Source organism: Colletotrichum lupini, chromosome 10, assembly GCF_023278565.1.
Source record: "Colletotrichum lupini chromosome 10, complete sequence".
Classification (NCBI taxonomy): domain Eukaryota; kingdom Fungi; phylum Ascomycota; class Sordariomycetes; order Glomerellales; family Glomerellaceae; genus Colletotrichum; species Colletotrichum lupini.
The window spans coordinates 2,196,372-2,404,305 of NC_064673.1; the positions used below are offsets into that span (position 1 = coordinate 2,196,372).

Here is a 207,934-nt window from a genome sequence, read left to right on the forward strand (position 1 = left end):
AACCGTAGGTTAGGCTAGCTATAATAATCGTAAATAGGGCCCCTAATTAGCCCCTATATAGTCGGCTATATACCGCGGTCGAATTAGACTTCTAGTCCGATACTAACTTTCTCTTTTTTTTATTAATTTAACTATTATGGTTAGAGGTATAATTCGACCTCGGGCCCGTTTATTAAGTCGTCTCCTTTTCCCCTTTTTCTCTACTCTTTTCGTATAACCTATCCCTCTATTTATATAATAACTTTTCTACTACTTACGAATTACTTTAATCCCTTATTTAGTACTAGTTTTATAAAAGCGTCTATAAGGTTATTTTTATTATTAATCTAATAGATCTTAAGTATCTTGCGCCTTTCTTACGATTACCTAAGGGCTATAATATTAATTATAAGCCTCTTTTCTTTCGTCGTTTTTAATTTAATAAGGTATTCGTATAACGAGTAGGAATCTATATAGATAACCGTTAGAATAGGTAAAAGGCTAATTCGATCGGTAATTCTTTTTAGTATTATTAAAATTATATAAGAGAGGTTAACGCCGTTAATTATACTATAAACCTCTAACGCTAATATACTTCTTATTACCCGCTTACTTTTAGTTAATAAGTAATAGATTATATTACTATATATAGTAAATTCGCTCTTACTTATACTCTCGTTAGCTAGGATAATAATATACCCTAATTATAAAGTAAGGTCGTTATTATTTATAAATAACCTATTAACGAAGATATAAAGCTTATTAATTATAAGGTTAATCGGGTAGTAAATAAGACCTCGATCGAGATTCGTTTACTACTACTTAAGCCGCTTATTAAGTACTTTAACGTCTCGTTTAGTTAGATTTATAACCTACGCTACCTTAGCGTAATTAAAAGTTACCTCGGGCTAATAAATATTCGTAATATATACCCCTCGCGCGAGCTTAGTCTTATATTACTTCTTAATATTAGTTATATTTAGATTAACGAGGTTAATCTTCTCGCCCTGCCCCTTTTATTAAAAAACGACGGTTTCTTTTTTAATTATAAGAATCCCGTTATTAAATACTAGGGGGGTATTTATTATAAAGACCTTTTTTAGCTTCGCTATAAAGCCCGCTTTCTAAAGCTCTTTATTCTCTTTTTTTATAAAGTTAATATTAAATAGGCTTAATATATTATCAGTCTATATTCCGACGATCCTAAATTAGTTACTTTTATACTCCGCGACTAGTAAGCACGGGTCGTATATAGAAGTAACTATTAATAGTTAATTAATATAAAAATCGTAGTAGGTAGCCCACTAATAAGTACCCGATTCTACGAGCCTATATAATAGCTTAAGCACTTTAATAATCGTGCCTTCTAGGTACTTACTAACTATTTCCTTTAGTAAATAGGCTAGGATTTTCTTTATAAGCCCTATAGCCGATTAGGTATAGGCCTAGGTAATATCACGGCTTTAAATCTCGTATCCCTTCTTCCGTAGCAATGCTATTAATACTATTATTAATCGTTAGCTATAGCGCTATATAATAAGTAATTATATAAGTAGCGTCGCTTTTTCGACGTCGCCGTACCCCTAAATTACGTATCTAAACTTCTCGTACGGCTAGGGTATTCTTTTCCTTTTAATCTTACGAACTATTCGTAATTTAAATATATAGAGGTTTATATATTTTTCTAAGTCGTATAAGATAAATCGATAGACCCCTCGATCGTAAAGAGTATTTGCTTCGATAAGATCTAATCCCTTATATAGCTTTTTAATAGTTATAATTACGCTTTCTTTACGTAGTTTAACTACTAGCTCGAAATCGGCTTTCTCTTTTACTATATAAAAAGTATTAATTACCTCGTTATTAGTAATAAATTACTACGTTAAGGCTTACCGTCGTGGTCTTTTGCGACGTCTCGCTAGTAATATTAGTGCCCTTTTAGTAATATCCTCTTCCTTGTCGTTTATTAATACTACTACGACGATTTTATTAAGGATAATTTCCTATGCCTCTACCGCGGGTTATATAATTTCCCCTAGCTCTTCTTTTTTTTATAAGTTAGAAATCACCTCGTTAGGATCTATATAGTACGGTCTAACTATTATAATTAATACTTCGAGTAGCTAGTCGCGATCTCTCATAACTATATAAGAGCGCTCGTTAATAAAAATTAACTAATATAGCCCAGCCTACTATTAAGTAATTTCGCGCTATACTCGTATATCCGAATTTAGTAATATATCTAAATTATCCCCTATATCGGGCCTATTACGTATAGTAATTACTTCGTTAACTTACTTTCTTATACTTATTTTACGTAGTACTTATATTACTTTTTTAACTACTTAGGCTCGTTAGCTTATGCTTAGTAACGGTAGCGAGGCTAAGGTCGTTCTTAAATATACTCTAAATACTAATAGCGTTAGTATAAGTCCGTTAGGCCCTATAGTATCGTTATAATATTTAAGTACTATCTAGAGGTATTCGTCGTTAGTAAAATCCGGATTTTCCTTTTTAATAATTCTAAACGCCCTTTTTAACTACTAGTGTACCCTTTTTACCTTTTTAATACTATAATACGCTTTAACGGGTACGACTTTTAGCTATATACCGTAGGCCGTCGTATTATCCCTAAATTCTATTAACTTAAAACTAGTGCTAGCGTCGGTTCTAATACTATCTAGCGGTCCTTAGTATATATCGATCTAGCTTTTTCGTAGGGCTACTTATACTATTTTTATTTATAAATCCCGGAGGAATTGCCCTATTTAAAAAGACGTAGATACGTCGATTATATATAGTACTAGCTAACTATTTAAGTAGAAGATATTAACGACTATTTTCTAATTAAAATTAAGCTTATTACGCAATTTAAACTTAAATCTACGTGGGCTCTGCGCATTTATTTAGTATTAATAATATACTTTCGTTAACTACTCTAGCGCCCCTATTTCGATATTATTATTACCTAATTACTTTAAGAAGTTATATAGCTTCGTAACCAACGGGTACCCGAATCTTTAGTATAATTTTCTAAGCTTACTTTCCGTTAAGTAATTAATCGACTTTATATTATTAATAAGCTTTATAAACGTATACCCCTATTGTCGTTCGATTACCTCGAAGTGCTTACTACTAGAGATTCTATTCCTCGTATTATCGAATATAATACTTAGTCGATTTATATTTTTTAAATATAGGAGAAATAGGGTATTAATAAGTAAAATATAGAAAGTTATCGTTCCGAAGTGCGTTTCTATTTCTATTATACCTAGGGCGACGATTTCTTTACTTAGGCTAAAACTAATCCTCGTAATACCCGCTATTAACGTATTAAGCGTTACTAATACGATCTTTTATAGCGCTTAGAATTACCTTTTTCCTTTAGTTAACTATTACGATACCCTAGTATTTAGGATAATCCTATAGAAATTATCTAGGCCGTACTTTTTACTCGTATAGAATACTTATATAAGCTTAGTATTCGAGGGATCTAAGTAGTATAAAAAGGACCCCTCTAGCTACCCCTAGATTTACTTAGTACTATATTCCTTTTTTTTAGATATCGAGAGAGATAGCGTCTTCTCCTTAATCGTTAAGAAAATGGGCTTTGGCCTTATTAAATTTGCCCTTTTAACTACTTCTATATCCGTTATTTAAGGGACCTTTTTTTATTATTTATAAATAAAAGCCTACTTATTAAGAGCCTTTACTACTCTCTATTCGTTTAGCTTTATATATTTTCTAAAGGCTAACGGGGTAAAAAAAGAGTAGTTAATATCGTCGATTTTGTTATAATCTAATTCGTTAATATAGGAGGTAAGATCTTCCTTATTTTCTAAATCTCTTATAAGAGGTATATATTTTAAGCTACTACTTTAGCTACCGTCGCTAAGTTCTATACCCCCGGATCTGCCCTTATATATAACGAGGAATTAGTTAAACCGACGAGGGCTAGTTTTACTATTTACTACCCTCGACTTTTTATATTATTCGTATAATTTAATATGCTCTTCCTTAGAGTAGTTACTTAACTAATATCTATCCTTTTTATAAATATAGTATTACTTTTTTTATTACCCTACTTATAAGTTAAATCTCTACTTATTTAACGAATCTAGGCCTTTTTACTAACGATTACCGTATCTAGCCTCTTTTCCTTTTTTATTATACGTTCGATCGACTTAATATTATTAATAAGGGCCGTCGTATACTTAGAGGTAGGTTTAGCGTAGTATTCTCGCTTTAATATTAAAACTAGATCTTAGCCTCGAGTAGAGCGTTTTATAATCTTTAAGTACTTAGTATAGGGTAATCTTTATTTTTAATATATGCTAAATTATAATATAAAAATATCCGACTTTCTACTCGTTTATCCCCTTATTTAGCTAAGTTTTTACTAGCTTATTAATTTAATCGATAAGCTCTTTAAGGATCTTTACTCGTAATTTACCCTCTATTATCCTAGCTATAGATATAAAAAAAATCGCTCGTAGCTTAAATAGGAGCTCTAGGTTCTTATTATAGGTTTTAAAGCGGCTTCGGATTACGTTAATTATACTAAAAAAGTCGTTTTGATCGAGATTACGTACCGCTTCGTAGTAATAATTAGAGGCTTTGCTTATGAGTACGATATTAATTACTAAATAGTATTAGTGTTCCCTAATTCCGACTTTTTCGTAATAATTATAAAACATCGTTAGGGTTTCTTATAAGACCTTATACTTCCCCCTAGAGTATAATTTCTCTTTTGGGAAGATCTTTTTAAGGTCTATAAATTGCCTCGTATTTACTACTAGACTTTTAGTATCTATATACTAACCCTACGTCGCTACGTATTATTAATAATTTCGGGTCGTCTACCTCTTTTCTTATTAACTAATCGGCGCCGAATTTCGTATTAATAGCGGTAACGAGTTATAGATCGAAATAAGTAGAATTATCGATTATCGTATTTCTAGTACTATATTTTACCCCAGTATATCCTTTTATAACGACAGATTTCCGTTAGTAATTATAGGGAGGAAATCTAGGTCGTTTACCCTTTTTCTAAATTCGTTAAAATAATTATACGCTCTATCGACCTATACCTAGTTCTATAATACGAATTCCTCCTCTATAATTATTACTATTAGTATTTTATATAGCTCTTGCGATTATAATTACGCTAGTAATACTCCTCGCCCGTAGAGGAATTTATTAACTACTTTCATAATTCTTAAGCTTACGTTTGCGAACTATTCGTTTAGTTAATAGCTAAGGTCGTTTACGATCTCGTAAAATAGGGGTTACCCCTATAGCCCCTTTTTTTTATAAACCTTAGTTAAATAGATTAATACCGCATTAATTTACTTACTATTAAGCTAATCCGCAATTCTATATATCTACGTCCCCTAATAATCCGGGTTAATATTTACCTACTTATAAAAGATTAGGATTCTATCTAGGATCGGGTTTCGTCCTCTTCTTTTTTACCCTAATTCGCTAAGGGTCGTGCTCTAGCTTATGCTTATATTAATAATCGCTAGCGTATTTAATTTTAATAAGGATATATTTAATCCGCGCGCGGGTCATAGCAAATCCGTACTTTTACTATTTAACGAATTTATTAAGGTCTAGGAGATTCCTACTTCCTCTTACTATCTCGCTACTACTCTCGTTTTTACTATTTTTAGTTATTATTACTACCTTTTTAGATCGCTAGCTATCGTACTTATTAAGATCCTCCTTTTCGTTTAGTAAAAAAGGGTAGGTTTTAGTAGTTCTTTTTAATAATAGTAGTAATAAACGTTTATATTACTATAAGAAGATATAGTAATTAGTCTCGGGATCTTTATTAGTTACCGATTTCTACTATCCCGTATATTTTTAGCCTCTTAAGCCTCGTACTCTTTATAATCTCTAAATAGCTTCCTTAGTTAATTTCTAATCGCGGGCCGGCTATAGAAAAGTCGTTTAGTAAAAAAGCTACTCGGGGCGACGGTAAAAGGCTAGTTGCTCAAGCGGTTCCGTTAATTAATATAGTTTAATATAATAAACGTCGACCTCTCGTAAATAATAAAGGGCTATAATTACTTAATTCCGTACGGTATTTAAAAATCGCCTCCTTTTTTATTTATTTTTATAAGGTTAATTAGTACGAATCTCCTATCCTATGCAGTATTAAGAGGTCGTCTTTTTTATATATCGAGATACCTTACCGATTTACGATAATAGAATTTAACTACTAATTAGTATTAGTATCCCTATTATAAAGTAGTTAGTTCGAACTATAGTTAACGAAGAGATTAATTAAATTATATAAATATCTATGTAGTAGGTGTAAAAAGGAGGTTCTAACCGTAGGTTGGGCTGGCTATGATAATCGTAAATAGGGCCCCTAATTGGCCCCTGCGCAGTCGGCTATATGCCGCGGTCGAATTGGACTTCCAATCCGACACGTATATCTACCTTAATTAAGAATAATTGTACAGAGACGTTCTGATTGTACGTTGTGAACAGCCAGAGTCCTCAACGACAAAATCGCGCACCTTGCTTCGCCAGAGTGGTGATGGCTGTTCAACACCAACAACAGCAACAGTTGGTGAAGTAGTATTCACCCCGGTTCACGAACGGCAGGGTGGGCAAGGTTTGTTACTAGTCGTCTTGGAAGATTTCCACTTTATTGAATGCAGTCCAGCCGGTTCCCGCATTCATGCCGTTCTCTCTGCGCATTCCCGATCTTAGTCAAAATTCCTACGCGATAGCAGGGAAATCTGTACCCGAAATCTCTTTGCTGATAGGTGGAAGAGACACGAGGGCGAGAAAGGTTTACTGGGCTCGCATGTTCCCTTGCCGCAGTTGAAGGGACAAGATCTACGGTAAGTACGCTGCCTTGCTAAATATCCCTCTCATCACTTGCAGCTGCCAACTAAAGGGCCACGGACACGTCTTCTCGGCAGCTAAATCAGTGCTACATCCCGTCGGCCAGGTCTGTGGAGATGTGGTTATCCTAGATGCGGATCATCGTACCCGCCAAGTCTCTCGGCGGTTAATAGTGCGGTCCACATTACAAGTTAAAAGTCGCTGGTGATTGGCTTACTTCGCGAGGTGAAGTGTATGAGCAACTCTGACTAGCCACCTGATAGCGGTCCGCCGTCTCTACACGCCAGTTTTCATCTCCGGAACGGTGGGGGGGGGAGGCGTGATTCCGTTCTCAGTCGTGGGGCCATAGACCAAGAAGCGGCCAAGGAATCTGAGATACAGAGTGCACACCCGTGTGGTAGTGAGCGTGGGGTTCGAGGCTGTGATCCTGGCGTGGCCGGGGTCCCGGTCTTCGGCACGCTGGCGTCAAGAATGGACGCTCATGAATCTTGAGCTAATGGAATTTACAGCTGCTAGTCTCTTGATTTGAAGAAGTGGTCTTGTTAAGCTAGCTAAACTTTCGTTTTATTCTTGTATGTACTTGCGGATATGGATCACGGGTGAAAAGCCAAACCCCGCAAAGTCTGTCCGGAGAATCCGGGGTAGCTAATTGAACTCTGGTGAGCCATACTATTTATACGATAGACCCTATCACACCCGGGTGATTGGGGATTCTGAGGGACCGAGGAATGAACTCAAAACGGTATGCAAATTGCTCAATAATTTGGAGACTTGCCTCTTGTTATTTGCTCGACTCAATCGCCACATGTGAAAAATTGAATGATGCATCAGCATCAACCTGCCCCTAATGCTCACAGCCATATGTGTACCCTGAATCGGGCCGCAAAACAGTCAAACCTTCTCGATCTGAAACCAATGTTACCGCTAAACCAGCGTGATCTACATCAAGAGACTGATGTGGTCTTTACCATGGAAAGGGAGAGCGCCAACTTCCTCAGCTTTGATTTCGGCACCCCACCCTGCCCGTTCAACCAGCGGGGCCGGTTCTAGTTAACTAGTGCAACGTCATGTATATTTCTTGTGCTCTGATTGGTCTTCACTAGGGCCAAAGGCCGGTCTGGGAATAGTTCGCTTGGCTCATTCGCAAGTATCTGGCTCACTGCTCCTTGAGCTTGACTAGGGCATGGAGTGTGATGTGTTAGAGAACTGCTGTTTTGAGTGTAGACATATCGGTGCTGGGAAAGCTTGCATCAACACCGACACAGCACGACAGATCTAGAATAGCGAACAATCCATTATCATAACGATATTAAAGGGATATTCTCTGAACTTTGGTCTATGTGAGGTGGTTTCTAAAGTTTATTCCGCTCTTCCAAGATAGTACCGTCACAACGTGCCGGCGCTGAAGTCCCCCACCTCGGAACCCCCTCGTCCCCCACTCCGGCAGCTATGCAGTTTAAGGTTGCATGGTTGTGACCCCCAGTGGATATTCCGGGGGGGAATCTGGGGTAGTGTCGGTGGAACGCTATTCGGCCCAACCCCAGAGAGTCAAGTTAGACAATTGAAGGGAATTATTGAAAAGGACGGTGCAGAAGCGAGAGTTTGGAATCATACGAACATCAGACCATCTCACTCTGATGATTTTGGGGCGATTCTCCAAAGGTCGACGTGCACATTAGACACCAGTAACCAACTTGATCAAGAAAATCAACCCACTTTCACCCAATCTAGAAGGCAGAAGAGAATGTCGGGCTGGAAGTATGCGTTTGCCCTAAGCAAGGAGGAAGTCGCAAGGGCAACACCACCTGGGACGGCAAGGTTGATAGGTGAGTTCCTCCACTATTGAACAGAGTCATTGTTGGAGCCGCGCTGGACCAGGCAATGCGTTACTGATACCCCACGACACGATTCTTGTGTAACAATACTTGGACTATTTGCTGACTACTGATTTTCTTCGCAGTTGAAGACGAGTCTTCCGGCGGGTCACTAAGATCTTCCAACTCTCTCAGACGATTCCCACAACCATCGGAAGACCCAGCAGACCCTCTCAACTGGGCACAATGGCGCAAGTTCGCACTGCTGTTGACTGTCTCACTATACTCTTTTGCCGGCAACTTCACCAGTTCGGGTATTGCACCGGCGTTGCAACTATGGTTCAAGGCTTTCCCCACAGACGTCAGGCCTTTTAGTGACCTCACATACTTTATCGCGGTGCGTCGATTCCTGTCTTCACACGCTGGTCCCGGGTTGATGAACTCGGCTGATGGAGTTTTGTTTCCTACAGGTCAATATTCTGTTCCTCGGAGCGTCCAACATTTGGTGGGTCCCTCTTTCGAACATTTTCGGCCGACGACCCGTGCTGCTGGCCGCAACGCTTCTCATGACGATCGGCACCATTGCCTGCGCTGTCTCAACAACATACAACGGTGTTCTCGTTTCCAGACTATTCCAGGGCATCGGAGCCGGTGCATCAGAGTCTGTCGCCCCGGCACTCATCGGAGAGGTCTTTTTCGTCGATGAGCGAGGGCGTGCCATGGTAAGATAACCCCCAAACCTGTTCGATGGAGTCAAACAAGAGAAGTGTTCTTTGGCTGACATCCCAACTCTCTCACTCAGGCCATCTACACCGTCTTCCTCGCGGGCGGTTCTCTCATCGGCGGAATAGCGGGCGGATATATCGGGTTCCAACTAGGCTGGTTCCATATCTTTTATGTCGGCATAGCCCTCTCTGCCGCCTGCTTCGTCACCACCCTCTTCTTAGTCCCCGAGACGCTCTATGACCGCGTCGTCTCTCCCAACGTCGACGCCGCAGGCCAGTCGCCCATTGACGAAAAGGGCATGGAAAGCCACGTCGAGGACGCGCAGAGCCAGGTGCTAGACTATCGTCCATTCACCTTCGGGCGGTCCCTGGGCTTCACCCACTATCGCGGCGGCGTCTTGAGCAACTTCCTCGCCCCCTGGAAGACTTTGAGACTCCCGGGCACCTGGGTAGTCATGTTTCACTACGCAGGCCTCGTCGGCGGCATCGTCACCATCTCCACGGTCGGGCCCCAGCTCGTGGCGGCACCGCCGTACCTCTGGGGCGCCAACGTCGGGCTGATCAACATTGGAGGCGTCATCGGAACCGGCTTGGGCGCTTTGTACACGTACCTCCTTGCCGACGCTCAGCTGAAGAAGAAGGTCAAGAGTTCGGGCAGCGGGCTGGCGGAAGCGGAGAGCAGGTTGCCGACCATGTTTCCCTCGCTCGTTATCGCCACGGGCGGGTTCTTCGTGTTTGGCTTCACGGGACAGTACCCGTCCAAGAATGGCTGGGTCGGTCTCTCTGCCGGATTTGCCATGGTGTCGTTTGGTCTTATGCAGCTGCCATCCGTCGGCTTCAACTACGTAAGTATAGGCATCCCCCACACGCGTGCTTTCGTGTCAAGCAATGAAATTTCTAACCTGAGAAACTATAGCTCATCGATGCGTATCAGCACCTTGCTGGCGATTGCTTCGTCATGGTCACGATCATGAGAGCAATTATCGCATTTGCGTGGACTTTCTTTGTCGCGCACTGGGTCGAGGAGAAGGGAACTTCGGAACCTTTTGGTGTATTTGGAATGCTGATGGGAATTTTCTCTCTTTTGACGATTCCTCTATGGCTGTTTGGGAAGAGGATGAGAATTGCCACCAGAAAGCTGGTCGAGGCATGATCAACATGCGTGTTCTTTATGCGAGTGTTACCGTTGTGTGATAAGCTGCTTCCAAAGATGCGATATGTTCGTATGGTATCACTCAGGATATGACACCCCTTTTTTGCTCTGTGTATGACTCCGTTCCAAAGACTTCGCACTCGAAATTGTAGGATCATTTTAGTGTCCTGATTCGGAACTTCTGGGAAAGCACTGAATATCTAAGGACCAATTTCTTTGAGAAAGTTGGTATCACGCGGTAACAATACTTCTCTTGGACCGACGGATAGCGCGAGGGTGAGTTGAGAAGTTCAATTTTTAACACCGAGCCAAAGTAAGTACGTACACATTAACAGTGATGAATATCAGGATAGTGCAGAGGAGCGGAATAATTACTGCAAATTCCATCAAAAAGAGCGCCCACAAATATCAACTCAAGAAGTCAGTACAACAAGTAAATCAATCCCAACGCCAAGATGGGCACATTGGCAATCAAATGGCCTTTGACCTTAGCCCTGCCAACCTCGAGCGCCTCATCCGAAGCGCCAGGGCTCCCCATGTACTCAGACACGACCGCAGCGCCGCTGAAGCCTACGCCGGAACCCAGCATCAGCACGATCCCCAGACACCTCCGCACCGCCGTGGCCGCTAGCGGTGAAGCGCGGCAAACGTCGGAAAACTGGCCGTAGAGCACCAAGCCCAGGATGCACGACGACATGTGCAGATTGCGGGCGCCCTTGACCTTGATGAGCGCGTGGTGGAAGGCATCGAACTGGGCCGGGGTGACGGTGTCCCGCGGCGGGGGTACGATACCGAACGTCGCGGCCCCGCCTTCGGGCTTGGCGAGGTTGAGGACCCCGTCTGCGGCGCCGAGCAGGGCGAGCAGGCCCGTGAAGAGGGGTAGGGCGGCAGGTTTCCACCAGGATGTTGGGGATGCGTTTAAGCTAGCCATGATTTTGTGCGCAGGAAGTGACCTGATTTATTGAAAGCAATTGATGTGAGGGCGGCTGGAGGAGAATTGGGCGGCTTGAACAACTGCGTTGGACCGGTGGTGTTCAGGATCAGAATCAAGGGAGGATCAGCGTCAGCTCAAAATGCTTCAGTAGTCAAGGAGAAGTGTATTGGCGGATTGATTACCTCAGGCAACTTCATTCATATCACGTGGCGTCTTACATGGTACATTGGTGTTAACTTCAAGCCACATTGGAACGCTCCGTGAGGTTAGTAAGTACCTTCGTATTTCACTTGAATCGTCGTCCAACTCGCCAATTGAGGCTCACTCAAAACGAGGTTACGGCAGTCGTTGATGAGGTTCAAAGTGCCAATCGAAATCAAATCATTCACGTAGAAGACCTTGAGTCTGATCAAATAACATAATGCTATATTTCCCTTGTCAATTTTGAGTTGCAATCTGTCCCGTTTTCCCAGTAGGCCGTTCCTATCCGAGCACTCTATCAGATTTCTCTCCACGAGAGAATCACCCCCCTCCCCAGAAACGAAAACACAAACAAAACATACCAAAAAACCAAAAAGCAACGAGAAACACTGCGCAAACCAGATCCAGTCACCATGTAGGCTCCCAGAGGAATTCCCCATTCCATCACGGCCAATACAACACTACCAAGGAAGGAAAGCAAGGGTTGTCAGTCGCCTCACTTCTTCTTTGGGGACGGCGAGCTCTCATGCGGCACCTCCGACGATGCATGTCGCTTCGTTGGCGAAGAGGGCGCTCGGCTGTGCCCGGCTGGTGGGATAGCCAAGGGCGGCAAGCTTGGTCGCGGGTGATGAGCACGTCCACCGCCTGCAGCGCCCTGCGAAGCCCCAGGTGGTGCACCACCACGCCGGGTGTCGACAAAAGGATCGTCGCTGCCCATTTGCGAGCCACTTGTGCCGGCAACGTTCGTGGCACGGCCCGAAGCGCCCGGGAGGATGAACGGCGGGGGCGCACTTCCAATCTCGGCACGCCTACCTGAGCCTCCGCCGCTGGCCCCGCCTTGCCCCGATGTAGCCCCCTGTCTTCCACTGTTTCCAGCCCTGGCTCCGCTCGAGTCGCCTCCCTTTCCCTGCTTCGGGCCCGTACCAGTCTTCCCAGACCTTCCTGATGCCCCCTTTGATGACGCTCCACCTCCCTTTGGGGTATCGAAATCGATCGGGGGGCGCGCGTCGCGTGATGCTTGGTTTTGAGTGTACCAATCATCATCGGCACCGGGTCTACTACCGCCGCTACTCCGACCCGGAGCACTCCGAGTACCACCGCTATCATCAGAGCGATTAGTCGCATCTTCATAGACCTTCTCCCTGAAAACGAGGCGCAAGTGATGCAGGACTTGATGATAGATCGCATCGAACGCCTTCTTCGGGATCCAAGGGGAAAGCGTCGTCGCCGACCAGTCTGAGTGAGCCCCCTCAAAGAGGAACTTGGTGTTTTCCGTCTTCTGGATATACTCCACGAGGAAGTAACACACCGGGCAGCATCTTTTGTTCACAGCCATAGGAGCCCCCAACGATCGGAAAAGTCTCGTCAAACCTGCCGCGGGTAATTGGCACGCTTCCTCAGCATCGCTGCTCCCCGCCACGACATTGGCGTCCACCATGCGAGCCCGGTCCTTTTCAAGAAGATGCAGGCTGAGGATTGTTGCCTCGGCGTGCCAAGTGCCCGAGAACGTGTTGTGCCCTGCATCTGCGAGATACTCGACCCATTTCGTCACAAGATGCTGTGGCATCGTCTCGCCTTCCTCAAGTTCAAAAGTCTCCAGGAACCCCCGAAGATCGGCGATCTCCTTGTCTTGGTAGCGTGGGTAAGTCTTGAGAGGTTGAAAGTCAGTCGCTAGAAAATGCTCAATGACTGTTTTATCACTCTCCAAGAGAAACAGCAGGGAATCGTAGAGACGGCAAAGACTGCCAAGATACTGTGCGGCTGCAACATTCCAGCCGTGAACCCTGGCATCGTTGTCGAAAGAGAGAAGCTCAGTCTCCAAGATTTCATCGGTGTCTCCAGTATCACTTGAGATGTTGATTTTGCTGAACCCCTTGCTGAGGCCAGGAGTTGGCGGTTCCTGGCGAGCACTGCCTGATCCACGGATTGGCGTGGCAGGGGGATTGTTGCCCTTGGGTAGAGGTGGTGAACTCCACAAAGGCGCGCCATCGGGGCCTGTTCCGCGCTCTGCATAGATTGCCATTTTGTTCTGGGCAGGGTTCGGGGAATCGGCAGTAGGAGTAGGACGCGAACTGAACCCTCGGCCTTGTACATGCGTCGTGGTGACACCTGTCAAGAACTGGAGCCATTGAAAGTGCGAGTCCAGCACTTCGCGGAACTCTCGCCGGATTCCGGCAAGCACGAAGTATGCGCGCTGCAGATCGTCGCTGGCAGCTTTGCACTTCAAGATAGCGTCCTCCCTCGAAACCTTGCGCTTCATCGTGATACTGTTGACAAAGGTCTGGGTCCCTTTGAACCGTTCCTGGTAGAACTGGAGGGCTAGAAAAATGCTAGCCATAATGCGCTGCATCTCGTTACGGCCCTTGACGTCGTAAAAGACATATGCTGACTGCTCGCGGGCATTCAACGGGCTTGTCTCCCACGTATGAAACAGAGGAAGGGTACAACCGTGCTCCTGCTTATTTCTCCCAACCTGATCCTGACGCCAGCCAACCGCCTCCTTATAGACAGCCCTCAGTGCCCCCGCTTGCTTGGATGTCTGACCCATGCGAAACTTTTGGTTCAGCGCTGTTGTGGTCAACTGCCGACCGCCTGTCAAGAAAGGAAGCGGAAGATAATCCAGGTTCTTGTCATCGAGGGCAGCCTGAGTCTTGACTTCAGCGACTGACAGTGGTGTTCCTGCTGACGGAGTGGAGGCACTGGCACCGGGCTGAGGCTTTCCTTGGTGGAGCTGCGCTAAGTTTGAGACCGGCATTGCGAGAATAGCGACGTAATTTCTGAAAATGGTGCCACCCTCGAAGCGACGACGAATCTTGCTCTGAGATGAGAGATAGATGAAATCCTTCAGGCCTGCAGACATCTTTTCTTTCTTGACCCTGTCTTTTTCGGAAAAGTATTGCTTGAGCATCCGGATGATGAGGAGACAGCATTCAATAAAATGCTGGCCGCTGGCAATTTCCTTGACATTCATCCTTGCCCACTTGTCATGAGTGAAACCCGTCGCACCATCACGGTAGTTAAAGTCGAAGTTGTCGACCGCCGTCGTGTCGAAGTCAACAAGTAGCGCTGGCCCTTGAGCTCCTACGATGTCGCGGGCGATCGGATGGTCCTCAAAGCGGGGGTTCGTTGACAGGTAGACGACGTTCTTTGACTTCTCTTCGGCTTTCCCTTTCCCCTTCGTATTCGTATGCGATACTCCGTCGGAACTGGGGATCAGCGCCAGCACCTCGGTATTGCGGACGAGTATTCCCGCAAGACAGTCAAGGAATTCGTATTGCTTCCGAATGAAACGACGTTCTTCCGCAGAGCCCTCGAAAGATTGTGCAATCGTCTGGTGCTCCTGCAGACGTAGGGTGGTCCCGTGGGCACTGTTGACTGCCTTGAACCGGGCGAGGAGCCAGGTAGCTCTACGGAACGCAAGTATGTCCTCGCGAGTAGGCACAGCTCCAGTCTTGGCAAACTGAATTGAAGGATCCATGGCGATGGGGCAGTTGAAGAGTTGACGATTCAGGGAATTGTTGGCGGGAAGGGAAGGGTCGTAGGCACAGGCTCGGTGCTCTTTGAAAGGCAATCTTGATAACCGGGTCAAGGAAACCGTGTACTGCGTTCGTTGACCTTGTCAGAGAAGCTGGTGATGATTGGGTGTGGCTTCTTACCTAAGGCCTGCAATGACGGCTGCTTGATAGTCTTGATCCGATTGCGATCAATGAGTCCTTGACACAGGGTGACAGATGCAATCTGAAGGTGTCGTTGAGACGAAAGTGGTAGAAGTGAGATGGAAAGCTGGATGGACAAACGGCAACAGGTCCGGAGTCTGGAATTGTAGAAGAATTAGCTATAAGTTATGAACCAGAGGATGAAGACATCAACCCACCTTGATTCCCTTGTTCGGAGATGAGGGGGTTGTCGATGAAGAGACTGACAGGCGGAAAACCAGTCAACTTTGCGGGGACTTGTCGCTTGAGAGCTGAGGCCTCAGAAGGGCACCACTGCTTTGTACCTGATGTGTGAGGAATACATCATCAGCGCGAGCGAAGATATTAACTGGTGAATAGTAACATGGACCTACCAGCGGCTTCCTATGAAGACTCAAATCCTTGACGTGCGCGTCGTGGTTGTCGAGATGTTTGAGTGAGTATGATGGGGCGAAAAGGAAAGTTTACAACGGAGGTAGGATTTGGGGGGAAATGACCGAGAAGATATACTATTTCGTGGAAGGCACCAGGTGAGCGAAGGTGGTCTGAAGTCCGGATGACCGCCCAGGCAGTCACGGGGTCCAGCCCAGTCTTTGACCGCCCAGAGTAGCCTGAGCCAGAACGACTCTCGTTTGCTTTCAAGCTGTTTCAGCGAGCGAAATGCAGCCTGCCATGCCATGTTGCCTGCCAGTGAGAGTCATTTCTCTCTTTGAGACAAACAATGACGCTTCATCGCCAAACTTGCCGTTAGGAAAACGCCTGGAGGGAGGGGGCCATGGCAGAGGTTGTTCCTCTTGCCGGCTTAATATCAGTCAATGGGGGCGTGGGCCCCAGGTACATAAGATCCTGCCTCCTGTAGTTGCGTCATGCAGTTTCTATGTTAATTTGACGCCCGGTGCGCCTGCTTTTCTTATATCTTGGTCTACTAGGACAATTTTAGAGACATGTGAAGAGAAAAAGTAAGGCATTTTGGCATACGAAGGATCACTTTTGTGACGAAAGGCCGCACTCTTCACAGAACTGTCAAGGTTTCATGATGTAAGAATTGATGTAAGAATTGATGCTATAAGGGTCTACTGCTCTAGGCTACTGTTGATCGCCAAAAGGCATTCCACTCATTGAGTGTCCGATTTTTCGTGCCCTCTCCCACAAACATCTCCTCAATATCATTACCGCCGTCGCGTCGGAGTACCCATCGTTTGTACATCCATGCATGGACCGCAAGCCTCTCGTTCTCTCGTCTTTCCTCTGGCAGCAGTATGTCCGACGGTTCATCTATACCGCAAGCTTTTCTGTTCGCAGCGGCAACGGCCGCCTCGAGCTTCAGCTTGGCCTCCCCACCTACTGCTACTCCGATGCGCTGTAGTGACGAGACGGTGTCCGGTGATACGTGCGCACCCATGTCTAGCAGTGCAATCGCAATGTTGGCATAGCAAAGAGTTGATTTGTCTGTGATACATTGTAGCGGTGAGCAGCCAGCCGCATTCCTCGCGTTGGCATCCGCGCCATGCTTTTCGAGGAGTTGGATGAGTGGCACCGGGTCAGTGTGACCGACGGAACTTGGATTTTCCATCACAAGGTAATGCAGCGGGGTGTTGCCAAGGGCATCTCTGACATCGTGCTTCACCAGCTTGCTTTCCAGGAGAATTCGAGCGGTCTCCAAGTCCCAATTGCTGCATGCCTGGTGTAGCGCATGGAAATCAGTGCCGCGGTGTGTAATGAGTGATGCGCCGGCCTCAATGAGAAGTTTTGTGGCAGCAACGCGTGACTCGTGACGATTGTCGGAGCATGGGCTATCTTTTACTTCCATCAAAGCAAAGTAAAGCGCGTTTGCTCCAGCCTCAACCTCATTCCTGAGCAGATATCGTGCACCAAGCGGGATGTCAAACGACTCTTCGTCAAATTTCCAGAAGAAATTTGCAAGGGGACGAGTCACGAATCTACGGTCGCCCCAAGAAGTTGCTATACTGGTTTCAAGATTGACATCGGCGCCATGATCCAAAAGTAATTGCAATGCCGCGGAGTGTCGGCAATATGCAGACCAGTGCAGGGATGTCAGGCCGACTAGCACTGGTACGCGAGTGACACAGTGGTAGTCCCCATCCTCGAGCTGAAACTCTGTGCAGTCTTCCGTATTGACATCGGCACCATAAAGCAAAGATTGTTGAATTCCAGGAAGATTTCTTCTCTTTGCCGATAGTAGTAAGCACGAAGAATCATTTTGTTCGATGTCTTCTGTGTAGAGAATGGGCGTGATGATTTCGTTCAATCTTTTGCAGGTCGATGCAAGATGAGCGATGTCTCTCCAAACATCGAACCTATGGAATTTGACTTCTGTGACCTCGAAGTGTGGCTCGTAGACTACCTCATCTTCGTTGTATCCTGCGCGGAGATCGGTGTCGTAGCGTTCAAAGACACTATCAACAATATGCAAGATGATCTTTTCCGGCAAGGTCGCTAGAGTGACGGGAAACACGATCGGCAGGGATTCTTTTGAATTTCTCTCGGACCTGAGGTTGCTGCTATCCTTCGGCGGTGAGAGCAGCCCTTGGGGGGCCTTGGATTCAGTGCTGTCAGATGTGGTCGGGTTGCGTATCCGGGCACGTAGGATTTCCGGACTGGATGGAGGTGTTGGCGAAAAATGAGAGGCCATGGCCTCAGTAGTTGATGAGTCTGATGCGTTTGTAGCGTCCAAGGTGGCGTTGAAACTGGCATTATGCACGGTGCTCTCGAGCACCTCATCATCTGAGAGAGGTGCCATGTCAGAGAAAGGCAAACTGCGCGTCGCTAATGCACCCAAGACTAGGTAGGTTTGATGAGGCGCTCTCATCAATTGAGGAATGAAGAGCGAGCTGCGAATGAAAGGCGGGAGGTATGAATGAGTGAAGGATGTGTAGGGACTCAAGACATCTTAGGTAGGTATCCGTGTTCGCTGCGTGTTCGGAGAAAGGTATGAGAGGTGACTCAGCACTCAGGAGGGTGCCCGTTTGCGCCACTGGATAGGGTTAGTGCCGATTGACCTTGATGGTGGGAAATGATATTGTGCGAGTTGGTGACGTCGGGTTGGACGCGATGGGGAGCAGTCGATTGCAGTGAGATGATGTTCACAAACGAGAGTCGATTTTTCTCTTCTGGGAGGTGAAGTTGAGGAGAGGGAAATAGGGGTCCTTGGGCGACCGGGGTGGAGCCATGACAATCACGGGTGCCCGCGCACGGGGTGTGGGTCCCGCCGGAAGGCAGGCGACCCTGTTCTTTCCCTGATTCCATTGAAATTGATCTAGACGAGGAAGCACGTGACCATCTAGCGGAAAGATTGTCACCCAACGGGCGTGATGTGACGCATCAATTCGCCTGGTAGCGTCGTGTTACCTAGAGGTACCTCCCGGTGTAGTGTATCATAGGAGGGTGCATTCTGAGGTATCTGCTGCCTTAGGTGAATAAGATCGCCAAGGCAAGAAGGTGCCTCAATATCTGAAACTCTAATCCAGCCCGTCGACATCTGGATGGCAGGAGAAAATTTGGGTGGGCAGGTTTTGGAGGATACCTAAGCCTGAGGGTTGTGAATGTTTCCCTTACTTCCTATCCGGCGTCGAGATGCATAAGGATGACACAAAAACGATGCTGGGCTGTCTACACCTAAGTATGGGCTCAGTGGTAGAAGAAATGAAGTTGGAGAGCTGACCTGGGGTAGCTCAGGTTCAAGGAGCCTCTCAAAGTGCGCAAGGAGATATGCGTATCCCTGACGACCATCGAGAGGTTGAGGGAATTGCTCTCACAATGTTGGCCATACGCTCCTATGCCAGCGTTGAGGGCAAGAATCCTAGGATATTCACTCCCGGCACTAACTATCGGAAGCCTTTACTGCCCATGCAATCGTCACCATAATTACGGCATCCGCGGGCAACGCGGCTTCGCAATCGCTTTGGATAGGTCATGGTTGCGTGCCGGGAGACCAGCTTGTACATTGACCGCATAATCAAGCAAAACCTCCGTTAAGCGACGCACCGTTGAAATGGCAGCAACCAACAGACAAGACGCGGCGAAAATCTCTCCAAACGACACTGCCTTCTCGCATGCCCGTCACCTGGCACCATGTAGATGCAGGAACACAGCTCACGGTGCGATGTCGATAGGGAAGGACCGTCAACCTGGGCCACCGATGGTGCAACGTGGACGCCATCGAAGATAACTATACCGCTGTGCTGACTTCTCGAGATCTATGTGGACGACGACAGAAGCACCAAGATGGAACTAGACCTGGAATTGCTCAACACCGACTGTCGCACGACGAGGTCGACGATTAGATCACGCCAGGCGGCCATCTACTTCGGAACGAGGTCCCAGCCTCCGCGCAAAGTTGAAGCCTGGTGTGGCTCGATTCCTTGCACCCTTAGCCCTGCGAGAGCTGCACCGATTGTTTGTCCATCTACTCAAGAGTTTTGTGATTAATCCAAGACAATCTATCGACATGTGGGGGGCCGTAGAAAGATGGGTCGCGGACGGAAGCAGCATATTTTCGGCTGGCGTCTAGTATCTACTTCTCCGACGCGCATAGCCCGACATGCCCCCGACGTCCAGATTGCTATTCAGAGCCCTACAGTCGCGCTGAGTCCTGCTCTCACTCTCGCGTAAGGATGCAGGTGGTTGAGAAGCGTGAAATCGTGTAATGTGACGATGCACTCCAATCGAAGAAGATGCTGAGTTGACAAATCGTTACGATCCGACGGCAGGGTCATGGCGTCGATCATGTGACGAAGAAGACTGAGTGACCTGGAAGAAGAAAAAATTTCCCTTGCCCCTCTTCTACATCATCTCCTTCTCGCGCGAGTTGTCAATGTATATATCATACGTGGTGGGACAATGATAACAAGAAACAAGCGCATGTGTTTTGGGAACCATTCTGCATATGTATCGCAGCCTCAAAACCCCTAGCAGTGTACTCCGTTCCTGAGCTTCGGCTGAGTCAGGATTGATAGGCCCCACGACGGCGCAGTAGGTAACGGCATGTCACGCCATGCGCGTTGTTATCTCGGCGGGCCGGACAAGGAAACGACAGAAACAGGCGCGACGGGAAGCAGGGGCGTGTGGGGCCTTGGTGGGCGTGTGCATGGCCCAGACGTTCTTCGAGAAGGAAGTTGGGACCTTGTTCGCTCATAACTCGGAGAGAAAGTAAAGCATTCGTGACGCATGCCGGGTTCTTACAGGGCGTGCAGGGCTGGAAGGTCTGGACCTGAACTGCGAAGCTAGGACGAATCCCGAGATTGAGGCTCCCACCGCCGGTTTATTGAGTAGTGCGAAAGTGGGTTCTGACTCGAGAGGCTCGTAAGACAGTTCGGATGGGGTGATCATGATGTTATCCTGGGAGTCGGACAAAACCGGTAGATGACGGTCAATGCCGGGCATCGAGCTGGCCAAGGCTTCTTGTTTTCGTTTTCGTCTCTTTGAGCTTGGAGGCGCAAGCGATTGCAACTTTCGTATCTGGGAAGAATGAGTCGATTATTGAACAATCTTAGACTCAAATATAACAGTGTCGACAACTGGTTTATTCTGATTGAGAACAGGTACTGCTGACCTCCACTGTCTCTGCCGGGTGGATGTTGGCGAGGAAAGTGCCTGCAGAAGCGAGGGAAAAAGCGGTGCAGCAGGATCTCTCGCTTCGTAAACACGCTTGTTCAAATCGGGCGTGACGCATGGAGTACTCCTTAGTCATCCAGCCACACTTACCATCACGGTAGGAGCCACTCGGAAGGCTGCCCTGGTCGCTATTGTCCAACGGAAAGAGCGACTTCAGAGGCTCACCGACACTGACCGACACCGGGTAGACGGTAACTGGCCGGACGGACATTACACCGGAAATAGTCAGGCCCGTAACGGCCCGGCATTCTCCACTCAATCGTGGGCCTTGAAGGTTGACAGGCCCAGTTCCCTGTCTCGAATCATCCAACTTTTTGGCTGACATGTCACCGCATCCACTTTGTTTTCGACGCTCCCGCGACCATCAACCTTGCATCATCAGCCACTTCGCGCCGATGATTTGCACCCAAAGCACGACCATCACATCAGTATCAATCGCGCCACAAAGACCCTAATCTGTAGACACACCCTCGTCATTGCGTCCCCTATCCACGGACAGGATCTTCGTTCCTGGCAGAGTCCTCGTCAATTGGTTACTGATCCTTGAGGATACACTTTTTGCCCTGCTTTCGGCATCTCCACCTTATCGGCCTGTCTCTTCAAGATTCCTTCACCTCGAATCCGGCCACTCTCTCTAGCCACCCCTCGCAATCTGAGCATACACCCCCCTTTTCGACATTGCTTCGGACTCATCAACAGTTACTTAAATATGACCTGCCTCGACATGTCCTCGGGGCATTATTCCGGTCCTTCCTAAACGGCACGAGCCTAAGCTTCACATAGCAACTACACTACTACAAACATCTTACATCTTTGCCATCAAACTACGACGACCAACATGTCTGGTCTAACTCTAACGTCACCAATCGACTCATTACCCAATGAGGTAAGCACCTGCCGTTGCCCATCACAGCAGAGCGCCAACGCTCTTATGCTACACTCCCGCTAACTACCTTTGCCCTGAATAGCTTCTCATTGCGATCCTATCCACCTTTGAATCTCGCGAGCTGCTGCCATTAACGACTGTCGACCGCCGCTTCAATGGTACCGCCACCACAATACTGCAACACCGCCTCCTTCATACCGCGAAGATGGAAGGACACGAGGTGATGCTGGAGAGCTACCACCCAAGTGCCAGGAACTCAACACCGTCAATGACGTGTAGATTTGCAGGCGTTGACTTCCTGGGATACCAGTGGACCGGCGAGGAAGATATGGACTTGCGTGATCTCTCCCACCTTTACTCCCACTTCCGCCCGGTCGTCTCCGAAGAGACGCGACGCATGCGGAGAGTGTTTGGTCGACGGATGCCGGGCGCCCCACTCGAGCAAGAAATCGGCGACCAGCCAGTTGTCCAAGAACTCATCCTGGATGACGGAGAGCTCTTCTCTCAACTTTGCACAACAACTAGCTTGGTCAAGTCAGGTCCGAACCCTGGTCTTCTCGCTAGCCACAGCAATATTGAGAATGGCGTGGTACGCGTCTGGAGACACTGGCTAGCAAAGGCGGCCGCCAGGACAGCCATTTGCCCAGCAGGGCAAGGACCAATCGACGAGAGCACCATCTTGTGGGCCGACGCTACGAAGAATGTCGGATTGCGATTCAGCGTTACCGATATCACCAAGGAGCGTCTACCTGTCTACCGCGGATTGGACGAGGATGCTCCTGTCGCCTACTCTCTGCACTACCAAGGTAAGATCACCATGTCCAGACCCATGTGGCAGGCAAGCGGCAAGCGACTAACTATGACACTAGAGTTACTGGTTCGCACAAGCCAAGTACTGCTGGCGATGGAGAAATCAGCAGTCCAAGAAGTTGTCGACTCAGGTAAATCAGCCATCATAGCTTCATGAAAGTTTCTTCCGTCCGGCCAAGACCGGGCCGGTTAAACACAACACCCACGGCTACCCCAGGGCGCGCAGTGTCGACGAGCTCAACTCGCAACATCAACATCGAAAAGTTTCGAGAAGTGCAAGCAAGTGGGCCAAGTCCTCGCAGATCGGTATTGGCTCGGTCAACGTTGTCACCGCCAATTCTCCCTAGGATGGAACGCCTCCCAGAACTTGGCTACTCAGTAGCGGCCACCTTGGTGAAGACGAACATCCAGCGTCAGAATACCCATACCACTATCACATCTCTTCCGACTCATCTGGAACACTTTGCTGACTTTGCGGTCCTCTTTATAGGCTTTGTCATGCAGCTCGACGCGAAGAGTGCCCATGCAGTAAAAACCGTCTTGATGGCACCCGCTATGCGACCATTCCAGCCTCAAGCGGTTGCTGTCATGTGAAGAAAGCCGTTATGTCAGGACCCTGGCAAACTTTACATCAGTGACTGGCTGTCACATTCTGTCCATGCACAAGGAACAGACCAAAAAACGAACTAAACAGACATTTCGGGGCCGCCGGAGAGCGAAACACTTCGCTTGTCTCTCGTCGAGGTCGCAAGGCCAGTCACGCATTGCATGAGTTGCATGCATTGGATACAAAAGAATCGACGTTTCAGCATCTTGGACACATCGTCATGCGCCTGGCATAATGGGGGAGGAAGGGCGACCAACATTGACTAGAATCATTCCGTCGCGGGGACAGATACACTATGGCATTTGGAAATGGCGTTTCGGCGAATTCGGTCTAGACGGCGTTGCACCGCAAAGGCCAACAGCGGGGATGCGGATAGACAAGAGGGATGCGTGGTTTTTGAGGATATACATAATGACATCGAGTTCCACAACCTTGACGAGATAATTGCCAAGGCCACTCGGGATGTTGAATTGAACAGGCGCACACCAGAATCTGGTGGATTTCCCCTTGGATGACACTCCATACACATCCGACCGCTCCATGTATGATCGTCGCTGCGGGGGCAATGCTCCAGCCCAGCGCTGTGGAAGAGGGGCAATAGGGCAGACAAACAACGAGGAACATGAGTTAGTCATCCGCTTGCCGGCCGTTGAGGCGGTCGATCCCGCTAGCCGCAAGTACGTTCTCGCCAGGTTGATCCCGCCGACATGATGCCAAAGTCATTGATCAGAAGATCGACGCCTGCAGCGCGGAGTACGTGGTGCGATATTGATTCAGCGGTGGTAGAGGGTCTGCGAGTCTGAGTTCAGCTTACAGCATTCAACGCCGGCAACTCCATTGCACTCGTACAGCTCTGCACGGAATCATTGGCGGCACCTGACGAAGCCGGCTTCTTTGGTCGCAAAATACATTCGCGGTTGTACGGAGCCGGAAAACCGCGCTCTCTCCGAGGCCAATTCAACGCTGACGCCAGCAGCAAGAGCCGCGGGTATGACTCTGCGCAGTCTGACAAGGATCCTTGTTCTTTGGTGGTTTGCGAAACGGCCTGCAACGAAGGGGTGCTCCTCCGACCCATGGCCAGCGGGCCAATTTACCGAGCCCGGCCCCAAAGAAACAACAAATTTAACTTGGACAATGGCTCGGCTAGTGCGTTCTGTTCCAAAAGGAAGAGCCTCAATTATGCTGATGCCACACCGTGGTCGCGGGTAATTGGCCACACTAGATGACAGGCCCTGAGTGCGAAAGACCGCCTGGAACTGGTCGTGGCCATGGCAAGCGGGTTATTCGCAATGACATATTATCATCAGCTCAAGCGAAATGGATGCTTCAATTGAAGCTGCGCCGGGCTACACGAGCGCAGCTTTCGCCCCGAAGTTGCAATCGATTGGACGCGCGTCAACCATTGACCATCTGTCAAAAAGTCAAAACGGAATGGGGACGGGGAAAAGAGCCGAACTATGCTGGTCGTCATCTGGTGTCATGTGTATGTCAGCTCCCGCAACTCGCGATCGACCAACTTTGATTTCAATTAATCTTGACTCGACATTGGCCACCCCATGCGCCACGAAGGTGTCGGCCGACATCGAGCACCAGAGACCGAGCCGTCCTCCCTGTGCTTTTACTCTCATAGTCGACATTGTTTCCACGCAATATGATACCTGGCCGGCGAAACAATAGAGCCAGGCCCAAAGAAAAGGTGCAAGAGACAGAACTAGCATCAGGAAGGTTTCAGCGCGTCGTCTGCCCAGGCCGGCGGTGGTCCAAGCACGCATCGGACGGGGGCCGTTTTGACAGGGCTCGGCATCCTTGCAACCATGTCTCATCCAATGATGGCGCGGAAGACCAGGCCGAACTCCTGGCCATCGCCGTTTTCACGACATCTGGTATCCATAAAGATACACATGTCGGGGGCCTGTCATGCCCAGGGCCCGTGATGTTGCATCATGTCGCTTGCAGCCGGTCAGAAACTCGAGTCCCTGGTGACAGTTCTTTTCCTCCACGACGGCCAGACATTGACTGTAGTTTTCCATCTATTATCATGAATGAGACTTTGTATCAGCTTAGTTGCGTAGATGACCCGATCGTCTGATATCTAATCTAATTAACCATATTCTCTTTTAGACCCTCCCTCTATTTTCTTTTCGTTTCTTCATCCATACATGTACTTCATTGACTGGCCGTAACCTTCGCTTTTCCCCGCCTTCACTTCTCTTCTATCCTCACTGCTGGTTCAGTTTTTAGTTTTACCGGAGCTGGGCTCCATTTGTGCGACAACGAACCCCGACGGGAAATTCAGCAATCGGAAATGATGGAGAGGGATATGGAAAAGGGCGAATTTGATCCAGCGCGGCCAGAAGAGAGCCATGCTGCACCGGAGAAGGCCCCGAGGAGGATGTCGTTCGCGAGACCGCCACCACCGCCCCCAAAAGACGAGTCCGCACGACCGATGACAAGTTCGACGAAGCGCCTGTCCTTCTCGACGACAATGAGTCAGCGGAAGATCAAGTACGGGACCGGAAGACACTCGCAAACAGAACTGAGTCCTCAGCCAAACGATGACCCAGAGGATCCGCTGGTAGGTGCCGTCCAGCATCTCACAGTGGGCGGAGACTGACCAGCCTTGTCACAGAACTGGCCGCAATGGAAAAAGGAACTCAATTTCGTCGCTCTACTAATGACTATGGGCCTGATCGGAGGGATGAAGACGGCATACATGAGCGTCAATAGTGTTCTCGCCGTCAGATTTAATGTCTCTTATACAGCAGTGGCATCCTTGACTGCCGTACCACTCGTCCTATCTGCCTTCACAGGTCTCATCAGTCTGGCAGTTTCTAAGATATGGGGTAAGAGGCCGGTCTATTTGATCTCGGTGGTGTCGATCTTCATCGGCGCGATCTGGAACATGCGTGCGGGCAACAGCTTTGGGCAGTGCATGGGAGCGCGCGTCTTCCAGGGCCTCGGCTGGGGTGCCTTTGATACACTTGCTCTCGGTTCAATACAGGACACGTACTTTGTGAGTCGGCTGAATGGGTTGCCTTGGCACAATGCTGTTGGCATAACCATTCACTAACGTCCATGTAGGAACATGAACGTAGCGCTCGCATCACGATGTATCACGTTCTTTCAATTTCAACGACCTGGGGTGCCCCTCTGTTCGGAGGCCTGGCTTCGTTCAACGCGGGCCGCTTCACCATTCAATTCGACATCATCAATGCCTTTCAGATCATTGCCATACCGCTGATCCTATTCGGGGCTCCCGAAACGGCTTACGATCGATGGTCCAGTAGCAGCGTCGCCCAAACCCCTGCCTCCGGGGTGTCGTGGATGTCGAAGCCTCCAAAGCCGCTCGGAGAGCCTTCCGTCGAGGAAGTCAAGGCTTACCTGCGTACCATGAAGCCTGTATCTTTCTCCGGTATGACGGATGTCCGGACGCTTCTCCAGGCCCCTCGCGCTTTCGTCGCGCCCACGACCCTGCTGCTCTTCGTCATCACCTTCATTCCGTACTGTGCGCTGTGGAGCTTGACGGAATCCCTGTCGCTTCTCTTCTTCCCCATGCCATGGATGCTCCGAGAGAACAGCATCGGGTCGCTCATGGCAGCGCCCTTTATTTTCTCGATACTCACCGCTACCGGCCTTGCTGTTTATCAAAAACGACATGTTGGATACTCCCCCTACCACACCTTTTGCACCTTGGCCGGAGGAACTGTCCTCGCGGCTACTGGCATTCTTGCGTTTGGGCTCAAGACACACGCCGTCATGTCCGAGGTGGCTGATGAGGATCCCGCCAGCGTCTTCAAGTTGGATGGCGTCGGCGCACATCTCTCCTTCCCTCTTCTGTCTTTCTTACTGGGTTTCTTGGCGGCAGGTGTGACGGTTGTCGACACCGCCATCCGTCCCATCATATGGCGCTCGACGCAGTTCACCTCGTCTAATATGAACGTGTGCCTGCGGAACGTGGCCGATATGAATGCCGGCGTGACGTGCTGGAGGAACTTGTTCGCTGGCATCTTTGTCATGACGGTTCCTAATGCCATTGTCATGTGGGCTGGCTTGAAGTCAACCGTCATCGGCCTCGGCGTCGCCCAGATCTCGGTCGCGATCGCGGTCTGTTGCGCGTGGTGGTTGTACGACGAGCAGGTGAGGAGAATGGACGGGCACGTCATGGGTCTGGTTGATTTGAGTATGTTGAAGAGGACTGGGAGCTTCTTTGACACGGATTAGGGGCCGCGTGGATGTGTGATGCTTTCGAGTAATGATTGGGAGTGATGGAATAACGAGTCAAAGACGGATGAAGGGAGTGAGTGAGATATTAAATGTTGTGTCTAGCTAAGTCGGACTCAGTAGGGGGCCCAGGACAGACCCGGATGTCTGCGGGTACCTACAAACGGAACAAAATTGTCCCACGACTTTCTTTTGTTGGAGATACCACCAGATTCGGTGGCAAGTAGTGCGTCGGAGGGCCGGCGGCGGGGGGTAAATGATGAGAGACGAGTGAAGTTGAGAGTGAAGATGCGGGACGAAGAGAGGGAAGAAACTGGGAAGCCGGCGAACCTTGTGAAGCATACAAAATGATTCTATATAGTCTACCAGTCGACTTGGCAAAGGGGGAGGGGGGAAACACGAGTAATGGAAGGACCACGTTCATTATTGCTTCTTATGAGTCCATGCCAAAACCTGAATACATTTGCTGATTGGAAAGCACGAGAAACTCAAGCGTGTCGCGGTTTGCTTGTTTCTTTTGTCTTGTATTTGAAGCACGAGGATGTAGCGTGGTCCTGGTCGAGGGAGATGAGGGCCTGAGGCGTTATGCGTGGATGGGATGGGATCGGGGAGGGATGGAGGGTCTCTCAGTTTCAGGGCGGGGATTTGTGCGAGGTGGGCTTTGTCTTGGCTGATGGGGAGAGCAGACGGCTTGAGGAACATACATAGAGTTGCGATGCCTTGTCGCCCTACGGAAAGGAGGCTTCATGGACCAGGGGAGCTTTGAGATTGTGATCCACGGAGTCATGGCTATGAGTATGTTGCATCATTGTGTGTATTTGACAGTCTGGTAATCAATCAGCATGGTGTGATGATGTCTTTTTGGACTGTCTACCTAAAACTTTGGTACGTGGTTCTAGAATGGTGACGGGACAGATTAAGATCGGGCTGTCAGGCTGAAGCACGCTCCGTCTGATGTTCGGACAGAGTCGAGGTTGGAATCGTCTGATGCTTGAGGTGGTTGATGTGTTGCGATTGGCTTAGTTTGTTGGTTTGATCGTCTGGAGTATTGGTGCGAGCGGAGGATTGGGGGCGTCCGTCGTCTGATCTTCGCGTGGGGGCCGCCAGGGAGCACTTGGTGGCTTATGCGGATTTGGAAAGATGCGGTGTTGCTTTTGGCTTGACATCTTATTGCGTGAAGGAAATTGAAGGTTCATCTTTGTTGTGGGAGTCGTGTTTATTGTGGTTTTGCAGATGCTTTCGAGTCTCCGTCTCTTGAAGTGTGAAGTGACTCTCCAGGATTTGTTTGACTGGGAGGAATCTTGAGGACTCAACAGAGCAAAGCTGTCTGTGGATTCTGTCATTGTTATCAGTGCTCATAAGTTAGTTGTCGACTTGCGAGATCTCAGGAAACAGTTTAGACTAAAGTGTGCTTGTCTATCATTACTAAAGTAGGTATTTCCCTTGAATTCGTCTCGTTGATATTCCTCTCCTTTCAAAATACGCCACCTAAATACAGTGCATCATCAACTGGAATCCTCTCTAGTTTCTCCCCATGGTGCCCTCAGCCGCCCTTGACGCAAAATCCCTTGGGATATTATGTACCAATCCCTCATCAGCCCAAGTTTAATCCCTTCAAGACCGGCTACGTTGCTCATTATAGTGTTGGCGCAAGAACGTTCTCGTTCAAATTCGGTTTCCTGGATGGCGAAGCTGATGCTTCTTTCTTTACATCCTCTCTGCCTTTCTTCTCGGCTGCGCCATCTCCTGGTCCTCAACAGAACCAGTCGAAGTGATCTCCTCGGTGTGCATCGGTGCCTTGCGGTCGACTGAGACGCCGCGGGTCGTGCCAGTGCGGCGGAAGTATTTGAAATCGACAAAGGATACGACGGCGGTGTATGCGGCGAGAAGGCTATGAAACGAAATCCCAGTCAGTTCCCATGTCTCGAGGCGGGCAACTCGCATGCCAATGGAAGACTTACTTGAGGAAGATACCGCATCCGACAATAACCCAGCTGAGGATGCAGCTCGTGCCGACGCAGCGCTGGATGTTACCCTGGATGGACATGAAGACTACAGCGCCCCAGAAGATGGGCTCGAGGCCGTTGAGAATGGCGTTGGCTTTCAGGGACGCCCAGCCCCGGCCTCGGGCCCAGTGCTGAGTTGCGATTTGGTAGATGATGAAGACCATGGATTTTACAGACTATGTGATTACTCACGTTAGCAAACTCCATTCCTCAGTTCCCGTCATCGGAGAGCTTCGCCAGAATTGGTCTGAGTCGTCCTGATGTCCTTGACGACTGCGGAGAGAACATTTGGGAAAGGTTGTACTTACTATACCTAGAGACATGGTGTTTGTACGGGTCACTGGGCCGCCCTTGAGGAATATTCTGGCACCGGAGAGGCCCATGACGATGTGAATCACAATGATTTGCACAATGTGGACCTTCATCATGTGCCGATTGTCGAACAGGGGCATACTGGCGAGTTTGTCCATCTTTGCTTCGGTGATTGGTGCTACTTAGCGGGCGATGTGTGATGATGCGCTCGTTGATGGTGAGAAGGGGTTCGAAGTACTGAGGCTTTTCGGTGTTGAGAATAGCTTGATGCTGCGATGTTATGATATCCAAGATGCAAAGGGGATGAGGGAGGCATGCAGGTTTCTATATGAATTATCCACGCCCACGAAAGTTTACTCTATACGCGTACGGACTTTCCAAGGCCAGTGTAATGATGAACCGCATCATCCGCAATTGGTTTAGAAAAGCTAGCATAGCGAAGAAAACGCCCAGCGTCAGTTAGAATGGCTGTGGTTGGAACGTCATGTCACTATCTCGAGGGAAAATGGCAGTGCAAATCAGCCCGTCGGTCTCGGTTTCCCATGGAAGTGGGCCCTGGCCAACCCCCTTGTTCTCAACCTATTACCAACGAGCTTAATTGGCATTTCTGACAGCGGAGCGACTACCCGCACGCCGGCCCCAAAAACCCAAAATGTCGGTCTCGGTTTCCTGTGGCTTGTTAGACCCTGGTTCAATTAAGCGTTTAAGGTTCTGGTGGCAACGGGCTAGCCGTAAAGAGTCTCGCTGCCAAGGAAGAACCTAGACATGGTTAGTGACGATCTGCCATCTGAACATTGGATTGTTTGCCCCGGGAATCTGGTAATTTATGAGGATTTGAGATGAATGACGAATGATATGTCTTGAAATGTGTCCGTTGGCTGTTGGGATGCTGCGATGTCACAGTCTCGTGCCGGTTGAGCCTTGAGGCTGTTCATCTCGCGCGCGCGCGGATGTTTGCTTGACCGGCCGAATCTTGGACTTCAAGCCCCTTGGCAAACAACCCTCACAACCTTGACTAACCTTGAAAGCCCCGAACCCCCTTGCTCCACAATTTCTCATCATTCTCCAAAGCATCAGCTTACCTTACGGCTTACCGTACATGAAGATGGGTTTCCCAGACAATTAAGATTTGGTGCTAGACCGCACTTACTCTGTAACCTGAGGGGGAACGATTGGTGATTAGCAGGCCCGGATTCTCCGGTCAAACGGCACTAACGGCAGTCACAGACACTCAAAAGACGCATTGCGCCACGTCGTGAACTGATTCTAGGCTCTTCGGTTTCTCTATCGCGGGGAAGCGACACAGAAACTCTAAAAGCTTTTCGCCGACCTAATACCCTTTTAAGCTTCAATTCATGAGAAAACGGAAGGTGCCTTGAGATTGTGGATTCGTGGAGTTGAAGACGAAGCGGAATGAGTTATCCCGCCTTCTTGTCTATAGTACCTTGCTTGTTCTACTCCCAGAGTAGCATTTGGCAGAAAGCTTGATTCTCACGAAGTTCAGATCCTGTATGTATTCCGCCCACATCGGATTTACCTAAGTTCCATTGGCCTTATTGGGAGCTGCCTAACGCAACTGTTCTGAATGGGTTCCCCTTGAATGCTTAATTAGAAACCGAGGCGTTTTTGCATGCAACCAAATAACTCGATATGTTGTTAAGTACACGTGGGAAAGGCTATGATCCTGATATTGGGCCGGGCACGTCAAGTCTCCATTGGTTAGGTATGTCGAGCTCAACGACACGCCGCCGAGACGGAAATGATCTAGTTAACAACGAGATATTTACAAAAGATCCAAGAACTACATCTCGCATTCTCTCCACAAACCTCAAATGAAACAATGACAAAGATCAAGGTTTCGCATGAGCTCCACATGGTTGTCCATCAGCTGCCTTCACGAACCGCTCACTCTCGATAACGAGCTGAAGGGTACATCGGGACACCCTTGGTAGGTTCACTAGAGCCGAAAGACGTCGTATATCTGGCTTCTAAGGGTTTATCTTCCTAGAGATGGACACATAAGCAGAGAGCCCCCTCGCTCTCTCGAGCAGGGCAGCTTGCAACATATTCTTTCAGTGAACTCGCCCGTGCCAGCGTTATCCTATCGCCTTACACTCATACCCATTTCAGTCAGGACCCTAGTCAAGTTCTAGTCTTTATTAAAGCTCCCAATGGGTAAGTCGACCTACCCCCTTTTGGCCACCCCCCCCTTTTGGCCACCCTATCAAAACATAGTATCAAAACATCACCACTAACTATACTTAATTAATTAACTATCTTCTACTACTATAATAATATAGTTATTATTCTCCCTAAGTAATTCGACCCCTACGAGTTAACTAAGACTAACTAAATAGTTACTAAAGTCCTCCTAAGCTCTCTATATATCCTAAATATTTATAAACTTAGTATTTAGGTCTATTAATATACTCTTTTTTTTTATAGCCTTAATTAGTTAACTTTAGTTTTTAAAACTTAAATATAGTACTAAGATATTACTAAATAATAGGCTTACTCGCTAAATACCTTTTTTACCTTTCTAAATAATAATTATTAAATATTATAATCTAGACTAAGCTCTATAAATAACTTTAACTAATTACAAAGCTCGCTAGCCTTCCTAAGTATTAACTAGTTAATAATAAACGCCGCTAATACTTAGTTAATAGCTTTTCTAATATTACTAATTACTTACCTAATATCTATAGTCTTTTTAGTTAGTATAACTAGGTTAAGTAAGACTATTAGATTAGTAAGTAGTCTAGTTATATTAGGGGGATATAGTCTAATTACTTTTTACCTACTTCGTATATTTAATAACATTAAACTAACTAAACGAGCTTTTTAATAATAGCTTAAGAAGTACCGCTTTTTAATAATAATAAAATTATTTACTATATCTTCTTTACTAAGCTCCTTCTTATACTTAGACTTAATAAGTCTAAAAATAGCTATATCTAACGGCTAGAAGATATAAAAAGTATATAGTAATAAAAATAGTAAGTAAACGTTATTTTTATAGTATTTTTATATAAATTCTATTATTATATAACTCCTATAGCTATTTAAAACTAATAGTTAAGGCTTATTAAATATACTAAGCCCCCTAAGGGGAGAGGTCTTAGTCTATAATAAGAATACTATTTTTAACTACTTAAGGGTAGTCTTATTAATTATCTAGCTATTATTTATTACTATAAACTCCTAACTAGTATAAAGGTTAAGTTTAAATAAAAACTACTATTACTATACCGACTTTCCCTTATATATAACTAATAATTTAATAGCTTAATTATTAATAAAAATATACTTAATTATAAATACTTAAGTACGTAAACTAGGCTCTTTTTTTCGTACTACTATAGTCTCTACCTTACCTAAAACTAAGCTATTAAATCCCTTACCCTCTAGAATACTAATCTTATTTATATTATACTTATTAGCCTATTTAATATTACTAATCTCTAGTATATTAAGTAATCTAAATTATAACTTAATTATATTAGTAATAGCCCTATTTAGACGCCTCGAATTAATAATATAACTTCTCTAGACCTTAATTAATAAGTTCCTCTTTAAAAAAGCGTCTATCTATCTCTTCTTAAGAGGATTTATATCCCCCTAAGATCTTAGAACTCGCTTAGTAAATTTTATAAGCTATTTATAAGTTAATATAATACTTAGATTATATTAAATACGAACTTATTAAACTAGCTAATTTTTTTATTATAAAAGAAGCCTCTAGAGGTCTATAAATATTATTACCCTTATTTAGTAACCTCTCTTATAGTTACGAAGAGTTAACCTTAGAACTCCGAACTTAATCGAGGCCTAATTAACTAAGAGACCTCTTTTAATAGCCTTAAGAGCCCGAATAACTTTATTTTCGGTATATGAGACTATTATATATTAATAAATAAGTATATAAAAAAGAATTATATTTAGACGATTTTTATAATTATTATAGTAGTTTGAAAATCGTGGGTAGGGTTTTAATGCGGTAGCTGGGATGGAGAAATGGGGTGGCCAAAAGGGGGGGGTGGCCAAAAGGGGGTAGGTCGACTTAGTACTCCATATGCCGCAGGCTTTCACTAGATGCTACAGCAGGCGTGACGGGGATTGTGACTTCATGGTCAATCATCCTGTCCGGATCAGGAGAGGATTTGGTCCTCGCTTTGACCAGCACAGATTGTTCTGCGATTCTTATTAAGACGAATGCTTTCCTTTGTAGAGTTGTTTTCGGTTGGCTAAACATCCTCGTCGACATGGGGACGAGCGTCAAGGGCCTACCCGAGGATTAAAAGGTGTCACAGTCTGAGAGCGCAACTTTCTCATCTTTCGGCAGACGTGACTCCGATAGACTTGCCATGGCGTCGCTCAAGGATGTCGAGATGGCGGGGAAATATTCTTCGGTAGCAAGGCTTTCGCTACCTTAGTTGGGGGTGTTTTTTCGTCTTCAAATCGCCATGCCCATCCTGCACAAGTCCCATTGCGAAGTTGGAATGCAGTCATACCCAAGGTTCGTGCAATAAGGCACTATTCTCGATCATCCAATTCGTTAATTTCTCTGGCATAAGCCGGAAAGTGACGCCTGTCATAACTACGTGTTGACCGGGAATTTGGGTTTGCTGATATACCCCATTCCACGCGCACGGAAGTGAAGTATCGATGAGCTCGAGTGAACAATTTTGTGGCTGTCATATTTCGTACAGCTGTGAAAAGTGATGCTCAAAGCTAGACAGCATGGCATCGGAGTGGGTTTGGATAGGGTTCTGGGGATGTGATACTAGAATCTTTTGAGGCAATGCGCCGGATCCTGGAATTCTTCAGAGACAAGCCTTCGCGCTCGCTTTGCAGCGGAACTTTTTCCTCAGAAAGCTTGCTGATAAAAAAAACAATCTCCCCAATCAGAGCGACTGACTTCACGTCGCAAATAGACCACGTGCGTGGACCGCCCTTGTCGACATTTAGGAGCGATACTATGGAGACGAGTCTGATTCAAGCTAGGGTTGGTGCGGGTGCCCTCCATAGAGGCTTATCACGGTGTTCAGCCATTAATGACCAATTGACTCTCTTGTTGGTCATGTCAATGTCGTCGGAGTCGTTCATCGACCCCGATAGAGAACGAAAATCCGCACAGCCACCAAAGTCAGAAGACGAATTCGCACAGATGCCTTCATATCGTTGCTCAGAGACACCACCCAGTTTCTCAGCTTCATTATGCTAAGAAAACTTAGGGAGAAAAGTTCAGTCTTGTAGTATCACTTCGTGAAGACGATTGAATACTGATCTCTATCCGCGCATAGACTCCTTTGTGCCACAGACTGTCCAGTACTTATCAAGGAAGACTACCTTATTAGGTGAACAAAGGCTCTTGCAAAGTCCCATCACCGAGTGAACCGGCGGCAATCCTTCACGTCACGCGAGTAACAGCTGCTCTTGACATTTAATTACCGGCCACTTATGGCATCACAGAATCGGAGAGGTGCGAGTGGCAAAGTTCGACTTCTTGATACTAGCACAACCTGGAAGTGAATCGGTGAGTTCGGCACTGTTACTCTTGTCGGTGCAGCACGTGTCCACCCAGGCCCAATATATGCCAGATTGCTTCGCAATCTCATATGTCTTGGCGATCATCGCGACCCCCTTTTTTGTCAAAGCGACGGTGAGGCTTTGCATGCTTTTCTTATGGGACACATAGTCTTCGTCTTACACATATGAGACAGAATAGCATTTTTTTTCTCTTGGACTATGCATGGAATTCGAACAGGGCACTTATGAGTCACATACTGATGATTAGGATAGTGGCGATTTGGGTCGGAAGGTGATAAGATTTGAGTTTATAGTCGGTGAGGAGTAAGATGGAGTTCGAAGCGAACATTTGCCCTGGCTAAGAACCATTGGTCTGTGTGGGGTCATATTGTCAGCCTACAGATAATCGAAGCCATGGGCCAATCGGACTCTAATTGACTATTTTCGACGGATGACATAGCCTCTTGTATTGAAATCATCAGGGAGTATTGAGTTGAATGCGTGCTTGGGATACATCGGGCGTACCATGTAGTCAAAAAGCGTATGCTATCGTGTGATTATCCCTTGAAAGCCTGATCCCGTTAAGTTTGATCTTTTGCGCCTTTAAGGACTGAAAAAACCATCACATAGCCTCTAATTATTAGAGCCTCGTCACGTTTGTATGGGATAATGATTTGTTCTTTTTGTCAACCTGTTGCCACCAAATTCAGTCAGACCAGCCTAGTCCAACGTCACATCTCAGAACAGTTAGGCATGATTGCCAGCCATGTGCACTGGAGTTCAACGATAGCAGAATATCGCAACACGATGGTCTATCTTAATTATCCAATTCGTGTTTGAAAGATCTAACACGAGCTCATGGCTGAAGGCAACTCAAGTTTGGTTGTCTTTTTGGTAGTGTTTCAAATAAAAGAGGAATCTAGAACAACACGTGTTGGTAATCATTTCTTCTGTTGGTTCTAAGCGAATCTTGTTCACGATTTGGCTTGAATAAGTAGTCCAGCCTGCCGTAGTTCAGGCTGGAAGTTTGGCTGAACGGGTGTAGTTGATGGATAAAGTCACATGTAAGCAATGATTAGTAACATATCTTTCAGTTTCACCAATAGTCTTGGGCAGCTTTCCTTAAGCTCTTACTTGTATATACTTGGATCAACAGGACCGACTTTAAAGGCTTGAATTCATCCGACGAGAAGGGCTTCCCGTAACGTATTCTCTTTTGTTGAAAATAGCACAGCAAGAGGCCCATCCGAAAGAAAGGGCAAAGAAGACTGGTAAGGAGATAACAGCGCCTAGGATGGAGAAGTTCAAGACTTTCTGATTCGCCCATGATAATCTGTAGGGCGAATAATGGCACAATTGATTGGCACGGGCGGATAGTGAGTACAAGTAATTAACACTCTTCACGCTGAGCGAGCACCAGTGCGATATCGTCAGCTCATCTAGTCAGCGCATTCTTATTCCGTAACGTTACATGGATGAGTTGGCCTCAAGATTTGCCAGGACCAAGGCATTGAAACGCGTTCTTGAACATACTGAGATGGTGGCGTCTAAGCCGCCATCCTTCAACTAGGTAAGGTAAGCAACGAGTGTTTCATCCGAAACATCCTTCTCGCATATCATCCTTCCCTCTTCGTCCATTCGTATCGAACAGGGTCGCTGCCTAGGAGTAGAGAAGGGAGCTACGTCGAGAAGGTCTCGGATCACTTGAACTAAGTTGAGGATCAGCGGGCGACTAGGTAGACAGACGGGCTAAGACTCGAACCCCCCACGTAGCTAGTCTCCTCAGACGTCGGAGGCTGAAATCACACCGCGATCACCATTGGGCGCAAGGATAATGATCCATGAACCCTCTGAAGGATTAACGGAGTTAGTCGAGCTGCATATTCACCGAGACGAATCATGCACTAGGAGCATAATATTGCTCGGCCCGAGACCAGTAAATTAGATGATTGGCTACGAAAGTGTCCGGTCGGGACTAAGAGGTCTCCTGTCATATTTCACATTGTCTGCGCCTCTGTCAAATATGTACTGTTAGCCGTCAAACAACGGTCCAGGCTTACTCCATATCCCAAGGCGGGCAAGTGCTTTGGTTGTCCGTGACGGTCACGGCGTGCGGCTTCAGCCGGCACTCTGGAGTGGACGCAAATCCTTGTCGAGCCATTCATGATAAGGCATGCCGCGTCGGAGCAACGGGACCAAAAGATGAGGCACAACGGGATGCAGGGGCCTCAAAGGAGATCTTACTTGGCACTTTTGCCAACGAATAGACGTCGACCTAATCGTAAAACGTGCACAAGCGACCAGGATTATGATCCAAAAAGGTTTCCGTCGCTCAAATTTCGTGAACAGCGGCTCACGACCGAGATCCGCGCTTCCTCAGACTGCACCGAGATCCGGTTTGAGCAGTAATACATGCAAATACTTTGCCATCCGTTCTTGTCTAGTCATCGCCCGGGAGGCGTGCACTGGGCCAACGTCTCGGTTCGCGCCGGGATTAGCGGCACACTTAGTGTCTTAGGCTAAGCATAACAAGACTCATGGCATGTTGGATTGATCTTTCGTCTATGTTTGCCAAGTTAGGAAGCCCAACATTCAAGCTTACGTATACTTGTAAGCACGACCAGCTTTGGGGTTCTAATCCCACCTCCTACATACCTTCTCTCACACCTAATTAGTCGATTTCCAGGAATACCAGCACCTACAACAATCGGGAGTGGCTGTCTTCGTGCTGCTTTCTATACCATCCCTCTCGTCTTTTCCGCACCCGAATCGCCTTTCGCACAATGATGATCTCGAGTGAGCTGGAGAGGCAGGCGCCGCTGCCAAATGAGAAGTCGGTGAGTACGGGACCAATCTTGGTGCCCGACTCTGCCTCACTCAGTGAAGAGCAGCATGATGGCAATGAGAATCTACCCCCTCGAGACAGTGGAAGAGCAGCTTGGACGAGCCTCATTGCTATCTCCGTCATTGCGATGGCAACCTGGGGTGAGTCAACATGAGAGTCGCTCTGTTGCAGGCCATTTTGACAATCATGAATATAGGCTTCGGAGCCACTCAGGGTGTGTTTCGAGAATACTACTTCAAGACTCCTCCTCTACAAGGGAATCAATTAGTCGCTTCTACAGGCCTGTTAGTAGTGGTAAGGACGCTCAATATTCATTTATACCACTGACCTAAGTTTTGCCAGGGCCTGTTGCAAACTCTGCCGCCGTTTCTACTCAAGATCATCACAGCCTACCCTCACTATAGACGCTACATGATGTGGAGTGGTATGGTGCTAGTGGTAGCATCTTCAATTGGCGCTGCTTTCTCGACTACTGTAAGCAGTTTTCAAACAGTCTTTGTGTTCAATCGAAATGTTGACAGTTTGTCCCAGGCTGTGCAGGTCATCATGACACAAGGGCTCATGTATGGATTCTCGAGTGGCCTTCTCTTCGCACCTTGCTTAAGCTTCGTGGACGAGTGGTTCCTCAAGCGTCGTGGTCTTGCCAACGGCATATTGTATGATGCATAGAACCTTATAGCCAACAGAACGACTAGCTAATTTGATGGTGGCAGTTTCGGAGCCCCCAACATCGCGGCCGCCGGTCTTTCTCCAATATTTTCCGTCCTGCTCAAGCGCTTCGGGCCTCGTACAACTCTGATTGGATGGGCTGTGTTTACAGCAGTGATCATATCACTTGGCATTATCTTCGTTCGCCCTCGACGTACAAGTAAATCGGAAATGGAGGCTGCAGCTCGACAATCATCGTCTACTACTAGAGTCTTCAGAAAGCCAGTGTTTTGGCTCTTTGTTCTTTCGATGACGCTGCAAAGTCTGGCAAACAATTTACCGGCAAACTACCTGCCCAGTTACGCCACGGACCTGGGTGTCTCGCCGGAGAAAGGCGCCTTGTTGGTCACATTCCTGTCGCTGTTTGGGATCATCGGTCAAATCTCGCTGGGAGCCTTGACGTAAGTAAAATGGACCTCAAATCTACGTATGACTCGTTGCTAATAAATAGATACAACAGAGATGCGATCGGACCGTTGATACCCATGCTGCTTAGCACCCTCGTCAGCAGCTTTGCAGTCTTCGTTGTATGGGGATTGGGTATATACTACTGGAATATGGTGATCACTTCGATCTTATTTGGGGCATTTGCTTTTAGCTTCATGGTTCTGCGAAGCCACATGGCGGCAATTGCGGTTGATGATTCCGAGCGGCCGGCCGAGGAACTCTTCGTTTCCGGCATTCTCCTATTTACCAGAGGTGTCATAGGTGTGGCGTCAGGCTACATAGCTGCGGCTGTTCTTCAAAACAGCGAGAGTATTGGAGTGCAGCCTGGGTACGGCGCTGGAAAGTGGCGATCATTCATCATTCTCCTGGGGACGACAATGACCGCAGCTACCCTAGGAGCCTTTGGTCTATTAAAGAAACGGAAGACAGCTTGAAAACTTGCAATTTCCTCCCCAACGATCAATATATCAATTCGATTCAAGCATCAGTAGATATACTTATGTCGGATTAGAAGTCTAATTCGACCGCGGCATACAGCCGACTGCGCAGGGGCTAATTAGGGGCCCTATTTACGATTATCGTAGCCAGCCTAACCTACGGTTAGAACCTCCTTTTTATACCTATTACGTAGATATTTATATAGTTTAATTAATCTCTTTATTACCTACGGTTCGAATTAACTACCCTATAATAGGGATACTAATACTAATTAGTAATTAAACTTTATTATTATAAATCGGTAAGGTATCTCGCTATATAAAAGAGACGACTTTTTAATACCGCACGGGATAGGAGATTTATGCTAATTAACCTTACGAAAGTAAACGAAAAAGGAGGCAATTCTTAAATACCGCACGGAATTAAGTAATTATAGCCCTTTATTACTTACGAGAGGTCGACGTTTATTACGTTAAACTATATTAATTAATAGAACTACTTAAGTAACTAGCCTTTTGCCGTCGCCCTAAGTAGTTTTTTTACTAAACGATTTTTCTATAGCCGGCCCGCGATTAGAAATTAACTAGTTAAATTAGTAAAAGTACGATATAAAAGAGCACCGCGCGATTAAAAAAGGGGATTTTTAAATATAAATATTCTTATTTAGTAACGAAGGTAACCTTATAAGAGTTATTAAGCTAAGAGATCTATAGTATATAAGGAAGTCTATTACTACGAGGATCTTATAAGTACGACTTTAAACCCGCGATCTAAATAACCTTTTCGTAGCTCCTTTAATTACCCCCCGGGTATTATTTAAGAATATAATATAAGGGACGGTCTAATGAAAGAGGAGGGGATTTAGAGGTCCTAACGGTATCGAGCTAAGAGTATTACGGATCTCGGAAATTAACTAAGGAAGCTATTTAGAGATTATAAAGAGTACGAGGCTTAGGAGGCTAGAAGTATATAAGATAGTAGAAATTAGTAACTAATAAAGATCCCGAGACTAATCACTATATCTTCTTATAGTAATATAAACGTTTGCCGCTACTATTATTAAAAAGAACTACTAAAACCTACCCTTTTTTATTAAATAAAAAGGAGGATCTTAGTAAGTACGATAGCTAGCGATTTAAAAAGGTAGTAGTAATCGCTAGAAATAGTAAAAATAAGAATAGTAATAAAATAGCGAAAAGAAGCGAGAATCTCCTAGACCCTAATAAATTCGTTAAGTAGTAAAAGTACGGATTTATTACGACCCGCGCGCGGATTAAATATATCCTTATTAAAATTAAATACGCTAGCGACTACTAATATAAGTATAAACTAGAGCACGACCCTTAGCGAGTTAAGGTAAGGAAAAAAAGAACGAAACCCGATCCTAAATAGAATCCTAATCCTTTATAAGTAGGTAAATATTAACCCGGACTATTAGGGGACGTAGATATATAAAATTACGGATTAGCCTAACGGTAAGTAAATTAACGTAGTATTAATCTATTTAACTAAAGTCTATAAAAAAAAGGGGCTATAGGGGTAACCCCTATTTTACGAGATCGTAGACGACCTTAGCTATTAGCTAAACGAATAGTTCGCGAGCGTAAGCCTAAGAATCGCAAAAATAGTTAATAAATTCCTCTATAAGCGAGGGGTATTACTAGCGTAATTATAATCGTAAGAGCTATACGAAATACTAATAGTAATAATTATAGAAGAGGAATTCGTACTATAGAACTAAGTATAAGTCGATAGAGCGTATAATCGCTTTAACGAATTTAAAAAAAGGGTAAACGACTTAGATTTCCTCCTTATAATTATTAACGGAAATCTATTATTATAAAAGGATATACCGGGGTAAAATATAGTACTAGAAGTACGATAATTAATAATTCTACTTATTTCGATCTATAACTCGTTACCGCTACTAATACGAAATTCGGCGCCGATTAGCTAATAAAAAAAGAAGTAAACGACCCGAAGTTACTAATAATACGTAGCGACGCAGGGTTCGTATATAGATACTAAAAATCTAATAGCGAATACGAGGCAATTTATAAACTTTAAAAAGATCTTCTTAAAAAAGAAATTATACTCTGGGGGGAAGTATAAGGTCTTATAAAAAACCCTAACGATGTTTTACGATTACTACGAAAAAGTCAGAATTAGGGAATACTAATACTATTCGGTAATTAATATCGTACTCATAAGCAAAGCTTCTAATTACTATTACGAAGCGGTACGTAATCTTAATTAAAACGACTTTTTTAGTATAATTAACGTAATCCGAAGCCGCTTCGAGACTTATAATAAGAACTTAGAGCTCCTATCTAAGCTACGAGCGATTTTTTATATATTTATAACTAGGATAATAGAGGGTAAATCGCGAGTAAAGATCCTTAAAAAGCTTATTAATTAAATTAATAAGCTAGTAAAAACCTAGCTAAATAAGGGGATAAACGAGCGGAAAGTCGGATATTTTTATACCGTAGTTTAGCGTATACTAAAAGTAAAGATTACCCTATACTAAGCACCCGAAGACTATAAAACGCTTTACTCGAGGCTAAGATCTAGTTTTAATATTAAAGCGAGAATACTACGCTAAACCTACCTCTAAGCGTACGACGGCCCTTATTAATAATATTAAGTCGATCGAACGTATAATAAAAAAGGAAAAGAGGCTAGATATAGTAATTACTAGTAAGGAGGCCCAGATTTATTAAATAAGTAAAGATTTAACTTATAAGTAGGGTAATAGAAAAAGTAATATTATATTTATAAAAAGGATAGATATTAATTAAGTAATTACTCTAAAGAAGAGCGTACTAAATCGTACGAATAGTATAAAAAGTCGAGGGTAGTAAATAGTAAAACTAGCCCTCGTCGGTTTAACTAATTCCTTATTATATATAAGGGTAGATCTAGGGGTACAAAACCTAGTAACGGTAGCTAAAGTAGCGGCCTAAAGTATATACCCCCTATAGGAGATTCGGAAAATAAAGAAGATCTTACCTCTTATACTAACGAATTAGATTATAATAAAATCGACGATATTAACTACTCTTTTTTTACCCCGTTAGCCTCTAGAGGATATATAAGGCTAAACGAATAAAGGGTAGTAAAAGCTCTTAATAAGTAGGCTTTTATTTATAGATAGTAAGGAAAGGTCCCTTAGATAATAGATATAGAGGTAGCTAAAAGGGCGAATTTAATAGGGCCGAAGCCTATTCTCTTAATAATTAAAGAGAAGACGCTATCTCTTTCGATATTTAAAAAAAAAGAATATAATACTAAGTAAATTTAAGGGTAGTTAGAGGGGTCCTTTTTATACTACTTAGATCCCTCGAATACTAAGCTCGTATAGGTATTCTACGCGAGCAAAAGGTACGGCCTAGATAATTTCTATAGGATTATCCTAAATACTAGGGTATCGTAATAATTAACTAGAAAAAAAGGGCAATTCTAAGTACTATAAAAGATCGCGCTAATAATGCTTAATACGTTAATAGTAGGTATTATAAGGATTAGTTTCGGCCTAAGTAAAGAAATCGTCGCCCTAGGTATAGTAAAAATAGAGACGTACTTCGGAACGATAACTTTCTATATTTTACCCGTTAATACCCTATTTCTCCTATATTTAAAAAATATAAATCGACTAAGTATTATATTCGATAATACGAGGAATAGAATCTCTAGCGGTAAGCACTTCGAGGTAGTTAAATAACGATAGGGGTATGCGTTTATAAAGCTTATTAACGATACGAAGTCGATTAATTACCTAATAAAAAGTGAGCTTAGAAGACTATACTAGAGATTTAGGTACCCGTCGGTTACGAGGCTATATAACTTCTTAAAGTAATTAAGTAATAATAATATCGAAATAGGGGCGCTAGAGTAGTTAATAAAAGTATGCTATTAATACTAGATAAATGCGCAGAGCTTATACAGATTTAAGTTTAAATTGCGTAATAAGCTTAACTTTAACTAGGAAATCGTCGTTAATATTTTCTACTTAAATAGTTAGCTAGTACTATATATAATCGACGTAGCTATATCTTTTTAAATAGGGCAATTCTTCCGGGATTTATAAATAAAAATAGTATGGGTAGCCCTACGAAAAAGCTAGATCGATATATACTAAGGACCGCTAGACGGTATTAGAACTAACGCCGGTATTAGCTTTAAGTTAGTAAAATTTAGGGATAATACGACGGCCTATACTATATAGCTAAAAGTCGTACCCGTTAAAGCGTACTATAGTATTAGAAAAGTAGAGAGGGTATATTAGTAATTAAAAAGGGCGTTTAGAATTATTAAAAAAGAAAATCTAGATTTTATTAATAACGAATACCTCTAGATAGCACTTAAATACTATAACGATACTATAGGGCCTAACGGACTTATATTAACGCTATTAGTATTTAGAGCATATCTAAGAACGACCTTAGCCTCGCTACTATGGCTAAGTATAAGCTAACGAGCCTAAGTAGTTAAAAAAGTAATATAAGTACTACGCGAGGTAAGTATAAAAAAGTAAGTTAACGAGGTAATTATTACGCGCAATAGGCCCGATATAGGGGATAATTTAGATATATTACTAAATTTAGATATATAAGTATAGCGCGAAATTACTTAATAATAAACTGGGCTATATAAGTTAATTTCCGTTAACGAGCGCTCTTATATAGTCGCAAGAGATCGCAACTAGCTACTCGAAGTGTTAATTATAATAGTTAGACCGTATTATATAGATCCTAACGAGGTAATTTTTAACCTATAAGAAGAAGAAGAGCTAAGGGAAACTATATAACCCGCGGTAGAGGTATAGGAAATTATCCTTAACGAAATCGTCGTAGTAGTACTAATAGACGACGAGGAAGAGGATATTACTAAAAGGGTATTAATATTACTAGCGAGACGTCGTAAAAGACTACGACGGTAAGCCCTAACGCGGCAATTTATTATTAATAACGAGGTAATTAATACCTTTTATATAGTAAAAAAGAAAGCCGATTTCGAGCTAGTAGTTAAACTACGTAAAGAAGGCGTAATTATAACTACTAAAAAGCCGTATAAGGGATTAGATCTTATCGAAGTAAACACTCTTCGCGATCGAGGGGTCTATTAATTTATTCTATACGACTTAGAAAAATATACAAACCTCTACATATTTAAATTACGAATAGTTCGTAAGATTAAAAGGAAAAGAACACCCTAGCCGTACGAGAAGTCTAAATACGTAATTTAGGGATATAGTAACGTGGAAAAAGCGACGCTACTTATATAATCGCTTACTATATAGCGCTATAGCTAATAATTAATAATAGTACTAATAGTATCGCTACGGAAGAAAGGATACGAGATTTAGAGCCGTAATATTACCTAGGCCTATACCTAATCGGCCATAGGGCTTATAAGGAAAATCCTAGCCTATTTACTAAAGGAAATAGCTAGTAAGTACTTAGAAAGCACGATTATCAAAGTACTTAAGCTATTATATAGGCTCGTAGAATCGGGTACCTATTAGTAGGCTACTTATTACGATTTTTATATTAATTAATTATTAATAGTTACCTCTACGTACGACCCGTACTTACTAGTCGCGGAGTACGAAGGCGATTAATTTAGGATCGTCGGAATATAGACTAATAATATATTAGGCCTATCTAATATTAATTTTATAAAAAAGGAGGATAAGGAGCTTTAAAAAGCGGGCTTCGTAGCGAAGCTAAAAAAGGTTTTTATAATAAACACCCCCTTAGTATTTAACGGCGGGATTCTCATAATTAAAGGGGAAACCGTCGTTTTTTAATAAAAGGGGTAGGGCGAAAAGATTAACTTTATTAATCCGAACGTAACCGATATTAAGAAGTAGTATAAGGCTAAGCTTGCGCGGGGGGTATATATTATAAGTATTTATTAGCCTAAAGCGATTTTTAATTATATTAGGGTAGTATAGGTTATAAATCTAACCGAACGAGACGTCGAGGTACTTAATAAGCGGCTTAAGTAGTAGTAAACGAATCTCGATCGAGGTCTCGTTTATTACTTAATCGACCTTGCGATTAATAAGCTCTACGTCTTTATTAATAAGTTATTTACAAATAATAACGACCTTACTTCGTAATTAGGGTATATTATTATCCTAGTTAACGAGAGTATGGGCGAGAGCGAATTTATTATATATAATAATATAATCTATTACTTATTAACTAAAAGTAAGCGGGTAATAAGAAGTATACTAGCGTTAGAGGTTTATAATATAGTTAACGGTATTAACCTCTCTTACGTAATTTTAATAACGCTAAAGAAGATTACTAATCGAATTAGCTTTCTACCTATTCTAACGGTTATCTATATAAATTCTTACTTATTATACGAATACCTCGTTAAATTAAGAACGACGAAGGAAAAGAGGCTTATAATCGATATTATAGCCCTTAGGTAATCGTATAAACGGCGCGAGATACTCGAGATCCGTTAGATTAATAATAAAAATAACCTCGTAAACGCTTTTATAAAAGTAATACTAAATAAGGGATTAGAGTAATTCGTAAGTAGCGGAAAAGTTATTATACGAATAAAGGGATAGGTTATATAAAAAGAGTAGAGAAAAGGGGGAAAAGGAGACGACTTAGTAAACGGGCCCGAGGTTAAATTATACCTCTAACTATAGCGGTTAAATTAATAAAAAAAAGAGAAAATTAGTATTAAATTAGAAGTCTAATTCGACCGTAGTATATAGCCGACTACGCAGGGGCTAATTAGGGGCCCTATTTACGATTATTATAGCTAGCCTAACCTACGGTTAGAACCTCCTTTTTATACTTACTACGCAAATATTTACATAGTTTAATTAATCTCTTCGTCACCTACGGTTCGAACTAACTACCCTATAATAGGGATACTAACAACTTGAAAGTGGTATTTAAAGCCTGCCTTCGCAATAGGTGCTCATAGGACACAAATCTGATCCCGGTGATTAAATGGATTTGACAGCATATCGGGCAATCGCTCGTACTTCGCCAGATCCTGGAAATAAAATCGCATTATTTTCTTTTTAGCAAAACTCTCGAAGGTCCTCCCTATGTGTGTCTTTGAACCAAGACGATGGCATACTTCAGACGTCGATTGCTCATTCACCAAGGTAGTTGAGAATTCAGGTTTGGTTTTTAGAAGACCTTGCAGCTTGGCAATATTTTGGTGAAAACAATCCGAACATATAGCGTTGAGCGTGTACTTCTAGTCTACAATTTCAAAGTAGAGATGGTGCCAGTTTCTTTGTTACACTGGCCAGCGCGTCTGTATCTCGGTGGCCATGAATGGAATAGTACTCGCAGTTTTTCACAAGGGTTCCCTCCCCAGTCTCTGCGTCAAAGACGTAGCAGCCATTCTTGACAATATTGGGCGGCGTGTAGAGATGGAGCGAGACAGCAAAATCATTGCTGTTGTTCCACATCTTGTGCACACCCTGGTCGTCGCTCATGTAGGCCACATGGTTCTCTGTGTAAACTGATTCCAAAGCCACATGCATGCTATCATTGGTATCATTCAAGGCGGCTGAGTCGGTTCCCCGGTTGGAGTCCTGAGGAAAGTCGTAGCGTGTCTCCGTCAGGCTTCCTTTGAGGATCTTCATCAAGCAGTGCGCGTTGCTATGACTGTGGATGGGGCTTCCCTTTCCGGGTGTCCAGACGAGGACCAACTATATCCACACAAATTAGAAACAGACGAGCATCTTTCATGATCACAGGTCTTACCAAGTTACTCTTGCCGTTACCCTCATCTACGAGGTTTCGGGTATATGCCATGCTGGGATTGGCAAATGCAAAAGCTCCCCATTCTTTCTCATCGCTGGTATAATTCTTCATGAGATCCATCAACAAGTCAAGGTCGATATCATCACAGGTCAGCCCCGAAGAACCGAGAGCGTCTTTAAGAGCTTTCACAAGCTCATCGAACTTGCCAAGATGTTTGAGGCTAATTGTGTCTTCAGAATGCGGCATTGTAAAAAGCTTGGACAAGTGTTGACGCCAGTCAAGATCAAGAGGGTGCATGAAACGGACGAGAAGGCGGCAAATATAATCTTCTGTTTTCAACCTCTGCATTTAGTATATAAGCCATGCTCCCAGGTACATACCTCGAGATAAAAATTAGCTCTAGATATTACGGAAATTCCAATCTCTAGTCATTTCTTGAGTCAGCCTAGTTGAGCTGCCTGCTACCGGCCTGTTCTCAGTCGGGGGCTGACGTGCATAATGATGGTGGCAATTCTGTGATTATCCCGATAATAATTTGGTTATCAACTCGCTTCGTTTTCATATTTGAGTCGAGCAGGGAAGCGGAAGTAACCAGTGATGTGAAAGTGATTGCGCCGAGAAGTGGCTATGACTCCATTCCGATCCTTCCCCCACATCCTCACCGGGCCATCCTCTCCCTGCAATGCAACGCTTACTTTCCCGTTCCGCCGCGTTTTCGTCTTAGCGGCGAACGCCTCCCAAACTTTGTATTTGCACTTTCCTTTTCCAGTCATAAGTTTGTCGTGATTGTAAGACAGATGAACATGCGGATATCGGGTACCGATTGCCGACAGCTTCTGAGGGAGTGAAAGCGCTCCTGTGCGACAGCCGCGTGGGTACTGGAGAATACAAGCTCAACGCTCCCACATAAGAGTCTAGCCCGGGTGAGACACCGCCCCTGCCCACCCCCTCGCCGAGCGCTCGCAGCCGCCTTGTTCCGACTTTCAGCCTCGGCTGGACCTTGGCGCCTAGTGATACATGTACGATATTCACCAGACGAGAAGTTGAACATCATAGGCTTGAAGATAAGCCCATAGAGCGTAGGGATTCCCCCAAAAGTTCCGTAATCTAGGCAGTCAGCGGACGCAGCCGTGAGGCGCATGTTGCTAGCACTTACGATCTAAGACAAGGAGCCCGAGAAGGCATCGGAATACATCAAGAGTACATTGTAAAAGCAGGGCAGATGTATCTTATGGCTTGAAGGGGAGACAATATACAAATTCGAGATGGTTGTCATGTCATTGAAATGTATCCAGCTGAGGCCGAGCGAACAAGATCATGGCCTGATTTCAGGTAAGACAAAGTAGATTGGAAGATGCATAGACATAATTGGTCTCTGCGACGGTTTTAGGATCAGCAAGGCGTTGAAATGACACGTAATCCAGTGTAGCTATACGTAATATCGGAGTTGAGCAAAATTGTCGGCCGCGAAGAAAGACGATCCCAAGATTGCGACTCATTATCATATAGTTATATGAACTACCTATCCAGCGAGCCCGCCTACCTTGAAACCTACTCCTCTGCACCGTCAACAGTCGTAATGCGTTTACAACATCGCATCTGATTCCTCTCACCTCTTCAAGATGACCGTGGCTGGTTCAAAAAAGATGGATGGTGCTGCTGCCCCTTATGCACCGACTGCGAACCTAGATACCGTGGTTTTTTCCAAAGTACTAGACCGCGACCCAGCGACCATTGACAAGATTATCTCTGCCTGCGAGAATGTTGGGTTCTTCTACTTGGACATTTCGGACCAGTATTCTGCTACAATGCTAGAGAACCTTGACAGGTTGAACATTGTCATGAAGGACTGGTTCGACCAGCCAACAGCCGCGAAGCGCAAAGAGCTGGCTATCAGCATGGCATCTCATGGGTTTGTCAAAGCCGCCCTTCTAAGCTAAGTGCCCGTTGATTTGCTTGCTGAAGCTAATTAAAATGTTGCCCTTAGATACAAGCCAATCGGTTCACAGGCTGGGACGCACGGAGGTCGAGATGGCTGGGAAGTTCTTAAGGTAAGTATCGGTAGGACATGTGGTCACAGACAACGACGATTCTAACAATTGTACAGACGGGTAGCTTTGAACTGGCCGGTCGATGGGGCTTACCGCCAGTGGTAGAAGACAACCTCCAGACATTCATCTCTTTCCAGAGCCAGTGTCACTACATTACTCGAGTGCTCCTTGACCGTATCTCGAACGCCCTGGGGCTGAAGGGAGCGCAGAGCCTCAACCACTTCCACAGAAGCGACTGCCCCTCCAAGAGTGCCCTTGCATTCCTGCATTATATCCCCATGGATCCAACTGGAGGTTATGCCGGACATAATGTTCACACAGACTATGGCACCTTGACACTTGTCTTTGCGCCCCAGTGGGGTTTGCAAGTCCTTTCAACTCCCGAAATATCCTCACCGTCCTCAGCCTCCTCCTCGGCGTCTCACGATTCAGACGAAAGCCTCGATAGTGGCTACCACAGAGGACACAGTCAGGGCCACGCCAACAATGAGCCCAAGAAAGAAATGGCGGAAACACCCATGGAGTGGCAGTATGTCGAGCCACGACCTGGCTGCGCGGTGGTCAATGTGGCTGATGTGCTACGGTTCTTGACGCGCGATAGACTGAAGTCGGCAGTGCATCGGGTCCTTCCGTTACCCGATGTGGATCGCTATTCTGTTACCTACTTCCTAAGACCTAGTGATGATGTTGAGTTTATCGATGGAGAAGGTCGGCTGACGAATGTCATGGATTGGTACGACCGCAAGAACAACATGTATGAGGCTTCTCATGGGAATCAGGATCGGTCTTTGCTCATTGGCGGGTTGTATAAGGAGGTGTAATGTTTCTCTAGAAGGATTGTTCTCTGTTCGACTTCACAGCTTCCCGAACGGGTATGTACCAAGTACGTACTTGTGTCAAAGTAGTGCTTCTTCTTTCCAATCTTCTGTTCGCTCTCTCCGTAGCCTCAGGTCATCTAACTTGACTGTATGTTCTCATCAATACAGTAATTGATGGTTGTCGTCAAGTAGAAGCTTGCATGCCAAACACCTTGGTACCAATCATTATCTTAATGACATATATACACCTGACATAAGTACCAGAATACTCTCCATGGTGAAACAAGTAGTCCTATTTGACCTCTTGGAGCCTGACCAGGCGGCATCCATGCTACCCCGAAGGTACGTGTGCATGAAGCTTACGAAGTTCGACAGCTTCCTGGCCCTCGGCTCGATATCGATCATCCGCTTCCGTTCCTGGCTTGAAGATAGGAAGAATCACTGTCTGGCTATCATGGTCGCTGTTGATACTTGTTGCTCGTACATTCGAGAGGTTGGCACTCTGAAAGACTCCGTCGGTTTTTGCGTAGTGTGCAGCCGAGGGATGGTAGGATGCAAATGATTTTGAAACATCCCGTATCAGTACTCTCAGTACCGGTATGGAGGCTGCAACAATCGTCGCATTGGGTTCTGCGTGAATCCAAATGCTCAAGGCGGCAAGGCGGCGAGAAACTGCGAGAGAGATAGTTTTGTCAATATTCACTTGCGACTCAAGGTAAGACATATAGGAACAACACTGACACTCGGTTCCGACACCCCTCGTGACTTCAAGAGCTTCCACAGCTTTGAGAACAGCAACGATTCCTGCCCTACCATTGTAATCAGTGACCCTGAAGATAAGGTAGGTGCCCCGAGTAGTTTGGCAGACTTCCATTGTTGAGGCAAAGAATGAGTGGTTATCTCACTTACAGCACACCGATACTCATAGCAATCGCGACGCCGGCTTTCTCCCGTTTGACCATTTGTAAGTCCCATACCGAGTAAATTGGAATCAGAGCTAGACCGAAATCTGTCACCGCGGAGACAACTATTCCCAATAAGACGTTAGACCAAGACAAGCCCAGCTTCAGTAGAAGTACTCACTAGACCCGATCATATTCATCCAGATGCCGCTGTTGATTGACCAGCACGAACCAAGTGAAAACGCGCCCTCAGCTCCACAAGTCGGTCTCCAGACCAAAACTGTGTGCACAAGGCACATTATGTCTGTAATGCAAGTGATCAGGATAATCACAGGACGCAACCATCCTGTCGTGAATCTCAGCAAGGTGAGGGCGAATGACGTCTTGCTGAAAGCTAGGGAAAGCTTCATTGCATTGTCGGATGCCAAGTTTGCGGGGGTAATGATGGGCCCTGACAGAGTGGTAACTAGGTAACCAGATCCGAAAACGACTGTTTGGAGTGAGACCCCAATCATTAGGAACATCCATCCTATAATGAGGAGATAATCGTCCCACCACATCATTCTAGTACGAACTAATCTACAGTAGATTCGGAGCACGAGAAAGATGGTTGACGTTGATGCCATTACCCATATTGATGCGAGCACTGTCGTCGTCAAAGATGGGTCTCCGAAAGGCAAGGGGTACTGTGTTGGCATGGTTAGCTACACAATGCTTGAAGGTTCCACGGCATAGATAATGGATAGAGGAAGGAAGCAAAGGTTAGAATGCGCTCTGGTCCTAACCCTCGAGCACACGGGTTACTTTATGGGGGCGGGCGTAGTGCTCAAGTCTTCTTTTTCAGGTAGCTTTAACATTGCCTGCGACCTCTAAGGGACGTGTTGGTTTGCTAGCCTGATTTCCGACGTCTCAGAACCTGGCGAATTCTTTCAAGGGTGTCGTGTTAGCAACTGAGCAAGGATGTCCAATCTGCAAGTACTGTCGAGAAGAGATTTCGTATTCCCTCAGAGCTATTAAGCCTCTCATCTGTACTGGTCACAAAGAATTCCGTGGAAGTTATCGTAATAAATCCAGAGCTGGCAATGGAAAGGAGCCACTTATACTGGAGTAAGACCGCAGAAATTATGACGAGACAGCAAGATAAAGAACGAAAAGGGGCATTGTTGGAGTTACGTTCGTGATTGCGCTTTACACCAACGCGACTGGCTTCCTACGCCCGCCCGAGAATGAGAAAAAACTTTTGTTCATCCAGCAAGTCCACCTGAGTCTCAACCTATTGCCTGTACAGTCAATACTTAGACGCCTCCTGGTTGAATTATCCATTTTAAGCCCCTTATACTACTACACATCCTGACACTCCCTTCGTCGAACACTGCAACAGACTGCGGAGGTTGAGGCTATCTTCTCACCAGTCGCAATTCTTGATATCGCACATTCGACCAATATTCTCAGCAACGGAGGCGTATCTTGAGTCACTGATCAATAGCAGGTCCATGTTGAGTTTACGCCTTACTCTCTTCCGGTGAAAAGGTCGGGTCAACTTGATACTGTTGGTTTGGCCCGGAGAAACTTCCTCTCTGGGTCCATGTTTGGTCAGGCAAATGTCCGTACATGCATAATGAGGATGTCCCCAAAGTCTGGATGGATCCAGTCCCCGCTGCGCCGCAGCATTTCTGCTCGGCGAATCTGTTGGTCCACGAGGATACGCAAGCGGTGGCCAATGAAAAGGAAGGGAAGCATCGCTTAATCTAACAACCAACAGTAAGAAACGGATTAGGCTTAGTCTATGTTTGCCTGCATTCGGAGTGAATCCGCGAAGGACTAGCTCAGCAGAGCTCGCCCAGCTGCTGTGCCGTATCCAATATTTGAATTTTGGAAATGTAACAGAAAATACGACGCGTACAGCGATGCAAGATACGCTGTCCAATAGATTGCAGTGATTTACGAAAGGTCGTGGCTACTGACAAGTGCTGGAAACCGAAAGCGAATGACTCCGCTTGACAGCCCTTATTATGATCGAGCATCGGTGCCGATGAGTTTACCGAATGCTGATCGATGGATGTCTTAAGAAGACAGACATCGGCCACGTCGTTTGATTTGGGTTTTGCCAAGATCTCTTCCATCAACGAATGTGATGCCTTCAACGGTGTGGTACACCGCTGCAGCGGTTCTATTCTTTGTTCCAACATTTGCAGCATCCGCGTCTTTTGGACCTGCTAGCGGCATTCGGTCCAATGCTGCATCCCAACTCACAGGGGTCTGTCAGCTTCTAGATGTGGACGTCTTGGCCTTGAGACTAGGATGCTGACCGACTCATCTTGCAGTGCGATATCCTCATCCGCGCTGGGCTCTCTGGCCAAATTTTCTTTTCGAACGACACGGAGTACGCCGTCACCATTCAGTCTTACTACTCTGGCGATGTTCAAGACGTTCGACCTTCATGTATCCTCAAGCCCACGACTTCACAGCAGGTTTCGGACGCCATCAAGTCACTTAACAGCGAAGCCTTGGGCTGTTGGACGGTGGCCATACGTAGCGGTGGCCACTCACCATTCCCGTCGAATAATGCTGCCAATGGCGTTACCATCGATCTCGGTGGCATCAATTCCATTAGCTATATGGAGAATCCTGATTCGCCGGGACACGGTGTCGCAGCGCTCGGCCCCGGTGGGCGCTGGAGTGAAGTCTACTCTGCCCTCGAGGAACAAGGGGTGATGACAACGGGCGGACGCGAAGGTCATGTTGGTGTGGGAGGGTTCTTGCTTGGCGGAGGTAAGGCGAAATCTCAGCTGAATCACGAGGTAATTAACTGAAACATTGGTAGGCTTCTCATGGTATTCTGCGAAGTACGGCCTTTCCGCCGATAATGTTTTGAACTACGAGGTACAGATATTCATGATGAGTGCGGTTCCAAATCGTGTGCTAACAGCGTATTTGCGCAGGTGGTGCTCGCTAATGGTAGTCTCATTGAAGCGAACGCGACGGCGCATGCGGACCTCTTCAAGGCTCTGAAAGGTGGCATGAACAATCTTGGTGTCGTGACAAGGTTCGACCTGCGAACTTTCCCTGCAAATGACATTTACGGTGGTATCGTCGCATTCGCATATACAGACAAGGAACCCGTCGTGAAAAGCTTCATCACTATGGTCAGAGAGAACGAGGAAAATCCTGCCGAGAGCGGATTTGTTTCCTTGTCATGGGGTCCTGGGCGAGATCCTTCAGTCGCCTTCATTACCGCCAACGTTGATGGCGTCAGCAAATCGTCCTCCTTCGCCGGACTCGCGGACTTGGGGCCTCTTATTGACACCAGATCGGCGGTCCCGAACTCAGAATTCGTCAAGCAGCTCCAAAGCACACTCGGTTTGTACAATGTGTGGTTTACGCAGAGCTTCCACGCAACCATGGAGATGGGCAGGAAAGTTCTTGAAGTTTTCGAGGCTCTCATCGCGGACCTGGAGGGAAAACTCGACGAGAATGCGACGATAATATTTGTGATGACTCCCCTCTCAACCAACTATGCTAACAACGGGCCTAATATCCTCGGATTAAACGAAGAGCTGACAGAGCCATCCGTCGTGCTTCAAGTCGAGTGCTTACTTCCAACCCCAAATGACGAGGCATTGTTGACAGGAAAGTTTGAGGCAGTCATAGATGAGATTTCCGAGCATGCTGCAAGGACAGGACAAAGTACAATCTTCAAGTACATCAATTACGCACACCAGACACAGGACCCACTTCAGTCGTACGGAGGCGATAATCAGGACTTCTTGGAGAAGGTGGCTCAGACTTATGACCCCAATGGCTTCTTCCAACATCGGGTGTCAGGAGGGTTCAAAATTTCCAAAAGCACTAGAGCCTGACTGACAGATGAGGATTATCGAAAGATTTCCATGCATATACCCCGAACTCAGTGCCTCGCTCAAGTAATCTAATTTTAACACCTCATTCCCTCTCTAGATATCAGTAACACTCATGAACCATTCTTTCCGTGACACCTCTTCGCGATACCTTCAAGTGCACAGCTGGGCGTAAGGTGCCTTGATTATATTCGAAGTCTTCTCTACAACAAAATCTTCCACCGTAAAAAGCAGTGAGTGCAAGTTTTAGAGACGTTCTTGAATCTTGTTGGCTCCAAGGCCCACCAATTCTGTGAAGCTGGATTTACGGCCACAGCGGACGCTAACTAATAGGTATGACGATCTCTTACAGTCTGTGGCTGAATGTGCATTAGCAGGGCGGAAATTAACGTTTGACGTCGACATGATTCATTACGAGAACCGTTATTGTTGGAGGACTAATGTGCAGAATGGGCCTCAATTCTTCCCGAACTCGAAATCTTTTTTTGATTTAACCAGGATGAGCCAAGACGACTTGTGATTTTGTATCAAAACGAGTGCAGCACAAAATTCAAGCCATCTTGATGCAGACCTTGCCGATATGAGTGCCGCTGGTGAGATACTCAAAGGCAGCGATGATCTGGTCTCTACTGGATCCGAACTCCCTCTCGACAGGAACCTGCAATTGACGGGTGACAACGTAACGGGTGACTTCCTCCAAGTGCTGCCGCGATCCCACCATGATACCTCGCACAATCGCGCCTTTGGACAAGGCGAGTGCTGCGACGTCAGGCATCTTTTCCTGCGGGCATGACGCAAGGAATCCAATCACGGCGATGGACCCCCCGTACGCCACGGCATTGATGCTCTCGGCAATCGTACCAGCACCGCCATTCTCAAATACGTAGTCGGCGCCGTGGCCCTCTGTAATCCTTAAGACATCCTCCGACCACTTTGGGGTCTTCTTATAGTTGATCACATGGTCAGGGCCGTAGGTCCCCTTCACGTGTTGCAACTTTGAGTCTGAGGAAGAAGTGATGATGGTGGTTGCTCCGGCTGCTTTGGCGAGGATGAGGCCGGTAATGGAAACACCACCAGTTCCTGGGTGGCAAGTCAGGTCTTTGATGTATTCTTCAGGGCAAGTGGGATTGAATATAATCACCAAGAAATAAGACAGTCTGGCCAGGCTTGAGAGCTATGTTGCCATAGAGAGAATTCCAAGCAGTCGTTCCAGTGCAGACCAGCGCCGATAGCTGGGAGTAGCTCAGCTTAGTCTCCTTAGGCACCTTGACTAATGCAGAGCTTGGAAGAACAATGTACTCCCGCAGGGCACCATCTACACAGCCCCCAAGACTGTGATTCCAGTCTTTCATGGCGCCATAAAGTGTGCTCAGATCAAAAGACGAGATCACTTTGTCGCCATGGGCGAAGTCGTCAACGTGGCTTCCCACTTTAACAACATCGCCAGAGAGATCGGAACCGGGGACCACGTTGTCCTTGACAGGAAACGGGTACTGTCCGGTCGCAACGGCGAAATCGCGGAAATTGAGAGCGACACTGCGAATGCGGACCAGAACTTCGTTCGAGGAGGGTTCTGGGATTGGCTCCGTCCCAACAACGAGGTCGTTGACGGATGTGCGCTGAGGAAGCCTGAAAACCTGCTGAGTTGCCATTTTGAAGGTGTAGTAGTGATAGGTTATCGTGGAGTTTGGTGAATGAGCAGGATGTCTGGACTCAAAGTGAATGAGGTTGTTGACCGAGAGCTAGCAAAGCTTATGAGAGCAGGCTTGCTGATCGATATTATATATAGAAAAGTCTTGTCCAAATCCACTCTCATGTTTGATGCGCAACGTCCCAAACTTGCTGATAAATATGTCTTGAGATGACGAACCGGCAGTCACTTGTCTTCAGTGGACACCGAGCTCTGAGAGGCGTATCATTGAACCACCAGACCATGACATTACCTCAACTAAGCATCATGACTCAAAGAAGATCACAACATGATTCGACAGACTGATTTAATACGTCATTAAGACTTATTTTCTGGCTGGACTACTGTGTTCAGATGTTGGTATCTGGGTCCTGAGCGCGTGTAATTTCTTCTCCAACTTTGGGGTGAAAATCATCCACCCATCCTACCGGCATTATTGCATACCCGGCCTTGGCGTCAGGGCGTAGGCTCTATATGTCAGACACGCTTGCTTCGAGATTGAATTGAAAGGCGAACATTAGCCGGACTCTCCTGGGTTTTATGTTGATCTACGTACCTGAGATCACAATGGTTCAACATATTAGTCTTCGTGTACCCGGTCTCGGATTAACCAAGCAAAGCATCTGCCCCCTCGACCAGGTGCACGAAGCTTCATTCAAAAAGCCCATGATCTGTTCAACACATGTGCTGCCATGGTATTTTGTTTCCTAACGTAAGATTAACGCGAGCAAACCTTTTCTCCATGGTTGAAGAAATCGAGTTATTGGAATCAACGGGCCTTTATTCACAAAGAGGTAAATTTTCTATAAACCGTAGCGCAATTCTAAATTAAGTTATCAAGAGCTCGCTTCCTGACTCCTGAAATTGCAAACACGCAAAATCTTTTCGTCTTCTAAGTGCAGCGTCCAGAGCCAGGTTGGCTGCATGGAAACGTAAGTTAGTATGGAAGAATTCGTTTGAGGACTAGAACAGCAAAACTCACCAGCCAGTTCCGCAATGCGAAGAGCTCGTTCCACAAAACCCTGAAGAGCTACAGCATTGATCATCAAAAGGCCCACCAGCACATGTGAAACCTCCCTTGCTAGAGCCGCAAGTGCCATCAACAGACGGGATGTTGGCTGTGAGGCAGCCGCTCGATGAATCTTTTTGGCTATAATAGATACGACGTCAGCAATAAAGTCCAGCATTTCGCACCTTATTTGATGCGAAAAAGAGAGAAAAGTCGAATACTAGACACGCAAAAACTGAACTGAAACGTACCATCCCTGGCCACAATGAGCGCCAGTGCTTCCACAATAGCCTCCACTTGAGCAGCAGTTTCCAAGACCAGATCCAGCACATGTCTTGCCGTTTTTCGTGCCGCAAACTGCATCACTTGATATTCCAGTGCAAAGGCCGTAAGACAGCTGGCAGCCATTGCGACAATGGTCGGTGCTTTTTCCGCAGTAACCGTTGGAAGAGCAGCAGTCACCAAAGGTTGAACCTTTGCAAGTCTTGCCATTCTTCGAACCGCAATTTCCATCGGTTGAGATGCTTGAGGCGCCCTCGTTACAGGTTCCAAAGGATGGTTTGCAACCAGCATCGCAGTGATCGGAAGATTTACCACAGAACCCGCCAGACGAGCAACAATCTCCAAAGGCTGAACCCTTGCATGTTTTGCCGTTCTTACCGCAAGTTCCATCCGTGGAAATGCTTCCAGCAGCTGTGTTGCAGGTACCAAATGATGCGTTGCAACCGGCATCGCAGTGGTCAGATGACTTGCCACAGTAGCCACCGGAAGAGCAGCAATCGCCAAATGCAGAGCCCTTGCAGGTCTTCCCGTTCTTGCCACATTGACCGTCAGCAGAGATACCGCTGGCAGCTTCATTACAAGTGCCAAACGCAGCATTGCAACCAGCATCGCAATGAGCGGTAGATTTGCCGCAGAATCCAGTGGAAGAACAGCAATCCCCGAAGGAAGAACCCTTACAGGTCTTTCCGTTTGTCCCACAAGTACCATCAGTGGAAACGTTGTCTTCTGCGCCACATGTGCCAAACTGAGACTGGCAGCCCGCCTGGCAATGGTCTTTGGAAGTGCCACAGAAGCCGCCAGAGGAGCAGCAGTCGCCAAACTTCGACCCCTTGCATGTCTTGCCATTCTTCCCGCATGTTCCATCCGTAGAGATACTACCCGAGTCCGCGTTGGAACAGGTGCCAAAGGCCGCATTACAGCCAGCATCGCAGTGATCAGAGGATGTTCCACAGTAACCACCGGATGAGCAGCAGTCTCCAAATGTTGACCCTAAACACGTCTTGCCATTGGAGCCGCACTGGCCATCAGAGCTGATATTGGTCGTCGCACCACATGTGCCAAAAAGGTCTTGACAACCACTTCCACAGTGGCCCAAAGTGGTACCACAGTAGCCGCTCGAAGAGCAGCAGTCTCCGAAGGGGGAAGTCGTACAGTTATACTGATTTGCTCCGCCACATGAGCCGTCGGGAGAGATACTCCCGGGCCCGGGTGGTGGGGCGGGAGCAGGTGCGGGTGCGTTGCAGTTACCGGCGGCTGGTTGACTGTGTCCCGTGTAAGTCGAGTGATCAGCTGCCACATGTGCCAGGACAGTAAATAAGGTATGAGACATAAGGCTTACCAACCATCGCCGCAGAATGCAGAAGAACGACCGCATTTACCATCCTTGGAACAGCAGGCGCCCCAGACAGGGCTACATACGAAACCAGTTGTACCTCCGCAGGTTCCATCTGGCGTGACTTCTCCAGTCTGCCATGGTGACAGTGTTGCGGTTGTAGCTGTGACGCTTTGAGACGCGACGAAGGCCGGCAAAAGCCAGCAGAATATAGCTGCCTTCATGTCGAGCACGGAATTGGGGAAAAGACAAGCACTCTTCTTTCGTAACTAAGTAAGGTAGGTTCACGATGCAATTCGTGGTCTTGGAGAGCGAACAGGTTTACGGATTTTATATACACCATGTTCCCAAGCAGACATCTCCAGAGATTGAATATGAACAAATGCTCCTTGGATGGAAGTACGGACTACTTGGACTTGGCTTTGCTCGGAAGGTTGTCCTCATTCAGCATTTCGCCCCATCGCAGGCAATAGTGCTACGGTCATACGCTAAGAGTCCGAGGGAACCACTTGATGATTTTGATGGCCCCTGGGATGACGGCCCATAATTTAGACCATAGTCTCTGAAGCGGTGGCTCATTCGCATATTACGTAAAGCATCAATGTTGGCGATTCAGCATCACACCCGCTTGTGAAGTGGAATTAGAGTCCCTGTTCCTGATGCCTAGCAAGGATGCTGATCCTGTGGCTCTCCACCGGATCTGGCTGGATAGAGCCAAGCTTTGCGGTCCGGGCCAAGGAAAGAAATCTACATGCATCGGCATCCCGCACTTGCCTCAACTTGGTAGATATCGGGCTGCCATGGGGCTCTCACGGCTCAAATTTGAGGGCTGGACGGCTTGGCTATAGTCAGACGGCCTCACAGTTTCTATCAGAGCCGTGGGGCCGCACCTTTTCCGTGTTCTAGTGCCTCGGCATGCATAGAAGGGATGACAGGATACGAACTGCTAACAATTGCGGTAATTACAGCGCCTGTTCAAATGATGATTATGGAGTTATCAAGGGGATAAGAAGGAATACGATCGTTGCAGGGTAACATAGTTGATGACGGTTTTACCTAATGAACATGAAAGTCTGGGTTAGATGATGGATGGGAAAAGTTTTTTTGAATCCAATGAATTGGGCGGACAGATGAGATCTGGTTGCGCTGACAAGTAATGTTATAAATACAGTGATACAGGTGAATCGCCACAGAGTTCCAAAAGATGCATCGTCGAGCACTATCACAGTCGTTATATCTAGCGTCATGATGTCGAAGCTATCCAGCTTCGCCTCTTTGGCGTTTGTTCTCTATTCTTTTTGTTTCATCACACTCATTCATGCCGACGTCGCTCAATTCCCCCCCGGCCGCCGGCTTCATGCTCAAAACGGGTTCGTACGACGGTCCAATGTCATAGGTGAGTTCGACTTTGTCACTTGGATTTGATTCGATCATGGTTTGACTGGAGACATGCATAACTGATACTCGTCCCCAAAAATTAGCAAAAGCACCGGAATGGGCTAAGGAGATTTCCCAGAGCCCAGCTCATCAGAACCCATCCAAGGCCCCACCAGTCCCGACTAAAGATCTTGAACTTTCACAAGACTCTACGACGAGCCTCGAGCAATACTACGAAGACTCACAAAATGCTTCCTTCATCGACCATACATCCAGACGGTCATTGAGCTCCCGGTCTCTCGAGAAACGTGGCCCCCTTTACTGCAAAGATGGTCCATGTGTCGATGGAAGGTTAGTCACAGTCTTCACAGTCTAATGGCTATCTAAGTATGAAGCACTTAAGACGGAAGACTGATTCTATATTTTTATTAAGCTGTTGTGGTCCCGATAGCATTTGCGGATATGGCCCCGACTTTTGCGGGAAAGGATGTCAGTCTCAGTGCGATGCAACTGCCATGTGCGGAGAATACAGTGAGAACGCCGATATGCCATGCGGCATGAATCTCTGCTGTTCGCAATCTGGCTGGTGTGGTGTGAGTACTTTTCCACGACCTGTATTGTACCCTCATGCGCTTTCGAGAGACTGACAACTACTTTCCATCAGACCACCGAGGTCTTCTGCCACAATGCCGACCCGATCAACCTCAGTGCACCTTGCCAGGCCGGTTATGGCTCTTGTTCCATCGCTTCTACCCCATCATGCGCAAAAGGCGGCGGGAGCACAAATGGCCGCACGATCGGATACTACCAGTCATGGAACGTGAGGACCCGGAAATGCGATACCAAGACTCCCAAGCAGCTTGATACCAAGGGCTTCACCCATCTGTTTTACTCCTTTGCATTCATCGATCCAACTTCATTCGCCGTTGTTCCAGCCCACGACGACGACCCTGCTCAGATGCGAGAATTCACCGGCTTAGCCAAGGACGGTCTCAAGACTTGGATTGCTGTCGGCGGCTTCGACTTCAGCAACCCCGAGACAAAGACCCACCACACCTGGAGCGACATGGTAGCGACGAAGGCCAATCGTGCTGCTTTTATCTCTTCTGCCCGCGAGTACATGGACGAATATGGTTTCACTGGCATCGATCTCGACTGGGAGTATCCCGGTGAGCCTAAGCGTGGTGGAAGAAAGCTCGAGGACACTCGCAACTTTGCTGTGCTTCTCCGTGAGATGCGTGCTGCTTATGGCGATAAGTACGGCATCAGTCTGACCCTTGCACCTGATTATTGGTACCTGAGATGGTTCGACGCCAAAGCGATGGAGCCTTTTGTCGACTTCTTCGGATTTATGGCCTATGGTAAGTGACTGATTAAAAGTACCAACCCGGCGCCTAGAAATCGTATAACTGACCATCTTCCTACCAGACCTTCATGGATTCTGGGATGAAGACGTCAAGACTCTCGGCAAGGTTGTTCGCGGTCAAGCTGACATACGTGAAATCGGCAACAATACTGTTCCCCTATGGTTCGATGGGCTTGATCCCAAGAAGATCAACTTTGGTCTTGCCATGTATGGCCGTGTTTATTTGTTTGTTTGTTTATTTAGCCCATTTTACGCCGTAATATCCTTAAGTAAGGTAAAAGGTAACTATACTACACTAGAATTATATAACCGTATATAGTACCCTATAGAATCTATATAATACCCTCTTATAAAATAGTATAATATATAATCTAAGATTTAACCTTTTTATATATATATAGCCCCTCGTAATATTTTATAATTTAAAGTAACTATACTTAGTAAAGTTCGAGTACTGCGCTAATAATATAAAAAATAAGCTAAGTAGTATTTTATATATTTATAAAAAGACACTTATTATACTATAATAAGTATTACTACTTAAGGTAAGAGGTCGTATTTTTTTAAAAGGTTAAGGAAGATAGTATATAATTATAAAATAAGGTAAGTAAAGATATAATATAATATAATATAATATAAATAAGTATTATTAAGAACTCGTATTATAATATAATAATATTATAAGTAAATATAGGCTTTATAAGGCCGTTAGGGTATATAGCTTATTATATATCCTATTTAAACGAGCCTATTAGTATCCTTATTATAGGGTAGTTAGTTCGAACCGTAGTTAATAAAGAGATTAATTAAACTATATAAATATTTATATAGTAAGTATAAAAAAGAGGTTCTAACTATAAGTTAAGCTAGCTATAATAATTATAAATAGGGCCCCTAATTAGCCCCTATATAGTTAGCTATATACTACGGTTAAATTAGACTTCTAATCTAATACTAACTTTCTCTTTTTTTTATTAATTTAACTACTATAGTTAAAAGTATAATTCGACCTCGGGCCCGTTTACTAAGTCGTCTCCTTTTCCCCCTTTTTTTTACTCTTTTTATATAACTTATCCCTCTATTTATATAATAACTTTTCTACTACTTACGAATTACTTTAATTCCTTATTTAGTACTATTTTTATAAAAGCGTTTATAAAGTTATTTTTATTATTAATTTAACGGATTTTAAGTATTTTATACTTTTTATATAATTATTTAAGGGCTATAATATTAATTATAAGCCTCTTTCTTTTATCGTTTTTAATTTAACGAGGTATTCGTATAGCGAGTAAAAATCGGTATAAATAACTATTAGAATAAGTAAAATACTAATTTAATTAATAATCTCCTTTAGTATTATTAAAATCGTATAAGAGAGGTTAATATTATTAACTATTTTATAAACCTTTAATATTAATATACTTCTCGTTACCCACTTACTTTTAGTTAATAAGTAATAAATTATATTACTATATATAATAAATTCGCTCTTACTTATACTCTTATTAGCTAGGATAATAATATACTCTAATTATAAAATAAGGTCGTTATTATTTATAAATAACTTATTAATAAAGATATAAAGCTTATTAATTATAAGGTTAATTAAGTAATAAACGAGACTTTAATTGAGATTCGTTTATTATTACTTAAGCTACTTATTAGATACTTCGACGTCTTATTTAGTTAGATTTATAGCTTACGCTACCTTAGCGTAGTTAAAAGTCGCCTCGAGCTAATAAATACTTATAATATATACCCCTCGCACGAGCTTAGCTTTATACTACTTTTTAATATTAGTTACGTTTAGATTAACGAGGTTAATCTTCTTACCCTACCCCCTTTATTAAAAAACGATAGTTTTTTTTTTAATTATAAAAATCCTATTATTAAATACTAAAGAGGTATTTATTATAAGGACCTCTTTTAGTTTTATTATAAAGCCCGCTTTCTAAAGCTCCTTATCCTCTTTTTTTATAAAGTTAATATTAAATAGGCTTAATATATTATTAGTTTATATTCTAACGATGTTAAATTAATTACTTTTATATTCTACAATTAATAAGTACGGGTCGTATATAAAAATAGGTATTAATAGTTAATTAATATAAAAATCGTAATAAGTAGCTTATTAATAAGTACCTAATTCTACGAGCCTATATAGTAGCTTAAGTACTTTAATAATCGTACTTTCTAAGTACTTATTAACTATTTCTTTTAGTAAATAGGCTAGGATTTTCCTTATAAGCCTTATAGTTAATTAAGTATAAGCCTAAGTAATATTACGGCTTTAAATCTTATATCCCTTCTTCTATAATAATACTATTAGTACTATTGTTAATTATTAACTATAGCGCTATATAATAAGTAATTATATAAGTAGCGTTACCTTTTTAATATCGCTATACCCCTAAATTACGTATTTAGACTTCTCGTACGGCTAGGGTATTCTTTTTTTTTTTAATTTTACGAACTATTTATAATTTAAATATATAGAGGTTTATATATTTTTTTAGGTTATATAAAATAAATCGATAGACCCCTCGATCGTAAAAAATATTTACTTCGATAAGATTTAATCCTTTATACGGCTTTTTAGTAATTATAATTATACCTTCTTTACGTAGTTTAATTACTAATTTAAAATTAGCTTTCTTTTTTATTATTTAAAAGTATTAATTACTTCGTTATTAATAATAAATTACTATATTAAGGCTTACTATCGTAGTCTTTTATAACGTCTTATTAATAATATTAATACCCTTTTAGTAATTTCCTCTTCCTCGTCGTTTATTAATACTACTATAACGATTTCGTTAAGGATAATTTCTTATACTTTTATTATAGGTTATATAGTTTCCCCTAGCTCTTTTTCTTTTTATAAATTAGAAATTACCTCGTTAAAATCTATATAGTACGGTCTAACTACCGTAATTAATACTTTGAATAACTAATCGTAATTTTTTATAACTATATAAGAGCGCTCGTTAATAAAAATTAACTTATATAACCTAGCTTATTATTAAATAATTTCGCGCTATACTTATATATTTAAATTTAGTAATATATCTAAATTACCCCCTATATTAGGCTTATTACGTATAATAATTACTTTATTAACTTACTTTTTTATATTTACTTTGCGCAATATTTATATTATTTTTTTAACTACTTAGGCTTATTAGCTTATACTTAGTAATAGTAGCGAGGCTAAGGTCGTTCTTAAATATACTCTAAATACTAATAGCGTTAGTATAAGTCCGTTAGGCCCTATAGTATTATTATAGTATTTAAGTACTATTTAGAGGTATTCGTTATTAATAAAATCCGGATTTTCCTCTTTAATAATTCTAAACGCCCTTTTTACCTTTTTAATATTATAATATACTTTAATAAGTACGACTTTTAGCTATATACTATAAGCCGTTATATTATCCTTAAATTCTACTAATTTAAAACTAGTACTAGCGTCGGTTTTAATACCGTTTAGCGGTCCTTAATATATATTAATTTAGCTTTTTCGTAAGGTTATTTATACTATTTTTACTTATAAATCCTAGAGGAATTGCCCTATTTAAAAAAATATAGCTACGTTAATTATATATAGTACTAGCTAACTATTTAAATAGAAAATATTAATAACGATTTCTTAGTTAAAATTAAGCTTATTACGTAATTTAACCTTAAATTTACATAGGCTCTGCGTATTTATTTAGTATTAATAATATACTTTTATTAACTACTTTAATACCCCTATTTCGATATTAATATTATTTAATTACTTTAAGAAGTTATATAGCCTCGTAACTAACGGGTACCCGAATCTCTAATATAGTTTTCTAAGCTTACTTTCCGTTAAGTAATTAATTAATTTCGTATTATTAATAAGCTTTATAAATATATACCCCTATTATCGTTTAACTATTTCGAAGTACTTATTACTAAAGATTCTATTCCTTATATTATTGAATATAATACCTAGTCGATCTATATTTTTTAAATATAAGAGAAATAGGGTATTAATAAATAAAATATAAAAGGTTATTATTTTAAAGTACGTCTCTACTTTTATTATACTTAGGGCAACGATTTCTTTACTTAGGCCGAAACTAATTTTCGTAATACTCGCTATTAACGTATTAAGTATTATTAATACAATCTTTTATAATATTTAAAATTATTTTTTTCCTTTAGTTAACTATTATAATACCCTAGTATTTAAAATAATCTTATAGAAATTATTTAGGCCGTATTTTTTATTTATATAGAATGCTTATATGAGCTTAGTATTCGAGGGATCTAAGTAATATAAAAAGGACCCCTTTAGCTACCCCTAGATTTACTTAGTACTATATTCTTTCTTTTTAAATATTAAAAAAGATAGTATCTTCTTTTTAATTATTAAGAGAATAGGCTTTAGTCTTATTAAATTCGCCCTTTTAACCGCTTCTATATCCGTTATTTAAAGGACCTTTTTTTATTATTTATAAATAAAAGCCTATTTATTAAGAGCTTTTATTATTTTCTATTTATTTAGCCTTATATATCTTTTAGAGGCTAATAGGGTAAAAAAAGAGTAGTTAATATCGTTCATTTCGTTATAATTTAATTCGTTAATATAAAAAGTAAGATCTTCTTTATTTTCTAAATCTCTTATAAAGAGTATATACTTTAAGCTACTACTTTAGCTATTATTACTAAGTTCCGTACCCCCGGATCTACTCTTATATATAATAAGGAATTAGTTAAATTAACGAGGGCTAGTTTTATTATTTATTACCCTTAACGTTTTATACTATTTATATAATTTAGTACGCTCTTCCTCAGAATAGTTACTTAACTAATATCTATCCTTTTTATAAATATAATATTACCTTTTTTATTATTTTATTTATAAGTTAAATCTCTACTTATTTAACGAATTTAGGCCTCCTTATTAATAATTACTATATCTAGCCTCTTTTCTTTTTTTATTATATATTTAATTAACTTAATATTATTAATAAGGGCCGTTGTATATTTAAAAATAGGTTTAGTATAATATTCTCGCTTTAATATTAAAACTAAATCTTAGCCTCGAGTAAAGCGTCTCGTAGTTTTTAAGTACTTAGTATAGGGTTATTTTTATTTTTAATATATACTAAACTACGGTATAAAAATATCCGACTTTCTACTTATTTATCCCCTTATTTAGCTAGGTTTTTATTAGCTTATTAATTCGATCGATAAGCTTTTTAAGGATTTTTATTCGCAATTTACCTTTCATTATCCTAGCTATAGATATAAAAAAAATCGCTTATAACTTAAATAAGAGCTCTAAGTTCTTATTATAAGTCTCGAAGCGGCTTCGGATTACGTTAATTATATTAAAAAAGTCGTTTCGATCGAGATTACGTACTACTTTATAATAATAATTAAAAGCTTTATTTATAAGTACGATATTAATTACTAAATAGTATTAGTATTCTCTAATTCCGACTTTTTTATAATAATTATAAAATATCGTTAGGGTTTTTTATAAGACCTTATACTTCCCCCTAGAGTATAATTTCTCTTTTAGGAAGATCTTTTTAAAGTCTATAAATTATTTTATATTTATTATTAGATTTTTAGTATTTATATACGATCCCTACGTCGCTACGTATTATTAATAATTTCGGGTCGTTTACCTCTTTTTGTATTAATTAATTAGCGCCGAATTTCGTATTAATAATAGTAACGAGTTATAAATCGAAATAAATAGAATTATTAATTATCGTACTTTTAATACTATATTTTACCCCGGTATATCCTTTTATAACGATAGATTTCCGTTAGTAATTATAAAAAGGAAATCTAAGTCGTTTACCTTTTTTTTAAATTTATTAAAGCGATTATACGCTCTATTAACCTATACTTAGTTCTATAATACGAATTCCTTTTTTATAATTATTATTATTAATATTTTATATAGCTCTTATAATTATAATTACGCTAGTAATACCCCTTGCCTATAAAAGAATTTATCAACTACTTTTATAATTTTTAGGTTTATACTTATAAACTATTCGTTTAGTTAGTAACTAAGGTCGTTTACGATCTTATAAAATAAGGGTTACCCTTATAGCCCCTTTTTCTTATAAACCTTAGTTAAATAAGTTAATATTACGTTAATTTACTTATCATTAAGCTAATTTATAATTTTATATATTTACGTCCCTTAATAGTCTAAGTTAATATTTACTTACTTATAAAAAATTAGGATTCTATTTAGGATCGGGTTTCGTCCTCTTTCTTTTTACCCTAACTTACTAAGGGTCGTACTCTAACTTATACTTATATTAATAATCGCTAGCGTATTTAATTTTAATAAGGATATATTTAATCCGCGCGCTAGTTATAATAAATCCGTACTTTTATTACTTAACGAATTTATTAAGATTTAAGAGATTCTCGCTTCTTTTTATTATTTTATTACTACTCTTATTCTTATTATTTTTAGTAATTACTATTACTTTTTTAAATTACTAACTATTATACTTATTAAAATCCTCTTTTTTATTTAATATAAAAAGGTAGATTTTAGTAGTTGTTTTTTATAATAATAATAATAGACGTTTATATTACTATAAAAAATATAATAATTAGTCTCGGGACTTTTATTAATTACTAATTTCCGCTATCCTATACATTTTTAGCCTCCTAAGCCTTATACTTTTTATAATTTTTAAATAGCTTTTTTTTTAATTTACCTCTTTTAGAGTAGTATTCTATAAAAATAATTAAAAATAAACGCTAAGTAGCTTATAAAAGAGTTATATAGGTTATTAAAAACTATATAAGCCGTTAAGTATAATTAATAAAATTAAGCCCTCTTTTTTATAAAATCGTAGATTTTAAAAACTTATTAAAAATACTTACTTATTACTTATATATAATAAAGTTAAATACTTTAAAAATCTTATCTTTTATAACCTCTTAGTACCCTATTTTATATTCTTTAAATAGTCTTTTTCATAACTTAATTATAATTAAATAATTATTACTTATTAATAATTCCTTTTATTACTTAGTTAATTTTTTAAAATTAGTAATCTCGTACTAAGAGCTAATATAAAAAAAAACTCTTTAGTAACCCTCTAAAAAATTCTTTTTTTTTCCTTTTAAATCCTTATCTTTTTAACTTTTTTTTAAGTTAATAATAATTCTAATAAGAGGTCGTAAAACTATTTTAGGGTAGCCGCTTTTTTCTTAATTTAATCTCTAAGATTTATAATACTCTTAACTCGATATTATTAAAACCTCTAAATCCCCTCTTCCCTTATTAAACCGTCCCCTATATTATATTCCTAAGTAATACCCGGGGGGTAATTAAAGGAGCTATAAAAAAGTTATTTAGATTACGGGCTTAAAGTTATATTTATAAAATCTTTATAATAATAAACTTTTTTATATACTATAAATCTCTTAGCTTAATAACTCTTATAAGGATATTTTTATTACTAAATAAAAATATTTACGTTTAAAAATCCCTTTTTTTAATTACGCAGTACTCTTTTATATTATATTATTAAGCTCGCTCGTTATATTAATTAATTAAGTAGGTAGTCGTTACGTAAGTATTCTTTTTTATTAATTTAACTAGTTAATTTTTAATTATAGGCCGGCTATAAAAAAGTCGTTTAGTAAAAAAGCTATTTAAAATAATAATAAAAAGCTAGTTACTTAAATAGTTTTATTAATTAACGTAATTTAATATAATAAACGTCGACTTCTTATAAATAATAAAGGGCTATAATTACTCAATTCTATATAATATTTAAAAATTACCTCCTTTTTTATCTATTTTTATAAAGTTAATTAATACGAATCTCCTATCCTATATAATATTAAAAAGTTATCTCTTCTATATAATAAACTACCTTACTAATTTACGATAATAAAATTTAATTACTAATTAGTATTAGTATCCCTATTATAAAATAGTTAGTTCGAACTATAATTAATAAAGAAATTAATTAAACTATATAAATATTTACGTAGTAAGTATAAAAAAGAGGGTTTAACTATAAGTTAGGCTAGCTACGATAATTATAAATAAGGCCCCTAATTAGCCCCTGCGCAGTCGACTATATACTGCGGTTAAATTAGACTTCTAATTTAATAGAGCCGTATTAATATACTTACTTTATAAAATTAATGTTTACTAAGGGAGCTAACTACCGTATTAATAAACCTATTTATATAAGGGGGCTTAGTTTAAAAAGGACGTCCCTAAATAGTTAGTTAAGAAATAAATTATATAATATATTTTATTACGTTAGTTTATTAATAAGAGGGCCAAAGGGAGTACCCCGAGACCTTTATTATAACTACATTATTTAATAATAAATACAGGTTTAGTATTACTACGGCTAATCCCATAAGCACTAGCTTAATTTTAATATATATATATAGGAATAAGGGTCTAGATTTATATTACTAAGTTACTTTTGGTAGATATTAATATAGAACTAGGAGCGCTATAGTATTATAATATATACTAACTACTCTTTACTAAGCTAGCCCCGAACGAAACTAGTATAAGTAAATTATAATATACTCCTATATATAACTAGTTAATAATAATAAATATAATTAAGTATTTTTTTTTTATATAAGTAATAGAAGTTCGTATTTATATAATAATATAAATAGTAATATATAGTAAAATCCCTATAGCCGGACCTAATTAATAAGAGTTAATAAAACTATTATTACGTAAGCGACTTAAGCTTAGGGTTTAGCTTATTATTAATAAAAAGCCTTAGTCTTTTATAAAAGTCTAGTTTGTATTCTTCTTATTAATTTTAAAGAGCGCTTAGTTATTTTTTTTTAATTTAGTATTTAAAGTATATAATAATTAGGGGGCGCGAATAAAAGTTAGGGGTTTTTATAATAGTACCTTTTTTGGCTAAGTAGTCCGCTATTTCGTTTTTTATAATATTTTTATAACTAAGTATTTAATAAGAAGTAATAAGGATCTTAGTATTCTTAATAAGCTTTTTAAAATTAAGAATAGCTCGTTAAGAAGAGGAGGGGGGGGGTACTATTTAGGTACTTAATAATAGCTTAGTTATTTAAATATATAATAATAATTATAATATTTTTATTTTTAAGCTTTAGGGCCGCGCGGAGACTAATAATAGCCTTTTTAATTTTAATATTAAAAACCTTAGCCCGAGGTAAGTAGTAATATTTAAAATAAATTAGTTATAGGCCGTAATAAATAATATAACCGTAGCCCGTGGCTTTTAGGGAGGTTTCTAACTTATTAATATAGGCTATAATATATATAACTAGGAGTAACTTATATTACTTATAATAGCTCTATATCTCTTCTAACTTAGTAAGGTTTTATATTTAACTAAGGCTCCACGTAATTAAGAAGTTACGTAGTAATAAGGCTAGTTATAGGGGTTATTTAATTTAGTTAGTTACTTAAATAAGGGTAATAGGACGGGAGGGGTTTTTATAATTATAAAATAGCTTATAATTATAAGTTCTCTAAGCTAAGGAGTAATAGTAATTTAATATAAATAGCTTAATAATATAGTAATTTCTAAGCGAGTTTAAAAAGAGCTTAATTAATAATATATTAGCTTTATATAATAATATTATAATTAGGGTAGTTTATTATATTAAAAAGGATCTTTTTAGAGCGATATTAATAGGGGTTTAGAGGGTTTAAATAATTAACTTTAGCCCGTTCTATACCTCTAGCTAGGTACGTATTTCTAAATTAACTCTAATTTTAAAAGCTAGTTTAATTAGGCCTAGATATTATAGCTCGGCGCCGTAAAAAGCTTTTAGTATAATTATAATATATACTACTTTACGTATAGTAATAAGAAGTATATTTTTAAAAACCTTATTAAGTCTTTTAATATACCTTACTATAAACCTAGTTTTATTTTAGTAGTTTATAATATATTTATAAAAAATTAGCTATTTATTAAAAATAATACTTAATTACTTTATAATACTTTTTTGTTTTAGTTTAATCTCTTTATTATTGAAGTAAATAGGGGGGGGGGGGGTAATATTTCTAACTCAGGGTAAAATACACTTTATAAAGTATAGAACCTCGGTTTTTATAGGGTTAAGTTAAATAGTATTATTATTACTTTAAGTAATAATATTATTAAGGATCTATTATACTTAAGAAGTAGCCTTAATAAGGTTTTTTTTAATATAAAGTATTACGTAGTTATTAATATAGCCGAACTTAAATAACTCCGGGCCGATTTAATAAATTTACTTAATATATAAAAAAAAGAGGATAAATAAAATTAATAACTCTTATAATAGCTTATAAAAAAGGGGGAATATAAGTATTTAGTATTTTTTATAATAAACTAAAGTACGGCGTAATTAGTTAAAATACTAAACCTAAGTAATAATATTCTTTAACTATCCTTATGCCTTAAGTTAGTTATATAAACGGTTATATAGGACTAAGTTAAAAGCTCTTTTAATATTTATTATAACGAGGATAATAATAAGCTTTTTATTAAAAGCCGCTTATATATTATAAGCTATTATATTAATAATATTAATAGCTAATTATTTAAGTAGTACCCCGGCTACTTAAGGGTATAGTACGCCCCGGGTAACTATAATATAAAATATCTTCTTAACTATAAAGTACTTAAGACCTTTCTTTAAAGTAGTTAGTAATAGAATTAGGTATTAGCCCTTATATATACGTATATTTTAGTTAGGTTTTAGGATTATTATTTCAGTATCTTACTAAGCTTTAGGATAGTACTTAAATATAAAGTAGGACTAATAAAAATAGTAAACGTACTTATTAATATATAGTTAATAAGCCCGTAGTATAGAGATTATAATATTATTTATATTAAGAATAGTATTATTTATATTAAGTACTACGTTTTTTATTTTATATTAATAAACGATTAGATCTTAGGATAAGGTCTATTTAGGGTATATTATAGGGTTAAAATAGACGTCGTTTCCCGTAGTTACTCGCTTTAAAAGTTTTTTTTAAAAAAGTATTACTTTTTTAATAAGCTTAGTAATTATAGTTTTATCGTTTTATAAAAGAGGGGATTAGACTTAAGGCCTCGGCTAGTTCTAATTTATAACCCGGTATATATTTAAGTCCTTTTTAATAAAAATAACTATTTTAGTTTATATAGTAGCTTTAGCGCTTTATATAGTATTATTATATCATTTATTAGCCTTAGTTATAATAATAAAATAAGGATTAGCTATATATATTACTTTAAAATACTTATTAGGTTTAATATAAGACTTATTTTATTATTTCGTCCCCTTACTCCCCGCGTAGTACGGGGTAAAAGAAGCGAGATAAGTATATTAAAAAATAGTATTTAAGCTCTTTATAACTAAATTAAGGTCGTATATAGAGTCGTATATAGTATATATACTCTAAGCTAGCTCTTTTACTTTTTTATAAACTAAAGTATATTTTCTAAGTTAATCCTTTACTTTTTTTTTCTTAGTTAATATATATTACCTAAGTTAACAAGGAGGGGGATAGTTATAATAAGGGTATTATAATCCGACTTAATATAAATATAGCTAGTAATTTAGGTATAGGCTAGCGGGATATTAATAATAATAAGGTTAAGTACGTTATTAACTTTATAAATAGGGACCCTTATAAGGTTTAGGATATTAAAATAGTAGTTATTTATTTAGTTAGCTAAGTAATTCCTAGGTATATATAAAAGTATCCTTAGTTACTAATTTATATAATAAGAGTTTAGGTCCCCTATAATAAGGACTTTTTATAAAAGGGTTTAAAAATTAAGAGTTATTAATATACATCTCTTATTAAGTACGTAATAAACGTTAAGGATATAGTATTTTCAAATACGTATTCTAAGTATATTTTAGTAGGGAAGCTCTATAATATTAAATATTATTAAGTAAGGGAGGGTATGTTAAACGTATATTAGGGCCTATAGCTTATTTAATATAGTATTTTAGTTTTATATTAGTAAGTATAAAATAAAGTTAGGGTAAGATTTAGTAATATTCTACGGCTTATTTATATTATATTATAGCTTTTATAATAATAAAATATCCGCTTATTTATATTTAGTAATAGCTAGGGCGTAATCGTATTTATACCCGTTTTTTTATATATTAGCTTATAGTATTTTAATTTTAGTACGTATTATATATATTAGCTTTAGGTAGTTATAGAGCGCCCTCGGGTAGCGCTCTTATACTTATTTTTTTTTAAACTAGTTTTTTATATTCTAAGCTATTCTCTAGGGGGAGCTTAGAGCTCTATTTTTTAGAGAGGGGGTAATTACCGCTCTCTAAAATAAAGTTTAAAATACTATTTAATTTCATAATAACTAGCTATATTTATTCTTACCCAGGGGGTCTATTAGTATTATTTATAATAATATTAACTATTATAAATTTATAAATAATATTTTTAATAAAGCTTTTTATTTATATATTTATAAACTCGTTTTAAAATTAAGTACTAGAGGATTCTATATTAAGTTCTAGCCTAGGGGCGGGAGTAGGGCTCGGGGGGGAGGGGGAGTTAAGCTTTATAATTTATAAATAAAGTTCTTTATTAGCTTTATAAAGGAGCTTTTTTTATTAAGAGGTTTAGTAAATAATAATACTATCCTTTTTTTAAAAATAAATAAAGTAGTTTACGTAGTTACTTAAGTACGGTCCTTAGTAATTTATATACTAAGGGACTATTAAAGTATAATTATTATTATATTTTAGCTTATTATAATAATAGTAGCGTTAGGTTTTAAAATAGTCCTTAGAGCTATATTAATCTAAATAAACTTAGTACTACTTTAAGAGTAAGCAGTATATAAGTAGTTATACTTTAATCAACTTAAAAATACTAAAGGGCTCCTTAGTTAGTTTTAAAAATAATATAATATATATAATACGGGGGCTAGTTATTAAGCCCGAGGTTTAGTAATAAAGGGGGTTTATTTTTATAATAGCCTTAATCTTATTTTAAATAAATAAGCTAGAGTTAAGTAGCTACTTACTTAGGCCTAGGATCTAGGTTTTAATATTTTTAATAATATAAATAGATTAAATCTCGGATTCTTTAATAATAATTATATCAAAGAGTTTAAGTAGCTAAGCGTAATAACTAAGTATAGCTTATTATATTCTTAAGGTTTTTAAAATAAGTACGTAATTAATTAAAATCTTAGTTATTAAGCTAATATCCTCGTTCTTAAGTAAGTAATTTTTAATAACTTTTTTATAAATAAACTGCGCCTTAGCTTAGTAACGGGGGTTTTTAAAATCGAGCTAAATAAAAATACGGGTATTATAAATAGGAATAAGCAATACGTTTTTATTTCCTTTTAATAAGACGCTCTTTATACTTAAAGCTCGAGTTATAGGGCCCTAGGGTTAATAACTAGAGCTCTATATAAGTATTTTAAAATAAAAAAGGCTTAATATAGTTTTATAATTAAGTTTATAATAAGAGGTTTTTATTAAAAAATATTAAAGTTATTTAAATAATACCTCGAGCTCGGTTATATAAAAGCTTATAATGATAGCATATTTAGAGTTTTTTAATAATTAAAAAGACTTTTAAATAGTAATAAGGGTAATATCTTTTATAAAATAAAGGCTTAAAAAACGGGTCCTAATCTCGTTTATAATTATAATCCTACTTAGATATATCTCGTAATTAAAGTGTAACTATATTATTATTAATCTAAATAGTATTATAATAGCTAATACGTCTAACTTAGGTCTTATAATTAGGACCTTTATAATCTTAGGGGTTATAAGAGTTATGTTTATAAAGTTTAGAATACGATACCTCTTTATAAATAAGTATAATAATATAAACTAAATAATAATAATAAAGCTTAAAAGGGTATTAAAAATATTTAATAAGGGTAGTAATTATAGTAGTATATAATAGCCGTTACCTAGGCTAGTTATATTTAATATAAGAAGAGAAAGGGGAATTGGGCCTTATTAAGGAGGCTAGTATAGTATAATAGCCCGCACTAATAGTGCGTGCTAAGAAAAAGTATATAAGAGGAAGGTTAAGGTCGATGTATGGCCGTGGCTATACTGTTTCTGACAAGAGTTGCAACGAACTTCTCTGCTCTTTCTCAGGCCCGAGCAAGAAGGGAGAATGCACTAACTCTAATGGCGTCATGTCTCTTGGGGAGATTAAGAACCTCATCAAAAACAAGGGCCTCAAACCCAACTACTTGAGAGATTCTCTGATGAAGGAGCTTACTTGGGACGATCAGTGGATTGGCTATGATAGTAAGTCTACCTTGCGTGAACAGTTGATTCCTGATACTTACTCACTGTGATTAGATGAGGAGACATTCAAAGATAAGAAGGCCTGGGCGGATGGGCAATGTTTTGGAGGCACTATGATTTGGAGCATTGACTTCCAAGGCTCAAGCACTTCGTAAGTCCTTTGAATGGCTTAACCGTAATAGCAAAAGCCGACTGATCAACAACGTAGGGCCGAGCCGGTTGAGCAAAATTCACCTGGTGAAATCCCCAAGTCGCTCCTCAACAAGAAGCTTCCAAACTGCAAGTCCGGCGAGTCTTATGACGCTATCAAGGATATGGGCACGTTTTGGTATAATTCTGGTGCTGAGCAGTGGGCAGACGAATACATCAACTCTCAGCCGGATCATTCCAATTGGGCACAGAACCTGTACCGCGAGCTATTCCCGAAGAAGGATCACACCAAGTTCTCTTGTCAGGAGCCTGGTGCTCCTTGCGATCATGATTTAACATGCGGTGAGAATCTCTTGATAAGTTGTCTGTCTTCTGAGGCTTTCACTAACATGTGTTCTCAGACGACTTCAATGCGATCGACAAGGGTGGACTGTGGTATCTTTTCCAGTCCATGGCCGCATTCCACAGCTTCATGTCGCAGCTTTCTATCGAGTTCGATCAGTCTATTGGTATCACGTCCGACCAGATTGGCACCATGAGACAATTGCTTGGCATTAAGAGTGGCGCACCAAAGGCACCTCTCGACCTAGCCTCTATTCTCGGTGCAGCTTTCAGTATCGGAAGTGCCCTTGCCACACCAGCTGCAGCCGTTGGAGGTCCTTTAGCAGGCATCAGTGGTGTCATGTACATGGTCTCGGCTACGGGAGATTCGTGAGTGAAGACTTTGGAAAAAGGTCCGTTAAGACTACTAACAATTCTAATAGCGGCGGTTCTGATGATGCAGTGGAAGCGACGGACACGATCCGGGGACTACTTGCCATTGTCGCTAAGCAGGGCTTCGCTAACATCAAGGCAATTGTGGCCTCAACTTTTGGCAAGCAAGGCCACAAGCAGACTGACATCCCCGAACTTATGCGCGTCGGGGGTGTCAAAAACCCGGCGGTGTCCGTCTTCGGTTGGGGATCTTGGCTGAGGGACCATCCCCTCAACAATTTGGACGACGTGATAAGCAAAATGAAGACCAACTTGGTGAGTGAATATTGCATGGCTCGCATGACTTTCGTACTAACTGAAAAACAGGACCAGGCGCTCATCTGGCAGATGGCCAGGCAATTTCGAGGAGCCTATGTCGTCGTCAGAGACGACCTTCCCGTCGACAAGTGCACGAACCCGAACAATGCTTGGGAGGCAAACAAAAACCGCTGCCTCGACATTCTTGCCTGGTACCCCAAGAAGGTCTCTCAAACCCTTGGCGGGAATAAGGACATGGAGGCTTTGTGGACCGACTGGAACATGGACAAACTCGGAACCCTCCGCAACGCCGTCGAATGCTGGGAGAATAACAATGGCCACATCGGCAAGACGGGCATCCGCGAGGGCAGCTGGGCAAGCGAAACGCCCCCACCCTGCTTCTTTGCCATGCCTGTGCTCAAGGGTAACTACAGCGATGTCTCCAAGGGGTCAATATGGATGGCAGGCAATTTCCCCGGCCAGGAGGGTCAGGCTGGTCTGTTGTGGCCCAAGTCCAAGTGCGAAGATGGTAACAAGGAGCTGCACCGAAACCCGTTCAATACCAAGTCTGACTACAAGTGCGCCGAATTTGATCTCACCAAAGATCTCATGTAGAAAGTCGTTAAATACGATTTCCTTTTCCCTGTACTTAGTTTTATAGTCTACGATGTTTTCAATATTTACTTGATTACTTGAAATTGAAATCACACTCTGATAAACCGGATCCTCTCAGTATTCTACCCTCTTTCTTTCAAACTAGAATACGTCTGATTCTTACTAGAGGATTAGTGAGTTTGTTTTAATGAATTCGCTATGTAAGGGATGTTAGTGACACAAACGGCACTACCAGGATACCCACTTAGAAAATGTCACGAGTTATAGTACGTAGTAATAGGCATACGGAATATAATAAAAATAGCTTAATTATTAAAATAGAAATAGATAAAAAGAAAAGGTCTATATATATAATATCTAAAATAGATACGTAATTTAATACGTAACGGGTACTTTATATAATACGATTACTATCCTTATTACGTAATATACCCCCTAATTACTATTACTAAGGAGCTATTATATTTAAAATAAAATCTCTAAATACTTTTATAAAAGCTTAATTTAGTTAAATATAAATAAAGGAAAAATAAGTATAAGGGATATGCGTTTTTTAAACCGCATTTATTATAAATATATCCTTTTATTTAAAATAAATAGAATTTTAATTTAGAATAGTACGTATTTTATTATTTTTAATATATAAATTACTAAGAGTAAGGCTATTTAGTTACTTTATATATATTTAAATTCTCGTAGTATTACTTAGTTATTAAATCTTTTTTTTTTAACTTTTCGTAATTATTATAAATACCCCCGTTTATTACGTACGCGCGCTTATACTATTAAATCGTTTACTAATTTTATTTTAAATATAAATATTTAATATATTTAGAAGTAATAATAAGTTTTACGTAATTTTTATAATATTTTTTATATATATATTATATAGTTTATTAAGAGTTTAAATAAGTAATAATATTAATAAGCCCCTTTAGGTCGTTATTCCCCTTTATAACCTCTTATTTACTTATTAAAGCTTAGTTACTAAGCTCTCTCTTTTTAACTAAAAGGATATTAAAGTTATTAATTAAAATACTAAGGACTTTATTAAGTTTTAAGCTTTTTTTAGCGGCTATAATAAGGGTAATAATAAAGTAAATAATAATAATAAAAGCTCTAACGGGCTTTTACTTATTCCCCCCTTAGAATTTAAAAATAAAAATAAGATTAGTTTAGATAATAAACTCTTTTAAAAAAGTATATTATATATTTATTATTTTAAAAGTTTATATTCAATATTATTTTAAAGTTTTAAAAACGTAAAACTAGCTTTTTTTAAAAAAATAATAAAAAGTAAAAAAGAATATTAGAAAGCTAAAGTACCCCCCGTAATAAGTATAGTTTTTTTTATTATTCTAAGCCTATTTAATATATATTTAGTCCTTAAAAAGCTTAAAAAAGAGGCTCTTAAGGAATAGGAGATTTAGTACTTATTCTATTTTAAAATAGCTTTTTAATATATTAATATTAAAAATAATAGTTATTATTTTATAAAAAGTAGTAGCTAATATGCGTACTATTTTAACGGCCGTTTAACTAAAGGGTATATTAATATATTAATCGTTTTATAACTAATAGCCTAGGCCCTTACCGAGGTTATTATAAGTAATATTCTTTTTTTTATAAATATATTATTTATTTTTATTAAAAAGCGTACTTTTAATTATAGTTTTGATAAGATATTACTAAGCTCTATAGTATTATCCGCTAAATATATAATAATTAGAGGATATATAAGAATTATATTAGTTTTTATATAAAGGACTTTTTTAATACGTACCCCTAGTTCTTTTTTATATTTATTATATTTATTTATAACTAACTTTTTATTATATTACCCGCTTTTATACCCTAAGTTGTTAAGTTAATAATTATTTTAATTCCTATGCCCTTTATTACCCCTATTACTCTTAGTTTTATAAATTTTAAAGTATATAAAACGTATTTCTTAATACGTATACTAACCCTTTTTTTTAATAATACTATATTCTTAGTAATTATATATTTTATAAACTAAGAGTTTAAATAATCAGTATAAGCCTAGGTCTTATTTTTATATATATATACTTTATAAAATAAGGTTATTTTAAGAATTTAGGCCTTTGGGCTATAAGAAGTTTTGATTTTATTCATTTTAAACCTCTAGGCCGTACTCTAAGTTTTATTTATCGTTTATTTTTAAATATTAAGTTTTTTTAAATATAGCCTAAATTCATTATTTTTAACTATTTTAGCTATTTATAATAGCTTTTTATATATTATAGAAGTTAAGAAGTATATAAAAATATTTAAACTTAGCTTATAAAAGGTTTTTAATAAGTTTATTTATTAATATATTTTTTATTAATATATAAATAATTTTAAAGCTACTTTTAGTATACTCTTATTTTAGTTATATATTCTATATATTAATATAATAAAGTTAAGTAGCTAAAAAAAAAACTTTTATAATGAACCGAATTATTTATTAATTATTATAATTAACTAACTATACTTCTCCTAAGTTAAAAGTAATATTTTTAAAAAAGCGCTTTAGAGCTATAGTCTTTTTTATAATTTTTTTAAAATAAAGAAGCTTAGCTTTAGTAGTTAACGTTATAACCGTTACTTAGCGTACTAACTTTTATTAAATTAAGCTACTAAAAAAGAATATTATATATTTTAAAAATAATCGTCGTATTACTTTATTATTTACGAAGCTAATATTTTTAATTAAAAATAATAATTACGTACTTAGTATATTATTATAATAGAGCGTAAAATATCTTATTATATAAAAATATTAAATATAGTAATTAATTATTTTAATATAAGTTATACTTAGGTTAGTTAGGAACTATAATAATTATAAATAAGTAAAAGCGATATTTAGTTTAATCATAATAGTTATATAAAATATACTCCTAACTTTCTCTTAGTAGCTCTTTATTTTCTTTTTTATTACTTACCTCTTATTTAATTTAAACTCTTTTTAAAAAAGAGGGGTAGCTAAATATAATAAATTTATAAAGTTAAAACGCTTAGTAACTTGCTCGATATATACGTTATAAATAAGGTAAACTTTATAAATAATATAATTTTATAAAATCCGTATTCTAAAGAAGTAATTAATTAGTTTATTTTTTTTAAAATTAATATATTTTTTATACCGTTAATAATCCCCTAAGCCGCTTTTTAATTATTTTAATAATATAAAATAATAAAGTTATTAATATAAAATACTAATATTACCTTCCTATTTATAGTTTAGTAAATATAAATTTCTTTATAACTATATATTATATTTATATTACGGAGTATAAAAATAAAAGTTTAAAACTAGAGAATTAGTAAGTCTCAGAGGCTATATAGAGCGCGTTAAAGTTTATTTATTTTATTAGTAATTTTATATTCCTTTAGGAGTTTAATAATTATTAACTTCTCGCTCTTAAGAAGCGCATTAAAAAATGCGTTAATAGTATTATATTAGTCTATTTTAAGGTTAAATTAAGTAATTATTATTATTATAAATTTAAAAGCTTTTATAATAAGTATCGAAATATACGTATTTTATAAGGGGTTAAGTAGTTATATATCCCTTTTTATATATATATATATCCCTTTAGGGTCCGGTCCGCCTCATTAGGGGCCATCTTCGCCTTTATAAACAAGCTAGTCTATTAAGGTTAATATTAAGTATCTTTATTACGTACTTTAACAAAGCTTTATAACTAACTATAGCTAGCCGTAGCCGTTATTAATTATTAATACTAACTAAACTTAAAATATTAATAACCCCGCTACCGTAGTATATTAATCACCTTCTTAATAACTAAATACTACCCCTTACTTTTTCTTTTTATTTTATTTAATAATAATCTCTCTTTAATATTCCTATTTAATATACTTACCTACGCTCTTTTTAAGCTCTTAATTATATTATTAAGTCTAAGCTTATTTATATTCTATTATATTAAAAAAGCGCTAATAAGGGCGATACTTATTATAATATATTTATCTATTTTTTATAAGTCGATATTACTAATATAATATTTATTAAAGCAGTCTTTTTATAGCTCGGGGTTATTTAGTATAATACTTATAGACTTAAATAACTTCTAATTATTAAAAAAGCCCTAAGGGTCGACGAGTTATGAATAATATCTCGGTATTTTAATAAAATATACTTAAAATAAATAGTTAAATAGTAATAGTAATAGCGTAATAGTAATAGATAATAAGGGAAGCGTCTTTAACTTCAATAAAAAAAACGAGGTAACGAATATATATATATATAAATAAAGTTAAAAATATAGTAAATATCGTAAGGTCGATATTATTTAATAATAGTAACGAGGGCATCTCCGATACTACCGTTATAAACTACTATTACTTAAAAGGGTAGCTAACTTAGCTAGGTACGCGGGCTTATAAAGTAGTAGTATTGGGCGCTTAATATCGCTATTAATAATCCGTAGTTATAAACTTTATAAAAGGGAAAGTTAAAAAAGTAGAAAATCTAAAAAAAAATAGTTTATTAAGATAGTGGGAGTATTTATTAATACTATATATTACTATTATATAATCGATATCGAGAATTGCCCGAGTAGCTAGTAAAAGCAAAAATCAAAAACAAATATATATATATATACTTTTATCTTACTAACCTCGTTATTAACGTTGTATTTATAAGTATATACTTATTTTAATAAAAATAGGATCCCTTATTTAGGATTATAATTAACCTCTTTTTATATATTAATATCTTTTAATTTTTTTTTTTTACGTTTATAGTATCCCTAAATAGCTTTTATAATTATAATAAGAGATATTTAATATTATTAAACTTTTTTAATAAGCTCTAAAAGTTAATTTTAATAAGTTATAGTTTTTAAACTCTTTTAGAGCGCTCTAAATAGGTTTTATAAACTACTCTTTTTATTACTTAATAAAGTATTATATATCCTATACTACTTTTTTTTATAGTTTTTTATTAATTAAATATAAAAATATAAAAAAAGTAGTCTTAGAAACGGTTATAATAATTACTATTTTTTATATTTAAATATAAAAGCGTTATAAAAATATTATTATTAAAGCGTTATAAAGGTTTATAAGCTTAGTTTAAATGTCTAGGACCTAATAAAGCTTTATTTAATACTTCATAAAGTAGTTTTTATAAGCTCTATTTCTATATAATAATAAAGGTTTATTATAAAAGTTCCTTATTAACGTTAATTTTAGTATTAAGAATTATTTTTTTATAATTAGTACCTCGTTTATTATATATTTTAGTATTTTACTAAGAGTTATTAAAAATTAAAGGCTTAAGAACTTTTATAGTATATATAAGCGCTTATAAAGAGGACTATAAACTATATAAAGTTATTTATAACTTAGTTATTATATACCTTTTTTTACCCCTACCCCCGAGCTTATATAAGGGGGTTATTTTAGGAGTTAATAATAATAATAAAACTATATTAGCCTTTTTAACCTTATTAACCGCACTTTAAAATATATTTATTAGTTATTTAGTATCTTAAATAGTTAAAAATCTAATAATAATACTATCCTTAATTATAAAGTTATTTTAAGTATTAATATTTCCGAAATTTAGATTTACTTCCTTAAATACTTAAACTAAGTTATTATTAATATTAAAAAGTTCTTATATTTTTTAGATTACTAAATTTATTTACTTATTTATAATAATTTACTTTTTATATATAGGATTATAAAAAACTTCTTTATTAAACTTAATATTCTTTATAATAAATACTTATTTAAGCGCGGGTACTTAGACCTTATATAAGTTATACGTTTTTAGTATATATCTAACTAAGTATTTTATATATTTATAGGGAAATACTTTAAACTCTTTTTAATATATACACCTTTTATAATCTTTATAAAAGAAATATACTTAGTAATTATATATATAAAGGCTATTAAAATATAAAGTAATTAGTTTAAAATCTTATACTTAGTAACCTATTTACTATTAGTATTAATACCGCTTTTACTAATTAATTTTTATTATAATAAGTAAATCTCTTTTATTAACCTCTTATAGGGTAATATTATAAATAAAGATTACTATTAATACTATTTTATTTTATAAATTCGTAAGGAGGTTTATAAAAAAGCGTATTTTATAAGTTTTAATAATTATAAGTTAATTTACCTTTTTAGCGTTATTTACGGGTTCTTTTATATATAAAAATAGAAGTTTTATTTTAATTCTTAGCTCGTTATATTACGTTTTATATACGCGTTTAATATTTATAATTAAAAAAGCGGTTTTATTATTATTTTTAAAGAAGTAAACTAGAGTCCCTTTTTAATAATAAATTACTATCTCGAGGCTTTATAATATAAAAAGTACTTCCTTTTTTATTTTTATTTTTAAAAAAAAAAACCCTAAACTACTTATTATATTCTTTAGAAGTTATAAGTATATATTATTATTTACTAAGAGATAGTTCGAAATAAAAAAGATCTTAGTATATGTAGTATTATAACTATAAGGTTTTTTTTAAAGGTAGTCCTTTTAAAATTACTATTTTAGTATTAAATAATATATATACTTTATATTTAACTTATAATAAAGGTTTAATATATATACCTCGAGTTTTATATAATAATTAATAAAAAGTATTAGGTCCGAGATGAATTATTTTTAAGTACTAAAGGAGCGCGCTATTAAACCTTTTATAAGTACGTTAATATAAATAATAAAAAGATTTATAGCTAATTAATAATATAATACTAGCTAAGTTCTATAGGATATACTTAAGGTTTATAAAAAAAGGATAGGATTAAAGGAGCTTATATTTAAAGAAAATTAGATTATTTTTTTAAATAAGCTACTTTTTAATAGTATTTTTATAAAGCGTTCTTTATTACAAAGTATAATTTAAATTATAATATTAGAGTACGCTTCTATTTAATAAAGCTTTTAAAACTATATTAATATAAAATCCCTTAATATAAGCAACGTTTTAGAGCTTTAAATTATAAGTTCTTTTTTTTCTTAAGTCCGTTTAGGATACCCTTTATAATACGAGTACTACGTATAGTAATAAGTAATATAATAATTCTTAATTTAATATAGTTTTTATTACTTAATAATATATAACTTTTAGGTTTAAATAGGCTTTTATTATTAATTAGATATATTATTTTATAGCTATTTATTACCGTATTTTAAAAAAGGGGGTAAGTATTACTTATAGGGGTATTAAAAATTATATTTATTTCTAAGTCCTAATTTTGTATAAATATAATAACTACGTAGCCCTCGTTTTAGTTTATTAATAAGCTTGCTATAGGTTAGTTAGAGGATTCTTTTAAAAACCTAGGTTTTTTAGGGGTTTTATTATTCTTTAGCTAACTAGCTTTTTTAAACTTATTATAAAGTAATTTCTATTTATTTAATTTAATAGTAATAAGGACTTTCTTTATATAGCTTTTTAATATTTATATTAATAACTTATTAACGTTTTAGTTTATAAATACTTATTTTAATGTTTAATATATTATAAAGTACTATAAGTATATATAATTATAAAAATATATAACGTTATTTTTATTATTTACGTCGTTAATTAAGTTAGAGCGTTTAATAAAAATAAAATAAGCCCCTCCTTAACTTAAAAGTTATTTAATATATATATCCTAAGTTATTAAGCTAAATATATACGTAATTTCCTTAAGGGTCTTTATATACGTTCTAAAAATTATTAATTTACTAAAAGTTTTATATACACGTTAGCCTTATATAAGGTTAAGTCTAAACTTAATTATAATTAAAAAATTAAATACGGCGATTTCTTTATTAATTTCTAAAATATCGTACGTTTTAGCTCGGAAGTAAGTAAATTACTACTCTTTATATCAATATTAGGGGTTAATTCCGGTCCTTTTTTTATTAAAAGCTTATTAATATTCTTTTTAAACCGTATTTTTTATTATTAGTTCGGGGGTATAAATTCCTACTTTAAATATTTAATAATTCGCTATATATTGAACTTAGTACCGTTTTTAATAGCTTTTTAAAATACGTATTTATATAATATAGCGTTAACTAATTCTAATAATTACTAAATAAAAACTTTAATATATATATTAATAATATTACGTTTATAAGCTATAAGTTACTTATATTTAATATCGAGCTCTTATTATTTTTAAACACTCTCGAGTATATAGATCCTTTTTATAAATATAATATAAAGATAGATTTATTTATATAAGATAAATAATATAATTAGTTTTATAAAAAAAACCTAGCTTAGTTTTATAAATTACTTATACTTAAAAAAGTTAAAAAGTTCGTATTAAAAGTTATATTTAGAAACTATTAGTAAAGGATTTTTTAGTTTTTTTAGTCGTTTTTAAATATTTTATAACGGGCTTAATAAGCTCGTAATTCCCTTTTATTACGGGTTATAACTAATTATTCGAGTTCTAAGGGCGAAGTAAGTATTATAGAGGGGTTAAACAATATATTAAAATTTAGAATATTTAAGTTAATATATTTCTAAACCTTAATACCCTTATTTATAATATAAAGTATATTAAACTATTTAATTTAATTATTATAATTAATTAGTTTAGCTTAGGTTAAAATAAATATAAATAAGTTAGTTATTTTAAAAAGATTATAAGAATTATATTAATAAGTACGTTATTATAATATAGGGTCTTAATTAAGAGCTAGGCTTATAATTATTATAAGTTATAGTACGTAGTAATAAGTATATAAAGTATAATAAAAGTAACTTAATTATTAAAATAGAAATAGATAAAAGGAAAAGGTCTATATATATAATGTCTAAGATAGATACGTAATTTAGCACGTAACGGGCACTTCGTAAGATGCGATTACTATCCCTATTACGTGATAGAAGAATAGGTCCGTGTTAGAGGGGTTAAAACTAATTTCTACCCTAACGACTTTTACCTCCAACTTCATCTATCCCGAGCTCATCTGCAGTGGCTGACGAAGCATAGTCAGACGTTGTGGTAGCCACAGATCTCGCATCTCAATAAACAGGTTATATACTAATTACAGAGCCGTAAACTTTGGGATTATCTGCTTGAAGTTTCGTCATGTCTACGCCCCAGGGCAGACCTCGCCGCAACGTCCCACCTTGCAGGTTCTGTCAAAAACAGTTCAGGAGATTTGAGCACCTCGAACGTCATGAACGCACCCGTAAGCCGGACCCCAACCTCCCGCTGTACACAGCATACCGTGACGTCCTGACATTGGGCTCCGTGGACATCTATGCAAGGGTGGCCAGAGATTCGCTAATGATAATACCCAGACACCCGAGAACTACCCTTCCTGTGCGAATGTGGTCGGAGATTTTCTCGAAGGTACGGTCCCCAGTCACACCTCAGTTCCCAGAGGGGCTTTTTTGCTCACAACTCGATAGGGATCTACTTTCAAGACATCAGCGAATCTCTCATGCCGACGGAATCATTGCAAGCCCAGATGACCTGTCTGCTCCGTTAGGGGAAACGACAATCGTTGAAGGGCCATTGTCAACTGGCGCAACTGGTGATGAGGTTCCCTCACCGCCGTCTTTGTCGGAAGCACTAACAGTACCTCATCAACATGGATATGATGCCAGACCGCAGTTGTTGGGAAACGAAGCTGCTCTCTTCCAGCCCGTCAGCAACCTAGCATTACATAATGCAGCCGCAGGTTTTCCCGAACTATGCTATCAAGACTCGCTGTCACAAGACCTCCTAGCAGGAATGGATGGCATTGATTTCGACTTCTTGTTGGACGACACTCAGTTGTCAAACTCTTTTCTTCTCGCCAGCGCAGTCGATGCTGGCTCCCCAATCATGGCGATACTGCCGACGGATCACGTCGCGGCTCTGTCCTCCATTCAGCCTGAGCATGGAAGCTCATTTGCTGCGCAAAGTACATGCATCCCACCACAAGGTCGTTCGCCCAGTAAAGAACAATTAGAAACAGAAGTAACTTCATCGTTGCCGAAGTTTGCGGCACGACTACCTTCAATGGAACCCGAGAGGCCAGAACAGACACCATTGCATATCACTCTAGAACATCAGGCCCAGAGGCCTCGACAAGTTCATTGTCTCCGGCCCTGGAAGATTGAGGCTGATGAATACAGCAAGATTCTCGACGAAGCCCACCAGCTTCGTTCTGAGCTTCCCAGCTCTTTCAAGCTGCCATCACATCGTGCCCTCTCAAGATTTTTGGAAGGGTACTTTCGTGGCTTCTCCGTCCATCTGCCGTTCATTCACGGCGTTACATTTTCTGCCCCTGCTATCGGTCTTGAGCTTCTCCTGTCGCTCGCCGCAGTCGGTGCTCTCTATCGGTTCGAAACGGCCTCGGCCTATCAGATTTATGATGCTGCTCGGCAATTGATCTCTTGGCATTTAAAGCAAAGGAATCAGCCTACACTAAACCGACTGACCCATGATGATCGCGTCATCATAGATGATGCTCCAAGCGCCCCTGCGACGCCGACTAGCGCTAGTACACGTATGAGAGACTCAGAGTTACATGCTCAAGGCAAAACCATCCGGTTGCTGCAAGCTATGATAGTACTCATGGCGATGGCATCATGGGGCGATCGAGAGTTGACAACTGACGCCCTAAGCATGTCAAGTCAAGTCGCCATGCTCGCCCGCGAGATGAAGATTCACGAGTTGGAGAAACCCCCGCCAGTCAACCAGCAATGGGCCGAAGGTATCAAACTTGAGGAACGCCGCCGCACGCTATTTGCCGCCTTCGCCCTCTTGAACTTACAATCCGTTGCATTTGACGTGCCACCACTCCTCCTAAATCGAGAAGTCGCCATCAACCTACCTGGGTGTGCGTCAAGCTGGCAAGCGCCTAACGCGGAAGAGTGGTCAGCCCTGAGGGACACGTATATGCCGCCGAGACCTTTCCCAGAGAAGATGCATATGCTGTTAGCAGGACGGAGCATCCATACAGTGACAGCGCTTTCTTCTTTCGGGAACTATGTGCTCATTAATGGACTGCTCCAACAGATTCTACTGACTCGCAACGCCTGTGAGCATCTTCCGATTGTTGGTGGTGATAGTTCGCTGGGTGGGGACTTCATCAATAAGATGGAGGCCGCGCTTCGTGCTTGGCAACAATCATGGGAAGCGACTTACGAATCAACGACGGACCCTTCGTCTCCCAAGGGACCGTTGGGTTTCAACTCCACTGCCCTCCTACGCTTGGCTTACATCCGCCTTACCGTTGGCCACAATCTTGACCAACGGCTTCTTGCCCGAGACGATGCACCAGGGATAGCCGCGGCATTATCTAGCCAAATCATTACTGCCGGTGATAGGTCACCGCATATGAACCAGGCCGTTCTACAATGTATATACGCCCTCAGTATTCCAGTAAGGGTTGGCGTTGCGTTTGTTGCGCGTACCCAGACCCTGAATTGGAGCATCCAACATGCTCTTGCTAACCTGGAGTGCGCCTTTCTGCTCACAAAGTGGTTGAAAATCTTGTCCGAGGTTGTTCAAGAGTCTGGCTCAGATTCCCTTCAGCCGGACGAGCGTAGATTGATCCAATTGGTCATCGGTCTTGTGCAAGAGACGGAACTTGGTGACCAGCTGGACAAACACGAACGTCTTGCTGTCCAAATCAACAGCTTGTCTAGTCTGACCTTGACGCTATGGAGCAAGACATTTAACGGCTCCCATGTATTTGATGTTGTTCGGGTTATTGGTGACGGCTTATCGATCTTAGCCCATGCGTCAAAGAAAGGAGACGTTGTCCGAGCGGTGCCATGTGCGCAAATTCGAGACGATTCCAGGCCAAGGAGTTGAAGAAGTAGCTGGTTCTAGCCGGTCAGAATACGTCGGTTTGGGCCGTGACCTTTGAGATCTTGGATTCAAACATGTAGAGCTGAATCAAGCTTCGATAATGAGCCTCACGCCGAGAGAACGGCCAGGCTTCTGTGTCTATCATTGCAAAGGCTGGTTTTCTGACTGTCAGTTTCATGTTTTGAAGGAGAGAAGTATAACTCAATGCGGCATGACAGACTCGAAACCAGCAAGCTGACAAGTGGAAAAGAACGGTAGGTTCAAGCTGATGTGATCTACATAGGTGGTACAGGGTACTGAAACGAGGAAACTCTGCATTTCAAAGAAGGCAGAAACAAGTGGGGGACAAGTTCGTGGCCGCGGCCTCCGCAGTAGGTCACCGAACCGACAATGCAGCTTAGTGAGCCTGGTGGGAGCATTGTGGTTACGAGTCCAGGGGGCAACCGTGCAGCAGAATTGACTTTGCGGGAGCGGGTGTGTCAACCTTATTTCTTATTATATCATCTCTTGTCTGAGGATTGAGGTATCCAAATTCTCGAAACGTTCACCATGATTTCAACGCAACTTTGGCCCACATCAAAACACCCATAGCATCACGGGGGGAGCCGGCTGGCGGTCAAGGTGGTGTGGGTAAACGGGAACGGACCTCTGTTGTCGATATCGACGCACTTTGCATCGCTTGTAGAAAATGGCAACCCTTTCAACTTACTATTATTCATTTGGTGTTCTTTTGTTCACCCACTTCTTCCTGAGCGATTCTGGTTCTCGCGTGGTCTTTTGATAGCGACTGTTGCATTTCGCGCCTTGTTGTTTTATTCTCTAGCGTGTTCCCCGACTTTCTTTCTTTTCTACCTTTGTCAACCCGAGCGAGCCGGTATCGCAGGGACTCATCATCATTCTCGACCTCTAATAGAAAAAAAAGCATCACTCTATCCCCAACATGAACGCCTCAGCCAACCTCCGCGCCTCAATGATTCGCGCATCGGTGCTGATCCCAGTACCCCCGGGCCCTTCACGATTCGATCCTGTTGCGGCCGCCCATTCTCGGGGAATCGAAGTCGGCGAAGGGGAAAGGCGTCGGGTTGTACAAACTCTAAACTACCTCGAGTATCGTGTACGATGCGACATGGATCGAGAGGCAGCTCTTCCATCGCCCGTAAAAGAGTATTCGATTGAAGATCCTGCCATAGAGGTTGAAGGCTCACAGCGGTCCCAGCTGAAACGAATGTTTACAATATTTCCTTACAGAGATATGAACTGGATTGTCACGATGCTATTTGTGGTTGGCAGCGTATCTTTCGTTATCAATGCAGGATTCGGGCTCTTTCCTGCCCTCGAGCCAAGCCTCGCTTTCGATACTCTCCCAACCGTTGCTCTCCCTGCGACCATTACAATCGGAGCCACCATGTTCATGACTGGAGGCATTCTCGGCATCTTCGCCGCTTTCAATGCCGACCGTGGCACCCTCGAGAAGAGCGGCACCAAGTCCATCGATGACAACATCCCAGCCATTTATCGACCCGCCCTTATTGGCTCTGAAGCATGGCTCTGGATCCCGTCTGCAGCCAATTTCGCCGGTCTTCTACGGACTGTTCCTTTCCAGGCTGGTCTGGTGATGCTTTCTGGCGGTCTGATCCTCTCCGTAGCCGCAGTGGCTGGCCTCCCAGGAGTTCTCAACCCGATGGATCTTTTTCTCACCCAGGCTCTGGTCTTCATGCCACAAGTAATTGGAGGAGCCCTATTCTTCATTGCCAATATGACTCTCGTCATACATGTCCAGACAGACTGGTATAAACCAAGAATCCTCGCGGGCGAATGGCAAGGGGCGGCTTGGAATGCAGTGGCATCCGCCGGTTTCATTGTGACCGGTGTGTTGCTTTTGGACAATCACATCTTTGAGAGCTCAGTCGTTGGGTTTGTTGCAAGTACCGCCTTTTTGATAGGGAGTATCATTCAATGGTATTTGCTCATGGAGTTCCATCCAACTCGTTGGGCATCTTAAGGTCTTTATAGCTTTCCAGTTCGCAGTCGTTTCGTGAACATTCGAAACAGAGCTCGTCCTCTTCAAACTCATCCTTGAAATACACCTCTGGAAAGCTGAAAAATCACAGTACAGCATTGCTTGTGAAAACATCTTGCGGAGAGGCCAGCGATTATTATACTAAGTAGAAACGGCTCCAGCTTCTGCTCCAGCCTTCTGGCTTAATGTAGATGTCTGACTGACGGACCTTCAGAAATGAAGGTTACTAGTATCGTAAACGGAGGCATAGAAGCTGCAACAATTGGAGGCCCTGCTTTTGGGCGGCAAGTTCTTATGGCCCAATCCATTTCTCTGATAATAAGTGGCGAAGATGCATCATCGTCTGATGGCCCCTCAATGTATTTTAGTGGACTTTTTTGGTGAGTATTGGGTATTATGGGTACAAGGGCACCAAGGCAATGGCGTAACTTGAATGACACCATCCGCTGCCGCACATCCACCGTTTTTGGTACATCCTGTAAGATGGTACTCAGAACAATCGCTAGGTCTGGGTTCATCTCACCTTATGATATAGTTGTGGGGCAATGATTAGTGGGCACTCGATAATCATTGTGGCCAGCAAGCCCGGTCCAGCCTGACTGGAGCTAAGGTGGTACGCGCGAAAATCCAAATACGCGGTCCGAGTACGACGAGCTCCAAGCCGCGCCTCATCATTCGATGGTTTCATATTGAGCGCCGTAAAGAAGAAAGGGCGTCTAGAGCGTCTGCTGGAGGACAGCCATTGGGCATTTCCACGTCGTTGAGAAGTAGACTTGTAGGTCAAGTCCCTGATTTCGGGATAATATCCCTCTATTCCAAGAATCAGGGACTGGTGTAAACCTGAAAAAGCTTACATTCGGCTACTCGACAAGGGGTTTCTGGCACAAGTTTAGTGCCGCAATCCGAAGCTGAGCTTTAATTCGCCGCGTATTCGTACATCATCAGATACACATCGTCTACAGAGGAACTAGTCGCCATCTGCATCTAAACTTACGTGGCCCCGAGGCCCGTCAAATTACTTAAATACTGAAACGCGCTCCTTTTCCCTGGATTGATTTGATACTCGCATGCCACCAGTCGCTCACTCATGTCATTATACTCTTTCTTTTTCTTTTCTGCACTCGTTCAAGCAACGAACTAGACGCCTTTGAAATGGCTCTCTGTAGGCTAATTCTGGCAGCTGCGATGCTCAGCTCGACCTACGGAGCTGCAACTAGCAATATTACTCGGGTCCTCGACCTACCTCCTCGTTACCACAACAGGACTGTTAGCGTTGAGCATCTTTCGGTGGCGGGAAACCTCGATGGTTACAAGATGGTCACCCCGGCCGCCAGGAAGTCTACCGACTTTTGGTACTTTGATGTTGTTTCAAAGTCCACTAACCAGACTTTGAATATTGTCTTCTTCAACTCAGGAGATTTTTCGCAGTACCCGCATCCTCTTGCTGTCCAGGTTTCGGGAGTGTACCCCAATGGTACAGACTTCTACTTCGAAGCTATGGCTGATGCTGGGGTTCATCTCACCAACGGCCCCCGTGGTATTACTGGAGACTGGAAAGGAATTGGGAGCTTCAGTGGAACCTCGCTGGACAAGCCTGAGGTTGAATACACGATCAACATCGACTCCGAAGACATGGGTATCTATGGCAGGATCTCCTTCAAAGCCGTGAGTGACTCCCTAATTCTATTCCTTACCGTTGTACAATTTCAAGAGACTGATGTTGGAGATTACAGAATGCTCCCGCCCATTACCCTTGCGACTTGAATGGCGCAGTTGGCGTCAGCCAGAATCTCTTGCCGGGACTGTACTGGGCTAACGCGGTCCCCGATGCCGAGACTGTTGTCGATCTCGCCGTCAAGGATACTGTTATCGCTTTCGAAGACGGTATTGGTTACCACGACAAGAACTGGGGCAATCAGTCTATCATCGATGGTCCTCGTTATTGGGATTGGGGACACGCTCGTTTTGGTCCTTACTCTATCGTCTGGTACAACCTTCTCGACTACGACGGCAATGAGAGCAGACGATCTTATGTTGCAAAGGATGGAGAGGTTCTCCTTGTTAGCTGCGACATGGCGAGCATGGAGGTTCGCCAGAGGGGCGGAAAGGCAGCTTGGCCTCCTACCACTGGGCTGCTTGAGACTGAAGGCCTATCTGTCAAGTACAACCTCACAAATGGCGACGTAATGGAGGTCGATGTCACCACCCAATTCATCGTCAGAGATGAGAAGGGCGCCTACCAACGCGCTAACGGTCTCGTCAAAGGCGGTATCGTTGGACAAGATAATTTCGAGGGTCGCGGTCATTACGAAGAGTTCATCTTTGGCATCGTCAATGACTACACTCCGCAGGTATAGTGCCAGCACGTTGACGTGTGAAGGACATTGAGCAGCCTATTGCTTCATAAATCTTCCCGACCAATCACACCGGCAACCCATCGTTCCCAACGAGACCATTTCAATAGCTTGTATCGTTTCATCCCGGCCGGAACGATTTAGTGGTCTCAAATTTGTATCCATAGTCTACATGTAAATACGGAGTCCCAGTCCTGTAGGCTCTACTCCATAGAAATGATTGTTGACCAAATTCTGGGAGGTCATTGGGGCCTCGTTGGAGTTTCCTGGATGTCGTGTCTTGATTCCTAAAACTACTGAGTTCCACAAACCCTCCTCTACAGAGACCCTCTCTATAAACGTGCCAGTTCCTAGCATATGATCATTCACGATTCATCCTCCTACCCAGATCTCCCGATCTTGAAGCCCCCAGGAACTCTTGTCTGAAACGCGCCACTCGGGTCGTATTTGGCAGCAACTTCCCGTATGAATTCAACATTCTGTGGGCCGTATCCTGCGAGAGCATCCTGACGAGGACTGGCATAGTTGAGGTAGACCAGGTCCATGTCGCCCCCGACAGACTTCGCAAATCTCTGTATCTTGTCCGACATCGAAGTCAAACATGCTTCCGCCAAGGCAAAGTCTGCGTCGTTCGTCAACACATACACACCACCCGTCCACATGATGGCATTTGACTTCAATCTTTCAAGACCAAGCATGTTACCGCCGCGTTGATTTGCGATATTTCCATGGTCCATTCCGACAGGCTGTAGAAAGATCATCGTTCCGAAGGCTTCCGGGCCGATGGAACTCTGAAGGGACTTGACGAAGTCTTCGTGGAGCTTGGTGGAGTATTGAAGAATCTCTGGATCATTTTTGAACAACAGAGTCGCCGCAGCACTCCTAAGAGATAAAGATCAGTCTGACCGAAGGGTTCAGATATCAGCCAGACTTACAATTGTCCGCCTTGGACTTTCGACCCTGCGGCAGTCTTGGCCACAGACTGCTTTACAGAAACATTGCGAATAGACGGAATGTCCCGCAGATTGTCAAACGCCGTTTCGACACCATTGTGCCCAGCAGTGTTGACATAGATGGCCGTGATCGTGATGTCAGGACCTGCCGTGCCGTTGTACTGGAGGAAAGTGACCAGTGCGTTATCAGCAAGCGACATGTCATGATCAGCAAACTTGATCAGCGTATCGGAGACCACATCAGAAGCGGTTGCGGGCAGTATTCGGACCTCGTAGTGGATATCACGAGCAGGAAGGGCTTCCAGGTCAAACCTTGTGACGATGCCAAAGTTGGAGCCGCCACCCTTGAGCGCCTTCCATAAATCAGAGTTGCTGGTCTTGTTCGCATTGACGACGCTTCCGTTGGTGAGCACGACCTCGTAGTTGAGGACAGAGTCACAGGCGAATCCATACTTGGGCGAGAAATAGGATGTGCCGCCGCCGAGAAGGAAGCCTCCCACTCCAACGTCGCCATCGCGGCCACCGACCACGACAACGCCTTGATCGCCCAGACTAGCGTAAACATTCTCCCATCGCCCTCCCGAACCGAGCGTTGCGGTATTCGTTTCGGCATCATAACGGGAGTAATTGAGCATGCTCAAATCGATAGTGACTCCATTCTGAATGTTGTTGTTCAACTGAAAGCCATGCCCCCCACTCCGGACTGCAATGTGCCAGTCTCCAGCGCCATTGCCAGCTTTTAGGAGTGTGGTCAAAGTGAGGGAAACTTCTTCAGTACTCTCGGGTAGCACAATACACCATGGATGAAGCTGGGCATTCCGAGCCCACCAGGTTTGCACCTGTTTCTCGTACCCTGAATCGGTTGGCGATAAAACCCTATCACCTAAGCCGGCGGCGAGGAGCGCGTCACACTACAAGTATTAGTGAGATTACCAACAGTGACTTGGAGGGTGCTTACAGGCGGAGTGCCCCCAACAAAAGTTTCCGTCGTGCTTATGTTAGCTGCTAAAGCCTCCAAGAGAGCCAACGACCCGATAAGGGTACAATGTTTCCAGAGATTGTAAATCATGGCAGATATGGTATGAGAACAATTAAAGATTATTGTTGAGAAGATGTGAATGTAGTCAATGGTACCTAGTTGTTGCTGTCAAGCTCGGCAGTTTATGATCATATTATTGAGACTGCTCGCCTTCTTAAATATAACTATCCCCCAAGGCACTTTCGCTGTCTTTGATGAACGCATGTTGAGCTGAGATCGCTACAATCCCGGGCCCTCGGGCCCTGTGAAGGTGAGAAGGCCCCGAAACAGCATGTTGGTCGTCGGAGTGAGATGAGAGCCTGATTAATGGAGTGGCCCGAACTAGTAACTATCATTACCTTAATACAAGAAGTCAGCGGTGTCTGCCGGCCGTTGCCGAAAGACAACCATGCCCATTTGAGGGCTATAGCCACACGTTTTGATGCGCAATTGTGTGACAGTGGCACATCCTGACCCAGATGGGAACTTTAGTCTTCCGGGGCCTCGGGCCCGGGGATGGTTGGAATTCAGGGCTACTACGCCTAGCGCTGACAGAGTGTGCGAATAGGACGCAGCGACAATGATAGCTGCCTAATGTCAGGAAGCTTTGCGTCGCCAGCCTGCCGAGCACAGGGTAAGACTCTTTGGATATGGGCTGTCTGCAAAGAGCTCGAGTCTGGAAGTACCTACACAAGAGATGTCCGGAATGGAGACCGAAGAGGATGAGAGTCTTGGTCGATAGGATTCTGCAAGCATCCCAGTACGATATCTTACCACCTACTGCGTGCACCTTTCTCAAAGATTAGTCACTGACTGCCTAACTGGCGCCTCCTAATTATGCCACCCCGCCATGCCCGCCAAGTACTCATGGCCTTTGAGACCAGCGAAGAACAAAAGAAGAAAAGCGGCTGCTTCCAAGACCTTCCCATCTATCGAGTCTGATTGCGTTTCAATTTCTTCTCCCAATCTATTTCCCCGTCGACCGCGAAAAAGTCTACCCTCACGTATTGTTGACTGTCTCGGATGGAGGCTTCCGGAGTCAGGAGCAAGAGGCCTGCGGTGAGTTCGCGTCACTCAAGACAATGACCGTTATTTATAGACATACTAAACACGCCTTGGCCAGTGTGATAATTGTAAAGACAGAAAGGTAAGAACTCAGTCCCCAATGTCATCACATTATGAAAACATCGCACAATGGGTTTTGACGAGAACGGATAGACGAAATGCGACCGCGAAACGCCGTGCTCAAGCTGTGTGGCCTCAAAGCTCATATGTCGCCTGACGCATCGCTCATCCGAGAGACGGCAGCGCGTCCTCATCTCGCCCCGCTATGATGAGGCCATAGAAAGTGTTGACCGCTCGCTGAAAGAAGTGTCCCAGGCGGTGCAGCAGCTACTCGAAATCAACCAGCAAAAGTCGAACTCATCACCACTCGTCTCCCCAACATCCTTCATCGGCAATCACTCCCCCAACATTCCAGGCTTGTCTGAGGGATACAGAGGCGAATCTTCTTTCAAAGCGCATGTTCACCGGGTCACCGATGCACTCAAGGATGCAGCTGCAGACCTTGAGTCTACTTTGGGCGACGATTCGGCGCTCTCTGCGACCGTGCAAATGATCAACCAGGCTACGGGTAGTGAAGGGAGTAGTCCCGCTCACACCGGCAACTCTCCATTGACCGTGCAAGCCCAGCATCCCGAGTTGGAGGGCAGGAGCCTTCCGTCAACTGAGCGCGTTCTGAAGCTCCTTCGACTGTGTCAGACTGAAAAGCAGCGGTTTTTCATCGACGTCCCCGTGATTGACGAACAAGAGTTTGGTGGGTATTGCCAAAAAGTTTGCTTTGCCATCACCGACTTCTCTTCTGTGGATTGGATCATTGTCAACGCCGGTCTGTTTTTCTTGCTTCAAGGACTCAAACCCCATCATTTTGCTCTCGTCGGCTTCAACGAGTTAGACATCGAGGCATACTCTCAACTCCTCAAGGCCAACCTTGAAGCTGCAATACAGTCTTTGAGACTTTGCAGCGACCCTTCTATACAAGCATGCCAAGCCCTTGCAGTCCTGGTAAGTCTCGAGCGATTGCCGCTGAAACTCAATTCCCAGTACTGACGAAAAAGTACACGTTTTGCAACAAAACAGGCCAGAGTACACTTGCGTGGCAGCTCATATCGGCCGCGTCGAGAATGTGCATCGACCTCGGTTGGCATAGACTACCCAGCAATGAGCCAGAGTTCTCAAAAAGGCGACAAGTGTTTTGGCATGTTTATGTCCACGACAAAAGCATGGCTTTTACAATGGGCAGGACGCCGTCGATTCCTCCCTACGATGTCTCCACCGAGCGGCCATCCATCCCCAAGGACTGCGTTCCGGGTGTGCCAGTACAGTAAAGCATCCCTTTTTGCCTTTTCCCCGCAACTATTATGCTGACAGCACCTTGAGCCTCTATTCTGGATTCGTCGAGTACGCGTTTATTGTTGGCGATATGCACGTTGAGCTATTTTCTGCTTCAGCGCTTCGACAGCCGCTAGAGACACGAAGCCAAAGGGCCAAGTCGGTAGTTTCCAAGTTGCTTGAAGTCAACACGCGTAACAAACAGGTGGGTTTCGGTGATCATGCTGTTCGAAAGGACTTTTCTGAATTCCGCAGTCTATCGGACATAACCCTCCCGACGACGATCTCTATAAGGCGCTTGCCGTGCTGCTCGACTTCATGATGTACGGTCTTGTTACGATAGCTTATCGTGTCATCCCATGCGATGAAGCAAGCGATAGTCCACTGAAATGCAGCAACGAATGCACGGAGGCTGCTCGAAGTGCCCTTCGTACAATTGTGAGGGCATTCAAATCCTGGGGCCATCTCAGAATCACTGGATGGACAATGCTCCTCAACATGTATGCTCACACATGACGCTGCTGTGATTCTTGATGCATATTTAATAACATTTCATTAGGATGTTCTCTCTAGTACCCTTTGCCAGCTTTGTAGTGCTCGCGGGACACACCGTGGCAACGGCGTCCGAAGAGGACCTAACACTCCTCTGCAGCGCAGTCTCTGCCATTGAACCCACATCAATCAGCTCGCCTTCAGCCAAGAAGCTGTACGATGTGTGTAAGACGTTCTATGAGCTCGCTAGCTTTGCTGCCAAGCGAAGATCCTTGATAAGCAAGAGGCCACCGCATACAGAGCAGGTGTATGGACAACGGGAACTTGGGGATATTCCTTCTTTACCGGAGGTCAATTTCGCAGTACCTCCGTACGATCACATCATGGCTCCTCAAGACTGGGACGCCGTGATGAATGAGTTCGATCTGGGCACTGGAGCCAGCGCTATGGCTTCCTTTGTAGAACCTTACATACCTTATGATGGTAGATTGCCCTGAAGTATCATGCAACACGTATTAGACCAATTTGAAATTCGAACCAAGGCTGGTTGATCTGTTTACTACGAAAGCAATTCAACTCAGAGCTTTGCGTTCACACCTGTGACCTTGCAAGCTGCATCTACGCTAGCCATGACCTGAACCAGTCGATCATCCCGCAACCTTGGTACAACGACCTGAACACTCAGCGGCGTCCCTAGGTAGATCTTTCGGTCAATCTTCTTCTCGTCCCACAGCTCTCTGTTCCTCTCGTCCCAGCTACTCAGGATCTTTCCACCTTGTGGCCGACCAAGCTGCAGATCACTCTCCCTCACGTCTCGCACTGGTACTGTTCCTGCAGGATAGTCAAGCATCACCCAACTGCTAGTCAAACCGACAGCATTGTATCCTTCGATGGGCGGCACAGGGTGCGGCGCAACCGGACATATCACAGCATCCAGCTTCTCTCGCCTGCGACCGTGTTCATCGTTCTCGACCCACATCTTGAGCATCTCCCGCTCCAACGTTGCTCGTTGTGCCTGAAGCTGAGCAACTTGCGTAAGTGGCAGCGGCTTCCCCTTCTTGAATCGTGCTGCTGTCCAAGGTACTAGGGGCTCGCCTGTTGCTTCAATCATCTCGGCCATGGTGACGGAGCCGTCGACGCCCATGAGCTTGTTCATGACTGACTGTGCCTTGGTGAGTGCCGCGGGGCATGACAGCTCAACCACCTTCACACCGCGTGTGTGCGAAAGAGCTGAAGAGACCTCGTCCAGCATATGATCAAGAGGTGGATGAATGCTGCAATTTCCATCCGTGCGAAGAACGCCGATAACCAACTCCCCGTTCTTGCCGCAGCCCGAGATCGACGACACTCTCAAGCTGGAGGGCCATGATGCGGGCATGCAATCCTCGCCCCATAAAGCTGCCCGAGGGACGATCTCACGCAGGAGAGCATCTATGTCCTCAACACTACGGCCAATAGGGCCTGCAACAGCTTGCACGGAAGTGCGGCTCATACCGTCAATGCCAGTAAGAACTTGTCCGCCGTACGGAACGCGGCCATTGGAGGGCTTGAAGCCATAGACACCGTTACACATAGCAGGCACGCGGATGCTGCCACCAATATCGGTTCCGATTCCAATCATGGAACCCTTCATGGCCACGAGGACGCCCTCGCCGCCAGAGGATCCGCCAGCGGTGCACAGTCGGTTGATAGGATTCATGGTCCGGCCAAAAACGTTGTTGACGGAATCCAGACTTCCGAGAGTTTGCGGGATGTTGGTCTTGGCGATGATGACGCACCCCAAAGAGAGCAGGAGATCAACCAGCGGCGCATTGGAGGATGCGGGCTTGTGGCACAGATATGCCAGCCCCATTGAGGTGTCGACGCCTGCAACGTTGAATGTGTCTTTTACGGAGACGGGGAGGCCGTGGAGGGGGCCGAGGGGGGCGCCGTGTTCGCGGAGGTAGTCATCGAGAAATTGAGCCCGGTCCAAGGCGGTGTCGAACAAGGGTTCCGTCAAACAATTCGTGAGTTGCTGCGCTATGGCACTTCGGTGGCAGAAGGCCTCGGTGACTTGTCTAGCTGAGAGTTTGCGCGTCCCTATGGCCTTGAGCAGAGTTGGAATCGTATAAGTTTCGGTAATTGAGATTTCTGATTGAGACAAGAATTGGCGCGGCATGTCAAGAACTCTCTGTGGCCCGTCACCTGGTTGAGGCGGGTCATTCGGGATGGCCTTGATTGGGATGTGCCATTTTGATGAGATGCGCGCTGCTCTCTCAGCCTGTTTACGTTGTGCAATGGCCTTCCACGGGGCTTCTCGAGATTGAGAAGACATGATTGTGCAAGCTACGGGCTAATTACCTGGGTTCTGGCTTTGATTGACTATTCACTTGGAGGCGGTCAACGATTGGGTTGTGTGTTGTTAGATTTACTATCTCAGCATGCCCAACAGTAGGCGGGGTCGATTGTATACTGTCATCAGGACCTCGGCACTCCATCGACGCACAGAGGATGTTTCCCGCCGGCACTGGGGTGAACCACCAAGCTTCTGTGTTGTGTTACGTATGAGTAGAGACAACGCGGGGAATGCCTAACAATTACCCCAACTACAAGATCTCTGTGCCAAGTACACTAACTATCCTGTCGGCGTTCACGGACCGCCCGGCCCTTGCGGAGTAATTTCCATTTATACTGACCATGGCCCGAGGAAACGGAAACCCGCGTTGCCCCGAGCTTGCGGCCCTCACGGTACGGAACGAATCTAACACGGCATCGAGATCCTGCAGGGCATGGATGTCGGTTTCAAGCAAACTGTGCAAACAGTGCGTCCATTAGCCCGGTCCAGGTTGGTTTCCGGGAATCTTGCGCAAGCAAACGATCTTGAAGTCCTCGGGGCATAATCCTAGAGGCTTCTACATGCTGTTCGTGTTATCGGGGATCAGATCCGCAGTCTTCGAAGGATACGTTCAGGGAGAAAATTGATAGAATCTTGTCCAGAGTGTCAAGTTCACGCCGTCATCCGGTCCGACACTGGCGAGGACACAGATCGTCCTGCTTGGTGTTCAATGGCCGATGAGTTCCCTACCCAAGGTCTACCCGAGATACCTTTGTATCATCAACTCAATGAGCCTTGGAATATTGCAGAAAAAGATTGTCTTTCTGGGGGTTCCGAACTTTTCCCACATTGTTTCTATTGTTCTATCTCTTAGCTAGGCCAAGACTGTTCGTGGACGGGCGGGGCCCTGGAGTAGTTTGGGCACAAGTCCATACTGTGCGGAGAGGGAATAATTCCAATCCGCCAACATCAGACCGCTAGCCTTTAAACTAATTACTCCCTTGCGAGCTCTGTGAATGCCCATCCTCTTCAACAATACCCCCACAACGGTCCTGATCGCAACATGTTGTACAAGTGACCTGTGTTCGATCCAATAACCTGGGAATGTCCTACTACCTTATCTTACCTACTAAGTTGACGAATCTGTGATGGATACCGCATACACAAAGGCAAACAGCAAGGTTGGCAACATGGCTGCAAAGTCCCAAATCGTCACATCAAGCCACCCGTCCAGAAGGAATTATGTGTAACCCTCCTGTCTGCTCGAAGATATCTGTCAAATATAAAGGGTGCCGCGGGAGTGGCGCCTGCTAATACCTATTGTCACCTGTGGACCGTGGCGGGCTGAATCCAGCCAAGTGACTGCCTGCATGAGAGTGTCACAGTGCATCCATCCCGTGGGAGCATGGATTCTTCCTCGCCTGCGGCGAAGCCAACCTGCTGGTCCAATCAAACCCATCGCACCCTGAACGACCATGTTGCCGCTTCCAACGACATTGAGCAAACAAAAGTTGAGCCCAATCCCATGCGGCATCACAACGGAGTCCCACATATTGCCCTACCATCCCTGGGGGCCATCTCCGAAGCTGTGTGCAGAATCCCGACCCCCAAAACTCGGAGGCTCAGCGTTGGGGTTGGTGCCGTAGTCGAAAGCTCGCCACGTCTCAAGTGGTAACTGTGTATGCTCTTTTCCGAGTACACATGCAAGTCAAGTCACCGTCCGTCTCCATTGAATGCCGGCGGTAGACTCGGCGGTGCGGCGGCTCAGCGCTTGACGTTGCCTTCACCAAAGCTACCCAACCAAGCAAACATACCGGGCGTCCAATGGCGATCCATGATATCCTGGAAGACAAGTCAAGTTGAGGGATCTCCGGCTTGGATTGATATGATCATTCCCTCGAACAAACGAAATACACGGATCCACCGAGTACCGAGAAGCATGCAATCCGGGCCGCAAGCCACCTTGGAGTCGGAGAAGCGCCATGATAAGTGATATATGTCTTTCTGCGGCGGCCGCGCCGTAAAGATGGACATTGTTTGCTGAAGAGTTGCCAAAAGAAGGTATCACCCGCGGCAAGGGTAATTATTCTGCCACAATCCTTTCAGCCAAGTCTTCATGTTCATAACCAACACGAGCTGCGTGACGAGGGGCCAAAATCAAGGCAGCGGGTAATACTAGCCCCCAATGACACTCTGAAACCTTCCGCGATCATGTAAATAGATGTCTACTCGCGCGATTACCAGCTGTTATTTGATATGTCGAAACTTCCATGTGATAATGGGTCTCTAGCTCTTTGAGACATTGAATAATCTTATAAGAAAAACCAAAGATCCTCTGGATCATGGATGTTCTCTTTCCTCTTTCTGAATGACGTAGAAGTTTTGGTTTGACACTCATCAAGGCTCTGATCATGTTTACCTTAGTGCTCGGAGAAGCTTGTTTGAGCGGCGCGGGACGAGATGCCCTCGCCAAGGCCGCATGCTCTGTATTGATCTTGAGCACTCCCTTCCTTCTCACTTATCTTCTCACCTCTATCCGGTTTCTCTGGAAGAATCAACGTTACGAGAAGCTAGGAAATAGGCGGCTTGTCATACCTCCATACTTTGTTCCCGGACTTGGCCACGCCTATGCGATTCTCTTCAACGCCGAGAAATTCCTTCGTCCTCTCCAGTATGTGACATGATGGAAATCCACCTCAGATTTATGCTTGCTGATACCAGCCTTAGGTCTCGCCTACATGATACCGTTATATCCCTCTCAGTACCTGCAAGTTCGCTTTGCTATGTCCTTCCCGGTGAAGGCGTGCGGTCACTCTTCAAGGGGCCTCGAGACCTCGTCCCAGTACCTGGGATCTTCGATGCCTTGACAATCTTCTTCGGCTTGGAAGCGGTGGACTATCATGTGTTCGACCACGATCACATCTCGGCATTCGAGACGCGTGACGAAGCAGGACTCACAACTTCTCATCCGGACGCATCCCGAAGAATCATGGAACATCAACGAAAAGACTTCATCACCTTCTTGAACGGGGAGAATCTGAGGCTTGTGATGGATAGATTCTCTTCCAACTTCAGTCAACGACTGTGCTCAAAGAACGCTTCTGTTCCTAACCAAGATCCCGTCGCCATCCCTGATTTGTACAACTTCGTTCGCGACACCATTTTCAGTGCGGAAGTCGAGGCGCTGTATGGGAAGCACATCTTCAGGCTTTGCCCATCATTTTGTGAAGACTTTTGGGCTTTTTACGATGCATTCCCTGTTGTCTCACGTGGGAGCCCACGATGGATGTATCCGTCCCAGTACCGTCGGCGCGACCGCTTAATCAGGAGTCTGAGCAAGTGGAGAGACTGGTGCAACTCTAACAGTAACAACGATGATGCGGAACCGGGTGATGCTGAGTCTGATCCTATCTGGGGCACCCGCTACGTGAGGAACATGGTCCGGCGCTATGAGGATCTCGGGTTCTCGGATGCCGGAACTTCGAGCGTCATCCTAGGCTTCTTATTTGTGTAAGTCCACTTACTCCCAGTCTTTGCAAGTTGGAGGTGGACTTGGTCTAATATCATCATACAGAACAACTGCAAACACCATTCCAGCCGCCTGCTGGATGATGCTGCATACTCTCCTGGACGCAACTCTTACGTCCAGATTAAGACACGAGTTAGACATTAGAAACGACAGCAAGGCAGCATCACTAGACTGCACAGCATTGTCATCGGCTCCGCTACTGAACTCAGTCTATCGAGAAACATTAAGACTTCATGTTGCCGGCGCTATCGGCCGCAAATCGGTCGGTGCCGGTCTCCGTCTCCACGGGGATTCCTTCTCCACTTTACCATCGGGGACCACCGCCTTATCAGCAAGCTGGCTCGGCGGCCTCGACGGAGCCATCTGGAACACGGGCCGGACCATCAACGGGGTCAAAGAGCACTCTCTTGATTCCTTCTGGCCAGAGCGGTTCCTCGAGTACCCCGATGATCCGACAAGCGGTCCGCTTCGGAAGTCTAACTTGGTGATGCACAACTACACTGTATCGGAGAAGTACGTGCGCGATGATTCCAAGGCTAAACTGTCAAATCCATCAGCGCTGCGAGGGCACTTTTTCCCCTTTGGAGGAGGCGCTTGGAGGTGTCCGGGCGAGACATTGGCAAAGAATACTATTCTTGTCTCCGTCTTTCTCATTCTAAGGGACTTTGACGTGGAGATTTTGGATCCGGCGGATGCGGCCAAGGCTCGGTCACATCATCGAGCTATGCCATTTGGATCGCATGCATTTGATAGAGAGGTACCAGTGAGGATTCGCCCGCGATGTTGAGGAAAGCATACTTTAGAACATAAGTGGAGTTTAGCATTTTCTTGATCTAAGTCGGCTCTTACTCTTAGTAAATAATCCGCATGAGCTACATCATAAGATAGACGTACATATGATACAAATGAAGTAGAAAGAGCTTAGTCTCTCTCGTGTTTGATACAGCATGGAGTTTTTTCACAGTTCGTTGCATGTCAGTTGCCGATCTGCTGCAAATACGAGTTCTCAAAGAGCTTGGTAAACGCAGCAATTTCGAGAGATTTCCTTATCGGCTCACCCCCTTCATCGAAGTTGACTCTTCAACGTTGAACCTTGACAATGAGGACATTTCCCGTGGAAAATCCCCTTCAAATTGAACTAAAAGCTCCACTCATCTCCTAAAATCGGAGTCAGCCCCTGGCAAGAGGAGTTCTATTTCCCCTCATATTACCGAGTCAAGATAAGGATTCTCCCCTGAAAGGTTCAATACAAACACCAGTTCATCCGAAGTTTTCCAACCCGCCGTTCACTCATGAACCTGGCTCAAGACAGTTTCTGAGTGGCAAGCCTCATCAGCCATGGTCTCAGCGTCCATCGCGAGAGTCGCAGCCGCCGCGCTGGCCATACTGCCGGCGTTGGCAGCGCGCAAAAACATTATCATCGATACTGACATCTTCAGTGACTGCGAGTCAGTGCCACCCATGTCCCCCCAATCCTCACCAAACACCCAGGCTCTAACATCACAACAGTGATACCGGCGCCCTTCTCCTCGCGGCAACCTCACCAGACGTGAATCTCCTCGGTGTCAACGTCAACTACCCTTCAACATACTCCGTAACGGCAACCTCGGCAATCCTCGCTCACTATGGCCTTGGAGATGTCCCCATCGGCGCACGCAGGCCAATGACAGATGAGCCTTTCTTCGACATCTTCGCCTACGACCTAGGCGAGTACGCGAGCAAGATCTCATATCACTACTCGGGCGGCTCGCTCCCCTTTGGCCAGGCCGAAAACGCCTCGGACGCGGTGACGCTCTACCGCAAGATCCTCGCCGGGGCCGACGAGCCCGTGACCATTGTCTCCATCGGCTTCTTCGAGAACCTCTCCGCGCTCCTAAACTCCACCGCCGACGCTGTCTCTAACCTCACGGGCCCCGCGTTGATTGCAAGCAAGGTCTCGGAGCTGGTTGTCATGGGCGGCGAGTACCCGTCCGGTCGTGAGTTCAACTTCTTTGGCGATAACCCTTCACACACGGCGCACGTCGTGAACAGCTGGAAGGGGCGTGTGGTTTTCTGCGGCACTGAGGTTGGCTCAATCGTGCTGTCCGGAGCGAAGCTGCTCGCCGAGGGCCCGGTATCGGACCCGGTCCGGCAAGCTTACATTTACTACAACTTTTATCGGCCCCGGCAGTCGTGGGATCCACTGACGGTATTGTATGCTATGCAAGGTCTCGGGGACATCTTTGAATACGGTAACAAGTATGGGCGCAACTTTGTCCATGCCAATGGGTCGAATGAGTGGGTCTATGATCGGAATGTCACTAATCAGCACTGGTTGAACCTCAAGGTGGACAATACCACGGCGGCGGCGGCGCTGGACAAGTTGTACTTGGAGGGAGCGTGGTCGGTGGTGAACGGGACATCGGCATGAAGGACCTCTACCGTTGCTCTCACTTTGGAGGGCCAACTATTCGAGTGAATCTAAGCTTAATATTTGGCGTCGATAACGCTGCATGCCGGCTCTTTCACGTGTGCTTCGTGCGCTGAGACTCGACGGACTCCATTAGTCAACCCCTCGACCGAATGCGAGCCTTGGTAATCCTCCCGATATCTCACCACACTCTGATCGCCGTGAAATCTCCTTCTTGAGCACTCTCGGTATCGGCCATCATTCCGGTCACGCCAACTGAAGCAACTCTGTACACAATACGCGCCAAGATCACGTTGCATTCGCGCCGGCGATGGTAACAAGGGGGTTATGCAGGATACCACCTTCCTCATGCCCCTCGTTCCCCGTTGATGGATTTCCAGATTTCCCTGCTTGTGCCATCTGAACCGCTGCAACAAGGCCGTTGAGATGCTGCGGCACAGAAAAAACTTCTTACTAGAATCGACAGGTTCCGAGCTCGTGACGAAGGGATCCCTCCACTGCAACAGTGAGAAGACCACAGTATGGACCTCTATCTTTCGCTCTTATCTTGCTCAATTGCTCTCAGTAAACTCGTGTTGCCCCGCATTCCCAGGTCGCTTCATCTATCCGAATGTCAGTTTTGGGCGATTTTTGGTGGAGAACGTGCCCCCTCAACACCACACGGCGATAATGTCAAATGCGACGTAGATGACCAAGGGCAAGGGGTTCCAAAGCGCGCCCATCATCTTATTCGAATATTAGAAGTATAAATAAGCATATCATGTAGGAACAATATCCCTGGCTTCCTCGTAACTCTGAGCTATAGGACTACGAGGTTCTTTGAGGTTCTTTGTAACACAGAAACTAGCTCATCATGGTGGCTTTGAGAACATCGCTTGCGGCATTGGTCGGCATCGCGGTCTTATCCTCTGCATCGGCGGTGAAGAGAGATATGACGCCAGTTTTTGAGAAGACAAACGTTCCTGGCGCATTCATCGTTGAGTTCGCCGACGATCAAGTCAGTCCACCAGCTTCACCTGCCCCCATTGGCGATGCTCTAACACACTACAGGATGGCTCTGGATTTCTCAGTCAGCTCAAGACAGAAACCGGCGTGACCAAGATCTCCCAGCGCCTCAACCTCCAGTCCAAGATCTTCAAGGGCGTTTCCATTCACGTCGAGGGCTCCAACAACGAGACAGCTTCGAAGATCGCCGGCCTCCCGCAGGTCAAGAAACTCTGGCCCGTCCCCCTGATCAGCGTCCCAAAGCTCGACATCACCTGGACCGGCAAAGACAAGACTCCATCCAAGTACAAACGCCAAATAAACTCCACAGATACTTGGCCACCCCACGTCATGACGCAAGTCGACAAGCTCCGTGCAAACGGCTTCATCGGAACAGGTCTCAAGATCGGCATCGTGGACACAGGCATCGACTACACCCACTCCGCCCTAGGCGGCTGCTTTGGTCCAGGATGTCTCGTCGAGTTCGGATCCGATATCGTGGGTGACGCTTATGACGGCACGAACGCGCCCGTCCCCGATGCGGATCCCTTCGAGAACTGTCTCGGCCACGGCACCCACGTCGCAGGTATCATTGCTGCGATGGAGAACCCCATGGGCTTCACCGGTGCGGCGCCTGGGGTGAAGCTGGGCATGTACCGGACCTTTGCGTGTAACGGCCAGACGACTGGCGATGTTCTGCTTGCAGGCGTTATCAAGGCCTTCGAGGATGGCAGCGATATCATCACTGGATCCATCGGAGGTCCTAATGGTTGGGCTGGAGAGGCGTTTGCCGTGACTGTCTCGAGGATCGTGGATGCCGGCGTTCCTTGCACTTTCGCCGCTGGCAACGAGGTTGGCGGTACAGAAGGCCTGTTCGGAATCAGCACGCCGAGCACTGGCGACGGGGTGATGTCCATATCATCCTACCAGAGTCAAGGAGCGGATAGTGAGGGAAAGGTGTCAGCTTTTACGAGCTGGGGTCCGACCTTCGAGCTCAAGCTTGCGCCGAGTTTTGGGGCTCCCGGTGCCGGTATCTTGAGCACCTGGCCTATTGCTCTTGGTGATTATGCTGAGGCATCTGGTACTTCCATGGCAACTCCTCTAGTTGCCAGTATCGTAGCTCTTGTATCTCAGGTAGGTTCTTGCGGCGGGAGCGACGTCTTCATAGCCAGACTAATCAGACTGACATCGAATAGGCACGGGGAACTAGGGATCCTGACTTGATCAAGAGGCTGCTTGCCTCAACCGCAAAGCCAAACCTCTCACAGAATTACGGAGTCGACAACATCGAAGCCGGCCTCGGCCCTGTGCCACAACAAGGAGCCGGCATGGTACAGGCCTACGACGCAGCCTACACGACATCAGTTCTCAGCGTAGCCAGTCTCTCGTTCAATGACACCGACAACTTCATCTCCGACACCACGTTCACTATAAGCAACGTCGGAGACACAGCGGCAACGTACAACGTATCCCACATTCCTGCCTTAACCGCCACCACTCTCACGGACATTTATCGTCAGAGCTCTCCCGAGCTCTTCACGACGTACGCGACTCTGACCTTTGAGCCATCCAGCTTTAGCTTGGAACCCAACGCTACCGGTGAAGTTCGCATCAGCGTGGTTCCTCCCAAGGGTTTGGACGCCGCGACCCTCCCACTGTACTCTGGATGGGTCGCTCTCAACGGGACCAACGGTGACGGCGAGATCGCGCTATCGGTCCCCTACATCGGCGCAGCTACATCTATGAAGAACATCACAGTCTTGGCTGCAAATCGCCTCATTTTCAGTCGCAGCGACGACCCAAGGAGCCCAGATGTACCCGCAAACACCACATTCCAGCTTCCCGCTCCGGCTGCGCATCCCGACTGGGCCTTACCCTTGGCAAACACTTCGGACCTTATTCTCCCCCTTGGAGCGTTCCCTAACCAGTTCTTGTGGCTGGTCATGGGAAGCTCCGAGGTTCGTCTCGAGGCCGTGCCAGTCGCGTCTCCAGCGTCTGAGACCAGTTCAGATGCCAGAGATAACGGCCTCGGTGTGGTGACCCTTGGAAACGTAGCTGGATATCCCATGACCTATGTAAGGCCCATTGGTTGGATGAGCCCTTGGGATGGTAGCTTGGCGGATGGTTCTTGGGCGCCAGCTGGCAGGTATCAGCTCAGCATCTTTGCGCTGAAGATCATGGCGGATAGAAGCTTGCCGGAGAGCTGGGATCGGTATGATTCCCCAGAGTTCATCATCCGTTACGTAGATGCATGATAGATAGCCTCTCAGTGCCCATGAGCAAGGTAAGTAGAACAGCTCTATGCGATGGTGAAAATTTGGAGACTATTGTAACTATTCAACCATTTCATTTGATCGCTTATGCTGTCGGCCTTGAGGTCTTGTAAAACTGGTTTAGCGCCAACTCTTCAAATGCAATGGCCTCGAGTGCCATCTTTTGTACAAATCCAGGATCGAAGTTCTTGTTCAAGTATGTGATGATCATCGAAAGGCCTAGAGTCATGTAACCATTAACAATGAGCAGGGTGTGAGCGAAACAAGTCTTACCAGCGCCGGCTCCACCTCCAGTCCACAGCTCGCCCTTCTCCTCGCCCTCATACTCCTTCTCCTCGACGACCCATCTCTGGTCAAGCCACTCAGTCTCAGGGTGGACCTGCCTCACAAACGGCAAGAATTCGCGGTTCGTGGTGCACTTCTTCCCCTTCAGCACCCCAGCGCTGGCCAACCAAGGGCTACCGATGCACGTTGTCAACCAGACCTTGGTCTTCGGGTAGGCTTCCTTCATGAAGCGGTCGGCAGCGGGAGGGCGATGGCTGGGGAGTGGGCCACCGATGAGGACGAGATCCAGATCTCGAGGGCAGTCGTCGTAGGTTATGTTCGGGACGAACTTGAGACCGGGTGTCATCTCGGCGGGCTCTAGCGTGGACGAGATGAAGTAGAACTTGGTATCTACTGGGTGGTCGGCCCATTGTGCGAATTCGGGATCAAAGTCTTTGACTTTGTTGTAGTATTCACGAGACAGGTTGCCGAAGAGATCGATGCCCATGATGTCGCTCAGCTGCACGGCCTCCAACATTACGCCGATGCGAATTGACTTTTTAGATCCCAGCGTTGTCGCCATCTTGCCTGGTTGAAGACTGCGTTCTTGGGACGGAATCGGTGAATCAAGGTAGTGTAAAGTGAGTTAAACCACGATGGGGAGCTAGAATCAAGATAAACAGAACAGCGATGCATCAGCCGTAAGAGGTAATAGTTTTATACTTTCCCACAAGAAACAGAAACCAGCCGTCTCCGCACTGATGCAGTGTGCATCCACCTCCCTCCGGCTTTCCCCATCAACGCCTTACTCAGCCGCCCTTGCACATCTTCAAACGTGGTACTCAAATCATTGTAGGGTTACGTTGGTCTCCATTTCCCCCCCCTTCCGCTAGGCTCCAAGCCCATCTATCTATCGTCCGATCGTTGAACCCAATCCCCGTCCCCCGAGCCGAGTGGCTTCGGGGCAGTCCTCACCCTAAAGCAAGCACTCAGCTTGCGTGATTATTAGCGGCCGCCCCGTGCGCTAAGAGAGGGATAAACGGGTCCAGTGACCAACTCCGCCGGCCCCGATCCGTGATTAGCTCCGAAGGGCATCGGAACTTAACAGGCATTCATCCATTCAAGCTGTGGGAGAGGTCGTGTCCCGCAATTCGATGACCAGGCATCGATCGGACGCCAAGATGATGGTCTCGCAGGTTGCATCACCGAATGCTGCCGGATTTGGCATGCTCGTACCCAGATCACTTCTTCTGCCTTGAGTTAGGAGTTAACATCCTTCTTTCGAGGCAGCACGATTGCTAACTTACTGCTATGATCTGAGACTGATCGGACGTGACGTGGCCCCACACCGACCCAGCAATGCAGGCATGTCTTCTCTTCCCCCGGATTTTGCCCTGCCTGTTCCGTTGGCTGCCTGACAGGGTACGTATCTCGGAGCTGCCTCTTCGACGGGCAGGCACGGCGGTGGAAGTGGGGTCTCCGGGAGCCCGGAGGAACGTTGGAACGACACCCGAAGCCCGACTTCCGTCCTGAGGCAGGCGGGACGACAATGAAAGTCCTTCCTTGCGACTGATACGTGTGGGATTGGCACAAAGAATATCTCCAAGTCTTTCAGCGAGTATCTTGAGTGTCAAATGACCAAAAGCCCACATCGTCAGGGTAACACCACCGATGTAGCGTTGACGCCGGGCTTCATCTGTTTCGTTGATGTTCGCATTTTCTCATCTAGGATCGCTGCCCCGAGAGACCGAGTTGGAACTTCTTGCCAAAGACACAGACATCATAGTGCAACATGTCCACCGAAGGAGTTGGGCCAGCCGAGTACGCGTTGATACAAGAGTTGTTCATCAATCCCAGGGTCTACATCCCTTCGCACCCGAAACATATCGCTAAGAGCTTGCAAGAACCAGCATTTGTTGAATGTACGAATTATCTGGAAGACACGCCTGATGTCCAGTCCTTTGCAGTTCCAGAAACCACCTTCACTCCCGAGATCGATGTGCAAGATGACGGAGCCGACGATATCCTCGCAAAGTCCATCCAAATATTTCCTCCAGGAGACATTCTCAAGCTTTCCATAGAGGCCACCATACCCCACATACGATTCTCGCACGCAGTCTCGAAGCTGGAGCTGCCGTCCCTAAGAAGTGACCCGAGGCACGACCTCAAAGCTCTCGGTCGAGCAGTCGGCGATGCCCAGTGTCTGGGCTTCTTCCGCAAGCCTACCCCGTTGCCTCGCGAGCCTGTCGATGATACGAAGGATGAAGGTCTCGGTCTTCCGCTCTCTGCGGTGCACTTTCACGATCAGCTTGCGAGAGGAGCCGAGCTCGACGAGCTTGACTACACCGAGGAAGACCTAGCATACGTTGCAGAGTCAACATTCGTTGATTGGTCCAAGAGGGACTTTGACCAATTGATCGATCTTGAGATGGTTCCAGCCATGGTGGGAATATTTGGTTTGGCGTCGTGTAAAGAATCTCGCTAATAATCCGTCCAGGATAGAGTCGAAACCATGACTCCACCACTGATCACCATGCCCTTCGAAGATGTAGAAGATGCAGAGTTGTTTATACCGGATGCCGATGTCTGCGAGATACCTCAGTTTTCAGATCCGGAGAGCCTTCTCGAAGAGGATCTCGAGGAATCCCGACACAACCTAGCCGTGGCCTATGATGATATCAAGTTCCTAGATACCTCAACGTCAGACATTCTTGGCATACCTTCAGACACCCCTAGCTTCGACATCCCCACTCCTCAACGAAAGGGCTCAGCACCAGCCATGGAGGTCCCTATCCTGCCCATGTCGGACGACTCTACGTCCAGAAGCGAAGAGAAAGACGCCTTTCGGGCAATCTTACGCGATACTGCTGGATTTAATTCCATTAGCCTTCCAGGACCGTTAAGATCCAGCCCATGCTCGGAGGAAGAGTCAAGATTCAACGAACAATTCAACCTCCTCTTAACAGAGAAAGCAGACACCCTGGCACGGAAGCTCGAACAAGAGCAGGTCGAGGTAATTGACGCCATTGCCAGAATGCAGCCTCCAGTCCTCGATTTCAGAGCACCTACACTAGATTGGGAGGGAGCTACCCGAGGCCCCGAAGAGATGTTTCTTTGGGTCCGCTGCCAGAACTCCGAGCAGTTCGCATCGCCACCGTGGCCACAGAATCGGCAAGAACAAAAGGAGCTGCGATGGATCCCTTTCCCATCTTCCCTAGGTCTGGTGGAAGTCGAGGAGTCCGTTGGAGATGACAAAGTGTTGCAAAGCCTCCTTGAAGGGCGACGATCTACGAGACTACCGACGAGTGACGATCACATACGGCAAATACATACACTCAAGGCGATACTTCCAGACGATGATGACGAGGAGATCCCGATGCCCGATGACGAGGACCAAGCCCAAAGTAGCTCACCTTCCACAAGAGAAGACCTCATGCAACTTATTCGAAAACGCAAACAGGAACAAGCTGCCAAAGATGATCACATAGATCAGGTGTCGCCGACTGTGGGCGTTAAGCACCGTCGGACAACTACAACTACACAGTCAAAGTCGACGAGGTCCTTAGGGCAAAGCTTGCTCCTCGGAGTAGATGAGACCAATGCCGCGGGAAACCTACTCGCCAACTACATGGACCTACGAGGTGCGAAACGAGTCACAAGCACATTCGAGCCATTATTCCCAATTACGAAGCGCAAGGATGCTCAAGCTCCAGTGTCTGTAGTCGGACAAGTATCATCGAAGCCGAAAGCACAAAAGGCCCCCGTCGATGCTCCTGTCCCGTCCATAGAGCACACAAACAGCCCCTCCCGCATCATCATTTCTACCGCCCTCCCGCGAGGGATCATATCGGCCCTCCAAGCTAACCTATCGGGCATCGATCTCGTAGACCGCGACTTCTCACGACACAACAAACGCGTCTGGTCCCCCGGAAGCGTAAAGACCGTAGTAAAGCCATCCCCGCTATCCTACGAGGCCGACATCATCCCTTCCCCAACAACAGGAATAATCATCACAACTATCCTCAAGGTCCGACAGAAGCCCCTTCCAGGATCCCAAGCACAGCTCTCTCAACTCCGCGGCCGCGTAGCAAGAGTCGCACCGCTCTACGGACAACTGACTATCCTCGTCTCGGAAGACAACCCCCTCGCAGAACACATCGGACCGCTCAGCGCAGCCGACGCCGCATCGTACGCCTCCTTCGTCGCTTTCGCATGCTCCCTCAGCAATAGCAGCGTCTGCACCATCGACGTGGTCTACGTGGCCGGCGGCCAAAAGACACTAGCCCACTGGACGTGCGCCCTCGTCTCGACGCACCTCAAAAAAGCATCCCACGACGTGCAGCAAGTCATCATGTCGGAAGAGACGGAATGGGAAGTCTTTCTCCGACGCACCGGCTTCAACATGTACGCGGCCCAGGTCGCTCTCGCAGTCGTCAAGGGGGGTTATCCAGTCGTAAATGTCGACAGCGACGGCGGCGACGGCAACAATGACCAAGACTGGACGCTCGTGCGGTTCCTGAGAATGAGCCCCTCGGAGAGGGCGAATGTGCTCAAGGGCTTTCTTGGTGGTGGGAGTCTGGTGGACAGAGTCAGTGCGCGTCTGGGCTGAAAAGCTGGAAGGGCTGGCTGCGAGTGGAAGGTGTTCGGAAGCTGGCGAACCCATCTGCACATAGTTCGGATGGACTTGATGAGTGTTGTGGAATAAGGTATAGGTGTATGCAGGAGGAATCATACGTACCTTGCGTCGAACCCGCGCGTGATGCGTGTTATTAAGCTTCGCTGCAGACGAGGATCGGTTGGCTCGGGCGAAGGTTTTGCGCGCGGGTTGGGACCACCAGGCGATCTGAATAGGACAAAAACGTCTCATCATCGGTCTGCCGAGACGGCGCTGTCCACTTGCCCAGTGAAAGAACCGTGTCAGGCACACACCTACTATACCTCTTCATTGCAGGCGGCCTTGCAGATTCTTGTGATGCCGAGGAGACCAAGGGCCAAGACATGTCGTGAGCAACTCTGCTGCAATTCTAGCGCTTTCTATTCAGAGATATGATGAGACAAATTCGAAGAGAACGTTGATATTATAAGTAAGAATAAAATAGAAAATGCTTCCTGAAGCTCGCCTCCTGTTCCAACAATCTTGGTCCACGCCATGTTGAGGCCAGCTTCGGCCCATGTAAGTCGTGACTCTTTTTTGGTGGTCTATGCATGTAACACCGAAAACGCCTTGGCCCTATTTTACATGTAATGATATGGTACAAATAGGTGGTACAAAGAAAGAAAACGGATGAAGACAGTATGTACGCTGCAAGGAAAAGTCGCACCTATCCCTCGCATTCTATATGGCATTGGGAGGAATCTTGTCACCCTTTTCGAGCGCCTGCTTGATGGCTTCAGAGTTGATGACGCTCCTCATGACCTTTGTCAACAGGTCTTCATCAGGCTGCTGGAAGCCCGGGCGGAAAGGCGGCAGGGCCTTGGTGCATTCGGTCAAGTCGTTGATGTTATTGACACCAAGCAGAGACATGCGGACGTACTCTGTCGCATAAGCCTAAAGTTTAGGTTGTTAGTCTCGGGAAGTCTATCCAGATGGGACGAACGTGTGACGCCGTCAGGAAAAGTCTTACCTCGTTCCACATGAACTGACCGCGCGGCCCCGCTGCGAATGCCTTCCAGACCCCATTGGTGCGCGGGTCCTGGGAAACGTTGATGTCGCTTTGGAACTTGAAGACGGCAGGAGGGGCATTGGGGTTGAGCGTCTGCTGGTAGTAGGCGATATCCCAAGTTCCGGGTGTACTGTCTTGGGGCGAGTCGGCGCGCGAGGGATCAACGAAGCGTTGCTGGCTGGTGCTGTGCGCGCCCATCAGGGCGACGAGGCCCGCTGGAGTGAAGGATTTGTCTGCGAAGAGCTTGAACAGCTTGGCTGAGCTGTCGGATGGATCCGGCAAGAGCTTCTTCACCGCGGGCGTTGTAGAGTCTTTGCGACCAACAAAGGTGCGGACTCGGGGTCCCAAGGGGCAGGAGACAGTGGCAACGTTGGACGCAGTCTGGATCAAATCGGCCATGGAGATCTTGTACCTCTTGTACTTGGCAAACCAGCCCTCCATGATATCACAGATCTCCTCAAGGCCTTTATTGTCGGAACGCGTCTTGCACTCGTTGGCAAGAATGATGGAGCCATCGGCGCCAGTGCCGCCGGTAGATTTGGACCAAGACGCCGCGTCATGGAAACCAAGGCGAATAGCACCACGTGCGACATTGTTGCAACGCCCGGCATTGCCCACCATTTGTGCCGCCATGTCGTCGGCAATGTACTTCCAGATGCAGCATTCGTCTTCTCTGCACTCCGCCGAGTTCTTGGGCGGAAGATCGGAGTCATCGTAAAAGCTCTTCAGGTCCTGGCCTGGAGCCTCGGCAGTCAAAATGTCCTTGATTGCCTGGCCGGTCGCAGTGAGTTCGCGGCCCCGAAGCGTGGCAAGATCGCCAATGAGCTCTGTCGAAGGACCGCCACCGTCCGCTTGGCGAGCCTCGAGCTTGGCATCGGCCATCATCTTATTGATGTCCATACCGGGGCGAGCAATCACAACACCGGCCAGAGCGGCAGTGATGAGAGACGTAGTCTTCATGATTGTCACGGTCCAACACTAGCGACAACAAACGAAGAATAAGCGATATAAACGATTGGAACGAATCGAACACCGCCCGAAGGTCAGGATGGCTGCAAGTCGAAGCGAAAGGTGGTAGAGCTGAAAGCGAGAGATGCAGTGCTGGCTCGAGATACCGTAACGAGAGCGATTGCCATCGTCAATTATATCTTAGTCGGAGTGCGTTACGGAATGTTCTAAAAAGCTTCTTTGACTTCCGGCTCATGGACAGCCGGCCGCTAGGACAGCGAAATCCCAAGTCTGATTCCTGACATGAGAAGATGCAGATGCAGCAGCTGCACACTTGGTCGTTCAAGTCCGTCCATGTTACATGTCTCTGAGACAGGCCCCGCGGCAGCGGCGATCCAAGCAATCTTCTCGCTCAACGTTTTGCTTTCGGCCGGTACCGTCGGTCAGCTCTAGGCATCAAAGTTGGATGGCGGTTCCGAACAATCGCCCAGAGTATCCCTGTCGATGCCATGAAGAGCATACACGCTTCAGATGCCATCGATGCTGGTTGTGTCCAGTCAATCAGCGGGGTCGTTTCGCTCAATGCCCTGCCACGAGTAGATAGACCACGACCTTATTTTGTGGGATCTGATGTCGATCGGAATGCGACCGTTGCTTCTCATTGTGGACAATGTAAGCCAAGGGAGGGACGTCTGCACGGCCACTGATAGGCGGTCGATGCGAAAAGTCAGCGGGGAGCCTCGCGATTCCAACCAAAGAGGACATGAACAGCGGGAGCCAGTTGCTCGTCTGAAGGTTATGGTCTTTGTCGGGCTAAGGCTGCAACGTGGGGCATGCTAGTCAGAAACGACAGTGTCTGTCCAGAACGGGGAATAGTCTAATGGCGAGAACGCTTGGTCGTGGCGCCGTTCAGGTCGGACAGAGAAAGTTGTGTTTGAAGGCCTCGCCGGCGGTCCGTGTGACGGAACCAGCGAGGAACTGACGAGGCTTTCCAATATGGAGAGAATGGCGACATGGTGATGGTGGCTTGCAGAACTCAGCTGAAATGTTGTTTGCACAGTCTCCGAATCGGCCGGCCAGGTCGGCGATGACGAAACTGCTGAGTTGAATGCGCTGATATCACCCGTTCGGCCGAAGAGACTTTGCATGGATAAGAATACGATGGCATGTGAAGCCTATAGTTCGGTCTCTCCATCCGTATGGTCTTGATATCCGCTGACATGAGCTCGGGTATGCGAGGCACAAGCTGGTCTCTCAGCCTCTGGAGTCGACATTTCCTTCAAGCACCTGCGGCTGACCTCTTGGTCCCTCCCACAAGACGGCCTGAGCCAGTTTCCACGTCCTCACTCCACTTGTCGAGTTCCATCTGATTCGCCGGGCAATTCTTGATCCGTGTGGCTGAACAGTCTGGAGGGACAGAATAGCTCGGATGACTCTGGGACTCGACGCTCCTGTTGATCGGCGGCGGAACCGAATCTGCACAGAACGACGTGAATATGGATAAGCGATGGGTGTCTTGCTTTCTTTTCAGTAATTTTAGGCCGCATCAACATCTGCGGCATGCCATGCAAAGGGATGCGTTTTTTGGCTATTCGTAGATCTTGGCTTCAGTCATCCGAAGTCATGTTGTCGTTACGCTTGCATGCTGAGATCTCGGCCAGATTCAGATACACGCCAGGCCATCGACCTCGCCATTACAACGGAGGAATTAGGGCCGTATCACGGTAGCCGGAGTCGTCGCATGATCGTCACCTCCAAACTAGTGTTGTCAGACCAGAACCGCCATCATGTTTTCAAGACAGCAAAATCCTTCTGGTGATATGTCTAGGGCGACTGACTTGCATGTATCGTTCCAAACCCTGCAGTAGGATGATGCCCTTGGTCTGCGGAGTCATCAGAGGATCTCGGGATTCGAAATGCCGTTAGGGCATCGATGATACCAGGCGTGCCAACGAGGCGTCTCGCCTGTTACAGACCAAAGAGCATTCGAAATCAGGTTGCTCACGATGCCTCGAAGCCATCGGCTGGATGTTCCATTGGACCTTGAGCCAAGGTCCAGACTTTGAGTGATGATTCGGAGCTGATGCATGTCGATGCCAGGCGGGGCTGGCCGTCGTTACCCGCGACACCCAGGCCATTGTCCAATTCCTCATCCCCATGGCTGGACCATCCGCCAGAGCAAGTGGCGATTACCGATCCTGTGGGGTGGACCCCTGAGCTCCCGACGGGTGATTGATGGGCAGCCCAGTCCCATGACTTGTCATGAACGCCCTCTGTGCAGCCAACGGCTTCATAGACGAGGACTTGGCCAGTCTCTGTTCCCGCCCATAGCTCGAAACCACCGGACGATCCACCAGTACCAGGGAAGACGTCGCAGGCCAGCCTTTGTTGGCTGTTGGTGGTTCGGCCCACTAGGACGCTCAGAGGCTGGCCTGTCCCACGCACATCGTAGACGAGAATGCCGTTTGCCTGTCGCTCATTGATGGCTAGATAGCGTCCACATGGGCTCCATATGGTTTGAACAATGCCGTTTCCCCCGATGTCTCGCCCGAAGTGAGACCTGTCAACGCCTTGGATGCTCCAGTTCGCAACGGCCTTGTTTGTCCGAGTCACGTCGTAGAGACCCATCCAACGGGACCAGGTGCCGGCGGCGACGATACAAGCGCCAGACTCGTCCGGGTGTTGGCTTGACAGCGCAGAGACCATTCCCTTCATGCCAACGCCGCCACCTTTGAGGAGATGCCGCTTAGAAGGGATGGTAGGGATGGTCAAGATGGGACCATCAGAGCCAGTCCGTGATACGTCAAAGTGGTCGAGGCGATTTGTCGAGCCGGCTAGGAAATGGGTCCCAGGCCAGGACCACAAGAGGGACTCAGGGCAGATGTACTCTTCTGTCTCCCGTCGGATAAGCTTGTAGGAGCATAGCGGAGGCGAAGACTGAGAGTCTGCAAAGACGTGGTAGAGCTGGATAGGGTGGTCTTTGCAGCCGAGAAGTGCAAGCTGGGTTTGCGGGTCGGCCAAGGAGAAGTAGGGTGAGACAGCTGCCGAGTAGAAGGGTTCCGGTAGACGCAGTTGCCCCTGCGGCGTCAACGTCCGGGGCCGGCCGTTGGGGTCGAGGAGATCTGCCGGCAGTACGTAGGCCGACAGCCGGTTGTCGGACGTTGAAGCGATGAGTGTTGTGCCGTCAGGAGTCCATTGGACTCCGCGAAAGAAGCTCTTGTGCTTTCCCGGTGGATCAGAATCTCTAGCGGCTATCTCGGAGGAAGCTACGAGGTCCATGGAGGGGGCGGAAAGATCGGAGGGGTCCTTGGCCGAGTTTGCTGGGTCGTAGTGTTGCTGCATGGGGTCTGCATCCTTGTTTTCCGCCGCGGGATGCATCGTTGATTAGGGTTGGAGGGCAGGTGGGCGATATTGAAGATACACTAGCATTACTCAGTGGTGGGTGTGATTGGCGATGGAAAGTGAGGCTGGATCGCGCAGGGCGTTGAAGAATCAAGATTCTGCAGGCGTGAAGATCGCAGTGATATCGTCCAGGAAGCTAAACGGGGGTAGAATGTGCAGGTATTTGCCATTGAGAAGGAGTCAAGGGCATGTGGAGGGATGGATGGGATGCTCCCCGAATCGTGTTGGCGCGGTGTGCAAGTGTCAGTGGTGATGTGATTGATGCATCGTCTTCGCCTTGAATTTGAGGTCAAGTCCGAGTCGAGCAATTGGCAAGAGGAAGATTGCAGCGCTGTGTCTGCATTACTGCATTTTCAGTTGTGACCCTGGCAAGAGTGGAGACAGCTTCGGTGAGAGGCCCTGATTGTTGCCTTCACCACTAGCCTAAACTGGCTCACCACCTTCTTCACCGACCAAGTGGGTGTGCAGGTGAAGGTCGGGTCATCATGTGGTCCGTTTCCGCTGTTGGCGAGGAAGGCAGTACCTAGCTAGGTATCTTACCGGGCAAGTTGGGGAGGGCAGGCACGTTGATCGGCAGTAGAGCCCCAGACCTCAAGCGGCTTCCTTCCTCAAGCACCAAAGTAAGGCAAGGTGAGGTGAGGCGCCTCACATACTAACCTAGGCAGTTACAACTTACGGCACGGGTTCTTGGGAGGTTTTTTGTTGTAAAGCCCCAAAGATACCGCGACTCGTGAGTGCCTTCCTTCTATGGTGTTAGGTAAGCAATGGAGCGCTCCTGCGTTTCAGCCAGGGCAGATTCAGGTACGTAAGGTAGATACGGACACGACACTACTGCGGGCAGGTGCACTGCGAAAGGAGTGGAGGTCACTAAGACAGCGACGTCATGGGGGGAGCTAGCGATGCATGTTCCTGGTCCTAGCGCTGATTGGGGAGGGACTTGCCGCCTGCAACGCCGCACCGCGCTGACACTCCGGTGACCCTACCAGCGGAAGGTACCTACTCCATTGCTCTGGCCTGCCCGCTGCGAGCCTGTGACACGAATTTCGCAGGTTGCACTGCGCCGTCCATTGTTTCCCCGTGCTCCATGCCTCTCCCGTCCTCACCTCAAACCGTACCTAAGGTACCTAGGTCACCCGTATGGCTTTCCTTCCACTCTGACACCCAATCTCCAACCCCGCTGGTGCCGGACTTAATTCCTCCAAAGCACCACAACCAGTAGACGGACTCGACAGCTCGATTGACCTTCAACACTCAAGTGTCCTTCTGCCTTGCCTTTGGTGCCCAGGTACTGTGGATCTCAGCAGGTGAGACCTTGGAGACATTCTCTCGACCCGTGGCTGGTCGACTCATCATCTCTGCAGTTTCCTGCGTATTACCTACACATCAATCTGAGCCAGGCAGGCCATCTCCTGTCCTCCATCCACTACCACCGCAACTTGCAGCCAAGTCGCCGTGGGCCGGACTCTCTCGCGCCCATCTTCGCTGTTGCCGACTCCATCGTCCCGTCTCTCTCTCTTCTCCGTCTCTCGACGACTGCATCCCCACCCAAATCACCGAACCACCGACAGGAGCGAAGCCAAGGCGAATCCAAAGTCCCGCGACTACTTATTCCTGACCTTCCGACGATTACGCAATGCTCGCCTAGCTGCTACTTCCTCTTCCATCTTGCCGCTCTGCTTTGGGTTTCCGGGACCCCGTCATCCTTCCTCTGCGACGCGACGGACAACCCGCCTGTGGTTATACTCGAGAAAGAGCTGGTGTCACTGCCCACCAAAACAGCCGAGGCTGTTCATTGCAACCCACTTCCGAGACCAACGCCTGCACATTGCCATACTCCGGACGGTCCTGCTACCAAGTATGGTTGTGACAATCTTTGACGACCGCTGCGCCGAGCTTCGCGCTCCTGGCTTCCTCAATCTGACGATTTCCATGTGAGTCCAGCTCTACGAAGGGTTTCTGTATTATGCCAAGCAACAGCTAATTTGTTCCACACAGTATCATCCTCATCGGTCTCATCGTCTCCTACCTGCCGCAGCACTACCGAATTATCGCCAGAGGCACCTCGGAAGGCATCTCGCCATGGTTCGTCTTGCTGGGAGTCACGTCCGCCACTGCCGGCTTCGCCAACATTCTGACCGTCCCGCCCTCGAGACGCGACATTGCCTGCTGTAGCGAATTGGGTACTTTCGAATGTGCTGCTGGCTTACTCGGAATTGCCCAGCTGGGCATGCAATGGATCTCCTTCGCGCTGATGTGAGTTTCCCCTCCCATGTTTGTTCGCCAATGGCACATACACGCACTAACTCGTGCCTCTGGCAGCCTTGTCCTGTTCCTCATCTTCTTCCGGTACGACAATGCGACTGTTCCCGATGAGGAGCTGGTCGATAAGCCACCCTCGTGGCACACTGCTATAATGGTCGGCTCCGTGAGCTTGATCCACGGCCTGCTCGTCATCATCCTGACTGTGGTCTTCACCACCGCGCTCAGAGACCACCTCGACTTGTGGGCAAATTTCCTCGGCGTCATGGCCGCCGCTCTTGCCGCGGTCCAGTACATTCCGCAAATCTGGACAACCTACCACATCAAGCACGTCGGCAGCTTGAGCATCCCCATGATGTGCATCCAGACCCCCGGCGGCTTCCTCTTCGCCGGAAGCCTATTTGCCCGCCTTGGCTGGGAAGGATGGAGCACGTGGGGCGTTTTCGTCCTAACTGCCTCAATACAGGGCGTTCTTCTCGCCATGGCCATTTACTACGAATTTCAGGAGCACCACGGAGAGCCGCAATCTCCAACCCTCGTCGACGAGCCAAGACGCCCTAACCCGACCAGAACATACTCGGAAGGTTGGGAGCAGGGCCTTCCTGGCCCTTACACGGCCCATCCCGAACGGTACGCCGACACAGAGGAGGAGCTGGAGCGGTTACAAGACAGAGAGGAGCGGCAGGTTGAGCGAGAGACGAGACCTCTGCTGCGTCCAGGCGGCATTGGTGACCCGCACAAGAATTACAATGCCACGGACGATTGAGTGCTCCCAATTAGAGCGCTCTTAAATTTGTTTTAGCCTGGCAACGTAGAATGTAGCAGTACTTATTTTAATAACGGGGAGACCTTGCAAATACTATTCTTCTTTTCCCCTTTTCTAGGCTGAAATACATCCCATTCGCGAAACCTTTCCACAGTGACCTAATCATCGGCGTGTTTTTTGACGGTGATGCTATACTTACCTTTGACCTCGAGATACTCGCCCACTAAGGTAGGTACCGAGCACGTGGAGCAGAAGCAGAACGACACATCCGCCGTGGAATAACCGCCAAAACACGAAAAAGTGATCGCGAAAACGACCAAAACGAAAGCGAGCAATACGACCGAACCTTAATCCTGCAAGCTGTTCTACCCATCTTGTCTCTCGTGCATGTTGCACCGCGGGGTTCCTCGGCGTTCCCGTGATCGTCGAATATTCATCGACATGGAAGCTAGCTCCCGCAGACTAAAGTTGGGTTGGATATCGCAATGTATGTATAGTGGCCCAGTGGGCTACCAATGATACAAAACAAGCCAAGCTGGCTCCGATGGAGTAGAGTAAGCACATGAACATCGTGTTTGAAGCCAAGGCCACGGCGTTATCCTCCATCCTCAATTCCAGCATTTGCCACCGCTCTGTATTTGACATCCCTGGCCTTGTCATATTCGCGACTGAATACTCTGCAGCCGGATGGAGGCCTATGAAGCTGGACCGTTTGAATGGCCTTTTCGTGTTGTAGTCCCTCGCACATTGGAGATCACCTCGTGCAGGTTTAGACCTCACTGCCTTGGGCAATATTCGTACCGAATACTCCATTTGGCTACGGTATTCTCCGACGAGGGTACATTGTCCGTCGAAAGATGTTCGATTACGATTCAGCTCACATTTAAATATCGGCATCATACCGCCAGCTCGTTAGTCGCCCTCGCCGACCAAAGCTATGTAACTGGCATTCTAGGTTTGAAAACCCGGCGAGTCTCCGTCCGAGATCTCGCTCCAGAGATCACCGCAGTTTGACTGCTCCCAATGCCACATGCGTGGGCATGCTCTATGAAATAAGCGTCTCAAACGTATCTAACCAACAGATCCCTTCTTCCTCCAAGCTTCGTAGGCATCTACTCACAAAAGCAGTCTATTAGAGTGCGGTGGAAAGGCCCGGTTTGCAACAAGAGCGATGCTGCGACAGGCAGCAAAATTCTTAGCACATCTCCCACAGAGGACGAGGCAAGACTGTATGCTTCTTCGGACTCGACCGCTTGCCTTGCTCCCGTACCGTCACGTACACCACCCGGCGGGCAGGCTCGCCTGTAGTGACAGAGTGGGATTGTAGACCGTAGTAATCCGAGATGGAATGCGTCAACCATCGCCTGTAGAACACCAAGGTCAATAAACATCGCAAAGAGAGAGGGAGCAGGGCCATACTTGAAAGAAGCACTCTCGTCATCCCCCAGCGAGTCAAACACCATCCCGTCATCAACCTTCTCACTCCCCACCTCCCGCCTAGCCTTCTTCCACCCCTTGCCAGCAGAAGCCATCCCCTTCCTGCCGACAAACACAATCTCCTCGTCCTCGCTATCTCCCTCCGCATCGCTCGCCTCGCTCCGCTCCTTCAAGAAACTCCGCACGGGTTCTTCGAGCACACGCACCCAGCCGCGAACGGCGGGCGTCCGCTTTGCAGTATCGCGCAGGTCGCGCGGCACCTCGCCGACAGACAAGCCCGTCGCGGACCCGTCCTTCCGTTGCTGCTTCTTGCGCTGAGCCTGGAGCTTGGCGGTCTTCTCTTCGATGCGTTGGCGGAGGCCGGTATCCCAGTACTGGGCGACTTGGTAGGGGACGACTTGGACCGGGTAGGTTGGATGGACTTCCCAGTCGCTTGGGAGGGGCGGTTGAGCGTTTGGTACGCCAATGAGGCGATCTATGAGACGGGAACAACGTGGTTAGCTATTGGAAGACAAAGAAAGACCAGGGTGATGTGTTCATCATTGCAAGTCCTCCTGTATCCAAGAGAAGGGAAGGCTCACCATTCTCCCATCGCCGACGCGCCCGACTCCCCTCATTCCCCTTCAAAAGCTGCTCTCTTTTTTTCTGACTATCCCGCCTGCTCAATGGTCGACGGATAGGCGTCTGTTGTACAGTCGTTGTCTTCTCGGCGGCAATCGTGACAGCAGCAGAGGCCTTCTTGACCTGCTCATCGAGGTCGATAGTCAGCGGCGTTCCCGTGCCGCGGGCAATGGGGCTAACGCTCAGGGACTCGAGGGCGGATACAGTCCAGGCCTCGATATCAACGGAGCCGGCGGTCGCGCTCTGGGCTGCGACGTGGGCGGCGACCGGAGTCTGGGACTGGGGTGGCGGCGAGGAGACGGTGTTTGGGATCTGGTGGTCGATGGCCTCAGGGGGAGGGACGGCGCTGAAGATTGCCATGTTGGGTGGTCGGGGTGATGATCGCGTGAAGGGATGGCTTTCGGCGGCAGCAGTGGGATCGGGAATTGGATAAGGTAGATGGATGGATGCTGAGAGCGGAACGCGGAGAGGAAGAGCCAGAGGAGAGGTGACGGGAGGTAGGGTTCAGGGCTGCCGATAAGGGGGCGATAACGGCGGCGATCGCGGGGTGGGTGCTGCAGATAACAGAGAGTTTAGGTGGTTGGGGAGAAGACGGGGGCTTGGTGCTGTGAGGCGTCTATCGCAGGTCTAGGGGCTGTTCTCGAGGGTAAGGATTCTAATAATGCGTAGAGGTCTAAGGTAGGTAGATCATACATGTACGACAATGGTAGTTGAAATGAGGATGAAGTGGGAATGGCATTACTGGGGGAGATCGATGATGGCGACCGGGGTTGGATTAGCTCCGGGGGGAAGTAGTGTGCAGTGGATGACACACTTGATTTGGGAGCTTCGGCCAATCACGATGCGAGCGCAAACCACGTCTTCTCATTCGGCGTGATTCACAAGAGCCAATTATGGCGGCTCTTGAATCACGTCGACTCATCTTTGCTCATTCAAATGCCTCACACAGCTGAATGATAATAAACAGTTCGAAGGCGACTTCTATCACTGGAAATTGTACTACTCCGGGCTTTAGTGGTACTCTCAGGCATTTGCGTGGGGCATAGTGAGATTGTTTGTACCTTGTTTCACTAGGTAGGTACTTGTAGTAAGTGAGTAACTACCAAAACGGCGCGAAGCATCGTTCTCAGGACGCAACCCTACTTCTCTCATCACTTCACATCAGTCTTATCTGCTCTTATGCTCCCCACCGACTTCTGTATTCCCAAAATCCTTTTCATCCTGCTGCAGGTTGCATGGTACCATCGCCGGGGTATTTGCGAATGAGTTGAAGTCCGCGAGTGTGTTTCGATCTTAGGGAGAACTCTCCCTCCATAACTGCTCATCTCCATGGTATATCATGAGTAGTTTGACTGGCTTCTTCTGAACTTGAAGCCTAGTTCATATGGCAGATATCCAAGTACCAGTCTTGCGCTACCCAGGCCTCAGCTTTGCTACAAGCGCCATACGTGCATGAAGCGAGGGCATGGTGGGACCAGAAGCGCATGTGGAACATCTTGTCCATACAAAAGTCGTAGACGCTGACTTTGTTGATGTTGGGGGGGTACAGGTGATTCTCGCTTTGGAGACAACCCTGCCAGCATTCGGGGAGCTGGTGAATTGGAAGTGGCCCCCTTGAGAGCGTTTCTTCGTCCTTGGGTCCTCCAAGTTCTCCTGCAACTGCAAGGGAGACGCTGGAGAGGACGGCGAAGATTGTCGTCGTTGGCTTCATTTTGGTGGTTGGTTGATGTGTTGTGAAGTGGAGTCTCTTGTGATGTTCGTTGCGTCTCCTGAGTGTGCCAACAAGCTTGTGTGGATCGCGAAGCTTGACTGATAAGTGATGCCGGATGAAGATGGATGCTTTGTTTATAGAAGAGCAGCCAATGAGTGATGAAGCTTGTGAATGACAGATGCTTACTGACGAGGAATGAAACTTGAGGAGGCCTAATTCCTAAGAATCAGAGACGTTGTAAATGGAAGAGTGCCTTCGGTCTGAGCGTCCTATCGTGCTTTTCTGGGAGGTATCGTGCTCTTTATGTATCTGTCCATACCATCTATATCCGTCCTGCCGCTCAAGACCTAGAACCTTAACCGAAAATTACTCGTGACCTCAAAGGTCAACATCCACGAACCTTGAGAACTACGCTTATACATGGAGTGTCAAATTGAGGCTAACAGTTCGGTATCAAGGTTCTCACGCAACCTAAGGCTGGCCTGTTGGCCAAGAGGCGCCCCGGCCACATAAGGTTTCCCAAGGCCATGGTATGCCGCGAAGCCTCCACCCTGCGTAAATTTCAAGATGGAAAGTCTCCTTTGTCAGTCACGAGTATTGGAATACCATACCTCAGTTAAGATACGAGCAAACGGGAAGGTGGTCTTGAACGAATCGTGAGCCATGTCCGATCTACTGACGTTGTCACTTTGAGATTACTGCCGACAGATAGGCTTGGACCTTGCGAAGCTTCGATTTCTCGTCTGCTAGTGTCACTTTCGCCAAAGCTTGTGGGATGGCCACCAAAAGTCCTCGGCGGCAAACGCTGGGCAGTAGGTGATTGGTAACCTGCGAAAGAGACTAGAGCTGCTGAGAGAAATTGTCGTAGCGGACGAGGAAGCACCTTCTACGCCCTTCCTCCTAAAATGGACGCTTAGACAAGCCGTTAGACTACCGTATAGCTGGCCGTTGAAAGAGAGCAGTTCGACATCAAGACCTCGTGTCTTTCGCGCAAGCTGGAGCTCATACCGCTTGACTAGGTACTTGGAGTTCAACAGGTACCTTCTTCTACGTGTCGAATAGAATCCCAAAGAGCTCTTACCTTAGTAACTTGGCTACCTTCCAGGCTGCTGGCTGCTGAGGAGATGGGTCGAGACGTTCCGATACTTGATTCTGTCTACCAGAGCTCACCGTAGTGGATTCCAATCCCTGACACCTCCTTCTGCCATGTAAGGTAAGGGAAGATACCTCGACCTACCTACCTTCCTTAATATTGACGTGGAAAGAGCTCCGACAGTAGTTTCATACTCTGCCATAACGGCCAGACCGCTCGCCGCCGCCGAAATACCTCAACTATGCTACGGATGACTGCCCACAAGCACTCAGTCAACAAGGAAATGAGGCGATCTAAGACGGAACTAGGATGATCTAATCATACATCTAGCACTGCATATTGGGGGTCTGGTAAGAGGGGAAGTGGGTGTGAGGTCGCCACGCCGACATTTTCTCCCAACTACCTTACAAGAGGCTTTTGCAGGCAGAAAGGTCGTTTGCCCGGTCAGCACCTCTTTCCTAATCCACGATAAAGGGACTCAAACATCAGAAACGGCAAGTCCAATTTAATTGCTTATCATTTGGTGCAGGCACCTTATCTTCACTATTACCTGGGTATTTCAATTAATTTGTTGTACACTTTCCTTTCTCAGTGGCGTCTTGAACACTACGAACCCATAACTATGCCATTTCCATTTTGAGGTGTGGAAGGAGCTCGCTCGGACTTTCGATAAGGTAGATGTTCTCATCGTCCTTTTCCTTCTCTCTTGATTGATCTCAAAATAAGCAAGATGACCCTGGAGACTGCCTCCATAAGGTACGCTTAGAAGTGACCTGACCAGGGCAGAAGCGAGCAAGTGAGGCGGATGAGGTCCTGTCATTGACCAGAAGTCCTACAGATTGATGGCCTGTGTCCGACTTCAGGTTTTCCCGGCACCCTTCGGAAATTTCAAACGTAATACTGCTGTAGGAGTCAGGAAAGCACTGCGCTCTGCCGCCCATCAGTTGGTGACCCACCTATTCCAACCTAGGTACCTACCTAGGTGGAAGGTGGGACGGCGTGGACAGGAGCGGGTCAAACTCTCCGGGCCAATCACAGCAGCTCATTTTGACCACCAACGTAACTGCCTTCCTCGAGCTACCTACCTACCTTAGTGAGGCGACGGGTACCTCGCGTCCAGTCGCCATGCAATGGGAAAGACCGCAGAATTGTAGCTCCTTACACTTTAAATCGTCGACTGATCGATTCAATCAAGCCGACCACGTCATTGTTGCGTGACTGCTCTTCGAAAGGGAGGTGAAGATCGGATTCTCGAGGAAAGTGTGAGTCCGCTGACATGAGGAAGGGCATCCCGTCGGAATGACTGTCGGGCGATGGTAAGTTTCTGTCCTTGATGCTTGTTGCAAAACTTCGACTTCTTGCCTCTGCAGTCCCCGGCCTTCCATGCCCGTCAGTTCGGATGCTTGCCCAAGGTAGTCTGGTGGGAAAGCCAACAGATACATTCAGATTCCTAGTCACGCATCGTATTTGCTGTTATTGCGGATCTTCCATGCGAGATTGCTGCGTCAGGTTAGATGGGAGAATCCCGTACGTCTTGTCTAGGTAAGTAAGGTAGGTTAGGTATTCTGCTTCCACGGGTCTTCCTCTGTTCTTGTAAGCTCTCGTCACATACATCTTGCCGCCTCTTGCTCTTCCGAGTCCAACCACCTTAGTCGTTCTTTCCTGTCATCGAGACCCCTGGGAGCCTGCTAGAGACAGGAAGGTACCTTATTACATGAATAGAGACGCGGTACGCGGGCATGCTGAAGCTTGTGTGGTGGTGGAAAGAACGAAAAATGAATGGACTTTGATCACCGTCATCTCAGACCTTAATGCGTCTTTCCTCAAGGCGGGCAAGGTATGTGAAGGGAGTCTGGAAACATGGGTAAAAGACACGGTTCGCCAGTGATTGCTATTTGTTGCTCATGACGATTCAAGTGTGTTGATAGCTGCTGCAATTCCTGCCATGCAGGGAGCACTTCCTTCCTACCTTGAAAGTTAGTATTCTTTGGGGTGCCTTCCGCTCCTCGACATGGCGTTCCTTCCCTCGTTGTCTCTCAAAGCCCTTGTCGTCATTGTGGTGCCTCCATGCCTGACGAACCTGCTGGTTCTTGAGAAGGAGGAAGGTACGGGGACTCATGATCAGGCCAGAGAAGGAAGGAAGCCCGCAAAAACTCTCTCGTGGGCGTTCTACTTAATCCCCTTCTCGCCCCTTTCCCCTCTTCTGAACTTCTTCTCTTCTTCGGACCACGAGTAACGTACGTTGACCACCCCCAAAGGACGAGTTTTCGATCAAACTTTGCTGACTTGACTACAGACGAATCTCAAGTGAACTGCCTTCTCGTCTTTTTTTTCGTCTACTCTTTGTCCTTTCATCAGAACCTGCCGCAATCTGCTCTCCGCCGCCGCCATCTGCTCTCTGCCGCCGCCGCCGCCGCCGCAGCCATGGAATCCGTTGTTGAGACGGTTTCCTCCTCCGCCGCCTGGGTGATTGGCGTGACCCTGGCCATCGCCAACGCCTCGTTCGCATGGGTCTCTGCCTGGATCCCGGTTTTGTTGGTCTTCGACATGGCCGCGACCTCTTGGTGGGTCTGTCATTCTTTGGGTTCGTCCAATGTCCATCCCATCATCCCATCAAATCATCCCTTCTTTACTAACCGGTTCAAGCGACCATGTTCTTCATCCCTGCCCTCCAAGATCAACCTGCCTGGGCCGCTTTCGTCCCGATCTCTCGTGACCTCGCCACTGCCTACGCCCTCTTGGTTGTTTACGTCTTCGTCCTCTTTCACACAGCTGGCTGCCTGGTGTCCCTCTGGTGGTATTCGTACTGCATTATACGACGAGGGTACCGGATCCCGAGAGGAGCTGTCACCCGCCGAAAGGTGGTTATGCAGACCCTGGCCGACGCCGACGATTCCCGGTACTGGTTCGACCTGGGGTTCCGACCCAACCTCTGCCTTCGCTGCTCCCGTAACGCCGACTTGGAAGGTGGGGAGGGCCCTGGGTCGATACTGGACCGGATGTACCACGGCACGACGAACAAGGGGGTGGACTTGGGGTGCATCGCGCTCTTTGACCACTATGTAAGTTATCCTCCTTCTCCCTCGTGTTGGCAGAGCTCGGCTAATGATTCTGGTCATCTGATCTAGTGTTGGTGGTTGTGGTGCCCGGTCTCCTTGGAGACTCAGAAGCCATACCTGCTCTTTATGGGTTGGGTTGTGGTCTTCCACCTTTACTCTTTGGGGGTTCTCTGCTGGCCTCTGGCGTCCTTTGGAACCAGGTGGTCGCTGCCCCCTGCTGTCGTGGCTGCCGGAGCCCTTCCCTTCGTATTCCTGTGGGTGAAGAAGGCGCCATTCCGGGGTCAATGGGTTAACCAGGGACTTCGGAACCAGACGCACAAAGAGACGACGGCGTATATCCGGAACCTCCCCCAGCAGGCATGGCCGATGGGGATTGCCGGGCCTAACGGCTTGGAGCATGTGACGGTTGGATTTAACCCGTGGGATCTCGGCGCAATGGGAAACCTGCGCGCGGTGCTAGGCGACAGCATCTGGGAGTGGCCTTTCTTCTGGCGTACCCCTCGCAGGGTGCGTGAATTCGGTGCTCACCCCGATTGGGATCTCCCTTTCGGACCTCGGTGGGGCCAGTTCATGGAAGATCGTGCTCTGGTTGTACCAGTTGGGGGTCTACCGGATGGCATTAGCCTCGCTCCTCTCCCTCCCGCCCTCCGCAACGACATTTCGCGGCGCCGACGCATTTGGAGTTCGGAGGATTAGGCTGGCCGGGGGCCAGCGACTTGAGGTCGGTTACTCGCCTCGTCGCGCCCTGGCACACGGTTGGCGGTCGGTTACGCGCCCCTCCGTGACGGCTTGAGGTCGGATTTACTCGCCTCGCCCAGTCTACTCTCGACAATACATGCAGCCTGCCGTGCAAACAGGCACCAATATGTATTACGCCTTCTCAGGACTGATGATCCTGGCAGGCCTCGCCCATCCATTCGAAATTTCGTTTGGACTTGGAGGATGACAACCTCTTTAAAAAATACGGCCGACAATGTCGCACCTTCACGCTGGTGTCGGCTGTCAGTAGTCGGAATTGCGATCGGGCGATCGAAGACGACGAAGCCAACGCGACGGCGGGTCACTGTTCTGTCATTGGAACACAACCTGCCACCCCTGGGTCTCTCAAACTCTCGACAAGTCACACACTCACACTCACATTCACACTCACTCTCACTCTCACTCTCACTCTCACTCTCAACTTCAACAAACACACATTGTGACTTCGAACTCTTGCCTACCATCAAACACACGCCAGGCATTGTTCACCCCAGGGTTCCTTGCAGTCTCAACACTCTACACTCATCTCATCACTCCGGACCCATTGCACATCTATCATACCATCTGCAATGTGGCTTTGGCACAGGAAGTTTGCACAGCTACCTGCGAGACTGCAATCAACAGAGGCTCATCACCTCGGTAACCAACCTCGGCAATCATCCACACCTTGCCTTGAGGTTCGACCACCACTCTTCACTCAACAACATTCTCTTTCAACACTGTCTCCACAGACTCTTGACACAACTTATTTCCGACACAATCACGAACATCGGATGATTCATCAGTCGATCGAGACATCAGTTGAGCGACACATCGCTTGAACAACACATCAGTTCAACGGCACATCAGCTGACTGACACATCAGTCAATCAACATGGATAGCACCTTCGCTTCTCCATCATCAACATCTCTGGACTCCGCTTCAGATCGGCACATGGATGGTTTCTTCCTCATCCACGACTCACTTTGATCCATCTCTGGTCAAATTTGGTTCTCCATGCACTCGAACCATCTCTCCACATGCTTTCCAAGCAGCAGCAACTCGACCATTTGTCCTCATCCCATTCTTACCAATCGATGACCTTTGGTTGACCCTCCAACATCCTTAAGACGTAACAATCTTGAGACGTAACACTCACACATCACGTCTCTTACCCGAACATTCTCGTTTCTGGGGCAGCAGAAACTCGGCAAACTATTTCGGCAGTTCTCACACTTTTGACTTCAAGCTCTTGGCTCTCTGTTCTCTTCATGATTCTTGGGCCACAGATACTCGGCATTTCACTTTCAGCCAACTATTTCATCTTCTTTGACTCTGGTCTTGGCACAGTGTTCCTGAAGCAGCAGGAATACGACACACTTCTCTCATCCACACTCTCGGCTTGCGACTTAGCACTCGCGAACTCAGCCTTCTTCTTTCATCTCGTTTCTGGGGCAGCAGAAACGCGTCACTCCATTTTGACGCAGCACTCCATTTCGGGTCATCACTTCATTCCCTTCACTTCGGTTTCCTTTTTTCTCACCCGCACTCTCAGCTCGCGACTTGGCACTCGTGAACTCAACCTTCTTCTCTCATCTCGTTTCTGGGGCAGCAGAAACGCGTCACTCCACTTTGATGCAACACTCCATTCTGGGTCATCACTTCATTTCACTCAGTTCAGTTTCCTTTGGCAGAGGAATTTGACAACTCATTACCTTTCTTCAACTCTTTCGGCAAATCTTTTCTTCACTTCGCGTTTCTGGGGCAGCAGAAACCCGACAACTCACCTCATTCAACATCTCTGAATTTCATTTCACTTTCCTCTGGCGGGAGGAATCAACGCTTCACACTTCTTTTTCTCTGGCCATTCCTGGCTACTCTTCACGTTTATGGGGCAGCAGAAACTGGGCACTTCACTCCGATTCGGCAATTTGGACCGGTTCGGCCTTCACTTCATGTTCCTGGTCATCGGAAGCCTGGCACAAACATATCCTTCAACTTCTTTGGCACCTTCTTGCCTTCACCTCACGTTTCTGGGGCAGCAGAAACTTGGCATCTCGCCTTATTCAACAACTTTAAACTTCACTTCACTTTCCTCTGGCGCGAGGAAACCAGTGCTTCACACTTTCACTCGGCATTTCTGGGGCAGCAGAAATGTTCTCTCCTCACTTCGCTCTCTTGGCAACTTGAGCTCGACACCCAACGCATCAATCATCTTGTTTGGACTTCTCTCTTTTCCTTGCTTCCCATTCTTCTTCTGAGATAGCAGAAGCAGACATATGGCTCAACACATCTCATTTTTCACTCCCCGTTCCTCCGGCGACAGGAACCCAACAGATCACACTTTCTCTTCTTTTGCACTCTCCCCATGTGTCTGGGGCAGCAGAAGCTCCTCAAATCACATGACAACGGCCCCTCTGATTCATCTCACTTCCAATGTCACAGGAGCTTGGCACTCCTCGCATATTCAAACCCTTCAAGCAATCTTCTATCTTTCAGCTTGCTTTTGAGGCAGCAGAAGCACCACACTTGACCACCCGCCGATCTCTATTCAAAACAGCCAGGCATCTCTCTCATTTCATTCTTGGATCAGCAAGGGTGATACACAACTCGCTCATCCAGCTGTTTGGCACTCTTCTCTCGGCTTTGCATCGGCACTTTTGGAGTCGGCTTCATTTGCTGACTCTTGGCGGCTGTCTTCGGGGCCTGCGGCGGACATCCCCCGGCCACCAGGCGGCAAATCGTCAGTCATTCATTATTGTCCACCTTTCTTCTTGATGCGACCTCGTCACTTGGAACCTTCACATCGGAGACGCCTTTCGACAAACGGGAAGGGGTCCGGTTGGCGCCGAGCTGAGAAGCGTTCTTCACAGAACATTCCTTCAATGGGCACTTGAATGCTCAACCATTCTTCTCAGTAGATGGATCAATCGCACGCAACTGGGCGATCTGTTTGTCTTTTTCACATACCCGGGGCGTGAATGCTAGGGCGGTGGAAAGATATGGCCTACCCGTGCTCACCCAAAGGCTTGTACTCTCGTCACGATCTAACGTTGCAGCTGCTGATCAGCACAGGTACCAGAACAACAGATCACGCAGCGCTAGCGTCTTGCTAATTCAGTCACTTGGAGCTTGCAGGCTGCGAGCTCAGAGTTGCAGTCGAGCGTTGTAACGGGACGTTGCAAGCCACCACCAATCAACGCCATAGACACCGGTACTTGAACCAGGATCAAGTACGTCACATCTTGATCGACATTCCATGATGGAAATGTACTGATGTTCCGGCACAGGTGACGACGGTCTCATCGCTTTGCGAGCCAACCAGTATTTGGAGGTCTGCTCATGGTATGGTTTGGAATTACTGACCTGTGCTTCAGCTTCTTGAGTCGAAGTCTGGCCGCGCTTGTGGCTGTGTCGAAGCTCCTACTCGGACGACGCGTAAGGGTTCAACAGAGGCACGAAGATACGTTGCCGTGTCGCATATTGAATGGTCACCGAAACGGTATGTCTCGATTCAATTACTCTGTGCCCCTGCTTGACCACTGACCACAAGTCTCCGTCCAGTTCCCAGACAACTGCCAAGTCCAGACAGAATGCCGACTTTGAGAGACAAAATAGGGTATTGGTGGAAAGGGACATCTTGATCGGGTTGGAAAAGCTAGAGGATCGTTTTGGGATCCGCTACATGGAGGATTATCTAGAGGGCAAGGGGAGATGGCCAAGGGATGGAGTGCGGAACACCAGGGCATACTTGAGGCGAAAGTCATTCAGGACACGTGCATTTGGAGGCGATGAGCGATGCCATACATGGTAGAAGCAACGCGTTCAGATCTGTCGTTTGACAAGCAACCTCCGATAGGCAATTGTCAGCGATCTCTTGAGCTCCTGCCTATGATGACTTCGGTGTTTTCGCAGGATCAACGCAGGAATTTAGGTTTTGTTTCCACGCGCACATGTTTGCAAGTGCTGTAGTTCCTCTTTGTTGGAAGTCGATGCCAGGAGCATCTCGCCTACGAATCGCCGAGGTAAAACACGTTTAACAAAGAAGATGAACGTTGCAGAATTCTACTCGGCTGGGATCAAAGTCATACCAAGCTTGCAAATTGATCGACAGCATCAGGATGAACGGCCTCGCCACGTACGTCGTGGTGTCTCCTGGTCGTTGAGGCAAAGGAAGCGGCCCCGCTTTGGGGGGGGGGAAACGGCAACGCACCGTTGCCCGTCGGGGCCCGGGCGGACAAAGAAGCTATTCAGGTTGTGGTGAGCTTCGCCGTGAATAGCTTCTTTGTTTGTTGTGAACACAGTCAAAATCAAAGGCTTGATCATTCCTGGGTATCGCGTCTAGTTTAAACATCTCAAATCTGTAGATAAAGCTGCCCACCTCTGATTCTAAGATGATGGCCGCTCATGAGGGCGAAAAGCTTGTTCCGTGCCAAGTTAATTGTTCGTTTCTCTGCATAACACACTGGACAGATTTTCTCGAGTCAGGATGACCTGCCTTCAATCTCTACCCCCCGAGACTATCTTGCAAATCGCAGCTTGTTCAGACCTCAGTTTCTCATGCCTTCGCCATCTCCGACTCACCTGTCGCGGCCTTGCCGTATATATCGCACCGCTCTTGTACCGCAAAGCTGTTCGGGACCACGCTGTTCTTCTGCGACTGGTGCGGAACGACCAAAGCGATATCATTCTGCGGGTTTTGAAAAGCCAGATCAGGCCAGATTGTGTTGCACCTCAACACTACCTAGATAGCTGCCTCCACGACGCCCTTCTGGGAGGTCACCTCAAGGCTGCCGACGTCCTTTTCGGTAATGGAGCTGAACCTGTCTTTAGTATCGACGTTGCAAATCGCTCAGAGCATCGTGAGACCAGGGACTGGCTTCAAGTCCATGATGCAACGGGACTCGGGTCTCTCGCACTTGCAGCGAGAAGCCGCTATCACATGACGTTCTGGTATAAAGATTTTGAGCCTTACACATCCGAGGAAGAGTTCTGGACCTATAAGAAGAAGGCGATGAAGACTATCTTAGAGAAACTCAGATCCCATTTTGGTCGGGATTCAGATCAGTATGGATTGAAGATATCGGAGGCCCATTATTTGAGAGATGAACACGAGGATGGGAAGAAGGAACCGATGCTTCGACATCCGAAATACGCCAGAGAGCTTGACATGGCCCTCGCCGAGGCTGCAACTGCAGACGGGCACTCTATCGAACTGATGGACTTCCTATTCGGGTGTGGAGCAACTGTCACCTGCGAACTCACACCGCAGCTTGCTGGGCATGCCTGGCACAATGCCCTGAACGAGGAAATTCCGGCTCTTTTCGAGGCCAAAGTGGATCTGCTCCTGCGTCATGACATCGACCCGACGAGTGTTTGGACCTGGGAGGGTATGCGGACACCGATACAGTTTTTCCTCCGCAAGTTATACCGAAATTTTCAATACTTTGAGGAACCCGGCGCCTTCACAAATAAGGTCTTTGGTTATATGGAATACCTAGAGTCGCGTGGCTGCCTACGCTGGCCAAGATCCACTCTCAGATCCTTTGTGCTCAGCGTCGGAACTGTTCAGATCAACTGCATCATCGACTATCCTCGTGCGGAGGAGCACGATGATATGAGTACCACTAGTCTTATTGAAGACGCCACAGATGGTAGGCGTGAGCTTGAGCTCATATTTAAAGAGCCGGACCCATCCCTGCTACCACTCCGAGTAGCTCTATCGAACCAAATTGCACTGAAGCACTTCCGGGATCTGGTGATCCTACCGTCGCCCACATTCAGAGAGTGGGTTGATAAGGAGTCAATGTCCAACGCTATTCAAGATCTCGATAGAATGTTCAGGACTTTTTCTGTCTCGTCACCTAGTGTGGAAAGCACCCGTGCTGCAGAGGACCAGCTCAGCGAGAATCATCCTGGACCCGAGGATGAGAGTAGCAGTTAGTCTATGCCCAGTAGTTTATCGATGGAGAATTGGACATTGCGTACTTACCTTTTGAACATACTGATATGGAAGAGCCACTAGGTATTCAACTGCTAGGGCTTGATCACATCCATTTGGTTCTCCTCCTTCCCGAAGATGTGTCAAAAGGGAAATACTAGGCTGGAGATACCCGAAAGTCTACTTCATCATCACATATGATCTAGGTATCCTTAATCATAGAATATGCCGCACTGAATCCAACGCCTCTCGAGTTGTTGCCTTCATGACTAGCCCTGCAGCCACTTGAAGTGCTAGAGTGAAAAGAGCAACCCTCCTCGCCTACCACTCCGCCCCTCGTTTCATTGCAGTTACTCAATCAATCTGAGTCGTGAATCTTCATCCGTGTTGACCTCCAAGGTCTTACCTCTCAGGGTTGGAGGTGATCAAGGTTCAATTACAACTCGGTACGCCAAGCAAACTCGGAGATGCAGGCATGTCTTCAGGGCTCGAGCAAGTTCAGAGAGGTTCTCGAGAGGTATGAATCGCCAACCTCTTTCCATAATGCTGGCTTGGAAACCTGCCAGTCTACCACACACATACACACACACACGTACATACATACACAAAACACCTTCGTCTGTGAGACAACAGCAACCCATCAAGCACGCATCTCAACACCACATCAGCCATCATACTTCACTCTATCAAAACTACCATTGGGGAAACAGCCAAAATGAAGTTCACCACTATTCTTCTTGCCGTATTGCCTCTCGTTGCCGCCGGCGGAGGCCCAAAGGACCCAAATAGTCTTCCGAGGATACGACTTCCGCTTCACGAACTGCCCGAGTGCTGGCAGGAGTGTTTGCAGCTAGAAAACAACCACTACCCTCCCAATATCAACAATGTTAACGTACACGACTTTTGTGTCGACAACGGCTACCACCTCCGATGGTGGTCTTTCCACACCCTCGCTACATGCACAGCGGGCAAATGCAATAGGGAAGAAGGCTTACAGTCACAGGAGTGGCTGTTCGATCTCTGCAAAATGAACTAGTTTCAAACAGAGACACAATTGCGTGACGCACACAGGCTGTTCGAACAATTCGCCTTCAAATGACATCGGATAAATACGACAGTATTTCCATGGCCGAGGTTCCAAACACCGATGACCTACAGGAAGCTAGGCTCAATTGGTGTTGAAGGGCCACAAATTACAACATGAGCATCAAGATATGTAATAGAGCTCGGCTATCATTGGAAGTTAGAGACAGGAACGACGCTCGCAGTGAAATAAAGGGTGCGAGCTGGTAATGGCCTCAGTGATTATCTAACCGAGGACCGGGTGAAGGGTGATGAGGCTATGGATGATTAAGGTCATCGCGACAGATGGGCATTTGAGGAAGCCCCAGCCTTAGTGCTGGAAGTTATCAATACGTCAACACGCAATATGCAGCTGGCAAGATGGACAAAGATGAGAGGGTAGAATGGAGGCGTTCGAGACTGATTGATATGAGCTTCACTTGTCGAAGGCCTAAACTTAGAAACGTAGCTGCTCCTAGTACAGGCAGCTGGCAGCTGTTGAGAATGCTTTAAGGGCGACTACATCATCACTATAAAATGAAAGTTAATTAATGACTATCAAGAAGATGCTCCATGAATCATCGCCTGGACCTCCTGTAATAACAAGACGGCAGGCTCTTGACTCAACTCACGATGGCATATAGCGCTACCCATCGGGTTCATGTCGCCATGAATACAGCGGCCCACTGCACTGTAATCATGCATGAGCTCGTATAGGTATTCCAGAATGGGACTGGGGAGATCCAGAGACCGTGATGACAGGACAGTGGTTCATTGGCTCGCTGTACACATACCCATTTTATGAAGGTGAAGTCCCGAGGATTATTTGCTTCTGGCTGTCACCATTGGCACCCATCTGCCATAAGGACGGCAGACAGAATGGTACTGGAGCTATTGAACGAGCATCGAGAGAAGAAGAATTGATACAATAAGAGCAGGGGAACATGAAGCCGTGTTCTCTCGGAAAGGGTCGAGACACAACACACAGCTAGCTGCCTGCAAGACGCTCGAAAAACTATCCGCGTATCCTCGGGAAGCCGCTGAGTCAACCCGAGACTTCATCTCAGGAGGTTGCCAGATTAGGCGAAGTGGATTCATCACTGACTTATCTAATTGGTTGAATGGAGACATTGGCAATTTGAATCGCAAGTTTGAACCTCCAGGCGCATGAACATGACCCAGAAGTCACACCTGAGGCGCTATCGACCTAGAATACCCAGAAGGTAATGTATTTGTGCAGCTGACGAGGAGTGAACAAAGGACAACCTTGTGTTCACCGGTAACACGAAAACATGGGGTTTGCTACCTTGCCTTGGTCAATGGTGACCGCAACGGATGTTTGGTTCCTTCAAAGCCGTCATTTGTTTGAAGTTCCGTCTCCACCATGACTCGCAGGCCTTGGCCTGTCACTTTCGTCTGATTGGCTGGCGACACGCCAAAGGATGCGGTGCAGCAACGCGATGAGCACTAAGGACCTAGGCTGGCGGCCCGATGGGGCGCCTGCATGATGCAAGGCAGCGAGAGAGAAATTGTTGAGTGACCTTTGCAGTACTTTCATATTGATGTAGGTAGACGACGGCGGAATCAAGGCCTGTTGTTCAGTCCCGTTGTCCAGTTGATGGTATTCTGAAGGGTCAGAAAATGCAAAAAGTACGAGGTGGAACGCTTTTACCGTATGACGTAAGGCATCCTGTACGTACAGGTAAGAAAGTCCGTCCGGCGTCCGGGATCGTCGGATTGACGGAGCCGGAGGCGGCGGATGATAAGGTAAGCTGACAGGTGACAAGGATTGGTCACAGGGGTTGGTTGAGAGCGCTGCAATGCACCAGGCACGCCGCACACCAGATTCTCCCGCTCACTCCCAGGTCGATTACCACATCAAAGAGAAATGGATTGGCACCCTGGATCCAGATGGATTGTGGATGGGTCCCGCGTGCCCGCCCCATGCCGCTGTCCGCCCGTCATGCCGGGCTGACGCTTTAGACCCTTCCTCCGAGCGACCTCGCACCGTTACGCTGACGAGTAGAAGTTCCTCAAAAAAAAAAAAGTGCGAATGCAACGAGGACTACGTTCTTTGTAGTACATCAATTTTTCCTGTCTGCGAAACGGACACCCGATCACACAGTACTATACACAGACAATGACGACCGATACCGCAGCTTCTGACCCCGCGGCCAGGGTCAAGTCCCACGCCTCGACGGTGTCTGATGTTGGGTATCCTCATGGCCACTTGGGTCACCTCAACGAGCACGAGGAGACGCAGCTCGCCGCCTTCAGAACGTTGCTCGAGGAGAAAGGGCTGTACAAGCCAGGCCCGCCAGCTTCCCACGACGACCCTACACTGCTGTGAGTTATTCAGCAAGATCCTCTTTTTCTGACGCAGTCGCCTACTGCGCCGGAACATCCGGAAGCAGACAGGAATGGCATTTTTTGCTGACTTTTTTCCGCCTTATCTTGCAGCCGATACCTTCGCGCACGAAGATGGGTCCCCGAAGACGCTCTCACGCAGTTCAAGGACACGGAAGCCTGGCGCGCCGCCAACGACATTGACGTTCTCTACCAGACCATCGAGCTCGACGCCTTTGAGCAGTCTCGTCGCCTTTACCCGCAATGGCTTGGCCGCCGTGACCGTCGCGGCATTCCCATCTACCTCTTTGAGGTCCAGAAACTTGATAGCAAGACGGTCGCCACTTATGAGAAGCTGGGCAAGGAATCGACCTTTAGCAAGGCCAAATTCGACGGCAAGACGCCCGCGGGCATGATGCGCCTATTTGCGCTGTACGAGAACCTCACCCGCTTCACGCAGCCGCTGTCGACGCAGCTGAGGGACCGCGAGCACCGCGATGCTCCCATCACCCTGAGCACCAACATCGTTGATATCTCTGGGGTCAGTTTGAAGCAGTTTTGGAATCTGAAGGGACACATGCAGGCTGCTAGTCAGCTCGCAACGGCGCATTACCCAGAGACTCTCGATCGTAAGCAGACATCCATCGCCGTCATATTCACTGTACTGACAGACCATTACCAGGTATCTTCATCATCGGTGCCCCTGCATTCTTCTCCACAGTCTGGGCCTGGATCAAGCGTTGGTTCGACCCGATCACAGTCTCTAAGATCTTCATCCTCAGCCCCCACGAGGTCCGCCCGACACTGGAGCAGTTCATCGAACCCCGCAACATCCCGAAGCAGTACGGAGGCGAGCTCGAGTTCAAGTTTGGCGATCAGCCAACCGTCGACTCCGCATGGGAGGGAATTGTGGAGTGGGCGCCCGGTCACGACCGCTTCACGTCACGCCCTGCCATCTGGCGCGAGACCGAAGATGGTGCCCGTGTTGAGTGCATTGGTATCGGCAGCGTCAAGGGCGTCGAGCAAAACGAGGTGATTTGCTCTGTACCCAAGACGTGGCCGCCCAAGGCTGAGGTACCTGCTGCTGAGCCGACACCGATTGCCACACCTGCGACTATGGAAGGGAGCGTGACGGAAGAGGCTGCCGCCAAGACGGAGACCGAAGCGCCTGTCAACGCCGCCGATGCGCCAGAGGCTGGCATACAGAAGCTTTCCATTGCAGACGATAAGCAGGTCGCGGAGAAACACGTCGAGGGCAGCACGTCGACGCCCCCGTCGGGACTGGCATAGACTAGTGGTAAACGGGCATGACTTCGAGACTGGGGTTTGCATATTTGGTGTGGCAGGGTTGATCTGCTTGGTGACCTGGATATGGTTTGATCTAATACCCCAATGGTGATGGAGTAGGTCTGGCAGGGCAAGGCAACATTGGCTGGAGTTACATCTTTATCGATTCATTTCGGGCATCTATTTAATAATAAAGCATTTGGTATCACGACGTTGTACCGTCCCATCTACCCAACGACCCTTAGGAAAACGCAACGAAGGTAGATCTAGGTTTGGGTCATCCCGTCTCCCCATCCAATCTATCGGATCTATCCTGTCCGTGTGCAAGTGCAACAGGAACAAAAGTTTATCACACAACCCACCAAACGCCTTTTTGTGCAAACCCGGCCCGCCATCCAGTCGTACAAGGAACATCTATCCCGAGTGACCCCTCCTCTTGCGCCACTCAGCCACGCCCTTCTCGATCTCGTTCCATGTCACACCATCCCTCACGAGCTGCATGGTGACTCCCAAGCTCTCCGTCTCCCGATTTCGACTCTCGTCGTCAAAGAACAGCATATCCGTAAACGGAATGCCCGTCTTCTTGAATATGGTCTCGAAATGTTTAATCTTACTACTAGGGTATATCTCCAACGGTGCGTCAAAGTACTCAAGCGCCCGCTTTGTCTTCTCCTTCTTGCCACTCCCTCCTTCCTCGGCACTCGGCGGCGGAACGTGTAGAAGCTTCAGCATATCCCGTGCAAGATCGGGTGCCGACGTCCGTGACGCGACTGCGATTTTGATGCCTGCTAGAGGCAGAGTGTAGAGTATTCGTGGCACGTCCTGGTAGAAGGCAAAGGACTCGCCGTGACGGTCTGTGACTGCCGAATGTGTGGCATTGGCTTTAAGCGGGCCGGAGACGTGTGTATCGACCCAAAAGGGCCAGAGGGTGTAATCGAGATCGAAGACAATGAGCTTCGGAAGGGGGAGCTCGTCGGTCAGGATTCGAGGAAGGGAGAGGGAGGTGGAATTCGTTGTCGAGGTCGAGGGCGTCCCGAGGTTTGTGGTGCTCCCTCCTTGGGGATTCTTCGAGAGTTTCTTCGGCATCAGGACTGTGGGAAAGAAGCGATTGGTGAACCCTGTAGCAGGTATAGAGCATTCAAAAAGACTAAGAACAGAAGGCGTAGGAAGTTGTTGCGGGTTCAAAAGAAGCGGCGGACAAGCTTCAAAGTGCAATGAGGGGCAAAGTGCCTTCGCTTGCGACTGCTCGCGATAGGTTTCGTCAGAACGTCCTGGCCGTCCATGGGGAGCGAAGAAGGAGTACGTACCTACCTGGCTCGTGCTTTTGTGGCGGATGCCTGCTCATCCACACAGGACCCGCTCACTCAATGTACGTACTTGAGGCGGCATTATGGCATTTCCTTTGGGAAGGTGCGAAAAAATTGGAATGGTGAACTGGGAGGAAAGAATCATGGAGATTCCAAATCCCATCCATCAACAACTCGTTCTCGCCTGTCTTCCTCCTTCTTATTGCCCGCAACAATGGTTAGCAATAGATCGTTTAGAAGCATCCCGAAATTACATTCTATCGCGACATCTGCTATCGACGTCCGTCGTGCCCACGGTATCTATCTACCTCTCTCAGTAAGCAAAACACGAGCGTTCGGTGAGAACACGTCCTCCGTCTTAGCGGGCAAAAAGCATGTCTCGACGTTGGCCTGATTCGAACAGACGCTCCCGAAGGAACAAGATTTCTAGTCTTGCGCATTAGACCACTCTGCCACAACGCCAGATGAGGAATCCGCTTTCAAGCGGGGATGCTGGAGAGGACGCTTCCATGAGCCCAAGGATGGGACTTGCGTTGTGTGGTGGATTGGGGCTTCGTTTGGAGAGGGTTGTGATACACTCAATAGGGCGGTGAAGAGGTAACGCTCCAAAGGGACCCATGTCTCCTCTCCTATGCTAACTGGCGTCGGAGCTTAGTATCCTCTTTCGGAAGAGGGCCGTCTTGACCTTCGGCTCCGACAGCTTCGAATAATGGCGATTCGTCCGGCCGGCTGGCCCACTCCCAAATGTCTTGAACCGATCTTGACGGGGCCGGCCGGGCATCATCCTGCAACATTGGCGGCCGGCGACGCAGGTTCGGTCAACACAACTCCCGGCAGCCGCCCCTGTTTGGTCCAACGAAACTTGACGCAGCATCCCGCGGATTTACGGACTTTCGGGTTTCTGTACCCCGCCGGCAACATGCCGACGATGCACGCCGCGATGGCAGTACCCCACGTCCTCATGATAGGAAGAGAACGATCAGATCGAGCCAGCAAACATTAGCTTGTTTAGTGAGTGGCTAAGTCCCGGCAAAGTATAGGAACCTTATTATGTGTCGATTGTATCCGTTCGGGACTACTTTTTGGCCCCGAGAGCTATGGCCATCCGTCAGAAAGTGTGTTTCGCCCATCCTTCACCGTGTGCCGAGGGAGCTCTGATACGTGACGACTCATCCGGTAGGCTCATTCGGCACTTGAATTGAAGGAAAAGGATGTTTTGTTTTATTTCTAAGTCGATGTATGGTGATACTAAGAAGATGATAGGCAGCTCCAGCCTTGGCACGCCGGGCTTGTCGGGATTATCTTGAGAAACATCCTAGTGCAAGCCAGGACTTTCTCCAAACGCCACGACCCCCGAACCGCCGTCTGAGTTTCGGCACCGCGCCATCTAATTACACCATAACAGCGCCCAAGAATAGGGGACTTGCAGCCACCACAACTCGTTTTACGCCGGACTCTGACGCCTCCAGCGCAAGTACCGAGTGTGCGTGACGTCCGATGGACTGTAGTGGGGTAGTGCGGGGGAACAAACATGGCTAAATCACCCATCCAACGGCATTTCCGCCGGTGAGATGTCAGCTCCAAGTCTAAATATAAGGCGGCTTTGTCCCTGCTTGCTTTACAAGCGACACCCGACGCCAAAGCTTCGTGCCAACAGCAAACCTTTCTTTACAGGTCTTCGCAGTCACAGCACCGACGAGCTACGCCCACCATGCCCGACCGGAAGATCCAGCTCGTCCGCCTGGCGCACGTCTTCTACAAGCACAAGAACATTGAAGAAGCTCGTAAATTTTACGACGACTTTGGCTTTTACGAACTCGAGCGCAAAGGGAACAAGACATTCTATCGAGGCTATGGTACCGAGCCCTTCGTGTTATGCGCCGAAGAGGCGGAGGAGGACGAGTTCGGAGGTCCGGCCTTCGTTGTGGAGTCTCTGGAAGACCTCGAGTACGCGTCCAAGACATTGCCAAGCGCAACAGAAATCCATGATCTCAAAGACGTGCCGGGCGGCGGTAAATGTGTGACGTTCAAAGACCCCGTCGACGGCTGGCCACTGCATCTGGTGTACAACCAGACGCCAATTGAGAAGAGGGATCCAGGATTTCCGAATCTCAAGTTCAACTTCGTGAGCATAACATATGAAGACATTTAGGGAGCTCATGCTGATCAGAAAACAGCCGGAAGAGAAGCATCGCGATGTCAACAAGAAGCAGCGTTTCACCAAGCGCCCGGCACCGGTTCACAAGCTGGGCCACTTTGGCGTGTGTCTGACGAACTTTGACAAGGCATACGAGTTTTACACTAGCAACTTTAACCTTTACCCAAGTGAGGTGAGTATTTCAGCCGTGCGAAGCCAGATTGCAGCCATCCTGACATATACGATGTGCAGCTCGTCCACGCCCCTGACAATAAGGACAAGAGCGTTACCGTGTTTTTCCGCTTGGCACGTGGCAAGGAATTTGTCGACCACCACTGCTTCTTCTTCCTTGAAGGCCCCAAGTTCCACGTCCACCATTCATCGTTCGAAACGCACGACTTCGACACCCAGGTGCTGGGCCACGACTGGCTGAGAGAGCAGGGTCACAAGCTTTGTTGGGGCGTAGGCCGCCATATAATGGGAAGTCAAATCTTTGATTATTGGTGAGTTAGCGATGGGAACCCCGGTGGCTATCCGATAGGTGGAAAACGGCATGGAAAGCTGACAGGAGAACAGGTTCGACCCCTCCGGTTTCATCATGGAGCACTACGTTGATGGGGACCTGCTCGACGACACGGAGAAGACGCACCACACTCCCGCAGCGCCGGATAATCTACACATCTGGGGTGAGTTAGAACCGTACCCGAGAGATATAACCTATGCTAACAGATGTGGTACAGGTCCAGAGGTGCCTGCGACTTTCCTGGCGTGATAGCAGACAGAGTCTCAGTGTCCTTCTTGTAGCAAGAACATGTATTGTAGTGCATATAATTGCGGCACAAACTTCTAGCAATCCATGGGATATTTTGACCGCCTTGCACCACTTCGAAATATGATGGCATACATTGGCCCACCCTCGATTCGGGGAATCTGCCGCATCGTTGCGAACATTGAACATTGTTGGAGTGCAAAACTCAGATTCCTACACTTTCTGCCTGCGTCTTACTTGATCTTGGAGTTTACAAGCTCTGGCTCACCACACGCAGATACCAATACAGGAAACAGCCTCGCTCTGGCCGCGCATCTCTTCGGTGAGGTACTAGCTTTACGTCACTCCAAGGAAGATGAGACGAGACGGGGAGTGGCTTCGCTGTGGCTTCGCCCCGATCGACCAGCTGACGAGCGCAGGCCGATTGTCGAGCTGAGAGCTGGCTATTTGGGGGTGCCGCGGTTTCTAAAAGTTGCCAATCTTTTTTTGCGACTGCGCCCTAGTACTACTCTTCTGAGGAAACCTGAGGTCCCGAAGGAAAGAGATTCCTGGTCCATGACGCATTGTCAAACATCCACAAAATAGAAGCATGTCGAAGACCTATGGCAATATCATCTCGGAAGTATTGGTCGATATCCGACCCTCGGACGAAATCAATTTCCAAGCAACTGTCACATACCCATTTGACGTACGAAACTCGCAACCAAATCTGGGAATAATTAGACTTTCCGCACCTCCCCACGAACATCAAATATAAGGGCTCCGTATTGAAGTAATCGACGACCGAGGTGCCTCAACGGCAGGGTTCATTCGACTGCACGTTGCAGCGACGAACACATGCCCCTGCACGACGATGCAAGCGTCTTTGGAGGAAGATTGACTAACGAACCCTTGTCCTAGTCTTCCCGTTTAGCGTCGCATTCTCCATCGGCACTGCCTCCCTTTTGCGGTACCGGTCGCCGGCGCAATGTCAAGATTCAACGGCCAAGAGGCCCACGTGTTCGAGCTTAAGCACTTCGACAGGTCTCCTCGCTTCCTGGCTGGCTGAATGGGCCTACAACAAGGAGGGGCGATTGACGAGCTGCTGCTATACTGGGGCGATGGTAAACAAGCTTCGGCTGTCTCGGTTGGCCCTTTGCCTCTTTGGGGCAGGTTTCACTGATTCAGGGGCGCATCGGCGCATTTGACAGCCATTGGTGTGCGGGGGTTAGGGTGATATTGCGGTCGATGATCATCTCGCCGCCTGCAGCTCCCATCGGCCAGCTTCACATCGCAACCGGGGTAGACGGAAAGCTGAAGCCTGAAAGGCCTCCCGCCCCCTCTTTGTCTGCGATCCAGTGGCACGTGTCAGACGTGGTTCGTACAAGATGTTCCTGAGCGACCCAGGGGTGAGCCTTGGGCAACGAAGTCTTGATTTGCCTCTTTACTTAAGGTTGACGACTGCCACACCCATCATTAGAAACATGGTCTTTTGATTCCGCATCCTCACGCATCCCGCCGCAAGCCGTTCGCTCTCCAATCCACTCCGCACCTCCCTCTCACCCCCGGACAAGGACTACGAGCTACTCCGTGTACCCATTTCACATCACGATGCGCGCTGACACCGCATTTGTGTTGCTTGCACAGGCTCTCGCCGTCCAGGGCGTGCGGATCGTCCAGTCCAACGACGACGGGTGGGCAGAGCTCTACGTTGGCTCTTTCAACGATGCGCTGAAAGCCTCCGGCCATGACGTCCTTCTCTCGGCACCTGCCGAGAACAAGTCCGGCTCCAGTATGTATAATCAAACTCATCCGAAGGTTCATTCACAAACGCGACGTCCACTAACACTCAATCCATCGCAGGTTCCCTCGACGTTGAGCCGAGCCCGCGCACCAGCGCTTGCCAGTACAACAGCTGCGCAGCCAACAGCGGACCGGTCGGCTTCAATGAGACCCGTAAGGATCTCCGCTGGGTCAACTCGTACCCGGTAACATCCATGCGATACGGTATCGAGCAGTTTGCTCCAGAGCAATTCAATGGTGCCGCCGTAGAACTCGCCGTCTCTGGCCCTAACGTCGGCTCCAACCTCTGGCTCCAGGTTCCTTTCTCGGGCACTGTCGGTACCGCTGTCTATACTTCAGGCACGAAGGGCATTCCCGCCATCGCCTTCTCCGGCTCTTCGGATGGCACTCTCGCGTGGAACACGCAGCCTGTGCCTGGGCGGAGCACGGTATATGCCAAGCTCGCGACGCGGCTGGTGGATAAAATTGTGAGCGGGGGTGCTCCGTACCTGCCGGAGAAGACATGGTTAAATGTCAATTTCCCGAAGGTCAGCGACACGGAGTGCAACGACCCGGACCAGTTCAAGTGGGTCTTGAGCCGGATCAACCCGGGACTGCTGTCCGGTCCGGATGTGAGCACGTGCGGTGACGACGCGAGGTTGCCCGAGGAGAACACGGTTGTCGGTACGGCGGGATGCTACATATCCGTAAGCGTGGGTGATTCCAACGACAAGACGACGGCGTCCAAGAGAAGCAGCAGCCTGTGCTGGATCGGTTGTCTGGCTTTTTGTCTTGCCTGCCTTGAATCGATTGAGAAGTTCCGTCTCTTGAACAAGCAGGCCGTGTATTAGTGTGATCCTTAATGAGCACATGAATGATACAGATCCATGAGTGTTTTGGGCTGCGGGTCGTCGACCGATCGCTGGGAGGGTTCAGTTGCTTGCTCTCTGAGAGAAGAGTTTCAACAAGACTCGGTAGGCGTCACCTCTGCGTGAACATACTTTGGCAGGGGAAGTCGCCACATACTATATAACTCCGGTAATGGCTAGTCGATACGGAAGCTTTATCCCACACACCCGTGATTACACTAACGATCCAGAACGGGATATGCTCACATCGGGCACGGAGGTACGACTGAATATTGATGCGATTTCTGGGTAAGCAATCTCCATGAAACCCATAGACGATGTCTAGTACAACCGCTCAGTCTACTATTTATCATCGTCCTCCATTCCGATAGTATTACGTGCGGAATAATGCTGGGTAACCGCCTGATACAACATAACATTGTTTAGAGAGTAGTTCGGATATCAATAGGAACCTGAGACTTGTTTGCCTTCATAGCTATCGCCGCAGTCGCCCTTGAGCATGAGCTACCTCCTTTTTACGGTGTGGATCACCGTCCTCCTGGATCTCTTCCTGGATTCATGCCCTGCTGCTCTCTGACTTTGTTGTAACTATTGGCTTATTTAAATAGTCTTCTCCCCGGTCACTGTGACCACTGCAGCAAGCTTCAAATCAGCGGAACATTCCTACCTGTATGGAATGAGCCCGCAAGAGATGGGCTTGGTGGATATCGCCTCTGCGCCTTTACTAGTCAGAGGGACATGGCCGTGGCTGGCCGCTACATTTACTACAAATTTGATTTCAAGTTAGTGAGAAGTGAGTTTCCTTCTTCCTACTTATAGTTTCGGGAATTAGAGACTTTAGGGACGAAAAGAGGGATATGCTGGAGTAGTCGTTTACTAAAGTTATTTATAAATCGTACTTTTAATCATATAATCTACCGCTTGATCTTGCTTCCTGTCGTGATGTTATTTTAGACAGAATACTGCGTGAGAAACGCCTGATATAGTATGATATAATGTTTGTTATTGACAGGTCTTGATAGTACTCGCCGCACTGTACCTTGGGCATATGCTATCTTCTCTTTATAACATAGATAGCTACTGCTGGTGGCTGTGGTGTCCATTGCTGTTTAGCCCTTTTTCATATTAAGGGGGCGATGTGTACTAATTTATACTGACTTCGCGATCATATTTACTGCCCTAGGCAATCGACGCAGAGGCACACGCTTTATATGATGCATCCTGCCCCATTTCTTTAAGATCTCTATTTCAATGATTAAGATATGTGAGCTGCATCTCGCTTGTGACTTTGGCATTTAGTAGAGTGGATGCCCAAGCCACAGTAGCATGCCCTCAGCATTTGTAAACTTAGGATTCACTTTTCTAGGTCCATGGCCATGGCCATAATCTACTACTTACTCATATTCTCTGTTCTGGTAATGTTCGTGCCTGAATATACCTTGGAGGCTGATTGATCTGGGTTGACAAGGTAGAGAAGCCGGTTGAATGAGGTCGAGAACTGGAATCCCAGCTCACACACCCATGCCCTAGGTGTTGACTGCCTTCCGACCGCTATTGTTGGTGGTTATGATTCCTGCTTGTCCTTCTTCACAAGTCTGGGCGGCGGTACGCATCCTTTTATACTGAATCTGAGGCCCACTTTGGCTACTATGATCACAACCCGGGGGCTAGTGCCACTCATTGAGACCCGTGCCCTTACGAACGCTGTGTGATCTCAGGGCAGGGAGTAAATAAGACGACTCGCCCAAACTTTCTCGACACGCCTCTTAGCTTTTTGCGATTCAATGGCCAATTCTCTTAATCCATCGTCTCAGCAAAGCCTCGGAAGTGGCGGGGTCCCAGCGTGGGTGCACTCGGTGGCGGATCGCATTGCTTCTTTTGAGTCCACAGGGAGGCGGCGATTGCGTGGCTTGATCGACTTCAGGCCCTTTTGTGTATGATACCGTGGTGTGTGTAATGTTGTTGGAATCCATTGTTGAAGGACTGTATTGCTGGTAAGTCAAGTGAAGTTTTACGAGCGTACCTGAGGCTGTACTTACTTGGAGCACAGGTTTGTTCTTGCAACTGGATTGGGAGCGGTTGTAGATGTGAACAAGTGTAATGACTGAAAGTATCAATCTCTTCCAGTCACTCAATATGAGCGGTGATGTATTGTTACTCCCATCTATCTCCTATACCATCGAGGTCGGCATCTGTGGTCCAATTCCTTACTCAAGGTTGCCCACTTCCCTCTTTGGATGCCAAGCCATCTCCGAAAGGCGGGAACAGACCGACTGCAAACCATGGGCGACGTAAAGCTTGAGACAAGCCATCGCTCTCATACTAGAAGATTTCGTGTGATCATGGCCTGTTCCCAGCACTTGCCCTCTTGCTCGTCCTCTGGTCGTAGGTTTTGGAGACCGCTTTGTCCACTGGAGGGATGCTTATGTAGCCAGATCGTAAAAGTGCTACCCCATGAGGACAGCGAACTACTGTACATGTGGGGTAAGTAAAATAATTTGCCCATGGTCGTCAGTCAGCAGCAAGTCGTGGTGGAATTCGGGGCTCCTCCATAACACAACCATGTCAGAATCATCATCTCGGAATGTAAGCCAATCCTTTACACCGACATGTCTGATCATTTTGCAGTCTGTGGAAGAGGCCTCAATCCTAGCTCATACCGTTCCCGAGCTGACTTCCTACTTCACGATAGGTTCGGAAATTGTTTTGGGATCGCTATGCATGTCTTAGTGCTGACGATGAACACCGCCTTTGCTGACGCTCTTGGCGTCAGCGGCACCTGGAATCCGCAGACTAAGGTGAGTGGTAGCCCGGATAAAACCTCCTTCAGGACTTCAAGATTGCCTTCGCTTTGTGTCCTAACTCTGATAGCTCCCAGGCAAAGAATTGTAAGGAACGACCTCAGGGTAGTTGACGTTGCAAGATCATGTCACGATACATCGACCGTAAGCCGGTGCACCCAAACCCTCGACCGATGAAGGTCATCTTATTGAGCTTTGGTCGGTGAGTGCCTTCTTTGAATGCAAGAAACTCCATGTTCAACGAAATCCATTGCTATTGAATGACGAGGCTAAATGGGGTATTGATAGAAACGCCACATTGGGATTCTACTACGCACTCAAGATCCTCGGCTACAAGCCCTATCATCAGCTTGAAGTCTTCAAGAATGGCGTACCCCACGTGCGCATGATGAACGACGCAGTCCGGGCGAGCTCCCAAGGGATCGGCAAACCTTTTACCCGTGAGGACTTTGACAAGTTCTTGGGCGATTTCGATGCCATCACCGACATCCCCGCATGGTTCCTTGAGGATCTTGTAGCAGCCTACCCAGACGCCAAGTTTGTCCTCACGGAGCGTGATCCTGAGGCGTGGAGGAAGTCCGTGGCCAAGACTTTCCAGCCACTGGGCGAATTTTGGCTGTCGCCTATGATTCGCCTGGTCGGATTGTTTGACTCGTATACGTACTACATTAGCAAATTGACCCACAGCTTCGTCTACGTTCTCTATGGTGGGTATCTAGGGCCTGACAAACAGAAGGCTCAGCGCGAGGCCGTCAAGGTCTATGAGAGACAGTGAGTACGAGAATAGATGGGGTTATTTCCGGATAACTTGCTGACCTACCCCCAGCAACAGGATGGTCAAGGAGCTGATTCCAGCGGATAAGCTACTCGTGATCAAGCTTGAGGAGGGACTTGGATGGGACAAAATATGCCCTTTCCTTGGTCACGACATTCCAGATGTTCCTTATCCCAGGGTCAACGAAGCAGCAGAGTTCCAGGTCATGGTAATGAAGGACATGATAGCATCGTGGAAGAAGACTGCTCTCAAGGTTGGAAGCTTTCTTGTTCCCTTGGTTGGGGCATCGATTTGGCTCTCGAGGCGATCTTAGTTGGGCTCATGCCGCCACCAACTTAAGCTAGACGTCTCCACGCAATGATTGTAATGGACACCGCTGTATCGGATTGATGCAATCAATATCCTGCTCGCGAACGTTTCTTAACCTAACCCTGAAGTTTGACTGCCTGACAAAGAGCGAGTTCCAGGTTTTCAAGGTCCTGGCATTGCTGTCCAACTAAAACTAAGTCCACTGAGTATCGACGGCAATTGTACGCAGTGATGGGGCAGCCAAGTATCGAGTCCTAAAGAATGTATCTCATGCATGAATAGAAGTGTGGGGATAGTCTTGTAGATCTCAAGGAAACTGATGTTTTCACCGATACAGGTCCGCGGCCCAGCACCGAAAGTAAGAGACGCACTGATCATACGAGACCTTCTGATACTGAAGTCATCCTCGGACTCGTCGAATCTCTAGAGCCACCTTTCGAGGTCGAACGATTCCAAATCCTCGTCAAATACTAGATTGCGGTGTACAACTCATGCGTTGGCGCCAACTATTACCGGATGGAAGAAAAGGCCCGTCTGGTAACTGAAGCCCTCTGTCTGGGACGACCTGCTCCAGGAGAAACCCCAGAGGCTGGTGGAAACGGAAAGTCTCCTTGACTACCGCACTGAGATATGGCATCTGCTGGCTTTCTTTTCATTAGACAGGGAGAGATAAAGCGCCTGTTTTCTTTTGGCGATAAATGGTATATTTCAATCATCTTATCCAAGGTTACAGAATGAAATACAAAACTTATTTTCTAATAAATAACAATAGTAATATGAAACCTTCAAACTTAGGAATAACCTCCAGGCCAGTTCATACTATATCAAAGCTAATCCTGCTTACCCTAGTGTCTTATTTAGCCATGCAAACTGGTATCTATTCCACTCTTGTCCAGCTCCGACTTGGACGTGATATCCAGCTGTTCTATTAAAGAACTTATAAGTTGCCTTATCGCCGAGTGCGTCCTTAACAACCTCCGGCTGGCCAGCGAAGAACCCCTCGAACTCGGAATCGACGACAAGGACGGGTACGTTGATCTTCTCAACCACGTCATGAAGAGTGTACTGCTTGAGCGATTCGAGCCACAGATACGGGGAATGCTGTTTGAAGCACCACAATCCGTGTCCTAGACCCCAGCGCATCGTTGTAGGCACTTGTGGGCTATCCAAGAGCGACAGGGCAGCCTCGTCAAATTCCTCTTGCTTGCCCGCAGTGAGAAGTTCCTTTATGCCCGGGGTCAGCTGACTGGTGTATCCCTCGTAGACATCCCACACGCCGCCATTGAGAATAAGAGCCTTGATCCGAGGCTCAAACGCAGCGGCACGAGCGGCTAGATATCCACCCATTGAAATGCCAACAAGAACCAGCCGGTCTTCATCGACGAAGCAGCCTCTGTGATTCATCAACTCATCTATCACTGGCGTGAGAACCTTTTCCCAATCAGGGATGAAACCAATATCATCATTGCGGCGAACAGTGGGCTGCCCTGGCCCTTCGTAGGTCATAACATTCCAGCCACGGGCCAAGGCTGGTACGACGAACGAGTGGTAGGAATCTTCCTGGCTAGCATCGTATCCGTTGCCGATAACCAAGGTCGGCCGTTTGGCCCCGTTGGCTGCAGGTGTGTACCAGATCGCTTCAATAGTAAAGTTGTCGGTCGGGATCTGGATACGTACGCCAGGAACGGGCAGTGTAGCAAGCGCCTTATCGAACGCAGCGCGTTGCTCGAGCCAGTAGCTATTGATACGTGGGTCCGTCCAGTTCGCATGGTTGTAAAAGTCGGCCTGACGGTAGTAGCTCGACGCAGCAAACCAGGCTTCCCGGACGTTCAATGGATCGTACGCATTGTCCGCATCCTCGGCTTGCTTTTTGGTGTATTCAGCCAACGCATGGAAGGCCTCAAGCCAGCTGGTGAAGTTCGCGGCCTTGATGTCTTTCGCTGCGGCCAAGACGTCGTTAACGTCGCCAGCCCCGAAAATGGTGTTTCCGAGGGTGAAGAGCAGCTCGAAGTGGAAGCTCTCATCCTCGCTCAAGAGGATGATGGGATCTTCTAGTTCCTTTGGCGAGAATGATGGCCCAGAGTCGCGGGAAAGAATGGTGCTTGAAGCTACTGTTGACCCCAGGAGAACAGCACTGAATAGTGAAGTTGACTTCATTTTGAAAGGCACTCAGAAGTAAGTGTAGAGTAGAGGAAAATGGGTAGAGTTGCTGGTGATGGTATTGATCATGCTATAATATTCTGGGCGATGCACTGCCTTTTATCTTCATTCGCTTGTTCTCGCAATCTATTCCAGCGACAGCAACGCACAACCAGTTTACACCTACACTTTGCACCAGCCATGCACCGAGCCTCTTTGCGATTGGTATTTTCCTAGTTGCGCACTTCCGGGAACCATGAGGCTATTGTGAATGACGCAGCGACTAGGACGGATAAGGCAATTTCTTTGCGATTGGTCGCCTTCTAATGCTGTGCCACTCTCTAGTGCTAGTCACCCCACGGCTTTCGCATCTCCCATTGCCAACACTGCACACAAGCCTGGCCGGTGAGGATACCTGGACTCAAACTCAACGATCTATAATTCGTTCGCAACGCTATCTAATTTCCGCATGACGGTATTTATAACTCAGTCTCTGGATGCGACGAATCGCAAAGAGAACCGGTCGCGTGGCAACTCTCAACTAGAAGCGACATCAGTCCTTTCGATCATCGCGCAGCAGACATGGTCAATCATGGCGCCTCAAAGGGCTGCTCGACATGTCGCAAACGACGTGTTAAATGCGACGAGGGCAGACCAAGCTGTCGTGAATGCCTCCGGCTGCGACGGGTGTGTGGAGGTTACGAATCACAGAAAAAGACAGGCGTATTTCGGTTCAAGGACCAGAGTACTAGTGCAAGGCTCCTTACGCCGACATTACGGTTCAGGAGCCCTCGCACATCGACAGCGCCAGAATGGACAATGCAGGCTGTCATACCAGCAACAATTTCCACCGGCGACGAATCATTCGCTATCTGCTTCTTTCTCACCTCGATCGCGGGCTTAGGACGCAGCTTTCACTCGACCCAGGGTTTCCTGGAGCCTCTTCTTCCTGTCGTATCCAAGGAGCAGCCGGATTCTGTCCTCTCGACCGTCCTGACTGCCGTGTCAACGAAGCTCTGGAGCATGTGGAAAATCCCAACAAACACTTATCGAACGCCTCATCCTCCATTTGCTAGGGCGTTGAGTCGCCTACGAGCAGCTCTCAACGATCCCCTCGAGCGGTCAAAGGACAGTACCGTACTCAGCGCTATCTTGATGCATTTCTACGAGAGCCTCGCTGCTCGGTCGACGCACCAGCATACCATGCGCACCCACCAGGAAGGCGCTCGTGCATTGCTCGAACATGGCGCGGAGAGCCTCTCAGACTCGGATTGCCGCGCATACTTGAGGAGCTACCTGCGGCACTGTGATGTGTCGACATATATGGAAACGCAAACAGACGACACCTTGGGCCTGGATGCTTGGTTCGATGCAGGGTGGGACCATTCTTTGCCAGCCAACCCGAATGCAGTCTTGGACCTGATCGGGCTCTCAATTGCCGATTTGCAAAAGAGACTATCCACCTTTATGTGCGAGCTGGCCAAGAATAACCTAGATGGTCTGACTCTCGCGACTTGGTGGCAGGACGCTTCGTCCGTTGACGCACAGCTCTTGGATTGGGTTCAGCTAGTGCCGGCTTCATGGCAGCCTTCAACTTATAAAAGATCAGAAGAAGACACATTTACATACTTCGGGTTCTGCGATATATACCCGACCGTCCAGATTGCTACAATCTGGAATGTATGGCGCGTTTGCCGGCTCATGGTCCTGCGGATGAAGTTTTATCTGCTTGCGAAAGCGCCCCCCGAGGCGCTGCAGCAAACTATCTTGGTTGCCACCGAGGATTCCAGTTTCCCAGATCCCAATCGCGGCAGGAAGTTGGTGGACTCCATCTGCCGGTCCATGCCGTTTTACCTGGGTAATCGCCAAAATCACAGAGGCTTGCACGACTTGGCGGACCCAGCGATCAGAATCCCCAGCTACCACGACCAAGACTTCGACAAAGCTACACGTATGCAGTATATCCGAGGGGATCAGGCAATGAGTCTCGATGATTATAAGCGACATGTACTGATTCAAGGCCCTTCGCACGCACTGCTTCACTTGAACAGCCTGGTTAAAGTGCTGTCGAAGGAAGGTGGAGAGCTTATCTGTCGTGGGCTGCATAGGGACAAAGTCGTCTGGATACAGGAACAGTTCCTCCGGGTCTGTAAACTAAATGACCCAGTCAGCCGGTTAGGATAGTGGTAAATTATACAACCCTTATAATAAGCCACGCTTTGGTATGGGTGCATGTTTCTTGTTAGCTCCAGGTTCTTTGAAACTTTAAGACTCAACGTGTGACGACCCAGCGGTTACTGATTAGTAATAGCCTCACTTATCAGCCATTAATATACTAACATCGACACTGGGCCCAAGGCGCACGTATTGCCCATATCTTTCGTGCAATGCCAAGTGCGTCTCGCGGGCTCGTCCTCTGGCCACACCAATCAACTTCCACATGTCGGTATGCTTGGCAAAGAAGTGATTTAATGCAAGCGACAAGTCACTTGGAAAGTAGACTCAAAGGGATAGAATACATAATGCAGTGGATAGGCAAAGAAACCCCTAACAGGCGAGGCCAGCCTCAACGATCAAGCATAGACGATCCATACCCGAGGTGCAACACTTAGCTACGAGTCAGCAGATTTAATGGGGTATAAGCCGAGGGCAAGTTCAGGGCAAAAAACTATGCTATAACAAGTATACAAAGAATAAATATCCCCTGAATGGGAGTCTCGAATCTGTTGCAGATGGCCGCTGTCCACCTAAAAGCTATATTTATTCTCTTGAATATTCGCCCTATAGAGTCGGAATTCGAGGAAGACTGTGGGAACGGCCAAGCCCGGGAGAAGATGCGGCTCATTCCCCGCGCGACACCCGATCTCATGGTCAAATCTGGTCATGGCAGGAATCAGCTCCCCGTCATAGGCCGAGACGGCACTTCTGCTTTGACCGCGCATGCCGAGTTGTCTTCACATGGATGGTAATTTGCAACCTTTGGGCCCCAGATGGGACAGTGTATTGAAATGCGTGTATCTTCAGTGCTTCTAACCTTCAGAACTATATCGTGTCGAATCCCCCCCGCTCCTTGTTGGAGGGGGGTGGGGGGCACAATTGGGCGTGTCGGCCATAGCTCCCGTGTCTACGCTGCCTTTAATGTATTTACAATAATATTGAATTTTCTCCACGGGGCACTTAATGTTCACTCGATCATAGGATGCCTCTACTCCTGTACTGTTGAAGGCTGAAAGAACGAAATCTTAAGATACATGCTTCAGCTCGTCTTTACAAATCACTACAAATTGTATCTCGGCAAAGTTTGTGACTGGCCAGCTTTCCAATGCTCGAAAGCATCGACACTTTCCTCCAAGGCATCAAATCCCAGAATAACTTCGAGGTAGGCCGTGTCAGCGAGAGTGAAACCATCGGGTGAAGCTCCTCTAGGTTCAGACCTTAGCCAAGCATCCCTTGACTCCTGAATGGGGCCATCTGGCAAATGATATGCACGCTGATTTGACCTTGCTCCCTGAACGTTGATGGTGGTCCTGGACTTTCGTAAGTTCTCGTAGATCTCCAACATGCCCAGTACAGTGTCTCTGGTCCGATCATGATATAGACCTGAGCTCTCCAACTGCCCAAGCAGCTTTCCCAGAACAGCGCCATCTTCTACCGCCATTGCTGCGCCCTGCGCTTGATATGGCAGTGTTGGATGGCATGCATCGCCAAGCAAGGCTATGGGGCCCTGTTGAAATCAGTGATCACTCGCAGATACTAGGTCCGTAGAATGATTACCTTCCTCCACGATTGCAATTCTTCGTGGTGACACAGCTTCCATTTTAAAACGGACGGGACACATGACAGCATTTTTATCAGTCTACGTCGATCAGGTCAGTAACAATACTCCAGTGTGAGAGAATTCTTTTACCGGACCTTTCATCCCAGCTGACAAACAAAGCTCGCATCTCCTCCACATCCCCAGGCGCCTGTCTCATATCTTTGGGTATGTCATCTGGGCATATAATGACAAGGTTGAATACTTGTCCACCGCCGATGGGATAAAGAACACAATGCTTATTCGGGCCCATCCAGCATTTGACTGTCTTATGCTCGATCAAGTCGTCTATCCGAGGGTCTTTCAAATCCTTCATCTGCTGCAAGGTCAAGGTGGCTCGATATGCAAGGTCTCCCGTCTCAGACGGTGGAGAGGGTCGGCCAAGAATCTGATCCCTCGATCTTGACCAGAGACCTCCGCGGTATTAGTAAGGACATGTTTTGCCAGTCTCGGATCAACGTCAAGAAATAGTAACTTGAAATGTGGGCAGACTGACCATCGGCACCAACGACAACATCACCCCTTACGATTTCGCCAGTCCCAAGGCGCACACTTGAGTCTTTGAAATCGATCGCCACTGCCTCCGTGCCAAGTCGTAACTCTGCGCCAGCCTCCTTGGCCGCGCTCCATAATACACCGTGGTAGTGTGGTCGAGCAATAACCCTAAGAGAGGGTCAGACTCAGCTTCATCAGCAACGCACCTCGCCACCTCGGGCAATAACTGACATCCAAAGATCGCCATAGGATTGCTTCATCTTCTCGCCGCCTTCCATCTGATACAAGACCTTGCCATCTTTGTATCGAAGGTAATCAATTGTATCGACCAAAGTGGCCTTGTCTAGCAGTTGGGGTACGAGGCCGAGCTTGCGAAGGATCCGGGCAGCGTTAGGTGGTATCTGTATCCCTGCGCCGACCTATTGAACTCACACTGTCAGTAGCCCCCTCAAGTCTTCAGCTTCAAGGTGCATCAGAATGGCACTTACAGGCTGTAAAGCAGCAGCTTGTTCGAGAACTACAACTTCGAGGCCTTCCCGACGACAGGATATGGCGCAAACCAGACCACCGATTCCGGCACCAATAATGACCACCTTCATTTCGATTCCAGCAAACTTACATGTATTTCAGGTATGGGTGTTCATTGATGAGGTGCGATCGAAGATGTCTGAAATAAAAGGAGCTGTGCTGTGTTCCCGAGCACGCATATATAGGACGGTTCCAGCAAAACCAATTCCTCGTCACAGTGACGCGTAAAACTGATGGAAACGACTTGCCAAAGGGGGTAATGCTGACCGATGTCAGAATGAGCTCGGAACGATGGGTTGACCGCCATTGACCGAGCTTTGCCGATGCGATAGCTAACCGTAACACGACTGACCCCATGACCATCACCCGCATTCTTCAAAGCTTCATCCCTGCAGTTTTCGAGGGAAGGCGTTGAATGATCCTGCAAATCTGTCAACAAACCTGTTTGACTACGAACTTTCTCTGGAGGTTTGTAAGAAAAAAGGCTTCCACATCGCACACCCATGTGTCAGATGATGGCAGAAACTATTACCTCGTTGCCGGCACAGAGGTAAACATCAAAATTTGGGATGAAAAGACCATGCGAAAACCTTAAGTTAGCGGTAATTTGAATACTTTCGTGTGCTGTTATTTTACGTTACATAGCCAGCGACCGGAAAGACTGGAGCATCTGTTTGTCCGATCAAAGACAGCCCTTACGAATAATTGTGCATACCTTAGGCTGGGAAAACCTGTCACCAGTTTCATGGAAACAAGTTTCATGCTAGGTAGAATCTTTAAACACGCTCCGGCAGACTCTTGAATTAGTCATCAAATAAAACTACATATGACTGCATGTGGCGTCTCGCATCGCTGCATCAGCTCAGTCGAACTCTCGTAACATAAGCACGCTTACTGCATGCTCACCTGCACTGCGTCGATTGAGACTTCAAGTTGCTGATGGCATTACGAGTTTCCCTGCATCCTCAATTCTGCCAGTCACAAAACCGAGAGGAACGTTTGGACCCCAAACATGGAGTGAATCTGGTGCTTCTGGAGACCGGGTAGCTTCAGTGTTCTCGTTGACCAGGTCCCCATCGCAATAATGTTCAACAATGTTTCCCGATGTATCAAACCTATGGCGAATATCCCGTTATTCCACCCTTCGGCACTTGTTCCTTGGAGTCTTGGGGATCGCGTTCATGCTTACCAGTAGTCAAATAGTTGGCTGCCCAAGACATGCCGTCCAATTCCCCAGCAGTTGGTGTAACCCTTCTTCAAAAGCCACTCGTGGCCGAGAGCTTGAGTATCCATATCATTAACCTCGAAGCTAGCGTGATGAACAAAAGGCGTCTGGCTAAACGGATGGGCGCCGAGGAAAAAGCTCTGGGTCCGTGATCAACAGATGCACCAAAGATTACACGGCTTTGCCACTTACATGGTGGTCAGTGAAAGTGGTTCCTCTATCAACGTGCATGAAGCAAGTCGTGTCTTTGTTTGTCCGAGGGTCGAAAACCGCGTCAGTAGGCACTAGGTTCATAAGGCCAGTGTACCACTTCAGCGTTTTCTCGTAGGTGTCCTTGGGGACCATGAATCCATAATGCCCCAGCTTGTGAATTGGACTAGGCCCGTAATTGAAGCGTTTGAAACGACCTTTTCTTGGCTTTTCGTCAACCAGATTGGCGGGGGGACTCTCGTCGTCAGCAATCCGGCTTTTGTCCACATTGTCAACATCGCTTCTTGGGGCCTGGCCGTGAATGAATCCAACATAGTACCCATTCGGGTCGACAATGTCTACTCTTTTACCACCTCCAGGACCTTTCTCGCCGTGAATGCCTGTAGCGTCAGGGTGATTCGCAGCGACCTCAAGGTCGTTCTCGTTCTCCACGACCCAGGTTGCGCCAATAAATGCGCGGCGTGAGCCGGGAGATCTTTCAATTACATAGACGTACGGGTCAACACCGAAGCCGGCAAAGTAGACACGTCCGTCCTGCCGAGCCACCTCCTGAAGGCCAAAGTCTTCAAGGAATTGGGCTGCCTTTTCGACGTCGACGTGCTGATACAGCACTGAGGCCAGACGAATGACCCTAATCTTCTGTGGTGGTGAAGCCATGGGTGCGACACGCGACTAATGATAAGCTGGATGGGTTTACGGACAGTGAATCAGATTACGTGCAGGCTCTTGGATACTCAAAACGGCTGGTCATATATGTAGCGCAATGCACTAGATTTCCCAACGGGATTTCGCGGACTTCTTGACCGATGATGCGCCGCGGCCTTGAACGGCTTTACCGCGAATGCCGCCTGGCTATTTGACCTGCATCTGCCGGAAGACACGGGCTCCTGCTGCCAAGGGACTAACTCTATTTGACGGCTCTTCCTTTCGCTATCTACAGATTCCGGAATGAGAGATCCTCACCCGATTCTTTACTTGGTTGCTCTTTCGATTAATTGCCACAGGCTGGGAAGTCTTCTTCCGTATGCTCACCTAATTGCTCTTGGCAACTCACTGTTGACCATGTCTTTCAATCGACTTGTTCATTTTGAGGAAGATGGGAAAGTTAACTATGGTGATATGATCGACTCTAGTGATGACAAGGGCTTCGACGTCTTGGAGCTGGATGGTAGCCCATGGCTAGGTCTAAAATCAACTGGTCGCAAGGTCAAAACAGCGAAGGTACTTCATGCACCTTGCCCGATTCGCCATTTGCTCACAATGAAGACGCTGCTTTTATGCCCCATTGCGGCCTGTCCATCATTATCTGTGTAGGGCTCAACTACAAGCAACATGCAGAAGAAGCAAAGGTATGCATAATGCCCAAGTCCTGCCCTTGGCCCTCACACAGTGTAGTGTTCCTGAACTGAGAAAAGCTTACTTACGTATCGACGCAACGTCTAGTCGAAGGTGCCCACCTTTCCCGTCATTTTCACGAAGCCTAGTGATGTTTTGGCGGGGCCTTTGGACGATATCAAAGTACATCCAGACGCTCAGATTCAACTGGACTACGAAGGAGAGCTCGTGGTCATCATCGGCCACGATGCCAAAGACGTCAAGGAAGACCAGGCTCTCAATTACGTATTAGGATACACAGCTGGCACGACGTGTCTGCAAGGAACTTTCAACTGCCAGATGCCTCTGGTGGACAATTTTGTTATGCGAAATCATTTAACGGTTTTGCACCTGTGGGCCCCGCAATCTGGTCAACCGAGTCGGTGCCAGATCCCCAAAAGCTTCATCTCACGACAATTGTCAATGGGGAGGTGGTCGAAGAGACGGGTACAAGTGACATAATTTGGTCGGTGGCCCAGATCATTGCCCACCTCTCGAGGCACGACTTTGCGGAGGGGAACAGTGATCATGACAGGCACTCCCTCTAGCGTCGGTTACTTTCGAGGCGCCTTTCTCAAGGACGGTGACTTGGTAGAAGTAGGGATCTCTGGACTGGGGAGAATCGCAAATTGGATCGTCTTTTGACGCGCAAAAGAACGGGACACGAAAGAGATGTCTGCGACGTTGTTCAGAGGCTCGACTCGAAGCAGTTGAACCCAAAACTATCACCGCATAGATATTCCAACTGCACAGGGGAGCACCAGCTATAGCACCCCTCAGACGTATTTGCGAGAAGTTGTGGTATCTCGCCCACGTTTTCATCCAAACCCAATTCGATGTCGAAAAGTTCCCTCGGAGACTGGCAAGCGCCATGTGGCTCAGACGCTCCGTCATAGACAGATCCAACACCAGACTGTCGCATACCCGATCGAGTTTTATTTGTGGCTCTGAGTGACTCATTGTGCAGATTCAAATGAGAAAAGTAAATCTTGCAGTATTTTCTCAATGAGGATTGTTTCTCGAGGTTTCTCTTATATTCTATTGACTTGGAAGTCATCAGGCCTGCGAGAATCGGCACCATTAGACTGAAAGAATGGTCTCGATATAGAAACGGATGTACTCACCCAGCAGCAGAGAACCTAGCTCCCAGAAAGTAGCAAAGTGGGAAAGAATTAGGGCTGAAAGCTCTTGGTTGCACGATGAACTTAGTGACCGCGACGAAGACGTTGATGGATAGGTGCGGGCAGAAAGAAGTGTTCCGGCGAAGAATGGGTGACTGAAGGCGATGTATTCGGGGTGCCAACGGTTGAGGATTCTCGAATAGTCATCTCCGATCGTCGCAACACCCGACGCCGGTGTTGCTGTCAGAACTTGTAAACACGCTTGAGTGTTTGCCAACATTAGATGCATGCCAATAATCCAATTGGCGTTCGCAAAAGTCCTGGCAGTGAAGACAGGTGGCTTAGTTTCCAGTCCATATCTCCGAGAAACTACAAGAGAGAAGTAAGTTATTGAGCTAGCGAGATCGCTATATTCTCGCTGAGACTTCTGCTGGCCTGAAGCTGCCTCGTACGCCAAAGCCATCAGATAGTTGGCCACGAGGAACCACGCTCGCTCGTCTTTGTTCGGAGAGTCGAGCAAGACTCTCCAAACCTGTGTTGGATCAAGAGGAATGACCGGTGACTCGCATGGGCTGTTGGAAAACCACGCTTCATCGCTGACCGGGAGACGCACAATGATCCTTTGGCTGTTGAGTCCTCGCGGCCTCATTGAGAGGATTGAAGCGAACGTATCGATCTCCCATACGAGCCAAAATGCTCTCCTACGCTCCTCTTCTGCCGACCACTTTGTGGACGCCATTTCATTGCCGCCATCTTCTTTGTCCATACAGCAGACGTCGAGGTCGTAAGCTAAGCGAACACATACCCCGGTGAGTATCCATGCTTGATGACTTGGGCCGGCCGTGTAGAGATAAAAGGCCAACAATACACACCCCTGTAAATATTCCAACGTTGTTTCGCTATCGGACGATCGCAGTCGGCCGTAATATTGAATCGCCCATTCGGCGAAATTATCCCCACGATTCGGTGGTGACAATCCCTGGAAGTACTCATTATTTGAGTGTCGCGCGGCGAGAGCAAAGATCCCATGTAACAGAAGGCCCTCTTCCAGCGACACCTGGAGTAACCTCTCTTTTTGGAAACTACCATCGACAATGTATCTGGCGAAGAAGTTTGGTCGATGAAGCAATGGCAACCATGCTTGAATTTTGTCGAAGTACAAATTGACGAGCTCTGTTGCCACTTCAGCAGGTATCTCGGTCCGGTATAAATTCTTTTCTGTGCTTTCTCCAGCACCTCCCGCTTCGATTTCAACTTTTCGATCAGCTCTGGGCTCGAGACAATGGCTTGTTGAGTTGGCGGAAGTACAGCCTAGGGCCACTATGGCGTCCTGCTCCGCATCGTCTCGACAAGTCCCAACCGATCCGGAGTAACTAGGGCTCGTAGCAATTGATTGATCGCTGCCTTGCTCTCTGCCTGGAGATTGGCCCGTAGAGCTTTGGCTTTTTGGAGTTTCGTCAAGTCTGGATTCAAGAAGGCTAACAAGATGTTCTATCAGAGGCTTAGTATAAACACAATTGACGTATTCGGGATGGGACTGGGTCTAACCAAGCCTTTGAGGGTCTATCACGTTTAAATCCTTCTGTTTTGCGGGCCGTTTTCGGAATTCGGGGGCTTTCCTTTTTGTCGGGAATGTACAAGACCCGCCTGTTCTCCGACAGAGACCGCAGATGGGTTGCCGCATATCGCCTACAGGTTCAAGATCAGTGACGTGGGTAGAGACGTAGGGAAATTCAGAAGTCCTTGCATACACCTTGTCTTCTTGCTGCGTTGGAAGAAGTCAGTACGATTAAGCCGGGAAGAGTAGGAGAAACAGTGATGTGACCTTAAGTCATACTCTGTAGGCGGCGACTTACCGTCGGCACTCGATACAAGCGCGAAATCCCCTCTCTGGGGCAATAGCTGCAATGATATTGCTGTCTTTTGAGACCCGGGCATCTTTTGTCGGTCCTAAGCCAGTGATACTTGCTTCGGCCTCCATCTGGATCAAGCCTGTGCAACGATAACGATGCTGGAGGAGACGTTCGCGACTCTAGAATTGCATGTCTTATGCAGTCAGGACAAGAATAGCCCCGGAAGACGTAAGGCTTTGGGCGATATGGAGTGGATGTAAACGACGCTTAGAGGACGACGATGAACATGTCGATGTATGACTGAAGCAAATTCATGTAGCTTGGAGATGTGCCCCGCTGGCTACTACGGCAGACTGCAAGAGGCACTCCGCCAAAACACTTTTTTCATGTGTCAAAGCAGAAATCGTATTTTACGGTTACCCCACTACCTAGGATAGGGTTTAAACTAGTATAATAACCTATAAATAGGGGTTATAGAGATTTATAACTTAAGAGATATTTTAATTTTATAATATATTAAACCGTATAATAATATATAAAATTATATAATATTGTACCTTAATATAAAAGTTTTTCTTTTTTTTATAACTTTATTATAAAAGTAATTATTACTTTTTACCCTCTTATAAATAAAAATCACTCTTTACTTAAGTTATTAAATTAATAGCTCGTTTATAAATATTATAATATAAATCTATAATAACTTTTAGTTTTTATATAAAACGTTACTAAACTAATTAACCTTATAATACCTCTTCGTAAAGCTATTCCGAAACGACTAATCGATAATAATACTTATATAAGCTTTGCCCTTTTTATATAATAAGAACGTATAAACGTATAAGCCTTAATATTAATAAAGTCTCTTTTTATAAGCTTAAAAAAGCGGGAACGAAGTATTTAATAAATAAAAAAAGAGCTAAAATAACTACTAATAATTAATATCTCTATCATATTATATAATATATCCTTTTTTAAAAACGAACTTAACGGTTTCTAAGTAATAACTTATATTAATATTTAAGTTATTAAGAAGTTTATTAAAAAAGTTTAGTTTAATCGCTTTTTAACGTTTATTTTATATTAAGATATAATACGATTTATTATTTTATATTTTATAATAAACTAATAAATTCTTTTAATAAAGGAGTTAGTATTTTTAATTAATATAAAGAATTTTTATAATATTTTAGAGTACTGTAAAGTAGCGTACGAAGCTATAAATTTAAAGAGATTCCTTTTTAAAACTACGATTTTATATAAAAAAGATAATTACTAACTTTTTATTATTTTTTAAACTAGAATTAAGTCGCTAGTTATTAAACCTTAGTTAGTAAAAAAGGGAAAAGGTCGTATAAAGCTAATTATAACTAAAACTTTAAGCAAAACGACGTATAGAAATATTCCGAAAACACGGCTTTTAATAGGTATTAGTATTAAACTAACGATAAAAATTAAAGAGGAATTGTTAATTAAATAAAAAAAGAAGATTATTAAAAAGGAGGTAAAGGCTAAGAAAAAGGTTAAAAAAAATAAAAACGATAGAAAAGACGAGATTATAATAGTTTAATAAGAAGATAAAGTTTATAATAATAAATAACTTAGTATACTATAAGGATAGAAACGAGCATTCTTATTAATAAATAATTTAAAATAAACTATAATTATATTTATAATTCTTTTTCGTCCTTAGTATCGCTCGTAATTACGAAGCTATTTAATACTTTAAAATTAATTTTAAAGTCTTCTAATCTCTACTTAACTTATATAATACTGCCCTATAGTTTACTAAGTAAAGTAACTTCTAGTTAAAGCTTATTATGTATATATTACTTTAGACGAATATAAAGATATTAATACGCTTTAAAATAAGGATAATTAGCCTCGCTAAACTTCGTACTTTTAACTAATATAATTAGGGAGCTTTTAATAATTAAGGTATAAATTTATAAAGTAGCTTAAGGAAGATATACGTCTAGATTATTACTATTTTAAATAGCGTTTAATAGTTATTAAACTTAGTTTTAGTTAATTAGCTATATAAAGTCTTATATAGTTCGTAACGTAAGTTAATAATATAGTTACTATAGCTAACTAAAAATAATATAAGGGCGACCTTTTTAACAACGAATTCGATAAGAGTTCTAAATTTATACGAAGTTAATAAAATTAGAACGAATTAGTAATATATACGTAAATAGAAGTATAATCTAGTTAGAGAGTATATCTATATAAAATAGCCCTTAGAACTTAAGTAGTTAAAAGTATTTTTATAAACGTAAGTATACTTATATATATTAAGATATATATTACTTACTTACTAATATGCTAATCTATTTTAATAAAGACGATTTTACTAACTTTTAATCTTAATATTATAGATACTTTTGCTAAAGATTTAGTAATTACGGAATATAATTGGACTTTTTATTATTAAACGGTATTATAAAAAGTAATAATAAATACTAGACGTAAGAACGGTTTCTTTCCCTCGGTCTAAATAAACTCGTAATAATATAAATCCCTATTATTAAATAATAGGAAGATATTATATAAGTATATTCCGGGACGTATAGGTAGAAACCCCTATATAGAACTATATAATAAACTACGAATAAGTATTAATACTAATATAAATCTTAAATTTAAATAGTAAAAGCTTATCGTACGTATTTAAAGACTAAATATAATTTAATCTAGGAGTTATAAACCCTTTACGACGGTACTTTATCTTACTTAACTAATCTTAAACTTATTATAAAAAGGTTTTATAATATATAAAGTATAGTTTATCTTAGCTAATAATATAAGCTTATTAGCGAACTTATATATAAAGATACTCTTTACTATACCCTTTAATATAGCGAGTAACTTTTAGTATATTAAAAAAGAACTTTTTTAATCGTTATTATATAATTACGAGCTATTTTAGTATTTATCGTTACTAAAGCTAATTTTATTAACGAAGTATTAATAATCCTATAGCTATAATTATAAATCCTTTAGACTAGAGTTAAAAAAAGATATTTTTATTATTTAAGTATTATTAAAAAAATAATTCTTAGATATAAATTAATAGATCTTTAGAAAAGACCGTACGCTCTTCTCGTTATAAGTCCTATTTCGTAAGTTAACGTTTAAAAGTTTGCTTTATAATTCTAGTATTAAAAACTATAAAGATATATATAATAATTATATTATAGGTCTAATTACTTTTTAATTTTATAATAATTATTGTTTAATATAATAAAAGATTAATACGTAGTCGTACTATTTTAAAAAAGTAGTAATATATAAAATAAGAAACTAAGAAAGAAATTTCAAATAAGGGGTAAATATTTATATATAATTATAGTAATATGTAAGGGTATCCTTTTATTTATAAGGTTTTATAAATATATATATAGAAATATAAATACTTATAGGGATTTATAACGCTAAAAAGGATAGAAAAGTATATAATAATAATATATAATAAATAAAAGTTCTATAATTTTACTAGAAACGTTAAACTTTAGGGGGAGCCTTTATATAGTTAGTTACGGCCTTTTACGGGCTAAACTAAGCGCGTATACTCTAGTTTATAACTAGTAAGTACCCTACGACTCTATAGGGGCCTTATTGCCCGGGTATTAAGCCTAACTATACTATATCCTAATATATACTTATATAAACTCCTATACTATGCTATATAAGAATATTAAATTAATTACTCCTTATTTAGAGTCTATATAAGTTAATAACGCTCTTTATAATCCTATATATTATTATATATACCCTCTTTATTATTTTTAGCCTACTTAGCTACTTATTTAAAGGCTTTTATTATTATATAAAAGTATATAGCGGGGATAGTACTTAAAGACTTAAATAGAGCGCTAATACGGACTTTATTATAGCCCTTATAATTATAACCGCGCTTAACGACTTTAATCAGCGTATTACGAGCTAATACGAACCGTTAGTAAACTATAAATAAATATAAAGTAGTATAGGGTAATATATAAGTAATAACGAGAAATATAACGAGCATATACTCGTATATAATAGACATATAATTATAACTAGAGTAGCCCTTACTTATAAAAGTAACGTAATTAATAAAAATACCTTTATTAGCCTTATAACGAGCGCACGACTCGGTATTAGTTTTAATATTATTATATATAATTATTTAAATAGTATTAATAGCCTAAGTATAAGTTATAGCGATATCCGGGGGTATATAACGGCCATTCTTAGTAATTTTAGAGTTAAGCTTAATTTAACGCTAGGGCTAGATTATATAGGTTAGTATAGTAATATTAAATAGTATAGGGTAATATATACTAACCTATATAATACTAAGGTTATAGATTTAATAAAAAGTCTTTAAAAGGGAAGATAAAGAGCCCATAAATAATATAAGAATCCGTATAATAAGGAAGCTATTATATAGAAGTATATATATTAATAAGGAGGTAAGAGGTTATTTTATAAGACGTAAAGTCGTTAGGGTACTACGTAAGTTAGTATACGGGGACCGTCGGGAGCTATATACCCTTAATACGGGCCGGAACGCTATATTAAGCACTTATTATAAATATTATATAGTATATATGATTATTAAGAAAGGGAGTATTTTATACGAAATTATTAGTATATATACGTAAATAGTTAATACTAAAGAAAAAAGTAAATAAAAAGAATTAAATTATGAATAGGTATATATATATAATTATACTTATAATTGCGTATACATTAGCCTAAGAAGAAGTATAATTACTAATTAGTAAAAATTGCACTAGTAATTACGTATAAAATTACTTAATTATACTTAATTAATATTTCTAATTAGTAAATTACGAATATTACACTTATAATTACGTATATAATTAGGTAATAATAATAAAAATAAAGTAAAAAAGGGTATAAAGTATAATAAGGTAAAATATAATCGCTAATAAGTAATTATAGGGGCGTAAGTAGATTACTTACCTTACTTAAGGAATATTAAGTTAGTTAAGAGGAAAGGGAAATTAATTAGTAATAGAAATTAATAGAGAGGATATGCCCCCTAGCTACTTTACTTTTACTAAGCGGCATAACCGCCCTTACGTAACTACTATTACTTATAATTATAAGTAATTCTTTATAATAATATACGGGATTTATTATAATATTTATTTATACGTACGAGAAAGTCGCGCTATTAATGCTTAAAATTTACGGTGGCCGTAGGTCTATTGGAAAGAACGGTTTTGGCGGAGTGCCTCTTGCAGTCTGCCGTAGCTACCCCAGATTCCAGGTGAGGGGCCGCCCGGGGTTTACGGGATGTGATGCAGGGGCTGCTTGGGCACAGGTCGCTTCAACGGGAACTAGACCGGCAACGCATTCCTCATGGGGTAATCAAAATCGACCCTCTTTTACATGTATCATCTACCTTGGACCTAGTACACTTTCAAACAAGTTATTCAATTTCAGCCATCTGTGATGCTCCGGTCTTCTCCTGACACTCTCTCAGCATCTGCAAGCCTGCATGGCACGCCTCAATATGAAAAGGTATTGATAGTATGCAGCTGCTGACTGGAAATGCCATTATATGGGAATATGTCGAGATGATTGCTGAGAACCTCTGAGCTTTAAAGTTTCTGAGATGGCCACACTAGGTACTCCGTACTTAGAACTCAGTATCTGTGTGGGGACGGTCAACCACGGCGTTCCGAATTGCCGTCCTTGGGGGCACATTGACTAGGCACGTGCGGTCAAGTGAAGAACCTTGGACAAGAGTTCAGCCGGATGAAGATCACCGCGGTGGACGTCGGCATAGTGAGAGCGGTCGACAATATTCTCGCCAGATCGAGGTGCTAATTTACAAAAAGCCCAAAGTCATCTGAGGGAAACATTGTCGTCATTCTGAGCTGTGTGACTTTCAACCAAAGATTTGCTAGTCGGAATCGAATTATTCAATCGCGTTAACCATGAGCTCGACAATTGTACGTCGAATTTTGTTGCTCAACTGCCTGGTTCGACGTTTTTATGACTGATTATTTCGCAGGTAATTGAGCACCACGTACCAGTCTTGGTCGTTGGCGCTGGTCCCGCTGGGTTGCTTCTGGCACTGCAGTTGGCGAAGAATGGTGTCCAAAGCTTGATAGCTGAACGAAACCTAGATTCAACGAAACGGCCAAAAATGGATATCACTAATTGTCGAAGCATGGAGCTGCTTAGAAGACTCGGGATTGCCGATGACTTGCGGGCTCAAGGCGTCCCACAACACTACTCTTTCGACGTTCTCTTCAGTACGGGCCTCTCAGAAAATGGAGAGCTCATTGACAAATGGGTAAGCTTATGCTTGCCCCGATACCCCTGCTAGATCAATGGCTTTGTAATTCTCATGAGAAAGTAGAACCTTCCTTCGCCAGACGAATGGCGCCAGCGCATCCATGCTTGCAATGATGGTTCCATGCCAAGGGAGCCATACCAGCGCTGCAGTCAGGCTATTTTCGAAGCCTGGCTGAAGCGTCGCATAGAGTCCGAAGAGCTAGTCGAAGATCACTTCGGCCTCAAGTTCGAAAGTTGTGCAGAAACCTCCGACGGGGTTAAATCGGAACTCGTCAACACCGTCACTGGAGAGCGGCATATGGTCACCAGTCAGTATCTGGTCGGCTGTGACGGCGCTGGCAGTAGCGTCCGTCGGCAACTTTACATCAAGATGATTGGTGGTCCTGTGTGAGTTAGCATGGTTTTCCATCGAAGACTAGCAACTTGAGTCTCTAATGTGATATTGTCCAGACCTTCTGCGATGTATCTCATTCACTTCAAGTCACGAGATCTCACGGCATTGCACAAGCAAGGCCAATTCTGGCACATTTTCTTCACCAGCGGCAGCGTCATAATATCTCAAGACGAAGTTGATACATGGACAATCCATATTCCCATATCTCTCGACACTGATTGGAAGTCCCTTGATCCAACAGAGTCCATATACCGAGGGCTGGGCGGGTCTTTGGCTCCTTATCCCATCAAGGTGGACGAAATCCTCGTTTGCAGCTCGTGGCGCCCAAACATCGCTATTGCCGAACACTTTGCTTCTGAAAGTTTCAGAGTGTTCTTAGCCGGCGATGCAGCTCATCAAAATATTCCCACTGGTGGATACGGCATGAACACGGCTGTTGGCGACGTCTTTGATTTAGGATGGAAACTATCGGCTGTTCTTAATGGCTGGGGAGGGCAAGAATTGCTCCGCTCCTATGAAGTCGAACGAAAACCGGTTGCAATTCGCAACATCGAACGGTCTGGTCAACATTTTCAAGTTCACCAGACTTACGTCAAGTGGGTGGCCGACGGAGGCTCAGATGTCCTTTTCAATAGGGAGGAGCGTAGACTTCTGTTTAACCGCATAAAGGCACATACCGAGACCCACCAAGGTGAGAACAAGGACCACGGAATCGAAATGGGATATCGGTACAACGCATCGCCTGTCATCCTCCAGAACGAAGCTGGAGAAGGAGGACAGGAGCCTTCATGGGATCCGCAAACATTTGTGCCATCCTCATGGCCTGGTGGGCGTGCTCCTCATGTCTATCTTCGGGATGGCAAAACCAGCATTTTCGACCTGTTTGGAGTAGGATTTTCAATCATTGACTTCACACAAGCTGGGACCTGGAGTCAAGAGTTTGAGGCAGCAGCTGGAATGCTCAATATTCCGCTGACGAAGGTTTATTTGCCCGGAGAGATCCAGGCTAGGAAGGTGTGGGGTAGAGATGCGGTTCTCGTCCGTCCTGATGACCACATAGCTTGGAGGTCACCACTCGACGGGAAGAGACCGGATATTAGAGCAGTCTTAGAAATTGCATCAGGGAGACAACGGCAGACACCTTTGAAGAAAGACTGCAAATCTTCTCATGCGTTGGAGGGTATCAAGCAGCACGGATTTACATCAACCTTGGGCAACGTCGCAGACAACAGAACTGACCTCCTTGCCCCGTTTCAGCGCTAAAATATTGCTAGACTCCCAGAATTCCGTAGCAAACCACTCTATTACTAGGTTTATGTCTCAATTGCCGTGAGAGCGATCAACATAATCGCATCATGAGCCTTGTGAAAACAGCAAGCGCTCCTCTACGTGTCTGTTCGTCAAAGAAATGCCATCCCAGTACCACAATGGTTTTCTTCATCCTTTCTTCGTTCAGCGCTCCCGTATTCATCCCTGAAGTGATCCAAGCAACGCCAACTCCCTTGTGTAAAATATGCTGTCATGACCGGTAACAAAGAAGTGCATCTCGCTATACCCATCAAATAACGTTGGCAGAACGCAGAAGTGTGAAATACAATCTTTTCCCAGCGTTGTGCAAAAGTCCGCTATGAAAGACACCATCTACTGCCTGCCAAACTGTCAATACCGATCTGCTAGATATATGCTTCCAAGAACTCACTTGCGACCCGACGATCTAAACGACACAGTGAACTCAGAGCCATCCTTCAAGTGAGTGACTTCGTGCGTGAGGTCGTCAACTTGCTTCATTGTGGTCTCCAATTTCTGCACAGTCTCGACAATGGTTTGCTGATGAAGATCAAGTCGGTGGCAGGAATTGGAAAGATTAGTACCCATCGGCGTGTTCTCCTGGAGGTTCTTGTAGTGCGCCTCCATCGCGCGGAATTCCTGGGTCTCAGAAAGCAGGTGGTCGAGCTTGAGATGGATATCGCCCAGGGATTTATCAATTCCGCTGCGCCATTTGCGAAACTCCTCCACTTCGGGATTGGCAGTAGGAGATGCCGGAGCCTTCGATATGTTCTCTGCCAATCGGACGTCAGGCCACTGGACCCTGCTCGTTTGTACCTAGAGTGACACGTCATAAGTATCGCGCCACTCGAACAACAGAGCTCATTAAATACCAGAGGAGGGATAGATCGAGCTCCTGGAAATTGTCCCGGCATCTTGGGCCAGTCTCCCATTGCGGCCTCCCGCTGCCGCTTGTTGTTGGAGACTTGGCGGTCCATCGCTCTTGATGCGGTCGCAAACGACCTCGGACCTGCCGGTGAATGCTTCGCGTCGAGTATGATACTTCTTAGTGTACAGGATTCGTGCAGAGTTAACCAGTCTCGCGTGTCGTGCAGTTGATAATGATGAGTCGACAGAAACTTTTTGCTATTTCGCGGGAAAGGTTCAGTATGGATTTGGTAGGAAGGATCGTGAGGATGGAAGGAATGGAGAAAATTGAGTTGAGGAAAGGAAAGATTGCTTCTTGGACAAGCCGGGTGTGGTTGTCTTAATTACTAGAGCCGGCTTCACCTCCCACCTCGCAACCCAGAGATGGATACACGTCTGGCAGGTGCGGCACCCGCATCATTGAATATCTATAAGATGCGTGTCCCACTGAGTCCTGAGTCCTACTTTCCCACTCATTTCACCTTTCTTCTTTGTGTATCTCATGATCGTACTCAGCCTGCGCAAAGGTGAAGTCAATGGTGGAGTGAGGCCTCACCAAGGCCCCACAATTGCCCCTTTGGACCAAGACGGCGAAGCGAAGTTCAGACGAACAAACGGCAACTTCCTTTGCTGCCTACGGAGACAGACGGGCCGTAAACGTAAACATAATGCTCCGTTTAGCCGCTGGGTGTTCACCTTACTTTGGATATCTCCATTAAGTTTGATTCGAGACCTCGTACTTGACTGCAACAGGGTCCGATGTCTGTGTCACAGCCCGCCATCACAGTCTGACTCATTGTTGCAACAAGTGGAAGAAGAAATAGTCTCGAATCACAAACAAGTCGGAGATATCCCGCCTCGGCTAGTTTGACACCTTTGAGAAATCGTTCACTCGTCTTGGAAGCATAAATGAAGACCACTGATGACGTCTATTGAAACAATCACAGGAAGATTGTTCCTAACGACACCGGCCGGAACCCCAGACACGCCCGCTACAACATATAATTGAGGTTTATATATCCTCTGAGGCCAAGTTTACCCCGTGAAGTGATTGATGAATGTTGCCGTATCCAACAAAAAGGAACTAAGCGAGCCATACTCGAGTCAAGCTGAACTCTCGAACCAGGCTGGGCTTGACTGTCGCTTGTCAGGTCGTCCGAATTGGGATGTCTGCTCATGCACGGACAAAGTTGACTTTGCCAGCAAAAGCTTGCCAGACCAACGGTCAATGCCGTTGAAATCTCTCCACTTTCCGATTCATCAGAAGCTTGAAATCTCAAGAAGCCCAACTTGGGACCTGATTGGAGCTCTGGAAAACCGGCTGTTCAGCTTGTTTTTCGGGAGGCAACCGCCGAGAATCTAATTCGTGATAGCCTTAATCAGTAATCTTAAATTTCAAAAGATTTAGTTAAATCTTCTTTTGAGCTTGATTCTAATCTTTAGACTGCGACCCTGAAGGAAAATTATTTGTTCTTCTTTCGAATGCCTCCAGCCAGGGGCTTACTGTTACATTCCGTTTATCCGCCTGCGTGCACTGGCGTACTCATCGGAAAATGACTGGGACATCGCCATCCCATAAAGTTCCGCATGCCCTACGATGACCCCTGTGAAGATGATTCAGGTTGTGAGCACTATCAGTAGGGCTGCCAGGTCAGGAGCCGGAGAGGTGGATACGACACCCTTCTTGAGGTGCCTTTGGTCTCAACAAATGTATGTTCAACTCGGTTTACGAGGACCGCCAATCCACCACCCACACCATCTGTTGACCTGCTGTGGCTTTTTGTCGTCGCCAAGGCTGTCTACCCGCCCTGGCTATGCTCTTGGCGCGTGCTATGAGCTGCAGATATCTCACGAACACTCCCGCAGATGAGCCTCACCACACCAAGCATTGCAAATGGGGGCTTGCTGCTACTTGGCAGCGCTTGGCGCTTGGTTCTGGGCTTTCCATAAATAATCCTCCAAGCGCAAGTTCGCAGCAGATTTGCAAACGCCTGCACACAGCCACTCTAAGTTGTTCGTGCCACTGTGCTCCATGACTAATCTATCTTGTCTAATCTGCCTCTTGGTCTCAAAACATCTCGCTATCCTCTGGGTACGACTTCATTGTCTCTGGTATCATTTTGCCTTTGTTGATCACCCGGAGCCGAGATGAGAGAGTTGCCCCTGTGTTTACACTGGCTTAGTCTTTCGGCACCGGCTAGCCATTTCCCTGACCTTGAAATGGGCTGCCTACCTGCCACCTTGGAGGCTCGCGGATCCAGCCGACAGCGATTGCGAAGGCATGAATGGAAAAGATCAGACACAATTGCTCCCCTCCCTCAATAGCAGCCTGAATGTTGGCCCAACGCCCGTTTGTTGCCTTGATTCGGGGAGGGAAAGTGTGGTCCAAAGCACAAAACCGAGTTCGTGCCGTGCGTAGCCCGCGCGCGCGTCGGTTGGTGTTGGCCGACCTGGACTAGGCGCAGCAGGGATCCGTGTGGAGGAGAGACTAGTAAATAATGTCCGAACACCAAAACAAAATCCCACTTGTAGCCGCAAAGCTTTGACTTGCTGGAGAGTGACATGTTCACAGCTGGAAACAAACTAGGTTGCCCTTGGTTAGGGCGGCTGGGCCTTCTCAGGTGGGAATGGTGGTGAGTTTGCTGATATGACAGAGAGGGACTTATTCTCTGCTCTACAAGAGCGAGGAAGGCATCGTAGTAAAGCCAAAGTTGTGGTATCCTCGGATAAGGAGGGCGGGAATTTGAGATGACGCACACCTTTAGGGCTACTCAATGTTCGGCTCTCCCCCTTGCTTGTCTCGGCGAAGAGAGTCAAAATTGCGCCAGTTTGTAACTCCCATGAAGCTCCCATGATGGAGATCAATCATCAATCAAAGTGGATTCAAGTCCAGCGGGTCCGATGATGTAGTAAAACACCGTCGTATTACACGCACTTTAATGACTCTTCATGAGAGGGTCTCGGGAGCGAGGCGACGGCCGAAAGGTTAAACGGCGTAGTGCCGGTAACGGGTCCGCGGGTGGACGCCAACGGTGCAATGGTTAGTAAAGAGCTAAACTGCGACCAGATGGAGCTTTTATTACCGCTCAACCGGGAAATTGGAAGTTGTAATGTGGTCGTAGTACTCGGGGACCTCCTTGCAGGTGATGCCGTCCGGCCCTGCTGCGTCTGTCCTGGCGTGACTTCACGGACCAGGCCCACAGAGAAAGCAGTGAAAGTTGGAAGAGAGAGTGAGTGTTTGTGTGTTCCAAAGGCAAGTCGAGAGAGGTAGGGGGGGTTCAAGGTTTGTTTCACCCCCGGACAGAGTTCGCCGCTCGCGGCCAATCCCCGCCGACGGCCATCCCCCATCAACGACTGTCCTAAACTTCTGGACGACAGCTTATCAACCGGACTCAAGGCAATGCGTGTCTCAGGAAGGCCGCTGTAAATTCGGCCTACTCGATGGTGAAAGGCAAGTACAGCCCGTCTTGAATGGACGCGGGGACGTACGTCGTCTGAATTGTTGTGCCCCGTGCATGCCGAGAGCGACATCGAGATCAGTGTCTTGAAGCCTTCCAGCTCAGCACTCGCCAGCAATTCGCAGCTTGGTACCCCCTTGTATTCGAGGCGTACGAAGGACAGAAGCTTTGGATGTCTCCCCGTATGTCGTCTCTTCCCTCCAATACGCACGCACTGAAACGACGTGGGCTAACCATCAATGCTCAGACCGCCAGAGGGGTTGGGCTCTGCAAGGCACGGTCGAAGCTAGAAGATGGTGAGGGATCATGACGTTCCGGGAGAAGGAAAACGAGGCGTAAATAAGAGTCATCGTGCTCCCGTACTTCTGCTCAGTTGTTCGTCCCGAGCGTGACTCTCTACTTCAAGGGCGTGCCAAGCAACCATGGGATAAGGGACCCTGATCACGAAACCACACTCAACAACTCAACATGAACACCTTCAACCCTCGTCGGGTCTCGTACCTCAGGCCGCCTACCACGGTCATTGAGGTTCGCGAGTCCTGGGCGTCGCCATACCCATCGCTCAGCTCCATCGGATACCCCCCTTCAGAAAGATCGGCCGACGAGAGGTTCGCATCTGCTGTCTGGAAACGCACATTCAACCATGTCGACTACGCAGCGTACAAGGCAGCCTGTGACGCTGAGAGAGAGGCGAAGCCAGAACGAGACCCCGATGTCTTCTCAACTACATCGAGTGGAACGCGTAAAGGTTTCTCAAGACTGGGTGCAATGCTCACCATCTACCCCTATCGCGATATGGGATGGCTTGTTACCATGGTTTTCATCGGAGCCGGGATCTGCCTCTCACTGAACGGCATTTTCAGCCTCATTCATCTCCTCGACCCTAAGCTTGACTTTCCTGGACGCGACACAGGAGTACAGGTCACTGCTACCTTAGGCAGCGCTCTGCTCGCTCTCAGTGCCTTCATGGGTCTGCTTGCTGCATTCAACGTCGACAGAGGCACTCTGGACCCGAAGAAAGATGCACCCGATGCTTACAAGCCAGCGCTTCTGGGCAGCGAAGAATGGGTCTGGTGGCCCAGCTGGTACGAATTCCGCAACATCTTCTGGCCAAGCTCAGCTTTCCGCGCCGGTATCCTCCAACTACTCGCCGGCTCCTTCTTCACTATCGCCGCGATCGCCATCCTACCTGGCGTCCTCGACCTCACACACCCCGACGCCTCCATCATCTTCGTATCTGCACCTCAACTTATTGGCGGCAGCCTTTTCGTGCTTGCCGGCCTACTCATGATCTTCTTGTCCCAGGACAAGTGGTACGTCCCGAAGCTGCTTGACGCTAGTTGGCAAAACGGATTCTGGAATTTGGTTGGCGCAAGTGGGTTTTTGGCTATCGGCGTTGTGACTTTGCTCGCAAAGACTGCCACTGTGGCGATTGCGTCACTATTTCTTATGAGCGGACTCGGGTTCTTGATTGCCAGTCTAATCCAGTGGTACATCATTATGGAGTTCTACCCGGTCGATCCTTACGTAAAGAATCCGACGCAGGTGGCAGAGATTCCTTCGCAATCAATCTATTAACGACACTTTTATGAATTGGGAACAGGGGTTAACGGGGTTCAAGGTTGGGCTTTATACCAGACGTAAAACAGACTTTAGATACCGACTCAGATTATAATTGATGATTTAATGACTTAACAGAAAGACCATCCTCTTATGCAGCGTGACTCGGACGACAAACATGAAGGTGTTCAAATCGTGGTCGGGGTCCGATGACGCGGTGGATTCTCGAAACTGGGCGAACATTTTGATGCAACGAAATCCAACTCCTCGCCATCTTGACTTTGACACTGAATTCAGAGAAAATGGTTTACAATAGCCACAGTTTCTCCAATTCACATCCAAGTCCGTATGTGCACAGGCTTCTCACAGAATCCATGCAGTAAGAGGAACGGACGATCGGTTGACAGCAACGCATAATGGATCTCCTGGTTATCCCCCACAAGTCATGAGACGGTCATTCGAAATCTGATCTTATGATCGGTAAACGGTCAATGTTTCTACGTAAACCCGTTCTTCGCCCCGTCCTACCTTCTTGCCAGGCCTTTACAAAATTATGCCATGACCAATTTCCGCCCTTCACTATGCCTGTCCTCTAGCAAAATTGCCATGGGCTTTGAAAAATGCTCTCATTCGCCGCAGGATCATCATAACACCCACGCGGGCCTCTTTACTTTTGAGCTCTGCGAGCGGCAATGGTGTAGAAAAGGCTGCCATCGTAGATTCCTCGGATATCTTCCTTGTTCATCCTACCGTCTGCCGGCCAAAGCATAAGATATGTAGCAAACCCTGTTCGTTGGTTAGTATCGGGCAAGCGTCCATGTGAAGTACCAGAAGCAGACTCACACTCAAAGAATGCACCGCCCCAACCAATTGGATCAGCAACGAGCCTCTGACCCTTCAGCATCGCGAAGACGTCCCAGATTGTCATGTAGTCTCTTCCCTCGGCGTACTTAGAAAAGATATCCTCAAACTTCTGCGGGTTGAATCGACCCTCGGTATCGTACGTGTTTGTGTCACTACCGTGCTTGTCCTTGTGAACCCTGTCGAGGAAGATGCGGAAGAGAGGGTCTGGCAGATACCCGCTCACTGTCGGGTAAGAGAAGTTGCCATGGATGATGAAGACCGAAAGAACTGAGAGAATGACCCCGAATCCTAATGCGTAGAACCCCCAGAATGTATCATGGGGGTAGATCACTCCATCTTTGTCCTAATATTATCATTCAGCCTTTTCTGTTCGACCGCGAGGGAGGGGAATCATTACACTATCGAAGAACTCGCAATGCTGTTGCAGCACTGTTTGATGACGATGCCTTTGCGCCCAACCATGTTCCGTCGTGCCGTTCGGCTTCTCGTAGGTCGCCGCAATATTGACCCTAGGAGTACCTACCAGTCTTTAGTGTCCTGCCCGCACGATATGTCGTGATGTCCCAATCATACCTGTGTGCGCCAGCTTCTGATCCTGCTCCGGTTGGAAGAAAGGTTTACGCTGCTGCGTAACCGGGACCTCCGGAATAGACCAAATCACTGGTTCTCCGAGCTTGTCAGCCTGCTTTTTAGGCTTTTGCGGTCTTTGCGGCTTCTCCATCTTCGTGTAGTTGTGATCTTCGAGAGTGGCCATGGTCACAGTGCTTTTCGGTCAAATCTGTAAGAGTAGCATGGGCCAGTCAGAACAGCCTAATTAGAAAATCCCTGGTTCGTGGTGGCATTTATCATGATATCTTGAGCTACGCGAGCTAAGACAATTCCGAACATGCGCTGTTCATCGTGACGTCACTGAGCCCGTCCAAATACCTTAGCCCATCGCGGTGTTCAGGCCATAATCCGTCTTGATTTTCATGTGCCACTTCAGCATGTGATAATTGGTACTGTTGCATTCCTCTTCATGCTGCTTGCTGCTGACGGATGTGGTCGGTCGTAGCTCTGAGGAGCTATGTTGCAGCTTCTGATAGGTCGTTTCGAGCCGCATTCTTGCATGGGTGAACCATCTCGGGCCGATCGCGACCATGACGGATTAGGTAGAACAATGAGACAGCATAGTCACCTTGAGATACTTTGATATTGCCATGGTAACTGGATGTCACCTCTCAGCTACATCACATCGTGCCTCTTTGAAGCAGTGTACGTGTGATGTACTTAACCTCACTTCACTGCGAGCGGAACGTCCTCCTGCTAGATTATATATTCATACACGACATGTTACAAGTCTTCGATGACAAGATTGATTGCAAGGAACAAAATCAAGACCCCAGAAGCCCGGAAATTAAAGAGTCACACACCACGTTGAGTTGGAAGTGACAAGTACACGATAACGAAAGTGGCGACGATGGCAGAAGATGGCAAATTGCGCAATGACATTGAGCATACCAACCTCCTGGTGAGGCAGGAGCCTAATGAGGACCGTCTTCCGAGTCTTGCTTCTCTGATCCTTTGGGTGGAAATTAGACAAGGTAGTTTCAATTCACATAAGTCAACATACTTAACATTTACTGTATCTGGGCTTGGTCATACCTGTTCAATTCTCATGACTGCCGTGCCAATTCTTTAAAGCCAGTTCATACGATCCCATGCACAGCCCCACGATTGTATTCCGTAGCAAAGCGGTGAGAAACGTTCAGCCAACAGTCCCTAAGCGGCAGAATGATCCAGAGAAGCACAAAAAGCTTGTTGAACGTGATTATAGTGCTATGCTTCGTTTCTCCGGCTTGTGGGAGAGCTATGAATATCTGCTGAACTCCGTGACATACTGAGGCGGAGGAAAAGTTCTCCCAAAGATTATTCGAGGATCGAGGGACAAGAGCTAAGAGGATAGGGTGGTGGGAATGCAACTACTCAATTGACCAACGAGGGAGTCTTCATCCGGAGACTGCCTGCGTATAATCTCCATCAAAACTAAGTAACCCAGCTTCCGTCATTATAGTAGTCATATTCCAAAAAGTGAGCGAGAATCCAATGAATGAGCAACCTTAGCGACATCCGCATTCAGTTACGATGCGGCCACGAAATAGCATAATAGTAATTTTAGCAACTCCTTCGGCGACCGAAATTTCGCACGAGGGCAAACAGACTTGCGCGACTGAATGTCACAACCATAGAAATATCGCCTCTTTTCTCTAAGCAAAGGCCGTCGTGCTGTTCGTGCAAGTTTGTGCAACAACCAGAGCAGACCCCATGATGATCTTTGCGAGACGAACGGGTCGCGAGGAGGGTTGCCGGCCTTTATTTACGAAACTCGTGGGCATGAACAAGCATGCTTAGGCAGTGATGGGAATTCAGGCCAAGGCCGTGATCATGGGATGATCAGGTCATCGTCGCGTCAGGTTTTTCCACAGTTGCCGCCCGTGTGGTCCCCGAAGACACCAGCATCCTGCCATACCTCTTTTGGGGTCCTGATCGTTGGCTTTCCGCGGCAGGCCGTGAACGCTTGGACAGTGCTCGGGCTCGAACCACTCGGCGGCAACGGCTTACCCGTCGTGAGCGAAAGACGTCGGTTTGTCAGTGTAGTGAAACAAGACTCGCGCAGACATACATCCCCGAGCTGAAAAGAAACAAACGGCGTCCTGCCGACGACCTTTTTGTCTCGTCTGCCCACGCCGACCGAGTGGAAAAACACGTTCGTCTCTTGGCGGCATTGGACACACGTCACAGCTGCATTGACCAAGTGATCTCGTCCTATTACCATCAGTGCGGCCCAATGACTCTAGACCGTTCGGCATGCACGACCGTTGAGCCATGGTCTCACATTGAGTCGACCTGTTTTTCCGGAGCGCAATGTATGGAAGTCCTGAGCACGAGGTGACCTACGTCTCGGAGCTTCGCTGGTTGTCAAGTTCATCTCAACTCATTGCTTATGAGCTTGCGAGGGTGTTTGAGACTAGCTGTTTCTAAGATGTCAACTCTGGAAGACTGCGAAACAAAAAAGGCCATCGTTTTCGGGATAAGAATACGGAAATAGCTCAGGGCATGTCTGATAGACCACCATAGGCGGTTGAAATTGAAAAGACACACCGTGAAAATGTGTCTGATCAGACTTCACTGCGTCGTAGCTTACTCGACGTAGGTTCACAATGTTCCTTCGTGATCTAGAAGATCCAACGGCCTTCGAATCGCAACGTGGAAACAGATCTGGAAACGGTCGATAGCCATCAGATGACGAGCTTGCATCTCGCATGAACTGAGTTCATTTTACCAAAGATTGAATTACTCAGAATGCGCTTGACTGTGTCTCCCGCTTAGATCGCATCGCCCGATGAATGGTTGAGCAACTCACTTGCCAAAGAGGTCTTTCAACCTCGTGTGGCGCTTTGTATCTAACGAGAGCATAGCAGTGAGAACCGGATTCATCCGCCGGATCGTTTTGATATCCTGGAATAAGAAAAGAAAGCTTGCGGGGTATCATTACTTGAAGGAGCAAAACAATATGATCAGTGGGAGGCTTGAACTCCCGGCCTTGGCATTACTCAACATTTCTGATGAAATATTAGTACCACGCTCTAACCAACTGAGCTAACCGACCATTTGGTTGTTGATGATAGGTTCGCAGAGTTTTCATGTTATGGGGATCAGTGGTGGAGTCGCGAGTGAGTCATTACCAAGAGTTCTCTTATCGACGGGGGGCTGGGTGTTTTGCGTGAATTGCAATGACAGTGCGGGGACATCTTGCGTCAAATAACGTTTGCAATCCAATTGCGACCTGCAGATAGAGTAAGTAGTGGAAAAGAAGTGACCTGCTGAGCTTAAGAAACGAGGCAGTTGTCTAATCTGACCCCATCAAGAACGGTTCGCTGTGAGTGCTGAGGGTTGGTTGACTGACCACTCGTCATCGGGCGAATAGCATCCGAAAAGGCGATCATCGTAGTCTTCGACGCGCTGTTTTTCTTCTTTGGCCTACGCCAGCACAAAGCCTCTGTTAAGCAGGGTAGAAAAACACAACTTGGGAATACTTGGAATCAGGCAATCTGGAACCTGTAGAACATCAACAAGCAAAGAGAATGGCAATGCATACGCGGACAACCAGACCGCCAGACCATCATGACGTCGCAAGAGCCCCATGGTGCCAGGTTCTCCCTTCGGATCCGGACCCGAGACTCCGCGATGGTTCCCAGCTCCGGAGGGCGCGCCATGTGGCCCTCCCCCAGACCTTGCAGGGCTAGAGTCGCACCAGGAACCAGGCACAAGTCCCCCGCGCCTATCAAGGGGGAAAGCTTCTCACCCGTGTCACCCCAAAAGAGGCAAAGCTGAGTGTCACGCAATGACCCTGACCGCTGGCCGAGGGAGAGGCGTCTGTCTCTGCTTTACTTTTCCCAGCGGGTGCCCTTTTCTACTCTCCGTTTCCTAAAACATCCATTCCATCCGGAAACCTTCCATCACGACCTCTACTCTCGAACACGCCTTGTTCAACACATGCCCCCAACTCTTACCAACGGCCTCGGAGAATCGAGCTCAAAGGCATAGAACGTTTGTGCCAGCCCTCTCTGCTTCTACCCCGGATTCTTGAAACCTAGACCGGCCACATAAAGTAACCCACGCCCGGATGTGCTCTCGCCCTGCCATGTGTTAAAGCATCGCTCGACATCGACAAGGCTGTGCACTTTTATCTCGCTGAAGTGACGAACGACAATGGACAGAACCGATCCCGGCATCATGGACTCGGGGGCCCGGGAGCCAACGTGCATCAATGCTTCGCATCCCCGAGCTGCAGAAGATGAGAAGATCTCTCTCCATTTGAATGGCCAGCCCTGCAGCTTCTTGACCGACGAAATCATGCCCGATGAGACCCAATTTCTTCACGCTACCAAGGAATCCAAGGAAGCTGCCTACGCTAACCAACAACACCCTACTACCAAACGGCCAACTAGACTTGCCGCCCTCTTTCTCCCGCTGCAAAGATGTACGAAACCATGGACTACAGGCGCGTTCGCGTTGTACCTCACGGGCCTCATCCTAATCTCGACCTACTCTGCCAGCAGGCTATTCGACGCCGGCAGCTGGCTAGCCCGTCGACCAGCACAGCCAGCGGCGCCAGCAGCTGCTTTTCCGGCCTCTCGGATCTCACCAGCCTCCCCAGTCCGGAACTGGGATGCAGCCGCCTCCAAGGCGACGGCCTTTGTGGCCCAGCTCAATCTGACCGAAAAGACTCTCATGGTCACTGGCCAGCTCGGGCTTGAGGCCGGCGGTTGCATTGGCAACATTGTGCCGATCGAGCGCGTCGGGTTCCCCGGACTTTGCTTGCTCGACGGCCCCACGGCGCTGGACCGCGCCGATCTCGTCAGCGTCTTTCCCGCCGGTCTCACCACGGCCGCGAGCTGGGATAAGGAGCTCATCTATCAGCGCGGCAAGGCTCTCGGCGAGGAGTTTCACGACAAAGGCGTCCATGTCGGACTTGGGTGAGTTTGGAATTCCTTGAGCGTTAGGTCAACAGCATGCTAATAAGCCATGCAGCCCGGTCGCTGGTCCACTTGGACGTCAACCCCTAGGAGGTCGCAATTGGGAAGGATTCTCAGTTGATCCCTACCTCACGGGAATCGCGATGCAACACACTATTCAAGGCATGCAATCAGCAGGCGTACAAGCTTGCGCGAAGCACTTTATTGGGAATGAACAGGAAACCCAGCGGACCAATTCGTGGCTCGCAAACGGCACAGAAATCGCAGCGATTTCGTCCAATATCGACGATCGCACCCTGCATGAGTTGTACTTGTGGCCTTTTGCAGACTCTGTCCGTGCTGGGGTTGCCAGCGTGATGTGCAGCTACAACAGACTCAACCAAACCTATGCCTGCGAAAATTCGGGTTTACTGAATGACATCCTCAAGACGGAGCTGGCCTTCAAGGGATACGTCATGTCCGACTGGTTCGCGACGCATTCCGGAGCCGAGTCTATCAATAACGGCTTGGATATGAACATGCCTGGGCCCATTGGCCATGCCCAGATCGTCTCTGGCGAGACATACTGGGGTCCTAACATCACTGATATGATCAAGAATGGTTCAGTGACAGAAGACCGTCTTGATGAGATGATCCGGCTGATTATGACACAATACTATCTGTTCGACCAGGATAGCTCCGATTATCCCACCGTCGACCCATCCATCGTCTTCACAATTGCAGCTCAGTCAAACCTTCTAGACTTGCTCCCCTTCCAGCCGCCACCAAGCCGCGATGTCCAGCGTGACCACGGCAAGCTGATCCGCAAGCTCGGTGCCGAAGCAACAGTCCTACTCAAAAACCTCAATGGGACTCTCCCCCTTAAAAAGCCCACCAACATTGGCGTTTTTGGCAATGACGCCGCCGACCCGGCCGATGGTCTCGTATTTGGTGCTGGATTTGAAATCGGCACGCTCTCCGTAGGAGGCGGCTCAGGCACAGGGAGACACACCTACCTCATCTCCCCGCTTGAGGCAATCAAGGCCAAGGCGCGCACAACAGGCGCTCGCGTGCAGTACATCCTTGACAACAAGGTTCTTGCTGCCGGCGACTTCAGCAGCTTGTACCCTATCCCTGAAGTTTGTCTCGTTTTCCTCAACACGTTCGCGTCAGAGGCTTATGATAGGACGAGTCACGAAGCAGACTGGAACTCGACACTGGCTGTCGAGAATGTCGCTCGGAGGTGTCCAAACACCATTGTCGTTACGCACTCAGCTGGTATCAATACTCTGCCCTGGGCGGACAACCCAAACGTAACAGCAATCTTGGCAGCGCACTTGCCGGGACAAGAGTCGGGGAACTCAATCGTTGATGTGCTTTGGGGAGACGTCAATCCCTCCGGGAAGCTGCCTTACTCTATTGCTCTCGATGCTAAAGACACCGATATTCCCATCGTCAATCTCACCGAAGCAGAAATCACGTCCCCCACAGCATGGCAAGCTGATTTCACAGAGGGCCTTCTCATTGACTATCGTCAACTCGATGCCGAGAATATCAAACCCCGTTATGAGTTCGGCTTCGGCCTCAGCTACACCACATTCGACTTGGACACATCTCTGAAGGTCAAGCAGCTCGCAAAGAACGTCGCCGCCATCCCGAATCCCTCAACGCCGAATGTTCCCGGGGGTAACCCAGAACTCTGGGAGACTATCCTTGTTGTCACCGCCCACGTAAAAAACACCGGCACCGTCGCTGGCGCCACGGTCCCTCAGCTATACGTTGCCTTGCCACAGCACTCAGTTCCCGAGGGCACCCCCCTTCAAGTCTTGCGTGGTTTTGAGAAAGTCATTTTGGAGTCAAAGGAGTCTAGCACTGTCGAATTTGAGTTACTGCGCCGTGATCTGAGCTATTGGGATGTAGCGTCGCAAACGTGGGTCATCCCTGAGGGGCCGATTGAGTTACGCGTTGGCTTTAGTTCTCGCGACATCAAGGCTACGGCCAAACAGGTTGTCTTGTCCTCCTAGGGCACGGTTTTGGAGTTCAAAAGAAAGTTGTTGGCTTTCTGGGCACAGTTTGCCCAAAGCGGCTGAGGTATATGTTTAAATAAGGTAGACGTAGCATCAACTGGCTCTTCATGTTATGCAACTCTACACAATCTCAAACTCGGTTTCCGCAAACGCAAGACTCTCCTCCATGGGCTCACCATCCATCAGCCCATGGATATAACAATCGCCAATAATCCGTGATTTCTTCTGCTCATCTTCACGGATAATGATGGGATAGTCACACCCATACAGCACAACAACCAAGTCACCCTCTCTTACCCCATCAATAGCCCAACCGAATCGGCCCTCCTTCGAGCGAAAGAACCTTCGATTATAAGTCCACTTTGTATGCGCCCCAATGAATTTTTCTGCGGCCTCCTTCTCCTTCATGTAATGCGCCACCCCATCCTGCGGCGCCAACCCGTGTGACTCGATCTCGTGGTCCGTCCGCTCCTGCAGAACCCGAGCGAGTCCTTTACCCGGTTCCAAGGCGGTCTTGTAGTGTACCTCGAAACCAATCGCGCAATCCTCGCCAGGTCTCTCGTTATTGTCCCGCGTTCGGTTGCACATGAAGGTCCGCCAGAGGTTCTCCCACGTCTCCGGGGTGGCTGTCTTGTCTGGGAAGGCGACGTCGATTACGCCGCGGTACCATTCCTCTGAATGTTTGACCATCTTTTCCATTGTCTCATTGAGTCTGTATTCGGCGTCATTGATGGGGCTCCCGGACCTCTTGGTATCATTCCCGGGTATACCACCTCCCACGCCCGCCTCCTTCTCGTTTTCCCTCTCGCGTTTGAGTATGGCGCCGCCATACTTTGCCATTTTGATCGCATTCGAGCCGCTAGTTTCGGGTTCATTGTCTACGCTGCCTTTTTCAACTTCTTTGTTTTCGTCGATGCCTCCCAACGGGCCCTGCTGGTTCGGCACAGGTATTTGCCGCTTGCATTCTACCTTGGCCACCACATCGACGATCCTGCCCTTGATATGCAAGACGCCCGCGTCCTCGTCGATGTGTAGGCTTGGCTTTCTATCACCGGCAGCGGAAGCCTCTAGCCCACGAATGCGAAGCGGTTCAGTCCACCCGGGACGGGTCCAGTCAGGCACCCAAGATGGTAGCTTCAAAGTTGTCGGCTTCGATGAATCAACGCAATGCGTGAGGATGTCCAGCGACCCATTCCTGATGTTCTTGATCGCGAAGTCAGTGAACACCTGTTCTGGTGTCTGAGCGTAGTCGACAACATAGGCCCCCTTCTGATCGATGAGTCCAAGCACACCGTAAATCTTGTCACTCGGGATTGTGGCTTGGAAGTCTCTCAACTCTTCCAGCAAAGTAAGAAGCGGGGTGCTGGTGCATGTCGCCGCTTCGTCAACACGCTCTTTCCGGAGCTGTTCCATGAAGCCAATGGCTTTGAAACCTTTGCATTCGCTAATCATGGTTTGCAGTTTGAATTCTGACATAGCGAGGATGACCATTGCCATGAAGTGCCAGGGAACCTGAATAGCTCCGAGATGGACTATAACCTCGCGGGAATTGACAACTTCTTGGATGATCCAGGTACGTTTGAACTAGATACGTTTTAGCAAGCATAGGGACATAGCCATGATGGGATGCAAACACTCACCCATGAGCGGTTGAGCAAATCAGCCAAGAGCCCCCATTCAAGCCGATTTGTGTCCGCATTGTTGTGAAAGTGCCATTGAATCTCATGCATCGTCGCGCTCGCCAAATCAACAACCTTGCGATGAACAAAAATGTCGTCGAATATTTCCGATATCGCGTACAGCGTCCGGACTGCGTGAAAATCCATCTCCGTCGACTCACCCAACCACACTCGCGTTCTCGAGGCGCCAACATACACCCGTCCCATGACTTTGACATGCTCGTTCCGTTCCTTGAGATCTTGCTGATTGATGCACAGCGCATCAACCCAGATTCGAAGCGGCTCCCCGCCCTCTTTGCTTCGCATTCTACGCAGCGCGCGGAATAGTTCCCCACCGACGACGATCCCTACGCCGTCGCATTCGATGCGGGCGTCAGGAATGCGGCCGCCCAGGCGTATGTACTGCTCTCCGTAGTAGGGGTGGTCGCAGAGGTCCTTCCATTTGGACGTGCCAGACTCGGAAATCGTGTTGCCGTCGTCGTCCTGGCCGTGAATGGCCCAAGGGATGTCAGTGTCGGGGTCGATTTCTTTGACGGCGTCAATGCTCTTGCTCCAACAGTAGCTTAAAGCCTCATAGGGCTCGTCTGGTGAGTCGAGGTTCAGATGTGAAATGCTACATATAATTTCGTCATCGAAGTTGCCGGGTCGGACGGTGAGGATGCGGGTTTCATTGGGGAGATCTAGGGGGCGGTAGGGATAGGTTGCCATCTTGCAGTGCAGTAGTGTTATCAAAGACAGACAGTGACCGAGATGATTGAACCTGCACGTGCGGAGTCACTCGTGGAAAGAATAGAAATTATCTATAAGCTTCAGGTTTCCAAAAATTCAGATTGAGGCGAGCTATATCGCTTTCCACAAATAGTCAATCATTCAGTCCTGGTAGGGCTATGCTAGGCACCAGCTTAGTAGCAACACCTCAAAGCGTCATCTTGCAGGTTCAGGATTGGCTAAGATGATGAACCCTGGCTCACATTCGCTGATTAGATACTTTTTCCACTTGCACCCTAGATTTACGGAAGTCCCAATGAATTTTAAGGTGTCTTCAGCCTGCACTAGTGGGAGGATCTTTGAGCGAATCCTCCCACACTTATTCGTAGTTATCGACACTAAGAGACTTGACGCCCTTCAACATATGAGCATTTTGACGCATAGCTGCTTTGCAGTCACCAGTCAATCACGCTATATCCGACACCTCTCAAGGCAAACGTTGTCTCGAGAAAATACAAATATCGCTGATCGTCTATATCTCGCCTTTCGACGCACTGAACTCAACGTGCCAACGTTATACACAAGGCAAGCACAATTTAGACACAAGAATTGGCTGCGCTGTTGTAAACCTATGTCCAGGAAAAGCCATACGTGGTGTTTCACAGACCTAAAAGTGAAGAGATCTTTTTCCATCGCAGCATACTTGTCTACTAATCTTCAGTAAAATAGTGCAGGCAAAGGCCATTGGAAAATCATGTAGCGACGAGTGTTTTTGTGAGGTAGCGATGAATTAGTAACTGAATGTCAATAGTTGCATCCTGAACCAATGTTTATAGGTGCTCAAAATAGTAAGGTCAATAGGACAAGCAGTCTCCAAGGTCAATCATAGCCATAACATAACGAGATTCGGCCAAAATTGCGCCGCAGAAACGTGCTTAGAAAAACGTAACTCGGGCTGTGAGTCATTTAATTCAAGAACCAATTGTGGCAGCGAGATTTGACCTCCGTACCCGAACTGTGTGGCATGTCCCTCATCGCTTGATCATTTAAGCGCGGCCCGAATCTGACCTCATAAGCTTATTTAAACCTCAGCGACAACCGAGAAAACCGGACATGAGTATGTCCGCAACTTAACATCACCCCTTCATACCTTTCGGCCACGGACTTTGCAGAACGTTTTGTATTTCAGATGGCTATTCCGCAGCGAATCGCGCCCTCTGTCGAGACTCTAAGGGAGTTCTACGTCGGCAAGGATGTGAGAGACGTTCCGAAGCCGGCAGTAGTATTGGATGCGGCCAAGGTCAGGACGCACTGCCGGTCCATGTTGGAAGCCGTCGATGATCTGGGAGTCGGATTTCGATTCCATGTCAAGACTCACAAGGTGAGTGGTCCAACCCCGAAGTAGTCATATCAAATCTTTGAATGGCTCAATGGGGACAAGATATTGACCATCGCTGCAGACCAGAGAAGTCACAATGCTCCAGGCAGGCGAGAAGGCAACAAAGATTAACTGCATCGTATCAACCGTAGCAGAGATTGAGCATCTCCTCCCAACCTTCAAAGAGTACAAAGACTCCAGTCGCCACGTCAATGTCCTCTACGGCGTTCCCCTTCTCGGTTCCCAGATTGAGCGCCTCGCCACATTAAGCCAAGAACTGGGCAAGGACGGACTCACGGTCCTTGTCGACCACCCTTCCCAGCTAGACTCAATTAGTCGGCTCCATGATCTAAGCGGTCTCCCAGTGGGCGTCTATCTCAAAGTAGACACGGGATATCACAGGGCAGGGCTCCCCGCCACGGCGCTCAACAAGGGCGGCCTGCTAGAGCAGCTTATGCAACTGGACGCGCAAGGCAAAGTGACCTTGGTGGGGCTGTACTCACACAGCAGTCTCAGTTATAAGGATGACACCGCTGACCAAGCGATGCACAATCTCGCTGGGGAGATCGAGGGCTGTCTGGAAGCCCTCCACGCCAACGAAAGTCTCCTCGCGGCCAATGCCTCGAGAGAAATCACTATTAGCGTTGGCGCGTCTCCTCAGGTCACGGCCATCGAGAACCTCACGGGCGCCACGGCGGTCAGCGGGTCCGGCGAAGCGCGTGTTCGGGCGGCTATCGGCAAAGTCCAAGCTGGGTCACCGACGGTGAAGTCGACGCTCGAACTCCACGCCGGGGTATATGCCTTCCTCGATATGCAGCAAATCTCTACCCATTCGCGGACTAGACTAGGGAGCCATGAAGACGAGGTTGCCATCTCTGTTGTAGCGGAAGTTTGCAGCATCTACAATGATGGCGAGCGGGAGAGACCAGAGGCTCTCGTCGCTGTTGGCGTGCTGGGTCTCGGGAGGGAGCCCTGTCCTTCATATTCTGGCTGGGGCGTCGTCGGGCGGCAGCCCGGGTTTGAAGCTGCGGGAGAACGGAGGCTTATCGTGGATAGGATCAGTCAGGAACACGCTATTCTCTCGTGGGAGGCTGACGCTGGAGCGAACTCTGATCTGCCGCAGATCCCGCTCGAGGTTGGTCAGTCTGTCAATATCTACCCGAACCACGCGTGTGTTACTGGTGCCCTATATGGTTGGTACCTTGTAGTTGACTCGAGCAAGTCTAACAAGACCGAGATCGTGGATGTTTGGGTTCGGGGATCGGGGTGGTGACTGGAAACCATATAGAACTGATCAAGAGAGAAAGAGAGACCAACTATCTTGTGAGCCAATGGAAAACAGGATCATATTCTAAACCCCTCTACCAACTCCTTCAGAGCTTTCAAGTTGCCCTTTTCCCATGCCGTGACCTTTCCCTGCCACTTCTCCCCACCACCACCGCCCTTCACCCCCATCACAACGTCCTTGATCTTTGGAACGAGTGCCGCGACAGCAGACTTCTCACCGAGAACAGAAATTTGTCCGCTGTTCCCGTCATCGCCAGTAGCCAAAACAACAACTCCACCACAAGTCATCACAGCGTCCTTGACGTTGACGGTAACCCACTTCACAAAGTCCGCGTTGCCATCCGCGCGATGAACCCACACACTCTTCGTGGATTGCAACTTGATCTTTGCAGCGTCTGCCTCAAACTCGGCAATGTCCGCGAGAAGCTTCTTTTCCCTCTTCTTGAGATCCGCCGCGGAGCTCTGCACGGTCTTCACGGTCTGGACTATCTCTTCGGACGTGTTTTTGCACGACAGCAGCTTTGAGAGAGAGCTCATTGCACCGAGGGAGGCTGTCGCCAGGTTGATGGCTCGATCGCCGACGGAAAAGTAGAGGCGGTAGTTCTTCCCGTGGACTGGTTCGCCGTGATGGACGAGGATGAGTGAGATGTGGGATGTTTGGGAGAGGTGAGTCCCACAGCATCTGCAGCTGGTGTGTCAGCATCAAGACACTACCAAGAACGATTTAGCATGGTGTGTGAGGGTTGCATACGTATTGCGATCGATGTCGCCGATCCGGATCACACGAACGACTCCTTTACTCTGATCATAATCCTCGGGCATCTTGTGGACCTTGGCATCCTCCGGGGTTTCGACTGTAATTGGGAAGCTGGCGCGGATGATTTCGTTACACCTCGCCTGAATGGCTTGTAGTTCCGCATCTGAAGGTTTCCGCGGAATATCGACGTAGTTCATCGCCCCAGTCTTTCCCATGCCCCAGCCGAGAGTGTTGAGGTTGTCATGGGTATTCATGACGGCGGATAAGAGATGTTGGCCCGTATGCTGCTGCATGTGGTCCCATCGGCGCTGGAAATCGACTTCTTGTCGTACCTTCTCACCGGGATCTAGGGGTTTGGGAGAGTGATAGACACATCGTAGCCCAACGCGTTCGACAAATTGAATGGGGATGGCGGTAGCATCCGTGCTTGAGAGGGGAGTGATTGATCCGTAATCAGACGGTTGTCCGCCGCCTGGGGAGCGCAGTTGTGTAAGTCTAAAGTGCCAATAGATTCATTGGAGTCGTGCGGTACCTTCGGGAAAGAGGACGGAGTCGGCGAATTGGATCAACCACACCTCATCGGTGCTGCTGTTGGAGACTGGTCCCGCAGATTTGTCCTTGCTGGTCTTCTTTGTTGGTGGGGGTGGGGGTCTCTTTTCACATGAGATGACCTCTGCCTCTAGAGTACGAAGATATGAGTTCTTTTGACAAGCTAATGCCCCGACTACTTGGGCCCGTGTTGATTCTGTGACTGCCATTTTTGAATGAGTCTTGCAATGTTTGGATAAGAATTGGTTCAATTGAAACGTAGTTTCATGGTGAGTAGTGAGTGAGTCAATTGAGATAGTGGCCAACATTATCGATGAGATGAGGTAAGCAGATAAGAAAGGTGGAGACGGATGTCGGCAGTCGGGCTGATTTAGCGCCGGGTACCAACTCAGCTCACGTGATTCTCATCCCGCAAATTCGTTTTGGTCAGGCTGTCAACGACAGAGGGAACATCATTCCATTCCGGCAAGGATGCGAGTCAGGTTGTCTGGAACTGTGAAGACAAGTGGCGTTGATCACCACTGGGACTCGCCCCATACTTTCCTGCGATGACCCAACGCTTCGGTGGCGTTCTTCGTGGTTGTGCATCCGGCATTATCACGATATTCTCACGGTGAAGCACTGACTGAATTTGGGTCAAACGTCCATATTTAACATATTATATTCATTAGATGTTGCGATAACTAATAACAATGCCTACTTCTCATCGCGCGGCGTTGGAAGCACACGTCCACGGCTTGGTGCCCTTCTCATTTGCAATCGACTCGATAGACGCCCACAGACCAAGCACGCAGATGAGGAAGCCCGTGAGGAACAGGATAACATTGGCCACGAACTTGCACGTCTGCTTTCCGTCCTTGAACCAGTTGCCGTAGTGCATCCACAGCCAGAAAATGCCGGGAAGACCATACGAGAACCACGAGGCGAACAGTGCGCAAATGAGGCCGAGCAGCGAGTTGAACACAGGGATGGACTCGGCAATGACCATGGACAGTGCCCAGATGCCGACGACGATGCCGATCCACGCGATGCCGGAGAGCTTGGTGCGGCGAATCATGTGCTTCGTGTTGCGGAAGAGGCGCGAGAAGATATACTTTGCGGCAACGTGGCCGTAGATGACACCAGCAATGACAATGGTCGGGATGGCGATGCCCCAGATGGCCTTGCGCATCGTCTTGGAGCCGGCGGCGGAGAGGGCGGGGGAGGGGACGTCCGGTCCGACGAAGACGTAGATGACGATGGCGGCGAGCAGGTAGAGCGTCGTGTCGGCGATCTGGAGGAGGGCCAGGGCCTTGGGCCAGTCCTCGGGCTTCTTGAACTCGCCGATGACGCTGAAAAAGCAGGAGTGACTCGAGAAGGCAATAGCGATGTTGGTCACGGCGAGGAAGGCGCCGGTGAAGCCGAGCTGGCGGGCGACTTCGATGCTGCCGGAGCCGATGGGGCGGGAAACGGCGACGTCACCAAGGGTCATGAGGACGGCCAGGGTGATGGACAAGCATGCTACGTATCTTGGTAAGTCAAAGCTCATGAAAGCAAATTCTCGAAAGAAGGGCGGTTGAACTCACAAGCCATGGACATATAACTCGTGTACTTGAGCGTTCTCGGGAAGTTGAGCACAGCGAAAACAGCCAATCCGACGACGGCCCACACAATGGTGCAGGTAGACGAGTTGGTCAGGGTGTTGAGGCAGATGGTCCAGGTCAACAAGTGGCTGCCCATGACAAAGACCTGGAAGATAACCTGCGCCCAGCCAAAGACCTCCTGGAAGACGGCGCCCATACCAATGGACTTGCCGATGACCTCGACGGCGTCGCCAAAGTTTTGCACAAAGGGGTACTCGTTGCGGAACTCAGCGAGGACGAGGCCTGAGTACGTCGACAGGAAGCTCATGACGAGGATAAGGACAATGCCCGGGACGAGACCGACAGTCGCCAGGACGGAGGGCAGCGAGAGGATGCCCAGGGACACGGTCTCGGCGATGAGGACGATGCCACCTTGCCTGAGAGTATATGGGTTAGCAAACGAATAGCCATGGCGTCGTTGAAGCATAGCCTAGACGTACCACCAGGTGAGAGTCTTGTAGTCGATCAGTTCACCGTCCTCTCCCGTCAGGACGCTGTTGTGCTCCTCCGCCGTCGCGGGCACGTAGGCCGGCGCGGCCTCCTCACGAGCGCCGACATCCTTCTTAGCCTGGTTCTGGGCCTCCGTCATCTCGGGGCTGTTGGTAACTTCTGTGGCGGTACCCATTTTTGCCTGTAGTATACACACAGATGTGTGATATCGGTCACTGGTTGCTGTACCTGACGCGTTGAAGCTGTCAGTAAGTCCGTCCGTCGCCCTGCGTGATGAAGGAGAAGCAGGATGAAGTTGAGAAGTGGTTCAGGAATGGAGAGAACCACGACGGACGTTCAGGTGAGGGACGAAGAGAGGGAAAAACGGTAGAAAATCTCTCGCATTCAAGACTCAGAGTCATTCTATCCTTTGGGGGGGCCAGATTTCTTGATTAAATCCACCCAGGCCACGCCGCGATCGGCCTCGTCAACCTCACTGGAACCCGCGCAGGGCGAATTGGTCATACGAGACATCTGCCGAGGCGATCTCGGCGCGTCCGCAATGGCGAACCGCGCAGGGCCAGAGGGCCGTCAGACGGCCCACGGGGGTGTGAGACGTTGTGAACTCTTGCAGCGGCACCTTTCCCAGCAGAATGACTCGGGGCCCGCACCTCCGGCCCACTCGGGATTGTGGCGATTTGGGGGACTTTGTGCCTGGACGTTGAAAGTTTGGAACACCGCACCCCTGCCCGGCTCTGGAGCCTCATCCACCACAACCACAACCATCTATGGAAACCCTTCCGCCGTTGATTCTTTGCCGGTGATGCCCGTCTTTTCGGTATGTTCAAACTGACGTCTCATCCATATACTGGGTGTTCGCATCTCACTCTAGTCTCAAAGTCATGAGGGGAACTTGAGTCCCGCTCCGGCAGCTAAAAAAAAATCCATCATTCGATACCAAGCTTTCTCCCACCCCCAACTCCCTAAGCTCAAGAAGAAGAAAAAAGTCAATGGGCTGATCGGCCACCACCAAAAACCCAAAAGACGCAGAGTCACCGTACCGAAAAAGACCACAAAGAACAGGAAAATCTGCCCGGAACGCGCCTCGTACCAAAAAAAAACTCTTCAAGCGCGCATTACCCATCCGTACCATCTCAACCCATCAAAAAAGTCCCACACGTTGGCTAATATTTACGTGATTATATCCACTTGGCACGGGTTTTTACTAATGTTGACGTCCCAGTTGGTTTGTGGAGTGGTCAATTCATGTTATTCCCAACTCCACGAGCGCAAGTCCCCCAATCTGCCCATTGCCCATCCTCTTTTGCAGGTCCCCTATCGAAACCCAAGAAAAGTCTGGAAAGATTTTCGGCCCTATTTCCCCGCGTGGTTCCTCACGATCCACGCAACGCAAGCCGATGCCGCAGCCCGCATGCCCGGGGCCGGCGCATGCAGTCAAATCTTTTACGCAAATTTGTTCGCCAACGGGGTTTCCTGGTGTCTTGCTTTTGACTCTTGCGCCCACGGATATGAGTGCTTCCCCCTTTTGCTACTCCGCTCTGGTCTGCATGCTGCATAGAACGGCTCATTTCGCCGTAATCCGCTTCATTCTAGAAGGCCGCAACCGGTCGTCTCTATTCCTTGTGTCCTCTTCCTGTTACCGCGGACCATGGAGACGCGGCCACGATTGCCTGTCCCGGATCCGTAGCCTCTCGAGTCTCAAGTAGGTTTACTTTTCATCGGGGTGAGCATTCGTACTTCTGTGCATAAATTGCATTAAATCAATAGAAACACGTGAAGGGGACTTTTGAAGGCACCAGATTGTAGCTAGGCCATCAAGAGCCTGTAATGCTCTTACTTTTCTCCGTAGCCACATGATAAACAACATGAGATTCTTCGCAAAAAAGGTACTCGGAGGGCAGCTAAACAGGACACAACGTTCCATTTCCCCGTATAACGCACATATAGTCATATACTAGTCCATACACGTGGATCTGGAGAACCGCGGGAGTCCGTCCCTCGTAGATCCCGTCTTGCCCGCCAGAGGTTCATGACGGCTCACGACGGCTCTCCCGAGTGGCCCCCTCCCTCTTCCTTCATCTCGTTCCCCTTTTTTTACCCTTTTAGGACGACGGGCTACTACTCCACGGTCTCTATCTACTAATCGTTCTCTTACTCACCCGCGGGTAACCGAGATCTGAGATCTCCTACCCGTACGCCTACTCCTTCTTTCCCCGGATCTTCTCACTTTCCCCTCCAAGCCATGTGCTAAATAGATCTTGTTTTTTCCCCTTCCCGTCCCCCGCAATCTGCAACGTTGATGAAGGGTTCGTGTCACTTTAAGAGGGGGCGGGGGGAGGGGGTTTCCCTATGATCGAGATGGCGTGCTTGTTGTTTGTGAGAAAAACTGGAGCCATCTTCTGGAGAGACAGCAAGTGTGAGTGAGTGTATGTAGTGTGTGGCTGCCCAATGATGAGGTGCTTGTGTCAAACACTTCCAACATTGGCTATGAATGACGGCTTATTTCCTACAAGTATATCATGGATGCTAGTTTTATATCAAGTTTGGACTGTCCACTGGATCGTCGAAAGCCCGGCTTGTCAATGATGCTGAGGGTCCTTCCTGGGAGTCTCGTACATCAAATCGATACTAACAGGTTATTAGAGTCACTTCCCATGGCAGCTTCGCTTTCAGGGAAACACATCGGACGACAGATATTGATGAAAGTTGATGTCTCATTCAGTCGGGATTCATACATCCCAGGTATCTGTCTAGTCTCCTCTCCCCGATCCACCCAAACTCCTTTTCTACCCTTCTTCATCCCATACACATTATAATTACAGTGTTAAGTCATATGTAACAGGTAACGGGCCATCCCGTTAGGGAGCGTTGCGTTATTTCATTGGTGTAATGATAACAACTATCCACTCAACCTTTTCCTCCGCATTCTTCAATGGTGTCCATTGGCTGGTGAGCTTCTCCATCTTCCCTGCCTCGCTCACAAGGCTGGCAAAACCCGACCTGCTGACAGGTCGTCCATGTTTCTTCGTGCTGCCGTCTGATTCGTCTTTGGATGAACGCCCGCCGAGGCCAATGAGACTGCCCTTCCGTGCGAGGTAGTTACCGCCGAGCATGATATCTAGCGTGGCCGTCTTTCCGTTTTGAATCACCCGTTCGCGCACCGTGTTCTTGAAGCTCTTCGTAATCGATGGCGAGTCCGCGAGGTCGGAAAGGACGGTAAAGATGTCTCGGTGCGTAATGCTATCGGCGAAAAGGCCGAGGCCGAGCGCCTCCAGCGCGGCGGCTGAACAAAAGGCAACACTCAGCTGAGCGGCCTTTCTCTTGTTAGGGTCTGGAGGTAGAGACGATGATCTTGGTGGGAAGGCGGAAGGTCCGTCCGTGTTTTGCAAAACAATGAATCGGCTGTAGCCAGAGTAAACAGTGTCCAGCTGAGTGGGTGCCGAAAGGTGCTCTTCCGAGCTCGAAACCGTTAGCAACTGCTCCAAGCCGAGGCCAACGCCCTGCGACGGTGACGTATTTTCCTGATTGTTGCTGTTGTGTGTCGCATGCTTTCGGAATGGTTGGAAGAGGCTTTTCTTGGGCCCTTTGTTGTGTAGACTATCCCTATTGCGGAGACTGGTCCGCCGTTCCTGTTTTCTGTCTCGGCTGCTCGTACGGCTCATGCGGCGACTGACTCGGGACTCCCGACCCGAGGTCTCTTCCTTTACCTCATCTAGCGCCGGCCCAAAGTTGAGAATCCGGAGGAGGTCTTTGTAGCCACCAACGTTGTCCGACACGTTGATCTGCCCTCCGAGGTAGTATCGTAGCTTGCCGGAAGAGTCCGTGAGCGGACAGGTGAATAGAAGATTCCAGTACGGGGTGCCGTCTCTCCGGTAGTTGAGTACGAGCTCCAACGACTCCTCCTCCCGCGCGACAGTATCTCGGATGCGTTTGACGGTGTCCTGGTCCGTGAGTGACCCTTGTAAGATACGGCAGTTGCTTGAAAGAGCCTCGACTTTCGGATACCCAGTAACAGAAACGAAAGCATCTGATGCGGCGATGATGGGGTAGTCTGAGCTCAAGGCATCCGTCAAGCAGAATGACTCGGCAAGACCAGGATATTTGAAGACGCGAGTGCCGGATAGAGCCGCCGAGGTAGAGATGGCAAGCTGATGCTTCACAAATTCTGGATAGATGGACCGGGCAACTCGCTGCTCGACGCATCGTGTAGATTCTGCAAACATAGATTCGAGACCTGGGAGAACAGAATTTGTCAACTGCTTCATATCGGCATTCAATGACTTGGAGACAGTTGAAGGCAGATTTGCCGGTGTCGGCATTGATGAGGCTTGTTTCCCAAACAGTGCTAATGATTTCGCGTATTCCTGGGTCCTCAGAAGAAATTCGATGTCCGAACCGCAGCCATGATTTTGGGCGAAATGGAAGAAACGTTGAGAGGCGGAAGCGTTGGCAAGAACCATCTGAAAGACCTCTCGGCCAAGGAAGTCTGGTATAGACAAAGTCTCTGGTTCGATCTCCATGACTGGTGGCCCGAAGCTTCGGCGCAGACTTGTTGAGACGCTGTCGAGACTGGGCCATATACCGGGCCCAAAAGTCGGGGATCTCGGGGACCCATCGGGATTGTAGTCGGTGTATCGACGGAAGGCGTCTTCGTTTGTGTGTAATGACAGGCCAGAATTGCTCCTCAGGCGCAAGGACATCTTATTCGGTCGTGAGCTTCGGGGTGTCGGGGGCGGAGAGAATCTCATGGTGGGAACGGGCAGGCAGGCCGACGATGGACTGCTTCTCAATCCTGGGCCCCGTAGACCCTTTGGGCTTTGGTTGTAGTCATCATCGTATGGCGGTGTCACGGGTGACCTTCGAGACATGGAAGAGGCCATGTTTGTAGTTCGGTTGGAAAAGGAAAAATGAGTGACGAAAAAGGAGCGTGATAAGTGACAGCCCTCTGGCAGGCTCGGCCGGACGTAGGAATATGACGGAAGGCGTCTATTACAGGAACAAAGTAGCAGCTTTAGAAAAAGATACTCGTTAGCAACGACTACGGCCACATGTTATGTGATGCAGAGAAACAAAGTGACTGACACCGATAACACATGCCACCACGAGTTGGAGGGGTTTCTCTGGAGATGGAAAAGACGGCCGACCTCCGGTGCTTATAGCAAACGCGCCAGTGGACGAACCCTGACTCGCACTGGGACAGTCTCTTTGGTGTTGTGCCAGGCTTGTCAAACGCCGTAGGCAATAAGATGTCTTAGCTCGACGCCACGAACTTGTGGGGGAAAGCCTGGCTTGCTAGAGCCTGGGTCTTCGGAGACAAACACACATAATGAGCTGCGTCTGCCGAGCGTTCTCCTTGGTTCATTGTCCCATGGCGCAGAGCAACGTTGAGGCCCGATATGCGACTTTGCTTGCGTCTGCAGGTGCGCATCGTCGATCACTACCATCAATGCCTGCCAGCTATTCCATGAATGAGCTGCCGATATTGGCCTTCCGACCTCGTTGACTAGGGCTGGGCTAGCTGCTGGTCTGTTGTTCCAGGCTTGACCATCAGGGGTCACCCAGGAGCAAACTGCATGTGAGTGTAAAAAAAGCAACGAGACCGTGCGTCAAAGTCGGTTGGCGACTTGATTGTGGCGGCGTCGAGAAGCTCCTTAAGCTCCTTCACACGGCGATTCTACCTCGCCTAACAGCACTGTGCTGGAGCTAAGATGGACGGGGGTTGGGTGAGGATGCCACCATGCCATCCGAAGTCTGGCGTCGACGATGAGGAGGAGAGCTGCGAAGGCGTAAGGAACAACCAAAGATGCAAAGGTTGGCCAGGAAATGTTGGCTGAATCTTGGTCCACATGGTAGACGATCTCCCGCCATTGCGTGACGACGGAGTGGCACAGGCCTATTTTGGGTCCCTCCCAGACCGCCTGGTTGGCGCCTGTCCTTGTCGGGGGTTCATGAAGGGGCACGACGCCGTTGCGACGCTTTGGCCGGTGGCGGCGGTTGGATGTCGCATGCTGCTTTTGGCAGAGTAGCGTGAGGAGGTACACGAAGGCAAGAAATGTTGTCAAGCAGAAAGCGGCGGTCAGCAAAAAGCGAGAGAGAAAGCAGGGTTGGCTCTGCAGTCGCTATTGGGGTTTTCGTTGACAGTGTCCATGTCCGTACGCCAACACGGGATTGAGGAAGCCGCGCAGGCGGGAGAGATAGAGGGACATCCGTATTTTCGTTTCAGTATAAATGAAGGTCTCGGATACCATCGACGTGAATGTCGCAGATCGAATGGAACATGTCGCTCTTTAGAGTCTGGTACTGGCTCGGTGGATGGACCGTCGTTGGTGTGCCCCGCGGCATCTTCCTTGAACGGCAGACCAACGGTATCCGTGATCTCGTCGCCACACCAGCGAATGCTTCTCGTGTTTACCGGTGTGGCCCGGTGACCATCGCAGCTAATAGCGCTGGCGGGGACCATGAAGAGGAGGGGCGGGAGAAGAACTGCGGGCAGTAAAAACCGACTGTGCGTCTAGCTCACGACTAGGTGTATCAGGTATCCGTCCTTGCGGGAGGCTCTAAATGGCCAATATCGAGCCGTTTTTCAGGTGAAGAGCGATCGATAAGTTGATGAGTCGTCACAATTGACACGCGTGGGAGGACGAAAGAGAAGCTGGAGAAACACAAAGAGGTCTATGCTTAGCCAGAGTTTGGCGGCATTCCATCGTCTAGTCCGGGCGCCAGGATGATCAGACGGTCCTTGCATGGATAGGCGGGCTGCGAGAGGGCGGGAACGACTTCAGACGAAAGAGACTGTGGTCTGTGTGACTAAACTGGCTGATTGTGCTCCTCAGCTGCGACTCGTCGTGTGATGTGCGAGCTGGAAACACTCGGTAGAGGGATGCAGAGAACTTTGAGAAGTGGGAGGAAAGCTGAGGTGGAGAGGTGGAAGGGACGAGATGCACAGTGCCCGGGCTGCTAGGTCGAGTACGTACCGTTGTTCCAAAGGGGAGTACGTACCGCCAACGCTCGTCGTTTGCGCCTCAGACATTCAGGTCATCAAGCCTCAATGGCCGCACCAAATTTCTCCCATCCAACGCTCCTCATCCACCAGCTGAGGTGGCTTACTGCTCAGTTATCGACGGCCAACCTCGAGGACACTGGTGATATCAGAACCTGCCATTACACGCCCGAGCTTCGTGCGGCAAGCTCCTCCTCCTGCCATACCCCAGGGTTCAGTTGCCAAAAGGACGTGATCGATGAACAGCTCACCGTCTACTGCCATCCATCCGCATGAGAGCCGTTGACACTATGGGGAAACCACGCGGGAACCAGCGACATTCTGTGGGTAACAGCGTGGTGGCTGACACCCGTATGAGAAAAGGAAGCATAATCGAGCCAGGCTCTCAGCCTCGACTTGTTAGCTCTCAGATTAGACACTGCAGGAGTATAGGTCAATCAAGCCTATGACTGATCCTACATAAACGGGGATTTGGAAAAAGTATTCAACGGGTAGTTTTGTCAATCCTCTCCTTTCCTTCCATTGCAGCATGCTTAACCTTTTGAGAGTTGGATATTTCATATCACCATGACATATGCTAGATAATAAGTCTGCACGTGGAAATATTGCAGCTCTAGGTTGAGCGAGCGAAGGTTGACCAAATTCCGACAGTCCGCTTCAAGCCTTAGCCACGGGATCTCACAAGAACTCCAGATGTTGGCCAGATGCTCAGGCTTCCGGTCCGGTCAATCCCAATCAAACTAAGAAATGCACCAGCCAACAACGACTATTCCAGCTAGCTTGAGGCTGCTGGAAGTGCTGAAATTACCTACATGACAATCGCCTGAGTGAAATGACGGCTGGGCCACGATGAGGATGAGGAATAGGCGAGATGCTACAGACGACTCAAAGGCCAGAGAGACTGTTAGTATCCCTATGATAGGGTAGTTAGTTCGAACCGTAGGTTGACAAAGAGATTAATTGAACTATATAAATATTTGCGTAATAAGTATAGAAAAGAGGTTCTAACTATAGGTTAGGCTAGCTATAATAATTATAAATAAGGCCCCTAATTAGCCCCTACGTAGTTAACTATATACTATAGTTAAATTAGATTTCTAATCCAATATTAATTTTCTCTTTTTTTTATTAATTTAATTATTATAATTAGAAATATAATTCGACCTCGGGCCCGTTTACTAAGTCGTTTCTTTTTTCCCTTTTTTTTTATTCTTTTTATATAACCTATTTTTTTATTTATATATTAACCTTTTTACTACTTATAAATTACTTTAACCCCTTATTAAGTACTATTTTTATAAAAGTATTAGCGAGGTTATTATTATCATTAATTTAATAAATCTTAAGTATCTTACGTTTTTTATATAACTATTTAAAGGCTATAATATTAATTATAAGCCTCTTTTTTTTTATCGTCCTTAATTTAATAAGGTATTTATATAGTAAATAGGAATTAATATAGATAATTATTAGGATTAGTAAAAAGCTAAGTTAATTAGTAATCCTTTTTAATATTATTAAAATTACGTAAGCGAGGTTAACGCCGTTAACTATATTATAAACTTTTAATATAAGTATACTTCTTATTACCTATTTATTTTTAGTTAATAAGTAATAAATAATATTACTATACATAGTAAATTCGCTTTTACTTATACTCTTATTAGCTAGGATAATAATATACCCTAATTACGAGATAAGGTTATCGTTATTTATAAATAACTTATTAATAAAAACGTAAAGCTTATTTATTATAAGGTTAATTAAGTAATAAACGAGGCCTCGATCGAGATTCGTTTATTACTATTTAAGCTACTTATTAAATACCTCGACGTTTTATTTAATTAGATTTATAACTTATACTATTTTAGCGTAGTTAAAAGTTACTTTAAGTTAATAAATACTTATAATATATACTCTTTATATAAGCTTAGTTTTATACCGCTTTTTAATATCGGTTATATTTAAATTAACGAGGTTAATTTTTTTACTCTATCCCTTTTATTAAAAAATAACGGTTTTTTTTTAATTATAAAAATCCCGCTATTAAATACTAAGAGGGTATTTATTATAAAGACCTTTTTTAATTTTATTATAAAGCCCGCTTTTTAAAGCTCCTTATCCTCTTTTTTTATAAAATTAATATCGGATAGGCTTAATATATTATTAATTTATATTCTGACGATTTTAAATTAGTTACCTTCGTACTTAAAAACTAAGAAGTACGGGTTATATATAAATATAATTATTAATAGTTAATTAATAGAAAAATCGTAATAAGTAGCTTATTAATAAGTACCCGATTTTACGAGCCTATATAGTAACTTAAATACTTTAATAATCGTACTTTTTAAGTACTTACTAACTATTTTTTTTAGTAAATAAGCTAGGATCTTTTTTATAAGCCCTATAGCTAATTAAGTATAGGCCTAGGTAATATTATAGCTCTAAATTTCGTATCCCTTTTTTTATAATAATATTATTAATACTATTATTAATCGTTAATTATAGTACTATATAATAAGTAATTATATAAATAGCGTTACTTTTTTAATATTACCGTACCCTCAAATTATATACTTAGACTTCTCGTACAGCTAGGGTATTCTTTTCCCTTTAATTTTACGAACTATTCGTAATTTAAATATATAGAGGTTTATATACTTCTTTAGGTCGTAAAAAATAAATTAATAAACCTCTTAATTATAAAGAGTATTTATTTCGATAAGATCTAATCCCTTATATAGCTTTTTAATAATTATAATTACGCTTTTTTTACGTAATTAGATTACTAGCTCGAAATCGGCTTTCTTTTTTATTATATAAAAAGTATTAATTCCCTCGTTATTAATAATAAATTACTACGTTAGGACTTATTATTATAGTCTTTTATAACGTCTCGCTAGTAATATTAATACCCTTTTAGCAATTTTCTTTTTTTCGTTATTTATTAGTATTATTATAATAATCTCGTTAAGGATAATTTCTTATACTTTTATTACGGGTTATATAGTTTCCCCTAGCTCTTTTTCTTTTTATAAATTAGAAATTACCTCGTTAAAATCTATATAATATAGTTTAACTATTATAATTAATACCTCGAGGGACTAGTTACGATCCCTTATAATTACGTAAAAGCGCTCGTTAATAAAAATTAATTTATATAGCCTAGCTTATTATTAAATAATTTCGTATTATACTTAT

The 207,934-nt window shown here is 46.1% G+C and overlaps 66 protein-coding genes and 2 non-coding genes across 68 annotated transcripts; 33 read left to right on the top strand and 35 right to left on the bottom strand.

The window, feature by feature from the left end:
- Nucleotides 1–8,587: 8,587 nt before the first annotated feature.
- On the top strand, nt 8,588–10,535 carry CLUP02_17819 (major facilitator superfamily transporter; the record flags this gene model as incomplete). Its single annotated transcript, XM_049296723.1, has 5 exons — nt 8,588–8,669; nt 8,804–9,054; nt 9,128–9,379; nt 9,460–10,227; nt 10,299–10,535. The coding sequence occupies 5 exons, from the start codon at nt 8,588–8,590 to the stop codon at nt 10,533–10,535; spliced, it is 1,590 nt and encodes a 529-aa protein (XP_049137947.1).
- Nucleotides 10,536–10,956: 421 nt separating this feature from the next.
- On the bottom strand, nt 10,957–11,466 carry CLUP02_17820 (uncharacterized protein; the record flags this gene model as incomplete). The annotated part of the gene is made up of 1 exon (XM_049296724.1): nt 10,957–11,466. The coding sequence occupies one exon, from the start codon at nt 11,464–11,466 to the stop codon at nt 10,957–10,959; it is 510 nt and encodes a 169-aa protein (XP_049137948.1).
- Nucleotides 11,467–12,166: 700 nt separating this feature from the next.
- On the bottom strand, nt 12,167–15,483 carry CLUP02_17821 (uncharacterized protein; the record flags this gene model as incomplete). Its single annotated transcript, XM_049296725.1, has 2 exons — nt 12,167–15,228; nt 15,327–15,483. Coding segments are annotated over 2 exons (3,219 nt in total), but the record flags the coding sequence as incomplete, so codon positions are not given.
- Nucleotides 15,484–16,446: 963 nt separating this feature from the next.
- On the bottom strand, nt 16,447–18,126 carry CLUP02_17822 (uncharacterized protein; the record flags this gene model as incomplete). Its single annotated transcript, XM_049296726.1, has 1 exon — nt 16,447–18,126. One exon carries the CDS (start codon nt 18,124–18,126, stop codon nt 16,447–16,449), a length of 1,680 nt encoding a protein of 559 aa, XP_049137950.1.
- A 3,711-nt stretch (nt 18,127–21,837) lies between these two features.
- Nucleotides 21,838–27,555, top strand: CLUP02_17823 (major facilitator superfamily transporter; the record flags this gene model as incomplete). Its single annotated transcript, XM_049296727.1, has 18 exons — nt 21,838–21,885; nt 21,968–22,691; nt 22,755–22,826; nt 22,913–23,285; nt 23,363–23,519; nt 23,569–23,766; nt 23,792–23,979; nt 24,033–24,055; nt 24,119–24,322; nt 24,384–24,448; nt 24,525–24,675; nt 24,795–24,871; nt 24,933–25,205; nt 25,259–25,281; nt 25,544–25,877; nt 25,932–26,315; nt 26,384–27,482; nt 27,524–27,555. 18 exons carry the CDS (start codon nt 21,838–21,840, stop codon nt 27,553–27,555), a joined length of 4,425 nt encoding a protein of 1,474 aa, XP_049137951.1.
- Nucleotides 27,556–29,230: 1,675 nt separating this feature from the next.
- On the bottom strand, nt 29,231–29,999 carry CLUP02_17824 (uncharacterized protein; the record flags this gene model as incomplete). The annotated part of the gene is made up of 3 exons (XM_049296728.1): nt 29,231–29,414; nt 29,485–29,705; nt 29,838–29,999. The coding sequence occupies 3 exons, from the start codon at nt 29,997–29,999 to the stop codon at nt 29,231–29,233; spliced, it is 567 nt and encodes a 188-aa protein (XP_049137952.1).
- Nucleotides 30,000–33,904: 3,905 nt separating this feature from the next.
- Nucleotides 33,905–37,534, bottom strand: CLUP02_17825 (uncharacterized protein; the record flags this gene model as incomplete). The annotated part of the gene is made up of 18 exons (XM_049296729.1): nt 33,905–34,014; nt 34,153–34,268; nt 34,323–34,377; nt 34,495–34,575; nt 34,629–34,820; nt 34,884–35,064; nt 35,118–35,151; nt 35,208–35,252; nt 35,315–35,549; nt 35,632–35,727; nt 35,813–35,919; nt 36,029–36,093; nt 36,643–36,778; nt 36,845–36,939; nt 37,023–37,052; nt 37,162–37,249; nt 37,331–37,387; nt 37,434–37,534. 18 exons carry the CDS (start codon nt 37,532–37,534, stop codon nt 33,905–33,907), a joined length of 1,824 nt encoding a protein of 607 aa, XP_049137953.1.
- A 622-nt stretch (nt 37,535–38,156) lies between these two features.
- On the top strand, nt 38,157–39,807 carry CLUP02_17826 (Mch2p; the record flags this gene model as incomplete). The annotated part of the gene is made up of 6 exons (XM_049296730.1): nt 38,157–38,358; nt 38,415–38,512; nt 38,561–38,692; nt 38,750–38,874; nt 38,932–39,327; nt 39,387–39,807. The coding sequence occupies 6 exons, from the start codon at nt 38,157–38,159 to the stop codon at nt 39,805–39,807; spliced, it is 1,374 nt and encodes a 457-aa protein (XP_049137954.1).
- A 7,259-nt stretch (nt 39,808–47,066) lies between these two features.
- Nucleotides 47,067–47,865, bottom strand: CLUP02_17827 (cysteine dioxygenase; the record flags this gene model as incomplete). Its single annotated transcript, XM_049296731.1, has 2 exons — nt 47,067–47,513; nt 47,569–47,865. 2 exons carry the CDS (start codon nt 47,863–47,865, stop codon nt 47,067–47,069), a joined length of 744 nt encoding a protein of 247 aa, XP_049137955.1.
- Nucleotides 47,866–49,190: 1,325 nt separating this feature from the next.
- On the top strand, nt 49,191–50,440 carry CLUP02_17828 (uncharacterized protein; the record flags this gene model as incomplete). The annotated part of the gene is made up of 3 exons (XM_049296732.1): nt 49,191–49,480; nt 49,556–49,619; nt 49,676–50,440. The coding sequence occupies 3 exons, from the start codon at nt 49,191–49,193 to the stop codon at nt 50,438–50,440; spliced, it is 1,119 nt and encodes a 372-aa protein (XP_049137956.1).
- Nucleotides 50,441–50,574: 134 nt separating this feature from the next.
- On the bottom strand, nt 50,575–51,899 carry CLUP02_17829 (uncharacterized protein; the record flags this gene model as incomplete). The annotated part of the gene is made up of 6 exons (XM_049296733.1): nt 50,575–50,632; nt 50,691–50,748; nt 50,801–51,109; nt 51,179–51,246; nt 51,347–51,464; nt 51,521–51,899. The coding sequence occupies 6 exons, from the start codon at nt 51,897–51,899 to the stop codon at nt 50,575–50,577; spliced, it is 990 nt and encodes a 329-aa protein (XP_049137957.1).
- Nucleotides 51,900–53,473: 1,574 nt separating this feature from the next.
- On the top strand, nt 53,474–55,199 carry CLUP02_17830 (FAD binding domain-containing protein; the record flags this gene model as incomplete). The annotated part of the gene is made up of 4 exons (XM_049296734.1): nt 53,474–53,596; nt 53,664–54,111; nt 54,164–54,222; nt 54,282–55,199. 4 exons carry the CDS (start codon nt 53,474–53,476, stop codon nt 55,197–55,199), a joined length of 1,548 nt encoding a protein of 515 aa, XP_049137958.1.
- Nucleotides 55,200–55,746: 547 nt separating this feature from the next.
- Nucleotides 55,747–56,848, bottom strand: CLUP02_17831 (uncharacterized protein; the record flags this gene model as incomplete). The annotated part of the gene is made up of 2 exons (XM_049296735.1): nt 55,747–56,276; nt 56,338–56,848. The coding sequence occupies 2 exons, from the start codon at nt 56,846–56,848 to the stop codon at nt 55,747–55,749; spliced, it is 1,041 nt and encodes a 346-aa protein (XP_049137959.1).
- Nucleotides 56,849–57,714: 866 nt separating this feature from the next.
- CLUP02_17832 (uncharacterized protein) lies at nt 57,715–58,303 on the bottom strand (the record flags this gene model as incomplete). The annotated part of the gene is made up of 3 exons (XM_049296736.1): nt 57,715–57,806; nt 57,869–58,036; nt 58,147–58,303. 3 exons carry the CDS (start codon nt 58,301–58,303, stop codon nt 57,715–57,717), a joined length of 417 nt encoding a protein of 138 aa, XP_049137960.1.
- Nucleotides 58,304–58,551: 248 nt separating this feature from the next.
- Nucleotides 58,552–59,104, bottom strand: CLUP02_17833 (uncharacterized protein; the record flags this gene model as incomplete). The annotated part of the gene is made up of 2 exons (XM_049296737.1): nt 58,552–58,593; nt 58,661–59,104. 2 exons carry the CDS (start codon nt 59,102–59,104, stop codon nt 58,552–58,554), a joined length of 486 nt encoding a protein of 161 aa, XP_049137961.1.
- A 63-nt stretch (nt 59,105–59,167) lies between these two features.
- CLUP02_17834 (uncharacterized protein) lies at nt 59,168–59,651 on the bottom strand (the record flags this gene model as incomplete). The annotated part of the gene is made up of 2 exons (XM_049296738.1): nt 59,168–59,439; nt 59,597–59,651. The coding sequence occupies 2 exons, from the start codon at nt 59,649–59,651 to the stop codon at nt 59,168–59,170; spliced, it is 327 nt and encodes a 108-aa protein (XP_049137962.1).
- A 1,177-nt stretch (nt 59,652–60,828) lies between these two features.
- On the top strand, nt 60,829–62,593 carry CLUP02_17835 (uncharacterized protein; the record flags this gene model as incomplete). The annotated part of the gene is made up of 6 exons (XM_049296739.1): nt 60,829–60,880; nt 60,992–61,238; nt 61,291–61,480; nt 61,552–62,248; nt 62,316–62,482; nt 62,573–62,593. 6 exons carry the CDS (start codon nt 60,829–60,831, stop codon nt 62,591–62,593), a joined length of 1,374 nt encoding a protein of 457 aa, XP_049137963.1.
- Nucleotides 62,594–66,166: 3,573 nt separating this feature from the next.
- CLUP02_17836 (uncharacterized protein) lies at nt 66,167–66,397 on the bottom strand (the record flags this gene model as incomplete). Its single annotated transcript, XM_049296740.1, has 1 exon — nt 66,167–66,397. A coding segment is annotated over one exon (231 nt), but the record flags the coding sequence as incomplete, so codon positions are not given.
- Nucleotides 66,398–76,343: 9,946 nt separating this feature from the next.
- CLUP02_17837 (uncharacterized protein) lies at nt 76,344–78,339 on the top strand (the record flags this gene model as incomplete). Its single annotated transcript, XM_049296741.1, has 6 exons — nt 76,344–76,563; nt 76,618–76,714; nt 76,772–77,055; nt 77,115–77,424; nt 77,478–77,742; nt 77,794–78,339. 6 exons carry the CDS (start codon nt 76,344–76,346, stop codon nt 78,337–78,339), a joined length of 1,722 nt encoding a protein of 573 aa, XP_049137965.1.
- A 9,099-nt stretch (nt 78,340–87,438) lies between these two features.
- CLUP02_17838 (AmdA) lies at nt 87,439–90,217 on the top strand (the record flags this gene model as incomplete). Its single annotated transcript, XM_049296742.1, has 5 exons — nt 87,439–87,621; nt 87,654–87,705; nt 87,765–87,830; nt 87,866–90,036; nt 90,083–90,217. 5 exons carry the CDS (start codon nt 87,439–87,441, stop codon nt 90,215–90,217), a joined length of 2,607 nt encoding a protein of 868 aa, XP_049137966.1.
- An 882-nt stretch (nt 90,218–91,099) lies between these two features.
- Nucleotides 91,100–92,161, top strand: CLUP02_17839 (uncharacterized protein; the record flags this gene model as incomplete). Its single annotated transcript, XM_049296743.1, has 1 exon — nt 91,100–92,161. One exon carries the CDS (start codon nt 91,100–91,102, stop codon nt 92,159–92,161), a length of 1,062 nt encoding a protein of 353 aa, XP_049137967.1.
- A 1,170-nt stretch (nt 92,162–93,331) lies between these two features.
- CLUP02_17840 (uncharacterized protein) lies at nt 93,332–94,536 on the top strand (the record flags this gene model as incomplete). The annotated part of the gene is made up of 2 exons (XM_049296744.1): nt 93,332–93,844; nt 93,913–94,536. The coding sequence occupies 2 exons, from the start codon at nt 93,332–93,334 to the stop codon at nt 94,534–94,536; spliced, it is 1,137 nt and encodes a 378-aa protein (XP_049137968.1).
- A 377-nt stretch (nt 94,537–94,913) lies between these two features.
- Nucleotides 94,914–96,555, bottom strand: CLUP02_17841 (FAD binding domain-containing protein; the record flags this gene model as incomplete). Its single annotated transcript, XM_049296745.1, has 3 exons — nt 94,914–95,415; nt 95,469–96,397; nt 96,445–96,555. The coding sequence occupies 3 exons, from the start codon at nt 96,553–96,555 to the stop codon at nt 94,914–94,916; spliced, it is 1,542 nt and encodes a 513-aa protein (XP_049137969.1).
- A 799-nt stretch (nt 96,556–97,354) lies between these two features.
- On the top strand, nt 97,355–99,884 carry CLUP02_17842 (uncharacterized protein; the record flags this gene model as incomplete). The annotated part of the gene is made up of 8 exons (XM_049296746.1): nt 97,355–97,450; nt 97,534–97,563; nt 97,628–97,651; nt 97,723–98,568; nt 98,649–98,887; nt 98,944–99,100; nt 99,151–99,395; nt 99,455–99,884. 8 exons carry the CDS (start codon nt 97,355–97,357, stop codon nt 99,882–99,884), a joined length of 2,067 nt encoding a protein of 688 aa, XP_049137970.1.
- An 80-nt stretch (nt 99,885–99,964) lies between these two features.
- CLUP02_17843 (amidase) lies at nt 99,965–101,701 on the bottom strand (the record flags this gene model as incomplete). The annotated part of the gene is made up of 1 exon (XM_049296747.1): nt 99,965–101,701. One exon carries the CDS (start codon nt 101,699–101,701, stop codon nt 99,965–99,967), a length of 1,737 nt encoding a protein of 578 aa, XP_049137971.1.
- Nucleotides 101,702–101,807: 106 nt separating this feature from the next.
- CLUP02_17844 (uncharacterized protein) lies at nt 101,808–102,131 on the top strand (the record flags this gene model as incomplete). The annotated part of the gene is made up of 2 exons (XM_049296748.1): nt 101,808–101,916; nt 101,980–102,131. 2 exons carry the CDS (start codon nt 101,808–101,810, stop codon nt 102,129–102,131), a joined length of 261 nt encoding a protein of 86 aa, XP_049137972.1.
- Nucleotides 102,132–104,112: 1,981 nt separating this feature from the next.
- On the top strand, nt 104,113–107,640 carry CLUP02_17845 (uncharacterized protein; the record flags this gene model as incomplete). The annotated part of the gene is made up of 5 exons (XM_049296749.1): nt 104,113–104,372; nt 104,429–105,211; nt 105,276–105,987; nt 106,539–106,678; nt 106,740–107,640. The coding sequence occupies 5 exons, from the start codon at nt 104,113–104,115 to the stop codon at nt 107,638–107,640; spliced, it is 2,796 nt and encodes a 931-aa protein (XP_049137973.1).
- An 853-nt stretch (nt 107,641–108,493) lies between these two features.
- Nucleotides 108,494–110,879, top strand: CLUP02_17846 (subtilase; the record flags this gene model as incomplete). Its single annotated transcript, XM_049296750.1, has 3 exons — nt 108,494–108,637; nt 108,691–109,758; nt 109,821–110,879. The coding sequence occupies 3 exons, from the start codon at nt 108,494–108,496 to the stop codon at nt 110,877–110,879; spliced, it is 2,271 nt and encodes a 756-aa protein (XP_049137974.1).
- A 103-nt stretch (nt 110,880–110,982) lies between these two features.
- Nucleotides 110,983–111,744, bottom strand: CLUP02_17847 (DJ-1/PfpI family protein; the record flags this gene model as incomplete). Its single annotated transcript, XM_049296751.1, has 1 exon — nt 110,983–111,744. The coding sequence occupies one exon, from the start codon at nt 111,742–111,744 to the stop codon at nt 110,983–110,985; it is 762 nt and encodes a 253-aa protein (XP_049137975.1).
- A 1,209-nt stretch (nt 111,745–112,953) lies between these two features.
- On the top strand, nt 112,954–115,770 carry CLUP02_17848 (uncharacterized protein; the record flags this gene model as incomplete). Its single annotated transcript, XM_049296752.1, has 2 exons — nt 112,954–113,604; nt 113,659–115,770. 2 exons carry the CDS (start codon nt 112,954–112,956, stop codon nt 115,768–115,770), a joined length of 2,763 nt encoding a protein of 920 aa, XP_049137976.1.
- Nucleotides 115,771–116,496: 726 nt separating this feature from the next.
- Nucleotides 116,497–117,784, bottom strand: CLUP02_17849 (peroxidase; the record flags this gene model as incomplete). Its single annotated transcript, XM_049296753.1, has 2 exons — nt 116,497–116,709; nt 116,786–117,784. 2 exons carry the CDS (start codon nt 117,782–117,784, stop codon nt 116,497–116,499), a joined length of 1,212 nt encoding a protein of 403 aa, XP_049137977.1.
- A 1,989-nt stretch (nt 117,785–119,773) lies between these two features.
- On the bottom strand, nt 119,774–121,150 carry CLUP02_17850 (WD repeat domain-containing protein; the record flags this gene model as incomplete). The annotated part of the gene is made up of 1 exon (XM_049296754.1): nt 119,774–121,150. The coding sequence occupies one exon, from the start codon at nt 121,148–121,150 to the stop codon at nt 119,774–119,776; it is 1,377 nt and encodes a 458-aa protein (XP_049137978.1).
- A 1,881-nt stretch (nt 121,151–123,031) lies between these two features.
- CLUP02_17851 (ATP synthase F0) lies at nt 123,032–124,199 on the top strand (the record flags this gene model as incomplete). Its single annotated transcript, XM_049296755.1, has 3 exons — nt 123,032–123,105; nt 123,170–123,427; nt 123,494–124,199. The coding sequence occupies 3 exons, from the start codon at nt 123,032–123,034 to the stop codon at nt 124,197–124,199; spliced, it is 1,038 nt and encodes a 345-aa protein (XP_049137979.1).
- A 1,195-nt stretch (nt 124,200–125,394) lies between these two features.
- On the bottom strand, nt 125,395–127,288 carry CLUP02_17852 (uncharacterized protein; the record flags this gene model as incomplete). The annotated part of the gene is made up of 4 exons (XM_049296756.1): nt 125,395–125,563; nt 125,619–126,111; nt 126,218–126,706; nt 127,258–127,288. The coding sequence occupies 4 exons, from the start codon at nt 127,286–127,288 to the stop codon at nt 125,395–125,397; spliced, it is 1,182 nt and encodes a 393-aa protein (XP_049137980.1).
- Nucleotides 127,289–127,632: 344 nt separating this feature from the next.
- Nucleotides 127,633–130,107, bottom strand: CLUP02_17853 (uncharacterized protein; the record flags this gene model as incomplete). The annotated part of the gene is made up of 11 exons (XM_049296757.1): nt 127,633–128,132; nt 128,203–128,267; nt 128,413–128,544; nt 128,602–128,640; nt 128,725–128,990; nt 129,067–129,156; nt 129,256–129,300; nt 129,386–129,408; nt 129,726–129,776; nt 129,840–129,991; nt 130,040–130,107. 11 exons carry the CDS (start codon nt 130,105–130,107, stop codon nt 127,633–127,635), a joined length of 1,431 nt encoding a protein of 476 aa, XP_049137981.1.
- Nucleotides 130,108–131,072: 965 nt separating this feature from the next.
- Nucleotides 131,073–132,816, top strand: CLUP02_17854 (DHHC zinc finger domain-containing protein; the record flags this gene model as incomplete). The annotated part of the gene is made up of 4 exons (XM_049296758.1): nt 131,073–131,166; nt 131,358–131,645; nt 131,708–132,123; nt 132,190–132,816. The coding sequence occupies 4 exons, from the start codon at nt 131,073–131,075 to the stop codon at nt 132,814–132,816; spliced, it is 1,425 nt and encodes a 474-aa protein (XP_049137982.1).
- Nucleotides 132,817–134,748: 1,932 nt separating this feature from the next.
- Nucleotides 134,749–135,120, top strand: CLUP02_17855 (uncharacterized protein; the record flags this gene model as incomplete). The annotated part of the gene is made up of 1 exon (XM_049296759.1): nt 134,749–135,120. The coding sequence occupies one exon, from the start codon at nt 134,749–134,751 to the stop codon at nt 135,118–135,120; it is 372 nt and encodes a 123-aa protein (XP_049137983.1).
- Nucleotides 135,121–137,348: 2,228 nt separating this feature from the next.
- CLUP02_17856 (uncharacterized protein) lies at nt 137,349–138,803 on the top strand (the record flags this gene model as incomplete). Its single annotated transcript, XM_049296760.1, has 1 exon — nt 137,349–138,803. The coding sequence occupies one exon, from the start codon at nt 137,349–137,351 to the stop codon at nt 138,801–138,803; it is 1,455 nt and encodes a 484-aa protein (XP_049137984.1).
- Nucleotides 138,804–139,515: 712 nt separating this feature from the next.
- CLUP02_17857 (uncharacterized protein) lies at nt 139,516–139,836 on the top strand (the record flags this gene model as incomplete). Its single annotated transcript, XM_049296761.1, has 1 exon — nt 139,516–139,836. One exon carries the CDS (start codon nt 139,516–139,518, stop codon nt 139,834–139,836), a length of 321 nt encoding a protein of 106 aa, XP_049137985.1.
- Nucleotides 139,837–142,002: 2,166 nt separating this feature from the next.
- Nucleotides 142,003–143,498, top strand: CLUP02_17858 (CRAL/TRIO domain-containing protein; the record flags this gene model as incomplete). The annotated part of the gene is made up of 3 exons (XM_049296762.1): nt 142,003–142,208; nt 142,323–142,837; nt 142,891–143,498. The coding sequence occupies 3 exons, from the start codon at nt 142,003–142,005 to the stop codon at nt 143,496–143,498; spliced, it is 1,329 nt and encodes a 442-aa protein (XP_049137986.1).
- A 411-nt stretch (nt 143,499–143,909) lies between these two features.
- On the bottom strand, nt 143,910–144,581 carry CLUP02_17859 (magnesium-dependent phosphatase-1; the record flags this gene model as incomplete). The annotated part of the gene is made up of 1 exon (XM_049296763.1): nt 143,910–144,581. The coding sequence occupies one exon, from the start codon at nt 144,579–144,581 to the stop codon at nt 143,910–143,912; it is 672 nt and encodes a 223-aa protein (XP_049137987.1).
- Nucleotides 144,582–145,016: 435 nt separating this feature from the next.
- On the top strand, nt 145,017–152,050 carry CLUP02_17860 (glyoxalase; the record flags this gene model as incomplete). Its single annotated transcript, XM_049296764.1, has 25 exons — nt 145,017–145,140; nt 145,267–145,391; nt 145,458–145,748; nt 145,983–146,015; nt 146,066–146,283; nt 146,319–146,368; nt 146,428–146,927; nt 146,980–147,132; nt 147,192–147,442; nt 147,516–147,629; nt 147,680–147,728; nt 147,790–148,169; nt 148,294–148,396; nt 148,536–148,569; nt 148,609–148,811; nt 148,876–148,989; nt 149,060–149,096; nt 149,168–149,479; nt 149,551–150,286; nt 150,353–150,460; nt 150,519–150,597; nt 150,653–150,692; nt 150,814–150,922; nt 150,977–151,131; nt 151,869–152,050. 25 exons carry the CDS (start codon nt 145,017–145,019, stop codon nt 152,048–152,050), a joined length of 4,500 nt encoding a protein of 1,499 aa, XP_049137988.1.
- Nucleotides 145,183–145,264, bottom strand: CLUP02_tRNA336. The gene has a single exon. It is a non-coding gene; the product is annotated as a tRNA-Ser (tRNA).
- Nucleotides 152,051–153,076: 1,026 nt separating the features above from the next.
- CLUP02_17861 (uncharacterized protein) lies at nt 153,077–154,227 on the top strand (the record flags this gene model as incomplete). The annotated part of the gene is made up of 4 exons (XM_049296765.1): nt 153,077–153,226; nt 153,289–153,341; nt 153,428–153,910; nt 153,966–154,227. 4 exons carry the CDS (start codon nt 153,077–153,079, stop codon nt 154,225–154,227), a joined length of 948 nt encoding a protein of 315 aa, XP_049137989.1.
- Nucleotides 154,228–154,686: 459 nt separating this feature from the next.
- On the bottom strand, nt 154,687–154,860 carry CLUP02_17862 (uncharacterized protein; the record flags this gene model as incomplete). Its single annotated transcript, XM_049296766.1, has 1 exon — nt 154,687–154,860. One exon carries the CDS (start codon nt 154,858–154,860, stop codon nt 154,687–154,689), a length of 174 nt encoding a protein of 57 aa, XP_049137990.1.
- Nucleotides 154,861–155,063: 203 nt separating this feature from the next.
- On the bottom strand, nt 155,064–156,380 carry CLUP02_17863 (uncharacterized protein; the record flags this gene model as incomplete). The annotated part of the gene is made up of 1 exon (XM_049296767.1): nt 155,064–156,380. One exon carries the CDS (start codon nt 156,378–156,380, stop codon nt 155,064–155,066), a length of 1,317 nt encoding a protein of 438 aa, XP_049137991.1.
- An 801-nt stretch (nt 156,381–157,181) lies between these two features.
- Nucleotides 157,182–159,331, top strand: CLUP02_17864 (uncharacterized protein; the record flags this gene model as incomplete). Its single annotated transcript, XM_049296768.1, has 3 exons — nt 157,182–158,507; nt 158,721–158,808; nt 159,150–159,331. 3 exons carry the CDS (start codon nt 157,182–157,184, stop codon nt 159,329–159,331), a joined length of 1,596 nt encoding a protein of 531 aa, XP_049137992.1.
- Nucleotides 159,332–159,639: 308 nt separating this feature from the next.
- CLUP02_17865 (uncharacterized protein) lies at nt 159,640–160,492 on the bottom strand (the record flags this gene model as incomplete). The annotated part of the gene is made up of 3 exons (XM_049296769.1): nt 159,640–160,086; nt 160,137–160,218; nt 160,275–160,492. 3 exons carry the CDS (start codon nt 160,490–160,492, stop codon nt 159,640–159,642), a joined length of 747 nt encoding a protein of 248 aa, XP_049137993.1.
- A 43-nt stretch (nt 160,493–160,535) lies between these two features.
- Nucleotides 160,536–161,270, bottom strand: CLUP02_17866 (uncharacterized protein; the record flags this gene model as incomplete). Its single annotated transcript, XM_049296770.1, has 3 exons — nt 160,536–160,839; nt 160,903–161,090; nt 161,160–161,270. 3 exons carry the CDS (start codon nt 161,268–161,270, stop codon nt 160,536–160,538), a joined length of 603 nt encoding a protein of 200 aa, XP_049137994.1.
- A 1,114-nt stretch (nt 161,271–162,384) lies between these two features.
- Nucleotides 162,385–163,291, bottom strand: CLUP02_17867 (uncharacterized protein; the record flags this gene model as incomplete). Its single annotated transcript, XM_049296771.1, has 2 exons — nt 162,385–162,564; nt 162,617–163,291. The coding sequence occupies 2 exons, from the start codon at nt 163,289–163,291 to the stop codon at nt 162,385–162,387; spliced, it is 855 nt and encodes a 284-aa protein (XP_049137995.1).
- A 675-nt stretch (nt 163,292–163,966) lies between these two features.
- On the top strand, nt 163,967–164,261 carry CLUP02_17868 (uncharacterized protein; the record flags this gene model as incomplete). The annotated part of the gene is made up of 2 exons (XM_049296772.1): nt 163,967–163,983; nt 164,078–164,261. The coding sequence occupies 2 exons, from the start codon at nt 163,967–163,969 to the stop codon at nt 164,259–164,261; spliced, it is 201 nt and encodes a 66-aa protein (XP_049137996.1).
- A 47-nt stretch (nt 164,262–164,308) lies between these two features.
- CLUP02_17869 (uncharacterized protein) lies at nt 164,309–164,534 on the top strand (the record flags this gene model as incomplete). Its single annotated transcript, XM_049296773.1, has 2 exons — nt 164,309–164,455; nt 164,508–164,534. The coding sequence occupies 2 exons, from the start codon at nt 164,309–164,311 to the stop codon at nt 164,532–164,534; spliced, it is 174 nt and encodes a 57-aa protein (XP_049137997.1).
- A 554-nt stretch (nt 164,535–165,088) lies between these two features.
- On the bottom strand, nt 165,089–167,110 carry CLUP02_17870 (uncharacterized protein; the record flags this gene model as incomplete). The annotated part of the gene is made up of 4 exons (XM_049296774.1): nt 165,089–166,607; nt 166,678–166,818; nt 166,883–166,894; nt 166,986–167,110. 4 exons carry the CDS (start codon nt 167,108–167,110, stop codon nt 165,089–165,091), a joined length of 1,797 nt encoding a protein of 598 aa, XP_049137998.1.
- Nucleotides 167,111–173,178: 6,068 nt separating this feature from the next.
- Nucleotides 173,179–174,963, top strand: CLUP02_17871 (FAD binding domain-containing protein; the record flags this gene model as incomplete). Its single annotated transcript, XM_049296775.1, has 3 exons — nt 173,179–173,304; nt 173,371–173,693; nt 173,757–174,963. 3 exons carry the CDS (start codon nt 173,179–173,181, stop codon nt 174,961–174,963), a joined length of 1,656 nt encoding a protein of 551 aa, XP_049137999.1.
- A 432-nt stretch (nt 174,964–175,395) lies between these two features.
- Nucleotides 175,396–175,964, bottom strand: CLUP02_17872 (uncharacterized protein; the record flags this gene model as incomplete). The annotated part of the gene is made up of 2 exons (XM_049296776.1): nt 175,396–175,803; nt 175,860–175,964. The coding sequence occupies 2 exons, from the start codon at nt 175,962–175,964 to the stop codon at nt 175,396–175,398; spliced, it is 513 nt and encodes a 170-aa protein (XP_049138000.1).
- A 3,855-nt stretch (nt 175,965–179,819) lies between these two features.
- CLUP02_17873 (uncharacterized protein) lies at nt 179,820–180,929 on the top strand (the record flags this gene model as incomplete). Its single annotated transcript, XM_049296777.1, has 1 exon — nt 179,820–180,929. One exon carries the CDS (start codon nt 179,820–179,822, stop codon nt 180,927–180,929), a length of 1,110 nt encoding a protein of 369 aa, XP_049138001.1.
- Nucleotides 180,930–181,578: 649 nt separating this feature from the next.
- CLUP02_17874 (uncharacterized protein) lies at nt 181,579–182,529 on the bottom strand (the record flags this gene model as incomplete). The annotated part of the gene is made up of 4 exons (XM_049296778.1): nt 181,579–181,697; nt 181,755–182,118; nt 182,173–182,294; nt 182,349–182,529. The coding sequence occupies 4 exons, from the start codon at nt 182,527–182,529 to the stop codon at nt 181,579–181,581; spliced, it is 786 nt and encodes a 261-aa protein (XP_049138002.1).
- Nucleotides 182,530–183,475: 946 nt separating this feature from the next.
- Nucleotides 183,476–186,362, top strand: CLUP02_17875 (uncharacterized protein; the record flags this gene model as incomplete). The annotated part of the gene is made up of 14 exons (XM_049296779.1): nt 183,476–183,646; nt 184,004–184,381; nt 184,432–184,549; nt 184,657–184,772; nt 184,893–184,925; nt 184,995–185,021; nt 185,088–185,129; nt 185,188–185,391; nt 185,444–185,488; nt 185,556–185,612; nt 185,754–185,875; nt 185,953–186,031; nt 186,087–186,124; nt 186,182–186,362. 14 exons carry the CDS (start codon nt 183,476–183,478, stop codon nt 186,360–186,362), a joined length of 1,611 nt encoding a protein of 536 aa, XP_049138003.1.
- CLUP02_tRNA335 lies at nt 185,330–185,424 on the bottom strand. The gene has a single exon. It is a non-coding gene; the product is annotated as a tRNA-Ile (tRNA).
- Nucleotides 186,363–186,527: 165 nt separating the features above from the next.
- On the top strand, nt 186,528–189,297 carry CLUP02_17876 (glycosyl hydrolase family 3 N terminal domain-containing protein; the record flags this gene model as incomplete). Its single annotated transcript, XM_049296780.1, has 2 exons — nt 186,528–187,294; nt 187,350–189,297. The coding sequence occupies 2 exons, from the start codon at nt 186,528–186,530 to the stop codon at nt 189,295–189,297; spliced, it is 2,715 nt and encodes a 904-aa protein (XP_049138004.1).
- Nucleotides 189,298–189,420: 123 nt separating this feature from the next.
- CLUP02_17877 (uncharacterized protein) lies at nt 189,421–191,687 on the bottom strand (the record flags this gene model as incomplete). Its single annotated transcript, XM_049296781.1, has 2 exons — nt 189,421–190,884; nt 190,941–191,687. 2 exons carry the CDS (start codon nt 191,685–191,687, stop codon nt 189,421–189,423), a joined length of 2,211 nt encoding a protein of 736 aa, XP_049138005.1.
- A 1,189-nt stretch (nt 191,688–192,876) lies between these two features.
- On the top strand, nt 192,877–194,338 carry CLUP02_17878 (uncharacterized protein; the record flags this gene model as incomplete). The annotated part of the gene is made up of 2 exons (XM_049296782.1): nt 192,877–193,068; nt 193,148–194,338. The coding sequence occupies 2 exons, from the start codon at nt 192,877–192,879 to the stop codon at nt 194,336–194,338; spliced, it is 1,383 nt and encodes a 460-aa protein (XP_049138006.1).
- A 71-nt stretch (nt 194,339–194,409) lies between these two features.
- On the bottom strand, nt 194,410–197,905 carry CLUP02_17879 (transmembrane amino acid transporter; the record flags this gene model as incomplete). The annotated part of the gene is made up of 8 exons (XM_049296783.1): nt 194,410–195,034; nt 195,104–195,581; nt 195,642–195,738; nt 196,056–196,089; nt 196,153–196,230; nt 196,387–197,158; nt 197,224–197,657; nt 197,721–197,905. 8 exons carry the CDS (start codon nt 197,903–197,905, stop codon nt 194,410–194,412), a joined length of 2,703 nt encoding a protein of 900 aa, XP_049138007.1.
- Nucleotides 197,906–198,003: 98 nt separating this feature from the next.
- Nucleotides 198,004–199,288, top strand: CLUP02_17880 (uncharacterized protein; the record flags this gene model as incomplete). The annotated part of the gene is made up of 4 exons (XM_049296784.1): nt 198,004–198,070; nt 198,126–198,547; nt 198,602–198,904; nt 198,953–199,288. 4 exons carry the CDS (start codon nt 198,004–198,006, stop codon nt 199,286–199,288), a joined length of 1,128 nt encoding a protein of 375 aa, XP_049138008.1.
- Nucleotides 199,289–200,048: 760 nt separating this feature from the next.
- CLUP02_17881 (uncharacterized protein) lies at nt 200,049–200,467 on the bottom strand (the record flags this gene model as incomplete). The annotated part of the gene is made up of 3 exons (XM_049296785.1): nt 200,049–200,129; nt 200,280–200,305; nt 200,380–200,467. 3 exons carry the CDS (start codon nt 200,465–200,467, stop codon nt 200,049–200,051), a joined length of 195 nt encoding a protein of 64 aa, XP_049138009.1.
- Nucleotides 200,468–200,603: 136 nt separating this feature from the next.
- Nucleotides 200,604–202,610, bottom strand: CLUP02_17882 (uncharacterized protein; the record flags this gene model as incomplete). The annotated part of the gene is made up of 1 exon (XM_049296786.1): nt 200,604–202,610. The coding sequence occupies one exon, from the start codon at nt 202,608–202,610 to the stop codon at nt 200,604–200,606; it is 2,007 nt and encodes a 668-aa protein (XP_049138010.1).
- A 771-nt stretch (nt 202,611–203,381) lies between these two features.
- CLUP02_17883 (uncharacterized protein) lies at nt 203,382–203,792 on the bottom strand (the record flags this gene model as incomplete). Its single annotated transcript, XM_049296787.1, has 1 exon — nt 203,382–203,792. A coding segment is annotated over one exon (411 nt), but the record flags the coding sequence as incomplete, so codon positions are not given.
- A 194-nt stretch (nt 203,793–203,986) lies between these two features.
- CLUP02_17884 (uncharacterized protein) lies at nt 203,987–204,226 on the top strand (the record flags this gene model as incomplete). The annotated part of the gene is made up of 1 exon (XM_049296788.1): nt 203,987–204,226. One exon carries the CDS (start codon nt 203,987–203,989, stop codon nt 204,224–204,226), a length of 240 nt encoding a protein of 79 aa, XP_049138012.1.
- Between the last annotated feature and the right edge of the window lie 3,708 nt (nt 204,227–207,934).